This window comes from Carcharodon carcharias, chromosome 23, assembly GCF_017639515.1.
Source record: "Carcharodon carcharias isolate sCarCar2 chromosome 23, sCarCar2.pri, whole genome shotgun sequence".
NCBI classification, from domain to species: Eukaryota; Metazoa; Chordata; class Chondrichthyes; order Lamniformes; family Lamnidae; genus Carcharodon; species Carcharodon carcharias.
In genome coordinates this window covers 5,240,718-5,469,519 of record NC_054489.1, presented here as the reverse complement: position 1 = coordinate 5,469,519, position 228,802 = coordinate 5,240,718, and the positions used below count along the sequence as shown (strand labels likewise).

General features: G+C 43.2%; 3 protein-coding genes and 1 long non-coding RNA gene across 13 annotated transcripts; 2 read left to right on the top strand and 2 right to left on the bottom strand.

Moving 5' to 3' along the window:
• Nucleotides 1-25,913: 25,913 nt before the first annotated feature.
• LOC121268935 (sorting nexin-11-like) lies at nt 25,914-140,235 on the bottom strand. 5 transcript variants are annotated; one of them, XM_041173220.1, is made up of 9 exons: nt 140,159-140,235; nt 136,637-136,760; nt 133,131-133,278; nt 130,509-130,577; nt 125,710-125,796; nt 123,337-123,437; nt 122,219-122,317; nt 29,940-30,140; nt 25,914-28,495 (listed from the first exon to the last, which is right to left on the bottom strand). In XM_041173220.1, the coding sequence occupies exons 4-9, from the start codon at nt 130,572-130,574 to the stop codon at nt 28,405-28,407; spliced, it is 645 nt and encodes a 214-aa protein (XP_041029154.1). In that variant the 5' UTR covers nt 130,575-130,577; nt 133,131-133,278; nt 136,637-136,760; nt 140,159-140,235; the 3' UTR covers nt 25,914-28,404. The 5 variants fall into 5 exon arrangements, with proteins under 5 accessions (XP_041029154.1, XP_041029157.1, XP_041029156.1 ...); XM_041173223.1 differs by having other exon boundaries at nt 130,509-130,563; XM_041173222.1 differs by having other exon boundaries at nt 140,074-140,200.
• Nucleotides 140,225-157,955, top strand: cbx1b (chromobox homolog 1b (HP1 beta homolog Drosophila)). 3 transcript variants are annotated; one of them, XM_041173227.1, is made up of 5 exons: nt 140,225-140,303; nt 149,699-149,873; nt 153,842-154,016; nt 154,764-154,855; nt 155,414-157,955. In XM_041173227.1, the coding sequence occupies exons 1-5, from the start codon at nt 140,300-140,302 to the stop codon at nt 155,553-155,555; spliced, it is 588 nt and encodes a 195-aa protein (XP_041029161.1). In that variant the 5' UTR covers nt 140,225-140,299; the 3' UTR covers nt 155,556-157,955. The 3 variants fall into 3 exon arrangements, with proteins under 3 accessions (XP_041029161.1, XP_041029160.1, XP_041029162.1); XM_041173226.1 differs by having other exon boundaries at nt 154,761-154,855; XM_041173228.1 differs by lacking the exon at nt 140,225-140,303 and adding an exon at nt 141,219-141,349 and having other exon boundaries at nt 154,761-154,855.
• A 1,469-nt stretch (nt 157,956-159,424) lies between these two features.
• nfe2l1b (nuclear factor, erythroid 2-like 1b) lies at nt 159,425-196,029 on the bottom strand. Of its 4 annotated transcripts, XM_041173216.1 has the most exons (5): nt 194,963-196,029; nt 175,175-175,384; nt 170,686-170,775; nt 168,390-168,566; nt 159,425-165,763 (listed from the first exon to the last, which is right to left on the bottom strand). In XM_041173216.1, exons 1-5 carry the CDS (start codon nt 195,476-195,478, stop codon nt 164,444-164,446), a joined length of 2,313 nt encoding a protein of 770 aa, XP_041029150.1. In that variant the 5' UTR covers nt 195,479-196,029; the 3' UTR covers nt 159,425-164,443. The 4 variants fall into 4 exon arrangements, with proteins under 4 accessions (XP_041029150.1, XP_041029151.1, XP_041029152.1 ...); XM_041173217.1 differs by lacking the exon at nt 168,390-168,566; XM_041173218.1 differs by lacking the exon at nt 175,175-175,384.
• Nucleotides 194,544-206,395, top strand: LOC121268937. The gene is made up of 2 exons (XR_005941283.1): nt 194,544-194,698; nt 205,378-206,395. It is a non-coding gene; the product is annotated as an uncharacterized LOC121268937 (long non-coding RNA).
• The last annotated feature ends 22,407 nt before the right edge of the window (nt 206,396-228,802 follow it).

The following is a 228,802-nucleotide window of genomic DNA, read 5'->3' as shown; positions in this document are numbered from 1 at the left end:
ATGAGAATGAGTGTGTGTGGATGTATGTGAGAGAGTGAGCGTGTGTCTGTGAGGCCGAGGACCCTAAGACTGGGAGCGAGCCAGATGCTCCTCCTCCTCCTCCGTCCCCAAAAACCTATCCACACACCAGGCTGGGAGAGAAGGAAAACCAGGCTAAAACCAGGCAACCCCGAGCCCCGCTCTTGTATGAATTCTGCTGAGGCAAGCTCAGAGTGTGTGTCACTAGAGGCAAACACCAGGTTGGTGTTAGTTAAACCCAACGGCTTTGCTCTGCCGCAGTCCCCTCCCCCTTCACTGATAACCAGGACTTGGGGCCTAGTCTGTCTCTCTAGCTCTGCCTCTAAAGTGAAAAGGCAAAAAAGGTTTTTTATTAGTTAGCGTTTCTCCTTGACGCTTTTTAATGTTAATTTTTAATTAATTGCAGTTTTTAATTGTCAATTTATTGCTTTGACAATGCTCTTTCTTTGGAAATTCAGTTTAATGTTGTGCTAAACCTTGTCTTTTCCGAATTTTGTTCATTCGTGCCCTGAGTGAGGAAACAATTGAAATGTGGTCCCTCACACAAAAACGTTGGACAAACTTGTTCCACATGAACATCATCCCAGTTTCCTTCATCTCCCCCATCACCATATCGCTCTATTCCTTTCTCCATCATGTGTTTATCCAGCTTCCTCTTAAATGCATCTATACTATTCACCTCGACCTCTCTCTGTGGGAGTGAGTCCCACATTCTCCCCACTCTCTGGGTAAAGAAATTTCTCCTGAATTCTGCATTGGATTTATTAGCGATTGTCTTATATTGATGACCCTGGTTATGGTCTCACCTGCAAATGGAAACGCCTCTGATCTACTCTATTGAACTCTTCCAAAATTTTAAAGCCCTCCATCAGGTCACCCCTCAGGTTTCTCTTTTCTAGAGCAAAGGGCTCCAGCCTGCTAACTCTTTCCAATAGTTTAACTCTGTTCTCAAATTATTCTTGTAAATCTTCTTTGCATCTTCTCCAATCCCTGGACAAAAAGGAAATTCCTATAGCATCTTTAACAACCTCAGAACATCTCAAAGCAGTTACAGCCATTCACGCGCTTTTTAAAGTGTAGTCACTTATTTAATGGAATAAAATGCAGCAGCTAATTGTAAACAGAAAACTCCCACAAGTAGCAATGTGATAAATGACAAGATTATCTCTTTTTAGTGATGTTGGTTGAAGGATAAAGATTTGCAAAAACAGTGCAGCGGTCCCTCAGTATAGCCTCTGCGATAGTGTAGCACTCCCTCATCACTGACCCTCCAACAGTGCAGCACATCTTCAGTACTGACCCTCTGACAGTGCAGCACTCCCTCATCACTGACCCTCCAACAGTGCAGCACATCTTCAGTACTGAACCTCTGACAGTGCAGCACTCTCTCAGTACTGACCCTCCAACAGGGCAGCACTCTCTCAGTACTGAACCTCTGACAGTGCAGCACTCCCTCAGCATGACCCTCTAACAGTGCAGTGCTCACTCAGTGCTGACCCTCCGCAGTGCAGCATTCCCTGAGTACTGACTCTCTGACAGTGCAGCACTCCCTCAGTGCTGACCCTCTGACAGCGCAACACTCCCTCAGTACTGACCCTCAGACAGTGCAATGTTCCCTCAGTACTGACCCTCAGAGTGTGCAGTGCTCCGTGACTACTGACTCTCAGGCAGTGCAGTGCTCTCTCAGTACTGACCCTCTGACAGTGCAGCACTCCCTCAGTATTGACCCTCTGACAGTGCAGCACTCCCTCAGTACTGACCTTCTGACAGTGCAGCACTCCCTCAGTACTGACCTTCTGACAGTGCAGCACTCCCTCAGTACTGACCCTTTGACAGTGGAGTGTTTACCCCAGCACTGACCCTCAGCCTGGATTATGCACTCAAGCTTTTAGAGTATGAATTGAATCCATAACCTTCTGACTCAGAGATGACAGTGCTATCCACTGAGCCACAGGTAGCACTTGCTGCAGATATTGCTCGGAGACTGAATTTGTGCATGAATCGATGTCGTATTGTCCAGCTCACTTATCACAGAGAGAGGGGAAAGGAAGAGTTTGCCTTGTTTGGAAGAATAAAGTCAAGGAAGCTAAAACTGTCTCACACTCATAGATTATGATGAAGATTAGATATCTTTAAAATGTTGCTGTCGGCTGATTCTTTAATTACTCTTATGTTCGCTCTCTGTGCTTCTGAAGGTTTGTCAGAATCTAATTAGAAATTCTGATCATTTGTAGCACAGGGAGAGTAATCCCACTGCAGCTCTGTCACACTGAGAGGTCATGGGGAAGGTCTGACTTTGCTACATGCTGTTTTCGGAGAGGCTGAGGAACCCCTGACCTGTTTTAATTAAAGCTGCTGTTTTATTACTGAGCAGTGGCACAGGACACGATCACATTTACACCCACTGTTAATGCTTAACACCAGTTACCTTGCCCAATATCTTTCCGGCGTACGGTTCTGCTCTTATCTCCCAAAGTACTTTACTTACACTTCAAACGTCAGTGAGCCTAGGCTGATTATTCAACATCTTGATTTTAAAATCCTCACACTTGTCTTCAAATTCCTCCATGACCCCGCTTCCTCCTTATCTCTGTAATCTCCTCCAGACCCACAACCCTCTGAGATCTCTGTACTCTTCTAATTCTGGCCTCTTGAGCCTCCCTGATGTTAATTGTTCCACCATCGGTGACCGTGCCTTCAGCTGCCTGGGCCCCAAGCTCTGGAATTCCCTTCCTAAACCTCTCCTCCTCTCTACCTCCCTTTCCTCCGCGAAGACATTCCTTAAAACCTACTTCTTTGACCAAACTTTAGCTCATCTGACCTAATATCTTGTTTTATAAAACTTTTGTGAAGCACCTTGCAACATTTTATTACTTTAAAGAAGCTATACAAATATAAGTTGTTGTTGGTGTTATTATTCCTCCTTTTTCTCAATGCCTATCCCACCGGTACATATGGGAGGGAGGGAGAAGAGGAACAGGAGCTCTGTGTGATGTGCAGCCTGGGATCTGCATTCCTCACCCTGGACAATGGGGGTCGTGGGAAGCTGATTGTGTTTTTATGGAAAGATGGGAATTGTAAATGCAGTTTCAGTGTGGAGGAATGAAGTATCTTTTGAAAACTCTGATGACACTAGAACCAGTTAAACTGACTTGAACATAAATCAACTCCTCAAAAAGGTGAGGTCAGCCGTAGAATGATAGCACAGAGAGAAGCCATTCAGCCCATCATGCCTGTGCTGGCTCTTTGAAAGAGCTATGCAGTGAGATATAGTTCCCCTGCTCTTTCCCAAAAGGGCTACCATTTTTATTTTTCAACTATTTCCTCAATTCTCATTTTGAAAGTTACTATTGAAACTGTTTCCACCACCATCCCAACAGCACGTTCCAGATCACAACTTGCTGTGTAAAATAATTCTCCTCATCCCTCCCACTGCTTCGTTTGGCTGTACTGGGGTAGGGAAAAATTGCCATTTTATTATTTAATAAAGTAAATTCCCATAGCAGCCATGGTTTGTGTATCTGTGTGTGTTCTGTACATCTGATGTGCATTTCTGTGTCTAGCTTTGTGTACATATCCGTGTATTTGTGTGTGTGCATGCATGTGTGTGTGTGTGTGTGTGTGTGTGTGTGTGTGTGTGTGTGATTGATTTAAACCCCTCTCTGTATGAGACAGAGACAGTGTGGTGTAATTGCCTGTTTGAAAAATTAATGACACTTGCAAGAAGGCAGCCTCTACAGTCCCATCAAGCCTTCAGCTGGAGGGAGTTGATGGGATGAGAGAGCTGTTTGCAAATAGAGTTCCAACTCGGCATCCAGCTCTGCAGCTATCGCAATATGTGTCGTTGTCTGTGTGATTATCCAGCTATGAGAACGAGAGGCATTGTTCCAGATAATGATCTCTTTTTATCAAGTTAAAATCTTTTCTCTCCTTTCTTTTATTGTTAAGTTTCTCACTTCCATTCCTGAAGGCGTTGACTCCTTGCTGGAATAAGTTTAAAGGATTATCCTCCACTAACTCACTCACGTGACCATCCATCATCTCTGAATGTGGATACTGATTGTGCAAATGCAGGGATATCTAGTCAAGTCTGATCTTGTTCTCCCTGATAATAATGCACTGTGTTCCCAGCTTGGGCTGTTGCAGCCACACGTAGTGTCAGCCATGGCTCAGTTTGGAGCATTCTCACCTCTGCATTAGTAGTCTTGTGGGTTCAAGCCCATAATCCAGGCTGAAATGCCCAGTGTAATGTTGAGGCAGTGCTACGCTGCATCAGTGGTGCAGTCCTTCAGATGAGATATTAAACTGAGGTCTCAAGGAAGTTATGCAGAATGACTTGGACAACTTTTATTCCTCAACCAACATCACTAAAATAGATTTTCTGGTGATTATCACATTGCTGTTTGTGGGATCTTGCTGTGCACAAATTGGCTGCCATATTGCCTACATCACAACAGTGACTGCACTTCAAAAAATACTTTATAAGCTGTAAAGCACTTTGGGAAATCTGTAGTTGTGAAAGGTACTATATAAATGTAAATCTTTTAATTGGAGACAATATCAGTGAAGTTTTGTGGTGGTAAAATCCACTTTCCCATTTGATGATTATTGCTGACCTGATATTCCTGATACAGTTTTGGAATACTGCATGAATTATTCCTGTTAATGACAACCTTCCCCAGCAGGGCATTAGTTTCTGATCCATCTTCCCCTCGCAGCAAATAAACTCGCACTCCCTGCCTCTCTCCACCAGTCTGTTCCACATGGGGAGCCGGGACTGATAATGAAAAGGAATTGGACTGAGCTGCAATAACAGAGGCAGCTGTTTGGGCTGCGTTTGGATGAGGAACCAGGTTGTGGTGAGGTAATTAGGAGAGGTCACCGTCCACTGGAGCAGACTGTGGTGTGTAATGGGGTGATTAGGCAGCCTGAAGAGAAATGGCTGCTGATGAGTTGTGTTTTATCATCCGCAAGCACTGTTTATCTCTGAACTGTTTCTCTCAGCCTTGCAACAGTCTTCAACCTGCCTGACACATGGCCTTGCATTAAAAGGCTGGATTGCAAACTGTTTTTTCCTTTATATTTTGTTGTGTTTCCTCCCCTCCTTTCTTTAGGATGCACTTTGCAGCTAATGAAGTACTCTTAACGTCCAGGCACTGTGGTATTGAAGGAATGCAGCAGCCAATCTGTGCACAGTGAGCACCCACAAACAGCAATGTGATAATGACCAGATAATCTGTTTTAGTGATGTCCAGGACACTGGGGAGAACTCCCCTGCTTGACTTCATAATACTGCAACAGGATCTTTCATATCCGTATGAGCGGACAAATAGGGTCTCATTTTAACATCTCATCTGAAAGACACCACCTCTAATGTGTGGCACTCCCTCAGTACTGCACCGGAGTGGAAAGCTTGATTTTTCTGCTCATGTTCTGGAGTGGGATTTGAAGTCCTAACACCTGAGCCACATCATTTCTAGATTCAAGTTCCACTCAAGAGGCTTGAGCTCAAAATTCAGGCTGACTCTCCTGGTGCAGTACTGAGGGAGAACTGCACTGCCACTGGGTGCTGTCTTTCAGATGAGATGTTAAACCAAGGCCCCATCTGCCCTCTCAGGTGGATGTAAAAGTTCCCATTGCAGTATTTTGAAGAAGAGCAGGTGAATTATCCCCAGTGTCCTGGGGCCAATATTTATCCCTCAACCATCATCACTAAGACAGATTAACTGGTCATTATCACATTGCTGTTTGTGGGATCTTGCGCTGTATAGATTTGCTATTATGCTTCCTACATTACAACACTTGAAAAATACTTCATTGGCTGTAAACTGCTTTGGGACATCTTGAGATTATGAAAGGTGCTATATAACTGTTGTTTCTTCTTTCTGTATCCTCCAACTTACAATCAGGAGACCCACTAGTGGGGGAGATGGTGGCATAGTGGTAATGTCACTGAGCCAATAATCCAGAGGCCCAAGTTAATTCCCTGGGGACACGAGTTCAAATCCCATCCATGGCAGCTGGTGGAATTTAAATTCAATTAATAATAGTGACCAGGAAACCATTGTTAAAACCATAAAGAGGGAAGAAAATCTGCCATCCTTACCTGGTCTGGCCTACATGTGACTCCAGACCCACAGCAATGTGGTTGACTCTTAACTGCCGTCTGAAATAGAACTATAGAAAAGTTACAGCACAGAAGGAGGCCATTTGGCCCATCTTTTCCATGCCAGCCTGAGGATACCCAGGTGCCCTTTCTAATCCCACCTTCCTGCACCCGGCCCATTGTCATGCCGTTTACAGCACTTTAGGTGCAGATCCAGGTACTTTTTAAAAGAGTTTAAAGTCTCTGCCTTTACCACCAACTTGGGCAGTGAATTCCAGACACCCACTACCCTCTGTGTAAAAAAGTTCTTCCTCATGTCCCCCCTACACCTTCTGCCACTTATCTTGAATCTATGTCCCCTGGTTCTAGAATTCCCCATCAAAGGAAACAATTTTATCCTGTCCACTCTATCTATTCCCCTCATAATTTTGTACACCTCAATCAAGTCACCTCTCAGTCTTCTTTGTTCTAAGGAAAGTAACCCCAACCTATCCAATCTCTCCTCGTAGCTACACTTTTCTAACCCTGGCAACATTCTTGTAAACCTCCTCTGCTCTCTCTCCAGAGCTATTACATCCTTCCTGTGTGCCTCAATGGCCTAGCAAGTAGCTCAGTTCTCAAGGGCAATTAGGGATGGACAACAAATGCTGGCCTGGAATAAATTTCTAAAAATTTTAAAAGAAGAGAGGGTGTGAGTTTGCAAGGCTTTATCAGTGTTTGCCCGCATTTAAACTGCTATTTATAGGTAATTTGCCTCAGTAGTTGCTCTCGAGTCAGTGTGCTGGGTGCACTAATTGGAGACAAAGATTTGTCTGATCTAAAAAGTGAAAATCTATTTCCAAAAACTTGTCAGAAAGTGAGAGCATGAGAGAGGCTGAAGTTACCAGGCAGAATCCTTCACCCTGCCCCCACTGTTTGCGATCATCTGGGTAAGATTGATTCAGATGGGAGAATTTCTGTTCAAAATACTGGACCATTATTTACTTTGTAAATACATTTTAAATCTCACCAAACCACCCCCACACCAACCCCCACAACACCCTTCTTACCTCCATACCAGGACATCTGACACCAGGACACATTTCCAATTGTCCATGTCAGCTGAGACTCAGGGTGCAGCACTCTCCGCTCTGAGACAGAATATCATGATCTCAAGCCCCATTCCAGAGGCTTGAAACCATAATCCAGGCTGGTAGTCCTGATGCAGAACTGAGGGAGTGCTGCACCATCTGAGGTGCAGTATTTTTTTAATTCATTCATGGGATGTGGGCTTCGCTGGCTGGGCCAGCATTTATTGCCCATCCCTAGTTGCCCTTGAGAAGGTGGTGGTGAGCTGCCTTCTTGAATCACTGCAGTCCATGTGGTGTAGGTACACCCACAGTGCTGTTAGGGAGGGAGTTCCAGGATTTTGAACCAGCCACAGTGAAGGAACAGCGATATATTTCCAAGTCAGGATGGTGAGTGACTTGGAGGGGAACTTCCAGGTGGTGGTGTTCCCATCTATCTGCTGCCCTTATCCTTCTAGATGGTAGTGGTTGTGGGTTTGGAAGGTGCTGTCGAAAGAGCCTTGGTGAATTCCTGCAGTGCATCTTGCAGGCGGTACACATGCTGCTATTGTGCTTCGTTGTTGAAGGGAGTGAATGTTTGTGGACATGGTGCCAGTCAAGTGGACTGCTTTGTCTTGGATGGTGTCAAGCTTCTTGAGCTGCACTCATCCAGGCAAGTGGGGAGTATTCCATCACACTCCTGGCCTGTGCCTTGTATATGGTGGACAGGCTTTAGGGAGTCAGGAGGTGAGTTACTCACTGCAGGATTCCTGGCCTCTGACCTGCTTTTGTAGCCACAGTATTTATATGGCTGGTCCAGTTCAGTTTCTGGTCAATGATAAACCTCAGAGTGTTGATAGCGGGGGATTCAGTGATGATAATGCCATTAGAACATCAAGGGGCAATGGTTGGATTTGCTCGTGTTGGAGATTGTCATTGCCTAACACTTGTGTGGTGTGAATGTTACTTGCCACTTGCCAGCCCAAACCTGAATATTGTCCAGGTCTTGCTGTATTTGGACATGGTTCAGTATCTGAGGAGCCGTGAATGGTGCTGAACATTGTGCAATCATCAGTGAACATCCCCACTTCTGACCTTATGATGGAAGGAAGGTCATTGATGAAGTTGGTTGGGCTGAGGACACTACCCTGAGGAACTCCTGCAGTGATGTCCTGGAGCTGAAATGACTGACCTCCAAAAACCACAACCATCTTCATTTATGCTGGTTGTGACCCCAAGCAGTGGAGAGTAATCCCCCCGATTCCCATTGGCTCCAGTTTTGCTAGAGCTCCTTGATGCCACACTCGGTCAAATGCTTCCTTGATGTCAAGGGCAGTCACTCTCACCTCACCTCGGGAGTTCAGTTCTTTTGTCCATGTTTGAACCAAGGCTGTAATGACGTCAGGAGCTGAGTGGACCTGGTAGAACCCAAACTGGGTGTCAGTGAGCAGGTTTTGCTAAGCAAGTGCCGCTTGCTAGCACTGTTGATGAGCCTTTCCATTACTTTACTGATGTTGGAGAATAGACTGATGGGGTGGTAATTGGCCAGGATGGATTTGTCCTGCTTTTTGTGTACAGGACATACCTGGGCAATTTTCCACATAGCCGGGTAGATGCCAGTGTTGTAGCTGTACTGGAACAGCTTGGCTAGGGGCGCGGCAAGTTCTGGAGCACAAATCTTCATGCTATTGCCAGAATGTTGTCAGGGTCCAGAGTCTTTCAGATGAAAGGTTTCCCCTCTCATGAAGGTGAATGTAAACAAATCCATCGCACTATTTTAAAGAACCACAGAATTAATCCTGGCCAGAATTTATCCCTCAACCAAGATCACTAAAAACGCAGATGATTTGGTCATTATCATAGTGCTGATGATTGGAGCTTGTGTGCAAACTGAGTGCTGGGTTTCCTCAACGACAACAGTGATTAGGCTTCAAAAGCTACTTCATTGGGTGTGAAGCACTTTGGGGCATCCTGAAGTTCAGAACTCTGTAAAAACCCTTTATTTTTTTTTTTCTTTCAACGTCTCCTACACAGTTTAATAACCTGCTAAATGAAGTCAATGCTTCAAGAAGGGAAGGAGATTTGCCTTCCCTGAAAAAAATAATCTCCACCCAGGAAAACATCCATTGTTACTAGTGGGAATGGTACGTTTTTATTTAAATATTAAGGATGCTTCTACAGTTTTTGGTGAGAGGTTGTGTCACCTGAGATCTCATCGTTTGCTTCGGAATACTGTTGGGATTCCTAATTTTCTATAAATATTCCCTGTCTTGTAGGAGCAGTGAGGCCAAAAGTGTTGAGGTAGCCATCAGTCTGTGGCTTCCTCTCCCCGCTCAGTAATGTAGCTGCCAGAGGCCACTGTGTAATTTCAAACTGTTACAAGCCATAAGCAGAACAATTCATTGTTGCCAGGGCTAATACCAGAACTGTCAGCACTCAAATGAATGAGTTCAAAAAACGAATGTGCACTCCTGCGTGACGATCAGTGTCTCCGACTGGCCAATTAATTACACACACACAAAAAATCAATTCATAAGGTATTTCAGACTTGGTGATGCTTTTCATTACAATCTGACAAGAGGTCTCCTCTACATGCCCTCACACTTCATATTGCATAGCCATTCATACTTAGTCTTCCAATCTAGTGGGTCTTTGTAGCTGCGTCTGTGCAGTTTATTTCGCAGCTGCCCACTGTGTTATTGCTCTCTCTATTTTATTTTTCCTCTCTCTGCATGAACCAGAGGCGCGCCACTGAAGGCTGCTCATTCTGCACTCGAACTCAACTGCCGACATTATGTCGAGTATCATGCTTCATTCAGCCCTCCTCCTGGGTAAACAAATAAGAAAACAACAGGTTCACAGACCACTGTACGGGAACCTTATGCTCTGGGTTAGAAATGTTTTTTTTTAAATCTCCATTTTCTCCCACACTCCCTCGCCTCCTGACTGGACGCTGACTTCCAATGTCTGGTCCACCTGGGAGGCGACAGTCAACATCCAGATCCTCAGCCTCTTCAGCAGGATAGTGGCTGCTCTGATCAAGCAGCAGGAACCCCCATCCCATCCTGTCCTGTCCAAGAGGTAAATCGGAGTGTAAGCGAGAGCAGCAGAAGACTTATTTAAAGGTTGTGAATGGAGAGATTTGTGGATGTCTGGGCACACTCGGGACTGAGCTGGATAGACTTCCGGATAGTATGGAAATTAAGGGATAATGTAGGAACGTGGAGTTGAGATAGAAGATCTGACATGATCCGATTGAATGGTGGGCCGAATGGTCTAAACATCTAGTCTTTACGTTCTTTTTCAAAGATACTTTTTTCTATTTTTTAAGCCTCCCACTAACGCTGCTCTTTAACCAGCCACTAGAGGGCACGGAACAGCCACACAATATCTGGGCGACTCTCCTTGTGCGGGAGCCACTGGTCCCAACACAGAATCCTCCTCAAACAATTCCCCTCCCCACCCCCATCAGCGTGGACTGTTTGCATAATTCTCGACACACCAGCAGCTTCTCTGCTACCTCCACACATCCTGGCGCACTGACCTCTACCTCGCGGAGGCTGAGCGTCAACTCGCAGACACTTCCTCCTACCTCTCCCTGGACCATGACCCCACCACTGAACATCAAGCCATCGTTTCCAGGACTGTCACTGACCTCATCTCCTCTGGGGATCTTCCTCCCACAGCTTCCAACCTGATAGTCGCCCAACCTCGGACGGCCCGCTTCTACCTCCTACCCAAAATCCACAAACAGAACTGCCCCGGTAGACCGATCGTCTCAGCTTGCTCCTGCCCCACAGAACTCATTTCTCGTTATCTTCACTCCCTTCTCTCTCCCCTTGTCCAGTCCCTTCCCACCTACATCCGTGATTCCTCTGACACCTTACAGCACATCAACAATTTCCAGTTCCCTGGCCCCAACCGCTTCCTCTTCACCATGGACGTCCAATCCCTCTACACCTCCATCCCCCACCAGGATGGTCTGAGGGCCCTTAGCCTTCTTCCTCGAACAGAGGCCCGAACAATCCCCATCCACCACTACTCTCCTCCGTCTGGCTGAACTTGTTCTCACACTGAACAATTTCTCCTTCAACTCCTCTCACTTCCTCCAAATAAAAGGTGTGGCTATGGGTACCCGCATGGGCCCCAGCTATGCCTGTCTCTTTATGGGGTATGTGGAACGTTCCAGTCCTACTCCGGCCCCCTTCCACAACTCTTTCTCCGGTACATCGATAATTATTTCGGTGCCGCTTCATGCTCTCGTCGGGACTTGGAAAAATTTATTAATTTTGCTTCCAATCTCCTCCCCTCCATCATTTTCACATTGTCCATCTCTGACACTTCCCTTCCCTTCCTTGACCTCTCTGTCTCAATCTCTGGTGATAGACTGTCCACCAATATCCATTACAAGCCTACCGACTCCCACAGCTACCTCGACTACAGCTCCTCACACCCCGCTTCCTGTAATGACTCCATCCCTTACTCTCAGTTCCTTCACCTCCGTTGCATCTGTTCTGATGATGCTACCTTCAAAAACAGTTCCCCTCTGACATGTCCTCCTTCTTCCTTAACCGAGGTTTTCCACCCACGGTCGTTGACAGGGCCCTCAACCGTGTCCGGCCCATCTCCCGCGCATCTGCCCTCGCACCTTCTCCTCCCTCCCAGAAACATGATAGGGTCCCCCTTGTCCTCACTTATCACCCCACCAGCTTCCACATTCAAAGGATCATCCTCCGCCATTTCTGCCAACTCCAGCATGATGCCACCACCAAACACATCTTCCCTTCACCCCCCCTGGCGGCATTCTGTAGGGATCATTCCCTCTGGGACACCCTGGTCCACTCCTCCATCACCCCCTACTCCTCAACCCCCACCTATGGCACCTCCCCATGCCCACACAAAAGATGCAACACCTGCCCCTTCACTTCCTCTCTCCTCACCGTCCAAGGGCCCAAACACTCCTTTCAAGTGAAGCAGCATTTCACTTGCATTTCCCCCAACTTAGTCTACTGCATTCGTTGCTCCCAATGCAGTCTCCTCTACATTGGAGAGACCAAATATAAACTGGGCGACCGCTTTGCAGAACACCTGTGGTCTGTCCGCAAGAATGACCCAAACCTCCCTGTCGCTTGCCATTTCAACACTCCACCCTGCTGTCTTGCCCACATGTCTGTCCTTGGCTTGCTGCATTGTTCCAGTGAAGCCCAACGCAAACTGGAGGAACAGCACCTCATCTTCCGACTAGGCACTTTACAGCCTTCCGGACTGAATATTGAATTCAACAACTTTAGATCTTGAACTCCCTCCTCCATCCCCACCTCCTTTCTGTTTCTTCCCCCTTCCTTTTGCTTTTTTCCAATAATTTATATAGATTTTTCTTTTCCCACCTATTTCCATTATTTTTAAATCTTGTATGCCCTGCTAGCCTTTTCACCCCACCCCCACTAGAGCTGTACCTTGAGTGCCCTGCCATCCATTCTTAATTAGCACATTCGTTTAGATAATATCACCAACTTCAACGCCCCTGTGTTCTTTTGTTCTTTTGTCTGTGACAGCTTTTGATTATCTGCTCCTATCACTGCTTGCTTGTCCCGACAACCACATCCCACCCCCACTTCTCTCCCCAACCTTCCCCACCTCACCCCCCCGCACCCCCCCCGCCCCCCACCACCACCACCACCACCACCACCACCACCTTAAACCAGCTTATATTTCACCCCTCTCCTTAGATTCACTCAGTTCTGTTGAAGGGTCATGAGGACTCGCAACGTCAACTCTTTTCTTCTCCACTGATGCTGCCAGACCTGCTGAGTTTTTCCAGGTAATTCTGTTTTTGTTTTGGATTTCCAGCATCCGCAGTTTTTTGTTTTTAGCCGTCCTACCATGTTGTTCATTGTGTTTTTGTGTTGATGCAGTTCTAGCCCAATATTCAGCAGTGCACTCTGCACAAGTCGAGGTCTTTGACTGATTCCTCGCTTCACTAGTGTGTTGTAATGAAGTGAGGGCCAATTAAAATACACCTCCTATTGTTCTCATCCATACTTTGTTACCTCTAGACTTGCTCCACCATTCTCCTGGCCTTCCAACCTCCCACCACCCCTCACCACCTGCCCCCCCCCTTAAACTTGAGCTCATCCAAAACTCTGTGGCTGTATCCTAACTCACACCAGATCCTATTCAAACATTACCCACTGTGCTCACTGACATTGGCTCCCACTCTGGCAATACCTTGATTTGAACATTTTTCTTCTTGTTTTCAAATCCCTTCACACCCTTACCCCTCTCTGTGTAAGCACCCTCAACCCCACAGCCCTCCAAGATCTCTGCACTCTTCCAATTCTAGCTTCTTGTGTATCCCCAATTTTAATCACTCCACCATTGGTGGCTGTGCCTTCAGCTGCCTGGGCCCTAAGTCTAGAATTCCCTCCTTAAACTTCTCTGCTTCTTTATTTTTCTTTAAGATGCTGCTCAAAACCTCGTGCCATGACCACGGATCATAGCCCTGAATTACTTATGGATATATTGAACTTTTAAGTAAGACATGTGTTTTTTTAAAAAGGACCTATAAGCAAAAGCTGGTTGAGACTGTAAAATAACCACTTGCTGGAAAATTCCTATGTGGATTACATGTGACCAACTAGTTCAGAGAGAACAGAATGTCACACCTAAAAAGGTGTCAATGTCTCCTACAGGCAGAGACACTTCAAAGGAAGGGATGGAATGCAAAAAATCTGATTACCATCTCAGAAGAAACCATCTCCTGTTGAGCTATACTCCAAACTGTGCACATGATCTGAGTTAAAAGAAAGCAGTTATTGGGCAAAAGACATGTTTGTTTTTCCCTTCCAGGAATACACAAGAAAAAGGGTTAAAAACCAACTGCAACCCTGGTCTCTATGTGCTGGTCTGGTGTTCTAGTTCTACTGTGCTATGAAGGTCACAGCTGAAGAACATCAACTAGGCACCCCTGCACTGCAGGTAAAAAAATCTCTCTCTCTAATTGCTAGAAGCAAATCATAAGTCAGCAAAGTTACCATCAAAAAGGAAACAGGACAACTCCTTTCATCTAAGCTGCGGAACCAAAATTTGCATACCCACTGCTCAACTGCTAAAGTCAGCTGTACCAGAAGCACCCAACTTAATGGCCGCAATGTTTCACCATCTACTCCTTATGGACAAGCCAAAGACTGACTTTTTAAATTTTTATTTCTGGACTCACTTCTCATTTCTAATCTCTGTGAATGTATGTTGCATTTTTATTAATTTTTCTCATGTTTTAGTAACTAATAAACTCACTCTTTCTTTGGCTCAAGAAAACCTGGTTAATTAGGCTCCCTTTAGAACATAAATACATTTGAACTCAGAAAATGTACACATGAGGGAAGGGATCCTTTTTAAATTAACCTTGCTGCGAGGGAGTTGAATAAAGAAGGGGAGCCAGTTCACCCCTCCTCACCCAGGAGCATAAGAATTTGGGGGTGCCTTGTCTGGGATCATAACAAATTGGGAGAACCGCACCTGGGGACCGGTTGTAACACTAGCTCACTTGTGCATAGTTGCCTTGGTGTCAAATTCCTTTTGAAGTGCTTGGAGCATTTTACTATATTAAAGGCACTATATAAATGAAGGTTAATGTCATCGACTGGAATCAGCTAATTGAGGACTGATCATCGACTGGTGCTAGGTTAGCTGGGTCCTCCCTGAATGATGCATATAACTGAGTTATACAGGCAAATACTTGACAGCATGTCTGGACCAGGAAATGATAGCACAGTCCACATTAAGGTACAAGTCAAGTGTTAACTTGATCCCAGGGAGTAAACAGCAACCTTTAATTACCCCTCCTTTATCTGTCATTTTTACAAACATAGAACAAAGGGGATTTGAAATGTGAAATATGCAAAACAGTTAAGGTTGGAATCTTTTTTTAATGTGGTGTGGGTGACCTTGGCTAGGCCAGTATTTATTGCCCATCCCTAATTGCCCTTGAGAAGGTGGTGGTGAGCTGCCATCTTGAACCGCTGCAGTCCATGTGGTGTAGGTACACCCACAGTGATGTTAGGGAAGGAGTTCCGTGATTTTGACCCAGTGACAGTGGAGGAACGGCGATATATTTCCAAGTCAGGATGGTGAGTGGCTTGGAGGGGGACTTCCAGGCGGTGGTTTTCCCGTACCTCAGCTGCCCTTGTCCTTCTAGATGATAAAGGTCGCTTTTGGAAGGAGCCTTGGTGAATTCCTGCAGTGCATCTTGTAGATGGTACACACTGCTGCTACTGTGTGTCGGTGGTAGAGGGAGTGAATGTTTGTGGATGTGGTGACAATCAAGTGGGCTGCTTTGTCCTGGATGGTGTCAAGCTTCTTGAGTATTGTTGGAACTGCACTCATCCTGGCAAACAAAGAGCATTCCATCACAGTCCTGACGGTGGACAGGCTTTGGGGAATCAGGAGGTGAGCTACTTGCCACAGAATTCCTAGCCTCTGACCTACTCCTGTAACTGCAGTATTTACATGGCTGGCCCAGATCAGGTTCTGGTCAATGGTAACCCCCAGGATAGTGGGGATTCAGCCCCCTGAAAGTTGTGGACAGAAATACTGCCCAATGTATTATTATTTCTTGCAGCCCTGAGATGCCAGGTTTAAATATGCAGCTTTAAATATCATACAAGATAAAAATAATTAACTACATATCAAATAACCACTGCACTATTTTTGTAGAACGCTATCTTTTTTCCCCCTGCTTCTATTTCCACCTACTGATAGTATAAGAGCGACTGAACACTTTGATTTCCCAGCCTTATTTTGGCTGTATATAGTGACACCACATGTCCCAGCCACAGATGATTGGGTAATTTCCCCTGTCAATCATGCCCAGAGACCACAGTGCTGTAAGTGACTGGGATGAAGTTTTGGGGCATAAATTGTATGTAAGTATCCTTGTCTCACTGCTAATTGCTGGAGAAATCATCCTGCATTTATCAGGAGGTGATGAGTTCAATTTGCTGTAACTTGTATCGACTCCTGTTCAGCTAGACACTGGTGTAAAATAGATGCTTTTTTCTGTAAAATGGGCACTGTTTGCTGTAAATACCACCTCACCTCCAACTCACTGGCTAACACATAGTGATGTCAAGTGAGAGGGCAAGACAATATCAGAATCCTGCTTGTGACCCAGAGATTCTTGCTGGAGAGTGATGGCACAGTGGTATTGTCACTGGACTAGGAATCCAGAGACCCAGTGTGATCCCTGGGGATGGTGGAATTTGAATTCAATTTTTTTAAAAATCTGGAATTAAAAGTCTAATAATGACCATGAAACCATTGTTGATTGTTGTAAAAACACATTTGGTTCACTAATGACCTTTAGGGAAGGAAATCTGCTGTCCTTACCTGGTCTGGCCTACATGTGACTCCAGACCCCCATCAATGTGGTTGACTCTTAGATACCCTCTGAACAAGGGCAATTATGGATGGACAATAAACACTGGCCTAGCCAGTGATGCCTACATCCCATCATGAATTTTTTTTAAAGTGTATGTGTTGGCTGTTGAAGAAGGGCTATGCTTCTCACCTGTGCCAAATAGTTTGGTAACGTTCACTTTCTTGTACCTCTGGGAACAATGGGTGAGGTGCTGGCAGAAATAGAATCTACCTCACTGCAGACAGCAGAATAGATTATTCTTTCATCTCCTATGAACGCCCTGTCACACCATTTATAGAACCCGCCTGATTTTCAACCCGTTGAAATCAATGGAATGAAGTTCAGGAATAGAGGAGAAGTTTTGCTCACCTTAGTAACATCCACGCTTACTGTGCACAGTTCAGGTCTCCATTTACAAAAAGGATTTCCAGGCACTGCAATAGCTGCAAAAATGATTTTTAAGGATAATATCATACTTGGGCCCCAGCTGTTCACAATTTGTATCAATGATCCCAATGTGGGGACCAAATGTTTGAGGATAAGCTAGGTGGGGATATGTTGTGAGGATGATGCAGAGGCTTCAAGCAGATTTGGATGGGCTTAGAGAGTGAGCACGAACATGGCAGATGGAATATAATGTGGATAAATATGAGGTTATCCACTTTGTTCATAAGTCACCTGAAGCTAACATGAAGGTGCAGCAAGCAATTAGGAAGGCAAATGATATATTGACCTTTATTGCAAGAATATTTGAGTATAGGAGTAAAGGTGTCTTGCTGCAATTGTACAGAACCTTGGTGAGATTACATCTGGAGTATTGTGTACAGTTTTGGTCTCCTTGCCTAAGGAAGGACATACTTGCCATAGATGGAGTGCAGTGGAGGTTCACCAGACTGATCCCTGGCTGGGATGGTGGAACTGTCCTATGAGGAGAGATTGAGGAGACTGGGCCTGTATTCATCAGAGTTCAGAAGAATGACAGGTGATCTCATTGAAACTTACAAAATTCTTACAGAGCTCAACAGGGAGATGCAGAAAGGATGTTTCCCCTGGTTGGGGAGTCTAGAACCAGGGGGCACAGTCTCAGAATAAGGGGCAGACTATTTAGGACTGAGATAGGAGGAATTTATTCATTCAGAGTGTTGTGAATCTTTGGAATTCTCTACCTCAGAGGGCTGTGGAAGCTCAGTCATTGAGTATGTTCAAGACAGAGACCAATAGATTCCCAGATACTAATGACATTAAGTGGTATGACTGGAGTCATACCTAACACAAAGGAAGAGGGTTATGGCTATTGGAGGTCAATCAGCTCAGTACCAGGACATCACTGCAGGAGTTCCTCAGGGTAGTCCTCGGCCCAACCATCTTCAGCTGCTTCATCAATGATCTTCCTTCCATCGTAAGGTCAGAAGTGGGGATGTTCACTGATGATTGCACAATGTTCAGCACCATTTTTGACTCCTCAGATACTGAAGCAGTCCATGTCCAAATGCAGCAAGACCTGGACAATATCCAGGCTAGGGCTGACAAGTGGCAAATAACATGCGCACCACACAAGTGTCAGGCAAAGACCACCTTCAACAAGAGAGAATCTGACATGGTTCCATTCCTGTGGATTCAGCAGGGGTAGAGGCAGGCTGCTCAGATCACCATTTTGATTTCTGAGGTGCTCAAACACAGCGACCTGTGAGTTTGAATCTTGTGAGGGATCTGCCAAAGACTGTTTCACCTGTACCTGTGCAAGTGCAAGCTCAGCCATTGGGAGAGGAGGCAGGATGTCAGGTACTGGCTGGACGCAGGTTGGGAAATGTTTAAGATATGTAAATGCTTTGAGTAGAGTTCCCACTTATATGCCCCCTTTCGTCATTGTCCCTGGGGCAGCAGCATATAACTACTATCTCTCTGCTGAGGGGCAACTTGGAGTAGATGGGTGATGCCCTTATTAGGCCATGGCCAAAGTATCTGTTATCCTGCTCAAGGTAGCAGAAATGTTGACATCCGTAGTTTGCACAACATGGTCTGTGAGGACTAATTAGTTTGGCAGGATTCAAGTTCCACACAGGAGATAGCTCTATCCCTGGAAGTTCTTGATGTGCAGGGGACAATTTCAAAGTTTGCTGATGATACAAAACTTGGGAGTGTTGTAAACTCCGAAGAGGACAGTGTGGAACTTCAAAAGGACATAGACAAGTGGTGGAGTGGACAGATAGGTGGCAGATGAAGTTCAATGTGGAGAAGCGTGAGGTGATGCATTTTGGTCGGAAGAACAGGGCAGACAACATAGAATAAAAGGTGAAATTTTGAAAGGGGTGTAGGAGCAGAAAGACCTGGGTGTATATGTGCATAGATCATTGAAGGTGTCAGGACAGGTGGAGAGAGCAGTTAATAAAACATATAGAATCCTGGGTTTTATTATTAGAGGCATAGAGTACAAGAGCAAGGAGGTTATGCTGAATTTATATAAGATATTCATTAGACCTCAGCTGGAGTATTGAGTACAGTTCTGGGTGCCAAATTATAGGAAGGATGTGAACACATCAGAGACAGTGCAGAAGAGGTTTACAAGGATGGTTCCAAGGATGAAGGACTTCAGTTATGAAGTTGGATTGGAGAGGTTGGGACTGTTCTCCTTGGACAGAAGGCAGCTAGGAGGACATTTGAGCGAGATGTTCAGATCATGAGGAGGCTGGACAGAGTAGATAGGGAGAAGCTGTTCCTGCTCTTAAATGATCAAGACCAAGAAGGCACAGATTTATAGTCTGGAATGCATAGCCTGGAAATGTGGTGGAGGCAGATTCAATTGAGGCATTCAAGAGGGCATTAAATGATTATTTAAATAGAAACAATGTGCAGGGATACAGGGGAAAAGGCAGGGCAATGGCACTAGGTCATATTGCTCATTTGGAGACCCACTGCAGACACAATGGGCCGAACGGCCTCCTTCTGTGCCATTAAAATTCTGTGATTTTGAGATTTCCCCTTGATGTTCAATGGCATTACCATCACTGAATCCTCCACTATCAGCATCATGGGGATTACCATTGACCAGAAATTGAACTGAACTAGCCATATAAATACAGTGGCTACAAGAGCAGATCAGAGGCTAGGAATCCTGCGGCAAGCAACTCACTTCCTGACTCCCCAAAGCCTGTCCACCATCTACAAGGCACATGTTGGGAGTGTGGTGGAATACTCGCCAGTTGCCTAGATGACTATATCTCCTACAACACTCAAGAAGCTCAACATCATCCAGGGCAAAGCAGCCTGCTTGTTTAACATCCCATCCATCACCTTAAATATTCAGTCTCACCACCACTGATGCACAGATCTACAAGATGCACTACAGTAACTCCCCCAAGGCTCATTCAACTGCACCTATCAAACCCGCAATATGTACCACCTAGAAGGACAAGGGCAGCAGATGCATGGGAACACAATAGCCTGAAAGTTCCCCTCCAAGCTACACACTATACTGACTTGGAAATATATCACTGTTGCTTCACTGTCATGGGGTCAAAATCCTGGAGCTCCCTCCCTAACAGCACTGTGGGTTTTTCTACACCACAGGGACTGCAGCAGTTCAAGAGGGCAGCTCACCACCACTTTCGCAAAGGCACTGAGGGATGGGTAATAAATGCTGGCCAGCCAGCGATGCCCACATTCCATGAATGAATAAATGTTTTAAAAATGTGGAAAAATGTGAAGTTATCTACTTTGGTAGGAAAAAAAAATGCAGAGTATTTCTTAAATGGTGAGAGATTGCAAAGGGACCTGGGTGTCCTTGTTCATGAGTCACTGAAAGCTAAAATGCTGGCACAGCAAGCAATTAGGAAGTCAAATAGTGTATTAGCCTTTATTTCAAGAGGATTTGATTATAGGAGTAAGGAAGTCTAGCTGCAATTGTCTAGAATCTTGGTGAGACCGCATCTGGAGCGTTGTGTACAGTTTGGTCCACTTACCTAAGGAAGGAGATACTTGTTATAAAGGGAGTACAACAAAGGTTCACCAGACTAATCCCTGGGTAGGTGGGATTGTCCTACAAGGAGAGATTGAGGAGACTGGGCCTAAATTCTCTAGAATTTAGAAGAATGAAGTGATCTCATTGAAGCATACAAAATTCTTTTAGGGTAGAAGCAGGAAGGATGTTTCCCCTGGCAGGTGAGTCTAGAACCAGTCTTAAAATAAGGGGAACTCCATTTAGGACTGAGGTGAGAGGAATTTCTTCACTGAGCAGGTGGTGAATCTTCGGAATTCTGTATTCCAGAAGTCCATGGAGGCTCAGTCATTGAGTATGTTCAAGATAGAGATTGACAGGTTTCTAGATATTAAAGATATCCAGGGATATAGCGATCATGTGGGAAAATGGTGATGAGGTAGAAAATCAGCCATGATCTAATTGAATAGTAGAGCAGGCTCGAGGGGCTGAATGACCTACTCCTGCTCCTTCTTCCTATGTTCCTATGTTATTAAATTCCACAGAATGGCTGTGAGGAAAAGCCATTCTATCACAAGGAGATGCAAATGGCCAAGATTCAAACTCCATTGTGTCATGGCTTCCATCATCAGGGACTATTTGTGTGGACAATGGGAACACTGATACTATGGTCACCTGACAGAAATCAGCATGTGATAAGAAACATTTATTAATACATTTTTGGAGAGCAACTGTTGTCAGTCCTTCTGGGAGTCAAGGAGACAACAGTGGGATGAGATCCTGGCCAGCAGAAGAACCCTACCTAGAATCCACCAACAAAGTGGGACTAGCCATTTACCTACCAATTTGAAGAACCAAGCCAGATCTTCAATCCATGGGCTTGACTGCACCTCAACTGCAGCAAAGCCAGAAACCTGCTGCTAAAGTAGTAAGCCACTGCGAATTCATCACCATAGACCTCCAACCTCTGTTCCTTCAGTGAACCAAAAGAGATTGACAGGCCTGCAGCATTTCTAGCCCCCATGTTGAAAGACTGAAGACATAGTGACTATTTGAATTTTTAAAAAAACCTAAGCGTATGCTACCTCTTTTGCAGTTGTGATTAACCATAGAACCACAAAAAAGTTATGGCACAGAGAGGCCATTCAGCCCATCATGTCTATGCTGGCTGAAAAAACTAGCCACCCATTCTAGTCCCGCCTCCCAGCACCCGGTCCATAGATTCGTAAAATATGTCTTTCCCCAATTTAGAACTTTTACTCCTGTTCTATTTTTATCCTTTTCCACATTTTACACAATTATGCTAAATCTAACTGGATTATGGTCACAATCTCCAAATTGGTCCCCCATTGCTACTTCACCCACTTGCCCAGCTTCATTTCCTAAGGCTAAATCTAGAATTGCACTCCCTCTCGTCGGGCTCGTTATGTGCTGGCTAAAAACAGTTCTCTTGAATGCACTTTAAGAATTTGTGACCTCTGTGCCCTTCACACAGTCATATCACAGTTGATATTATGGTAGTTTAAGTCCCCACCTTTTACTGCCCTATTGTTTCTGCACTCAGAAATTTGTCAACATATTTGCTCTTCTATCTCCCTTTCACTATTTGGGGGTCTCTAATGCACTCCTAGTAGTGTGGCTGCCCCTTTTTTATTTCTGAGCTCAGCCCATATAGCCTCACTTGATGATTAATTTAGTATGTCATCCCTCCTCACAGCTGTAATTGATTCTTTAACCAATAATGCTACACCCTCACCTTTTTTGCTCCCTCGCTATCCTATCTGAACACCCTACTTCCATGGGTGTTGAGCTGCCAATTTTGTCCCTCTTTAAGACAAATTTTTGTTAAAGCGATGATATCATGCTGCCATGTGTCTATGTGTGCTCTCAGCTCATCGGCTTTACTATACTCCTTAAATTTAAATATATACCTTTGAACATTGCCAAATTCCTGTGCTGTAAACCTTTTAAGCTTTGCTTCTTTTGTCTTGCAGAGTCACCGGCTAATTTTCTGTCTCCCACTCTCCGTTCTGAATTTTACCTTTGAGGGCCTGCTCATTAATCTCTTTCTTAACTCCCTAAACTCAGCCTGCAGGACCTCATCCCTTTTCCTATCTATGTCATTGGTACCAATGCAGGCCATGACCTCTGGCTGTGCAGCCTCACCCTCCAGAATGCTCTGTAGCTGCCCGGTGATACCCATGACCCCTGCACCAGGGAGGCAAAATACCATCCTGAAATCACGTCTGCGACCACAGAAGCACCTGTCTGTTCTCCTAACTAATGAATCCCTCTTCCCCTCTTCTACCTCCCCTCCTGTACAGCTGAGCCATCTGTGATGCCACAAACTTGGCTCTGACTGCACTCCTCTGAGGAACTAATGCCCTCACCAGCATCCAAAACGGAAAACCGATTAGCCAGCGGGATCTCAGGGGTCTCCTGCACTACCTGTCTGGTTCTCTTGGGCTGCCTGATAGTCATCCATTCCCTTTCTGCCTCCATGTTCCTAAGCTGCGGTGTGACCACTGCTCTGAATGTGCTTTCAGACTTGTGGATGCACTGCAGTGACTCCAACCGCCACTGGAGCTCTGAAACCCGGAGCTCAAGTTTCCACAGCTGGTGACATTTCCTGCACATGTGGTCATCTAGGTCACTGGTAGCATCCACAACTTCCCATATACTACAGGAAGCTGCCACTGAACTGCCCTGCCATGTCTTAACATTATTTCACTGACATAATTGCCCTGAAGTCTCACTGTTTAAAATGCCTGAAGTCTTGCTGTTTAAACTACCCTGAAGTCTCACTGTTTAAACTATCCTGAAGTCTCACTGTTTAAACTACCTGAAGTCTCACTGTTTAAACTACCCTGAAGTCTCACTGTTTAAACTACCCTGAAGTCTCACTGCTTAAACTACCCTGAAGTCTTGCTGTTTAAACTGGCTTAAAGTCTCGCTGTTTAAACTGCCCCAAAGTCTCACTGTTTAAACTACCCTGAAGTCTCACTGTTTAAACTATCCTGAAGTCTCACTGTTTAAACTACCTGAAGTCTCACTGTTTAAATTGCGCCAAAGTCTCACTGCTTAAACTACCTGAAGCCTCTGTTTAAACTGCACCGCAGTCTCACTGTTTAAACTACCTGAAGCCTCTGTTTAAACTGCCCCGAAGTCTTACTGTTTAAACTACCTGAAGCCTCCCTGTTTAAACTGCGCTGAAGACTCGCTGTTTAAATTGCCTGACTACATTCAGGTGCTGCGAAATAAACACATTTCTTTTTTAAACTTATGAGAAAACCTGTCTGTTCTTGAGAGACACAGCACTCAAGGGGGGATGCTGTCCTTATCTGTTCTGGCCTGCATGTGACTCCGGACCCACAGCAATGTGGTTGACTGTTAAATGTCCTCTGTCGTGGTCAGTCGAGAGGTGGAAAAAGGGGAAACCATCCTATCATCTCTGCCCTGTCTGTAACACTTTCAAAAGGGAATTGGATGAATTTTTGAAAAAAATTGCAGGATATGGGGGAGAGGATGGGAAAAGTGGACGAAATGGATTGTTCTTTCAAAGAAGTATATTGAGCTGAATGGCCTCGTTCTGTGCTGTATGATTTTATGATATAAGTAATTATTGTGATAGCATCAGTACTGAGCAACACTGTGACAAATTTCACAAGGGAGCATAGTAGCAGGATTAATGGATACCAGGGAGTGATTGCAACACAGTAACCTAATCTTCTGGATCTTAAAATTAGATTACTGGGTGGAAATCTCTCCTTGCTATCATTTATAACATATACTGGAGAACCATTTGTTTTGTTTCTTGAGTGTGTATCTTATGTTGGCTGTGTGTCAGTCGATAGCAAGTGTCAGTGTGTTTCCATCTTGCTGATGTGCAATAATGTTCACAGTTGATGGATAAATGACTGTGACATCGTCACTTCAGGTCTAATTGGGAAATAATTTGCCGTTACTAGGAAAATTATCCAGCCAGTTGATGATGTACAGGCTTTATTTTACAGCTGCACATCCCACAGATCATATATCACAAACAAATTCACTGGGATTTTCAAAAGCACCGAGTTCCAGGTTTTAATCTTTTCCCACTTTCAAATGTCAAAATATGTAAAAGGCACATATTATTATCGTATTATCAGAGGAAGTGTACTTCAATACAGTAAACTTGAAAACACAGAGGTTTGTTAAGATCTGGAACACAGTACCTGAAAGGGTAGTGGCACCAGACTCCAACAAACTTGAAGAGAACTCATTTTCAGAGGTTTAGGGAAAAAGCTGTGGGACTAAATTGGACAACTCTTTCAAAGAGCTGACACAATGGGCTGAATGGCCTCTTTCTGTGCTAGAAGATTCTATGATTCCCCATCTCTTTGCTCATGTTGACATTGCAGATCCCATGACAATATTTGAAGAGAGGCAGGGAGCTCTCCTGGTGAACATTCTTCTCTGAACCAGAGGCAGATTAAGTGGTCAAACTCAATCCTTTTACCTGCAGCCCTGTGAGCTGTTGCTGAGAGATGTAATGAAGTTCTGTATAAATATACGTTCTATCTTTTAGAAAAGTTATTCCACTTGAATAATAATATGGCATGGCAGGAGGCAAGACTGAAGGCATCCAGGTCTTAGAGCCCTGAACAGCACTTGGCTTTATTCATTTCTGTTGAGTTTGAGGGATATTCGTAACCCGTTGGAAAAAAAATGGTCAGTTGAAAAAGGAGTGTGAAGCTGGTGTGTCCCTGTGACATAGTTTTAGGATATAAGTGCACACTGTGGGAAGGTGAGAGCTGGAGTAAAATAATCTACATGCTGGGGGGTATATTTGTCCTTGTGTGAGTAAAAAAAAAATCAGATCAACTACCCATTCTGCATCTTTACCAATTCTCTGTTTTCTTTAATTACAGTATGTGTTCTCTGGGTGCGAGTGTCACTGGCATGGCCAGCACTTATTGCCCATCTGAGGTGGTGGTGAGTCATCTTGCTGCAGTTTGTGTAGTGTAGGTACACCCACAGGATTTTAACCCAGTCGCAATGAAGCAAGGGCCAATACATTTCCAAATCAGCATGGTGTGTGACTTGGAGGGAAACTTGCAGGTGGTGGTGTTCCTATACATCTGCTGCACTGGTCCTTTGTGGTGGTAGAGGTTGTCCTGGTGGCCGGCTTGGAAGATCCTATCAAAGGAACCTTGACGATTGCTGCACTGTATCTTGTGGATGGTACACTCTGCTGCTACTGTGCGCTCGCGATGGAGGGAGTTTTTTTTAATTCATTCACAGGATGTGGGCTTCGCTGGCTGGGCCAGCATTTATTGCCCATCCCTAGTTGCCTTTGAGGTGGTGGTTTAAGCTGGTGAATGAGATATCAATCAAGAGGACTGCTTTGTCCTGTGTTAAATAATTGTGTGCATTCACTTTATTTAATTAGCAGACATGTTTTCAATCTCTGAAACAAAATACACAAACAGCATTTTTACCTAATTTGTTATTTCTAGAGACCTGGTTGCAACTGAACTATACTGGTTATACCCTGTCAGTGAAAGCTGTGGCCTTTTTATGGGGCTTCTGTATATTTTTAGTTTGCTACAGACTGCACTGCAATCTGCTGGTCCCCTTTTTTTAAACTAAAAATCAGCATCAAAACTGGGTCTCCATTTGTGACCTCTGTTTACATCTCCAGTCATTTTCATTAGTCTATACAATTGAAGTGGGGAGGGAAGGGGAGTGAAACGAGACCTCTCAGAAACCCCACCATGCCCACTTTACAAAGCTTCACAACTTACCAGCTGCGGCTCAGTGAATCACCCTCTCACTTCTGAGTCAGAAGGTTATTGTGGGTTCAAGCTCTACTCCATGGATTTAAGCACAAAATGCAAGCTGAGATTCCCAGTGTCAGTACTGAGGGAGTTCCGTACTGTCAGAGTCGTCATCTTTCAGAGGAGAACATATAATCCAGGGTCCCATCGAGAAAGAAAGGCAGACTGTCCTGGGCCAATACTTATCCCTCAACTAACATCATTAAAACATAATTATCAGAATGCTGCATGTGGGACCTTGTTGTGTGCGAGTTGGCTCCAGTTTACTACGTTACAATAGTGGGTACTCTTCTTTGGCTTTTTGACAATAAGTCTTCCATTTTCCTTCTACTGGCCTGATTTCTGGCTGTTGTGTGTGCACCCTCTTTGTAAAGCAGGTAATTCTTTGATGCCATTTTATTCTTCAGGAACAAGTTACCCCACAAGGTCAGACCTCTTCCAGTTAGGAGCATCACAACTTTTGCACACAGCCACAATGTGATTTACAAGCAGAAAAATCACCTTCCCTGGTGTCATTGATGTCGCCATCACCCTTCAGTCATGGAGATTTAATGACGCTTGTGGGAATGAGGGTAGGACATTTGTCTCTAAATTCCCCTCTGCCATTTTCCTCAATCCACGGTCCTATCAATCCTAATGGGCAAGAATTGAGCTGACCATTACAAAAATTGATTTGTGAAACAAATATTGCTCTGCTCCACACACACCCACACAGGTGACTCAACCATTTAACAGGACTTAAGCATTCTCTGTGCATATGCACAATGTAGCTTCTCTGTACAGCAAACACTTGCATTTATACAGCACCTTTAACATTGTAAAACATCGCAAGGTGCTTCAAGGGAACGTCATCAGACAAAATTTGACAACAGAGCCGCTTAAAGAGATATTAGGTCAGATGACCAAAAACTTGGTCAAAGAGGTAGTTTTATGGAGTGTCTTAGAGAAGGAGGGAGAGATAGAGAGGCGGAGAGTTTAGGGAGGGAATTCCAGAGCTCCGGGCCAAGGCAGCTGAAGAATGGCTGCCAATAGTGAAGCAATGAAAACTAGTGGTTGGGTAAGAGGCCAGGATGCAGAGATCTCGGAGGGTTGGAAGGCTGGAGGTGATTACAGAGAGAGGAAGGAGTGAGAATAGTGAAAGGCCTGGATAGAGTGGACGTGGGGAAGATGTTTCCATTAGTAGCAGAGACTAGGACCTGAGGACACAGCCTCAGAGTAAAGGGAAGACCTTTTAGAACAGAGATGAGGTGAAACTTCTTTAGCCAGAGTGGTGAATCTATGGAATTCATTGCCACAGAAGGCTGTGGAGGCCAGGTCATTGAGTGTGTTTAAGACTGAGATAGATAGGTTCTTGATTGGTAAGAGGATCAAAGGTTACGGGGAGAAGGCGGGAGAATGGGGTTGAGAAACTTATCAGCCATGACTGAATGGCAGAGCAGACTCGATGAGCCGAATGGCCTAATTTCTGCTCCTATATCTTATGGTCTTATGGGATTTGAAAACAAGGTAGAGAATTTTAAAATCAAAACATCACTGGACTGGGGTGTCAATGTAGGTCAGCAAGCACAGGAGGTGATGGGTGAACGGGACTTTGTATAAATTAGGGTACAGGCAGCAGACATTTGGATGAGGTGTAAGGAAAGTTGGAGGCTGACCAGGAACCACTGGAATAGTTGGGTCTGGAGGTAACAAAGGCATAATATCTCCCTCATGGGACGATGAGGCATCCAGCTCACAGTCTCTACTTCCAAGCAACACCCATCACAGACAGTCCACAAATATCCCCCATTAAAAAGCATTTTTGAATTTGCTGGGAATTCCTTCTCTAATCTATTTTGCTACCCTGTTACCGAAATAAGCAGTAAATGTCAATCAATTCAAAATTGCTTTCGCAAGGCGACAGTCCAATATTTCGGTATCACATAGCCGAGGATCACAGCTACATATTAGACTGTGTTCAATCCCTTCAGTATTTTAACTCATTTAAGTGATAGGACATCATTGCATGCAAAGGACCTGGGTAATTTCAAAATAATACACAATATATCATTCCGACTTGGTCCTCATATTCTGTCTGAGGCCGCTGGCTCTTCCGGTGTTGCAGGGATTTCGGTGCTGGTTTTGATGTCACTCGCCAAAATGTGAGAGGGTGAGCTGGCCACAAGCAGAAAGCATACGAGTCAGTTCCTGAGACATCATATAGATTTTAAGCACAGTCTAGCAGCATCTAACACAATCCTGTCAGAACTCACCAATGGACCGCTAGTCTGCATTGTGAAGAACTGTGAATCAGCGTTATAATCCCCTACCTGAATAGTTCCTGATCCCACGATCCCAAATGAGAGGTGCTTCTCTTATGTAGAGAGGGAAATACAGTCAGGCAGCTGATCACCTGTGTCAACATGTGACTGATGTAGAGAGGATGAGGAGCAGATGCCACCTACTGCTCACCTGGGCACAATCCTTGGCTGTGCAGTGACTGGGGCATGGTAACGTAATGGTTATATTACTAGGTTAGTAATCCAGAGACCCTGGGCTAATAATCATGAGAATGTGAACTCAAATCCTAATTTGGGAATTTGAATTTCATTTTTAAAAATCTGCAAAACTAAATCCTGGCTCCAATGTCATCTGAAGCCAAACGGTTCACTTTAGTAAACGAAACCCAGCATCCTTACCCGATCTGGCCTTTACGGGAGTCCAGCACCAACAGTTTTAAGTTTTAAAATTACAGAGGAATTTAAAATGACAGAAGAAACTACACTTGCTGATGAGTTTCCTCCATCTTTTAGATAAGCAGGTCCTTGTTTTGTGATTTCCTTTTTCTCCTGGTCTGGCACTACCAGGCCATCTGATCAAGGGTTGGACTGATAATTCTGAGTCAGTGTAGGGCAACATCGCACCAAAAATACATTCTCATCTGATTTGTTGTTAAATAATTAAATTTCTACAGGTCACTTATCTTTCTTTTCAGTTTTCCCTCTCCTTCATCCTGGCTCATCAACTCATGCCAACTTGGCTCAGTGGGCCACATTCATGTTCTGAGTCAGAAGTTTGTGGGTTCAAGTCCCACTCCAAAGATATATTTCAGGCTGACACTTTACTGCAGCTCTGAGGGTGTGCTGCACTGTCAGAGATGCCGTCTTTCAGATGAGGTGTTAAACTGAGACTCTATTCTCTCTGGTGCATGTAAAAAAAATCCTTTATCCATGCTAGTATGTTACCCCCTACACCATGTAATCTTATCTTGTGTAGCAACCTTTGATGTGACACCTTATCAAGTGTCTTCTGAAAATCCAAGTCCACCACATCCAGAGGTTCCCCTTTATCCGCCTTGCTTGTTACTTCCTCAAAATATTCTAATAAATTAGCTAAACATGATTTCCCTTTCACAAACCCATGTTGACTGCCTGATCAGATTATGATTTTCTCAGTATCTTGCTATACCATTCTTAATGATGGATTCTAGCAATTTCCCTATGATTATTTCCACTCTGGCTGTTTTACCAGTCAATGTTGAATTTGTTTCATGTCTTCCGAGCTGGTGTAAAGTTAAAGTGCATTACAGTAATCACCTTTTCCATCTCCTAATGCTCACCTTTCACACTCGTAGCCAATAGCCTCTGCACCCTCTCTGAGCAGAACACTCTTTCTGCACATGGCATTATCCAGGATGGCCTCGTTGACAGAGAATGGAGTTTGCCCCTGGACACAACACTCAATCTGTGCTGTGGGCAGCTGAGTCTGCAGGAAGAGGTGGAGTTGACTGTCGGACAGAAAGACCATCGTGTGGAGAACCCTAAAAGAAAAAAAGAACCTCATTCATATGGTGCCTTTCACAACCTTGGGACATCTCAAAGTGCATAACAGTCAATTAAGTACTTTTGAAGTGTAGTCACTGTTGCAACATAGGGAAACATAGCAGCCAAAAAAGTTCCCACAAATAGCAATGTAATAATGCCCATATAAACTTTTTTAGTGAAGTTTATTGAAGGTTAAATGTTGGCCTTAACACCAGGGAGAACTCACCTGTTCTTCTTCCAAATAGTGCAATGGGAATCTGAGACAGCAGGCTGAACCTTGGGTTTAATGTCTCATCCAAAAGACATCACCTCTAACAATTCAGCATTCCCCCACTGAGGCACCTGGAGTGCCAATCTAGATTTCTGATCTCAAGTCTTTGGAGTGGGACTTGATCCCACAACATGTGACTCAAAGGTGAGAGTGAGCCATGGCTGAAAAACTAAGGAGTGGGAAGGGAACAACTGGTCACCAAGAAATCCAATAGGGAATTCAGAAGAAACTTCTTTACCCAGAGAGTGTTAAAAATGCAAAACCTGCTAATACAGGGTGTGTTTGAAGCAAATAGTATTGATTCACTTAAAGGGAAGCTAGACAAGCATATGAAGGAGAAGGGAATAAAGGATTGCGATGGTAGAGAAGGAAAGATAGGTAGAGGCTTGAGTGGAGCATAAGCACCAGCATGAACTGGTTGGGCCGAATGGCCTGTTTCTGTGTCGTTTATCTTATGTATGTAATCTGGTGTATGAAACATGTAGTAATACACAGCTTGAGTAATATATACGGGGTTGGGCTCCCCTCTCTCCAGTTTTGCCTTTAATGTCCAGAAGGTAGCGACTCTTCCTGGGCCATTCTACATGTACCGGCTGCCATGATACCAAGTAACCGTCCTCCATATTAATGCAGTGAGTTGTTACAATCTGGAATGCACTGAATGAAAGGGCAGTTGGAGCAGATTCAATAGTAACTTTCAAAATGGGAATTGGATAAACATTAGTAAAGCAACTAGATACAGGGCTTTAGGAAAAGAGAAGGGAAGTGGAAATAATTATTCATTCATGGGATGTGGGCATCGCTGGCTAGGCCAGCATTTATTGTCCATCCCTAGTTGCCCTTGTTCAGAGGGCATTCTTAGGAGTCAGCTACATTGTTCTGGGTCTGGAGTCACATGCAGGCCAGACCAGTTAAGGGCAGCAGGTTTCCTTCCCTAAAGGACATTAGTGAACCAGATGGGTTTTTACAGCAATGGTTTCTTGGTCACCATTAGACTTTTAACTCCAGATTTTCTTTTTAAATTGGATTCAAATTCCACCATCTACCATGGCAGGATTTGAACCCAGGTCCCCAGAGCATTACCCTGGATGTCTGGATTACAAGCCCAGCCACAATACCACTATGCCATCGCCTCCTTGAATAGCTCTTTCCAAGAGACGGCACAGGCATGATGGGCCTAATGGCCTCCTTTTGTGTGGTACGATTCTATGTAGTTTGAGGCATAGATAGTGATGGGAAGGCGTTAAAGCTAAGCTCAATTCTGTCCTTACTCCCCACCCACCCACACACACACACACACACACATACACACAGCAGGGGTCATGGAGCAGTGATCAGGAACAGAGGATTTGGTTAATTTACTTGATCACTGCTGACACACCACACTTGTCCTCAGTATTGCTGGAGTAGGTGAGGTGCATGAACTGGGATTCTTGCTCCTGATTGTCCAGTGACTCCTGATGAAAGGTATCTGTGTGTAGATATCAAGTGAGAGTGAGATACTGCTCAGTAGGCCCTCGTGGGTTAAAAATCCTGCTGGACTCATCGTCAAAAACCCAGAAATAAGGATGATCAGACAGGTAAAATCACCCCAAATAATTTTGCTCCACAATGATGGCAATTTCAGCAGAGAAGCAGGAAACACTGAAACTGCATCCAAATATACAAACATTTTGATTTTACTCTTGTTATTACATATGGAAGTGATGCACAGGAAAGAAGCACCATCAAAGCCTTTGAGTCCGATTATTTATTTTTGTAGAAGTGATTGCAAACAGACAACACAAACTGTCTTGCCCTTCTAAACAGTGATCTGCAGAGAACTGGTTTAAATCAGATTTGCAGTACACCAGAGTCAGTTGATTTCCCTGAGTGAGGGTTGCTGTGACACTTAAAATGTCTGTGAGTGCTTTTCTGATTTAGAATAGCAGGCAGACCCTGATAAGATCATTTTCCAATGAACCATAACACGCTTAGCAATACTGGAGCACATCATTAGCCAGGGGTGGGGGAAGCTGATCACAGATTTGTCTGATTGATATCCTGATTCACACAGTCATCTCCACAAATTAAAATTAAAGCAACCTGCTTGCTCTGTCAGGAAAATAAGGCAAGAAAGTTTTGCAAAGATTATAATTCCCATTTGCTAAACCATTTCAGTGCAAGTGGATTTCCACTCAGCCCACAAAACCCACAAAGTGCAAGAAATCGGTTGTGCAGTTCAGCTTAATTTTCTAGTCTTCTCTATTCTTCTCCTGAAGCTGCTGATTCTTACAGGGTAACCATTCAACAAAGCACTCCACATGTCTAAGTCTAGACAGCAAGATATTCAAATAGGAGAACATTGTATCTTGGATATTCAACTCTGGTTGGGACATTTCTGGAGGTTTCAGCCAATAACCCAACTGCCCCACCCAGTCGAACAGCCTTCTTTCGCCATCTCCAATACATTTTAGAATAGTAGACAGAAGTACTCAAAAAAAAAATCCACAATTTGTTTACAGCAAATGATTCTTTTCCTCATTGTTTGTCTCCAGGAGGTTAGTTGTTAATTCCTGGGAACTCCAGGGCAATCCTGGAGTGTTGGCAATGCCAATTGTACCTGAAATCTATTATTACCTAAAACAACCAACATGCGCACTTCTCAGCAACGATCACTATAGAATACCTAGGCTAGGAACCAGGGCTGATTACTTCCTCCTTGCCCAGCGTGTCAAGATCATTAAGGTGTCAGCCATAGTTCAGTTAGTTAGCACACTCAGCTCTTTGTCAGAAGTTTACGGATTCAAGTCCCACTCCAGAGGCGCCATCTTTTGTATGAGGCCAAACCAAGGTTCCATCTATCCTCTCAGGTAGACATAAAAGATGCCACGGCACAATTTTGAAGAAAGTAGGGTGTGGTTCTCCAGTGTCCTGACCAACATTTATACTTCAACCAACATCCAGGTTGACACTCTAGTGCAGTACTGTGGTTGTGCAGCACTGTTGGAGCTGTCTTCTTTTAGATGAGACTTTAAATTGAGGCCCTGTTTATCCTCTCATGCAAATGTAAAAGATTCCATGCGACTATTTTAAAGAAGAACAGAGCATTCTCCCAGTGTCCAGGCCAATATTCATCCCTCAACTAATATCACTAAAAACTTGGTGTGCAAATTGGCTGCCACTTTCCCTACATTACAACAGTGACTATACTTCAAAAAGTACTTCATTAACTGTAAAGAATAAAATCCATCCTGTCTAGAATTTTTCACTTAGATCATCACATCAGCAGCAAACACAATTTATAAATGCAGCTGATAATTTCTTCAAACTAGTCTGTTAGTAGGTGGAGCACATCCACCTGAAACTTGCTTTTACTGTGTAGCATAGTTCAAATGATAAAAATGAATTAGTGTCAGGAAATAGGCATAGGAAGAGTGTCTTGGATTTTAAACAGAAGTTATTTTGGAGCCTTGGGGTAATTGTATTAACTATATAGTTTCATAGTCCATGCACATAATGCAAGTTTAAGCAGAAGGTTTAATATCTCCTTCAGTCTCACTTTTCTGAATATAAATCGGCTGATGGATAACTAATTACTCAGAAAGCCAACTCTCACTTGACCCCCGATACTCAGCATTCTCAAGACATGAGAGCATTAAGCACTGGAAGTTCCAGTACCCTTCCCCTAGCCGAGCAAACATTTTTCCCTTATTTCTCCCTTCCTTCTCTGAAGACACTGACTCTTGCTGGGTACATCTCCACTGAGATGGTAATCCTCCAAAAGGGAATCCTCTTGGCCCTATGGCTTTTCTTCACATGTGGATCAGATAGCAATGTCACTGTGCTATTTGACCATGTGAGCAACATGTAAACACACCCACCAGAGGCTGAAGTATCTCAAATGAAAATGCAAACTCTGGATTTTTCCCTTTCTGACCCAAATGTAGTGATCCTATCATTAACCCAGCTGAGAGTGAGGTTACTAACGTGGGGAATTGCCAGTGACAGTCATCGTCTGGAGGTTAGAGATAGGGAGGAGCGAGGACATGGAGGGATTTGAAAATAAAAACATTCCATGGCAGTAGTTCGAAGAAGAGCAGGGACTTCTTCCTGGCCTCCAAGCCAATAATTCAGCCAACATCGATGGAACAAAGTATCTGATCATTATCTGCATTTATAGGGGATCACTGCACACAAATTAGCCACTATGTTTTCTACATTAAAATATAATGATGCTTGGAAAGTATTTAATTGGCCATAAAACATTTTCAAATGCCCAGAGGTTGTGAAAGGTGTGATATCTTTTATCTTATTTACTGTGAAGGTTTGTTACAATAAGCAACGACTGGCCCGTGTTGTGCAAGTATGGATAGTGCTGAGTACAGGATTGGGCTCGGGCCAAATGTTTGAATGGGTACAGCGATGAAGTACCTATGGTACCAGCCTATCAGCCCAGAGGGCTTGTCTTGTGATTTCACCAGGGCAAGTTATGAACTCAGATAGGTCAAAACTGAATGGCACTTGCAATATTGTAAAAACCAAACTGCTTCGGAGAAGGGTACATGCCATGACTTCTTGCTCAGCTCACACTATGGAGTCGATTCATTAACACCTTGCAAAGTGGCCTATCATGTTAATCGATTGTCTGGGTAGTTTGGAATGGTTATTTCTTATAGTATTGCACACATTCTGAGACTAGGAGAAACGCAGGTTGCCCAGAGTTCTTGAGGAAGTGTATTTGACATTAGTCAAAGGGAGCAAGAAGTAGAAATGGGAGCTATAATTAGGTGAGAAAGAAAAATCACCTAAAGGGTTAAATTATAAAGGGAAGCAAGAACAAAAAAATAAGAACAAGCCTGGACATGTGAAATGACCTGAGATCAAAAGTTAGGTAAAGAGTAGATAAAAAGGATACATAACACAATAAACACAAACAGATAAAAGCAAAAAACTGCAGATGCTGGAAATCCAAAACAAAAATAAAAATACCTGGAAAAACTCAGCAGGTCTGACAGCATCTGCGGAGAGGAACACAGTTAATGTTTCGAATCCATATAACACAAACAGATGTTGTCTCAATGAATGAATAGTACATTGTTAGAAGAGATAAGGGATGATCAAGAAACTGTAAGGGTAAGCAAAATCAATTAGCTAACATAGATATAATTATAAGAGAATAAAGAAGGGCAAGTTAATAAGATCACTGTGTAAATATGCTGCAGTCACGTAATTGTACTGTATAAATACTGCTTGTTGAACACTGTAACTTCAAGCAGATCCGTTGTGATCTCCTCCCAATGGCCATTGTATAGTTCATAGCGTTTAATAAATTGTACTGTTTCCTGAAGTAACCTGCATTTGCTGTATTTATTCTTTAACATAGGGGATGATTATTTTTGCTGACAGCATCTACTCAATGGATTATCATACCACAGAAAGTGCCAGTGAGTGCAGGAAATATTGATGTTTCACAGTATCTTTCCACACAAGAAGTATGTCCCACGTACATGAAAACAGGGACACTGACTGCACAGATGCAAAATGGAATTAAACCTTGCTCAATCACAAGAAAACTCCAGGTAAATTCTTCTTCAGATTATTTTCCCTTCTGTGTTTTTTGTCTGTCCTAACTTTCACAGGGACAGAACGAGGCCATTTTACCCCTCAAGCTTGTTCAGCCATTCAGTGAAATCATGGCTGGTCTGTGACCTAACTCCATACATCTGCTTTTATCTCATATCCCTTAATACCTATGGTTGACAAAAATCTTATTTAAAATTAACAATTCATCTAGCATCAATAGCTGTTTGTGGAAAAGCTCTAAATTTCTACCATCTTTTGCATGTGGAGATATTTCCTAAAATTTCTGAAAGAGCTGACTCTAAGTTTTAGAATATATCCAGTACTACTAGACTCCCTGACTAGCAGACATAGATCAGAAATAGATTGTCTCCACCTACCCTAGCAATTTGCCTTAATATCTTGACAATTTTGATTAAAGACATCTCTTGATCTTCTAAATTCTGGGGAGTGCAACCCTAGTTTGTGCAATCTATCCTTGTGATTTATCCCTTGATGTCCAGGTACCTTTTTGATAAATTTATGCTGCTCTTCCTCCAAGGCCAATATATACTTCCTAAGGTGTGGAGTTTGTATAGCGCAACTTAACTTCTATGCCTTTGTATGCTAGTCCGCAAGGTATAAAGAAAAGCATACCATTAGCTTTTCTGATTATTTTCTATACCTGTTCATTGCATTTTAATGATTTATGCACATGGGCCCCCAAGTCTTTTTGGATCTCCTAAAGATGCTGGTTGATTCTCACAGGAGTAAGGTCCCAAAGGCACTAACTGCCCTCCTGCATTGCAGTTAAGCAGCCATTCTTCATGTCTTACTTGAGCCAATGAGGTTTGGAGATTTGGACCTGTTAGCATTATTTTAACACCAATTGGAAAATCAAGGATTGCAAGCCAGCAGCTTATCTGAATATGTGGCTGGGGGGGGCGGGGGTCGTGGGCATCAGATCCCAGTTGGATTTGTCCTGCCACATGCACTTTCCAATAAATATCACTGGATAGTGGTCAGGGGCAGGTACACCTGCCTACTTTATCCTTCTTCCTGCTCCAACAACAGCTTACAACAACAACTTGCATTAATATAGTGTCACTAGTATAGTAAAATGTACTAAGGCACTACAGAAGATCATTATTAATTCAAAATTCACCACAAAGCCACAGAAAGAGATATTAGGGCAGGTGACCAAAAGCTTGGTCAAAGATGTAGGTCTTAAAGAGCGACTTAATTGAAAAAAGAGGTAGGGGATGGAGAGATTTGGGGAGGGAATTCTTAGGGTCTGGCAGCTGCCAGTAGTGGAAAAATTAAAATTAAAATTGGGGATGTGCAAGTGGTCAGAATTGGAGGATGCAGAAATTTTGGAGAGTTGTGGGGCTGGCGGTTATAGAGATAGGGAAAGCTTGAGGCCAGGGAAGGACACTGAGAAGAATTGCAGTTCCCCTAAGATTGCCTTACTCAGCACAATGAGCCTGCAAGCTTACTGCTACACCAGATGTGTCTCACTGGCCTCTTCTCTGTGTTGTGGTTTTAATTTTCTTATTTTGTTTTCGCTCATTTAACAGACACCATTGCTGACACTTTTACTAGAAACTTATCGTGTAAGAAAAGTCCCAAAAGGTTTCTGGACAATGCTTTACTTGTTAGCGCTCTTGTTTCTAACAGGTTATCTATTCATTAATGCAAGCACCCAGTGGCTCCTCCATCTTACAGTCTCTGCCTGATTTAGAAAGCATGTAGGAGCAAACAGATTATAGCCGTTATTGGGTTTTAACCCAATCCTATTAAAAAAGGGGATATTACAACAGTGTAAAATAATTAACAGAATTCATTCAAGGCAGGTTAGCTCTTCAGGGTACAGGATCGCCTTTTAAGGGCACTTGAAAGGCTGACACTCCCCTAACAGCTTAAGCCCAGCTTTAATACCTTACTATGGCGTGAGTCACTCCACTTTACTCATAGTACTGTACATGTACAGGAGTTAACATTGAGACACACACGAACCTACAGTACCAGCCAGAAGTGACTTGTTCCCAGTGTAAATTACTTCTTCTGGTGGGGGGAACCCAAACAAGAAGAAATAATCTTAAAATTAGAGCTAGGCCCATCAGGGATAATGTCAGGATGCACTTCTTCACATTAAGGGTCATGGAAATCTAGAAATTGCTCCTCAAAAAGACTAGATCAATTGTAGATTTCAAAAGTATCTCTGGCAAATTTTTTGTTGGATGAGGGTCAACATTCTCTTAACTTGTGCGGAAAGAGCTGTGCACAAGCAACATTCCCTTTAAGATGCACGTATGCGCGGCCATGGATTAATCTTAAAGAGACAACCAGTGCAACAAGCTGGCCGCACATGGCATACAGAAGTTAGAGGGAACATTGGTAAGGGTATTAAATAAGGGAACCAAGGTGAGTAGGTAGTGAAGATACAGATCAGCCATGACCTAACTGAATGGCAGAACAAGTTTAAAGGGATGAATGGCCTCCTCCTTTTCTGATGTTCCTACCCACTGTGTACTGGACACATATAGTTATCCTGTCTCAGGTGGGTTGCTACAGTTAGCCTCAAGCATTCCTGGGCTAGATTCTGGAAAATCAGTGGTCACTATCCAATGACCCCTTAAAGGGCATTGGTTTCAGGGGAACATCTGGTCTGTGTTCACCCCAATTACTTGAATAATCTGATGAGACTCATTAGGCCATCAGCTTGTCTCACTAAATCTCTTTCCTCACCACAAAGAGCTGCCTTTTTGGTTGTGTTTGGGTAATTCCCCCCACTAATTGTCCTATTGCTCACCATCCCATTCTCCTACGTGAAGTATTTTAGCCCGTTAAAGACGCTGTTCATATGTAGATGACAGCTGCTGGGTTTAGCTTGCAAAAGGTGACCATGCGGGTGCCTAATGGCTCTTGTGAATTTGTATTTCAGCAGAAGTCGGCACTTTTTGTTTCTGTGCTGTAATGCAGGGGAGAGAAGAAAAATAAACATTTCACCTTTCAGGGAAAAAAAAAATCAAGCTTTTAGAGTTGGACTGGCTTCTTTTTTTAAAACGATCTTGAAAAACAGCTCCTGGCTTTGTTTAGCTTCACAGTGAATTAGGCTGTGTGTTGCTGTGTTTCAGTTTTATCCTCCCCCAGGCAGGAAGTTTAAGATTAATTCTGTCTGCTTTAATTCCAGACAGGATGTGATCTAAACAGATAAAACAGACTCCACATTATTAGCTGTGTGCGAGTCTCTTGCAGCCAGTGTGTGGGAGCATCAGAGGCATTACTAAGGTGAGTCAAACAGGCTTTCCAATGTTCATGATGAGCAGCATAGGCTGGTAGGGAATTGGGGTGTTCCACAACAACGTGCCAGTGAAAGCAGTCAAGCAAAGTTCTCACTCTGGGGGAGGTGAAGTGGAGGCGTGGTGGGGGCGTTGCAACAAAAGGATAAAACGGATTCAAATGGGGAACCGGACACCTTTCTGTAGTTTCTTGAAGTCTAGGCAACGAATGGGCTTTAGGGAGAGTGGAAATCAAGGCAGTTATTTTCAGCTGACAAGATGATTCAGCCATGGCTCAGAGGGTAGCACTCTCACCTTGAAGTCAAGAGGTCATGGGTTCAAGTCCCACTCTAGGGAGCTGAGCACATAATCTAGATTGATACTCCAGGAAGTGCTACAATGTTGGAGATGCTGGTTTTTGAGTAAACCAAGGCATCATTTGCCCTCTCAGGTGGATGTAAAAGATCCCATGGCACTATTCAAAGGAGAGCAGCAAAGTTCTCCCCAGTGTCCTGGCCAATAATTGTCCCTCAACCAACACCTAAAGCAGATCTGCTCAATGTCTGTTTATGGGAGCTTGTTCTGTCAAACTGGCTGCCACGTTTTCTCGACCGTGGCTACAATTCAAAAGTACTTAATTGACTCTAAAGCAATTTGTAAAGCTGTGAAGTGTCATGAAGTGATTAAAGTTGACATGTAAATGAAAAACAGAGAATCAGAGAATGATACAGCATGGAAGAAGGCCATTCATCTCATTGTGCCTATGCCAATCCTTGAAAGAGCTATCTAGTTAGACCTGTTCCACTGCCCTTTCCCCATAACCATACAAAACGTGTCCCCTTTCAGTATTTCTCCAAATGCCTTTTTGAAAGTTATTGCTGAATCTGCTTCCATCATCCTTTCTGGTAGTGTATTCCAGATCATAAGTTTTCTTGGCATTAAACTGGATTTATGAATGGGAAATCATGTTTGATGAACCTGTTGAAGTTTTTGAGGATGTTATTAACAGAATTGATAAAGAGGATGTGGTATACTTGGATTTTCAGAAGGCTTTGATGAAGTCCCCCACAGGAGGTTGGTTAGCAAAATTAAAGGACATGGGATAGGAGGTAATATACTGCATGGGTTAAGGATTGGTTAACAGGCTGAAAACAAAGAATAGGAATGAACAGATCATTCTCACATTGACAGGCTGTGTCTAGTGGGGTACCTCAAGGATCAGTACTTGGGCCCCAACTGTTCACAATATATATATCAATGATTTGGATGTGGGAACCAAATGTAATATTTCCAAGTTTGAGGATGAAGCAAAGCTAGGTGGGATTGTGTGTTGTGAGGAAGATGCAAAGCAGCTTCAAGAGGATTTAGACAGACCTAGTGATGGCCAAGAACACAGCAGATGGAATATAATGTGGAAAAATGTGAGTTTATTCGCTTTGGTAGAAGGAACAGATGTGCAGATTATTTCCGAAATGGTAAGAGATTAGAAAGTGTAGATATACAAAGGGACCTGGGTATCCTCATCAATAAGGCACTGAAAGCTAACATGCAGGTGCAGAAAATAATTAGGAAGGTTAATAACATGATAGCCTTTATCGCAAGAGGATTTGAGTACAGAAGTAGCAAAGTCTCGTTTCAATTGTATAGAACATTGGTTAGACCGCACCTGGAGTACTGTGTGCAGTTTTGGTCCCCTTACCTTATGAAGGATATTATTGTCATAGGGGAATGCAAAGAAGTTCACCAGGCTTGTTCCCAGGATGGCGAGACTGTCCTATGAAGAGTGATTGGGGAAACTGGGCCTGTATTCTTTAGAGTTTCGAAGGATGAGAGGTGATCTCATTGAAACCGACAAAATGATTAAAGGGATAGACAGGGTAGATGCAAGTAAAATGTTTCCTCTGGTTGGGGAGCCTAGAACCAGGGGATACAATTTCAAAATAAGGGGGAAGCCATTTAGGAACGAGATGAGGAGAATTTTCTTTTACTCAGAGGGTTGTGAATCTTTGGAATTCTCTACACCAGAGGGCTGTGGAAGCTCAGTCACTGATTATGTTTAAAGCAGGGATTGACAGATTTCTAAATACCAATGATGTAAAGGTATATGGGGACAGTGTGGGAAAAAGGCATTGAAGTGGATGATCAGCCATGGTTGTACTGAAAGGCAGAGCAGGCTTGATTGGCTGAATGGCCCACTCTTGCTCCTATGTTCCTAAAGCGCTGCATATGAATTGTAGTGGTTGATGCTCTAATGGTGCTGCCCCATTTCCTGCTGTGGGTTTTGATAGTTTGGATGAATGATCAAAAACCACATTTACAATCAGTTCTATTTCTAATTAAAAATGCAGAAGATCCCACTTTAATCAACAATAGTAATTCACAAAACATCCTGTCATCAGTAAGGAAGTCTTGGAGGAACCACTAGAACAAGCAGGCCGGCTAACTCCCAGTTATCAGTAGGAATGTCTGAAACATGGTTGTCTACATAACTCCATGGCTATGACAAACCGGGACAGGGTGCATGCTGTCTCTTCATCTCTACTAAATGAAGCTACTTCTTTTCAAGAGTCAGAAGACTGTGGGTTGAAGTTCCACTCCAAAGACTTGAGCACAAAATTGAGGATGGGACAGTGCAGTACTGAAAAAATGCTGCACTGTTGGAGGTCCTGTCTTTCAGAGGAGGCAATAAAACCTGTCTGCCTTCCCAAATGGACATAAAATATTTCATGGCACTATTTCGAAAAGCAGGGAAGTTCTTCCTGATATCCTGGCCAATGTTTATCTCTCAACCAATATCACTAAAAAAGTGATGACATGATCATTAACACATTACTGTTTGCTGGAGCTTGCTGTGCGCAAATAGGCTACTGTGTTTCCACTGTTACCACAGTGACTACATTTCAAATTTACTTCAGGAATGTCCTGAGGTTGTAAAAGGTACGGTATAAATGCAAATATTTCTTTCTTTCACGTTCTTTCTTTTCTCCCTCCTCTCCTCTCCTGAAGACGCTCATGCTGGAATATTCCTGGAGCCTAGCTGCTTTCTGGTACCTCACCCTTCATGATCTGCTTGAGAGGCTGATGGCCACAAATTCAACGGTAACTTTTGAAAGAGAATTTCATATGAAAAGGAAAGATTAGCATGACAATGGGGAAAGAGCTGGGTAACTCTTTTGTTACAAACCAGATAAACTAAATGAACAAAATCAGGGACAAAGTAAAAAGGCAGCTGCTTAAAGAGATACTGCAAAAACAAAAGACAAAATTTAAAGGAAACTTACAACACCAAATAAATGTGATTAAACGGGTCCATAAAGCATCCCGGTGCCCGTGATGCCCACCAAGCATGGAAGGCCTTGACAGTGCCGGCGAACACCATGTGCTCCCTTTCCACAGACACTCTGCGAACATTGTTGCGGAGGAAGGGCATACAGTTGGGCTGGACAACGCCTTCGATCACCCAGTCTGCCTGGACCTGTTAAATGGCCAACTTGGCCAGGCCCAGGTTCACGAGGAGGTCCTCCTCCCTCCCTGTCCCCCTCAGCACTGGGACCCGTAGATCAGGAGTGTGGGAGAGAAGTGCAAACAAACCAACGGTAAAAGACTCTTCAAATAACTAAAAAAGAGGGTGCAGCCTACAACGACTTACATAGGCTGGTCCATGGACTCTACAAGGCTGGAAAAAACACAGGCATCTTCAGAGTCCATGAACTGACACATCCTACGGTTGTACTGGGACTGCCACATGCAACACCCTCCACCCCAGGTCCCTGATGGTAAGGGGCAGGGCAGCCCCATAGAGGGCCCTCCACTGGGGGCTTCCACTGCCGGATGGCAACAAGGCACGTCCAGGCAGCGGGCGAGGACAAGGAGGTGAAGGGTATGCAGCAGCAGCCCAGAGAGGAAACCCCTGCATGCCATGCTAAAGGGCACAGAGGGCATTTCCACGAGGCAACTCAGGTTGCAGGACTCCAGCTCCCGAGGGAGGGTTCGGGGCTTGGGACCAACGTGGAATTCTGTCCGAACAGGGGTACGCTTGGACGGAAGACCACTGTGCACCCGAATGTCCTTGAGACCACGTATGACATCGGGGCCGAGCACGACCGTCCTGAGGTCATGGATGGCACTGGCCACGAGTCGGACTTCACCAATATGCGATGCGCCAACTCCTGTGGAAGCATCCAGCCACTCCTCCACCGCTCAGCACGTCCCTGATCCTGGTCACCCCGGCAGCCACAGCCATCCTCTCTGGCGGAGTGCGGATTCCTGAATAGTGGCTCTCTGACGATAGCCACTACTCCTGACAGCAGAGAATTGCGATGCAAGGTGACCATGTTTCCAGACTTTGATCAGGTCCTGGTAAAAGGCAGGCAACGCCTGCAAGGTGCCACGATGTCCCTCAGCTCTACAAACAGGAGCTGCTCAATATAATTCAGACCTTGCACCTGATGGGAAAAATGCATCGTCAGGGCACACCATCTCGGAGGAGGTTCTATGTAAAGGTATCACTGCAGGTCCAGATGACGGAAAGTCACCACCTGGGTGCGTAGGCACATCAGTGCCTGACCTCCCTCCCTAAGTGGGAGACTCAGAGCCTTAGCAGTAACCCTTTGCAGCCTTTTGTCCCAGAAGATTGTCTGGACTTCTGTGGCAAAATCCAGGGCGGGGGTCAAAATGACCAGCCGGTACCACAACGTGGCAGCAATCAGGGTAGTTGGACTAATTGTGATGCTGTAATTGGATTGCTCTTCCAAAGAGCTGACACAGACAGGATGGGCTGAATGGTCTCCTTTTGTGCTGTAAGATTCTATGATCTGTGAGCCTGCACATACAGGCTGGGGTTTTCCACTTATAATGGGCAGAAAATTGCAAACTGACAAGCAAAGAAATAGAAAACAAAAACTAAACTAGCTGGAAAAACTCAGCAGGTCTGACAGCATCTGCGAAGAGGAACACAGTTAACATTTCTAGTCTGTATGACTCTTCATCAGATTTCCAGCATCCGCAGTATTTTGCTTTTATCTTAAAGAAATAGAAAACCTTTCCCTGCATGTTAGTGGGAGATGAGGCCATGGAGGTAGAGCTGAGGCTGCGCTTATACTCACCCAACACACATAAAAGCAATCACTGGATCATGACTAGAAGAATGAACCCTGGCTAATCTTTTAATCTTCATTTTGAAATTAATTCTAATGCTCTAACTGTCATTTGACTGGCATCTGCACAGTTCACATGAGAAACCTAAAGCAAGCTTGATCTGAATGGTTCTGCACCTGAAACATGCTGCCTGAAAGGGCTGTGGAAGCAGATTCAGTACTGTAATAACTTTCAAAAAGGGACTGGATAAATACTTGAAAAAGAAATATTTAACACATTATGCAGAAAGAGGCGACTGGGTTTGATTGGATTGCGAGAGGTGGCACAAGGAAGATGGACTGAATGGCCCCCTTCTGTGCTTTCAACTGCCTAGGCCCTAAGCCCTGGAATTGCCTCCCTAAACCTCTCCACCTCTCTCACTTCCTTTAAGTCATTCTTTAACCTACCTCTCTTTCTAACCAAGGTTTCGGTCACCAGTCCCCATATCTCTTTATGTGGATCGATATAAATTTTTGTCTAATTATACTTTTGAAAAGCTCCTTGAGACATTTCTCTACTTTAAAATCACTATATAAATGCAAGCTGTTGTTGAACCCTTGTGAATGAATCCTTATGTAGCCCAAACAACTCTCAACCTTGTGAACCCTGACACAAATTCCCCTTTTTATGCCCTGAACAAGTTTTTTTGCAATGTTCCCAACTGTCAGGGTGCTCCTATTTTAGCAACAGCTGAAGTTTAAACATGGAACTAATATAAATACCTAAGTGCACAGCTTTAAGAAAATTTAATTACACCCAAAAAGAACTCTCCTTTCATCAGACCTGTGTAACCTGAGCCACGAGCAATTGGGCTGTTTAAGCAGGCTTTGTCTCTAAGTAAATACTTTCTACCCTGTCCACCAACCCCCATCTCAGCTAGCTAATTTAGGTTTAAGAACATATTGCCGCTTACAACAGCAATTAGGACACAAAATCACAGAGGTGGCAGAGTTCAAACTAACCGTAAATGCACTGACTATGGTTTACAAACTCAAAAAACTTAGAATCACTGGGTGGGCCCCAGAAATTAGCTGAGCGTGACACAAAGCAGGATTAACGGAGCAGAGCAAGAGAGAGAGAGAGAGAGGATTCAGGTCAGGTGCGTTTAAAATTCTGTTTGTCACATGCTTCTCAGTTCACCTCAGGAAAGGGGTTGTTAACAAAATATAAGCCGGGATTTTCCGGCCCTGTTGGCGTCGGGCATCATGGGAGGGGGGACGGGACAATATGGCAAGACAGTTTCAAATCGGTTTCACGCCATTGTGAAACCAGTTTGCGATTGTCCACTCCACCCGTCAACACTGGACTGCGTTGCCTGCCGCTATACGTCAGGAACCTCATTTCAATAATGTAGCATCTCATTATAAGTCCTGGTTGCTGGAATCATCCCCCCATGCTGGATCATCCGGGTGCATGCTGACGTGTTTCACAGCTGTACATAAGCGCCGTGCACCTGGCGGACTGCACTCGGGACTTTGAGGTTTGTTTGCCTGCCTTGCTCTGGGCAGCACTCACGGTCATCAGCGCCAGGCTTCGCAAGCAGCACCACATCACTTTTAGGGGGGCTCACGGGCAGGTCTCTACCTACCAGGCCAGCCATAAGGCAAGGATGGATTTTCAATGGCTGCAGGGCCCCGGCTTGCTTGGGGAAAGGAAAGAAGTGGCTTCAGGTAAGGGAAGAGGCTGCAGGGCTAGGGCTGTACTGGGGAAGAAGGGTATCCTAGAGTGTGTGTGGGGAGCACATGTTGATCTGTGCAAGTAGCCCCAAGATGGTGAGGGCTGAGGAGGCAGTGTCCAGAGATGCAGCCAGATGGAGATGTGAGGGTGTACGTGAGAGAGAGTGGTGATGTCCCTTGAGCTGGCAATGAGTGTGATGCCAGTGAATGTGTGATGGCCTTGGGAGTGTGTGAGTTTAGAGTGATAGGATGGCTGCCTTACCCTGGCAGCATGGATGAGATCATTTATCCGTTTTCTGCACTGGATGGCCGAACTCTTGTGTGCAGCATCAGCACTGACCACCTCTGCCACTGCCTCCCAAGCTGGAGTGGAGAAACTGATGGGCCTCCTGCGGCCAGAGCGGAGGTAGAGGATATCATGGTGAGCCTCCACGCTGTCCAGAAGGCATCCCAGGGATGCATCACTGAATTGGGGGCAGGCGTTAAGGGGGTGCTGCACTCTTCTTGGCTTTTGGGGCCATGTCTTCACAGGGGCAGTCCTGGGCTGCAAGCATTGAGAAGTGTGCATGCAGCTGCAGTTTAAATGTGGCGCCTAGTGTGAAGAAGCGATGCGGTAACGGCGTAGCAGACAAATCAAAGGCTGCCCGCCAGCGAGATGGCGTGTTTCCTGCGGCTGCATAATCAATGAGGCAGGAATGGGATGACATGGCGTGAAAACCCGCCACAGCAGCCAGTGGGTAAAACAACTTTTTCCCGCCTGCTACCACACTTTGTGCGAACCTGGGACAATTCCTACCCATACGGTACATAAAGGAAGAGGAGCTATATTGTCTGGTGGGTGCTTACAGATCAAGAGGGTACGATCTTAAAATTAGAAACAGGCCGTTTGGAATCTCAGAAAACATTTCTTCACATAAAGGATGGTGGAGAGCTTGGATGCTACCCCCCACACCACCCCCCACCCGCAAAGCTGGGTTTTTACTGTGGCTTCTCGCTTCTCCCAGAAGATCACATGGTTTCAGGTGGGATGGAAAGTTTATTTACAATGTCACAATCACTAGACACAATGGATTAACCTGGAGGTCTATCAATGTTCTCAAATTTGTAAAAAGGCTGCTCAGGCCGAGGGTCAATTAAAATTTCAAAACTGAGATTTTTGTTCGGTAAGGGACCAAGGTGGCAGATTAAGACTCGGATTATCCATGATTTAATTGAGTGGCAAGCATTCTCAAGGGGCTGAATGGCCACCTTTTTTTGCCGTGCAAAAGCTTTTTGCAGCAGAGAATGACATTTTAATTTAGAAAGATTTTTAAAAAAATAGAGAAAATAGCAGCTCATTTTTGTTGGGGTGTGCGATTAGAGTACAAGAATAAGGAAGACTTACTATAGTTGTACAGGGCTTTGGTGAGAACACAGCTGGAATGGTGTGTGCAGTTTTGGTCTCCCTATCTAAGGAAGGTTATACTTGCAAAGGAGGCAGTACAGCAAGTGTTCCCTAGATTGGTTCTTGGATAAGAAGGTTGTCCCATAATGAGTGGCTGAGCAAATTAGGCCTATAATCTCAGTTATTTGGAAGAATGAGAGGTGTTCAAATTGAAACATACAAGAGCCTGAAGGGGGTAGACAGTGAAAGGTTGGGAAGAATTTTCCCGTTGGCGAGTGGGGGTGGGGCCCGCTCACTAATGCGTAAAATGACGCGTGGTGACATTGGGTGGGCATCCCGATGTCAGCATGTGTCATTTAGATTGTCAGTTCGGTGGGTGCACAGCCAAGCTAGCAAAGGCCTATTAAGGCCATCAACAATGTAATTAAAGTTGTTAAGAATGCTGCCCGTCCAGTCTTAAGGCTGGCGGGGGGGGGGGGCAGGTGAAGAACCCAGGCGGCCTTCGCATTTTTCATGCAACCTCATCCATGGGCGGGATGAGGTTTCATGAAGGGTTTATTATTTAAATAAAAATTTTTGAAAAAATTAATGGACATGTCCCAGATCACGTGACAGTTTCACATGAAGGGACATGTCCTTAAAATTTTTTTCACTTTTATTAAATATTCCAGAACTTAAACTGATCTTCCTGAGGCACCTCCATGCCTCAAGGAGATTTCTGCGCTCTTTTGCGCGCATGCACAAAACAGTGCAGGCCCCGACTCAGGGAATCCTCACCCCCCCACCCCACCCCTCACAGGGAGCGATCGGTGCTTCTGGGTGTGCATCATGCTGGGTGGGCCTTAATTGGCCTGTTCACATAAAATGGCAGCATGCACCCAATCGGGTTTGCACTCGCTTCCACCTGCTCCTGCACAACCCCCCCAACGGGGGAAAAATTAAGCCCGTTGTTTCCCCTGGCTGGGCAATTTAGAACAAGAGGGCATAGCCACAAGATACGGGGTCGATATTTAGGACTGAGAAATTTCTTCACTCAAAGGGTTTTGAACTTTTGGAATTCTCTACCCCAGAGGGTTGTGGAAGCTCCATTGCTGAATATGTCTAAGAATGGGTTAGAGAGATTTCTCTCAGGGAATCAAGGGATATGGGAAGTGAGTGGGAAAGTGGAGTTGAAACAGAAGATTAACCGTGATCATGCTGAATAGCAGGGCAGGCTTAAGAGGCCTACCCCAGCTCTTATTTCTCATGTTATGTTGAATGGTTGTCAGTTACTTGCCCAAGTGAACATTCTTCAAATGTGGGTATTGGCAGGTTACTTAGCCATGGAACGCAACACAGTCAAGAAAGGAAGGAAAAACTTGCATTTCTATAGCACCTTTCCTGACCTCAGAACATACCAAAGCACCCTTTAAATATTGTAAATTAATAAATGCAGCAGCCAATGTGCCCACAGCAGACTCCCACAAGCAGCAATGTGATAATGGCCAGGTTACCTTTTTTCCTGATGCTATTTGAGGGATAAATATTATCCAGGGAATCAGGCAAAGCTCCCCTGCACTTCTTTGAAATAGTGCCCTGTGGTCTTTTACATCCTCCTAGGACGGCAGACAGAGCCTCAGTTTAACGTCTCATGTGAAAAATGGATTTCAAGTCCAATTCTCTCCTCACCTCATCATAAAGATGCACTTTACAGTCAGGGTCAGTCATTGGATGGCTATCAGAAGTAGAAACCCTACCTTGTTCTGTCACTCTTCTCCAACCCAGAGATAGCTTACCATGCTTTTCAGGTTTATTTCCTTTCATTGCCATTTGCTTAACAGACACTAAGCTGACACTTTTATTGGAAGCGTGCTTGAGAATAGATGCACTGCTCAGGGAAAACTGCTGCAAAGCATAAATATATCATGGTCTATTGACAGACTTGTAAACTTATAAACCTAGGAATAACCCTCAAGCTAACATCTCCATTAAACACATTAAGCTTTCGGAAGGCCGATATAAGCACAATAATTTCTGGCCTGTGGCTTTAAGGAAACTATGGAAGATCTATTAATAACAACATCCTTGTCTGCATCAATTTTTTGAAAATTATTCTTTCCAATACAATGGGTGATTTGTTCATCTAAGTAATGAGCCTAATACAAAAGCAAAATAGTGCAGGTGCTTGAAATCGGAAATAAAACAGCAAATGCTGGAAATACTGGAGTTGAGTTCTGATGTAAGGTCATTAACCTGAGAAGTTAACTCTTGCTCTCTTCACAGATGCAGCCAGACCTGTTGAGTACTTCCAGCACCTGACACCTTGGTTTAAAATTTCCGAAAACTTCCAAAGGGCACTCCCTCAGTATTGCATCGGTATTGTTATCCTGGAATATATGTTCAAGTCCCTTCTGATTCAAAGGCGCTATGCACTAAGCCCCGGTTGACACCACTAACACTTTAAACCAAGGTGCCAGTGGTCTTAGACCATAAGACATAGGAGCAGAAATTAGGCCATTCGGCCCATCGAGTCTGCTCCGCCATTCAGTCATGGCTGATAAATTTCTCAACCCCATTCTCCCGCCTTCTCCCCGTAACCTTTGATTCCCTTACCAATCAAGAACTTATCTATCTCAGTCTTAAATACACTCAATGACCTGGCCTCCACAGCCTTCTGTGGCAATGAATTCCATAGATTCACCACGCTCTGGCTAAAGAAGTTTCTCCTCATCTCTGTTCTAAAAGCTCTTCCCTTTACTCTGAGGCTGTGCCCTCGGGTCCTAGTCTCTCCTACTAATGGAAACATCTTCCCCACGTCCACTCTATCCAGGCCTTTCAGTATTCTGTAAATTTCAATCAGATTCCCCCTCATCCTTCTAAACTCCATCAAGTATAGACCCAGAGTCCTCAAACGTTCCTCGTATGTTAAGCCTTTCATTCCTGGGATGGAATGAAAAGCTTTCTGATCATCTTTCTGATCTGGTTCCACAGATAAGGTTCCACATTACTATTTGAAGGGTAGGGTGTTCTGGGCAACATGCTTCTCTCAATCCACAGCAATGGGAAAAAGAAACAGGCTGTCCGTTCATTCATTTCAGCTCTGTTTATGGCATCTTGCTGTATGCTCAATGGTCACTGTTTTTGCCTAGATAAGTAGCACTGCACTTCAAAGTAATTGTTGTACATTAAGTACTTTGAGATATTTCTGATAAGAAGTGCTATAAATACAAGTTTATTCTTTAATGTTAAGTACCTGTAAAATGACAGGGTGTGTGTTATAGGGCTGAACGCTTTTCACAGTATTCAATTGATGTTTACGAACCACTCCCAGATACAGTCTGAACCATGCAATTATGTGGCAACTCCAATAATTCACTTGCAGGTTTCCAGAATTCCAGTAACTTATTCCTTATAACATCATCCCCTGCTCCAGGGAACTGGAACAGATGAGGAACAGGATCTAACTGCTGAAATCACGTTAACCAGAATGAAGCACTTGACTATCTTGAGTTACAGGTTCTCTACTGGCATAGTCACAGAAAACTGACAGCATTCACCTGAGTACAAACCAGCCAAAGTCTACAGACTTTACTTGACAAAGTCTATAGACTCTACCTTCATTCTCAGGAAACCTCCAACCAAAGGTGAAAGAAGGTTGATCACTTTGCCACTTCAGAACTGCCCATCCAGAGCAGGACTGCAATAAGCCTATATATTATTTTGTTGATGTCCAATGCCCAATTGGTCATTCCATCATGCCACAGATGCATTGAGCTCTCTATGCATGGAGACCAACTCTTCTTGTACACATAAGCAGGGGAGCATATTGCAATCTGATCACTCTGCTACGTCTTTATCTGTAATATGAAAAATATGTTTGAGGCAGTGCTGAACTGTCAGGGGTAACGTCTTTCAGAACCGAGGTCCCATCTGCCTTCTCAGGAAGTTGTTAAAATATCCCAGCCTATTTCAAATAGAGCAGGGGACTTCTCCCCAGTGTCCTGCTCAATATTTGTTCCTCTTCCAACATCACTAAACCATATTATCTGGTTATTAACTCATAGGTGTTTGTGGGAACTTGCTGTGTGGAAATTGACTGCTATGTTTCCTACATTAAAACAGTAATTACCCTTCACAAAGTGCTTCATTGGCTAAAGTGCTTTGAGATGTCCTGTGTTTGTGAAAGGTGCTACAGAAATACAAGTCTTTTTTTTCCGCCATTGAGTAAATGTAAGACCCAAACACAGTAGAGTAATGGTTACATGTGGGTGAATACAGAGTTGGATTTAAAAGTCAAACTACACTGTCTAGGAGCCACAAAGCCTGGTTAAGTGTTGCTTTTTTCCTCCTTAATGTTTTCTACGCCTTGCTTAGTCATTGCTTTTGATTCCAGTTGGCTGTCAAGAAACAGGAGATCAATTTTATGTGGTATCACTGATAAGTTATCCCAGTAAGAACTGTACTTTCATCTTAAAGAAGCCTTAACCTAATCTTGCAACAATGATATTCAGACCTAAAGGACCTTACAGCTTTTGAAAAGCTGGAATTTGTTTACAGATTGAGTTGAGGACCTTATCGAATGGTGAAATGGGACTGACTTGTAAATGGGTAACATATTTTAATCTTTCTTTAAAAATTCAAAAATATTATTTATTGTACTTTGGTAACCATTCTAAAATAATAGATATACAAAGGAGGCAAATGGCTAGAATGTCAGATGTGATTAAGTATTTGTTTTATCGGTGAATATTTTTGTATGATAGTTTTTCAGTTCTTGGATACTTACTGGATTCTCACAAGTCCTATGTTTACGCTACCCATGCCAAAGTAACTAAAACTGGCACTTCAACCATAACCCCTCCTCAGCATAAACCGATATGTTGATTTAAACAAAATGCCTCTAGCAGATGTTATTTACTCCTGGAATAGAATCATAGAATTGTTCGAGTACAGGAGGTGGCTATTCAGTCCATGATGCCAATGCTGGCTCACTGGAGCAGCAACTCAGTTACTCCCACATCCTCTTACACACCCCATAGCCCTGTAAATTTTTCCCTTTTCCCCCTGGATATTTCTCTGCTGGGGCAGGGATTAGAGTAGTATAATGAGCCTCAGTATTTCTGGACTAGGGAGGGAAAGAGGGAGTGAGGGAGGAGCAAGAAAAATCAGCTGGGCTTCTCACTCCTTATCTATGTTAATATAAAAACTGGAGCAAAGTTAAAGATGAGAAACCGTTTTTGGTCTGTTGAAGCCCATCTCTCAACTCTACTTGCACATAGAGGAGTGGAGTGCAATCATGTTAAAAAAATCCTATCCCATTTCAAAGTACAGCAGGGGAGCAGCCAAAGCAGTGCTCAACTTCAACCAACGTCCAACGTCCCTCCCTCATTTATCCTTCAACCAAAATCACTAAAACAGAATATCTGAACGTTATCACATTGCTGTTTATGGGACCTTGCTATGTGGAAATAGGCGTGTGTCGCCGTACAACAGTGACTTAATTGGCTATAATGTGCATTCTGACATGCTGAGGTTGTGAAAGGTGTCATATAAGTGCAAGCTATTTTCTTTTAGTACCTTGCCTGTCCTGCATCCCTTCCAGCTGTATTTAGAATGTCCCAAATGCATCTGTCTCCAATCCAGCAAGGATGATTATTTCTAACATTTCTCATATGCTTGGAGTAAAAAAGTTCTCCCTAAGATTCGTTTCAAATTTACTTTTGACTAACTGAATTGACGCCATCTTTGTCCTGTTTCCCTTGCTTACTTTGAAGCAACGTTCTAGCTTACTTTATTTAAAACTATTTTATTCAGTATGGTCCTGATAGAAAATGTGCGTGTGTCAGGCGGACAGGATTGTGCTTGACTTTGATGTCTCTGGCTCATAGCCTGGACTTGCACATGAAGAGCTGCTACTTGGATGAAGTACTGAAGAGTTTCTGTCATCTGTGGAATGGATAGGTAGGACACAGTTCCTTCAAGAGGACACAGAAGATGTTTCCACTTGTGGAGGAGTCAAAAATTAGAGGCCATCAATGGTGATAAATCCAATGAGGAATTCAGGAATAAGGTGTAATGTCTTTATGCAGAACATGGTTATAACGCTGAACTTGCAACCAGAGGGAGTGGTTGAGGTGAACAGCATGGATACATTTAAGGGGAAGGTGGATAAACGCACAAGTAAGAAAGGCATAGAAAGATATGCTGATAGGGTGAGGTGAAAAAATGCTAATATAATGCCCTTATTCAAAAAGGGGGGAGGAATGCAGAAAGTAGGAAACTATAGACCAGTTAGTTTAATGTCTGTCGTCGGGAAATTGTTGGAGTCCGTTATTAAGGAAGTAGTAATGGGGCATTTGGAAAGTCAAAATGCAATCCATTAGAGTCAGCATGGTTTCATGAAGAGTAAATCGTGTTTCACTACTTTGCTAGAGTTCTTTGAAGATGTGACAAGCAAAGTGGATAATAGGGATCCTGTAGATGTAGTATATCTGGACTTCCAGGAGGCCTTTGATAAGGTGGTGCACAAAAGATTAATACACAAGATAAGATCACACGGAGTTAGGGGTAATATATTAGCTTGGATAGAGGATTGGCTAACAAACAGAAAGCAGAGAGTCAGGATAAATGGGTCTTTTTCTGGATGGCAAGCTGTAATTAGTGGGGTGCCACAGGGTTCGGTCCTTGGGCCCCAACTATTTGCAATCTATATTAACGAATTGGATTCAGGGATAGAAGGCACTATAGCTAAATTTGCAGATGACACCAAAATAGGTGGGAAAGTAAGTTGCAATGAAGAAATAAGAAATTTACAGATGGATATGGACAGGTTAGGTGAATGGGCCAAAATTTGGCAGATGGAGTTTAACGTGGATAAGTGTGAGGTTATCCATTTTGGTCGGAAGAATAAAAAGACGACTTATTATTTAAATGGAGAGAAACTTCAGAATGCTTCAGTGCAGAGGGATCTGGGTGTCCTCGTGCATGAATCAATGAAAGCTGGTATGCAGGTACAGCAGATAATAAGGAAGGCAAATGGAAATTTGGCATTGCTAAAGGAATTGGGTATAAAAATAGGGAAGTGTTGTTGCAACTGTACAAGGCATTGGTGAGACCGCACCTGGAGCACTGTGCACAGTTTTGGTCCCCTTACTTGAGGAAGGATGTAGTTGCACTGGAGGCGGTTCAGAGGAGGATCACTTGGTTGCTTCCAGAGATGCGGGGCATGTCTTATGAGGAGAGATTGAGCAGTTTAGGCCTATACTCGCTAGAAGGATGAGAGGAGATCTAACTGAGGTATATAAGATGCTAAAGGGGTTGGACAAAGTAGACGTGGAGCGGATGTTTCCCTTTCTGGGGCATTCTACAATGAGAGGCCATAGTTTTAGGTTAAGGGGTGGTAGATTTAAATCAGAGATGAGGAGGAATTACTTTTCTCAAAGGGTCATGAATTTATGGAATTCACTACCTCAGAATGCAATGGACGCTGGGATGCTGAATAAATTTAAGGAGGAGATAGACAGATTTTTAATTAGTAATGGGTTGAAAGGTTATGGGGAGAGGGCGGGAAATTGGAGTTGAGGCCGAAATGAGATCAGCTATGATCGTATTGAATGGCGGGGCAGGCTCGAGGAGCTGAATTGCCTACTCCTGCTCCTAGTTCTTATGTAAGTAGCGTAGGAGGTAGAGCATAAACAGTGGTATGGACCTGTTGGGGTAAAATTATGTTTCTGTGCTGCACATTTGATGTAATTCTATGAAACAGAGAGAAAATTGGGCAAAGTGAACATCTGTTTTGTGAAAAAGCTGTTCATCTTTTGACACTCCTGGAAAATGCTTAAATCTGAGTGTGTACTCAAGAGGAGAATTTCAGCTTTTTAAAAATATATAAACACACAGGAGATTCTGATCACATGTTTGTAATAAGACCTCGTAAGAAGACAAACTGACCAGTAAAGGAGTGTGCGCTGAGCCCACGTCTTGCTGAAGTTTCACACCAATTGTATTAGCATCAAGAGTTATGGGGAACAGGCAGGAAAATAACAGTGAGGCCAAAATCACATCGGCTTTGATTTTGCTGAGTGATGGAGCAGGCTCAAGGGGCCTTATGGCCTACTCCTGCTCCAATTTCTTATCTACCCTTAGCAAGGCTGCTGACTGCAGTGTTGAGGATTTCAGCAAACCTGACATCGAGCAGTTGGGCCGAATGGCTTGTTGCTGTGTATATACATTCAACGAACCCCTTATACATGATTCTTTAGTTATTACTCTGTTGAATAAATATGACTAGTTAAAACCTTCCCCCAACCTCAGCCTCTTTTGTTACACTTTAAATTGATAATTTAAGGTGTGCTGTAAAACCTGTTTTCCCATTTGCAGCTGCAGAGGAAACCTAGTGTTTGAAAGGCTAAAACCACATCCTGTACAGGATTAACTGTTTTGAGGTAGTCCAGTTTATTTATATTAACCTCCAGTGATTAAAACTTTTTGGGGGCTTTTTTTCTCACTTCACGCAGGAGCTCAACGACATACAAATCTCCATCTCAGTGCATGTCTCTTGATCTTCCTTGGTGTCTGTTGCTGTTTCTCTGTTTCTCCAAGTGGTTTTGTCACCCTCTCGTATGTATAGGTTTGTGTTTTATAGGTGTTTCTCTGCACATCCCTGGTTTCTCTATACCTGTTTCTGAGTCTACGTAATTCTCTTTCTGTACTTCTGCATGTCTCCATTTTCTGTGTCCCTCTATATTTATGTTTCTGCTTTCTATGTCTCTTTCCTGTGCGCATATTTCTCTGTTTACTATACTGTATGTGTATTTGTGTGTGTGTGTTTCTCTGTTTTCTGTGTGTGCCGCCCCCTCTCTCTCCCTCTTTGTTGTTACTTGATGTCTGTTTCACATTTTGCAAAGCTATTCCTCATTATAATTCATTTATTTTTTCAATATTCAGTTTGGTCATTAACAAATTTGCCTTCTTTATTCTTTGTTTTTGATTAATATTTAATGCTGGATATCATTCAGTACTGAGATGGTTAAGGCCTATTTAAAATATTCCTCCTGTTCTCTGGCTGCTAATACACAGAGAGCCTGTTGGAGATAAGCTGCTGCATAGGATCAACTTAAGTGTGTGTTTTTCCCCTCTCTCTTTTAAATTTTTTTGAGAATAAACCACAAACTGTTTCCTTCTGTACTGCTGGTGTCTGATAAGATCAATGTCTGCCTAGGATCATAAGTACGCGTCAGCAAATTGCAGATGATCTTATCAGGGCTGGGTTGTGGTGTCGAATTTCAGATGAGATCACTTATTTTACATCACAAAGCACATCCCTAAAGCCTGCTCAGCATCAACTTCACGTTTCACAGACCTCTTTGTTCCTGGTCTGTGCAGCAGAGGCTGAGAAGCTCATTCCTTCTCTACATTCTGCGAGCAGCCACATTGGAGCCTGTTAGCTTCCATAATGCCTGTGCTGTAAATGCTGCCTAACTCCTTCATCACACAACAAAAAAAAATCCAGTATACAACTGCACTGCCTGTCTGGCATTTAAAAAAAACGTGGATTATGGTTAGGAGTTTGGAGACTCTCTTTGTATAAACACACTATTGTACTCTGCTGTTTCTGTGCTGTTGCAGTGCTGGTATGGAGAACCCGATCAAAATCAAAAGGACTGCCATCACGCTGGCTCAGAAAGTCCAGATCATCTTGAAGCTGAACGACCCCTCCTTCAAACAGAAGGAGATCGCCCGAGAATACGGGCTGACCGCCTCTGCCATCTCCAAAATCGTCAAGAAGAAAGAGGAGATTCTGGAGGAATGGTTGCGTGGTGGGAACCTGGAGCGCAAGCGAAAGCGTGAGGGGAAGAACCAGACCATCGACGACGCCCTGCTCAGCTGGTTCTGGACAGCCAGCAAGGAGAAAGGCCCAATTTCGGGGCCGGTGCTGATGGCCAAAGCCAAGGCCCTTGCCGAGGAAATGGGGATCGAGTTCAAACCCACCAACGGGTGGCTGTGCCGGTGGAAAAACCGCAACAACCTGGCCTACAAGCGCGCACCGAAGGATAAGAGCGAATTCAGAGGGGCAAGCGACCAGTGGACTGGTACGATATTTAATTTTGCTGATCACCCCCCAACCTCATCCCCAATGTCTCTCAAAGCTGTCACTATTCCATTCACACACCTTCATATTGCCCTTTCCTTGCACATGGATCAATAAGAAATGACCAAGGTGGCAAAATCTGGTTCACAGCACAGCTTTCAGGTCATGTTTAATCTGAGTTACCACTCGACAGGATCTCACGCTTTCAGGTTCACCTCTAAATATCAAATTAGAAATTTGTTGAGCAAGAAGTTGGGAACAGGGCAGGCGGGGTTGGTTTCGGTAAATTCACTTAATTGCAATGGAACGGCAAATTCCAACCTCCCATTCCTTTCTGCAGCCATATAATTCAGCAGTGTGTTTGGTACATAGTAATTACTGCGCAGAAATAGTCCATTCAGCCTGAACGAGCCTCCTCTCAATGCTGTTCCTTTCACACTGTATATTCCTCTTTTCCTCGTGTGTTTAGCTAGCTTTCCTTTAAATACGTCAATGCAATTTTCCTCAAGTACTACAACTCCATGTCGTACCAAGTTCCACAAACTCATTACTCTCTGAGAAAAGAAGTTTCTCTTGAATTCCCTGTTGTATTTATTAGTGACTATTTGAGATATATGGCCCCCTAGTTCTGATCTCCCCAACACCCTGGACTGGATATTATGCAGCCCATTGCAGCTGGAACCATGGTGGCTGGGCCCACTTAATTGTGGGAGAGGCCTCGTGTCAGTCTCCCAGCAGCTGGGAAAACCTTCCATGATTAAGTTGGAGGATGGGACTGACACAGAATTCTCGGCCGCTGCTGGCGGGATGTTAATTAGGCTCATTCAGGGATTAAATGGAGGCGTCTCGGGTCTCCTGCACCCTTGGAAGGCTACTCGGAAAAACCTGTCGGGATTACCAGTGGCCTCCCCAAGGGTGGGGGGTGGGATGGGATAGTGTGGTCCCTCATTATCAGGCACTCTGTGCCCGATTGAGGAACCCAGCATCAGGCAGAGATGTAGCTGCTGAAAGCCACGCACCCCTCTCAGCCATACCTCTTGATCTCCCCTGCCCAGAAGTCCCACCCCACAACCCCCATACTGCCTTAATTCACCTGTGGCCCCTCTGCCATGTTGGGCCTCAAGTGGGTGTAATTTCACCAGCTACCACTGTTCCCACTGGCACTGGCAGCATGATCCGATTGTCAGCAGTTCTCAGTGGAGAGGGGGAACTTCTGCCACCGGGAACCTCAATCGTGGGGAAGGTCCGACTCTGGCCAGTTAAGTGCCTGAAGGGCAAGTGATTCTGTTAGGCCTCCCCCACAGAACTGATGGGTTCCCCACCGATTCTCTGACCAGTTGGTGAGACCCCCATCGGCCCAATAAAATCCTAGCCCTTGTTCTTGTCCACAGATCCGTCCACAGACTCACCGCACTCTACAATTGTTATACTGCAAGGTTGCATTTAGTCCACAACATCTTGCACAAGGCTTATTTCCAGTTTCACATACTCATGAGTTAGGGGCCAGAGATATGCCTCAGCATCAATTTCTTTCTCTTTGATTTTTTAACTTGCCTTTGTGAACACGTTAACTTTGCTGGGACAGGTTTTCATGGGTGCTGACATCGCCCACAAGTGGCCATTCTTCATGATTGGTGAGTGTGGGTGGTGAACATCAGCAATCTATTCTATCACATGGTGCTGCACAACTAAATCTGATCCTGCCACCCACATACCTGTCACCAGGGGGTTGCCAGCTAGTGATCTGTAGCAGAAATCCCCAGCTAATTTTCCCCCTCCTTCCAGAAGTCAATAGTATTGTCACTGTTAACCTGGTTAACTCACCCAAACGAGGGATGAAACTTTGAATTTTGCTGGCTCTGTATGGCTCATTAACACGATCATTTTAGTTTCCAACTGAGCCATTTTGAAGCATAATATTTTTATAGGGTATGAATGGGTGGATGGCCCACTGTGCAAGGTACTTCCCACACAGTAAGCCCTACCAATCAGATTGAGCAGATCAGTATAACTACCATTTGCAGCAGTAACACTAGCCAAATGGCAATCATCACTTATATCTTTGTTGGATTCATGAGATTGGCATTGAAATAGCAAAGATATGATCCGATAAGAATTTTGGCAAGACCGGGACAGGAAAGCAAAAGTGAAGATCTCTTCCGCAATGGGTCAGTTGGTGAATGAACATTCTACTGTTTGCTTGTCAAGCATGGCTCAGTAGGTAGCACTATTGCCTCTTAAGTCAAATGGCCATAGGTTCAAGTCCCACTCCAGAGACCTGAGCCCAAAATCCAGGTTGATAATCCCATTGCTGATACTGAGAAAGCGCTGGATAATCAGAGGTGCAGTCTTTAGGATGAGACAGGATCTGTCTGTCCTTCCAGTTCAGTGACTGCAAAGTAAACAGAACTTGGTTTTAATTTGGATATGGGCAGCAGAGTTGTAGATGAGCTCATGCTTATAGAGGGTGCAAGGTGGGAGTCCAGCCAAAAGAGCACTGGAATGGTCATGTCTGGCGGTGACAGTCATGAATGAGGGTTTCAGCAGTAGATGAGCTGAGGCAGAGGCCGAGATGTATGTGGTCACGAATTTTATTTATATTCCAAGCAGCTCCATCATTTTTCAAGAACAAACTTTGTTATTTGCTGAGCACGGCCACTTCTTTCCCGGTCACAATAACATGGATGCTAATCCTGGAAGAAACTGAGTCCTGCACATTTGTGATTACAAAGGAAACCAATACAACCAAGGAATTTGGAGAATGGGCTGCAGACAGGTTTAACAAGTTAAAAACGGAGTCAGGGTGGCACAAAGCCATGTGGAGAAGTCCTTCTCTCCAGAGAATGTCAATGAGCAAGTTTGAGGGATCATCACATAATTATTTAACTCCAGGAGTTCACGTATCCACCTCACTCGCTTTGGACCCCACATATAAACCATTTGCCTCTAACCACTCTCTCCTAGCTTAGTGGTCACACTCCCAGTCAGGAGGTTGTGGGTTCAAGTCCCACTACAGAGATTTGAGCATGCAATCCAGGCTGGTGTTCCCAGGACAGTTCTGAAGGAGTGCTACACTATCAGAGGTGCACTCTTTTGAATGAGATGTTAAACTCTTAAATGGATGTAAAATATTCCGTGTCATCATTTTGAAGAAGAGTGTCCTGGGCTAATATTTATTCCTCAGCCCATTTTGCTAAAGCAGATTATCTGACCACTAATTTTAGATGTTTGTGGGAGCTTGCTGTGTGCAAATTGGTACAATTCAAAAGTACTCCATTGGCTGTAAAGTGCTTTGAGCGATCCTGAGTTTATGAAAGGTGTTATAAAAATGCGATAAGAAAAACAATTGTCCCCCCCTTCTCCTGAAGGTACTAACTCCTGCCAGATACAGTTCAATAGCTGCCTACTGCCCTTCAAGTTGTCAATTATCATGTGCGGACTTAGGCAGTGAGTGACAACAGCCGTTTAATTATAGGGTGCATCACAGCCAGACCAGATTCTTCAACCACCTGATATGCACACACATTTTTAGCTGTGTATCATCTGAGATCTCAGTGTTCCTCTAATTCTGGCCTCTTGAGCATCCCTGATTTTAATTGTTCCACCACTGGAGGCTGTATCTTAAGTTGCCACGGCCCGAAGCTCTGGAACTCCATCCCTACACCTCTTCATCTCACTTTTCTCCTTTAAGTCATTCTTTAAAATTTATCTCTTTGACCAAGATTTTGGTCATCTAACTTAATATCTCCTTATGTGGCTCAGTGTCACATTCTGTTTTATTATGCTCTTGTGAAGTGCCTTGGGATGTTTTATTACCTTGAAGGTGCTATATAAGACATTGTTGCAGTGTGGAGGTGGATGTCACAGGATACCAATCACGGTTGTTTTTCTCCTCTAGCCTGGAGGAGGTTAGAGAGAGGAACATTATCACACTAGGAACCACAAAGATTCCAGAAGAGAGGTGAGAATGATGGGATGAGAAGGTTGTCCCAGGATGAGAGATTGAGTGTGTTCTCTGGAATTTAGGAAAAATTACAGGTTATCTAACTGAAATGTATAAATGCTGAGAGGCTGTTTCCCTTGTCTGATGAGTCAAGAACTAGGGCTCAGGAAAAGGGGTTGGTCACTTAGGACTGAGTTGAAGAGAAATTTCTTCATTCAGAGCATTGTAAATCTTTGGAATTCTCTACCCCAGGGAGCTGTGGAGCTCAGTCAAGACTGAGATCAATAGATCTTTGGAGACGAAGGAAATTCAGGAATGTAGTAATAGGGTGGGAAAGTAGAGTTGAGGTAGAAGATAGCCATGGATTTACTGAATGGCAGAGCAGGCTCCAGAGGCTGGCCATGTGATTTACTTGTGCTCTATTTCTTAAGTTCTTAAAGGAAGATAAACATTTATTTAGGGATTTTTTGAGAAATATTCACTGGGTCCATTTCTTCTTTGAGTACACACCAAGGACCAACTGAACGAGTTCAAATGTGCCACACAAGTCACCCCAATTCCGATTTACATTTGTCTGTATAAGTGCCATGCCAATCAAACCTTTTGTTTCTTTTTAATGAAGGCAAACCTTTTACTTAGAGCAAAAAAAATCCTTAAATTTTTGCAGCATATTCAGGCTTTCTCAAAAACAAAAATTAAAAGAAATAGAACAAGTCTTCGAGTTAAGATTGAAAATGGGCTTGGATTCCAATGTCAGATTTTCCACTGCCACTGAATTAGATACTGAAAATCAAAAGATTGGGAGTGCATACCTAATGATAGAGAGCAACCTTCAAGGAGGTCTCTGTTCTGAAATAATTCTTTGAAAATGGACAAGGCAGTCATATCTGCCAGCTAATAAGATAGAGAAAAAAATCTTCTCCAACTGAGACAAAGAGCATAAGACACCAAGCATGCAAATTTGCTGCTGTGTTTTCTACATTGCAACAGTGCTGCATCTCAAAAGTACTTCATTGGCTCTAAAGCACATTGAGATGTCATGAGGTTGTGAAAAGGTATACAAACACAAGTTCTTTCTTTTTTTTTTAAATCGGGTTTTGAGATGCGTTACAACCTGAAATTGACACCACAGAGGGTAGTTGTTCCTCCAAAGTCAGTGCCTATGGGTGAATGGCCAATCTCATTCTTGTATTTAAATCCCTTCATGGCCTCGCCTCTTCTAACTCTGTAACCTCTCCTGCTCTTCAAACCTCAAAGATGTCTGCATTCCTCCAACACTGGCCTCTTGCTCATCCTTGATTCCATAGCCCAACCACAGATGGCCGTGCCTTTAGCCGTCTAGGCTCTAATCTCTGGAATTCCTTCCCTAAACCTCAGGGCCTGTCTGCTGCTCTCTCTCTCTCTCACCTTCTTAAAACCTACCTCTTTGATCAAGCTCTTGGTTACCTGACCCAATATCTTCTTAATGTGGTCCAGTATCAGATTTGTCTGATAACATTCCGAAATGTTTTACTAAGTTAAAGGCGCTATATAAATACAAGTTGTGGTTGACCAGTGTGGTACTGGATGGCAGCTGCCACCTGTGGACAGTAACACAGCACAGGCCAAGCTTTTAAACAGCTGTGGAGGCAGGACCAGAGGTGGATGGGGCCCCAAACTTCTCGCCATCTGCCAAATTGCAAGCATGGTCCCAGCTCAGGGCCAGTTTTGAACAGCCAGGTTGGAGAGGGGTGAGGGCAGCTTCATAAGTACAAGAAATAGGAGCAGCAAAAGACCATTCAGTCCCTCAAGCCTGCTCCGCCATTCAATAAGATTATTGCTGATCTTGTACTTTAATTCAATTTTTCCGGCCTTTCTCCATATCCACGATTTCCTCAGTTTTCAAAAATCTATCAATCTCAGTCTTGAATGTACTCAATAACAGCCCTGTGGATTAGAGAATTCCAAAGATTCACAATTCCCTGCATGAAGAAACTTCTCCTCATCTCAGTCCTCATCTCATGAACCCTAATCCTAAGATTGTGCCCCCTAGTTCTAAACTCTTCAGTCATGAGAAAAAGCCTCTTTGCATCAAGACTGGGTAGAAAAAATGCAATAAGCAGAAGGGATGCCTATAGAACTATATCTGCAGAGAGTATGAGCCATTTCAAAAGCTGGCCATGAATATTAAAAGTTAATATTCGCTGCCAGAGAGTCTGCAGTGCTGCTAATGAATGTCCTATTTGCATGGAAACAGTAATTGGAGTGAATTACAAAAACTACGAAGGGATGAGGATCTGGCTACAATATAAATAAATGCACCACAATTAACATTTCTTACATGGGGCAGAGTTTTCTGCCGGTCGGGCGGGCGGGCCCAACCCAATCTCTGGCGGGCGGGGAGCTGATCCCCGCTGGAGAAGCGGGCCCTGCCGCCATTTTTCGTGGGTGGGCCAATTAAGGCTCGCCCAGCGTCACGTCCAGCGGGAAGCGCTGTGCGCTCCCTGTGTGGGTGGGGGGGGGGATTCCCCAAAAGCGAGAGTGCGCTCTTTTGCACATGCGCACGGAAGTGCACACATCTCCCTGAGGCTAAGTGCTGCCTCTGGGAGATCGCTGACATGTTTAAAAATATTAAAAATAGAAAAAAAAATTCCCTAACGTGTCACATAATAACTTTATTAAAACGTTTGAAACCCTGCATGAAACCTCATCCCACTGGTGTTTCATCTATTTGCCACTGGGGCTCCTGACCTGCCCACCAACCTTAAGGTTGACTGGGCAGGTCCTTTAATTGTTTAATTAATCCTGTCAATGGCCTCAATTGGCCACTGACAGACCGGTGGGCCCGCAGCTGATTTTGTTGTTCCCCTGCCTTCCTGAAAATTTAAATGGGGCGGGATGATGTCAGAGATTCCACCTGACATCATCTCGCGTTATTTTACGCATTGGCGAGCAGGCCCCGCCCCCTGCTCACCGACAGCAAAATTCTGCCCATGGTTTTTGAAAAACGACATTAAAGAACAAAGAAAATATAACATTTCGGTTATAAACTCTCTAGAAATGCCTGACTACAGGAAAAAGGTTATGGAGATGGAGGAGGAAAAACCTTGGGGAAAAAAGGGTGCAGTCCAGCAACAACAAAGATGAAGCATTTTAACCTTTGTTAGATTTTCAACTGTATTTTCTATTGCTGGTGACATTACACACAACAGAGGTAAAGTCAGTGATTGCATGCTAATAAAATTTATGGTACAGACTGGCTGATTTTCATACCTCAGGACAAAGACCCAGGTATCTCTCTGGAAGACTGTGATCTGTAACGCTTTGATTATGTTAACATATTTCAATGGTTTAGCATTCAGTTTGCATCTAGTGACTCACAGGACTGCCAGACTTGCTTCAAAATCATTTAAGTACTACATATCAGGATCAGTGCAGTGTAAGGATAAATGATGCAGTTAACTTAACATTTCAGTACATTTGCAAAATACTTTGAAAACCTATGGGTAGCCTCTGAGTCAAAGACTTGAGCACAAAATTTAGACTGCTTTTCCAGCACAATACCGAAGGACTGCTGCATTGTTGGAAGTGTCATCTTTCAAATGACATGTTAAACAAAACTTTCAAAAATGATATTAACAGATTTTTGTTGGGTAGGGATTTTAAGAGTTAAGGAACCAAGGTGTTTAGAAAGTGTCAAGATACAGATCAACCATGATCTAGTTGAATGACAGATCAGGCTTAAAGGGCTGAATAGCCTCCTCCTCCTGTTCAGTGTTATCAGCGTTTGTCACCCTGGCTAACAGCAATTCTCCGTCCCCCAACCCCACCCCGAATTCAGAGCAATTAATGATCACAGCATAATCACTGCAAGTTTATCAAGTGATAAGCCACAGTTAATTACTAGGAAATAACAGAATTTAATCAAATCTTAAATTAAGAAACCTAGCGGAATGTAAAATGGCTATAGGGCTTGAAGCCATCACAGTTAAAAAGAAAACAAGAGGAAATAAGCAAATCAAGAGGATCAAAATTCCTAAAGTCCCATTCTGTTGGTGAAAGTACATGAAAACACAAAGAAGTTACAACATGGACGCAGGCCATTCAGCTCAACCAGTCTGTGTTGGTGTTTACCTGCTACGCTTACAAACAGTGCCAATAACACCTATCCATCCTGTCCCCAAATCCTTTCATCCTCTTCTCCTTCATCCAATCTAATCTTGCATTTTGACATAATTTGCCTCAACCACTCAGTGTGGATGTGAATTCCACAGACTCTCAATTCTCTGTGTAAGGAGGTTTCTCTTGCCCTCTGTTCTAAATCTCTTACATATCAGTGACCCCTCATTTTAGACCCCTTGTCCACTGGACACAGTTTGAACCATCTACCCTGTCCTAATCTGACTTGTTCTAATGAAGAAAGCCCAATTTCTCAAGTCTTTCTTTGCACTTATACATCCTCACCCTGTGAATCTTTGCTGTACCCTATAAAGACTCAATCTCCTTCCAATAGTGTTGTGCCAAAAACTGCAAACAGTGCTTTTAAAATATTGAAATAAATATTTTACAACATAGTAATAACACTACAGAATTCCAGTTCATGATTTCAACGAATAAACTGAACATTGAAAACTGAACTAAGGGTGATTGATTGCGAAATTTGACAGTTTTTGATTTAAAAACCAGCACAGGTTTCATAACATAAGTTCAGTCTCTTTAAATGTTTTATGAGATTACAAAATTAGCATCTTCACATCAAGGCATACAAATGTCTCCAATTATTTTACATATTTCAATCCTCCAAAGACTGTGGTTATGTTATTAAAGCATTTTTGTTTTTAAAAAAAATGTTTTTACATGATTTTAATTCACGAGATGCCACACATTAAGGAATTAAGAACTTGTATTTTTATCGCGCTTTTAATGAACAGTCCTCCAATTCTGACCTTCTGTACATCTCTAGTTTTGATCTTTCTGTCATTGGCAGCGGTGCCTTGCCTTCAGCTGCCTGGGTTCTAAGCTCTGTAATTCCCTCCAGAAACCTCTCCACTTCTCTCTTCTTCTTTAAGACCTCCTTAAACCCTACCTCTTTGACCAAACTTTTGGTCAGCTGCCCTAATATCTCCTTATGTAGCATGTGTCAAATTTTGTTTAATAATCAATTATGCAAAGCAACTTCAAATATTAAAGGAGCAAGTTGTTTGGGAAAGTGGGGGTAAGGGGGATGAAAGCTGCGCTCTGCGGTAGATCTAGTATAGTGCACTTGGCTGTTGTAGCTTGTTCCAACTTCAAACACACAAAGCATGCCCAAAGCAATGCGGTACTCGTAAGGTTAATGATACAGCCAGTGTAGGCCAACTACAGAGAATTTTTGTACAAGTTATCTATATTAAAAATCACATCCTGTTGTTTTTTTTCTCTGGCAGTCCCAAGGCCGATGAAGAAAAAAACCCACATTCTTTACAGATACAATCAAGTCCTGTTTAAGGTCACACTGAACGTCAGTGAAATGGAAGTTGATCTTATCAGAGGATGAGGCAGTGGTTGGTACATCGCAGTGCAACTGCAATGAGAATTCAATGTTAAATTTCTGCTTGTTGCATTACACCGATGATCTTATCACAGTTCAGCAGTACCAGGAATTGTACCACTTTCCATCCACTTTTTTTGAAAAAGACAGAATCTTTAATCACATTTCTCTTGTGCTGAGCAGGGCTGTGCTGTTCTTGGTGCTGGGTAGCTGAGAATGCCTGAGCGATTAGAAATCGGTAATGTGATCAAGCCAGCACAAGGGCTTTATTCAATCCTCTCCACTCAGACCACCCACTATCTCCTCTCCCTCAATATTATTTTTTAATCCCTGTAGGTTCTCATGTTTCAGGAATAATAAAATTGAATTCCACATTCTTCTTCCCAATAAGAGGGTGGCATTGTGACTGTGATTTGCTAAATTACATGCATATCAGTGAAATAGTTAGAAATTAAAATTATATATACAGGCTGGAGCAGGAGAACAATAATATGCTTAACCCTTGCAGCACGTGCTCTGAACAGATTGAATCACAGAATGAAACAGCATAGAAGTCGGCCATTCGGCCCATCATAGCTGTGCTGGCTCTTTGAAAGAGCTGTCCAATTAGCCCCTCTCTACTGCTCTTTCCCCATTACCCTATAATTTTTTTTCCTTTCAAGTATTTACTCAATTCCTATTGAAAGTTATTACTGAATCTGCTTCCGCCATCCTTTCATCACAACTCGCTTTATAGAAAATGTTTCTTGCTGAAAAAAGAGACATGTCTAAGCATTTCATTTTGCACTCTTCAGAACACTTTGCAAAAATACCAATGTAAGGGGAAGACAACAATTTACACCATATGTGAAGAGAGTGCTGATTGGTTGGCAAGTGGCGTTGCCATGGAGAATGCATCACTGATGGTGACTGACAGTTAACTGTCAAGCATTATTTGTAATTTAAATCAGGCAGCTTGACCCTGATTGGTCAAGGCATTGCCCTGAGAATGAGTCAGCGAATGGCTGTTACCTATTTTGTTTAGCTGAAACAGGCGCAATGTACGTACATGTTCTTTCTGTCTGCAAAGAACAGACCCCTGTGTATTAATATATGTAGCTTCCAGTAGACACAAATGCACCACATTACGAGTCTGACTGACAATCTTAAAGTGGCTGTCGGCGTAATTCTTAGCACGTTAAGGATTATTCAGCAAATGTTGTCCAATCACGGAATCACATCTAATATTGGACACTGTGTTTTGAGTTTTGCAAGCACGGGCTGGTTGGGTATGGTCTGCACCCTGCCCATTGTGAACAGTAGCTGAGACATGCTCTTTGATATAACCCACCAGTATTTGGGATCTACGGCCTACATAGCTAGCATCACACTGGCACTGAAATTCACATGCCACATTACTCATTTGTGGGATAGGTGTCCCATGTGCTAAGAATTACCCTGACAACCAATCTAAGGTTGACAGTCAGGCTCACAGTGTGGCCCGTGTGTGTGCTGGAAGCTACATATATTAATACACAGGGCTCAGTTCTTTGCAGACAGAAAGAACATTTACATACATTGGGCCTGTTTCAGCTAAATAAAATAGGTGATAGCTATTCGCTGACTCATTTCTCAGGGAAATGCCTTGACCAATCAGGATCAAGCTGTCTTTAAATTTCAAACAATGTTTGGCAGTTAACTATCAGTCATTATCAGTGGTGCATTCTCCATGGCAGTGCCACTTGCCAACCAATCAGCAATCTCTTCACATACAGTATAAACTGTTGTCTTCCCTCTATATTGGTATTTTTGCGAAGTCCTGATGAGTGCAAGACAAAAAGCTTAGACATGTCTCTTTTTTCAGAAAGAAACATTTTCTGTACTACCAAACGACTATTTGAAAAAATGTTTCCCCATGTTGCCTCTGGTTCTTTTGCCAATCACTTAAATCTGTGTTCTCTGGCTTCTGATCCTTCTGCCTTTGGAAACAGTTTCTCCTTATTTACTCGATCAATCCGTACATGATTTTGAACACCTCTGTCAAATCACTTCTTAACCTTCTCTGCTCTAAAAGGAGAACAACCCCAGTTTCTACAATCTCTCTACGTGACTGAAATCCCTCAGACCTGATGCTACTAAATCTCTTCTGCACCCTCCCCAAAGCCTTGAAATCCTTCCTAAACTGTGGTGGCCAAAATTGAATACAATACTCCAGATCTCTGGGCATTAACATTCAGTCGGCTATGCTCGTATGTTTTTTTCCAATCCTTTCTCAGGAAGACAATGAGTCATGCTGGGCTACAATTCCGCAGGTTAACAACTGCCCTGTGACAGCTTGCCCAAGCAGCCATTCTTCCTGACAGAGTCTGGGTCATATGTGGGTGTTCTGGGAAACGATTTAATTAAGTGCTACACATAGCCAATCTTGTCCTTGTCCAAATTCTAGAGACATGTACTTTTCATCAGGAGACACTGGACAGTGATTAGGAGCAGAAATCCCAACTGATTTAAAAAAAAAATTCCTTCCACTCAGTCAGGACACTGATTTCAACTATAGTAACGTCAACTGTTGTTTCAACTGAAATCAGCTCATTCGGCAGCTACAGAAGAATTCTGCTTTGGACACCATGATGTACACTTCATAATTTAGAGTATGCAACAGCAAGTCTTATTAACAACTCATAACTATGTATATATTTACACTAGGGGATACAGGTAAGAAGCTGACTCCCGTCTAGGTCTTAACCCTACTCTGTCCACAATCTCTAGTCTGACTCTGGCTCTGGGTCAAGTGTCTTTTTACATCAGTGTATGAGCGGTACTCAGTCCCACATTAACCCTTTATGTACCAGGCCCTTCTACTACACCTCCCCCTAAGCCTTTATCCCATGGATATAGAGTTACTTTAGTTTACTTCCAAGTCTTACATTGTTATAAGTCTTGTGCATTAACCTTATTGTTACAACCTTAATGCTATTCTAACATTTTTGTTATTACAGTATTAACATTAATAACATTAACACTACAGAAACCATGGTTACAAAGCTGGGGCTTTCCCTTTCTGTATAGCTGCAGCTCAGTGGGTCACACTCTTGCTTCAGAAGATTGTGGATTCAAGTTCTGCTCAAGGCTCGAGCACATAATCCAGGCTGACACTCCCAATACAGTCCAGATGGAGTGCTACAACATTAGTGTTGTTGCCTTTCGAATAAGTATTAATCCGAGGCCTGGGTGCCTGTTCATGTGAGCGTTAAAAATCCTTTGGCACCATTTTGAAGAAGAGTAGTGGAGTTTTCCCTGGTATCCTGGATTATATTTATCCCTCAATCAACATTACAACAAACAGATTATCTGCTCATTATCACTTCACTGTTTGTGGGATCTTGGTGTGTGCAAACTGGCTGCCATGTTTCCTATATTTCAACAGCGACTACAATTCAAAAGTACTTAATTGGTTGTAAAACACTGATGTCTTGAGGTCCCAAAAGTCACTATATAAATGCAAATATTTCTTTCTTTCTCCTTTCTTTTGGAACTCCCAATGAACAAAATTGAATCAGGGTCAGTTGACACATTTAAAAGAAATGGACTGACAGCTTGTGGGGTCAGGGGCACTGTGCCTATGACTCACCGCCCAGGAATTTCTGATCCTATGCCTTTAACCCCGGAGTGCTCCAACCCAACTGTGTCCCCTCAAACAGCACATGTGCTAATTGTCTCTGTCACACAAAATCAATAACACCATCCTCTAGTTCCATCATTGTTGATATCAGGACTCCAAACATATTTTACTTGCCATTTTTTCCTCATAAACCTTTTCTTCTCTCTTGGCTCCATACTGGGTACAGTTTTAATCATCCCTTTCTCACCCAAATGAGCAGTGAACAGCAAAATCCCACAAACAGTGAAGTGATAATGAGCAGATAATCTGTTTGTTGTAATGTTGGTTGAGGGATAAATTTAATCCAGGATACCAGGGAAAACTCTACTACTCTTCTTCAAAATGGTGCCAAAGGATTTTCATTCAACAATGAATGTGAGCAGAAAATTTGACCACAGGAGCTCACAGCCAAGACAGTTGAGGTGGTGGTGGTGAAGCCCTTGTTAAAATATCATCCGATACTCTGAACAGAGCAAGCTAGGTAGGCCAAATAGCCTTTCTTTGCTTCTGTACCTAACCTTGTTCATTGTTACAGTTTGATTTATTCTACACTTTATAAAAGAACATCCTTAAAATATAGAGCAACACGAATGACTGCAGATGTAAAGGAAAGAGTTATGAGGAAAGATTAAGAAAAGAAGCTCAGTCGCCATTGTCAAAAGAGAGGCTGGTTAAGAGGGATCTGGTTGAAGTATATAAAGTATTAAATGGCTTAGATAAGGGAAATCCTAAATATCACTTTACAATATGGCAGGATGATAGAAGCAAAGGTCAAATTTAAAACTTGGGAAAAATAAATTTAGGTTGGATTGCAGGAGGAACGTCATCACATTGGGACTGATAAATGGCTAGAATAATCAGCCAGGCTGTGCAGTAAAGGCAGGCGCACAAATCACAGTTGAATGCTAAGGGGACGGAGTAGAGGGATGAATAATATCTTAGTCTTTAACAATGGCAAGACTCCATTTTTAAAAGCAGTCTGATAACAATTCCCCTTTAGTGTTTTGGACTAGTCTGATTTGACTGCTAGCATTACTAGCCCTCATTAATGTCTTTGTTACTTTCAGACTCCATATTCAAATAATTTCTTGGACAGCATTTTACCTTGTACCCTCTGTAAACTTAAGTTCATTCGAAACTCTGCTGCCTGTATCCTAACTTGCGACAAGTCACAGTCACCCATTACCCCTGTAATTGCCAACCTACATTGGCTCCCAGTTTGACAAATTTTTGATTTAAAAATTCTTATCCTTATTTCCAAATCCTCCCAGGTCCTCACCCCTTGCCATCTCTGTAACCTCCAACCCACAACCCTCTCAGGTCTCTGTACTCCTTCAATTTTGGTTTTTTGCAGATCCTGATTTTCTTTGTTCCACCTGTGCCTTCAGCTGCCTGGGTCCTAAATTCTAGAATTCCCTCTCTAAACCTCTCCACCTGTCTCCCTTTTAAAGACACCTCTTAAAACCAAGCTCTTGGTCGTCCCTAATACCTCCATATGTGGCTCAGTATCAAATTATGTTTAAAGCTCCTATTAAATGACTTGCATTGTTTTACTACATTAGAGATGCTATATAAATGCAGGTTCTTGCTGTTTTGGTAAGCAAGATGATTTACATCTGATTTGGTGATTGTCATTATCCATGTGAGCAATCCTTCGCAAAATGAACAGGAACATACATGTAAACTGGATTCAGGAACCGGTCGTGGAGTCACTGGGGGTTGCTGTTGAAACAGAGGTTATTACAGTTGAGCCCAAATCTATCCCCCGTCACAGCAACACGTGAGCACTTTCCTGCATGCACTAATCAGGAGCTGGGACTTGGTTGTGTACTCCTTTCCAACAACTGTCCTACCTAAAATTAGCTCACTCCAAACAGACTGGAGTTTGAACCAGGGCCCCTTTTGGTTCGTACAGCTCAGTTGTACTACTCAGTACTTTGTGAAGTAATTAGGCTAGACTATGCGGAGAAGCTAACACTAGTATTTTTCCATTACTGAAAATTGCACAAGGTTATTCTTGACCACTCATCTCTCATTAGGCTCTGCTTGTGTTCTTTAAATGCAAGTTTGTAAGCTTTGCCACATTTTAACTGAAACATACAGATCAAAAGATTCAGGTTCCAACCCCAGCTTGTCTTGAATTAGCTGCTCTCAGCATAGGAAGCATTTGAGCCACTACTGTTTATCCCCTGAAGGGGAGAGGAGAAATATCAACCTGGGTTCTTGATCATTAGCCACTGACCACTGCTGGACAGTCTGTGTTTGGGCATCAGGCACATGGAGGACCAGGCTCAGTTCTGATGCCGTCCAGAGTTGAATATCCTGCAAGGACTCACTTGTTCGAGTCAGAAGCAAGAAATTACAATGATAGGAGTTTACATCACAATGCAGGCCCTTCATGTCTGTGCTGCCTCTCTGCTAGAGCAATCCAAAAGTAATCCCATTGCCCCACTCTCTCTCCATAACCCTGTATCTTGCTCTTCAGCAAATATTCATCCAATTTTCCCTTAAAGTTTACAATAGTCTCTGGATCAACCACTCCCCGTAGTGAAGTATTCTATGTTCCAACAAGTCTCTGCAGATAAATATACAAAGATATGAATTAGGAGCAGGGGTAGGCCACCTGGCCCTTCAAGCTTGCTCCACCATTCAATAAGATCATGGCTGATCTAATTTCAATCTCAACTCCACTTTCTTGCTTACCCCCTGATTTTCACCCCCTTGCTTTCCAAGAATCTATCTATCTCTGCCTTAAAATTATTCAAGGGCTCTGCTTCCACTGCCTTTTGAGGGAGAGAGTTCCAAAGACTCACAACACTCCAAAAGAAAAAAGTTCTCTGCATCGCTGTCTTAAATAGGTGATCCCTTATTTATAAACAGTGGCCCCTAGTACTTGATTCTCCAACAAGAGGAAACACCATCTTCGTATTGACCTTGTCAAGAACCCTCAGGTTTCAATCAAATCGCCTCTTACTCTTCCAAACACAAGCAGATACAAGACTAGCCGGTCCAACCTTTCTTCATAAGACAACCCATTCCAGGTATTAGTTTAGTAAACCTTTTCTGAGCTGCTTCCAATGAATTTACATCCTTCCTTAAATAAGGAGACCAATACTGTACACAGTACTCCAGATGTGGTCTTACCAATGTCCTGTATACTGAAGCATAACCTCCCTCCTTTTGTAATCAATTCCCCTCACAATAAATGATAACATTCTATTAGCTTTCCTAAATACTTGCTTTACCTGCATACTAGCCTTCTGTGATTCATGCACTAGGACACCTTGATCCCTCTACATCTCAGAGCACTGCAATCTCTCACCATTTAGATAACATGCTTTTTCATTTTTCCTGCCAAAATAGACAATTTCACACTTTCCCACATCAAATTTCATTTGCCAGGTCTTTGCCCAACCACTTGACCTATCTACATCTCTTTGTAGCCTCCTGTGTCCTCTTCACATCTTACTATCCTACCTATCTTTGTGTCATCAGCAAATTTAGCAACCATACCTTCAGCCCCTTCATCCAAGTCATAAATTATAAAAAGTTGGGGCCCCAGCACTGATCCCTCTGGCACACCACTCATTACCTCTTGTCAACCAGAAAAAGACCCATTTATGTCTACCCTCTGTGTCCTGTTAGCTAGCCAATCTTCTATCCATGCCAATATGTTACTCTCTACACCATGAGCTTTTATTTTTTGCAATAACCTTTGATGTGGCACCTTTTCAAATGCCTTCTGGAAATCTAAACACAGTACATCCACTGAATCCCCTTTATCCCCAGCATATGTTCCTTCTTCATAGTCCAATAAATTGGTTGAACATGATTTCCCTTTCATAACATCATGTTGACCCTGCCTGATTAACTGAATTTTTCCAAGTGCCCTGCTATAACATCTTTAATAATAGCTTCTACCATTTTCCCTATGACAGATGTTAAGCTAACTCCCCATTGTTTCCTGTTTTCTGTCTCCCCGCCCAACCCCTTTTTGAATAAAGGAGTTAAGGTCGCTATTTTTTAATCTCACCCAATCTTTACAGTGCAGAAGGCCATTTGGACAATTGAGTCTGCACTGGCTCTCTGAAAGAGAAGTCCCAGTTCCCTGCCTTATCCCCATAACCTTGCACATTCTTTCTTTTCAGATGCAATACAATTCCCCTTTGAATATCTCGATCCATCCTGCCTCCACCTCCCTCTTGTCTTTTTGTCCTATTCCTATCCCTGTCTGTTTTTGTATAAGTGAAGCCCCCATTATAATTACTCCATAATTCTTGCATCTCTCTTTGCAAATTTGTTTCTTTACGTCCCTTAGTGGTCCAAATACTACGCTGATCAATGTTATTGCACCTTTTTCATTCCTTACCTTTAGCCAGAGAGATTCCATCCTTGACACCTCTGGAACATTCTCCTCTCCAATACTATAATGTCATCTTTAATCAATGCTGCCATTCCCCACCACCCCTCAATCCAACTTTTCTTCCTTCCCTGTCTCTCCTAAACACTTTGTACCCAGGAATATTTAATGTCCAGTCCTGCCCTTCTCTGGCTCTGTTATAGCAATAATATCATAATTCCATTCGTCAACCTGTGCCTTGTAATTCACAAATTTTAGCAACCACACCCTGCGAATTCACATACATGCACATTAACCCTGATTTAGACTTCTATACTTTCTCCCGTACTCTGACCCCATCTAATGACTTACTATTGCCTACTCTAATTCTATCAAACTCTCTTAAATATTCTATTTACCTTGATACTACTCTCTGATATATCCTCCTTATCAGTTAATACTTCACTACTTCTCATTGCCAGTTTTCTCCTCTCCACTCTGAATTTCCTCTCAGGTTCCCATCCCCCTGCCAATCTAGTTTAAACCCTCCTCAACAGCACTAGCAAACCTCCACACAAGGACATTAGTCCCAGTCCTGTTGAGGTGTAACCTATCCTTCTTGTACAGGTCCCACCTGCCCCAGAACCTGTCCCAGTGCCTCAGAAATCTAAAACCCTCTCCTCCTACTCCATTTCTCCAGCCACATGTTGAACTGCTTAATCTTCCTATTCATGTGTTCATTTGCACATAGCACTGGGGGTAATCCTGAGATTACTGCTCTTGAGGTCCTGCTTTTTAATTTCCTTCCTAACTCCCTAAAATCTGCTTTCAGGGCCTCATCGCTTTTTCTACCTATGTCATTGATCCCAGTGTGGACCATGACCTCTGGCTGTTCACCCTCCACCAAAAGTGTGTCCTGCAGCCACTCTGTGACATCCTTGACCCTGGCACCAGGAGGCAACATACCATCCTTGAGTCACATCTACAGCCTCAGAAAGGCCTGTTTGCTCCTCTAACTATGGAATCCCCCACCATTATAGCACTTCCACTCTTCCTCCTCCCCTCCTGTGCAGCTGAGCCACCCGTGGTGCCATGAACTTGGCTCTTGCTACAGTTCTCTGAGGAACCATCTTACTCACCAGTATCCAAAATGGAAAAGCAGTTAGAGAGCCAAACAGTCTCAAGGGATTCCTGCACTACCTGCCTGTTTCTCTTAGGTACTCTCACAATCACCCATTCCCTCTCTGCCTGTGTACTTCTTAGTTGCAGTGTGACCACCTCTCTAAACGTGCTACCCATGTAATCCTCAACCTTGCTGATGTACCACAGTTACTCCAGCCGACGCTCAAGCTCTGCAACATAGAGCTCAAGTTTCTGCAGCTGGTGACACTTCCTGCAGAAGTAGTCATCGAGAGCACTTGGTGCCTGTACGACTTCCCATATCCTGCAGGATGCACATTCCACACAGCCGAGCTACACTGATATACCTTAAACTTTATATAATCTGTTTATTACAGTGTGGTATAATATAATAACTCACCTGTCACTCACTGATAACGATTGAAATTCTTTCTATCCGTTTTTATATTTCTAGCTACCTTTCTCTCGTACACTAATTCTTTCTTCCTTATCAATCTTTTGGTCATTCTTTGCTGTTTTTTTATTTTCTGTCCAATCTTCTGACCTGGCAGAATTGGACTTTGTCCAATTACATGCTTTAAGTTTGATGCTATCTTTAACTTTTTGTTAACCTTGGATGGTGGGTCCTCCCCTTGGAATTTTTCTCTCTCATTTTGATGTATCTATTCTGTGTATTCTGAAATATCCCCTTAAATATCTGCCCTTCATCTCCATTGACCTATCCCTTAACCTAATTTGCCAATGCACTTTAGTTAGAGATGCTTTCATGCCCTTATTTAAGTTTAAAATACTAATCTTAGATCCACTCTTCTCTCCCTCAAACTGAATGTAAAATTCAGTTTATGATTGCTGCTACCTAGGGGCACCTTCTATATGAGGTCATTAATTCATCATATCTCGTGCAAAATACCAGGTCTAGTATAGCCTGCTCTCTGGTTGGCACCAGAACGTGCTATTCTAAGAAACTATCCCGAAAATAGTCTATGAATTCCGCATCTGGGCTCCCTTTGCCCATCTGATTTTTCCAGTCTATATGTAGATTAAAGTTTCCCCACGATTATCGCCGTACTTCTCCGACAAGCTCCCATTATTTCTCCATTATACCCCGTCTTACCGTATGGTTACTGTTAGGGGAACTAGACATGACTCCCACAAGTGGCTTCTTGCTTTCATCATTTTTTCTCTTGACCCAAACCACTTCTACATCCTGATTTCCTGAACTTGGGTCATTCATCTCTATTGTGCTAATACCATCACTAATTAACAGAACCAACCCTCCACCTTTTCTTAGCTTCCTGTCCTTCCTAAATGTCATGTAGCCTTTAATATTTAGGTCCCAATCTATGTCATCCTGCAGTCATGTCTCTGTAATGGCTGTTAGATCATACTTACTTATTTCTATTTGAGCTCTCAGTTCACCTGTAATATTTTTGTAACCACTAGCCTCACCTCCTGATTTACTCTTAGATTTATACTTCCTGTACCCTCTGTCCCTTCCTGTCACAGTCTGTATATCATTTCCCAAATTAATATATTTCTCTTGCCTTGTCCCTACTCTTTGATTTACCGCGTTTTCCCAAATATGATCCCTTGCCCCCATTATTTAGTTTAAACCCTCTCTACTTACCTAGTTATGTGACTTGCTAGAATACTGGCTCCAGCGCGGTTCAGGTATAGATCATCCCAACAGTACAGCCCCCACTTTCCTCAGTACTGTTCCCAATGCCCCATAAACCGGAATCCACTTCTCCCACACCAGTCTTTGAGCCACACATTCATCTCTCTAACCTATGTACCCTATGCAATGTGCACATTTCTCAGGTAATAATCCAGAGATCATTACCCTTGAGCTTCTGCTTTTTAATTTAGTGCCTATCTCCTCATACTCTCTATGCAGAACCTCGATCCTAGCTCTATTTATGTTGTTAGTACCGACATGGACCATGACAACTGGATCCTCTCCCTCCCACTGCAAGTTCCTCTTCAGCCCTGAGCAGATGTCCCAGACCTTGGCAATGGGCAGGCAACATAGCCTTCTGGACTCTCGCTCTTCACTGCAGAGGTCAGTGTCAATCCCCCTCACTTTACTGTTCCCTACTACCACTACATTCCCTTTTGCTCTCCCCAATTGAATGGCTTCCTGTACCACGGTGCCATGGTCAGTTTGTTTATCCACCCTGCAGCCCCCGCTTTCATCCAAATAAGCTGAGGGAACATTAAACATATTGAACAATTGCAAGGGCTGAGTCTCCAGCACTCCTACCCACTGAGGCCCCTCACCTGCCTCAATCACAGTCACACCTCCTGTCCCTGACCAAATCAGAAGACCCTAATCTAAGGGGTGTGACTGCCTCCTGGTACAAAGTATCCAGGTAGCTTTCCCCTCCCTGATATGTTGCTGTATCTGCAGCTCAGCTTCCAGCTCAATGACTCTGAGCTGAAGCTCCTCAAGCCACAAACACGTACTGCAGATGTGTTTGCCCTGGATCACACTGGCATCCAGGAGCTCCCACATCCTGCAGCCATGACACATCACCTGACCTGCCATCCTTAATGTGTGTTTTAATTAATTACTTAATTATATTATTCAATCATTTATTTTCCTTTTTTATATATTTTAATAACTTTACCACCAGTTTGTATATTATTTTAAACATTAGGACTGGAATAGAGCTTAATCGCTTGCCAGATACTAGCCAAACAGCTAGCTTCTTATCCTGTAGTAAAGCAAGAACCAATTCCTGCAGGGTGGAAAAGTTAGAAAAAGAAAAAGGAAAAGGAAAGGAACACCTCCTCACTGAACTCCCCACTCAATTCCAAAGCTGCACTCGTTTGCAAGGCTGCTCTAAAATGCCCTGAATGTACAGTAACTCTTTCCAGTACAAACCCGTTTCCATCTGTTTCACATGAAGTTACATTGTTTCATAGTTTTGCCATTGTGAGATTTGAACTCTTGATACTCTTTTGAGTAAACCTGTTTCCATCTGTTTCAGATGAAGTTACATTGTTTCATAGTTTGCCATCGTGAGATTTGAACTCTTGATCTTGGGGTTACAAGCCCAGTACCATAACCACTTGGCTATTTAGGCCAAGCTCTGAATATATAGTAAACTGAACAGGAGTTAGAGCAGATTCAACCAGTTAGCTAATTAACTACTCAGCTCTCTCAGCAGTGTGTGTTTACCCTGCCTCAGGAGCTTGGCCTAAATAGCCAAGTGGTTATGGTACTGGTGTAACCCCAAGATCAAGAGTTCAAATGTCACAATGGCAAACTATGAAACAAGGTAATTTCATCTGAATAGGAACAGATGGAAACGTGTTTGTACTCGAAAAAGTTACCCTGCCTCAGGCTGAAAGAAGGGAAGAAAATGACTCTAACTACACAGCACTTTCTAGGTACTGCTAATTGCAGTCAAGATTAGATTTTTCAAGAACAAGATTAACACTTTAAACTCCCCCACTCAACAAATTCCCACATTGGCACTCAGTTCCAAAGCTTCACTCGTTTGAAGATTTACAAAAGATTTATAAAACCATAGATGATGCCAATTGAGTTATCAGAGTGAATACAAAGAGCTGTTGCTGAGCAAGAGTCATCACCAATATACTGCAGAACAGATTTGAAAGAGAAGTGAAAACACAAATATTAAGGTATACATGTACTGACCGTTTCAGGTTTCCCTGCTTTTGTGCCTCCATCACTCTACCTCCAAGATGGGCAGCTTGTCCCAGATTATTATGGAGAGGGAACAGCAACACAGCCACTGGATGAAGCAGAGGAAGATTCCCATGACCAGTCTGCAGAGGCAGCTGAGCAAGAGGATCATGACCCACAGTTTTATACAGGCAAGTATTCTATCCAAACAAAGCTGGGTGGATGACTTCTACCTATGACACACCCAGCAACAAAATGATTAACTTTTAAAATTTCAAATGGAAATTGTTAACTTAATAGCTGCCAGAAATGTGGTATTCGGATAAGTGTGCATTTCATTGCAGTAACAGAAAGAAAATGTTTGTGAGAAAGGGGAATTTTGCAGGATACAGAAAAAACTAGGGAGAGGGAATACTCACTAATGAATACGTGGGTGAATGTTCAACATGGCACTGAGCTACAACAGCACATGATGGCCCTAGGTTCAATCTCGTTCTATCTGGCACGGAGCTAAACAGTCCAAGGAAGTCCCAAATTCAATCTGCAGTCGGTGGTGAGCTACCTGACTTCAGTACTTCCACAGCTCTCAGTGACTCCTTTTGAGTGCTGAACAGATTTGAATGTGATGTCTCCACTCACAATGATTGTATTGGCTCACAATGAGGAACGGCCCATCGGATGGTGGCCAGGGGAAAGAGTTTTCCTATTCCTATATGGGAAAATCCTAGAGCAATGGGATTTTGCAGCTCTGTCCCCACCAGGTATAATTTTTAATAACAGGAGGAGACTCTTCAGCCCCCTCAAGCCTCCTAAATTGGCCCTGGAACCCTTTGTGTGAAGCTGTGTTTTCTGACATCACCCCTGAAAGGCCTGGCTCTAATTATTTTGGTGATCCCTGATTGCATGGGGCCAAGAGGAATTTCTCTTTAATTACCCTCCGCTTTATTTGGCTGTGGTTTGAACAATGATCGACCAGTGGGCAGAGTGAATCCCTTTACACCATACAGTATGGCCGCTGACAGACCCTTTCTTGTTCCAGGAGCTGCCATGTTTCCACCAGTGCCTAGTGGTCAGCGTGGGCAGTGGCGGGCAATGGGGCCTGGGTCTACTGACAGCTCCTCTGATGAGATGCCTGCAGCACACCCCCTGGTCCAGCAAGATGTAGTCACTCAACATAAACCCAAGCGAATCAAGCAAGAGGAAGTCTCCATGCAGTCAGGCCACAACTGCCAGTTTTATACAGGTGGGTGCTACTGAAGGAAAGGTTGCTGAAATCAGCCAGAGCAGAGGACTGAGCTCCCACTGTCTCGTTTGCTGATGATAAAGAAACTGCATGGAATTTATGGGACAGAAACAGGCCATTTAGCCCATAGGTTTGTGAGAGTGTTTATGCTACACAAGCCTCCTCCCACCCTTCATCATTCCTCCATATCAGCGTCTCCTTCTATTCCTCTCTCTCATGTTCTAGCTTCCCCTTAAATGCCATTCACCTCAACCACTCACTCTGGTAGCAAGTTCCACATTCTCACCACTCCCTGGGTAAAGAATTTCCTTCTGAATTCCCTCTTTATTAGTGACTATCTTGTCTTTATCACCCCTAGTCCTAGTGTGCCTTTCAAGTGGAAACATATTCTCCACATCTTCCCTGTCAAAATCTTAAAGATCTCTATCAGACCACCCTTCAACCTTCACTTTTCTAGAGCAAAGAGCCCCAGCTTGTTCAATTTTTCCAGATAGTTACTGCCTCTCAGTACTGGTGTCATCCTTGTAAGTCATTTCTGCACCTTCTCCTGTGCCTCTATATCCTTTTCAGACCATGGGGACAAGACAGTGCACAGCATTTCAAGTGTGGTCTAACCAAGATGAAAAAATTGAAAGGCTCCTGAACAGAGCTTCCCAGGGAGGCTCAATTAGTTCATGCGATAAATGAACTACACTGCCCAGGACAGTCCCAGATTCCATCTCTGGGTTGAGCTGGGTGAGCTGATCTCAGCCTGGGCAGTGATGGAAGTGATAAGCATCAGCTGGAAATGAGATCAGTGTTCCTGATGCACAAACCTCCTCCCAGCCTGAGGACTCAGTTCCATGTGGGAACCATTCCCCCGGCTCCCTGGCAGCAGTTCCCTTCCACCCAAAATCCTGCTTCTGCCCACCGATCTTCACACTATCTCCACACTGTACTTTGCAGAAAACTGTCCGGAATACATTCTAGAAATTTATTGCCTTTACTACCTTGTGCTATTCTGCTTCTCCCTGTTTATGTGAAAACTAAAATCTCCTTTACACCACACTGCTTTTACTACATGCTTCCCAGAGCACCATATTTATATATTTCCCTACTATATCATTACTGTAAGGAGATCTGTAGACACTACCACCATTTTATACCTTTTACTATTCCTTAACCCTACCCATGCCATATCCATTGTCTGGTTACCCATCCTGAAACCATTTCTTTCCACTGCCATTTGTCGTTATTGCCACTCTTCCTTTCTCAATTTCCCTGTGCACTCTGAATATCCTACATTCTGGAATATTTAGCTCCCAATCATGTCCGGTTTCCAGCCAAGTCTCTGAATCAGATCTGATGGTATTTAAAACCGGCCCAATTCCATATCAGAAGTCACTGCTTAAGCACTTTTAAAAAAAAGTCTCTTTTCAATCACAACTTCAAGGATAAAATAATCTCCTTAGATTGTTTGTAGGACTTTACGAGCTATTTCTTTTTATTGTTAACCTTCACTTCTGTCGACAGGGGGCGATGCTGGGTTTCAGAACACCTCACCCAGTAGGTAATCATCGAGACTCATGCAAGAATGGTCACTGTATGAGCTGTTTCCAGAAACAGATATCATTTTCAGAAGAGACCGAAAACAGGGGTAGAAAGGGTTTGCGTGTGAAAGCGAGAGAATGAGAATGTAAAGAGTAAGTGAGATTGAGAATGTGTAAGTGAATGAGAGCATGTGTGAGAGGGTGAATGATAGTCTATGAGAGCGCATGTGAGAACGAGAATGAATGAGTATGTGGTGGAATGAGCAAGAGTTTGTGAGAGTGAGAATGAGAGTATGAATCTACGTGCGGGCGTGAGAGAGAGAGCGCATGCAGCAGCAGGCTCACACCATGGTAATCAACCTCTACCTATGGCTCCACGAGAATGTTAGTGACTCCTAACATAAACCGACACCAAACAAAATGCTAAAACCCCATACCCCCTCCAATATCTGCATCAAGCTTCAGTAACTTGCATTTTGTTCCGTGGACCTCACTATTTTGCAATTACTCTTGATTTTTGCAACAAGAGCCAAGGTCGAGGAACAGCAGCAGACAGTAAAGGAGTTTAAAAGCAAAAAACTGCAGATGCTGGAAATCCAAAGTTTAATTCACTTCTAATTCCAATAATAAACTGCGTCTTTTGGCAGCACTCTTTCCATCCACTGTAAATACAGTAGACCCATTTTATGGAACTGACACCGTGTCTCTTACTCAGCCACTCCATCATCATACATTGTGCAAGACACAAAGAGATAAATTTCCCAGCTGGCCTCTGTGATCAGTACACAGTCCTTTTAAATGGAGAAAAATAGGTAATCGGGAATGCTTACAAGGCATTAATCTAATAGGGGCTGGGGTGGGTGTCAAATGACATCTCGAAACAGCAGAGCAAAGCAAGGCCAGTTTATAACAGTCATCTGAGCTCTCGGATTAGATTAGATGGCTTGTAATCACTCTCTGGAATCAGTTACTGTTTTCGAATATATTTCAATTTTATTCGGGGTGAGGAAGATGGTCAATTCTAAGTCAGTTTCTGTGCCAGTGAATACTGCCAATGTCCTTTGTGTTAATGCAGAATAACATTCGCAATAAATGATTAACGATTGCAGTGTTATCGCTGCAAATTTAATCAAGAAATAATGCAACAATTTTTCACCCACATCTCCCTTCCCTCCCATTTACGTGGTCAGTTAAAGCAGTCAGTGTATGAGTCACACAGAGTAGAAAGTTTCTAGATTCAATCCCTGGCCTGTGTTAAATTAGTTAATCACTGGCAGCAGTGTTACAATTGTCTTCAGTGGTCCTGGGTTAGGGAGGAGAAAAGCAACCAAGGTTCATACTCCTGATCACTATCTCACAATCACAGCTGTGGGTAAACAGGTGTGAACATCAGGGAGCGACATGATTCAGTTTACTTGTTATGCTCTTGCAGTTGAATAGCCTACACTCACTTTCTAAATTGGGATCTGAAGAATAGCCAGTATGAATCAATACCTTCAGCAAGGTTAGGGAAAGAGACAATTGGAGGGGGTGGATAAAAGTATTGGGTACTATTAGCTATACAGAACAGGACAATACTGGATTTAATCTATCCTCTGGGCCTTCAATAAAGTGTTAGTCATTTAACAAAACTTGACGAAGATACTTTCAAGTTTAAGATTGAAGGATCAAGATAGAATGGGAAGGAAATGAAAGGGGAGGAAGGAAAGGGAAGGGCTTAGAAGGGAGGGAGAAGAAAGGGAAGGGGGAAAGGAGAAAGGAAATGAAAAAGGGAAAGGATGGAAGAAAAGGAACAGACAAAAGAGGAAGTGAAGGACAAAAGGAATGGAGGAATGTAAAGAAAAGGAAGGTGGGATGGGAAGAGGGTCTGGAAGGAAGGAAAGTGAGGAAAGAAAGAAAGGGTAGAATGAAACAATGGAAGGAAGGGGAAAAGGAAAAGAAGGTAAGGCAGGAAGGAGAGAGTAGAAAAAAGGAAGAGCTAATAAAGAGGGATCTCAGATTTTCATTGCTCTGTTATTGGTGATCCTATCTTCAGCTGCCTAGCCCTTAGATCTGGAATTCCCTTCCTAAATCTTTTCACCTCTCTAACTCTCTCCTCCTTTGACATTCCTTAAAATGTGCCTCTTTGGTCAGGTATTTGGTGACCTGTCCTAATCTCTCCTAATGTAGCTCAGTGTCGAAATACATTTGTTAATCTTTCTGTTCAGTGCTTTGGAACATTTTACTATGTTAAATGTGCTATACAAATGCAAGTTATTGTTGGATGCAATATCACTATATGCAAATGCTCATATTTATTCCTTTTAATTGCAATTTCCCAGCACCGTTAGATCTGAGAAGTCAACGAGAGATGCCTGGAACCTCAAATGAAACTCCAGCTTCAGGCAGCCAGAGTAAAGGAGAGCGAGTTCAGACAGAGGGAGATTCTCACAGCCACACCTATCAGTTTTACAAAGGTAAGAGTTTCCCGTTTAATAAGCAAATAATTTGCAGGAAAGTATTGGAAAACCCTGTTGGGATGGCTTCCCAATGCTGTTCCACCTCAAAGTGAGTTTCCTAGGGCGGGCTTCCTTTTTTACTTTTTTTTAATTAATTTGTACCTGAGATCGAGAGTAAAAGTTAACCAAAAATGACTCCCCTCATGGCTCACAAGTCAAAATATGGTGACGTGTGATACTGAGTGATAAGAACATAAGAAATAGGAGCAGGAGTAGGTCATTTGCCCCTTCGAGCCTGTTTCACCATTCAATAAGATCACGGATCAACTTCTACTCAACTCAATCTTCCTGAGTTACCCCCATATCCCTGAATTCTCTTAGTAACCAAAAATCTTATCAATCTCAGTCTTGAATGTATTCAATGACTAAGCATTCACAGCTCTCTCAGGTAGAGAATTCCAAAGACCCTTATTCTAGATTTCCCCATGAGGGGTAATAACCACTCAGCAGTTACCCTGTTCATGGCCCTTAAGAATTTGATATGTATCGTTAGATCACCTCTCATTCTTTTAAATCCTAAGGAATTTAGGTCTAGTCATACAGAATGAGCTAGCATTTTAATGCCTGCTTTATACTGAGCTGAACTCAGCTGGTGCAGCTGTGAGACACAGAAATTGGCCTCAACGTCCTTGGATGACAGTGGGAAGTAGGATAGGGAAGAACAAAATCAACTGGGGTTTCTAAATTGTGACTGCCATTGAGCAACCCCCCTGCTATAAGTCTGTGTGCATGCATGGGTGTCTCATATGGGGACAGGATCACACCAGGCTATGGTACACCCTTGAGTCGAATAGTCTGTTGACATTTGCTGTTTAGGTTCACATGTGAAGGCTAACACCTGGCTGTGGTATTAGGGGATGACTGTGGAATCCATACCTCTGCATCTTTCTGAGAAAGGGGAGAAATCTGACTAAAAACATTTAAAGGTCTCCATAGATGGCTCAATGATTAAATCAACTGTTTGTTATGCTACTGAGCTATGCAAGCCAAGTTAGCTAGACAGCTGGAATCAAATGAGTTTCATCATCCTTATGTCAGGAGAAATGGAGGTGGGGGTTAGCAGGCAGTGTTTCTGCACCCAATCCCCATCACCTGTGCTGTTAAATGTCTATCTATGACCAGTGAACAAGGATAGTTTTGCCTGGGTTACGATGCCCACCCAGCTCAATAGCTCATTAACACTCAGAGCTGCACAAGCCATGGAACTATAATTCCAGGAGGAGTCAAGAAAAGGGAGGAGGAAATTGTTTTTTCTTTATGTCTCCTTTAGAGGCCCAAGGCAAATGATGGAGGGACTCAACTATCTGACAGTATCAGACAATAAAACTGGAGCAATTCATAAACACAGCAGTCTTATCTTCATTACATTTTACATGTGAGGTGCCAATGAGCGAAAGTTACTTTTAATCTGTAAACTTAACACCAAAACTGGAGTTCACATGTCTCATTTTCTAAAAAGAAAGACTTGCACATTTATGTAGCACATTTCCCAACCTCAGGACATTATAATATGTTTTACAGCCAATGAAGTATTTTTAAAGTGTCACTGTTGTAATGTAGGAAATGTGACAGTCAATTTGCACACAGTAAGCTCCGACAAACAGCAATGTGATAAACCAAATAGTTAATATATTTTTAGTGATATTGCTTGAAGGATAAATATCAACCAGAAAAGTGGGGAGAACTCTACTATTTTTCTTCGAAATAGTTGCATGATATCAATTACGTTTACCTGAGGGGGTAGACAGGCCCTGGTTTTTCTATTGTCCAATAGATGGCACCTCCAATAGTGCAGCACTCCCTTGGTGCTGCACTGGGATGGTCAGCTTGGATTTTGTGCTCATGGCTCTAGAGTGGGACAAGCCCACTCAGCAGTTAGAGGGCTATGAATTTATTTTTAGGCATTTGGTAGTACAGAACTTGAGTATTGCTGAAAAAAGAGAAATGCTATCAAAACTTGTTGTTTTGCACTCATCAGGATAGCTAAGCAAAATAAATGAACAGTCAAGGGAACAACAATTTATACTGCATGAGAGGAGTGCGCTGATTGGTTGGCAAGTGGACTCTGGAAGCATTATCATGGAGAATGCAGCAGAGAACAGTTAACTGCCAAGCTTTTGTGTCAAATTCAAAACAGGCAGGTCTAATCTGATTGGTCAAGGCATTTCCATGGGGAATGAACCAGGGAATGGCAGTCCCCCAAGACTTTATTTAGTTGGAAAAGATACAATGTGTGGACATGCTCCTTCTGTCTACAAAGGACAGGGCCCTGTGTGTGAATATATGTGGCTTCTAGCACATGTAAGTGAGCCACACTGTGAGCCCGACTGATAATCTTAAAATTCGTTTTCAGGGTAATTCTTAGCATAGTCAGGTTTATTTAGCAAGTGTTGTCCAATCGCAGAATCACATTTAATGTTGGACACGTAAGGAGACAGGCGACAATGCCAGAGTGAGACGGAGACTGAGTGAGTAGCAAATTATATTCATGTGGGAATTTGGTGCATGGGGGAAAAGAGGTATGGTATATATAGCAACTATTCTATGTTAATTAAGTGAATAATTAAATTAACTAAATAACATAAGTAACAATGGCAGGACAGGTGTTATCTTGCAGCTGTGGAATGTGGGGCTTTTGGATGTCAAGGCAATCCAGGACAAACATATCTGCAGAAACTGTAAGCAGCTGGAGGAATTCAAGAATAGGAAGCTAGGTAAAGGTGGAGGGGTAGCACTGTTGCTTAAGGATGGCATTTGTGCAATAGTTAGAGATGACCTTGGTTCAGGAGATCAGGATGTAGAATCGGTTTGGTGGAGATGAGGACTAGTAGGGGAAAGAAGTCACTAGTGGGAGTGGTCTACAGGGCCCCTAACCACAATGTAGGACACAATATACAAGGAGAAATATTGGGTGCTTATGATAAAGAGATGGCAATAATCATGGGTGATTTTAATCTACATATAAACTGGAAAAATCAGATTGACAGTAGGAGCCTGGATGAGGAGTTCAGAGACTGCTTTCGAGATAGTTTCTTAGAGCAGCACGTTCTGGAACCAACCAGAGAGCAGGTTATGTTAGACTTGGCATTGTGTAACGTAACAGCATTAATTAATGACCTCAGAGTGAAGACACCCCTAGGTAGCAGCGACCACAATATGATTGAATTTTACATCCAGTTTGAAAGGGAGGGAGTGGGTCTAAGATGAGTATTTTAAACGTAAAGAAAGACAACTATGTAGGCATGAAAGCTGAGCTAGCAGAAGTTAACTGGGATACTAGGCTAGGGGATAGATCATATATTCCTACCATAAAGAAAAATTTTAAAGGGAGGACCCACCATCTGAGGTTAACTAAAGTTAAGGAAAGCATCAAACTTAAGGAAAAGCATATAACTGCACAAAGATGAGTGGCAGGTCAGATGATTGGTCAGAATATAAAGAACAGCAGAGAATGACTAGAAAGTTAATCAGGAATAAGAAATTAAAGTATGAGAGGAGGCTAGCTAGAAATGTAAAAACAGATGTAATAGTTTCTACAGGTACTTAAAAAGGAAAAGAGTAAGTAAAGTGAGTGTTGGTCCTCTAGAGAGTGACAACAGGGAGTTAATAACAGATAAGGAACTGGCAGATGAAATGTACAAATGTTTTGCTTCTTTCTTCAATATAGAGGTTACAAAATACATTCCAGTAATAGCTGTAAATCAGGAGGTGGAAGAGAGAGGGGAACTTGATGAAATTACAATCACTAGGGAAGCGGTACTGAGCAAACTGATGGAGCTGTGGGCTGACAAGTGGACTTCATCCTAGGGTCTTAAAAGAGGTGGCTAATGAGGTAGTAATGCATTGGTGTTAATTTTCCAAAGTTCCCTAGATTCTGGAAAGGTTTCATTAGACTGGAAAGTAGCAAATATTCCCTCTATTCAGGAAGGAAGGGAGGCAGAATACAGGAAACTATAGGCCAGTTAGCTTGGTGTCTGTCATGGGGAACTGTTAGAATCGACCATTAAGGAGGTTATAGCTGGGCTCTTAGAAAAGCTCAAGATAATCAGGAAGAGTCAGCATGGTTTTGTGAAAGGGAAATCATGTTCAACTAATTTACTGGAGTTCTTTGAAGGAGTAACATGCGCTGTGGATAAAGAGGAGCTCAGGTTGCAGAGTTCATAAGTTCAATGAATACAGATTCAGACACTGGCAGTGCATCTAAATCACCATGATATAGTGACACAGAGTGCAAATGTCTATGACTTCCTTGAGTGGTATATTGGTGAATAGACTAGCAACGTTGAATGAGTACATAAACACAGCATTGCTATCAATATGCAAGTCCTGTATGATCTTTGCAAAAGTGAATGAATCCTTCACCATGTATGTGGAAAACTTACACAGATCTGGTTGTAGCAACTTACCCAAGCATTTGGCCAATTCATGTTGTGCAGAACCAGTCATAAATAAAATAGGGTGTAAAGGGTGTGTCTTGGGCAGCCAAACTCTATCATATATACTAGCTGGCTGCTCATTACTGTTACATATGTCCAACAAGCATTTTTGTAACTTTCTTTAGAGCAAGGCTGTCTGGTCATGCTTAGCGGCAGATCCAATGGATATGAATTTGGACTCATCATTAAGAATACATGCATTTTATTGATATAGTAACACTTGTTGAGGATTCCAGTCCTTTTGTCGGGTGTACAGATGTGTATGTCTGGGTTGGCCTTGAGGCCTCGCAACGCTACCAGACATTCGTGTTGCTAATGAAAATCAGCCAGTCATATGGAAGTGCGCAATTGTACGCACCAGATCAGCTAGGCTGCTAACTGGACAAGAGCCGACATCGACGGGGAAAGAATGGAGCTGGGCCAGATAGACTGGAACGAAAGATTGGCGAGAAAAACTGTAGCTGAACAAAAAAGAATTCGTTTGGACACAGTCAAGGTATATTCCATCAAAAGGGAAAGGTAGGGCAAACAAATCCAGAGCTCCCTGGATGAAAAAGGAGATAGAAATTAAGTTAAAAAAGAAAAAGTGTGCTTATGTCAGGTGTCAGGTAGAAAATACAATTGAGAATCAAGAGGAGTACGGAAGTTTCAGAGGGGAGGTGCAAAAAGCATATTAGAGAAGCGAAGAGGGATTATGAGAAAAGACTGGCAACCAACATAAAGGGGAATCCCAAAGTCTTCTATAGGCATATAAATAGTAAAAAGGTGGTAAAAGGAGCAGTAGGGCCGATTAGGGACCTAAAAGGGAATTTACACTTGGATGAAGGGGCCATGGCTGAGGTAGTAAATGAATACTTTGCATCCATCTTTACCAAGGAGGTGGATGTTACCCTGGCCATGGTGACAGACGAGGAAACTCTGTCACTAGAAGGGTTCAAAACTGATAAGGAGGAAGTGTTGAATAGGCTGTCGGTCTTAAAGTTGACAAGGCACCAGGACTGGACGAGATGCATCCAAGGATACTGAAGGAGGTGAGAATAGAAATTGCAGGGGCACTGGTCATAATCTTTCAGTTTTTCCTCGACTCAGGGTGGTGCCAGAGGACTGGTGAATTGCAAACATTACACCCTTGTTCAAAAAAGGTTGTAAGGATGAGTGCAGCAATTATAAGCCAATTATTTGGGATAGAATTAGTAGTCACATGGAAAAATATGGGTTGATAAGGAAGAGCCAGCATGGATTTCTAAAGGGGAAATTGTGTTTAACTCACTTGGAGTCTTTTGAAGAGGTAACAGAAAAGGTTGATGAGGGTAATACTGTTGATATGGTGTACATGCACTTTCAAAAGGCTTTTGATACAGTGCCACACAACAGACTTGAGAAAGGTTATTGCACATGGAACAAAAGGGACAGTAGCAATGTGGATACAAAATTGACTGAAAAATAGGAAGCTGAGAGAAATGTTCAATGGATATTTTTCGGGCTGGAGGAAGGTTTGTAGTGGAATTCCCTGGGGGTTGGTATTGGGATCCTTGCTTTTCCTGATACATATTAATGATCTAGATCTTGGAATGCAGGGGACAATTTCAAAATTTGCAGATGATACAAAGCTTGGGAATGTTGTAAACTGCGAGGAGGACAGTGTGGAGCTTCAAAAGGACATAGACAAGTTGGTGGAGTGGACAGATAGGTGGCAGATGAAGTTCTATGTGGAGAAGTGTGAGGTGATGCATTTTGGTAGGCAGAACATGGACAGACAATATAACATAAGGGGTGAAATTTTGAAGTAGGTGTAGGAGCAGAAAGACCTGGGTATGTATGTGCATAGATCACTGAAGGTGGCAGGACAGGTGGAGAAAGCAGTTAATAAAGCATATCGTATCATGGGCTTTATTAGTAGGCGCATAGAGTACAAGAACAAGGAGGTTACTCTGAATTTATATAAGACACTCGTTTGGGATCAGCTGCAGTATTGTGTACAGTTCTGGGTGCCACATTATAGGAAGGATGTGAACACATTGGAGAGAGTGCAGAAGAGGTTTACAAGAATGGTTCCAGGGATGAGAAACTTCAGTTACAAAGATAGATTGGAGAAGTTGGGACTGTTCTCCTTGGAGTGAAGAAGGTTAAAAGGAGGTTTGATAAGAGATAAAAGCAAAATACTGCGGATGCTGGAAATCTGAAACAAAAACAGAAAATGCTAGAAAAACTCAGCAAGTCTGACAGCATCTGTGGAGGGAGAAAGACAAAGTTAACGTTTCGTGTCCGTATGACCCTTCTTCAGATTAGGTAAATATGTTCATAATCGTGAGGGGGCTGGACAGAGTAGATAGGGAGAAGCTGTTCCCACATGTAAAAGTTTCAAGAACGAGAGGGCACAGATTTAAAATGCTTTGCAAAAGAAGCAAATGTGACGTGAGAAAAACTTTTTCACACAACGATTGGTTCAGGCCTGGAATGCGTTGCCTGGAAGTGTGGTGGAGGCAGGTTCAATTAAGGCATTCAAAAGGGCATTAGATGGTTATTTGAATAGAAAATGTGCAGGGGTATGGGGAAAAGGCAAGGCAATGTCACTAGGTCATAATGTTCATTTAGAGAGCTGGTGCAGACACGATGGGCAGAATGGCTTCCTTCTGTGCCGTTAAAATTCTGTGATTCTGTGATTCAAGGATTCAGCATCTTCAGTGGATACTGGTTTGTTGCTGGATAACTGGGAGTAGAGGATTTCAAACTGAGAAAATACCTCTTCCTGTTTGATGTGGGATGAAGGCACACCAAAATTGAAGCCATGCACAAGAATAAATTCCTCACTTTCCGAGAGTTCATGGTCAGAGAAATTTACTAAATGCAAAACAAAAACAGAATTACCTGGAAAAACTCAGCAGGTCTGGCAGCATCGGCGGAAGGGTTCTGTTGAAGGGTCATGAGGACTCGAAACATCAACTGTTTTCTTCTCTGCCGATGCTGCCAGACCTGCTGAGCTTTTCCAGGTAATTCTGTTTTTGTTTTGGATTTCCAGCATCCGCAGTTTTTTGTTTCTATAAATTTACTAAATGGTTTGGTGGTGTCATTAATTGTGCTGCCAAAATTCTTCCATTTAAGCAAGTTTATAGTGCAGGCTTGTTTCAAGTGGGTATCATTTATGGCGCAGTCATCTATTGAGGCAATATAGTGGCACAAGCAAGTCAAATTAAAAAATGAAAGGAATTTGCGCACCTCAGACCAAGCACAGTGTAGGACATGATGTAAATTAATAACCCTACTACCAATATGTTCCATCTCATCTTGCATAGACGCTCGTTCGATCGTGAGACTGTGTCTCACTTTAGCATTGTTAATATGCTTGGAAATGAACACTGGCACAACCTTAGGTCTAATATACTCTCAAAGAAACTCGATAGACAGCATAGCTGTTCTTAACTTCGCTGTGAGTTGAATTTATTTTTGAAGGATTTGTTATTGGCTCACTGAACTTTCTAAAGTTTGTAGCAGTCACCAAATATTTTGTTTCTACCAGAAGTTCCCTCAGATCAACAGTTTACCTCAGACTCATCAGACACCTCATCTGACGAAGGCACTTTGACACACCCTACGATTCATCGGGTAGCAAGTACCCATCACGCTACAAAACGAGTCAAGGAAGAAGAGAGCCCTCAACAGTCCAGCCACAGTTTCTCATTCTACAGAGGTGAGACCTTCTTGTCTTTGATCTTCTCTCCCTGTAATCAGACCAGTCCAACCCTAACAATTGAACAGAAACAGCACTGTTTTTGTTTCATTTGTTCATGAGATGCAGGCATCACTGGCTAGGCCAGCATTTATTGCCGATCCCTAATTGTCCTTGAGAAGGTGGTGGTGGGCCGCCTTCACTGTTGTCCATGCTCAGTTTTGCTCATTGAGTATCTCTCATTAATAAGCTCAGTGCCCTATGAATATGAATGGTTTGGATCTTTTGAATTAATGTGGGAACAGTGACTTCCAGTAGCCCCTTAGGAGCCAAGGTCATGGTTTACATGGAAAATCCAAACAAAATCACCACAGTCACAAACACAAAAAATGACCTTCATGAATTTGGTCAGGGCCATTTCAGTACTTGAGGAGTGATAACCTAGCTGGAGGGATTCACACAGGGAACTGGGGAGAGAGGAGAGGAAGTGAGAGAGGAGGACCCTGGGACAGGCAGTGAGCGGCACCCAGGGGAAAACAGAAGAGCTATAAAAACAGCGCGAGAAGCGGCAAGAGTTCGAGAGCAGAGGTGACTGAGGGAGTTCGGTGAGGAGATACATCTTTCCTTTTCTACCTTTCCTCAGAAAGGTGAGCGGCGGGCGGCCTTGGTAGTAGGAACTGGTAAGCAAATTAGAAAAGTGTAATGTTTTTAAACAAGTTGCTGTACTTAGATTTAACTGTGAAGCGCCAGGAATAAGGGAAACTTAGGGCCAATATAATAAAGTAATATAGATAATCCAAAGTAGAATAAAATTAACATAAAGGAAGTAGAATTAAGACATGGCAGGATAGCTCAGTCGAGTGGAACGCGTGTTCTGTAATATGTGAGAAGTCATGGGATGCTACAGGTGTCCTTGACAACCACATGTGCAGGAAGTGCTGCCAGCTGCAGAAACTTGAGCTCCAGGTTGCAGAACTCAAGCAGCGGCTGGAGTCACTGTAGGGCATCGCAAGGCTGAGAGCTACGTGGATAGTATGTTCAGAGAGGGTGACCACCAAGCAGTCCAAGAGAATTAAGCAGGTAGTGCAGGAGTCCCCTGGGGTCCTGCTCACAAATCAATTTTCTGTTTTGGAAGCTGGTGAGGGCACAGGTTCTTCAGAGGAATGCAGTCAGAGCCAAGTTTGTGTCACCACGAGGAGTTCGACTATACAGACGGGGAGGAAGAAGAAAGAAACAGCAATAATGATAGGGGATTCATTGGTTAGGGGAGCATACAGGCATTTCTGCGGCCTTAGACGTGACTCCAGGATGTATGTTACCTCCCTGGTGCCAGGGTCAAGGATGCAGAACATTTTTCTGGGGGAAGGTGAACAGCCAGAGTTCGTGGTTCACATTTGTACCAGTGACTTAGGTAGGAAGGGGGATGTGGTCCTGCAATCTGAATTTAGGGAGCTTGGTAAAAAATTAGCAAGTAGGACCTCAAATGTAGTAATCTCTGGATTACTGCCAGTACCACGTGCCAGTGAGTACAGAAATAGGAGGATAAGGAGTATGAATGCATGGCTGGAAAGATGGTGCAGGAGGGAGAGCTTTAGATTCCTGGGACAGGCTCTGGGGGAAAGATGGCACCTCTACAAGCCGGATGGGTTGCATCTGAACACAGCTGGGACTGAATTCCGTGCGGGAGGTTTTGCTAGTGCTGTTGCGGGGGGCTTTAAACTAACTCAGCAGGGGTGTGGAAACCAAGAGAAAATATTAGCGAGGAATACCAGGGTGCACAAAATGCTGGGAGGGACAGATAGCAGTAGTATAGAGAATAGTAAGTTAATAGGTGAAGTCAGGGTGAGGGAGAAAGAAACAAAATCTAAATGAGGATTACTATGCATGTATGTGAATGCACAGAATATAGTAACTAAGATTGGGGAGTTATAGGCGCAGATTGCCAAGTGGAAATATGATGTTGTGGCGATAACAGAGGCCTGGCTCAAGGAACTAGGTGTCAAATATTCCCAGGTACGAGATGTTCAGAAAAGATAGGAAAGGAAGGATGGCCTCCTTTTGGTTAAGGAGAGCATTGCAGTGCTGGGGAAAGAACACATCCCAGAGGGTTCAAGGACGGAGTCAATTTGGCTAGAGCTAAGGGACAAAAAGGGTGCAATTGTATTGCTCGGTGTAGTCTATAGGCCGTCAAATAGTGAGAAGGACGTAGAAGAACAAACCTGCAGGGAAATTACAGAGAGATGCAAACATTGTAGAGTAGTTATAATGGGTAACTTTAATTACCCGAATGTAGATTGGGACAGTGGTAGTGTAAAGGGTGGGGAGGGGCAAAATTTCCTAGACTGTGTTCAGGAAAATTTTCTAGAGCAGTAAGTGTCCAATCCAACAAGAAAAGATGCAATGTTGGACCTGGTTCTTGGAAATGAGGTGCGCCAAGTAGATCAAGTGTCAGTGGGGGAACATTTAGGAGAAAGTGATCAATGTATTGTACGTTCTAGGATGATGATAGAAAAGGACGATAGGCAATCCAGAGTAAGAATAATTAACTGGATGAGAGCCAGCTGCGATGGGACAAGAACGGAGCTGGGTCAGATAGACTGGAATGAAAGATTGGCGCGAAATACTGTATCTGAAAAATGGGCTACCTTCAAAAAAGAATTGGTTCAGGCACAGTTTGGGCATTTTCCATCGAAAGGGAAAGGTAGGGCAAACAAATCCAGAGCTCCCTGGATGAAAAAGGAGGTAGAAATTAAGATAAAAATGAAAAAGTGTGCTTTTGACAGGTGTCAGGTAGAAAATACAATTGAGAACCAGGGGGAATACAGAAGCTTCAGAGGGGAGGTGAAAAAGCACATTAGAGAAATGAAGAGAGATTATGAGAAAAGACTGGCAGCCAACATAAATGGGAATCCCAAAGTCTTCTATAGGCATATAAATAGTAAAAGGGTGGTAAAAGGAGCAGTAGGGCCGATTAGGGACCTAAAAGGGAATTTACACATGGACGAAGGGGCCATGACTGAGGTATTAAATGAATACTTTGCATCTGTCTTTACCAAGGAGGTAGATACTTCCCAGGTCATGGTGACAGTCAGAAAACTCTATCACTAGAAGGGTTCAAAATTGATAAGGAGGAAGTGTTGAATAGACTGTCGGTACTTAACAGGATTCTAGAACCAATTGGTGGAGTGGGCAGATAGATGGCAGATGAAGTTCAACGTGGAGAGTTGTGAGGTGATGCATTTTGGTAGTAAGAACACGGACAGACGATATAACATAAGGGGAAATTTTGAAGGGGGTGCAGGAGCAGAAAGACCTGGGTGTGTATGTGCATAGATCACTGAAGGTGGCAGGACAGGTGGAGAGAGCAGTTAATAAAGCATAAAGTATCAAGGGCTTTATTAATAGGGGCATGGAGTATAAGAGCAAGGAGGTTATGCTGAATTTATATAAGAAACTCATGAGACCTCAGTTGGGGTATTGTGTACAGTTCTGGGTGCCACATTATAGGAAGGATGTGAACACATTGGAGAGAGTGCAGAAGAGGTTTACCAGAATGGTCCCAGGGATGAGAAACTTCAGTTACAAAGATAGATTGGAGAAGTTGGGACTGTTCTCCTTGGTATGAAGGCAGCTAAGAGGAGATTTGATAGAGATGTTCATAATCATGAGGGGGCTGGATAAAGTAGATAGGGAGAAACTGTTCCCGCTCGTAAAAGGATCAAGAATGAGAAGGCACAGACTTAAAGTGATTTGCAAAAGAAGCAAACGTGACATGAGAAAAAACTTTTCTTCGGGTCTGGAATGCATTGCCTGGAAGTGTGGTGGAGGCAGGTTCAATCAAAGCATTCAAGAGGGCATTAGATGATAATTTGAATAGAAACAATGTGCAGGGGTATGGGCAAAAGGCAAGGCAATGTCACTAGGTCATAATGCTCATTTGGAGAGCTGTGCAGACACAATGGGCTGAATGGCCTCCTTCTGTGCTGTTAAAATTCTGTGATTCTGAAATGGCCTGCGATCTGGAAGGTGACAATGTATTCTAGGATCCTGGCATCTGAAGGTGGGTTCTCGAGGAAAGAAATGATGACTGTGAGTTTGTAAGGGAGGGGGAACCATTTACAATGTCAGCTAGCTTGCAGATCCAGGAGTTTAATGGGAATGGGGTGAAGAGACCAGGTGCCAGGCTTGCAATGAGATGAGGTTTGAGAGGGCAAGGGGGAAAACATTTGAGTCAAATGGGGTTCATGGCTGGGAAGAGGTTTGATTTGTGATCAAGAGGATGGAAAACAGCAGAGACAACTGCATGATTTGTCTCTATTATGATGACAAAGAAATCCATAAGTTTTCAGAACTTGTTAGATGTGAGGGTGGAATACACGATTTAAGGAGATAGCTGGTAACAGAGTAAAGGAACCATGAGTTATCTTTGCTACGTCATCTTGTACATTTACCTGAGATGATGCCTTGGTTTAATGCCTCATCCAAAAGAGGGCACTTCCAACAGTATAGCAATCCCTCAGTACTGCATTGAATACATTATGTGTTCAAGTCTCTGGACTAGGGTTCCACATGCTTTTGACTCAGAAGTAAGAGTGTTACCACTAAACCAAAGCTTACATAGCTAAATGGAGGGGTAGATAGATATATTGTAGGGACCCCTATACACTAGGTTTCACAGTGTTAATTTTATGGAAAGGGATCGAAACAGGCTAAAAGGTGGAGATAAAACAATGGATGGAAATACATTTAAAAATAATAGAAATAGATGGGAAAAGAAAAATATATATAAAAAAATTTTTAAAATTATAAATTATTGGAAAAAGGGGGAATCGGAAAAGGGTTGGGGATGGAGGAGAAAGTTCATGATCTGAAGTTGCTAACTCAATGTTAAGTCCGAAAGACTGCAAAGTGCCTAATTGGAAGATGAGGTGCTGTTCTTCCAAATATTTATTTCCATCCATTGTTTTATCTCCACCTTTTAGCCTATTTTGATCCCTTCCCCCCACCCCACCCCCACTAGGGCTATCTTTCACTTGCTTGTCCTGATTTCTACCCTTAATTTCACCATTAGTACATTCCTTAGCTAATATCACCACCGTCAACACCCCTTTGTTCTTTTGTCTATGACATCTTTGGCAATCTCTTCTTTGCATCCACCTATCACTGGCCCTCTATCCAGCTCTACCTGTCCCACCCCCCTCAACCAGCTTATATTTCACCTCATTTTTATTTTTCCTTTGTTCTGATGAAGAGTCATACGGACTTGAAACGTTAACTGTATTCCTCTCCACAGGTGCTGTCAGGCCTGCTGAGTTTTTCCAGCTATTTTTGTTTTTGTCTTGAGACAAGGATTGGATTTGGCTCTGATTTCCAACACTCACTGACTCGCTCAAAAGTGAAGAGTTGATGATTTAGGCTAAGTAGCAAAGGGCTGCTGATGCCAGTGAAATTGTACTTCAGAAAGAGTTTGAAAAGGAGAGGGAAAGAGACGAAACCCGGAAAGGTGAAATTCCCAGGCACCATTAATATTTACTGCTGGTCACCACTGCTGAGGGAAAAATGCAAGTAGGATGGGCAACAATTCACCTGCCTGTAGACAAGTACGATTCAAAAGCAATTGTGTTCCATCTGACAGGGCCAGGAGAGTTGCCAGATCACAGACACAAACCATGTCCCTCAGACAACCCCTCGGATGAGATCATGAGGACCAAGACTCCAATTTATCGCACAATTGCTGAGCGCAACAGGCATGAATGCATATTGCAAGAGGAAGAGCCCCTGCCCAAAGAGCATCAGAGCAAAAGCATTCCTTCTTACAAAGGTACAGTCACTGTACAGATCCACTTACTGTAAACTGGAAACCTTTCTACTGTGCTTCAACTGTGGCTCAGCAGTAGCACTCTCGCTTCTGAATCAACATTAAGGGTTCAAGTCCTGGTCACTTGGGCTGACAGTCCACAGGGTAGGTTGTGAAAGAAGCAAGACAAATCTAAGTCTTTCTTTTCTTTCTAAAGCCATACCCAAGTGACCAGGACCCTGGAGCCCAATATTTTCCTTTCTGTAGTTTAAGAAATACAACAAACTAAATTAGCTTGACTCAGTTGGTGGCATTGTCTGTGTGTCAGAAGCCTTCTTCCAAGAAAATAGTCAAAAATTGAGCAAATAATCTGGATTGATGTTCCAATGTAGTATTGGGGCAATACCACTGTTAGAAGTGAGGGGGCAGGGGAGAGGGATTTAAGAAAGTAGCTATTGTTGATCCACAAAGGAAAAAAAAAGAAAACTTGCGTGTTTCACAGGTGCGGATATACCTAAAGACTTTACAGCAAATGAAGTGCTTTGAAAATGTTATCGCTGTTGTAACATAGGAAATATGGCAGTTAATTTGTGCACAGTAAACTAAACAGGAAGTTGATAATGATTGGATAATTTATTTTTAGTAATATTGATTGGATAAATATCGACCAGAGCAATGAGGGGAGCTCCCTTACACTTATTCAAAACAGTAGAATCTTTTACATCCATCTTGGAGAGCAGATGAGCCTTGGGTTAACATCTCCAGATTTTTAGCTCAAGTCTCTGGAGTGGGACTTGAACCTACAACCTTCTGATGCAGAGACAAAGATACTACTCATTCAGCTATAGCTAACACAAGTGCACCAGCAAAGACTGGCCCCATTGATCAGACTGTAACTGCAGCCTACACCCAAGGAACTGTGCCTCAGCATTAATCAGTACCACTGAGTTAGAAAGGTGAGCAGAGAAGAGAAAAATAAAAACTGTTTCTTGCACTATTCTTTCTCTCAGGAAAGCAGACTCTGGCACAAGTGCTTCAGCAGTTGGGGGCTCAGCTCCCCTCACGAGGTTCATGCAGTGAGCTCCCAGCGTCACACTCTTTCGATCCGGGGACAGAACTTTCTCGCAACCAATATGGAGGGCAAGTAAGGGATGACTCCATGTCCAAGAAGAGAAGTCAGTTTTACAAAGGTACATTCATGTGACAGAATTTCAATGAACCACAAAGTACTCTTCCCAATGAGTACAGAGACAGAATTTCCAGCCAGCATCAGTCAGAAACACAATCATAACAAATCCCTCCCATTCACCAATTGCCCACTGTATTCACTGATCTATGCTGACTCCTGATCTGGCAAAGCCTCAACTTTAAAATTCTCATCCTTATATTCAAATTCCTCCATGGTCTTGCCCCTCCTATCTCTGTAACTTTCTTCACCCCTTCAACCCTCAAGTCTCTGTGCCCTTCCAATTTTGGACCCTTATGCAACCCAATTTTCAATGCTCTATGAATGGTGGCCATACCTTAAGCTGCCTGGGCCCAAAGTTCCAGAATTCCCCTCACTAACCCTCTTCATTTCTTTATCCCTCTCTATTTGTTAAGTTGCTGCTCAAAATCTCACGCTTTGTCCAAGCTTTTGGTCACCTCTCCAAATATTTATTCATGTGGCTCAGTGTCAGATTTTGTTTGATAACAGCCCTGTAAAGCACCTTATGATATTTTACTTTGTTAAAAGTGCTATATAAATGCAAGTTGTTGTTGTGATGTTTTAATTCCGGCATCAGTTTTTTTTTCTGAGGCCATTAAGCATTCATACATGCACAGTGCTGACTGGAAAGTCTACCTTTCTTAGCAAATCCACTGCCCTGTGTGGTACACAGCCAGACGGCCCCAGTCTGGTCATTAGTGGGCTAGAGCCAGAAAAACTGCTAGATCATCATAAAAACCCAACTGGTTTATTCAAGCCCTTCAGGAAAGTAACCGGCCACCCCTACTCAGTCTAGCCTGCACACGACTCCAGTCCATACTGCATGGTTAATTTTTACTGCTTGGGATGGCTAGTAAATGTGGCCTTATCAGAATCACCCACATTCTGAGAACAAGTAATGAAAAATAAATTCAATTTCTGGTCAGTGCTGAGTTAGTTCATGAAATAGAATGTGAGCCTTTATGTCAAGGGGGCTGGAAGAAAAATTGAAGGAGCTTTGCTGTAGTCGTACTGAACCTTGGTCAGACCCTATCTGGAGTACTGTGTTCAGTTCGGGGCAGTGCCTCCCAGGACGGACATGTTGGCTCCAGAGGGGGTGGTATAAGGCAGATTCATCAGAATGATATTGGGGCTTAGAGTTATGAGGATGGTTACATAAACTTGGATTGTATTCGCTTGACTCTGAAATGCTGAGCCATGATCTAATTAAATTTTTTAATTGGGAAAAGGATTTAACAGGGTGGGTACAGACAAACTATTTCCTCAGGAGGGGGGAATCCAGAACACGGGGGGCATAACCTTAAGTTAGAGCCAGGCCATTCAAAGGTGATGTAAGGAAGCACTTCTTCACACAAAGGGGAAGGGAATTCTGGAACTCTCCTCCCCCAAAAGGCTGTGGATGTTGGAGGTCAGTTGAAAATTTCAAGACTGAGAGCAACAGATTTTTTTTGGGTAAGGATATTAAGGGATATGGATGAAAGGCAAATGAATGGTCTTGAGGTACAGATTAGCCATGATTTAATTAAATGGTGGAATTGCTCAAAGGACTGAATGCTCTCCTTCTGTTCCTGTGTTCCTCAACTAGACTTTAGCTCAAATAAACATGCTGGGGCTAGGAACTAGAATTAATGGTGGTCTCTGTACTCATTAAAGTCTAAACATGAACCCCCTTGATGATATGAGCCCTGGCACTGCTTGAAGTAAAATGCCACACCGTTCAGAAGGTCCCAGGTGCCTTTTACAATTTGTGCTGAGTTAATTGATCTCAGTCACATGCAGCAGTGGAGGTACTACAACTGAGCTCAGCTCCTCCTCAATAGCCAATGACTCCCTCCACAAGTTGCATGTGTATAGATGTGTGATGCCAACACTGCAGCCACAATTTTCCAATCATTACTATTTAAATGCATTAGTGAGCATTAAGGGAGACTGCTACCCAGCCTCAAAGACACAACCTTGTATAGTTGAAATTGGTGGCTTGACACCCTTGCACGTAAGGAACAGGCTATGGTGAATGCTAATTCACTGAATTCCTTAAAGCTAGAGCTTAACTGGTTTCTGGCTTGGGCAGAGATCACCTGGCACAACAGGTAGGTACTTGGTAACATCAGCCCATTCCAGGGTTGTCTCCTGGATTAATTTCGATAACATAGAGGTAGGTGGGGGAGGTTGGAGAGGAATTTTCCAGATTCTTTCCCCAAATGGGTTTGCGTTTTTCGACCTTCGGAAAATTACATGGTGGGATGGAAAGCGTCTGCACATCTGTTTGGAACAGGCCCGATGGATTGATAGGTCTTTTCATATGCATGTTCGTATCTTAACCTGATTACAATGAATGTGTTACCATCAGCGTTAATACAACTACAATTACAAAAAGCTAGGCTGTATGTCAGCAACAAATCTGCTTCTCTCATGTTCCTTTTGGGCTGTAACTTAAAACCTGATGATCTCAATCCTGAACTTTATTTTTTTAATTTTTAAAGAAAATCATGCCTTGCTTTCTGATAATTCTAAATTGTGCATGATCAAGAATGAACATCAAGCTGCCTGTTAGTAAAAAAGGACAGCTGATCATTTATGACATACTACTTAACATAATATAAAGAATGGTTAAGCAAGGTGCACAGAGCACTCAAGGCACATGAAACCCACAGCCCAACATGTGGCAGAATCTCAATGAAAGTTTAACTGTATATATTTTCTATTCTGTTTCAGGTGAGAACAGTTACACAGGAGGCCTGCACTCTGCCAAAAAAAGTACAGCTGAAGTCAAGGTCCAAGAGGAATGCTATAAAAAGGCTGAGCTAGCTGCAATGTGCGCTCTTCGCAATGTGTATTTTGCGGCCAAAGAGATGATCCCCAATTCCTCAACAGAAGCTCTGAATGAGTTGTGCGTGATTCAAGGTCTCACTGACCTGTCTGGACTTCACTCGGACAAGTTCGTCTCCTACGATGAGTCAATCGAGGAATTCCAGCAGGCCATCGCTGAAGTTACGGACGAAGGAATCCTGAAAAGGGCACGGTCTAGTAACTGTTTCAGTATCCTGATCGATGAATCTGAAGACTGTTTCACTGAGCCGTGCTTGTTCCTGTACCTCCGAATCATTGAGCACGTTACAGGAGGATACGAGCCCAAAACATACTTCTTGGCGGTCAAAAAACTGCAGGAAGAGGTCACAGCAAAGAAGATCACGGCAGAGTTAGTTGACTTGCTCAAAGAGAAAGATCTAGACATGAAACAGATGTGTGGATTTGCAATTGATGGCACTGCTGTCACAGCTGAATGCAAGAACAGTGTGGTCACTCAGTTAAAGGCACAGGCACCTGGGCTCTTATCCATTCACTGTATTGCTCATCGATTAGCTCTCAGCAGCGTGTCTGCTGCAGACACTGTCCCTTACCTGGTGAAATACCAACAAACTCTCGACTCTGTTTATAAACACTTTATCAATTTGCCAAAGAACAGGGATGGTCTTGAGGCCATTCAAAAAATACTGAGAGACACGCACAAACAGAGCAGCCCTTTCAAGGATATCTTTCCATCCAGGTGGCTTACAGTCAGAGCATCAGTTGAAGCTGTAATCCGCAACTTTGGCAACCTTGTCTCAGCACTCCAGAACAGTCGGTCAGCCAGAGGTGCTGGACTAGCAAAGACCATGTGCACCTACAAATTTTTGCATTGTAGTCACTTTTTGGCTGACATTCTCCATCAGCTGTTCATTCTGTGTAAAAGTTACCAGACCTCCAATGTTGACTTCTCAATTGTGCACCCCCTGTTGAAATCAACGGTCACCACAATTAATAAGTTGAGTGCTGAAAGAACTGGCGAGATGCTCAAGAGCCTCTTGGCTGCACTGCCACCCAACATGTGGGATGACAGCCTCACTGACTGCTCCTTTATATTTCAGAATCACTGGATAAAAGGAGGCCGCCGCCAGAGGACAGAGGCAGAAAGCACCTGTAGGACTTTCCTCGAAACTCTCACACGTGACCTTAAGGCCAGGTTCTCGGAAACCAAGGATTCAGCCACCATGACAGCGATGACTGCCATTTTCGACCCTGCACATGCCTCCGACTCCAAGAACAGGCATATCCAAACTGTGACTGATTACCTGTCCTCACTTTCCGATGAGAGTGACAAAGACGATTTTGAGATGAGCTGCAAACAGGAGCTGGTCAGCTTCATGAACTTTGTAGAATCTCAGCCTGGTGTTCATGCACTCACCAGCGCCAAGGATGTGTGCGAGCTTGCGCTCAAGCAGAAACTGATGTTTCCCATGGTCAGTTCACTGGCGGAACGGTACCTAGCTTTGCCGATTCCCACTGCAGATCTGGTGGGAGTGTTCAGCAGACAACACATGTTGAGGACCAAACTTGGGAACTCACTGACCAGCAAGTCACTGGAGAACCTGATCAAGATCTCAATCCATGGTCCTCCAATCAAGGAATTCAACTTTGTAGCTGCCTATTCCAAATGGGCATCGAGTAAAGCGAACAGGCCAAAGCAGCAAAAAAGTTAGAGGTTTGCAGAGACTGTTAAGTAGTACAGGTTCTTGTGTTTTTTTTTTAAAAATTGTTTGTTATAAGCAAAGAAGAAAAGAAGGGAAGCTTATTTGTAGGCAAACCCTTTAAACCCCAAAATAAACACAGCTTTTCATTGAAATAAAAGCTTTCTAGTAGCAAAAATGTACAGAAACCTTGGGCAAAGAAAATCTGTAATCTGACAAAAACCTTTCCTTTTTTTTGCTTCTAAAGTTTGATACTATTGATAATGACAATACTGTTGCCACTCAGCCTTCATGTCCATTCCTGGGGCAGTAATAGGGCAACCACTACAACAGCTTTCTTTAAAGAAAGAAAAGGTTTGCAGTTATAATCATGTCTATTCACCTCTCAGTAACACCTCACAGTGTCTCATAAACAACAAATTGCTTTGTAGTGCAATGCCTACTCTTAGGGTGTACACAACTATTTTGCAGACAGGAAGTTCCTGCAAACAGGAATGAATCTAATAATTGCTTTTGATGTTGGTCAAGTTAGAAAAGCTAGAAAAATAGATTTGAGTAATTCAATGCCTATAATTGTTGTTTTTTTAAAGTTCCCAATATCTAATTTATTTAGCCCCTTCCTTTGTTAGGCCTCCTTACATTGCACACACGCCTCCTCCCTCTTTCACATGCGATGAGGGAGAAGGCAGAGAGATGATTAACATACTGGAGACCTGCATGTGACATCACTAGGGTTGCCAACTCTGGCTGGATGTATTCCTGGAGGTGGCAATGCACGGCCTTCTCATTCCACTGGCCCTCCCCCACGTTCTCCAATTGGTCATCCAACATGCCCATCGTCATGGAGCTCCACCTTTCACACCAAATTGGAAAGCAAACTTTTCATTACCCAATTGGATGTTTGTTGCCTGCCAATCAAACAGCTTCTTCTTTCCCATCACCAATATTTTTATAACTAATAAACAAAACGTTTAAAGGAAATCATTTTTTTCAACTCCCCTATGCTTTTTCTCCTGGGATTGTTCCCAACAATGTACTGGAGATTAATCTTCAATTCCTGGAGACTCAGCTACCCTAGTCAATACTCACATACTGCAATTGGCAGCATTTCCTATATTCCATGGTTACCTGTCACATCTTCCAGTTGTGATGTGGCAGTGCAAAGCTGCACTAAGAGAGACACCAGCTGCCCTGGCAGCGCTGCACCAATGCAAAGTTGTCCGTCATTGTGCATGAGCTTGAAGAACCAATGGTAGGGCCTGTTCAGTCAGGGTGAGGGAGACATTTCCTCATATGCACTTCCAGCAGGGGTCACTGCATAGTGATTCTGAGAAGGAACCCTTGGCTAATGTTTCCCCTTCCTTAGCCCAGGGAGGCAGAGACCAAGTGTAGCTTCCCAGTTGCTGCCATGACCAAGAAATGTTAAACTAGGACCATGCCCTTGCTCCCCTTTAAATATTGCTGTTGGAGCTTTAAAGAAAGATTTTCATTTCTACAGTGCCTTTCATGGCCTCAGGTTGTTCCAAAGTGCTTTACAGCCAATGAAGTACTTTTTGAAGTAGACTGCTGTAATGTAGGAAATGCAGCAATTTGTACACAGCAAGTTCCCAAAAACAGCAATATTAACCTGACTCTTCAATTAAATGAAGATAATCTGTTTTAGTGAAGTTAGTTGAGGATAAATAAAAGCCAGGACACTAGAAGAACTCCCCTGCTCTTCTTCAAAATAGTGCCATTGGTTCTTTTACGTTCACCTAAGAAGGCAGAGGAGGCCTCAGTTTATCTCATCCAAAAGATGGTACCTCCAACAATGCAGCATTCACCCAGCACTACACTTGAGTATCAGTCTAAATTATAGACTCAAGTCTCTGGAATCTTTAGCACTCTTTTCTGTATGATTGACTTAACTAAACAAATGTTCTGCTGAGTCTGAAGCATTTATTCATGAAAGTCTCAGCTCTGTTAAAATTGTGAATTCTAATCAAACACATCTCTTGATTGTTTTGTGCTCTTTTTGAAGAAAAAATAGGAAGAGTGCCATTAATCTGTTACCTAATTTATATATTAATATATCACAAGTTACAAGAATACTAAAGGATTTTTAGGGAAATGCTCCAGTAAGTTGCAACACTACCTTTATATAATCTGACTGTATTCAAACAAAGCCTTATCTGAATGGATTAAAAATCTCCTCTGTTGGCCACAAGTATCATGGAAGCATACAGCGAAAGAGGTCATTCGGCCCATTTGCCTGTGTCTACTGAAAGAGCTATTCAATGAGTTCCACTCCCCTGCTTTTTCCCCACAGATCTGCAAATCATTCCTTTTTAATTATATCCACTTCCCTTCTGAAAGCTGTCTCTGAATCTGCTTCCATCGCCCTTTCAGGAGTGCTTTCCAGATTTTAACACTTGCATGGAGCAGTCCCAGGCTACTTTCCATTGAATGGTGTCCCACCGAAAAGAAACTGCTCCTAATTTAGCAAACTCACCTAGAGTCTCCTGGTGTCAGGAATGGAAGACTGTGCTTCAGATTAAGGTATACTGTTATGGACAGTGTGAAGGGAACCTCACTGTATTGTATCCGTAATTGAAGCTGCCCCATTCTGCAGCAAAGATATCTTTCACCTGATAAGCTAAAAATTCATGCGAAAATGTAAACATTTTCTTGGCTTGCAAAGTTATCCTCTGCTTCCGTTTTCGATTTTCACAGCAACATCCCACTCCACGGGGTTAATAGCAAGGGGATGATCCAACCCCAGGTCTCTCCCACTGCCTGTGAAATGGGCTGCAGTGGATCTGTCTGACTCTCTATAGAGGGTGCCGCTCCAGTTTTGCTCAGCAGCTTCTCAGACAGTAAAATCGAGAACTCAGCGCTCCGTATTACTGTTACTGGGAGAGTTCCAGAAATCTATCAGTCTTAGGAGCAGGTGCATGAGGCATAGATATGCCCTGCAGCAACCTAGGTTTGTTGTGAAAGTATTATTTTTCTTTGATTTTACCTCACTGTATTCTGCAGTCAGCTCCCCCTGATGGCTTAATAGGTAAATGCCTCAAAATTACATGGGACTGAGTCAGCTAGAACCAAATGCCCAAGATTATATCCCTGCTGAAGAAAGGACTTGCCCATAAAATTGAGAACTCCACCAGGGACACATCGAGAGGAAAACATTAGAAAAAGAGTGACAGAGTTAAGAATTCAGCCACCACATCAAAGACATCATCACTTCCAGCACTCCAGAGACTCTCCGCTTGTCTGGATGAATGCAGCTCCAACAACACTCAAGAAATTTGACACCAACCAGGACAAAGCAGCCCACTTGATTGGCACCCCTTCCACAAACAATCACTTCATTCAATACCGATACACAGTAGCAGCAGTGTGTACCATGTAATGATGCACTGCAGAAACTCACCAAGGCTCCTTCGGCAGTACCTCCCAAACCCAGAACTACTACCATCTAGAAGGACAAGGGCAGCAGACAAATGGGAACACCACCACCTACAAGTTCACCTCCAAGCCACTCACCAGCCTGGCTTGGAAATATATTGCCGTTCCTTCACTGTCTCTGTGTCAAAATCCTGGAACTCCCTTCCTAACAGCACTGTGGGTGTACCTACACCACATGGACTGCAGCGGTTCAAGAAGGCAGCTTACCACCACCTTCTCAAGGGCAATTAGGGATGGACAATAAATGCTGGCCTAGCCAGTGATGTCCACATCCCATAAATGAATAAAATAAAGGCAAGAGATAAGGTGAGAGCGTCACCCCTGCACACACAGAGTGGAAGACTGCAAAGTAATGCTGGCAAAGACCTATCCAGGATTGATGTGTGATGGCAATTTTTCTTTTAAATGTACCACACAAATCCATCATTGTTTCTGAACCTCCAAAGAAGGTTACAGAGGAAGGGGTTCTGTTTTCCTGATTTGGAAAGCCCTCTTTCTCCCATGGAGACACCCCCGGCCAACACCCTGCTGAACTCCAGAGAGCATGTTGCCATTTGGTCCAGTTTAGGGGCAGGCTGGGTCCTGCTGGAGATCGACCAGCTAAATAAGTCTGGCCTAACAACATAAAACATTAAATCATAATATGATGCAGCAGAGAAGACCCATTCTGCCCATCACGCTTGTGACAGCCCTTTGAAAGCATTATCCAATTAATCCCACTCCTCCGCTCTTTCCCCATGGCCCTGTGATTTGGTTTTTGCATTCAAGTATTGCTCCAATTCTCTTTTGAAAGTTACTATTGAATCTGCTTCCACCAGCGCATTCCAGATCACAACAACTCACTGCATAAAGTAATTCTTCCTCATCTTCTGTGATTTTTCTGCCAATCACCATAAATCGGTGTCCTCTGGTTACCGAACTTTCTGCTAGAGGAAACAGTTTCTCCTTTTTTACTTTCTCAAAATCTTTCATAATTTTGGACATCTCTACTTAAAAAACCCTTAACCTTCTCTGCTCTATGCAGAAAACCCCAGTTTATTAGCTTCTGTACTTATTTGTACTTCAGTCCTACACCTCAAAGCATTGATAAATATCCTACTGCTTGTCCACCTAGGGACCATCTGACCTGTTAGGACATTGTTTTGCACACATATATGGAGTCGAGTAGGAACAATTCCATCCACCAGTGTAGTCCAGGTCCCGTTAATGATCCAGACAAGCAATCATCAATAGTACCCTGGAGTACCCTGTAAACTTCTGTCAAGATTCCTGATTGGCTCAAAGTGCCAAGATTATTGAGTCTACTACCTGCTGGGTCACATTGGAGCCAACTCAATCCCAAAGCAGCATTTGTATCTTCCCAACCCACCCTTTCCAGGGGTACAGTCATTGGTGGTGTTGAGAGTGGCTTAACAAGGAGTGGAACAAAAAAGCTAAGGAGTAACCATTTCAGCAGCATACTTTTCCATTTCAGACCTGTTTCCTATATCAAGGATCAACTGACACAATAGCATCCATACACATGGTACCATTAGGTGCCAAATCAGTGAAAGGATCTTAAGAACTCTTACACCCCCTTACACCCAGCTACAATAATTTCACCTTCCTGATAGGCAGGAAGTTAAAGAATGAGCTTGAATTTAATTTGCAACTTTCACGATCTCAGGATGTCCCAAAACACTTCAAAGCCAATGAAGTACGTTTGAGGTGTTGTAATGTAGGAAATGTGGCAGCCAATTTGTGCACAGCAAGATCCCACAAACAGCAATGTGATTATGACCAGATAATTTTTTTTTTAAAATGACTTTGGTTGAAGGATAAATAATGGTCTGGACATGGGAGAGAATTCCCCTGCTCTAATCTGAAATGGTGCTGAGGGATATTTAACATCCACCGGAGATGGCAGATGGGGGTCTCAGTTTAATGCTTCATCCAAAGAAGGGTGCCTCTGATTCCCTCAGTACTGCAGTGAAGTAACAGTCTCTTGGGTAAAGTAGCAACCATACCTCTGGAATTGTACCTCAGAGTCAGGAAGAAAGCGTAATAAAATAAAAAATAGAAAGACAGGTGCTTCAAAGCCATAGCCGTGTTGGTTGTGGATCATTGGCACCGATCCAAACACATTCGCTACCTCGATTAACATTATTCTAAGCATGGGTCATCCTGTCAGAGACTGGCATTTTCTCACGGTAGCTGGAAGTGTTTCACAGGATCGTTAAAAGACAATGGAAGATGCTTAAAACCTTGTTATTGAGTTGTTGTCTGGAATAGAAAAGATGTTTTAAAAGAAGGCTAATGTTTGCTATTAGGCAAGGACGCTGCAACTGAGTTTCATTTCAGACAGTCTGGCTTTCAAGTGGGTTGTCTGGAAAGTCCAATTGTAAACTGCTTGCTGAAGGTTCCGTTCTTAAATAAGAGTTTTTTTTCCTTTCCCTGCTAACTTCCATACTCTATTATGTGTTGAGAAGCTGAGAAACTTCAGTTATATTCTCCTTAAAGCAACAGAGTTTAAAGTAAGATTTAAAAGAGGTGTTCAAAATTATGAGTGACATTGATAAGAGTAAGTAATGTGAAACTGTTTCTACTGACAGGAGGGTCTGTAACCAGAGGATACACATTTCATAAAAATTAGCAGAAGAACCAGAGGGGAATTGAGGAAGACCATTTTTTTAAAATGCAGTAAATTATAATTATCTGGAATTCACTGCCTGGAAACAGACTGAATAGCAACTTTCAAAGAGGGAACTAGATACATACTTAACAAGGAAAAATTTGCAGAGCTATAGGAAAGGAGCAGGGTGTGGGACGATTTGGATAGTTCTTTAAAATACAGGCACGACGGGCTGAATGGTCCCGTGTTGTGCAATTCTGTGATTCAATTAGGATTAATGAAAACCTGCAACAACTTGACTTATAGAGCATCTTTAACATAGTCAAATGTCCCAAGACGCTTCACATAAATGTTATCAAACAAAATTTGGCACAATGCTACAGCAAGAGGTATCAAGACAGGTGACCAAACACTGGTCAAAGCGATAGGTTGTAATGAGCACCTGAAAGGAGAAAGGACAGAAGAGGTTGCTATATGCAATTTAGCTGCCATGTTTCCAACATTACAACAGTGACTACATTTCAAAAGTACTTAATTGGATGTAAATCACTTTGGGACGTCCTGTGATGGTCCACTACATAAATGCAAATCTTTATTTTTCACACCCCTCCTGGTTGCTAGTTATAGATTAGTAATTGGCAGGCATTCACCCAGGGAAACTGAACATTAGGAGAAGAGTGGGGGAAACAGTTTATTGCTTTGGATCTGACGACTGAATACATGGGGCTAATGTTCATGGGGCCAGGGACAGTGTGGAGTGGGTGAATTGTCCATGCGAGCCTTACTGAATTTGGAAAATTTCTCATTAATGCTTCAGCCAGTTGTGCTAACACCAAAGTACCTTTATATAAAAAGAAACATTTTAGATTCCTTGGTCTTTTGCATACAATTGAAAGGCTTTTAATCGGAGTCACTGATTTACAGGAACAGAATAAAGTCAAACTTGGTCTTTAATTACACAGGATTCCAGGATTTTTAAATTGGTGTTTTGGGGTTAGCATTTCATTGTTCCATGAAAATTTAAAATCAATGGTCTTACTTCTAAAATAGATTCTGGCGAAAGACCTTCACCCAAATCATTAACCTTGTTTTTATCTTTTCAGATCTGATGTGCATTTCCTGCATTGTTTTGTTATTTCTGATTTCCAGCATTTCCAGTTCCTTTACACTTGATTTCCTTGTTGCTAATTATCAAACCTCAATCTTTTGTTGCAGTCATTTTTCTCCTTTTACAGGTTCCACTCAAATGGTAAATGCTTGGGGTTTCTTCGCCCTCCATGATTTATAAATGATTTCAGATCGTGGCTGAATGTTGCAGATTAAGGCCAAGTATCCCGTGGCTGCATCGTTACAGATTCCCGCCTTCCCATTCCATTCTAAAAATCGATTGCTTTGTCTTACCATTAGTGTCTTTTGAATAACCGCACATGAACACCACCCCCCACATGACCACCGCTTGCCCATCCCCCCCACCCCCACCCAAAATCTTTGGACAAAATGCCAGAAATCCCAATCTCCATGGCAACTATGTTAAGTGCAGAGTACACAGCGAAAGGAATTCGCCTCCTGCTAAATATCACTGCCAGTTTGACAATTGAAGCAGCTTCCTGTCGGCTGTGCACTGCAGGAAGCAAGTATCGATGGCATTCCGCACACATGTTCTGTAAACAGGGATTAAAGTCAGAGGTAAGCCCCCATTCTGTCCTCTTAATTGCTAGTATGAGGAAACTGGGCTCCATGGATAATAAGACGCATGTGTACCATTTTTGTGGAATCATCGGGTCGTTGCTTTTGGCACTCCCTCTCTTGTCGATAACGTTCTTGTCCAAGTCAGAACATTGTGGGTTCAAGCCCCAATCCAAGACTTGAGCACAAAACCTCAGACTGTTACTCCAAACTGTACAGAGGGAGTGCTGCATTGTTGGAGGACCTGGTCTTCAGGTTAGCTGTTAAACCTGAAGCCTGTTCACATGGATGTTAAAGATCCTTTGCACAATTCAAAAAAAAGTACAGACATCTCCATCAACCATTCTCACCAAAACACAAAATACATGGCCTTTCACATAACTGATGTGAGATCTTGCTTTACACAAAATAGCTGCCTATTGCCTACAGAACAGGTGACAGCACTTCAAATAATTAATTATACTTGAAGGGCTTGAAGCCATTCCAATGGGAGATGGTCACAGATCTCAGGAGTAGCATAGCTAGGAGTTGCCAATCCTCCAGGCTTGAATTCATTAGTAACAAAAATATTGGAAATGGGACCAAGAAAAAGGTAGTTTGGCTGGCAGGCAAGGATAGATTTGTATTCTTTCACGGAACATGGGCATCGCTAGCTAGACCAGAATTTTATTGCCTATCTGCAATTACCCTTGAGAAGGTGGTGCTGAGTTACCTTCTTGAACCGCTGCAGTCCATATGCTGTAGGTACACCCACAGTGCTGTTTGGAACGCAGTTTCCAGATTTTGACCTAGCAACAGTGAAGGAACGACGATATATTTCCAAGTCAGATTAGTGTGTGGCTTCAAGGGGAACTTGAAGGTGGTGGTGTTCCCATGCATCTGCTGCCCTTGTCCTTCTAGGTGGTAGAGGTCATGGGTTTGGAAGATGCTGTCAAAGGTGCCTTGGTGAGTTGCTGCAGTGCATCTTGTACATGGTACACACTGCTGCCAATGTGTGTCGGTGGTGGAGGAAGTGTATGTTGGAGCTGGTGGATGGGGTGCCAATCAAGTGGGCCACTTTGTCCTGAATGGTGTCAAGCTTCTTGAATTTTGATGGAGCTGCACTCATCCAGGCAAGTGGAGAGTATTCCATCACAGTCCTGATTTGTGCCTTGTAGATGGTGGACAGGTTTTGGGGAATCAGGAGGTGAGTTATTCACCACAGAATTCCCAGCATTTGACCTGCTCTTGTAGCCACAGTATTTATATGGCTAGTCCAGTTCAGGTTCTGGTCAATGGTTAAACCCCAGGATGTTGATAGCGGGGAATTCAGTGATGGTAGTGCCATTGAACGTCAAGGAAGATGGTTGGATTCTCTCTTGTTGGAGATGGTCATTGCACTTGGGTGGCGTGAATGTTGTCCAGGTCTTGCTTCATATGGGCACGGACTGCTTCAGTATCTGGGGAGTTGCAAATGGTGCTGAACGTTGTGCAATTATCAGTGAACATCCCCACTTCTGACGTATGATGGAGGGAAGGTCATTGATGAAGCAGCTGAAGGTGGTTGGGCCTAGGACACTACACTGAGGGACTCCTGCATTGTTTTTTTAAATTCATCCATGGGATGTGGGCTTCGCTGGCTGGGCCAGCATTTATTGCCCATCCCTAGTTGCCGTTGAGAAGGTGGTGGTGGTGAGCTGCCTTCTTGAACCACTGCAGTCCATGTGTAGGTATATCCACAGTACTGTTAGGAAGGAAGTTCCAGGATTTTGACCCAGAGACAGTGAAGGAATGGTGATATATTTGGTGAGTGACTTGGAGGGGAACTTTTAGGTGGTGGCGTTCCCATCTATCTGCTGCCCTTGTCCTTCTAAATGGTATTAGTCGTGGGTTTGTCAAAGGAACCTTGGTGAATTCCTGAAATGCATCTTGTAGATGGTACACACTGCTGCTGCGTGTCAGTGGTGGAGGGAGTGAATGTTTGTGGATGTGGTGCCAATCAAGTGGCCTGCTTTGTCCTGGACGGTGTCAAGCTTTGAGTGTTGTGGAAGCTGCACTCATCCAGGCAAGTGGGGAGTATTCCATCATACTCCTGACTTGTGCCTTGTAGATGGTGAATCAGGAGGTGAGTTACTTGTCGCATGATTCCTAGCCTCTGACCTGCTCTTGTAGCCACAGTATTTATATAGCTAGTCCAGTTCAGTTTCTGGTCAGTGGTAGCACCCAGGATGTTGATAGTGAGGGGCTCAGTGATGGTAATGCCATTGAACTTCAAGGGACGATGGTTGGATTCTCTCTTGTTGGAGATGGTCATTGCCCGCCACTTGTGTGGTGTGAATGTTACTTGCCACTTGTCAGCGTGGAAGTTGTCCAGGTCTTGCTGCATTTGGACATGGACTGCTTCAGTATTTGAGGAATTGCTGAACAGCATGCAATCATCAGTGAACATCTCCACTTATGACCTCATGGTGGAAGGAAGGTCATTGATGAAGCAGCTGAAGATGGTTGGGCCGAGGACACTACCCTGAGGAACTCCTGCAGTGATAACCTGGAGCTGAGATGACTGACCTCCAAAAACCACAACCATCTTCCTTTGAGTGAGGTATGACTCTAGCCAGCAGAGAATTTTCCCCGATTCCCACTGACTCCAGTTTTGCTAGGGCTCCTTGATGCCACACTCAGTCAAATGCTGCCTTGATATCAAGGGCAGTCACTCTCACCTCACTTTGAGAGTTCAGCTCTTTTGTCCATGTTTGAACCAAGGCTGTAATGAGGTCAGGAGCTGAGTGGCCCTAGCAGAACCCAAACTGGGCATCAGTGAACAGATTATTGCTAACCACTTGATAGCACTGTTGATGACCCTTTCATGTACTTTACTGATGATCGAGAGTAGACTAATGGGGCGGTAATTGACCAGGATGGATTTGGCCTGCTTTTGTATACAGGACATACCTGGGCAATTTTCCACATAGCCGGGTAGATGTCGTGTTGTAGCTGTACTGGAACAGCTTGGTTAGGGGTGTGGCAAGTCCCGGAGCACAAGTCTTCACTACTATTGCTAGAATGTTGTCAGGGTCCATAGCCTTTGCAGTATCCAGTGCCTTCAGCCATTTCTTGATATCACGTAGAGTGAATCGAATTAGCTGAAGACTGGCATCTATGATGCTGGGGACCTCTACAGGAGGCCAAGATGGATCATCCACTTGGCACTTCTGGCTGAAGATTGTAGCAAATGCTTCAGTCTTATCTTTTGCACTGATGTGCTGGGCTCCTCCATCATTGAGGATGGGGATATTGTGGAGCCACCTCCTTCAGTGAGTTGTTTTATTGTCCACCGCCATTCATGACTGGATGTGGCAGGACGGCAGAGCTTACATCTACATTACACGTTGGTTGTGGGATCGCTTAGCCCTGTCTATCACTTGCTGCTTATGCTGTTTGGCACGCAAGTAGTCCTGTGTTATAGCTTCACCAGGTTGACACATTTTTAGGTATGCTTGGTGTTGCTCTTGGCATGCCCTCCTGCACTCTTCATTTTAACCAGGGTTGATCCTCCAGCTTGATGGTAATGGTAGAGTGGGGGATATGCCAGGCCATAACGTTACAAATTGTGTTGTATAGAATTCTGCTGTTGCTAATAGCCCATAGGGACTCATGGATCCCCAGTTTTGAGTTGCTAGATCTGTTCAAAATCTATCCCATTTAGCCATGGTCGTGCCACACATCATGAGGGAGGGTATCCTCAATGTGAAGGTGGGACTTTGCCTCCACAAGGTCACTCCTATCAATACATCATGGACAGATACATCTGCGACAGGTAGATTGCTGGGGATGAGGTCAAGTATGTTTTTCCCTCTCGTTGATCCCCTCACCACCTGCCACAGACCCAGCCTAGCAGTTATGTCCTTTAGGACTTGGCCTGCTCAGCCAGTTGTGGTGCTATGGAGCCACTTTTGGTGATGGACATTGAAGTCCCTCACCCAAAGTACATTCTGTGCCCTAGCCACTCTGTGCTTCCTCCGAGTGGTGTTCAACATGGAGGAGTACTGCTTCATCAGCTGAGGGGGCACCATAGGTGGTAATCAGGTTTCCTTGCCTACGTTTGATGCTATGAGACTTCATGGGGCCTAGAGTCGATGTTGACAACTCCCAGGCAACTCCCTCCCGACTGTATACCACTGTGCCGCCACCCCTGCTGGGTCTGTTCTGCCGGTTGGACAGGACATACCCAGGGATGATGATGTCTGGAACATAGAAACATAGAAACTAGTAGCAGGAGTAGGCCATTCGGCCCCTCAAGCCTGCTCCGCCATTCATCATGATCATGGCTGATCATCCAACTCAATAGCCTGCTCCTGCTTTCTCCCCATATCCTTTGATCCCTTTCGCCCAAAGAACTATATCTAACTCCTTCTTGAAGACACACAATGTTTTGACCTCAACTACTTTCTGTGGTAACGAATTCCACAGGCTCACCGCTCTCTGGGTGAAGATATTTCTCCTCATCTCAGTCCTAAATGGTCTACTCCATATCCTCAGACCGTAACCCCTGGTTCTGGACTCCCCCACCATCGGGAACATCCTCCCTGCATCTACCCTGTCTAGTCGTATTAGAATTTTATAGGTTTCTATGAGATCCCCCCTCATTCTTCTGAACTGCAGAGAATATAATCCCAACCGACTCAATCTCTCCTCATATGTCAGTCCCGCCATACCAGGAATCAGTTGGGTAAACCTTCGCTGCACTCCCTCTATAGCAAGTACATCCTTCCTCAGATAAGGAGACCAAAACTGCATACAATATTCCAGGTGTGGTCTCACCAAGGCCCTGTACAATTGCAGCAAGACATCCCTGATCCTGTACTCGAATCCTCTGGCTATGAAGGCCAACATACCATTTGCCTTCTTTACCACCTGCTGCACCTGCATGCTTACATTCAGCGACTGGTGTACAAGGACACACAGGTCTCGTTGCACATTCCCCTCTCTCAATTTATAGCCATTCAGATAATAATCTGCCTTCCTGTTTTTGCTACCAAAGTGGATAACCTCACATTTATCCACATTATACTGCATCTGCCATGCATTTGGCCACTCTCAGCTTGTGCAAATCACATTGAAGCATCTCTGCATCCTCCTCACAGCTCACCCTCCCACCCAGCTTTGTGTCATCTGCAAATCTGTAGAAATTACATTTAGTTCCCTCAACTAAATCATTAATATATATTGTGAATAACTGGGATCCCAGCACTGATCCATGCGGTACCCTGCTAGTCACTGCCTGCCATTCGGAAAAAGACCCGTTTATTCCTACTCTTGGTTTCCTGTCTGCCAACCAGTTTTCTGTCCATCTCAATACATGACTCCCAATCCCATTCGCTTTAATTTTACACGCCAATCTCTTATGTGGGACTTTGTCGAAAGCCTTCTGAAAGTCCAAATAAACCACATCCACTGGCTCCCCCTCATCAGCTCTACTAGTTACATCCTCGAAAAATTCCAGTAGAATAGAAATTGTCTATAAGGTATGATTCCATGAGTGAGTGTCAGGTTGTTACTTGACTAGCCTGTAGGACACCTCTCTCAATTTTGGCACGAGCCCTCAGATGTTAGTAAGGTGGGCCCTGCAGGATCGTCAGGGCTGGTTTGCGGTTGTTTTTGGTGCTGGGTGATCCGTCCAGTTTCATTCTTTTTCTACTTTGTAGCAGTTTAATACAACTGAGTGACTTGCTAAGCCATTTTATAGGGCAGTTAAGAGTCACCCACGTTGCTGTGGGTCTCGAGTCACATGTAGGCCAGACCAGGTAAGGATGGCAGATTTCCTTCCCTTAAGAGCATTAGTGAACCAATTGACAATAGTTTCATGGTCACTATTACCAAGACTAGCTTTTTAATTCCAGATTTATTAACTGAATTTAAATTTCACAAGCTGTCGCGGTGGATTTGAACCCATGTCCCCAGAGCATTAGCCTGGGCCTCTGGACTATTAGTCTGGTGACATTATCGCTACAACACTGCCTCTCCACTTGGAAGTTAGGAGGTAATCTAATGAACCAGGAGTGGGCAACCCAAATATGGCTGAGTGCCTTCCTATCCTTCATTTTGTATACAATGGCAAACACTAGACTGAGCCAGTCAAGGAAACTCCAACTTCAATTCCTGGTCTGTTATGAGTTAGTTAAGCTTAGCTAGGGTGCTCATATGGGCTGCACAACTATATTAATACTTCTGAGATAGGGAGGTGAGGGAGGGAAGAATCAAATGGGATGCCTGCTCCTGATTCAGCAACAGCTATTGGAAAGTGGACATCAGGTAAAGAAGCAATGGACAATAAAACAACTCAATCAAATATTTGATTCAACAAACTCTATATCCTTAATCCAGTGCATATGCTTCCACTGTTGAACTTTCTGCATTCAATAGCACAGACCACAAATGAGACAGATTTCTCAAGCTACAGCTACAAATCCCAGCTCCATTTACACTTCATAAAAAACTTGGAAAGAAAGGAAGAATTGCATTTCTATAGTGCCTTTCACGACATCAGGATGTCCCAAAGTGCTTTACAGCCAATCAAGTGCATTTGAAGCGCAGTCACTGTTGTAATGTAGGAAACACAGCAGCCAATCTGTGCACAGCAATCTCCCACAAACGGCAATGTGATAATGAAAAAATAATCTGTATTAGTGATGTTGGTTGAGAGATAAATATTGACAAATCAATTGGGGAGAACTCTCCTGTTCCTCCTTGAAAAGTTGCTGTGGGATCTTTTCCATCCATTCAAGAGGGTAGGCAGGACCTTGGTTTAATGACTCAAATGAAAGTCAACGCCACCAAGAGTGCATACACCCTCAATCCTGCACTAGAATGCTAGCCAAGATTTTGTGCTCAAATCTCAGAGCCCTGGTAAAACTAAAGTGAATGGAAATCAGGAGGAAAGCTCTCTACTGGCTGGAGTCACACTTAGCACAAAGTTATAAAATTGTGGTTGTTGGAGGCCTATCATCTTAGCTGCAGGACATCACTGCAGGAGTTCTTCAGGACAGCATCCTGGGTCCAACCATCTTCAGCTGCTTCATTGGTGATCTTCCCTCCATCATAAGGTCAGAAGTGGGGACGTTTGCTGATGATTGCACAACGTTCAGCACCATTCACAATTCCTCAGATAATAAAGTCTGCATGCAACAAGACTTGAGTAACATTCAGGCTTGGGCTGATAATTGGTAGGTGACATTAACACCACTCAAGTGTCAAAACAATGACCAACTTCAGCAAGAGAAAGCCTAGCCACTTCCCCATAACTTTCATTGGAATTCTGTCCTCAAACCACACAGTCAACATCCTGGGGGTCACCATTGATCAGAAACTTAAATGGGCCAGCCACGCTGTAGCTATAAGACCAGTTCAAAGACTGAGAATTCTGTGCTGACTGACTAACCTCCTGACTCCCCAAAGCCAGCACCAGCTACAAATCAGGAGCGTGATGGAATACTCTCCACTTGCCTGGATGAATGCAGCTCCAACAATACTTAAGAAGCTCAACACTATCCAAACCAAAACAAAGACAGAATTACCTGGAAAAACTCAGCAGGTCTGGCAGCATCGGCGGAGAAGAAAAGAGTTGACGTTTCGAGTCCTCATGACCCTTCGACAGAACTTGCGTTCGAGTCCAATAAAGAGTTGAAAACTATCCAAGCCAAAGCAGCCTGCTTGATCGGCACCCATCCACTAACGGTACACCGTGGCAGCCATGTGTATCACACATAAAATGCATTGCGGTACCTCACCAAGACTTCTTTGACAGCCCCTCCCTAACCCACAACCTCTACCACTTAGAAGAACAAGGGCAGCAGGCGCTTGGGAAGACCACCACCTGTAAGTTCACCTCCAAGTCACACATCATCCTGACTTGGAAATATATTGCCATTCCCTTATCGTAGCTGGGTCAAAATCCTGGAATTCCCTCCCACTACATGGACTGCAGCAGTTCAAGAAGCCAGATCACTAGCATCTTCTCAAGGGTAATTAGGGATGGGCATTAAATGCTGAGCCTTGCCAGCAACTGCCACGTTCAGTGAATGAATAAAGAAATAAAACCAGCCCCGACAATGGATACCTGCCAGAACACCTGAACATCAACTCTGAAACCAGATTAACAACTTGAATAAAGACAAACAGAAATTTTAAACTCTTGTTCAAAGTTTCAAGCAGAATTTTTTGTCTTTTTAATACACAACAATTTTCACTGTTTCCAATCAGCAATGGTTTAAAACAGCACAGAATCAAAATTTAAACCTGGAGCTTGTGTCCAACCTGTGGCTGAGCATCAGACAACGCTGTCAGAGTCTGCCACTAGATGGTGCCCCAAACAGCAAATAAAACAACTGGAAACTTCATTAATATCAGTTTAACTTTAGAGTCTTGAAATTATTTTTTATAAACGCTAGCGAAATCAAAATAGGTGGCAACGTAGCAATACACCCTCCTGGTACTGAATCACTAACAGTGCAATCAGAGAGGATGGTTATATTCTGAAATGTAAAAGTGGTGCTGTAACAGAAGCAGACGAGCTGATCCCTGAAGAGGGGGAAGTGGGAGGGTGGAAAGTGCTGGGGTAGGGGTGAGGAGGGAGGAGGGGCTGTTAGTCCCCCCGGAAGAAAGCAGTAATCTGGGTCCAATACCCAGTTATAACAAAGCAACATGTTCACTAAAGGCTGTGACTGTCTCGGGGCCTCCCAATATTTCTGGTCCCTAGTGGAGCAGACAAGCCAGTTCTAAGTAGTGGGGAGTTGGCACCATTCATGCTAATACCCCCTGCCCTGGGGATCTGGGACAGAGTCAATGTCAAGCAAATGCCCTGTCGCACTTCAGGGTTTAAGGAATTCAGTCTCCAAATAAAATATTAAGCATGTGTTCACTTCAAATTAACCTAATGTGACCAGGGTGTGCCTATTTAAACTGTCAGTTTAGCTCAGTTGGTAGCACTTTAGTTCTGAGTCAAAGGTTGTCGATTTAAACCACTATCATCAGTCAGCATACCAACCCTTCTCCCAAGAGGTTTTCATTTTAAAACCTCCGTGAGTGCTTCAGGATGTTTCACCATGTTCAGCTGTAACTTTAAATCATGAGAGCAGGACAAGGCAGCACAGGTTCAAACAATTAAAAGACAATTTTAGGATTGCTATCAGGAGGTTTCTGTTCACACTAGGAGTCATTAACACATGGGGTGAACTTCTAGACAGTGTAATGGAGGAAAAAATCCTGGATTTATTTAAGGAACGATTGATTGTTACAAACAGGGGAAATATAGGATGTCTGATGAATTAATTAAGATGGGCCAGATTGCCTTCCTCACAGTAATTGTCCCGTGATCTTTTAATGAAAGTGCAAATTTTTATTGGTGAAATGTTCTTGGGCCCAGCACTATGCCTTAAAGTTCTGGTGCTCTGATCTCTCCAATGATTCAAATTATGTGGTACACAGCTGTATAAAATCCCAGGCTCAATCCCTGATCTGTGCTGAGTGGCAGATTTAATCCAGAATGGCAGCAGTATCTGTCTGCAGGATCACAGTCATTATTGGTATCCACAAATCCCTGATGTGCAAGTTTGGGTCAAGGGGACAGGTGAAAAAAAGTTTGGACTCAGCAATGATCCCCAATCACCCTGTGATTCATTCGCCTACCAACACTTACTGTCTCATCTCACATAGGGAGAATAATCAAGTAATTAAAATACTTGAAATCTGTGTCTCTGTAGAGAATCAAACCCTGTCCAAGGGCAAGAACTGGGAATAAAAGCAAGGTACGAAGCCTTAACAAGGGTTCCTTAGCAATGCAGATTAAGTCAAATAGCATTACACTCCTCATACTGCACTTACTTTTCCAGAAACTGCTGCAAACCTTGTCGTCTTCTCTCTATACCTTCACTGTCGTTAACTTGGAAAAATGGTTTCTTGCCTGGAAGCTCTGGTAGAGGTCTGTGAAAATAAAAACAACAGGGAGTTTTGTACACAATCTGTTCTGAAGAAGAGTCATTCGAACTCGAAACATTAACTCTGTCTTTCTCTCCACAGATGCTGTCAGACCTGCTGAGTTTTTCCAGCACTTTTTGTTTTTGTTTCAGATTTCCAGCATCCGCAGTATTTTGCCTTTATGTTAGGGAATTTTGTACATTTTGGTAAAGGAGAATGAGACAATCGCTTTGATTCGTATATTATCAGAATGTCATGACTGGAGCGGGGCGAGAGATGGAGTCACTAAACATGCAATTAGAAAGGATGTTTGAATTCTAAAACAGGAAAGATTTAACAGAAGCTGGACTCCAAAATTACCCAGGTTTCAGAGTGGGGAGAAGGATTGGAAGGAGGAAAGGAGGGGTGGTAGTCCATAAGAAGAGAGTTGCAATCTGGGTCAGTGCCAAGTTCTGGCAAAGCAGCATGTTCAATACTGGCAGGGTCCTCAAAGACTGTGAATGTCTTTGAGCTCAATGCAAGTGCCACTGATAAATTCAAATCATGAATGGAATCAGTTATTTTCCCACTATAGCTTGGTTCAGTGCAGAGCACTTTTGCCTGAGTCAGGAGGTTGTAAATTCAAGTTCCACTACAGAGACTTGAACACATGTTACAAACTGATGCAATCAGTACCAGTACTGACAGAGTGCTGCACTGTCAGAAATGCTGTCTTTTGGATGAGATTTTAAACTGAGACACCATCAACCTTATCAGGTGGATGTACAAGATCTCACGGCTCTGCCAACCGAGCCACATCTGACACCATGAGGTATCAAGTGAGTTGTCCTCCCACTGGTAGCTCAAACTCCAGTGGGGTCAGTAGTGGTCGGCTGGTGTGATCCCAAAATTATTCTCGGGATAGCATGCCATGCCTTTTTAGAGGGACTTGGTTTCAAAATCATCCACCATTCTACGTGTAGCTCAGTGCTGTTAATTCCAGTGCTCTGTGCCACACGAGTAGTAGTATTCGGAGCGGCACTTACACCAATCCAGCATTCTTCTGGAGCCTGCGCCTCAGCCACACAAATTCACGATACCGTCTTCGCACACAGGAGGTCTTTACAGTAAAAGCTTTACTGTTTGTCTGAAAGAGAGCAGCAAATGGCCTTTCAGTTAACTTTGTTACTGTTTGTTAGTCAAAAATAACAATCTGTACTCCCCCCTGCCACAGAATTCTAAAATGACACAGTAGGGGAAGGCAGTTATTCGTCCCATTGTGCCTGTGCCAGCCCTTTTAAAGAGCTAACCAATTAAGCTAACTCCATGTGCTTGCCACATAACCCTGCAAATCCTTCCCCTTCAAGCATTTATCCAATTATTTAGCCCATTTAAGATGGAGATGAAGAGGAATTTATTCTCTTAGAGGGTTGTGTATCTATGGAATTCTCTACTCCAGAGAGCTGTGGGGGCTGGGTCATTGAATATTTTCAAGGCTGAGATAGACAGACCCTTGAACTATAGGGGAGTCAAGGGTAATGGAAAACAGGGAGAAAAGTATAGTTGAAGCCAAGATCAGATCAGCCATAATCTTATTGAATGGCAGAGCAGGCTCGAGGGGCCATATGGCCTGCTCCATTTTATGTCCTTATGTTTAATTTCCTACTGAAAGTTATTATTGAATCTGCTTCCATAGTGTGTCCAGATCACTGTAACTTGGTTTTACACAGCATAAAAATTTCTCAAGTCACCGCTGGTCCTCTTGGCAATTACAGTGTGGTGTTAAACACCTTTACAGAGCCAAATGGTTCTAGGTTCAATCCTGGGTCTTTACTGAGTCATTAGAGCCAAGCTTGGGCAAGACTGGGGCATAGTAATTAACCCCAACACCACTAGCTTTAGGGGCAAGGAAAACAGGCCATGGTGCCCACTCCTGATCACAGTCCAATGATGCCTGCTCAGATGTGCACAAGCATGGCAATGACCGGATCAGACTCCAGGTGCTGCTCCTACCCTCCATACAAACATGCGATGACAAACTGCTGCTTAGCTAAAGTGCTGGTGGTACTTGCCATTTATGGAAATATGCCACAACAGCAAGAGCCAACACATTCATTTGGGGGAAAGTGATGGGAAGAGGTGGCAACACATGTTGAGAGCTGAGTCATGGAGTCGAGACAAACAATTTCAGTCCCTGTTTTACTGAGTTTTTGTATGCAGAGACCAGAGCAGAGTCACCAGGAATGCTACCAAGTGGACACAGAAGCGCTCATGAAGAAGAGAAGTAGGATGTTGCTGAGAAGAGGTCCCATCAGAGGCGTAGAGGTGCCCCACAGGAGAAAAACTACCAAGGTGTCTCCTCTCTGGACTGAATTTGTTTGCCTCCCAATAACCAGCTTGCAGCATGGCAGAGACCTGGGACCAGCCTGCTAACACACTTGACTGTGATTGATGAAAGGTTAGGGTCAGCGTGAGAGGATCGCAGGGAACACAGAAACAGAAGGAGGCCATTCAGTCCCTTCAGCCTGTTCTGCCCTTCAATAGGATCATAGTTAAGCTGTACTTCAACTCCACTTTCCCAACTTTGTTCCATATTCTTTGATATCCTCACCAACTTGAAATATATCAATCGCAACCTTAAAATTTCAATCGACAACCAACATTCACAGACTTTTTTGGAGGATGGGAGGGAAGAATTATAGATTTCCACTACTCTTTAAGTGGAATAACTCCTTCCTGATTTAACTCCTAAATAACCCAGATCTAACTTTAAGATTGTGCCGCCTTGTTCTTGATTCCCTGATCAGAGAAAATAAGTTTAAGTTTGGATTGTGGCTTAGTTGGGAGCACATTGACCCGAGTCAGAAGGTTTCTGGTTCAGGTTCCACTCCAGAACTTGAACATAACAAGATAAGGCTGACACTTCAATGCAGTATTGAGGGGGTGCTGCATTATTGGAGGTGTCATCTTTATGGGGAGACGGTGGCATAGTTGGAATATCTCTGGACTAATAATCCAAAGGCCCAGGCTAATTAATGCTCTGGGAACGTGGGTTCCTGCTGCTGGTGGAATTTAAATTCAATTAATAAAAATATGAAATTGAAAGCTAGTCTCAGTAATGCTGAGCATCAGAACTATCATTGACTGTCAGGAAATGTCTTTTAGGAAAGGAAATCTGCGATCCTTACCCAGTCTGGCCTATATGTGACTTAAAATTACAGTTAACCACTTATGTGGTTAACTCTCTTAACTGTCCTCTTGAATGGTCAAGCAAGCCACTCAGTTTAACGTCAATTAGTGATGGGCCACAAATGCTGGCATTGAAAGAATAAATAAGTAAAAAAATTCACCCTATAAAATCCTTTGAGCATTTTAAACACTTGAACCATATCCAAGCAAACAAGAAGCATCATACTTACATAAAGGAATATTTTATAATCCACGTAAGGACTCCAGGAACTCTGGTCTTGGATTCTTGGATCCTGCACTCGCACAGTGATGAATTCCTACCAAACACAATGTTTCAGTCTTAAACATATCACAAACTGAAAGGCTTTGTAAAGCTACTTCCCCCTCTGTAACATCACCCATTTCTGCTCCTGCCTCAGCTCAACTGCTACTGAAACCCTCATCCACGCCTTTGTTGGTTCTAAATTCAACAATTTCAATGCTCCTCTGGCTGGCTTGACACCTTTAAACTTGAACTCATCCAGAACTCTGTTGCCTATATCCTAACTCGCACCATCTCATTCACCCATCATCCCTGAGCACACTGACCAACACTGGGTCTGAGTCTGGCAATACCTCAATGTTAAAATGCTCATCCTTGTTTTCCAATGGCTCTTTGGCCTTTACTGCACCCTGTTTCTTTAACCTCCTCCAGCTCCCAATCTAACAACTCTCTGATATCGCTGTGCTCTACCAATTCTGACTACTTCCGTATTCTTGATTTTCTTCACTTCACCACAGCCGGCCGTTCCTTCAGCTGTCTGGGCCATAAACTCTGTAATTCAATCTCTAAACCCCTCTGCCTCTCTCTCCTCCTCTAAGACACTTCTTAAAATCTATCTCATTGACCACAGCCCTGATAGCTCCTTGTGTGGCTCAGTGTCCAAATTGTTTGATAACACCCCTGTGAAGTACTTGAAATGTCTTACTGAATTAAAGACACCATATAAATGCAACCCTTAGTAGAAGATCTAAATAATGCAATAAATGCGGCCTTTTTAATACCCTTCAAAAATATTCCTCAGTTACTCCTCAGATTTTGTGCCATTCTCCAGTTGAGTGAAACTGCACTGTCAATGCTGCTCTCTAACCTGCAGCTAGGATCTGTACTAAAGCCAGGGAAGGCTGAAAATACTCAACAGAATAGGCAGCATCTGTGGCGAGAGAAAAAGGAGTTAATGCATACTTGGCCATAAAGAGACAACTCTGAAACTGCCACTAACTCTTGGACTGGGCAGTATATCATACGGAATGGATTCTGGAAACTGAAATGAGCTAAGTTCCACTTTCAACATTTCCCATGTGGCTAAAACAACAATTAGGGTATTTGTTGAAATACGTTATTTGAAAAAAACTCCTGAAAAAATTCCAATTAAAATACAGAAATTACAAATAAAACGGAACTTTTTTATTAGTTCATGGAATGTGGGCATCGCATTTACTGCCCATCCCTAATTACCCTTGAGAACTGAGTGGCTTGGTAGGCCATTTCAGAGGGTATTTAAGGGTCAACCACATTGCTGTGGGTCTGGAATCAATTGGCCGGACCAAGTAAGGGTGGCAGATTTCCTTCCCTAAAGGACATTAGGGAACCAGGTGGGTTTTTACAACAATCCTATGGTTTCATGTTATCATTAGACTTTTATTACCATATTTTTTATTGAATTCAAATTTCACCATCTGCCATGGTGAGATTCGAACCTGGATCATCAGAGCTTACCCTGGGTCACTGGATTACTAGTCCAGTGACTAAACCATTACAGCACTGCCTCCCCGCTCCAAACTAAAATTTAGATACAAAGAGAGTCAACTTTCTGACAACTGCTTCCAGAACTAAAGCAGCGTTGCCACCAGTCTCTGTGCATGAAAAATTTTTACTCAAGGAGATTTAAAACACGAACTAGGAGGCATTCTGATCACAGAAATAGTTCACTTAACATGTGGGTTGTGCTAAATCTTAATGCTGGACTTCTGGAGCTAGGGTTTTTGTGGTGGGTTAAGATCAGAAAAAAAAAAATTGGTTGGATATTGAGTGTGACCTTGCAGAATCACATGGCTTTCCTGTAAATTGTACTCATTACCAATAAGTAGGTTTTATTGTGTGTTCTTTTATTGACTCGGGTTATGACTTGGATACTATCAGAGTCTGATTCTCCTTAATGTGACTGCTTTCAATTTTTATTCTGGCAAGGTTAGCATTTATTACCCATTAATAGTTACTCTGAGAAGATGGTGGAGCTTGATTGGTCACTTCAGAGTAACAGTTCAGAGCCAAATGCAGTTTCCTTCCCTAAAGAACAATAGTGCACCAGTTGGGTTTCTTACAATAATACAACAGTTTTGTGATCAATTTTTATTTCCAATTTTTCTTCCGCCAACCCTCATGGTGAGAATTGAACTCTCACTCCCTGGCCTTGGGTTACTAGTCAAGTTTCAGACCTGTTATGCTACCTAACCCAGCACTTGAACTATGTGAGCCTGCATGTTGTGCACTAGATGCAAAACCAACATTCACAACTTTCAATAACTACACACATGTGTACCACAACTGGATTGTGAAACCGAGTCACCTGATAGATAAGAATCAAGCATCAGTTAACCAGCAACATGAGTGAAAAATGAGCAATTTTAAACTGTTTGGTCAGAGACTTAATGTTAATCCTACAGTCTGTGGAATGAGGAATGCCAAACATGAATTTGATAAACACATTTACCTTGCACCAAGAACAACAGCTATTTTTAAAGAGGTAAAAAAGTACAAGGACCTTCACAGGAGGGTTATCAAACAATAATTGACACCGAGCCACATAAGGTAATATTAGGGCAGGTGATCAAAAGCTTGGTCAAAGAGGTAGGTTTAAGGAGAGTATTTAAGGAGGGGAGGGAGGTAGAATAGTGGAGAGGTTTAGGGAAGAAATTCCAGAGCTTAGGGCCCAGGGAATTTAAGGTACTGCTGACAACAGCAGACTGATTAAAATTGGGGATGTTGAAGAAGTCGGACTTAGAGGAGTGCAGTGATCTTGTAAGGTTGTAGGGCTGGAGAAAGTTACCCAGATAGGGAGAGGTGAGACCTTGAAGGGGTTTGAAAACAAAGATGAGAATTTTAAATTTGAGACTATGGTGGGCCAGGAGCCAGTGCAGGTCCGTGAGCATAGGGGTGATGGGTGAACAGGTCCAAGTTAGGATACAGACAGTAAAGTTTTAGATATAGCTTTGTTTTCACTCTTACTTAGTCTTCTATGAGTTTGTATGGAATGAGAGATACATAATAAATGTAATTAGCAAGCAGTAAAATAGGTGGGGCATTACAATTAAGCTGTGTTACTGGGCTAGGTATAGGGGATTGTTGGGAAACCATATCTTCAAGAACTATATTTCCTTTTAAAATTTGGAAGAACATTACATTAGTTGGACACTTGGGAATTGACCTGGATTTTATTTTTAAAAAGGTCATAAGTTCACCTTGGGCTGTGAGCAAGCATGCCTTTTCCAAGAAATCACATGACTTCAGCTAAATGACCAGCATGGCACTTGAGGAGGAGAGCTATTTGCGTATTTGAACTGTAATTACATTAATTGCTGGAAAAAAAACTGTTTAAAAGGCAAAGGCCCTGGTGATTTTCTGGAAATCACCTGATGGAGATGAGTTTTATGTTCTGAATTTGTTTTTTTTGAACTCAGTTGGGAATAAACCGAGAAGGGGAAAGCTGCCCAACTTGCGCACTCCTTGCCTTGCCTGAAATACAGTGTGGTTATCAGTATCCAGTGAGGAATCCTCATCTCAGTGGAACTTGTCTGTATTTGGAAATCTGAGATGCTGAGACAAGAGGAAGATCCCAAGGATTGATCTGGCTCTATTCACCTTCACGCCGTTGGTGAGAACCTCCAGCCATCTACTGGGACTAGCAATCCATCTTCACATGAAGGAGCACCAGATCGACAATGTTGAAACCCTGCAAACTTTATCCTTTTCATGAAGTTTTTCTTTGACCGCCAGTCTCTGCAGAGACCCTATTTGTTTGTTTGTGTGCGTTTGTCTGTTTTGGTGTATTTTAAAAGGGATAGATAGTTACACTTCCAGATTACAAATTGTGTGGTAACCAGTTCTTGCAACTTGTTTTTAAAAGAAGTTTCATTTTATAATAAATCAATTATTCTGAGTTTATTGAAAGAAGCCTGGTTAAAGTTCCTTTTAATCTGGGTCCACCAGTAGCGAAGGTAAATAATTGGCCATTTTGGTGAGTGAGTTAAACATTTACACTAGTGGTGTGGTCTGTGGAGTAGCAGGGCTAGATAAACTACGCACTCCTCCCATCCTGCTCATAACAGGATACAAAACAGTGGGCCATCCCGACTGATTTAACCACCATAGCAAAGTGTCCGACATTGAATGGAAACAAGATCAGGTTCAGCTGTTATTATATCAAATTACATAAAATTTACAGTACAGAAACAGGCCTTTTGGCCCCAACTAGTCTGTGCTGGTGTTTATGCTGCACACACCTCCTCCCATCCTACTTCATCTAATTCTTTCTGCATATCCTTTTATTTCATTCTCCCTCCTGTGTTGTCTAGCTTCCCCTTAAATGCGTCTCTGCTATTCACCTCAGCTACTCCAAGTAGTAGCAAGATCCACATTCTAATCACACTCTGGGTTTCTCCTGAATTCCTTATTGGATTTATTAGTTACCATCTCATATTCATGACCCCTAATTTTAGACTCCCCAAGAGGTGGAAACATCTTTTTTATTACTATCCTATTAAATCCTTTCACAATCTTAAAGCTTCCAGTAGGTCAACCCTCAATATTCCCTTTTCTAAAGAAAAGAGCCCCATCCTGTTAATGATTTTCACTGTTAAATAGCTTCCTTACATTCATGATCTGGGCTTACTAATGAAGTAGCCGCCACTCGGGTGTTGCACTAGAGGACAGACATTAGCATTAGTGGAAACCTTTTAATTGGAGAAAATTTCAGGAACCAATTCTTACCTCTTCCTCCTGGTCTTTCATCATTTTGTTTTCAGTTGGAGAATCGGAGCACCATCTGTCAGGCATTGACTCACAAATTAAACAGAGATGATTTTTATGTTGACACTATAAGCTCTCAATGTTCTTAACGATTTTAGAAAAATGCACCATGCTCACCGAAATAATTAAAATAAGTCAACTGAAATAAGCTCAATTGAAATAAACCTTTTACTGAAACCATCAGTGTAAATCTCCAAACCCCCTCTCCAACAAGAGCTTCATTACAAAGAGCTCTCCAATGTATCTCTGAGATGGGATATTTTGCTTGACTAGTGTGTGCGTTTGGTTAGTTACTCAGCTCAGGCAGCAGTTGAGTGGCTACAATTAGCTTCAGCTTCCTCAGACTTAAGGGAAGGAGATGTTGTGGATTCAGATGGGATTTTTGATCCCTAAGTTTTGAGTTGTGCAGAAAAGGGTACCTGCATATGTGAGTGTTGAGGAGAAGATTGAGCAGAGTTGTGACATGCACCCCCCACACATGTGGTGAATGCCCTGCTGACATTTGTTTAGAATGAAGAATGCCTGAGTCAGACGAGCTGCCACATCGATGGAACCTGTGCTGTAACAAAATCCAGACCTCAAGACGCAGAAAAGGAGAAAAATAGAACAATTTTGAAAGCCTTCTTCAGTTTGTAGAACAAAGGATGTCATTCAACTCCTTAAGCCTGCTCCACCATTCAACTAGATCATGGCTGATCTGCATCTCAACTCCATTTACTTACCATTGCTCCCTGTCCTTTCCCTTCCAAAAATCTATCAAACACAGTTTTGGAAGTTCCAATTAATGTCCCCACCCACCATTGCACAGTCTTTTAGAGAGAGAGTTCTAGATTTCCAATAATGTGTGTGTGGAATAAGTACTCCTGGTTTTGATACTAAAAGAGATCTGGACTTTGTTACAGCGCAGGTTCCATGGACGTGGCAGCTCATCTGACTCAGGCATTCTTAGGTCACCTTAATTCTAATTTTAAGGTTATGCCCCCTCGGTAGGAAACAGTTTGTCTGCATCAACCTTATCAAATCTTTTTAACAATGTAAGCACCTCCATCAGGTTATCCCTTAATCTTCTAAACGCAAGAGAATGCAAGATAGCTTTGTGCATCCGGTCCTCAAACTTTAACCCTCTTAACCAGGGGTTCCCAAAATGTGGGTCGGGAAGTGGGGTCACAGGATGAGCAATTAGGGTCACTTGCTCCTGTGCAGCAATGGCAGCTATGGAGCAGAAAGTCAGATTTGATAGTCCTGGGATCTACTGTGACATCCCTTAAAATGTGTGTGGTCTATTTTTGTCTGTGGGCCTGACCTAATCGATGTGCTCTGAGGCCTAATATCTGATACTAATAGAGCCTGCAAGATGGTGGATGTCTTAGTTCTTCATAAGAACATAGCATAAGAAATAGGAGCAGGCTATTCAACCCCTCAAGCCTGCCCCGCCGTTCAATAAGATCACGGCTGATCTGCCCCAGGCCTCAACTCCTCTTTCATGCCAGCTCCTCACAGCCCTCAACTCCCCGATATTTCAAAAATCTATCTACCTCCTCTTTAAATATCTTCAGTGATCCAGCCTCCACAACTCTCTGAGGTAGAGAAATCCAGACATTCACTACACTCTGAGAAAAGAAATTCTTTCACATCTCAATTTTAAATGAGTGTCCCCTTATTCTGGAACTATGTCCCCTAGTTTGAGATTCCCCCACTAGTGGAAAATCTTCTCAACATCTACCCTGTCAAGCCCCCTCAGAATCTTATATGTTCAATAAGATCACCCCTCATTATTCTAATGAATAAAGACCTAACCTGTTTAGCCATTCTTGATAAGTCAACCCCTTAATCCCAGGAATCAGCCTATTGAATCTCTTTTGAACTGCCTCCAATGCCAGTATATCCTTTCTTAAATACGGGGACCAAAACTCTAACAGTACTGCAGGTGCGGCCTCACCGACACCCTGTACAGTTGTAACAAGACTTCCCTATTTTTAAACTCCAAACCCCTAGCAAAACAGGCCAAAGTTCCACTTGCTTTCTTAATTACTTGCTGCACCTGCATGCTAACCTTTTGTGTTTTATGCACAAGAGCACCCAGATTCCTCTGTGCTGCACTTTTTTGGAGTCTCTCTCCATTTGAATAATAGTCTGCCTTTTGATTTTTCCTACCAAAGTGTATGACCTCACATTTTCCTACATTAAACTTCATCTGCCAAGTTTTTGCCCACTCACTCAACCTGTCTATATCTGTGCTTGTATCCCTGCTGTTTGAATCAATAGACCACCCTGCCCCCACCACCTCCTAAGTTTCCCTCTGGGGTTGTACCAAATATGAAGCATTAAAATGGGGTCACAGCAGAAACAAGTTTGAGAAGCACTGCTCTAAGCCCCAGTATCATTCTGGTGAAAACCCGTGCTCACTGCACAAAACCTGCAGAAGTAATGTCCAGTCGCGGATACAAGTATAAATGTAGTAAAGAAACCAGGAGGATATTTTTCATTCTCTACATTCCTTCAACTTAAACCAATGATAATCTTACTTTACATAACACCAACGAGTAACCGTGAGTTAGATGGATAAGCAAGCATATATCTCACCTGCAGGTCTCCAATTTAATGTTTAGACTACTATCAGTTTTGCAGTTGGTATTCCAGTCACTAAATTGCTACTCAGAGTCGTAGCAGCTCAGCTCTCACCTCACTTCCTCATCTCAGTGACACTGATAGACAGCAGCAAGTACAAGCCCTGCATAAAAACAGCACAAAGTTCAGATATGCTCAATGCTAACTTGTTATCTCACAACCTGCAGTGTGGGCGTAGAAGTGGAGGCCATGCACCAAAGACTTATAAAGCGTAAGCCTGTTTCCCGCACACATCACAGTTGGTAAAAACTCACCATTCACAGAAATGATAGCTGGCCATTAGATTATTGATTCGGGCAACTGTAAATAATTGATCTCAGCACTACTAATTTGAGGCAAAATGGTGGGATGTGGGTGGGCAGAGGAGACATCAGGGATCATTGCTTCCTCATCACTATTCAATGAAAGCTGTGAAGGGGGAATGAAGGGACATAGTGTGAAAACATAAAACAAAATTTTAATCTACTTGGCTCCCTGTCTAGCAATGCCTCGATTTGAAAATTCACATCTTTGTTTTTTTAAATTTATTTGTTCATGGGATGTGGGGGACATTGGCTAGGCCAGCATTTATTGCCTCTAGTTCAGAGGGCATTTAAGAGTCAACCACATTGCACTGGGTCTGGAGTCACATGTAGGTCAGACCAGACCAGCAGATACCCTTCCCTAAAAGGCATCAGTGAACCAGATGGGTTTTTACAACAATCAGCAACGGTTTCATGGTCATCATCAGACCATTTAATTCTAAATTTTTTTACTGAATTTAAATTTCGAGCCCAAGTCCCCAGAGCTTTACCCTGGGTCTCTGGAATACTAGTCCAGTGATAATACCACTATGTTATCGCCTCTAAGTCCCATTGTGGCCTCACCTCTCTCTGTAACCTCCTCCAGCCCCCTAACCTTCCGGGATCTCTGTGTTCCTCCATCTGTAGCCTCTTGTGCATCCTTCATTTCCTTCAACTCTCCATTGACAGCCATGCCTTCAGTTACCTGGGCTCTAAGTTCTGGAACTTCCACCCTAAACATCTCCACCTCTCCTCTTTTGCAACAGTCATTAAAACCTACCTCTTTGACCAAGCTTTTCATCACTTGTCCTAATATCTCTTTTTACGGCTCAGTGTCAAATTTTGTTTGATAATGCTCCTCTGAAGGCCCTTGGGGTGTTTTACTAGATTAAAAGCACTATATAAATGCAAGTTGTTCATCATTTTGTTTATATCCCCTTTTATATCTCTCTTGATTTTAATTTGGAAATAAAAATCCAAGAGGATGCAAAACACCCATTCAGCATCACCCATTTCACTTTATCGTACAAAATCAAGATATACGCTAGGTGAGGGCAGGATCTGACTCGGTTGGGGAGTCTTCCACAACCTGTCAACATCATTGTCCAGGTTTATATAGAATGATCACTTGGTCAAGGTACCAGAGGATGGGTGATACCCAGAAAATTATATGCCAGCAAGAGCCAGCAACATCAGGAGAGACTGGGAAAACATTACAAATCAGCGAAAAAGGCAAGTACAAGCCCATACCTGTAAATCTTCCTGTGCAGATGCTGGGAGTGACCAATGCAGGTGAAGCACTGGGCGGTGGGGAAGTTTGGTATAATTGGGTGGAAAGCCCAAACAGAGCTGTCACTATTCACTGCACAATGACAAAAAAAAATCCAAATATAGTGCAGACACAAAGCTGCAACTACAGAGACCAAGACCTGGTGAGCATTGCATGGTGACGCAAAGACACAAATATAAAGAAAAGTTGCATTTAAATAATGCTTTTCAGGACATGCCAAATCTCTTTACAGCCAATTCAGTATTTTTGAGGTGTAGTTACTGCTGTAATGCAGGAAACACAGTGGCCAATTTGCACACAGCAAGGTTTCACAAGCAACAATGTGATAGTGACCAGATAGCCTGTTTTTCAGTGAAGTTAGCTGACTGATAAATATTGGTCAGGACACCAGGGAGAACTCTCCTGCACTTATTTAAAATAATGCCTTGGGATCGTTTATGTCCGTCTGAGAGGGCAGACAGAGCCTCAATTTGTTTTCTCATCCACAAGGTGGCAACTCTAACAGTGCAGCGCTTCCTCAGTACTGCAGAGTGTTGCAGATTAGATTTAGTGCTGATTCCATGGCCATCTGACTCAGAGGTGACAGCACTACCAACTGAGCCACAACTAAAAGCAACAATAGGAATGTCAGATATATAGTGGCTTCTCCACAGTGCTAGGGAGAGAAACAGCTATCAAGTTCTTCACTAAGAGTGTGGCGAACAGTTCAAAAACATCCAGACTGGAGGGAGAAGATCTTTCACTGGCTTACATCAGATTGTAATTGCAGAATGTAATAGTTATTTTTGACATTGGAAAACCCTGTAGAAGTGCCATGATCTACAGTGCAGGACATCAGCAAGGCTGAAACAAACAGCACAGGAGGTAATGTAAATAAGGGCATAAGAAATTGAATTGAATTACAGAATGGTTACAGCACAGAGGGCCATTCGGTGCTTCATGTTTGTGCTGGCTCTCTACAAGAGCAATTCACCTAGTCCCACTCTGCTGGCTTTTCCCTTTAGACCTGCAAAGCTTTTCTCTTCAGATGATATCCAATTCTCTTTTGAAGGCCTTGATTAAATCTGTCTCCACCACATTCTCAGGCAGTACATTCCAGATTCTAATCACTTTCTGTTTAAAAGTTATTCAAGTCACTACTGCTTCTTTTGCCCATCACTTTAAATAAGTGTCTTCTGGTTCTGCATCCTTCTGTGAACTGTAACAGTTTCTCTTTATCTACTCTGTTCACGCCCCTCAAAAGTTTAAACACCTCTATCAAATCTCCTGAAATAGGAGCAAGAGTATACAGCCCCTCAAACATGTTCCACCATTCAATACGATTATGCTGAGCTGACCTTGGCCTCAACTGCAAATTACTGCCCATTTCCCATAAATCATGAAATGGTAATTAGTAACTCCAAGCTTGAGAGTTTTCAAAGCCTGCAGCTTGTTGGAGGAAGTGTAGTCTAAGGGAGGTTCTTAAGATAAGAGTTGACAGAGTTCCATGTTTGCAATTATATAGACAATCACAGCAGATCAGCCCTTTAAACAGCGAATTTGTAACATCATTGCGAGAAATCTGAATGAAAGTGGCCTAACACTGATAGCATCAGGGGACTGGTCAAGATAGCTGGCATGGCAAGATTACCAAAGCAGCCTGGTTAATATTGCACGGTCAATTCCACAATTACCTGTTCCCAGCAAGCAAGCCCTTCTCAATGGGCTGCAGATCAAAAACAGAGCATGACTCTGTAACACCAATTCACCAAGCAGCTAAGCCATGTCTGAGATGGGGTAACAATGTCATTACATCAATTCTCGGACCAACGCTCCCAGCAGGAACACTACACTTGCAAGGACGGTAGGTCAGAGATATGACTTTATCACAGTAATATTGACTTTCCAACCTGTACTTCCTATGAGCATGGCTTTCCACTGTGAACCTGGAGGACGGACTCATTTGTAATTTTACACCTTCGGTTGTTGGGTTCAGCAACTTCTCTCAATCAGGTCCCTTGGCATTGACATTCACTATATAAACAGGTAAAAAAAAATTAGCTTACCATTTTCAACGTTTTTTTTGTTTAAAATGCAAAAACAAGTGGCCATTCACATCACATCCACATGGTTGAACCAGTTTTTTAAACCATCATCATCACTTGATAGATTCAGGTGCAGAAATACTGACATGACTGAAAGATTAACTCTTTCCTCATGAGGATCAGGTCACAGGAAGACCACTTCAACAAACCTCTGAACTGTGTAAATTACAGAGTCACACATTAAAGGGATAGTCACCAACTAAAAATCAGTTGTTGCCACCCAGTGGCACAGCAAGTGTATCCAGTAAATACACAGCAGAAAAGTCCCAGGTTTGAAGCTGGGTCTGCCCTGAGCTCACTGGTCTCAGGCAGAGCATCTGTGGCAGTTGGGCTCAGCTGTGATGCGCCATCCCCCAAACCCAGCAGGCCAAACAGCTACTGTCATAATCTCATATGAGTATTAGCTGCTTAGAAGAGGGAGCTGAGAGTGACTGGAGTCCAGGGAACTGTGCCACAGCAAAAAGTGAAATCTTCCACAAAAGGGTATTTTTTTTTTAAATCAGCTATGTTGAGGTTAGAATACTACCTTTCAACTCTGGGACTTGAGTTCAAATCAAATTTTCTCTGTTAACTGGCTTAAGAATCGATGGTCAATCTCAACCCAGTGACCAATTAGCATTGATGCACTCTGCAAAACTGCAGCTAAGCAGTTAATATTCATGTGAGATTATGACAGTAGCTGTTCGGCCATGCTGGGGTTGGGGAGTGGTGCATCACAGCTAAGCCCAAATGCCAGATGCTCCACCTGAGATCAGCGAGTTCAGGACAGACTCAGCTTCAAACCTGGGACTTTCTTGCTCTGTATTCACTGGATACACTTGCTGAGCCACTGGGTGGGCAAAACTGGCTTTTAATTTGGCACTAATAAGAAAATAAGAAATAGGAGCAGGAGTCAGCCATTTAGTGGCAGTGATAGCCTTTGTGATCCTCCTTCTCAAAGTGACATCTGTTTTTGGTTGGCAAATGAGGATGACATCAGCTTACACCAGATCTCACCAAGCAATCATCATTTCATGGTGGGTTCCCATTAATAAAGAGCATAGATGACCCAGCTAAAAAGTGGAATCATTTTCAGGTGACACACCTGCTACTTGCCAGGTCAAATCCATGATGCCACGAATCTGTACCTGTGCATGAAAACGGCTCAGCCTGAGCAAGACCATGAGGAGGAGTCCACTGTGCTATTGCTGAACAATATGCTTTATCAAAAATTGATTCCCAAATTCATACTCCAAGTCCCTGCTTTAATTGGATTGTCTCCATCTGGAGAAGAAGCAGAGAATATACTGGCACACTTGTGGCTTTTCATGACCATCGGATACCGCAGGGCATATGGGAGGACAACATTAATAAGTTGTCATTTAGTTTTTATGATTCTGATTTCTATTAGTTGTACCCCTTTAAAAAGGGGGTACTTTGATGACTCTGGAGCAACCCAATGGCTCCTCCTGAGTTTTATTGGAAAAGCCAGCAGATGGACTGCAGCAGTTCAAGAAGGGGGCTCATCACTCCCTACTCAAGGACAGTTAGGGATGGGCAACAAATACTGGCCTTGCCAGTGACAGCAACATCCTATGAAAGAATAAAAATTCTCTGGAGATGACTAGACCACACAATCTGCTGTGTTTCATGTTCACACAGAGTGGGAGAGGGGGCTGCATGATCCCTCTTCCATTATTTGAAGGGGCTGCTCCTCAAGCTCCTGATCTTTGGTAACCAGCGTGGGTGGAAGAGTGTGCAGGTAGGTCACAAGACTTCCTTCTGTGATCTGCTCCCAGGCTGTGATCTTGGTACCAGGCTGGGCATAGCGGGTGGAAGTTGTTCTCTCTGCCTGCATTGGCTCTCTTCCACAACCATGTCGCATGCTTTGGTATCCCTGAAAAGGGGGGCGGGGGGGGGGAGCATGGTGTCTGCTGGTCCACTTGAAGCTTTCTGAGCCCAATGGGTACTGCAGTAACTGAATAGCATCATTGAGATCGGAAGCAAAATTATAAGTTGATAAGTTATTTATGTTAGTTATTTTTTATTCTTTCACAGGATTTGGGCATCACTAGCTAGGCCAGCACTTACTGTCAATTCCTAATTTGGAACTTACTGTTTGTGCCCCCAAAAATGAGGGACCTTACAAAAGTTGCATTTATAGCACCTTGAACATAGTTAAAACATACCAAGATGCTTCACAGGAGCTTAAATCAGACAAAATTTGACACAAGCCACATAAGGAGATATTAGAACAGATGACCAAAAGCTCAGTCAAAGAGGTAGGTTTTGAGGAGGGTCTTAAAGGAGGAGAGAGGTGGAGGGATTTGGAGGAATTCTAAGAACTTGGGGCTCAGTCAGTTGAAGGCACAATTGCCAATGATGGAATGATTTTTCAAATTCATTCACAGGATGTGGGCTTGGTTGGCTGGCCAACATTTATTGCCCATCCAAATGCCTTTGAGAAGGTGGTGGGGAGTTGCTTTCTTGAACCGCTGCAGTCTATGTGGTGTAGTAGGTACACCCACAGTGCTGTTAGGGAGGGAGTTCCAGGATTTCAATCCAGCGACAATGAAGGAACAGTGATATATTTCCAAGTCAGGATGGTGAGTGGCTTGCAGGGGGATTTCCAGGCGGTGGTTTTCCTGTACCTCAGCTGCCCTTGTCCTTCTAGATGATAGAGGTTGCTTTTGGAAGGAGCCTCGGTGAATTCCACACACCATCCTGACTTGGAAATATATCACCGTTCCTTCACTGTTGCTGGATCGAAATCCTGGAACTCCCTCCCTAACAGCACTGTGGGTGTACCTACACCACATAGACTGCAGCGGTTCAAGAAAGCAACTCCCCACCACCTTCTCAAAAGAAATCAGTGATGCTCAAGGGGCAGAATCAGAGGTGCATAGAAATCACCTGAAGGATTGTAGGGCTGGAGGAGATTACAGAGATAAAGAGGGGCAAGGCCATGGAGAGATTTAAAAACAAGGATGAGAATTTTAAGGTCAAGGCGTTGTTAGAGTAGGAGCCAGTGTAGGTCAGCGAGCAGGGGGGTTAACAGACAAGAGCTTTAGATGTACTCAAGTTTAAATAAAAACCCGGCCTGGAGAGCACTGAAGGAGTTGACGGTTTCGTTGATTCCTTTTGATGATTTAATGATCCTAATTGACAGATCCTAGCAATCTGCAATCACTCAAAGCAACAAAAAATCCCTCTAAATAATGAGCTTTTAAAATCAAAAAATGAACATACAACAGTAAACTAACCACTTAAAGCTGGAGCCAAGGTACAGCAGTTAATAATTAGCCCGGCTTTTATTCAGTAGGCCCCAATTAAAAGCCGAGAATTTACCTCAGGACAGTTGTTCCGGAATGCAGCAACAGCAGCTTCCCCGCCCCCAACCCCGGGTCCGCCTCCCCCAGGGCTCCGGCTACTCGCCCATTCCCGCAGATTAGTTCCGACTCCCCGGCAGCCACCATCTTCAGCGGCAACATGGGTAAAGCATTTCCACTCTTTTAATTTTAAAACAAAAAATACATTTTCACTTTTCTTCCCTCTCGGGACTGCTTCATTTTGTCTATTCTCTCTTTTTTTAAATTTGCAGCCGGCTGTAGAGAGGTTATTTGGAAGGAGGAGGGAGGTTGTGTGTGAGGGGAGGGCGGCCTCGGGCTTTATTGTGTGTCGGGGTTTTGGTGCCGATCCCTCGGCCTAGGCCGCGGCCTTACTTATTTATCATTCATCCAGTGTCTTTCCTTCTCTCAGTCGCGGTTATCATCGCCGCCCGCGGTGAAAGTCATGATTTTTAAAATCCCACACGGTAGTTTTTATTTTAATAAATGTTCATTTTTTTAATACATAAACTTGCTTTGATTCATGCGCATGCGCATTTACAATGCAGGAGCAGAAAGAGAAATGTTTTATACTCAGATTTTATTTAATTTATGCAGCTGGTTTTAAATGCATTTAAACACCCGATGGTTTTTGATGTTTTTGCATGCTTTTTTTTTCAACACGGGTTTTTTTTTTTGAATGGCATTTTTTTCAAATCCGTTTCTGCCGCGCGCGGTTTGTAGTCCGTCAGCGGCGGCGTCTCACTGCGCATGAGCGGGCGCTCAAGCGGCAAACAGCGATTAAATTCTCATTTTCCGAAATGGTGTTGCCGATCCTCGGGCACATGGGAGGATTGGGGACGGGAATCTGAACGAAGCCTGGGTTGATTCGGGCTTTGAGGGCCGGTTCGGCCGACGCGGTTAGGCGGCGTCGCGGGGGCCGCTGGGGGCCGGCGCCGAGCAGCAGGAACTACAACTCCCGGCATTCACCGCGGCGACCGCCATGTTGGAATTTCCCGCGCTTGCGCAGTGGCCGCGCTCGGTCACCGTGGCGGGTTGCGAAGAAGCCTTTTGTTTGTGTGTGTGTTTCTTTTAAATTTTACCAAACAGATTTTATATTTTTGCGAGATTTGTTTTCTTAGACATAATAATCGTGGGATTTGAAGACGGTTTAAATACAATTATTACCGTCGGCCGCTCCTTTTTATAAAAGGTACGGGTTTGCATTTTAAACGTTACCTTTTTAAAGTTGCAAACACCACCTGCAGCTTAACGGGACTCGTTACATTAACTAGAAAAATATATATCCACTTCACTGAATCCACCTTCATTCCCCGCCCAATTTAAGGCGTCAGTTGTGGCTCAGTGGGTGGCATTCTGGCCTTTCGGGTCAGAAGGTTGTGGGTTCAAGCCCCACTCCAGAGACTTGAGTATAGTATCGTGGCTGACACTGTTGCAGTACTGATGGAGTGCTGCATTGTCTGAGGTGCTATATTTTTGGTGAGACATTAAACAGAGACTCTGTCTGTTCTCTCAGTTGGATGTAAAAGATCTTGTGGCCACTAATTTGAAGAATAGGGCATAGAGCTCCCTCGTGTCTTGGACAATATTGGACCCCTCCACCAACATCACAAAAGCAAAATAATAGAAACCTAAGTGGACAGTTGTTAATCTGAGAGAAAAATACTGCAGATGTTGGAAATTTGAAATGTCAGAAAAGGCTGGAAATACTCAAGCTGGTGGTATCTGTGGAGAGAGAAACAGAGTTAATGTTTCAGGACAAGGGTGTTTTTTAGATCAGAAACAGTATTTTATCTGGTCTGTATCACATTGTTTGTTGTGGTGACTTCCCCCCAGGAATTAGTCAGCATCATTCATTCAATAATTTACTGTGCTGTGAATTGTGTGTTTTTAAAGTGTATGACCTGACCCACACAGCAGGGAAGGAAGAGAGCTCCTTTTCAGATGCACCCTCGTTGCCCAGATCATCGGTAGAGACCTGGCAGCAAGGTGCTCTTCAACTGGTGCCATAATATACTGCGCCTTTCACAAACTCAGATCATCGCAAAGCACTTTCTAACCAATTAAGTAGTTTTAAAGTATAGTCACTGTTCTACTGTAGAAAATGTAGCAACCAATTTTCCCACAGTAAGCTCCTACAAACAGCAATATGAGAATAAAAATGCCTGGAAAAACTCAGCAGGTCTGGCAGCATCTGCGGAGAGGAACACAGTTAACGTTTCGAGTCCGTATGACTCTTCAACAGAAGAGTCATATGGACTCGAAACATTAACTGTGTTCCTCTCCGCAGATAATGCCAGACCTGTTGAGTTTTTCCAGGTATTTTTATTTTTATTTTTGTTTTGGATTTCCAGCATCTGCAGTTTTTTTGCTTTTATCTTAGCAATATGAGAATGGTCAGATAGCCTTTAGTGATGTTTGTTAAAGGATAAATATTGATTAAGGACACCAGGGAGCACTCGCCTGCTTTTCAGAATTGTTATGGGATGTTTTATGTCCCTCTGAGAGGGCTGATTGCACCTCAGTTTAACATCTCATCCAAAAGGCGTTGCATCCAGCAGTACAGCACTCCTTCAGCATTTTCTTCAAGTGTCAGCCTGGATGAGTGGGATTTGAATCCATGATCTTCTGAATCCAAAATGAGAATGCTACCAGTGAGACACGGTTGACCCTTTAATCAAAGCCTCTGTAACAGAGTAACCTGCTGTTGCTCTGCTCAGTGAGGTGATGCACCCAAGTTGCTGTGCTTTCATGTTATTTAAGTGGAATACTCTGAAGGTGTTGCCAGGATACAGTGGAATGTGGCATGCAATGTCAGTGGTGTGATGCAGCACGGGATCACATTGAAACCACTATTTTAGTCAGGATTAGCTTTAGGCCTATCACATTAACTGGAGCTCAGCCACGAATAATAAGTTTTAAACTAAAATGACCCCTCAAAAGCTAAATTTGCAAAACAAAATTATCCCTCCAAGGGGGAGAAGCTAAGGAGAGTGTGAGATGTTTTTTAATGAGAAATCTCACTGCAGAGCAGTGGGACTCTGAAGTAAAGCAGCTTTTTTGCTGGTGCTGTTTTAATTCCAATTCCAGGAGATCTGTTTGTGAGCTGGTTTCCAAGGGTTGGGGTAACACCTGGTTCCGTCATCCTGTTAATGCATTCATTGTCTCGTGAGTCTCCAATCAGTCAGAGTGCCCTGGTTTAGTGCAATGTTTAGTAGGGTAAATATAGACTCATGACACAAGCCTCCCAGTTAAATTATAATGGTGTCTGGAACAAAGATTTTGTAAAACCATTGGTTTGGTTTGTACTGAAAGGAGTCTGTGTGCATGTGCCATGGTTAGGTTACAACTAGGCCTGGGGGTTGGTGGATTGGGGGGGTGGTGTGGGTGGATGGTTGCGGTATATTGTGACTCTAGTAATTTCATCCTTAAAATCCCACTGTTGTTTTTAAGAAGTTGCTTTCCTTGTGACATGGGAATGAATTTCACAAGGTTCACCTTAAGGTTGGAGGTTTGACTCAAGATCTGCCTCCCTGCACTTGTACCCCAGCAGCTGCAAGTTATGAACAGTTGAAACTGGGCTACAAACTGTAAATTTCTGCCAGCCAGCCTGGGGCTAATCTATATTGCTGGTTTGATTATGACAGCACATTGTGAGTGTGTGTCAGGGCTGCAGTCTTTCCTGGGACAGAGAGACAGCTTTCCTCTTGTATTGCCATGGCTGCTGCAGTTTCTCCCTGCCTCAGTCAGCATCTCCATGTCTGCACCAATTCCTATTTTTTTTTAAGAATCAGCCATCTCAAGCCAAACAGACAGTCTTACAACAGTTTTGAAAAATGTTCTAAGCAGGCCATTAGATAATCAGACTGTTGACCACCCATGCTAGGCACACATCTGTGAATATTCATGTTTCACAGCAAGAAACTTGTCTTTCTCTGGGTTTTGCAATATAAAGAACTGAATGTAAAGTTTGTTGCTGATGGGAATTGAGAAGATGTCAGTGAGAGATGATACTGAAACCTCTGAATTGGTAATGGCTGTGAGTAATCTTGGCTGAAATATTCAACATATTCTTCTAACTCTTCTGACGTTTGCTTTCACTGTTTAATGTTGGTTTGTTATTGCAGTTCCTCCCAGGTGTCGTGCTTATTTAATGCAGTGGACTTGATGCGATATCTGGCCACATTCAGCAAAAAATATTAAAATCTCAATGCAAGAATATATTTTATTTCCTACACTGCAACAGCGATTGCCTGCAATGTTGTTTTTGGATGCCCTGAGGTTGTGAAAGGTGCTGTCTATAAAATGATGGTTGCTGCTACAATACCTGTCATCTCTTGGCCAGTTTAGGAGCAGGGGTAGGCCATTCGACCCTTTGAACTCCTGACACTTCTGAAATCTGTGGCTTACACACTCAAATGAATTTCCTCTGTGACAATGAATATTGATGTTGGGACATGTTAACTGTTCATGAAACCCAGTCTTCCTCTTAGGCCCATTAGAAGCAAATTTACTGGTCAACTTTGAACTTGGTTGATTATCTTGAGCACATAGGGAGAAGAAGAATGAGAGATAAATATTCATTTTCCTCTGATATTTGAGAATGGAGTATTCAGTTGTTCTTTCCTTAATTTGTTCTTGGGATGTGGCAGAGCTGCATTTATTTCCACATCCCTATTCACCAATAAGCAGTTTGATACAATTGAAAGAGAGTTTTGCATTTGTATATCACCTTTTCTGACCTCGGGATGTCCCAAAATGCATCATAGCCAATGAAGTACCCTGTTTTGTAGTCTCTTAACAATGTAGGAAACATTGCAGCCAATTTGCTCACAGTAACGTCCTGTAAACAGCAATAGGCTATTGACCAGTGAATCTATTTTGGTGATATTGATTTGAGATAAATATTGGCCAGGAAATCGAGAAGAACTTGCTCTACTCTTCTTTGAAATGGTGCCATAGGATCCTTTGTGCCCACCTGAGTGGGCCAACAAGGACTTTGGCTTAACATCTGAAAGGCAGCACCTCACCTATTGCAGCGCACTCAGTAATGCATTGGAGCAGCAGTATGGATTATTGGCTGAAGTTTCTGAAGTGGGTCTCGAACTCTCAGCCTTCTGATTATTGGGTATTTGGACCAATGATGACTCCGTCTGCCTTCTACCCCCACCCAAGTCCCATCAGTAATGTGGGATTGGCAGGGAAAGTCAGAACAGTTTCTCCGTGGAATGCTTGCTGTGTTGCAAAGATTTAAACAAACAATTGAACTTTCATTCAGTACAACGCTGGTCAGAAAACCATATCAGTCTCAAATGAAAATGAGAAAACACCCAGTAAATGCATCAGACTAAATCAAGATGACAACTGAATTAAAATGGGCAGACAGAAGACCAGGTGCAATCTCCCCACGGCCACACTGCTGGGCAAGAACAAAGCGCAACATGGAAGCTGGCCAGAGTGCCCGAGGCTCATGGTGCTGATGCGGCAGTTGATTTGTAAAGTTTTTTAAATAGTTCAGGAAAAAATTCCTATAACACTTTAAATGTAAGCTTGTTGCATAATATTAAAGCAATTTTGAAACAGCAAAATGTGCCAGATAACTTAACAGTTGATAACCAGAACAGCAGTTTGAAATGCCAACCATTTACAACAGATTAAACCACCTCCAGGGACAGCTGAGCAAGGGAATGAGCAGAAGATCAGGGTCTAAATGGTGAGAAACCAGGAACAGTAGAGAGGCAGCGATTTGGGAGTCATTAGGAAGAAAAAGCAGTCATATGGCTAATGAAATGTTAGCCTTTATTTCAACCTGGTGGAAGTGATGCTTCAGCTGAACAAATCCTTGGTTAGACCCTGTCTGGAGTACTGCATTCCGTTCTGCTCACCCCACCTAAGGAAAAAGATATTGGCCTTGGGGGTACAACATTGATTCACCAGAATGATGCAGAGAATTAGAGGGTTAAATTTATAAGGACACTTGCATAAATTTGGCTTGTTTTTCCATAAGTTTAGAACATTGGGAGATGATCTGATTGAGAGGTTTGAAAAGTTAAAGGGATTTGATAGGGTAGATACAGAAACTTCTCTGGGGGGAATCGAGAACAAGAAGGCATAATCGAAGGCTAATAAAAATTTGGAACTCTCCCTCAAAAGGCTGGGGGACAATTGGAGTGTTCAAGATTGTGTTTTTTTTTAATTGGGTAACGATGTAGGGAGATATGGAATTAAGCTGAGGTGGACTAATTGAAAGTTGAAGGGCACTCTTATTGAAGTTATAGGCAGGACTCATAGCTGTGCATTCAAGGGCACATATTCCCTAAATGGAGTAGGGATTTGGATGGCTCCAGATGCTGCTTCAAGCGGATGTGGGGTGTAGCTGTGATCTGATTCCTGTGATAGAGCCGCTTCTTGCTGCTTTATTGGATGGTGACCCTCAGCAGCTGGATCCTACCAGACCTCTGTGCATCTAGCATTTAGCCTGGGGTGGAAAGAGGTGATACTGGCGGCTGCTGCCTTCTTACTTGTCGACTGCTCTGGGAGGGGTACAAAGACATAGGTGCTGACTCAGACAGTTGTGGGGTTTTTTGGCAGTTGGTTGAGCTTCCTGTGCAACTGCCTGACACTATCCAGCCCAAACAAACGAGCATTATCTGTGACAGATGCCCCCTATGCTCTTGCACCATCCTCCCTTGTAGGCGCAGACTCTTGTAGGAACATAGGAGCAGGAGTAGACCATTCGGCCCCTCAAGACTGCTGTGTCATTCACAAAGAGATCATGGCTGATGTTCTGCCTCAAGGCCATTTTCCCGTACTATCCCCATATCGCTTGATGCCTATAACATCTAAAATCTGTCGACCCCTGCCTTGAACATAATGACTGAGCCTCCACAGCTCTCTGGGGTAGAGAATTCCAAAGATTTGCCACCCTCTGAGTAAAGAAATTCCTCCTCATCTCAGTCCTAAAGGGCCTACCTCTTATTCTGAGACCTGTGTCCCCCTAGTTCTAGACTCCCCAGCCAGGGGAAACATCCTTCCTGCATCTACGCTGTCGAGCTCTGGTAAGAATTTTGTATGTTTGAATGAGATCACCACCTCTCATTCTTCTACACACAAGAATACAGGCCCATCCCCCTCAATCTCACCTCATAGGACAATCCTGTCATCTCAGTAATCAATCTGGTGAACCTAGCCTCCAAGGCAAGTCTATCCTTTATCTTGGGTAAAGGCTCTATACAATTGCAGCAAGACTTCTTTACTCATGTACGCAAGTCCTCTTGCAGTAAAGGCCTGCTCTTAGTCATCCTTAAACTGGGCCTAACATCAATGCAACCTCATGGGGGCTAGGGTGACCCCACTGCACCCCTCGACGCTTGTGGGGGTGATAGCTGCAGCTCCATACTCGTGGCTGGTTTGTGGTAACTAGTACAGTGTGGGAGAGGTTGGGAACTGGGGAAGCAGTATGATGGGAGCTTTGAGTGAGGAACAGCTGTTGATCTGATAGGGTACTATCAGTCATTGGAAGGTTTTCGTCAGCTTCAAATTTATCAACAAGCTATCCTGAGAAGGCTTGCTATCCTTTTGGATCTGACTTGAGCAAACGAGCCTATTGCACCTTGAAAGTACCTAATGCCCCTTGATTAGGACAACTGCTTGCCAGTACAAACTGTGGAGATTCAATTCTCTTGAGTTCTGACTTGAAGACCTGAGAATACTCACCTTGCCTCCCATGGTTAGGTTGTTGCATTTCTTTCTGCATCAGTTACTGTCTGTGGAATATGAAGCTCAGCGCTTTGACTACCTGGGTAGCCTGTGCCCTCTCATTCCCCCATCCGTTGATTTCGCTGACCTATCCAGTAGGATATCCAATCTTGCGATCTTTTTCTGGGGGTGATGTACAGGTAATAAAGATTATCTTTTCCAGCTTTTTTTTAATATATAAACTTGTTATAAACTTAGAAGTTGCAGCTTTCGGTGCTCTGTCACAATCTGAGTATTGGTGCCTATAATGTCATGCACTTGCTCTGCAGGATCAGCATTGGCTGTGCTGTATACAAGCTCACTCATCTGTTACTAACCTCACTATGTCTAACTACTCTACTCCAGCAAAATGCCGTGTAAATAAAATGCAGTAACTGGGAGTGCAAATAACTCAGCGTTATAGCAGATTCCAGCCCAATATAGAGTTGCATATTGACACCACCCTGTCAGCCAAGACTGTAGGACTTATAGCAACAAGAGTCTCTATTTAAAAGCAGCAAAACACAATGACAGCAGAATAGTTATGTAAGACACATGGTGTAAAATCAATCACAGTCACTCTAAGCGCATCTGCAGGTGAGACAGGGGAATTCCCCGATCATCTCTATTCTGCCCAGAGCTTGCGGTTTCACTATAAGCAGCCAAAAAAATCCACAATTTGTCTTTATTCTGTAAATTGACTTTTTTGACTGCCCAACACTCTTTCCTCTGAAATTTAAGCCGATTTTATTTAACTGTTTTTATAAAGGGAACACAATTGCCCTTGAATGCAGCCAAGAAGCTGATGGATGGGGAGGAGAAATAGGACTCGCTGAACTTGGAGAATCGATTTGAGGGCGAGGGGTGGGATGTTGGCTGGTCCCTGTGATGAGTTGAAAGTGCAAGTGACATGTAAATCTAGAACTCCCATTTTGTTTTCAGCCTCTCCAACTGTGTATCGACAGTTTTTACATCTCAACTGTATGTAAACTGGGCTGTTACACAAGCTCGGTTCCCCTCCTTTACTGCAACTCTGACCGATGTTGGGATTATGTTCCACAGGAGGGCTGGAGCTTGTCAAAGTCTTTTATTGGGAATTGGGGCTTTAAAGAGGAGGCAGTGAATTTCTGTTTTAAATTGCACTGTTGTGAAGTGAGGCACAGGTCAAATGTGGAGCAAAGCTCCTTCTGCGCTGCCCTGCCAATGCTCTTTTCAACTCTCTATACCTCCACACCACTGCCACACACTATTATATATGTACAACAACTTGCATTTATATAACATCTTTAATGCATTAAGACACCCCAAGATGCTTCACGGGAACAATGTTTCAAACAATATTTGAAACCAAGTCATGTAAGGAGATACGAGGACAGATGACCAAAAGCTTGGCTGAAGAATTAGGTTTTAAGTAGCACCTTTAAAGGAGGAGAGAAGGGCAGAGAGTCAGAGGTTTAGGAAGAAATTCCTTGGAATAGCTGCCAATGGTGGAGCAATGAAAATCAGGATATGCAAGAGGCCAGAAGCAGAGGAGTACAGAGAAGTCAGAGTGTTAAGAGATGGGTAAGGTCATGAAAAGGTTTGAAAACATGAATGAGAATTTCAAAATTGTCAATTCCTCACATCCTGTTGCAGTTGTAGTTGCTGCTCAGTTACAGAGTATTTGTACAGTTTCATACTAGCAGTTTGGAGGATTCTCTTCTTTAAATAGAGAGTATGGGGTGGTAGTGCGTTCTGATTGACAGCAGTCCTCTTTGAATTGCTTGTCCAAATTCTAGCTCTAATTAACTTTTTTTTTAAACAGCCTCAGCCTCACTTCTCAATTTAAGACTGGACACAATGGGGAAAAAGCAAAACAAGAAAAAGGTGGAAGAGGTTCTAGAGGAGGAGGAGGAAGAGTACGTCGTGGAAAAAGTACTGGACAGGCGTATTGTAAAAGGAAAAGTGGAATATCTGCTGAAGTGGAAAGGATTCTCGGAGTGAGTGATTGACAAATTTTGCTGGTTTCAGTTATGATCCCTGGCCTAGCTAAATGCCTGTTCTTCATATAGGTCTTGGAAGGAGGACAGCACAGATTCACCAGAATATTCCCAGGGTGCCAAAAATTAAATAACATAAACTACACCCCAGTCATTGAAGGGTTAGGAATAGGAACATTGGACTTGGGAGTAAGCCATTTGGCCCTTCGACCCTGCTCCACCATTCAGTAATATCATGGCAAATCTGGTTGTGGTCTCGATCTCCTGACTGGCCCCCCGTAACCCTTGACTCCTTTGTCTAACAAAAATTTATAACTCAGCCTTGAATAGATTTAAAAACCCAACCACCACTCCTTTCTGGGGAAGAGAATTTCCCCACTCCAATGATCCTCTGAGAGAAAGAAATTCTCCTCATCTCATCTCTGTCTTACAAGGGAGTCCTCTTAATCTTAAACCATGTCCCCAAGTTCTGCTTTCCCCTACAAGTGGAAACATCCTCCTGGTTTTCACTCTATCCAGTCCCCTCAGGATCTTTTTATGTTTCAATTAGTTCACCTCTTATTCTAAACTCCAATGGGTATAGGCTTAACCTGTTCAATCATTCTTCGTAAGATAAGCCCTTCTTCCCAGGAATGAGTCAAGTGAACCTTCTCTGAAACAAAAACAGAAATACCTGTAAAAACTCAGCAGGTCTGGCAGCATCGGCGGAGAAGAGCAAAGTTGACATTTCGAGTCCTCATGACCCTTCAACAGAACTAAGTAGAAATAGGAAAGGGGTGAAATGTAAGCTGGTTTAAGGGGGGGGAAGAAGTGGGGGTGGGGTGGTTGTTGGGACAAGCAAGCAGTGATAGGAGGAGATAACCAAAAGACGTCACAGACAAAAGAACAAAGAGGTGTTGAAGGTGGTGATATTATCTAAAAGAATGTGCTAATTAAGAGTGGAGAGCAGGCCAAGCAAGGTTGCTCTAGTGGGGGTGGGTTGAAATAAGCGATGGTGAAATACATTTAAAAATAATGGAAATAGGTGGGAAAAGAAAAATCTATATAAATTATTGGAAAAAACAAAAGGGAGGGGGAAGAAACGGAAAGGGGTTGGGGATGGGGTTCAAGATCTGTCGAAGGGTCATGAGGACTCGAAACGTCAACTCTTTTCTTCTCCGCCGATGCTGCCAGACCTGCTGAGTTTTTCCAGGTAATTCTGTTTTTGTTCAAGATCTAAAGTTGTTGAAGTCAATATTCAGTCCGGAAGGCTGTAAAGTGCCTAGTCGGAAGATAAGGTGCTGTTCCTCCAGTTTGCGTTGAGCTTCACTGGAACAATGCAGCAAGCCAAGGACAGACATGTGGGCATGAGAGCAGGGTGGAGTGTTGAAATGGCAAGCGACAGGAAGGTCTGGGTAATGCTTGCAGACAGACCGAAGGTGTTCTGCAAAGCGGTCACCCAGTCCGCGTTTGGTCTCTCCAATGTAGAGGAAACCGCATTGGGAGCAACAAATGCAATAGACTAAGTTGAGGGAAGTGCAAGTGAAATGCTGCTTCACTTGAAAGGAGTGTTTGGGCCCTTGGACAGTGAGGAGAGGGGAAGTAAAGGGGCAGGTGTTGCATCTTCTGCGGTTGCATGGGAAGGTGCCGTGGGAGGGGGTTGAGGAGTAGGGGGCGAACTGGAGGAACAGCATCTCATCTTCCGACTAGGCACTTTACAGCCTTCCGGACTGAATATTGAGTTCAACAACTTTAGATCTTGAACTCCATCCCCACCCCCTTTCCGTTTCTTCCTCCTCCCTTTTGTTTTTTCCAATAATTTATATAGATTTTTCTTTTCCCACCTATTTCCATTATTTTTAAATGTATTCCACCCATCGCTTATTTCACCCCACCCCCACTAGAGCTACCTTGCTTGGCCTGCTCTCCACTCTTAATTAGCACATTCTTGTAGATAATATCACCACCTTCAACACCTCTTTGTTCTTTTGTCTGTGACATCTTTTGGTTATCTCCTCCTATCACTGCTTGCTTGTCCCAACAACTCCTCCCCCCCCCCCCCTTAACCAGCTTATATTTCACCCCTTTCCTATTTCTACTTAGTTGTGTTGAAGGGTCACGAGGACTCGAAACGTCAGCTTTGCTCTTCTCCGCCGATGCTGCCAGACCTGCTGAGTTTTTCCAGGTATTTGTTTTTGTTTTGGATTTCCAGCATCCGCAGTTTTTGTTTTTATTTATTTGAACCTTCTCTGAACTGTTTCTAATGCAATTAAATCTTTTTTTCAAATAAGGACACCAAAACTGTACACTGTTCGCCAGCTGTGGTCACACCAAGGTTCTGTACAGCTGCAGTAAAACTTCCCTACTTTTTTTATTCCATTCCTCTGGCAATAAATGCCAACATTCCATTTGCCTTCCTAATGAGGGGCCAAATCTCCAAAATTAAATGGGAGATTTTGAACTGGTGTCAGGAGACTGGAGGCTATGGAATTCACATCCAGTGTTAGTGGTTGATGCTGGAATATGTCCGCATTCAGGATTAGATTGACTAGGAAGATGAATGAAAAGGTACAAAAAGAGGATGAATAAATGTGATTAGAGCTATTTGTTTGCAAAGAAAGTAAATAAGACACACAACCTGTCGGATTGAATGGCCTGTTTTGAGTTGTAACTTTCATTTATCGACTCCCTGGAATGTAGACAGTTAAAGGGCGATTTGATTAGGATTTTGAAAGGATGGGGCTAGATTGAAACATTTTCCATTGGGGTCTAGGACAAGGGAGCATAGTCAGACAGAATCAAAGCCAGTCTGTTCAGGAGAGAAATTAGCAAACACTTCTTCTAACAACAGGTAGTGGAGTTTGGAACTGATGCCCAAAAAAAGCAGTAGGTGCTATCTGAATTCATAATTGTTTTTTTTTTACCAGACAAGAATATGAATGGAGCTAAGGTGGTTACATGGAGTTAAGGTACAGATCCGCCATGTTTTTATTAAATGGTGGAACAGGCTTGAGGAGCTGAACAGCCTCCTCCTGTTCCCATGAGAGGTGTTCATCAGAAGGCTGTGTGCGTCATGAATATCATAGCTGAGCCGGGTCCTGTCCTCACCCCTAGAGCCATCTGCGTATTTATTATTCCAGGTCATTGGGTAAGGAGGGGGACATTCCTCTGTCACTATTGTGTTTAACTCTAGGAACACTGAATGGAATCCATTCCAATGTCGCCTTCACTGAGCAATCAGATTAAATCATCTTCCTTCTTAACCCCTCTGTTTTACCCACCCCCAAAAATATATTGGAACGCTAAAGTCCTCTGAACTGTCTTGGTGGTGGTGGAGGGGGGTGGCCAAGGTGAAGTCAGCCACCTCAGCACAGTCCAGAGGTTAAGTGAGGCCTCTCTCTCTCTCTCTTTTTTGGGTCTTCAGTTCTATACAACTGTACAGCACATTGATTCACTGGGTTGCTTGGTTATTCTATGAATGTTTTTTAGGAGATGAAAGATCAAATGATATGAGATTTTGAGAAAACCTGTAACCAGACATCACATTGGACAAGTGTTGAGTTACTGATTTGCCCTTGTGATTTCTCTGTGCCTGGTTGTGGGTGTACTGTCAGGAGAGTGGAGGCAAAATCCTTGTGGGTAATGGTGAGTCACACTGAAGTAGAGGTAGAGAGTTCTGCTCTGTTCAACATCTGCTGTGTTTCAGCTGCATCACTTTACCATGCAGGATGCTGCACAGTATCCACAGCCTGGCTTATTTTGTTGGTACCTCACTACTGTGTGTAAAAGTATGTATTTGATTTGCAAGTCTGATGCATTCTATGCTGTGCTAAAGGAAGCTAGATGCAGAACGTAATATAGTATCAATATGAATTCACAGCACTATGAAATTTATCCCCTACCATCTAACAAGTGTTTGTAAATTGGGTTAATTGCAATGATTCAAGTTGCTGGTGTCCTGTGGTCTGTAAACTTGAATTATTTTCCAGTGACGACAACACATGGGAGCCTGAGGAGAACCTTGACTGTCCTGATCTCATCGCAGAGTTCTTACAGTCTCAGAAAATAGCACATGATGGCATAGATAAAACAGAGGGGCCCAAACGGAAAGCAGAGTCTGATACTGAAACTGAGGAAAATAAAAACAAGAAGAGGAGAGAAGAGGTCAGTGAATGTATTACCTGCTCTTCCATCTCCAGTGTAGAACTGAGAATGCACAGTGTTTATTGAAGAGTAAAAGCCTAGGAAAATTTTCCACTTATTTCATGTTGCGAGAGGATAAATGGTCTTCTCCTTTGCTGTGATCTGAGGTTTTCTAGAATTATCCTGGTGAGGAAAGTTAATTTGTATCTGTCCATTCCCTCCATGTTTCTCTGTATCGTATGGTGGGGGTGAGGGATAGAATTGTGAATTCATTCTCTCCTTCATTCTTGTCACTTCTCTTGGGTTCCCATCAAACCAATGTGCAGGGCTTGGAATCAGACAGAGGAAAGTATCTGAATTGTCTACCTAGAGAATAAAGCAAATTTTGCAAAAACAGCTACTTATACTATCCCTTGGTGAGATGCTAGCTCATAACTTCAGGGGAGAGGAGGAGTAAGCAGGCTCATCTGTGGTCAAGATGCTCTTGGCAATGAAAGATTGAATCTTCTGGCAACCAGACGCTGGCTGTTTTGTAGTATCCAGGCCACTATTTATTGGTTCAGTCAGGCTAGGATGTTTGATGGGACCTGGAGGGTTAGCTAAGCTCTCGGATTCTCCAGATAACCCTGTAAGCTAGGGTGACCCTCACCCCCTTTTATTAGGCAAACCTGGCTCTGTGGATTTCTTGGTTTACCACAGCAATGACACCATTTTCCGCACCCCTCACTCTACCCTTGGCCGAGGTCTAATATGTTTCTCTTGCAGCAGGAGAAGCCACGGGGTTTTGCGAGAGGACTGGAGCCAGAGCGTATTATTGGGGCGACAGACTCAAGTGGAGAGCTCATGTTCCTCATGAAGTGGTGAGTTCCAGCTTTTAAGATTTATTTCTGACTGGTTTTAACCTCTCACTGAACAAAGTTGCTGTGCTAAGAGGCTAAAAGAGCTTAATCTATGGATGGGCTGGGTCCACAAAACTTCCCTGAAATAAACTAAATTAACAACATGAGCCAAAGGGTGGCTGAAGAGGAGTTTGAGAGAGAGAAATCGGAATGGAATCATACAGCATAGAAGGCCATTTGGCCTGTTGTACCTGCACTGACTCTGAAAAAGCGACCCAATTAGTTTCACTTCCCTGCTCTTTCTCCATAGCCCTGCAAATTTTTCCCCTGAAAAAATAGAAGTGTTTGGTGCTCTGGAAGATGATTGAAGGGAGATCCACCCTTCGTCACCTGGGCCATTACTGACTCCTGAACCTGAGCACAAAGCCTTTATCAAAAGTACGTATAAATGTGAGAAGTTAATGTCAGTTTAACTGATCTTGTTGGGTATGTTGTGTAAATGCAGAAACCAGACCAAGTCAGTTTAAAGTGGTTTCTAACAACAAACTTTTTGTTTTACTTTCTCCATTCTCCATCCAGGAAAAATTCTGACGAGGCTGATTTGGTTCCAGCAAAAGAGGCTAACGTCAAATGTCCCCAGGTGGTTATCTCGTTTTATGAGGAACGTCTGACGTGGCATTCGTACCCGTCTGAAGAGGAAGAAAAGAAGGAGGAAAAGTAACCAAGGGAGAGGAGCTCATGCACTTCCCGTTTACAACTTTACAAGACGAGAAAATAATCCCGACTTTTCAGAAAGTGGTTTTCAGTTGTACAGGTGTATAGTTCTCCGGGTGTACCTTTTCTCAATCCTTTCAGACCCATATCATTGTCAGCGTTTGTGAGGGGATGGGACAGGTTGTGTTTTTAAATACAGCATGATTTTTTTTTCCTCCAGGTTTTGAATAACAACTGACTGTAGAAGCCAGTGAATTGTAGATTAGTTACCTTGGCTTGTAGCGTAGGGTTTGAGTCCTTGAAGGGGAAAGGAATCCGTAGCAGTTGATGTGCCATTAAATAGTAGCCTCTTTTAATATGACATGCGGCGGTTTTGTTTGAAATTCTTTTTCCCCTCACCCCACCCTTTTCCTTCGCATGTTCCAGATCTGAAGGGCAGCTTGGGTGGAATTTATCTGACTGGTTGAGGTGTGGCAGCTACTTTAGAAAGCCCTAAATTGTTGTCTGCGAGTTGCATTTGCACCTTGCTTGGGGGGAATTTAGTGGCTCCAGCTCATGAGTATCCTGCCAATGGGAGCCTCATTTGATGCCAGCTCCCCCCACTCTTCACACATGAGCACCAAAACCTCTGCAGAGAAGCTGAGGAACACTGGATAGCAAAGGGGCTATGTGATACTAAACTAACTTGTGGGAGGAGCAGTAATTTTCACAGCCTCCCTCCCCTGGATTTGTGTCTTTGTTTTTAGATAGTGTTACAGTAAGAGTCTCCTCTTGTTGGTTGGTGCAGGCTACTTTACAATGAAATGATAAACCTCAATTAGTGGAGGGGACAGGCATTCTTAAACAGTCAGAAACTGTTGGGCAAGCATTCTTTAAGGGTCAAATTCTTGAGGTTGCTGATTGGCTTATTGCTTAAGATGGAGTCATTTGCACCAAAGCAGCTCATTGTTCTTGTGTCATAGGCAGCAGTTACATTTTTTTAATTTTATTTTTGTATTAATACCTGCTCATTCTTATAACTTCCACTGCCTAATGCTGGAATCCCTTGGGCCTGCCTGAGACGGAGGATGCAGACATGTAACACGGACAGGACTGTAGAAAGACATAGCAGACTGTGGTATTGGGACAGAGAAGAGGCAAATCTGTTTTTCAGGTGTGGGCCATTTTTTTTTGTGGTCAGATAGAGGTTTACACCTGAAGCATTACCTCATGTTTCACTGTGCCTTTCTAGCTTTCCTGCTCATATCACACACGTGGGTTTATGATGGTACAAGTTATGAGATTCCAACTAAGGCCCCACAGTGCATTCCCCACTATCTGTCTCACCATCCCTGGACCATTGACTTTTGAGGATGTGCATTCCAGTGCTCTGATAATTCCATCTTTATTTCCAGACAGTTGTGCAGTATGTGGCCAGAGGTTATCCAATTCATTGGTTGGTAAGGAGCACTAGAGTAGATACTAGGAGGAGTAAAGCTCACTCTGGGAATGTTGGCTAACATCCCAAGGAACTCTTCAGCTCATTTGGTCCCAGGATACCTGTTCATTATCAACTCAGTTGCTTGATTGGTCAAACTTCTTGCTTAACCAGTACTTTATATCTGTTCAACCTGTCTGAGTAGAGGAGGAGGGGGAAGTTGAGGTAGATATGTAAGTGCAGCACTGGGTGACTGGTTTACATCTCCCTTTCCTGAGATATAGATCTTAGGGAGTGTCACAGTCATTGGATGGCAAGTGGGGGATTGGTGAGGGGAGGATAGAATTTGGATTTACCTGCCCAAGTCAGTAACAAAATCACAAATCAAACCAAAAAACACAAGGCTGCCTTTTTTTTTAATTTCCCTGTAGGATTGTGATTCTTATTTGAATACTGGCTGTGGTTTGTTTGGTTGGAGGGGGGGGTAAGAGGAAGAAAGAACAATGTCATCCAATATAACCCATGTACTGTAGGTCTGAACAGGGATGTGGCTGCTTGTCCCCTGATGGTCCCTCCCAACTGGCTTGAACATCAGAAATCCAACACTGTCCTAATGCAGGAAAAGTATTGCTTCGACAAAGTGTTTTTGTGTTACTGGAGTAAGACTGATTATGTTTTCATTAGTAATCTTTTTAAATGTGATTGGGGGGGGGTGTTTGTCTGAGGTATTTGTGGAAGGAAATATATAAGCATGGAAACTAAAGTATTAGTGCCACTTTCCTAATTTTCATACATTGCAGCTCTTCTGTCCAATTCACATTTAATCATCAAATGTCTTTTAGACGGGGAGAACTGATTTTAGCTGGTTTTAAAGGATCTGTTTTGTAGAATTCCTATTAAGTATTGTGATAAATGCTCCTGCAACACCACACCCTGTGTGTTGTTTAACAGGCACGCAAATATTGTGTAATAAAACAGGAAAAACACTAACATTGCCTGAAATTTTTTTTGTGACTGGACAAGTGTCAAACTGAGAGCACAAAGTACCAAGGTTGCTGGAAACACTTGGGTCAGACAGCATCTGTGGAGTGTTTTAACATATCAGGTCAGTGATCCTTTGTGTATCTCTCTCTAGTTGCTCCCCCTGTTGAGTGTTTTCAGCCATTTTGCTTTGTTAGATTGCACCTTTTTCCTCCCCTCCCCATTAAAGCAATATGTGACCTCTATCTCTGGGCTGTGGATAGTTAAAACAGGCATGATTGCCCCCTACTGGTCAATACTGATTATTTTTTAAAGTGGATGTTGCGAGGACTGGGCCAGGTTCATGTGTGGAAATACTACTCTAAACATGGAAGAAAATTTCTGGAGTATTAAACCAAAGTTTCTCATGTAGTGCAGACATCTTGGATGTTTATGAAAATCTGTGCAATGTGAAAGGAAATCACTCTAGTTAATGTTGCATTGCAAAGAGAAATACTGAAATGATCTGTAAACTTCATCCTGATTCAGATCTAGACCAGGGGTGTTATTCCCAGTACCCTGGCCATCATTTATGTTTATTCCTTCAAGCTGTTTTATGGATGCATAAAATGTGTTTTTTACAACAGTATACCAGTATTTTACTGGCTGCGAAAGATTGAGATGTTCTGAATCTTGGGCACAAGTCTCCATTGTGTTAGATCAGCTGCATTCAGTACTTGTCATCGTGATAATTACAAATGATACACCTCTTACTATCTTTACAGCATTGGGCATTCAACCCATCGTACCCTGGTCATCTCCCTGGAAAGCAATGCGTCAGATCTATTCCCACGGGGGGGGTGGAGTTAAATGAGAATGCAAGATTTGGGGGCAGGGGAAGAGGAGAGAAGTTTGTAATCAATATAGCCAAGGGGTCTTTCCCTAAAGGTGTTTAGAGCTACCAGGTTCAAGAACCAGTCTTGATCACTTATTTTGCATACTGCATTTTGGTAGGTCCAAGTAGTGTTCAACAGGAGGTTTCCATGCTCAAGTTTGCCATAACATTGACTTCAGCCCCCATGAAATCTCATGGTGGCTGGAGTCAATGTTAAGGACTCCCTCCCCACTGTGCTGCCACCTCTGGGCAGTCTATCCTGCTGGTGGGACAGGATGCATCCAGGGTGACAGATATCTGGGTCATTGTCAGATATGATTTGGTGAGAATAGTGATGTCATACTGTTACTGGACTAGTATGTGGGACTGCTCTCAATTTTGTAGAAGGAATGATCCCTTCATTCCCAATGTGGACATGGTCAAGATCAGACATGGACAGGTGTAAAAATTCCCACCACCATCCATCCAGAAATGCTTTGTCAAAAGAGGTTTACATTTTTCTACCTTGAGGCAGAAGTGAACATCTAATTTTCTCATCCCCTCTACCTACCCCCAAACAAACAGCAACATCCGGTAGAATGAAATAATTAGCCTTGAAAACATCTGAAAATAGAACTAATTTATTGAATTTCCCTCCCCAAACAATCCTGGTTTGCTGCAAGTTTCCATGTAAAGAAAAATATACAGATTTGAGAGAGATATTCCCTGCCAAGCCAAGAAAAAAAATCAAGACATTTGTTTATAGGCAACATTATATCTGCACAAATCTGACAGGAAACTAAAACAATAAAATAGGAGAAACACTCCATCATCCATAACTTAACATAAATAAGCACAAAAACCAAAAAAAAAACAGGAGAGATTACTGGTTAGTCTGCAACAGCTGGTATAGGTGTATACACAGGTGAAGGAAACAATCTCTTGCACAGCTGGGAGAATGAAGCTGTTCAGTAACCTCTTTGGAGCAAATGTTATGAAGTGCCATTAGAACTAACCAGAAATGCAGAGTCAGCTTTAACCATGATTTGTTTCTAGAAACTGCCCATCCCTTGGCAATCAGCACCTGGGAACGATGGTGGACCAGTGTTGTTCCTGAGCATGGAACCTTGAAATTGTACAATCAGAGAGAATGTCCTAATTCAACAGGCAGGCTTGCACACACCTGCCAGATCAGGAGCTCATGCATACAATTTGGTGCATTCAGAACCTTGATTGTTTCATTTTTGAGTGAGTGGGAACATGTCTAAGAGTTAGAAATCTGCTGAGAGTGCAGGGAAAATAAATGTTAGCAGTGTTTAGGAACGCAGGCCAGTATGCAGGCAGACCGAACACAGCAACATGGTTGTTGGCTTGTCTCCATCTCCCCAGGTACTGGACCTGCTCATTCTTTAGAAATTTGAGCTTTGTGCAGCCCGTTTGTAGGAACCCCCTGAGGATTTGCCTGCCCACCAACTACTTTTCCACTAGAAAGAGCTAGAAACAGTCAATGTAATGCAAACTTTGCTGTCCCAAAATGAACTCACCCACCTTCATGGAAAGCCCGACACTGAACAGTCACAAACTATAGGAAGTCTTATACAAAACTTAGCAACTCCCACATTAGCTTTATTTAAGTTTATTAAAGTTCATGAGTTTTGCGACTTGTCTTACTAACAGATGCTTTTAAGGGGCAGCTAGATAAACACACAAGGAAGAAAGGAATTGAAGGATATGATAGGATGAGATGAAAGGGGAATGGAAGGACATTGGTGCATAAACACTGGCATGGACCAGTTTCAATGCTGTTACATTCCATGTAATTCTACGTAATCCCATAAATTGCAGCAGGGATTTTAACTTGTGCTCCACTCAGTCTTATACCAGCCTGCTAGCAGTGAAGGCTGTGCAATGCATCAGGCAGGAAGAGGATGTGGGAAAGCAGAACTCCAACTTGGGATTGCATTGCCAATTCCTGCTTGACATGGTCCAGCTCAGTTTCCTCTCCCAGACAGTCAGAACCAGTTTCCCCTGTCGGAGCTGATCTAAATAAATAAGTCACTTCAAGTTAATTGAGGGTTCCTGTGAATCATAAAATTGCCTTCGGGCAAGGAAAAAAAATGCAGTTTGTGTAAAATTTAAAATAGCAGCAGCAGAGGGAGCCCAAGTCCGATTAAAAAGGTCCCTGCAATGAACTGTTCAGGTGAAGCTGCTTTCTTTAAACTGCAGCACTACAGACAGCTCAGGATTATCAGAAACCATCCCATCCCATCCCTGACAATCACATTCTGACCACCAGGATCAGAATCAGGGGCTGAAGGACTGAGCACTTGGTGCAATGCGTCTTAGTCAATAACTAAGAGAACACTTGAAATTAGCTTCACAATTAAAATTGCAAATTTACACTCAAGAAAGATGTTTCCCTGTAGATAAATTGATAATGGTTATGACTTCAAATCTATTCACTTAAGTTATCTTTATACACAGACACTAATGAAGGGAAGGTTATGCATCTTGGAAATGCTACACACTTAACATGGAGTAAGCTAACACAAGACAATGGAAAACTGCAGCGACTCCTGACCCAAGACTAGTCGTCATTTCTTGACATCACTGGAAACTAATAAGTGGTGAAATCAGCTGGAGGATGATTATATTTGTTAACTTCTGCCTGTCACAAGTCTCCTTTCTTGCTAGTTACCTGTTAGTCTTGGCAAAGTGGGAGGAGGAGCTGAATCTTGACATCCAGAACCTCAGATACCTGAAAATGGCAGAGTGTCTCGGATGATTATTGCATCACAACCCAACATGCCATGCAGAAGTGGCAGGGCCAGTGAGACTATAATAATGGCTCTTAGTCAATACTGGAGCGTAGGTGCATCAACAGCCAATGTACATGGAGTTGTAGCCTCTATCTGGAGTACGAATAACATGAGCTGCAGCCAAAAGCCAGTTCCTAAAAATCTCCACACTATCCACTGTCAATCAGAATGGTCACAGAATGCAGGGTTCATTCAACATCAGCACTAGAACCAAGTCATCTTCAGAGGTGTGGGATGGGAGAAATCAAGTCAGCCATGCAACCAAAACCAGAGAACATCCCACCAAATCCGTGCACATATCCTGCTGGACTCAGCATCCTTTCGTTATAAATGAACCTCTCCTCCATCTTACCTCATCTCCATTCCCAATCAAGAAACTGGAGATTACCAACAGGAAACACTTCATTTTGGAAACCAAGCTTTTTTTTCTGCATCCTCTGGATCACTATCATGTTACAGCCCTGAGCTAGTTAGTTTGATATCACACAGTTTATGATCAAAAGTATAAAAGGTTTTCACTCTGCAAAGCAACAATTCCTCCCTGCATTATTTGAATAATAACCGCAGATTGAACTGCATTCAGATTGCCTGGTTTCTGTGATGAACCTGGAAGCTGTCTGAACACCTACTTTCGTTCGTAGAGTGCCTCTTCCATTAGAGATGTTAATCCATTTATTTTGCCCTCTATTAAAACAGCAGCGCTTTTCGACTTGAATGAGGTTAGTATTCAGACAGATCAGACTCCAATTGCCAGGATATAAAATCAGGAAGGAAAAATGCAACTGCCAAGCATTCTTGCTATTGAGTTTCCTTTGTAAGTTTCTAAAATCTGCACTAACCAAGTGAAGAAACTAACTGATTGCTGCATTAGAGCTAATCTAGTCTAGAAATCCATCCACGGCACCTCCCCCCACAACTCTAAACCCAATATAGCACATTTCAAAGACACATTGTGACACAAATCCTTATCTTAAATATTGAATGGGGCAGGGAATCTGAGGGCTGCTTCACACTTGTAGATCCCCATGTGGTGACAACCTGGTCATAGCAGGGGCAAGGGTCCCTGCATACACAAAAATAAAGGAAAGCTGACAAAGTCAGGATTTACAGGCACACACCACACAGTGGCCTAGCAGCGGATTACCTGATGCACCTAGAATCCATAAAAAGGAGAGCTGCACTCACGGTCAACACATTTGGTACACAAATGGGGAACTTGAGACAGCCACTACCTCCCCAATAAATCACAGCACACTGAGTAAAGGAGAGAGGGGAAACAGTACAGTCTCCCGCAACACAAAGATCTCCAAATTTCAGCCGTAACTAACTGGGGAAAGCGAAGGACAGCCTATAATGCTCCTTGACATCACCAATTTATAGTGTCATTGAGAAAAGCCTAGGAATAGGCTCTCTTCCCCCACTCACCCCCAGCTAATGCCTCTTCCTTCCCCTTTCCACACAACCCCCTCACCACCAGAAAATACCTGGTGTTGGGAAGAATGCTAAAGGAGGAAGGCGACAACAAATAAATTCATCATTCTTAGTACATCACACATTGTAATTCCAGCGACCACATGGTCTTCTGTTCACAGTATTCCTGTCTTGTTCTTTGATAAGTTAAATAACCTGTACCTTAGCAGCACCATGCATTCGCAAGCATCCAGCAGCTTTAGGTCTCAAGTCCCAATGGTCAGTTATCCTGTCTCAGACAGGCTGAACTGAGGGGTCATGGAAGGGGGGCCTAGCTGACAGGCAAATATGGCAACAATCACCTGGGCCCCCACCTCAATTCGAGTTCTGAAACAGCCTCCTCCTAACTAAGCGAAAGGAGTTAAACAGGTATTTCTGCTCAGCTGCCCCTCGGTGTGTGTGGAGTGCAAGGCAATGAACAAAAATTAAAAACACTCCTTAGTCCCCAAATGATCAGACTGTATAACAGAAATAAAACTAAACTTGCAAGGCTTGACTTCTGCACTTAATAAATAGAGCCATCGGGGCAAGGACTCCAAGTAGATTGCCTCTTCAAACCCTGCTAGAGATTTAGCACTTGGCAAAAATGAATCCCTGCGGAGCAAGGTCATACTCAGGATGGCAGGCCCAAGACTCTCATAGCAGCACAGTGCCTCTGAAAGGAAATACTCTTCCCACAACTGTACTTTATCCAAGCCACCTCTATCAGTTACTTTTACCATCTAGATTTCAAAATGTCTGCAGCCGATTTATTTAGAAGTTAAAACTTTTAAATAAAAAATTGCCTGTGAACAAACGCCCTTAGTTCACACATCAAGTCCTTAGATTTTAAAAAAAAAGGGAAATATTCAAGTAACAACTGAACACATAGCTTCTGGTTTATGTATGTAAACTGTGGAGGAGTGGGAATTATTTTTAATCCTCATTTGTTTTGCTGAGTAGTTTGTTACCCACAACCAGGGTGTCTCGATTAGAGAGAGAGAGAAAATTTCCTTTCAGTTGCTACATCCAGAACTCTTTCACCCCTCCCTCTAAGCAGGCACATAAGCGTACACACCTATTCTTCCCAAGGGACACAACAGGAGCGCAAAGACACTTATTGATTCTCAAGCTGTGGTCAAAAGCAAACTACCAACTCAATACATAAAGCTCTGTCACCGACCCTCCTGGGATACTGTTCCATCCTAACTGACCTGCAGCTGTCAGATTTGCGAGATATTTTCAAATACAAGAAGGTGCGAATTGTCAGTTGTCTATTTGTAAAAGTCAGCGGCAGCTTTCTGGAGGCGCTGCCTCTCGCTGAGTTCCTTTCTTTAGTTCAGTTCAAAGCCAGACACCAGGGCTGGCCATGGATTTCACTTCTTCTTATTGTTCTTCTTCTTGTCTGATTTTCCTTGCTGAGAGATTAGGGCCCGAGGCATAACCAGCACACTGCCATCGTTTGTGTACTGGAGGGAGTACTGGCTTGGACAGTAAGGCCTTCCCTCCTCGTCCCTCAGGCGGTCAAAGACCTGCTGGTAAAGCTCCTGCAGTTTCTGCTTCATCTGGCGCAAGGACTTGACAAATTCCACTTTCTCCTTTAGCAGCCTGGCCTTCTGCTTCTTCAGGTGATCCACATCATGATCCAGGTTCAGAATGGTGTCTAGCTTCCTCTTACGGCAGTTCTGGGCTGCTAGTTTGTTTTTCCCACGGCGCCTAATGTCACGGATGAGGGTCAGCTGGGCTTCAGTGAGCTGATACTTGGACAGGAGCTCGTTAAACTCGTCGACTGGTGAGTTGATGATCTTGTCATTGGAGAATGGGATCTTTAGTGCCCTGGCCCTGCGCTCATCCCGGCCCAGATGTATATCCATGCGACTGGAATGGGTTTCCTTTATTACTGCTTTCTTTCCAGGGCTGGGGTGATATTGTTGACTGGAGACAGAAGCCCCAGGGGGCAGGTTGTAAGTATGGTTGTGGTTGACTTGATCCAAGTAAGGCAGCGAGTGGAAATAGCTGGGATTCTGGTAACTCATTCGGCAGAACTTGCTGTACTCTGGCTGATAGCCTCCCACTGCACCCTCCCTCTCGGGCTCTTCGGAGTCCGCAGCTTCCGAATCAGTGCTATATCCAACTGCCCCTTCCTGGTAGAAAGAGGAGGAGGAAGAGGATGAGGATTCAGAGCTGCTCGGAGAAGCAGGGCTGTGGCTTGAATCAAGAGAGAGGCCAGAATCAGAGTCCAGCTCCTCCTCAATCTGCGAGGCTACCATCGGACCAAAACCTTCTTCCATGGCCAGGTCCATCAAGCTGATCTCATCAAACATTGCCTCATCCAGTAGGCTAGATAGAGGGTCAGGCAAGCTGGAGCCAGAAGTCTCATTGCTGGTTCCATTAATCTGAGGAGGGAAAAACATCCCTGTGAAGTTGGTGGAACCAAAGGTGGCATCAAAGTTGGTGGAATTGGTGGATGCCAGTCGCTGGAGTCTGGGACTGCTTTCCACAGAAGGGTTCTCCAAATTTGGATTAAAGAATGATGGGAAGTCCTGGCTACATGGAGGCAGAGTGGCATCGTGGAGACTTACATCTTGATTGATTGCTGTGGCTGGAGTTTGGTTGTAGTTTGTGGGCACATCAGCACTGCCATTTCCAGAGTCATTATTGTATGATGATGTTACACTGTTGGTCACTTCCATATCCTGCAAATGAGGATCAAAATATGATTAAAAATGTTGGCCACACATACTTCTAGGGCATACACTGCTAAGGAGCACAACCTCAGAAACTTGTTATCATGCCTCTATCATCCATGCTCAATAGCTGGTGTGCAACTGCAAAATAGTTGATATAAGCCAGAGAACAAATGAAGAATGAACTCGGACACTTGTTCTTTCAGTTAAAACCAAAATACTGTGGATGCTAGAAATTGGAAATAAAAACAGAAAATGCTGGAAAATCTCAGCAAGTCTGGGGAGCGAGAAACAGAGTTAATGTTTCAAATCCATGTGACTCTTGTTCAGAGCTAAAGATAAGTAGAAATGTGTTGGATTTTATACTGTTTAAGAGGAGGTGGAGCAAAATAGAAGGTCAGGGATAGGTGGGAACTAAGGGGAAATTTGATAAAGATGTTATGGACACAGGACAAAGGGAGTGTTAAAGACTAAAGAAGGTGCTGATAGTAGCATAAAGGTAAGACAGCATAACGTATCAATAGCAGAACAAGGGTCAGCGCTTTGTGAAAGCACAACATAAAAACAAGTGACAGGTGGCCCTGTTTGGAGGATGGAGGTGGGTTAGGGGAAAAAGGATAAGTTAAAAAATGAATAAAAATAAAATAATTGGATTAAAAGGGGGGGTAAAAATGGAGGAGATAGTTCATGGTCTGAAGTTGTTGAACTCAATGTCAAGTCCTGAAGGCTGTAAAGTACTTAATCGGAAGATGAGGTGCTGTTCCTCCAGCTTGTATTGGGCTTCACTGGAACATTGCAGCAGGCCAAGGACGAACACGCGGGCATCAGAGCAGGATGGTGAGATGAAATGGCAAGCGACAGAAAGATCTGGGTCATGCTTGCAGACAGACAGATGGTGTTCCACAAAGTGGTCACCCAGTCTGCATTTAGTCTCCCCAAAGTAGAGACCGCATTGGGAGCAGCGAATAAAGTGGACCAAATTGAAGGAGGTGCAAGTAAAGTGCTGCTTCACCTGAAAGGATTGTTTGGGATCTTGGATGGTGAAGAGGGAGAAGATAAAGAGGCAAGTGTTGCACCTTCTGTAATTGCATGGCAACATGCCATGGGAAGGGGATGAGGAATTGGGGGTGATGGAGTAGTAGACTGGGGAGGGGAATGGTTCTTACGGAATGCTGACTGGGGCGGGGGGGGGGGGGGGTTTGTGAGGAGAAGATGTATTTGACGGTGACATCATGCTGGAGTTGGGGGAAATAGCAGAGGATGATCCTTTGAATGTGGAGGCTGATGGGGTGAAGAATGAGGACCAGGGGGACCCTATTATGGTTTTGGGAGGGAGGGGAAGAGATGCAGGAGATGAGGTGCTGTTCCTCCAGTTTGCATTGGGCTTCACTGGAACTTTTTGCTTCACTGAGGGTTCCCCTCCACTGTGGTTGACAGGGCCCTCAACTGTGTCCGGCCCATTTCATGTTCCAATTAGGCACTTTACAGCCTTCCGGACTTAACACCGAGTCCAACAACTTGAGGCCATGAACTCATTCCTCCATCTTTACTCCCTTTTTTAATCTACTTTTTAATGTTTTTAAAATCCTTTTTTCCCCAACCCACCCCCACCCACAGGGCCACCTGTCACTGGTTTCTATGTTGTGTTTTCACAGATCGCTGACCCTTGTTCTGCTATTAACACATTCTGCTATCTTCTATCAGCATCTCCTTTAGGCTTTAACACTACCATTAACACTCCCTTTGTCCAGGACTTTTGTCAAATTTCTACTTAGCTCCCACCTATCCCTGACCTCCTATTTTGCTCCATCCACTCCAGCCTCTCAAACAGTATAAAATCCATCATATTTCTACTTCTCTTTAGCTCTGAAGAATCATACTGAATTGAAACGTTAACTCTGTTTCTCTCTCCACAGATGCTGCCAGACGTGCTGAGTTTTCTGTTTTTCAGTTTCCAATCACAGAATCTTAATGGCACAGAATAAGGCCATTCAGCCCATCGTGTCTGCATTGTGTCTCAATCCTTGTGGAAGAAGCATTCAACTTTAGCCCAGCACCTCCTCCTAATGAACAGGTCCTATCAAACTATACTGCATTGCATCCAACAGGAAGACCCGATGCAAGTTTAACTAGCCGCTCCACTCCTGAAGGCACTGACTCATGTTTTAGCATGGCTCCACAAGTATTTGGGTGCCTTCCATTACCTTGCCAAATGACCATCCCTTCTGTACAAACCTAGACAGTGTGTGTTGACAGGCTATTTGATTATAACCTTTAAATCCAACCTGTCCTCACATGACACAGACTATATCTAGATATTTCTCAGAAGCAGAAACTCCCTAGTCCAAGGAGCACAGAGTGCAGTATAGCACTCATATTGCATCAGCCAACTTAGTACAAACATTCCTGGCTGTGCCTCACTCGGTAGCCCATTTTATCCAAAAGGCTATAGCAGTTCATTGCTTGTTTACCTAAGGCAGTGTATGCAATCTGGTGAGGGTTGAATTGTACCTCGGGTTTTTTGCATCAGACAGGAATGTTAATTAGGAAAACCCACCCTGAACACCAACCAAAATACCTGCACACATCGACACAGAGCAAAACAAACCATGCACACAGTTCAGAACATGCTCACCTGTAGCTCCATGAGGGACAAGAGGTCCTGCCACTGTTGTTCTAAGTCTAAAGGAGTCTCTGGCCTCAAGAGAGGTGGAAGAAGGGTCATCTGTGAGCCTGCAGTCAGGCTGTCGCTGGTGCTGGGCAGAGCATTGTCTAAAGCCTCATTCAGCACTGAGGATACCGCTGCTGGAAACTGATAACAGAAGACATGAAATTCAGTCTTGTGCCGTGCCCCATCAACGTATCTCAGGTTGTTCCTATACAAGCAAGTGTACACAGAGTGTGACGCTTGCCTTGATGGGGTTGGGGTGGGGGGAGATGCTGGATAGGAAGACATTAATTACATTACTCAACGATTTGCTACGTTCACCACAGCAGCGAGTGTCTGCACCTCAGGAACTGAGGTTCACAGTCACGGTCAACTTAGCATCATATTGAATTGCAGAGACAACCACCTTTAGCCTTGTGACTAGTGTATAGTGTGAGGATTAAAGCTATGTTTTGCTAGGGATCATTTCCGTAGCGATCGTTCCCTCTGTGACACCCTGGTCCACTCCTCCATCACCCCCTACTCCTCAACCCCCTCCCACTGCACCTTCCCATGCAACCGCAGAAGATGCAACACCTACCCCTTTACTTCCCCTCTTCTCACCGTCCAAGGGCCCAAACACTCCTTTCAAGTGAAGCAGCATTTCACTTGCACTTCCCTCAACTTAGTCTACTGCATTTGTTGCTCCCAATGCGGTTTCCTCTACATTGGAGAGACCAAACGCAGACTGGGTGACCGCTTTGCAGAACACCTTCGGTCTGTCTGCAAGCATTACCCAGAACTCCCTGTCGCTTGCCATTTCAACACTCCACCCTGCTCTCATGCCCACATGTTTGTCCTTGGCTTGCTGCATTGTTCCAGTGAAGCTCAACGCAAACTGGAGGAACAGCACCTCATCTTCCGACTAGGCACTTTACAGTCTTCCGGACTGAATATTGAGTTCAACAATTTTAGATCATGAACTTTCTCCTCCATCCCCACCCCCTTTCCGTTTCTTCCCCCTCTTTGTTTTTTCCAATAATTTATATAGATTTTCCTTTTCCCACCTATTTCCATTATTTTTAAATGTATTTCCATCCATTGTTTTAACTCTACCTTTTAGCCTTTTTAGTATTCCTTTACCCCACCTCACCCCCGCTAGAGCTATCTGTACCTTGTTTGTCCTTTCTATCCTTAATTAGCACATTCCTTTAGATAATATCATCACCTTCAACACTTCTTTGTCCTTTTGTCTGTGACATCTTTTGGTTATCTCCACCTATCACTGGCTTCTTGTACCAACAACCCCCCCCACCCCGCCCCGAAACCAGCTTATATTTCACCCCTTTCCTATTTTTACTTAGTTCTATTGAAGAGTCATGAGGACTCGAAATGTCAACTGTGCTATTCTACACCGATGCTGCCAGACCTGCTGAGTTTTTCCAGGTATTTATGTTTCTGTTTTTGCTATGTTTTGCTTGATACAATTTACAATGATTACTCCCTCAGTGAAAGGGAGATATAGCGTCACAGTGCCAAATTAGATGAAGCACATTAGACCCACTAAAATTCGTGAACACACACACAAACAAACAATGAAGTGTGTTATATACATCCTGACAGGAATACAAGACTAACCTGCAGAATCCAAATAGTTGGAAGCCACTTGCTAGCAATGAACAAGGATGACCCCAGCTACTCCATATCATTTTATCCATCTAGGGGTTTTTGCCTCAATTATCCTAACTGAAAATTGGTTTTGTGTGTTCATCACACTGGCAAACTTCTTGGTGCCAGACCTTATACCCTCCCCCGTCCCTTCCATACCGACCAGTGACTCTGATCCCACCGTTCACACCCATCTCTCCCAACCCTGGAATTCACCCTCAATGACTACCATGGTTTAGCTTAAAGCAGCATTCTAAATTTGCCTTTCTCATACTGTTAGTAGGTACCAGATAACCCATCCACCTCCTAACGCCAATGAACAGCTCAAGTTTCTTTCAAATTTTCCTTATTAATCAACCTTCTGATACCTAGCTCCAGTTTCTGGCTCTTACCTCCAAGCTCTAATCTCTGGTCTCAATCACAGACCACTCCTTCCAAAAACCATATACATCCTACACGAGGAGATCTAGACCCAGAGATGGCAGCTTTATAGTTACTGCCAGGAATCCACAATAAAAATTCAAATTGAACCTGGGTGGAGTATTTACGGCATAATGGTTTTTGGTTCTACGTTAAATCCAGACATGGCGTTGTCACGATTCACTGACTCGCTTACCTCAGAATCCTCCCCAAAAGAAAATGTTTCATCCAGAAGCCTCAAGCACTCCTCGAAGGAAGGTGCCGTCTGCTCCGCCAACTCCGGCACCTGACAAAACAACACCAGATCTGATTAGCTTCAGCCAACAGAAAGGTCAGAACTGCCTTTCAATAAGAAACATATGCGCACACAAACCGCAAGTAAAGTGTGTCTGGGAGACAATCATAAAACCACACAGCAGCCAAACTATCAACTTCAAGGCTAAGCTTAAAGATCTAATTTTAAGGCAAAAAGCTATATAAACAAGGAAATGTCGACGTCAATATGGACCGCTAGAAAACTTTCCTTAAAGATCTCTTAAAAAAACAAGAGGTGTATACCTGTGTTTCTGTATTAGTGACACTGTATTAGTGTAAACAGTGTAGGTAGGAACAGGAAGTTGCAATGCACATTGATAAATGAACTGAGTAGGCAAAACTATGGCAGATGAAAAGTTTGATGCCGACAAGTGCGACTATGTTGAAAGGGTTAGAAATGGGTGAAAGAAGATTTGCGTGGACCATAAATGTTAGCATGTACTGGGGGGGGGGGGGTGGTAAATGGCCATTTCCGTGCTGTAAATGTTACACAAGCGTGAGATCATCCACAAAGGACTGATGATAGATAAATTGGAGAATTTTATAAATGTTGAGCAGCTAGGAACTGTAGAGGAAGCTGCTTTAAAAAAAAAAAAATGCATTCATCCCTTTGTAATGTGTTTTTTTTCTAAATGTTTATGCTGGATCTAACATTTGGGAATAGTGCAAACTCGAAGTCTCAAAAAGTTTTAATCAATCTCATTTTATTTGAGGGGTTGAATGGCCTCCTCTTCCTATGTTCCTTGCTGTGTGCAAAATGGCTGCCACATTTGCATTTCAATGTGATTAACCACAAGTTTGCCAGAGGTGGAAGAAAGTTATATAAATGCTACATTTTTTTGTACATTAGGAAAATAGTCAACAGGAGCATAAAGCAACCAATGTTAAATGCCAGAATATACCCACAGGCACAACAACGAGTTTTGTGCATTTATGCAACTTTTAAAAAGCACAGTTGCTAATCATTTTAGCATATTGTATTTATTAACACAGAAAAACATGTTACCATGAAAAGGTGCTTATATACTACGTAAGTGGGGGATATGGTGGCATAGTGGTAATGTCACTGGACTAGTAATCTAGAGGCCCAGGCTAATTCTCTAGAGACATGGTTTCAAACCCCACCATGGCAGCTGATGGAATTTAAATTCAATTTTTAAAAATCTGGAATTAAAAGCCAGTCTTAGTAACTGTGACCACGAGAACTATGTTGGTTTTTAGGGGGAAAGAAATCTGCTGTCTTTACCTGGTCTGGCCTACGTGTGACTCCAGATCTACAACAATGTGATTGAATTTCAACTGCCCTCTGAAATGACCTAGTAAGCCACACAGTTCAAGGGTAATTAGGGATAGGCAACAAATACAGTCCATGCCAGCGATACCCACATGCAAAGGATTTTTTAAAAAAGCTACACTCCTATTATATCAGAGGAGAGTCCAGCTCATTAAAAGTGTAACACAAATACTAAGGAAGATATTGCATACCTTTGGTTGACAAAAACTGTTAATCTCAGATTAAAATTAACCCATCAACTGTCATTTGCAGAAGAGAACTCCAAACTTTTATCATTCTTTGATCGCAAGTGTTTCCGAATTTCACTTCTGAAAGGTCTGGGTCTAACATTTAGGCTATGTTCCCTAGTCCTAAACTTGCCAACCCTTTCCATCTGCCCCATCTGTTCCCGCTAATATTTTTTAAACTTATCAAATCACCCTTAATTTCCTAAACTCTAAGGAATACAATCCCAATTTGTGTAATCTCTCCTACAATAAAATCTTTTAGCTGTTAAAAAAGTACCTTGGAAACTGTCCGTTTTTCACCAGCTTGTTTGCCAACAATTTTTTTGTCTGAAGTTGTAGAAAAAAGTCAAGTTTCTTTCTAAATTAAGGTGAACAAGTAGTCTACTGGTTAACAAAGTAATATTCGCATTGATAAAAACAGGTCTTGAGGAATATTTCTTTTTTAAAATTTCTTCACAGTTTTCACCAATTTAATCTTTGGAACCCTGGTATCATTCTGGTAAAACTGCATTGTACTCCCTCAAAGGCCAATGTGTTCCTAAGGTGTTCCTTAAATAAAAACACTTCCTTTTCCCTCCCCAGACTGGCTCATCATACAGCACGAATCAAAACAGCAATGAATTTCTGGTCTATGTTGTTCAGTGCTACACTGATGGTACCTTATACTATTAGGGCAGGCAAGTAGCAATGCAGTTGTACAAAGTTATAAAATTAATGATTAAAGACATCTGTATTGTAGATACTGAGGCAGTATATTCAATTTCCATAGCAGTCAGTCCTGAGGCTATCCCTATACCCTTCTCCAGAGAGATTACAAGTTCCAATCATTAAATATTACTAAACCACCAGACTACTGTTTAGAATTTTCTTTACACTCAACATTTGGAATGATTTATAAAACAACTTAACAGGCACATCTTTCCACACTGACTGCTGCTTCTACTTGATCCCTCCCACACAAAGTCCTCACCCAAACTTAGAATGCAGGAGGGAACCTTGAGAAGACATGTTCAACACTGTAGCAAGTACAATATTTGCATTTAAAGTCATGAAATTAGAAATGGCTGGAAGAATGATATCCTGGTTCTTAAACTCCTACCACAACAGCTACAGTTTGTCATCTTCAAACAACTTAAAATGCCCTGAGACTCATTCAGATCAGGTATGAGAAGCTTTCCGGAGTAACATTTGGTACGAACAACCTGACCGTTCAGTCCTCCTCCCCCATTATAGCCTAGTAGGATAGTATTGCATTTGCTTTAAATCATTCAACAATGGGATCAATTACAAAGTTGCCTTGTACATTGAAGTTAGCCAGTGTGGTAGAAGGGGTTAAATCTATGATTTAAAAGATGGTTTTGCGACTGTCATGATCTTAGGACATCCCAAAGTGCTTTACATTTTTAAATAATGTAGGAAACACAGCAACCAATTTGCACATAGTAGAGTCCTAAAAACAGCAAGGTGATGACCAGATTTTAGGTGTTGCTTAAGGAGACTGGTGAGAATTTGCCTATTATTCTTCGAAAAAGTGCAATGGGATCTTTTACTTGAGAAACAGACAGAGCCCTGGTTTAATGTCTCATTTGAAAGATGGCACCTTCAACATTTCAGCACTCCCTAGATTTTGTACTCAAGTCTCCGGAGTGGGACTTGTTGAGCTCACACCTTCTTAGTTAGAGGTGAGAATGCTACCTGCTGAGCCACTGCTAACAGCTATCGTTTTCTACTGATCTCAGCATTCACCACAGCAAAAGGCATCCTCACAGAGGAACTGGTTTAGGGAAAAATCATCAATTTTCCTAAATCAGAACTATAACTCCCATCTACAATCAGATTTATAGGCTGAAACAGTAAAACAAGTACACAATTGGATTGTTTGGCTTAGTGACTGTGCAATCAGGTAATCCAACATTCCATTTTCTGAACCAAGGCCCTTCCTTTTTTTTAAGTCTATGAAGGACAAACATGGATGGAATTTCAGTTTGCACCTTGCCACAGAGCCTCTTTGAAGCTCCCTTTTTATTTAGCTTGATGGAGAGAGGCCAAATGCAGTGAAATTTTAATGCAAACAGTTCGAGACATGTTCTGATCATTCCATTTTAATGCCTCTCAGTGATCCAACCTTTGGGAGTGATAGAATGCAGATTAAAATGAAGCTTTCAATATATATGCTTTACTTAGTTAAGCAAAAATATTGGGACAAGATGAATGTAAAAACATGTTACCAGATCCCTACACCTGGCCAGTCACGCTGCCTAGTAATGTTGTCTAGACTGTGACTGTGTCTGGTAGAGCTTAAATCTTGTAACTGAGTATTGCAACTTGAAGCTGTTCAGGAAATACCCAAATCACGGAAAAGGCAAATTTTGGTAGTAGATGCTGAACTTGAGTTACATCGAGACACTGTAGGAGCTGGGATCATTCTTAAGGGGATATATAATAGGTGTTAAAAATAATGATGGAGTTTGATAAAGTAAAGAGAGTTTCCGCTGGCAGGAGGGTCAGGAAGCAAGGTGTAGATTTAGATCAATTGGTACATAAACCGCAAGGGAAATGAGCACCAAATTATGATGATTTTGAATGTATTGCCTAAAAGGTCAAAGACGACAGATTCAATAGTAAGTTTCAAAAATAAACTGGATAAATGCTTGATCAGGGAAAAAATTGCAGGGCTAAGGGGTAAAAGCAGGGGATTGAAACTAATTGAATAACTCTTTCAAAGAGCTGGCACAGGCACAAAGGGCTGAATGTCCACCTTCTGTGATGTATGATTCCAAGAACAACCAGAATTAGATAGCAGGCTATTGGTGAGGTTAAGCTAACTGCCCTTAGCCATGAACCAGTACCTGATTGGGAACGCTTTCTCCCGTCTCCCCATCCACTTGAACAGGCCCCTGCAGCAATCCACTCCTCCCATTTCCATCTTTCTCTTCATTCTTCTCGCTCTGTTCCTCCTCTTGCTCGTTCTCCTTCTGTCTGTAATTGTAGTCGAAAACCTCTCTCCCAGCGCCCAGATCTATGTCTTGCCTCCACAGGATATCAATTAGATCAATGTCCTAGAACCAAAGAATTCCAATAACTCCAGCTGTATCCAAAATTTATTTCAGCAACAAAGCAAGACACTTTCATTGTCAATTGCAAAGCAAGCAGCTCAAAGCGAAACAGGATCATTTGTAATTACCCCCAGTCTGACAGGTGCAAGGAGGGAATGTTTCAATTCCCACTAGTGGACACTAAACTAGGTAATGAACAGAGGTACAAGAGGAGGCCATTCAGCCCCTCAAACCAGTTTCACCATTCAGTTCAATCATGGCTGCTCTGTTTCTTAACGATCCCTATCCCCCTTGGCTCTGTAATCCTTAATATCTTGGTTTAACAAATCTATCAATCTCACCCCCAGGCCTCAACAACGTTTCGGTAGAGAGTATCTTCCAGGTTTCCACTACCTTTTATGTGAAGTGCTTCCTGACATCATCCCCGAATGGCCTAGCTCTAATTTTAAAGGTTATACCCCTCATTCTGGATTTGCTTCACCAGAGGATAGTAGTTTTTATCTACCTCATCAGCTCTTTGAATGCTCAGTAAGATCATTCCACATCTCCTATATTCAAGGGAATATATTCAAGCCTAGACTATGCAATCTCTCCTAACATAACCCTCTGGACTTTCCCACCAGAGAAAATAATTGCTCTATCTACCCTACTCCAGGAATGTGTATGCCATACCTCACTATGTCTAGCTGCAGGGTTTCAGCCACCTCACACCTGATCCTCAAACTCTCTGCTTTTTGGTATTAAGTGTCAATTTGCCCATTATCAATGCACCACACTGGTTTGAACACACTGGTTTGAACAGAATGTTGATCAGCCTAATATTCAGAATGCTATAATCCCATCATACAGACATGGGATGATTACCAATTTCCCCCACAAACCAAAAAATTCTCTCAAGGCACAGCCACTGAAGAATAGCATGAGTGGAAGGCAAAAGGGTGAGAGTGAGCAAAAGAGAGACAGCGAGACTGTCACCCAGGGGACACTTTTCTACACTCAGCTAGTTTCAGAAAAGCACTGCTGGTCATTCCTTCCGCCAGAGAATGTATGGTAGCCTAGAGATTTTGGTACTGGTCCAGCAACCTGACATATTGCAAAATGGAGTTCAATAAATTTGGGAACCTGACCAGGAAAGCTGCCATTATTTAAATTAAAGAAACAACTAGTTAACAAATGTTTTTCAAGGAAAACAGTACCTATGCAGTCTAATTCTAGTTGTACACCATATGCTTGCTTCTTAAACCCTTCAGTCACCGGGGATAGACAATAAATACTGTGCAGCCAAAACTAAACCAAAATACTGAGGATGCTGGAAATCTGAAATAACAAATTACTGGAAAAACTCAGGTGATCTGGCAGCGTCTGTGGACAGAAACAGAGTTAACGTATCAGGTCAATGACATACTAACAGAACTTGAGACCTGAAACCTTAACTCTTGTTTCTTGCTCCACAGATGCAGCCTGACCTGAATTTCCAGCATTTTCTGATTTACTGCCTTGTCAATGCTGCTTACATCTCAGGAACAAAGCAAAAATAAAAGAAAAAAATGCAGTGTCCAGCTGTTGGTAGAAAGGATCTGAAGTTTACAAAACTACTTTGAAAAAGTATCACAGGGAAAGGGAGAGAGGCAGAGACACAGAGAAACGAGCAGACCTGCTTTTTATTCAGAATTCTTCCACTGCCTTAAAGGGAAAATAACAAATATATATTTCACCAACTGCTTATTTTCCAGATACTGAATCTCTCTGGATCAGCTCCCAAATGATGAATCACAAACCCACTGATCCCATTAACAAGGTAAGGGAAAAGTTAAAAAGGCAAGTCTAAAATGATAGATCTCCAAAGAACTCCAATTTTCCCCCGTTCGCACGTTGGGGTGGGCCTGAAACAATCCCATCAATTTCCCTCCCCTTTTAACGCCGCCAGATTTAAAACCAATTATTCTGCTTTTGTATTTCAAATTCCAGACAGTAGCTTAGAATGCTTTGAGAAGGGCACAAATTTGAGACTAGATATAATGGATAGAAGCTCCAGTAATGCACTGCCTGCCAGTAATGTTCGATTTACTGCCACTTTCCTCTCTCTCCAGCCCACGTCACAGTGGTACGACCACTGATTTACATACGGGGGCAGTGAGCTGTAGGAAAGCAGTCTGGACTGTTCCTTCAGTACCTTCAATGCACCAGTCTCAAACAGGAAGATAAGCTTGATAGGATGTAGCAAATTCAAATATACACATACAGTTCTCTAAAGGAGGGGGAGTGTGCTTGTTTCTATTAAAGCTGTGCCTGGCAGCAGTATGGGACACTGGAAAATGTTTGCGTGGATTTGGGAGGGGTGTGGACAAGAGAAGAAAAAGGAGAAACTGAGAGAAGAAATGCACCTATCCACAGATTGAATATTACATGCACTCTGTTTCACATGTAGCCTATTAACACTCCTGTCTTGGGTCATTTAATGTTTGAAAGAACTTTATAAATGCAAGTTGTTATTGTTGTATTCCAAGGGTGTGCAGCAGTTTTGATGAGTGGCTAAGATGATGCTTTGTTTAACCCACCTGCCCCTTAAAAGGCATGTCCTGCGGTCCCTCTGGTGATGAGATCTTAACAGATAAAGCCAGGTCATTGCAACTGGTTTACACTCAAGGTAGAGTTATGATGTTTCTTAGTCCAGAGCAGAAGAAACCAGAATTCAATAACTGTTTTCCTTTTAAAAAAAAAGTTAATTTGCCCAATACAAAACAAGTTTCCTGGGACATCTAGCACCAAATTCACTGGAAAATGCCAATGTTTTCTGTACAGTGCATGAAATTCACACTGGAACAGATTATCAAACGCTGTCACAACCCAGTAGACACAGACAAATTCAGTGATGGCGACTCAGTTTATGATTAAACATTAGGCCTTGAAACCAACTTGAACGTGGAACAAGAAAGGGTGACTGCTTTTAGCAGACATCCATGGCAGCCTATTGGTCTCAGTCACAGCTCAGCTGATCAGTGGTCTCTGCCCAGTCTGGAGGTGGACAGCTGACACATTTAATTAAACTTAGAAGCACAGTCAATTCAGAGAAAAATGGCTGCTTAAAACAGCAGGCTGTTTAGATCAAGGTGACCTCTGAAGAAAATCAGTGGAAACTTTACAGAGTCAATGGTCAAACTTAAAAAGCTGCAATGGTGAAACGCACTCAACGCTTTAAATATGAAGTAGTTTGAAAAATTATGCAGTAAGATTCAAATAATCCAGGTCAAACAAACAACTCCAGATGATTCCTTCTGCCTTGTATGACGGGAGAGCGAGAATAATATTTGAATTTTTCAGTACTCATTTCATCTGCAGCACTTCCTCCTGTCCTCATGGATAATGGGTCATAGCTATTTTTGACTTTACATAAGCTCTGTTATTCTGCAGTCAGCGTGTTGTACAGCGCTGCAATGGGTTAGGTGGCTGGTAATTCCTTTGCACTCCAAGAGGAGCAGGGTGAGCAGTCTGTCTAGACTGGCCCAATTCTGTAACTGTAGCAGGGAGTCATATGGTAATTGGACTTAATCCACATTTATCTAACTTTATTTATCTTTATTCTGTCATCCAACTTAAATCACTGTTCACATTACTCCTTGCGAAGGCCCACACCCACTGCTCAAAGGATGATAACTTGAGCTTGACCTCTAGAGAGGGAATTTCATTGAGTTAAAGGAGCAACATGACCTGCTTTGATTCTACCACCCCCCTGCCAACTCCCCAACCATTTCCCCTTTAAGTTAAAACTTGTAACTTGCCCTAAACATATCAACTTTCCAAAAACTCCTTCTGTGGTGAGAGTTATCACCCTGTACCAAGATTTTCTCTCCCATCCAACCACAATAACATTTCCATTTTAAGAGATGGATCAACTGAGCTACTCTACCCATCGGTGTCCCTCAAGCTGTTCCGACAAGTATGAGTGTGTAACAAGATAGAGGAGAACCTTCAACCCCTCACTCGATAATCTACCACTCACCAGCAAGGGCAGAGGCCAGGGACCAAATCTTTTATGTGAAGAGAAACACGGAATTAACATTTCATCATCAGCCTGAAACGTTAACTGTTTCTCTCCACAGATGCTATCTGAACTGATGAGCATTTACAGCGTTTTTTTGTTTTCATTTCAGATTTCTAGCATCCACCAGTATTTTGCTTTTAACTAAGTTCCTTCTATTCCCACAAGAGAAGTTGTGCAACTCCATCCCGATGGCTGGGAAACCTTAGCCAGAAAGCAGCATTGAAGGATTCAGGCTCAATCAGTGTTGATTTAGTAAATCACAACCAGGATACAGGTTAAGAATCAATGGATATCATAAAGGAGCAGAACTGGGACTCACCAAAGTCAAGTCTGCTGACACAATTTTAACACTTGGGGCGAATAAACTTTTACATGTGGAAGTAGCAAAAAGCAACTATTGTTTCACTGAATCATACCATAGGCCAGAGGCAACGCCTTTTGGGTCTAGGAGAAAATAGTTGGAGGAAAAAAATAATAATTTGAAGGGAAAGAGGAGGCTGGCATCTTTCCTTTGCAGAAAAAAAAATGCAAGTCATAATTACTACCGCAATTGTTCCACACAAGAGAATTATGCAAATCAGAGTGTGGTTATGAGGAACTTTGGGACATAGTCTGACCAGAGACAGAAGTAAATTAAATACCACTATACAAAGCTACTTTTTCCAATTACCACCCATATCTGTTGAACAAAAAAATATCTACAAACATTATGTAATATATGGTAGAATCACCAGGACCCAACAACTATCACAATCCCATCATGAAATAAAGTGGAAAAACCCAAGCAGCAATACCTCTGGCTGTCCCATTGTTTGATCCTCAACATTTTCATCCTGTGATCCATCCTCTGATCTGTGCAGAGCCTTGGTGAGAGTGCTACAATTCCTGAGTGTTCATAGGATGAAGAGACACCAATGGTTTCTGTGCTTGGCCACATCTAGCAGACCCAGCTGGACAACATGCAAGCAGGGACATGACCTCTCCCAACATGCTTGAGTAGCACTGTCCGAGAGTCTGAGCTCAGGCATGAACAATGGTCAGTTCCAGTGAAGTATCAGGAGCTCAATATTATATCTCAATGTAAAGGAAAGGGAGAAATAAACTGCAAGTTTCCACACATTACTCTGCCTACAGCATGACACAAAGCAATAACAAAACATTAGGTTCAGTTGCTGATGAAATGGAATGCCGACAAAGTTCATTTGGTCACAAGTCAGACCAAATTCACAAAGTTAAACCACTGATCCATTAACATGTTCCAGCAGACTATTGTTGGACTATCCTGCTGCCCTCCAACTGACCAAATTCACCAATTTCCAAACTGAGATCTCAGGTAAAAGAAAATGCCCACACATTCCTGTTGAGAATAGAGCACTGACCCAATGATGACAGGTCCTAATTAAACTGACGTTTGTAAAAGGCATTGATGGAGTTAAACGTACAAGTGGATTCCACACCATAACATCACTGGTAATATTACAGATCACTGCAGTATACGGATTTGTTGATCATTTATTAAAACCCAACAAGCTATATTCCAACACACAGTAAACCCATTGTTGTTAATATCTTCTTTACTAGTGACCAAATTAGAATGGTGCAACCCATCCAAAACAGACACCTGGGAGAAGTCACCCAGTCCAATATTTTGAACCTGACCCAGTACAATAGAAAGTGCTGGTTCAAAGATTCACAACTTTTTTCTGGTCATGGCATGCACAAATAGATGGTTCAGGCTTTCACATTTGATCAGGAGCGATTGCCATCATCCACCTGTGGAGAGTTTTATTCCATGAGCTAGATAATCTCAGCCACACTGATGAGCAGGGACCCAGTTACCCAAGGAGATGGTGAGTGTGTGGGGTAAAGAGATAGAGGAAAAAAAGAAAGAGGGAGCACAAGAAAGAAAGGAGGCAAGGGAAAAGAGCAAGATATCTTCACAAGATTAGCCTTAAATGCTCCACACTGCCACTCACCTAAGCTATAGAAATCCATAAAAAATAACCAATGCTGGTAATGGAGAGAAGAGTGAAAAATTGAAAAGAACTCAAAGAGGAGAAAACAGAGTGGAAAAAAAGGATAAGTAAATATTCCCTCAAAATATGGATAATAAAATAATCTGCAAGGCCAGAGGTATCGATATTGAAAACAATGTTATTTTTCTCCTTTTATGCACTGACTTGACTTGGATTTGGTTAGATGCCCAGACCAAACAAGCTCACTGATTTGAAGACAATAAAAATCTTGGTCCAAGGACCCAGTGCTCATGAGTAAACAATCTCCAGTTTAATGGAGTTAACTCTCAGCATCACAGTATCTTTACAGTGCCATTTGGTGGCCATTTGGCCCATCAAGTCTGCACTGGTTCTCAGAGCATTCCACCTAGTCCTATTCTCCCGCCTTATTCCTAACCTTGCACATTCTCTCTTTTCAGGTAGCAATCCAATTCCCTTGTGAACACCTCAATTGAACCTGCCTCCACCACTCTTTCAGAAAATTTGTTCCAGACTCCAACCACCCTCTGGGTGAAAAAAATTTTCCTCACATTACATTTACTCCTTTTGCCAATTATTTTGAATCTGTGCCCCCTAGTTCTTGATGTTCTCTTAGTGGGAACAGTTTCTACTATTTACCCTGTCCATAACCCTCTTGAATACTTCTATCAAGTCTCCTCTCAGCCTTTTTTTTCTCCAAGGAAAACTCTCCAATCTATCCTCATAGCTACAGTTCTTTATCCTGGAACTGGTCTTTGAAGGAAGATTACCCGTTATGGAAAAGGGAGGACAGGGAGCCATGAAAAGAATGTCATTGCCTAGAAATGTTATACAAACTAAAAGAAACTGAGCTCTGTTGTAATCATATTGTGTACATGCAGCTGGAGTCTGCTGGTCTGGGTAAAGTACATGTACAGATCTGTTAAGACAATGAAAACCCAAAAGCACCAGTGCAATGTGTCCTGGCCTATATTGATCACTCAAATAAATTGTTGGGTGTCACTAAGCAAATGGGGCTATACAACCTGCCTGACAACTTGTGAATGTGGAACTAAGCCACAGACTATGCAACATCTCCTGCAACGTCTATCGCTAGAGGAACCCTGCACTGTTGCAGATCTTGCCGAATTCAACAACAAGGCGCAAAAATGTGTCCAGTTCTGGCTGGGCCATGTATAGACTGTCCGTGGACACGATAAGAAGAATCACTCAGACAACACCTAAAACATTGTCATTTGTTGGATTGCTGTTTTTGGGAGCTTACTGTGCACAAGTTGACTGCCACACTTCCTACATTACACACTCTTTTCACTTCAAAAGTACTCACTGCCTGTGAAGCATTCAAGTGACAGCCAGAGTTCAGGAAAAAGTGTTAAACAAATCCAAGCCATTCTTTTAATTTAAAAGCAAATTGTGGGCCGCAAAGACCGGCACTACAGAAATCAACACCACTAAGCTGGTTCAGGATCTTATTGTCAAGATGATATAGGTCACGTTGCAGTGCCCATTCGATATAAATAGCTTTGAGCACTACCTGCACTGTCCCTCGCTAGGGACGCCCAGGACTGGGCAAGGCTGTGGAAGAGGCCACCAGAGTGATACACCCTCCCCACCCTACCACAACAACTAGTTATAATTATTATTATAATTATAATAACTAGTTATCCCAAGTGTGAACCTTTCAGCAATCAATTCCCTGCTTGAGGATAGTTACACCGCATTCTCCAAAAACATCCCCAAAATATTCAGCCCACCCCTCCACTAAAACCAATTACTGCAATGCCAAAACACAAAGCATTAGCTAGAGCAGTTTAGGTAGTCACAGGAAACAAATTTCACTCTGACCACATGCAGGCTCATGAGACAATGCAATTCAGAAACGCTTTCAAACGTGGAACTCCGGCTAATTTTCATATCAAAGTGATTAGATCCTATTACTCTATTTTTGGGGTGACCTGCAAGGTTATTTCAGTCAACAGGGCATTTAACCAGCCCCTCCCTTCCTACATCCCAATCAGTTCATGTAGGGGCTAATATGACTGCTGTAGACTCCCCTGGCAGGTGTCATAACAGGGGAGTGGAGAGAAACATAAGACAACAGCATAATACCAATAATGATCTTCCTTGTGTTGCGTATCTGCTTGAACCCCTCAACACTCATCTGAATGTTCATTATTAAAGATTAAGTAAGCACAACAGTTTTAAGTGTGTGAAAATTCTGATATTTGACAGATGCAGGGATTGCTCAGCAATCAATCACATGCTCAGCTGGCAGCTCACATGTTTTATATAATGTATAAGACATGATTTTTAGTAATAGTCTATTTATAGGGCAAACAAATCCACATACATAGGCTCCTGACTTTTACTGTACTGAGACAATCAGAACACAAAACTGAACAAGCAGTGCTTTCACCTCCAGTTTGTAATCATTCACATAAATACAGGTGCATCAAACTGAGTGCCAACATGTGGTGCCATGAATGGACTTTCCCTCTTCAGACAGAGATAGAATAAGGTTAGATGAGGCGGGGACAGAGAGCAGGAAAAGAGAGGCTGAAAACACACTCCAGAAGGAACGTATGCTTGATAAATGTACCTTACAGAATGCCATGGATTGTTTTATGTTAGAGACACTACACGGTGACTACAAGAGCAGGTCAGAGGTTGGGGATTCTGCAGAGAGTAACTCACCTCCTGAATCCTCAAAACCTGTCCACCATCTACAAGTCACAAGCCAGGATGGAATACTCTCCACTTGCCTGGATGAATGCAGCTCCATCAACATTCAAGAAGCTCCACACCATCCAGGACAAAGCAGCCTGTCTGATTGGCACCCACCACCTTAAGTATTCACTGTCTTCACCACCAACGCACATGGCAGCAGGGTGTACCATCTACAAGATGAACTACAGCACCTCACTAAGGCCTCTTCGACAGCACCTTCCAAACCCGTGACATCTACCACCTAGAAGGACAAGGGCAGCAGATACATAAGAACACTACCACCTGCAAGTTCCCCTCCATGCCACAAACCTTCCTGGTGTGTAGCTTGGAACTATATCACTATTCCTTCACTGTCGCTGGGTTAAAATCCTGGTACTCATCTTAACAGCACTGTGGGTGTACCTACACCATATGGACTGCAGCAGTTCAAGCCGACAGATCACCACATTCCCAAGAGCAATTAGAGATGGGCAACAAATGTTGGCCGAGCCAGCAATGACCTCATTCTCAAGAACGAATAAATAAAATTTCAGAGCTTCAGACCTAGGCAGCTGAAGGTGTGGCCACCAATGAGTGATTAAAATCAGGAATCCACAAGAAATCAGGCCACAAAGATCCCAGGGTTTGTAGGGCCAAAGGAGATTTGAGATAGGAAGGGGGAGGTCATGAAGAGTTTTGAAAACAAAGATTACAATTTAAAGTTGAGGCATGGCTTGATCAAGAGCTAACGCAGATCAAAGAGCACAGAGGAAGATTGGTGAGCAGGACTTGGTGCAGGTTAGGACACCAGCAGCAGAATTTTGAATGACCAAGTTTTCAGAGATGTAAGATAGAAAAGGGGCATAAGTTCACTGTAAATATTGACACCCTTGAAAGTACTATGAGACAATGGAGACAAAGACTGAGTACACATTTGATACTAGTGGTTTGGAGAAAACAAGTCAATACATAACAGCTGGATTCACTGCTGATAAGACTGCAGTGGAGCAATTTCCAGCAAAGCACCCCATCATCTTGTGTTCCCTACACAAGTCGATAAAAGATGCAGCTCCACCACTAGTGTTGCTGTTCAAGAGTGGTGTGTGTGAACTGAAGGCATGGGAGACTCCTGGATTATCCCCTCCAAAAAAAAACGCCAACAGAATCTGTGCATGCTAAAGTGGAAACTGACCATTCAATTGTTAACTCATTCATTGTCTCCATTCTGAGCTTAAAGGTTAAAGCACCCTAAGAGTCCTACCGTGGAAACACAAAACCGTCAGCAAAGGCAATAAATTATCCCAGAAATATATCAGAGCAGCAATGAAAAGGACACTGGTGTTAACCTTGTATCATTCTACTGGCTCATGGTCTGCTAAAAATTGTAAACTGGCTGGAAAACGCTTTGGAAAAGGGCTACAAAAATGTTAGTCTTCCTTTACTGAACAAATTTAAGACTCTCAGCTTCTCCTGGTTTTGAACTGGGTGCCTGAACCATATGTACTGTTCTATCTATTGGCTGCTCACTTCACAAGTCCAGCTCGGGGTCAGATTAGAAGTCATGCTTAATCCGCCAATGTGGAAAGGATGCTGGTAAAAGGGAAGTTCCAAGTCCTTTAAGTAATTGGTCAAAATGCAAATTTTTAAAATATGCCTCAAGAATAATCACTAATTTCTTCTCCATCTTAACATCGCAGGATATCAAAGAGCTACAGGGTCTGATGAGGCTTCAATACGACCAGTGGTGCCAGTATTCAGACTTAAGTCATGGCGTTTCTAAAGTTGAGGTCAGCCACACTACAGCTCACCCAAGTGCTTAAATTGAAGGACCTTGTAGAAAATCCCAAAGCAAACCAACCAGATTGATTACAAAGGGTAACAAATTAAAACAGCATCTGACTCAAGGAATATATTCACTATTGAACTCCACAAGGGTGGTTCTATGATTTTCTGTTCTGTAAACAGCTGACTTATATTCACATACAATATCCAAAGAGCCAGGTGTTTATTGAGTATACACACCTGCCCAAGAGAGAAGTCACAACAAGACTCGACACTGGACTCTGACTCATGCACAGCAATCAACTTAAGTTTTGCTAACATTCCAGTATGCCTTCCATGTCCAGCTATGTGTAGCAGATAAGAACAGTCGCTGGGTGTGGAAATCCCCTAGAAATCGTGGTGACAGAAATAGGCCTGCTCCAGATGGAGTTACTGACATGCATGGGCGAACTTCCATCACAAGATATTGGAATGAAGTTATTTTTAATCAGTCCAGGAACAAAATGTTGTTGATATGAGTCTTTCTTTCTGAAAAGCACATGACTGGCAGCTGCTTAACCTCCACTATTTGAAAACAGATAAACAGGCGGGAAACCATGATCAGCCTTGTTAAAGTCACCATAGAAACAGAAAGCAACAAAAAGCCAGTTTGCAGGATTTTCATTTGAACCATTTCTCGAGTCCATAAGAGGAAACTGAAACACAAATATTATTCCCCTCCAACTCTTTCCAATTTCCTTCCTTATCTAAGATGTTGGCTTCTTGCAGGGGTAAAGTCCCAGAGACACCAGCTGCCCTGAGATATATACAAAAGCAGCCATTACTCTGACATATTAATATGGCATCATTTTGAAGATCAGGGGAATGAGTTCTCCCTGCTGTCCTGATCAATATTTACCCCTCAGCCATCCCCTTAAAAACCCCACATTATCTGCTGTTGTGAGACCTTACTGTGAACAAATTGGAGGCCACAATTATTACATTATAGCACTTCAAAAAAACTACTCCTTGACTGTAAAACACTTTGGGATATCCTAACAGTCAAAAGCACTACAGAAATGTATTTTGTTTTTAATTCATGCACAAATCCATAGCCCCACCCAAATTGGTGCTCTATCAGAATTGTGCTCAATACCCAGAGTCTCCAGCAGAAATCACCACTGTAATCAGGAGCAGGAATTCCAGCTGGTTTTGCCCTTCCTAATCCAAGCTCAACATGACCATGGTTTACATCACTCCGCAGGGATCAGGAATCTGGGCCAATATCCACTGTTTTGGTTAAAAAAAACAATTCTCAAGTACAATGGAAGCACTATGCAGCAAACTGCCACCTGGCCCACCACACCATGAGGCCCGACCCTGGCCATCACACCTCACTAATCTAGGCTCACTGACAGTGTGGCGCTGCATTAGCCACATACCAACATCAACTTCAGAGAAACAGGGAGGTAACTGCACATACTAATAGTGGTAACATTTTTATTACTTTAAAGGCACTATATAAATACAAGTAGTAGCTGTCCGGATATTGTGTACTGCCCAACTGGGCACGGCAGGACCTCCAACTTCCTGATCTGTTGTCTTCCGAAGGGCAGATGTCAAATGTCACAACATGGGTCTTTTGGGAGAGAATTAATGTTAAGACTACGAGTGGCCCAAATGTACTCCCTTAAAATCATGCTAGCTTTATACTTAGGAAAAACAGGGAGCCGACCAAACTTTACATGGCACTGTGGAAAAGACAGATTAAAAAACAAAGAGAAAATTCGCTGAATCAAAACCTTGGAACTCCCTTCCCAAAAGCACTGTGGGTGTTCCTACAGCACAGGGACTGGAGCAGTTCAAGACAGCAGCTCACCACCATGCTCTCAAGGCCCAGCCAGTGACACCCACATCCCATGAAAGAATGAAAAAGAATGAGGTGGAGGAGAAGAAAATCCCCAGGACCAGGTGATTTCCATCCAGGGTTTTAAAAGCAAGTAGGTGAGGACATTGGAAGATTATAATGAGAGAATATTCAAAGTTCTCTAGATTCTGGGAACCGTTCCTTAAGATTGGAAAATTGTGCATGTTAGTCTGCTTTTTAGGAAAGGTAAAGGAAAGAAAACATGAAATTAAAGACCAGTTAGCCTAACATCTGTTGTCAGGAAATCACTAGAGTCTATAATTAAGCACAGGGAACTGAACACCTTGTAAATTTTTAGCTGATCAGAGCAAGCCAGAATCGTTTTGCAAAGAGGAGATCATGCCAAACAAATTTGATGCCTTTATATCTAAAGGACTGGAATACAAGGGGATAGAAACCATGCTTTAGCTATACAAAGCCAACACCTAGAATGATGTAACCAGTCTGGTCACCTCACCTTAGGAAAAAATTATATTGGCCTCGGAGGGAGTACAGCATAGGTTTACTAGAATGACAGCTGGTCTTTGTGGAATAATTTATGAGGAGAGATTACACAAATTTGATTGTATTCCCTGGCACATAGACAGTTAAGGGGCAATTTGATCAAAGTTTTCAAGACAAAAGGAGAACAGATAGGACAGACAAACTACTTCTGCTGCTTGGAGAGTCTAGGACAAGGAAGCCATTTAAAAATTGAGCCGGACCTTTCAGAAGTATAATTAGGAAATACTTCTTCACAAAGGGTGGTAGAAATTTGCAACACTCTTCCACAAGCAGCAATTGATCATTTGCAAATTTTAAATCTCAGTTTGATAATATAATTTAAGAGAAATTGAGTTAGGCCACAGATCAGCCATGATCTCATTGAAAGGTGGAACAAGCTTAAGGGGCTAAATAGCCTCCTCCTGTTTCTATCTTACCAGTCAACAAATCGTTGAAGTCTAAAGTGACACTTTAAATATCCACACATCCTTGTGTATCTGATTTCATTCTAAACCCACAGCCAAGACTGCAGCTGGAACAACTGGTATTTTCCACAGAACCATGTGGCTGCCTGGCTATTACAGCAACAAGTACAAGTCGTACTGACAGGTTATAACTAGATTAAACATGGAAACAGCTTGCCTCCAGAAACATTTAAGAAACAATTCCATACTGCAATCAGCGCACTTTCTCACTCCAAGCTGGGGAGGATCTTCTCAGTCAGTGTTACATGAATTACAGCACCACTGCATCAGTAACCCAGTACGTGCCTTTTGTAGCAGCTTTAGTAAAACACCGCCAAAAAAACTCGACAAGAGCATTTTCAGACAAAATTTAACACAAAGCCACAAAAAAGAAATACAAGAACAGGCGACCCGAAAATCTTGGTCAAAGGGATAGATTTCAGGGTCATCTGAAAGGAGGAAAGAGGGATAAGAGGGACAGAGGGGTTTAAAGAAGGAATTCCAGAGTTTAGAGTCTCTGCAGCTGAAGGCATGACCACTAATGACAGGGCATCCCGAAAGTCAGGATGCGCAAGAGGTCAGAATTGAGAGAGCACAACGATCACAGTGAGTTACAGGTCTGGAGGTTACAGAGAAAGAAAGGGGTCCAGGCTATAGGAAGGATCTAAAAACAATCAATACATAGTCTCATGTATAAACCAACTTGGGAGACACTCCATAGGTCAAACAGCACTACTGAACTGCACCTCAGCAAGAATAGTGCTTTGAGGACAGGAGGGGAAAACAATATGAAAGAGGAGATGCTGCTGATGTAGTCACATAGTAGTTAGAAATTTGCGGTCATCCACGTCATTTTAATATAGATGTTACCTTCCATTAATTATCCCAATAAAAGAAAGGTGTTGCAATAGGTGCAGACTTCCTGGAGCCATTAAAATCCAGGACCAATTAGGTTAGATATGTGCTCCATCTAGCCCATACGCTACAAGAATTAAGATCCTATATTAGATAAACAAAAATGGAGAAAATGGCTGAATTAAGCTTGCATTCCTGGCCTCAAAGTGCTAACTGGCACAGATTACGTGCAAATGGCCTCCTTCTGTGCTGCATTATTTTCATGCGTACAATCTGAAGGACACCAGAATCCAAGCTCTCTGAATAACCCAGTGCCCTATCCCTGCAGCAGATGCTGGAAAATGTAACCACCGATAAAATACTGTTCCCACCCTCAGTGGCTAGGGGCCAAATACAACATGGCTGAGAGTGGTGAAACAGGCTGACGTACAGCCAGTTCTTGATCAAGTGTGGAGGTTGGGGGGAAAATCAGCTGTTGTGCAACTTGATTACAAAACAGCACTTGGCAGAGTCTCTCAGCACTGCTAATATATTTTGATGCACGCGACAGGCAACGAGAGAAGAAACTCTTTTGGTTGCCTAACCAACTTGTTATTCCACTTTGAGCTTTCAAATCACTTCCAGATTAACAGTTGCAAGGTGCAACGAAATGTTCATGGCTAATGAAGTACAAGAGAGAGAGACATAAGTTATGTTACAGTTATATAAAACTCCAGTTAGACCACACTTGGAGTACTGCACTCAGTTCAGTGCCCACACCTTAGGAAAACATATTTGCCTTGGAGAGCATGTAGCACAGGTTCAGCAGATGTTACCCAGCCTAAAAAGTTAAATTATAAGAACAGATTGCAAACTCCAGGCTTGTATTTTCTCAAGATGAAGGCTAACATTCCATTATCCTTTAATATATAATTATCTTACGCGTTTCAATTAACAGATCCAATAGGGTGGATACAGAGAAATGATTCCCTGATGCAAGATTCCAAGACAAGGAGCAAATTCTTAAATTAGAGCTAGCCTGTTCAGGGCCAAGAATCTCTTCACATAAAAGGATAGTGGAAATCTGGAAACTCTGCTCCAAAAGGCTGCTCAGGGTGGGGGCAAATTAATTTAAAAATAAATTGGGATTGATAGATTTTTGTTGGGCAAAGGTATTAAGGTGGAAAATTGAGTTACGATACAGTCCAGATCAGCCATAATCTAACTGAATGCAGAACAGGCTCAAGGGATTGATTAGACCACTCATATTCCGGGGTGGAGTCTGAGGAGGACCTGCTACACTGGCCTGGTAACTTTTCCAGTGTCCTACACCAAATTGAATGAAAAGTAGTGCTGTATGTTAAACGAGCAAGAGACTGTGATACAGGTTCACAAATACAACAGTAAGGCTTAGTTTTGACATCCAATGCCAGGCTATTAGAACAAAACTGGCCTGTTGATACTGCACAAAGCTGAACTGAGCCGGGGGTAGCCTAAAATCCCCACCATTACCCAACAGCCAGTGGAGCACAGCACTCTCACCTCAGTCAGGGGGTCCTGGGATCAAGTCCCACTCAAGAGATCTAAGCCTTTAAATCCAGGCTGGCACCCCCAGTGTATTGAGCGAGAACTGTCAGAATTGGGAACAAGATGATTCCATGGCACTATTTTGAAGAATTTTCCCCGGCTAATATTTACCCCTCAATCAACATCATCACTGGTAAAACTAATCTGGAATTTATCGATTTCCTCTAATCCAGCAACAGCTTGTATTTATACTGCACCTTTAATGTAGTAAAATGCCCCAAGGCAGAAGCATTGTCAATTAAACATCGACACAAACTTAAAAAGAGATATTGGGATAGGTGTCTAAAATTTTGGTCAAAGAGGCGGGAATTAAGGAATGTCGTAAAGGAAGAGAGAAGGGTACAGGAGCAGAGAGGTTTAAGAAGGGGATTCCGGAGCTCAGGAGCTGCAGAATCACAAAGATCTAAGGGTTGTAAGACTGGAGGTGGTTACAGAGATAGGGAGAACAAGACCATGGAAGGATTTGAACACTGGGACGAGCATTTTAAAATTGACACAGGACTCAATAGAGTTCAGAAGTCCTGTCTGCCCACTGACCCTTCACCCTTGATCTTCAGTAAAGCTGCTGGCTTCTACTCATGGCCTGCACAGCAGCTGTGGAAAGTAGGATGGAATTCAGTGTTTGTCATGTTCCTTTGTGGTGTCCAGTTTGGAAACAACTTGTGTTTATATATATATATAGCACCTCTAACCTCAACATCCCATAGCACTTGAGGCAGAATAAACAAACAGATAGGCAGCTAGGGAAGGTGACCAAAGTCATTGATTTCTAGCACACTTTACGGTGGGGACAAGGTGGAGGAGTTTAGGGAGAAAGTGACATGCTAAGAGATGAAGAATCTGCACCTACTTATGGTAAAATGCAATCGGGGAGGGAAGAGAGCGGGCGGTAAAGACAGAGGGAAAACTGGCCAGAGTCAAAAAAAAAATGCTGTTGCAACATTGGCAGGACAGTGCTGCAAAGGTTGGGAATACAGAATTCAAGGTGTTGGGTAGCGGAGGCTGGCAAGAATAAGGGGGATGGAGAAGCAGCCCTGGAGGTTTGGCTTTTACATAGATAGACGAGCAAGGAGAGTGCAGCAAGAATAGTGTTGGCGGATTTAAGCCTAGAGGTAAAGGGCATAAAGCAGGGCTCCAGTGGCAATGGGGAGGAGTCAAATTGCAATAGTAAAAAAAGTGCCAGTGGGTAGCATTCTTACCCAAGTCAGAAGGTTGTGGATTTGAGTCCCAGTCCAGGATTTGAGTCCAAAATTCAAGGCTGCCTGTGCAGTAGAGGGAGTGCTAAAAAGTCAGAGAGGCCATCTTTTGGCTAAGTAATTAAACTGAGGCCCCATTGCCCTCTCAGGTGGATGAAAAAGATCACATGAGACTCTTTCAAAAAAGAACAAGGGCATTTTGTCCACTGTCCTCGTCAATATTTATCCTCTCAACCAATAAGTGCAGACGATCTGGTCATTATCAACCTGCTGCCTGTGGGGGGCTTGCTGTGCAAATTGGCTGTCCTGTTTCTTAAATTACAACAGTGACTACACTTCAAAAAGGTACTTCATTGGATGTAAAGCACCTTGGAACACCCAGTGGTTATGAAAGGTGCTATATAAATGAAAGTGCTTTTTTAAAAAAAAAAATAGGTGACACTGATGATGGAGAAAGTGAGGGAACATTGATCAGAGAATGAACCCATGCCAGTATTCACTAAGCAAGTGGAAGGGCTTATTAAAGAGAAAGAACTGAGATTTAATGGTACACAGCAGTCCTGCAGTTTCAGTTTCTTTCTCCTCCCATTTCCTTTCCCTTTCTTGTAAGGAAGTAAGTGACCTCCACTTGGTAAAGGTTCACAGCAGAACAGAAACCAGTAGCTCACCCATGTGATGAATTACAGATGCAGACATGTTCCATCACTGCACTCTGCAGTAAATATATCTGAACATATTTAAATGTCCCTTAAGTAACGTTACTTAGGATTGCAGGCCTGGGCATGAAGCAGTTAGTCCCCAAGACCGATTTACAATAGGATACATTTTAAAACTGTGATTCAATTTTTGAGTTACATGCTACCTTGATTGCCAGAATATCTACCATACAAAAAGCAATATGATTAGGGAACCTGGTTAAAGTTACCAAAATAACAGGGATTTTTAATCAATATCACTACCAATACATACAGTAACACAGGGTTCTCGCACTAACAACTGTGGTCCTCTTTTACAGTGGCATGCAGAAAAACCATTTCAAACCAGGCCTCCTCTTTCCCAGCTTCAACCCCTCCCCACGTTCAGCACTCAAATTTAAGACAAAAATCATACAATCAACAACTTGCATACTCCCAGTGACTTCCAAATATCACCCTCCCCATCCTTGAAGCTTTGGTCCCTTGCAATGGTCCATCCCACTGTGACAACTAATGAACATTTCATATATCAGTCAAATGGCCATAATCCAAAAACCACGCAACCAGGGAGCACTGGCAAGGTGTGCAATCTAAAAGCAGCATCACAGCTTGTTCAATCCTAGGCCAGGCCCACCAGATATTAATCAACAGCAAGATCCACTGGCTGATTTTCACGATAGTCTCATTTACCCATCATCCCATGTTGGCTGACCTGCACTGGTTTATGGTCCCATAATGCTTCAATTTTAAAAATTGTCAGTTTTCAAATCAATCCATGGTCTCATCCCTCTGTCTCTGCAACCTTCTCAACCTACAGCCTTTGAGACCTCTGGACTCCTGCAACTCCAGCTTCTTGTACAACTCTCATTCCCTTTGCTCCACTATTGACAGCGTGCCTTTAGCTGTCTGAGCCCTAATCTCTGGAAAACCCTTCCTAAAACCCCACTCGCCACCTGTTATAGGTTCCTTAAAAGCCTAAGCTCCTTGATCAATTTTGTCTTAATATTTCCTTGTGGTTTGGTATCAGATTTTGTTTCTCAACAGTCCTGTGAAACATCTTGAGATGTTTTCTATATTAAATGTGCTATATAAATGCAAGTTGTTGCTAGCCTAGAGGCACCAAGGATATTGCAAAAGATGAACTAACAAGGAAGTCCTAATTCGTTCAAACGCAACACATTTTGGTGGCACAGGGATATGGTGGGAATGTGGGGGCGGAGAGATGGTGAGGAGAGAAAATAGTAACCAGTTTCTGCAACACGCAAATCATATCAGAAGTTGAAGTTTGCTCCAAAACCTTAATGCCTGTTGTCCCCATTTTTATATCTGAATAAGTGAGAACAGATGAACTATTGTCCTAAGTTTCCAGCTTAAAAATTTATGGACAGCCCGCTAAAAGAGGGGGCGGGGTGAAAGCCAAGGTTAAATTGCAGAATGATGATAAACAACCACAAGAGCTGCATTTTCTATTTTTTTTGAGGTTGGGTTACCTTCCATCCTGCGGATACGGCAAGTTCCTGAGCAGCCATTTTAATCAAGCCCTACCCAGAAACCAAGCATCAGCTCGCCACCGAGTGAGATTTACTTCCTTTAACTAGCAATGTTGTGAAACCAACACAAACTTCAAGGTACAAGGTGGCGTATATTGTTTTGCTAGATTGGAGATTAAATATTGCACTTCAAGTTGCAATCTGATAGTGGGAAGGGGGAATTCTGGCTTTCATTGAAAGAGCACGTGTAGATTACCTTTCTACATAAAAGGGTTGGAGTTTCTATTTTGGGTTGTTTTGTTTTCGCAGGAGTATCCCAGTTTACAACTTTGCTTTGTTTCAAAGATATGGGTCAGACTCAGCACCCAAGTTAAATGGAGATGTGCATTAGGTTTAAAATACCTCCTTGGTTAACTCGCTACTCATTGGCAATCCTACAGCCCCCAAGTTCTCCTCGCCCTGTTCGGAGGAGACATTGTCTCTGCTGCTGCCCTCCGGATCCGTCACCTCGTTCACCCCGCTTGGGTTGTCCAAGGGCAGGTTGGGCTGCGAGGCGATCACCGAGCTGTCCGCTTCCCTGCTGCCGCCGCCGCTGCTGCTATGCACCAGCCAAGCGCTGAGCTCGGTGCTGGGTACCAGCAGCCTGTCCAGGCCCCTCACATCGTTCAACAGCCTCCTGGCCGTGAAGTAATAGTCCAGGTCCACGCTCTTGGGGTGAAGGTCGTAGCCGTCCAGCGTGTTCCTCCAGTTGTGGAACTGAGTCTGGGTGTAAGCCGAGCTCTGGCCCAGGATAATCTCACGGAATGGAGGGAGCTGAGCATTCAAATATGAGTCAATGTCCACCCGGACCCCCATCAGACTCAGGAGGATGGTGAACTGGATGAGCCCCTCTGTGAAATACTTCTTCAGGGGGAGCATCTTCCCTTCCAATATTACAGTCAAATGGTTTTAAAATAAGAGGGCGGAGGGGAACCTTTAATTCCCCAGTTAACGGCCTATTCTCTCCCTCCTACTTTTAAAAAGACAAAAGGCACGATGAAACAGAAAAACTTCTGGCAAGTTCCAGCCTTTTGCCCCTCGGAGTTTCTGAGCAAAGGGAGTCACTTCCTCTTTCTTAGCTCTAAAACACCCTTTGTTTTTCACTGCCGTGCCCTTGTGCTCAGCCTCTTCCCAGACGCGAAAGTCCAAAGGTGCGGACAAAAAGTTCCTCCGCAAGCGGCCGAGCGACTTCACTCTGGCTCCAGGCTCTGTTGCTGCCTGTGTAACTAGGCCCCGTGGCTCCTAAGGGCCTTTTATCAATTCTGGATAATCAAGCGGTGGCTTTATTGGCGGATGGTTGAGTGGCCGCACTCCTCCCATGCGCTGGTTTGTTTGTTGTGACTCCCGCTGCCGGCTCCACACACGCTAAACTTCAACTTGTGACGAAAAAAAGCAGCAGCAGGAAACCCGCCGCCACTTCCTCATCCTGACCACCCACCCGCCCGCCACCAGACTGACACGTTGCCCAACCAATCACACAGCGCCTCGTCAAATCACTCGGCACGGCCCCATCCCCTCTGACCAATCGGCGGCCGGCAGTAGGGCCGGTCCGGTTGCTATGCGGCAATGTGGCTTAGGCCCAGGCGCCGGCTGGGAGTAAGCGGGCGGCTTTTCTTTTGTTTGCTTTCTCTCCGTTTGTTTTGGAGGAGTCGGGAAAGGCTCAGCTACACTCAAAGCGTTTGTTTAATTGATGAATAGTTGGTCGACCGCGGGAGACGCCATCATCACTGGCCGGGCTCGGTTTACCGACCGGTCCTTCCCCTCCCCCCCTCAGGCTGCAAGTGCCACCATGACTTGCAGATTCTGCCGGGGCTGCGGCGCATGCGCGCTCGCTTTGGACTCCGCGGAGCTGAGTACCGAGCCACTACCATGTGACCTGGTGGTTGCCAGGAAGGCGGCCATTTTGGAGCGGGGAATTCCGCCTTCAACCCATAGAGCTGCCAACCCACCAGGTACTTGTCCTGGACTCTAAAGAATTGAAAGCTTAATCTCCAGGACACTGCTTCTTAAAGCAAGGGTGGAAGTGTTGTTTTAGAGTAAATAAGAATGTGAGAAATAGGAGTAATGGCAGAGTCTGCTCTGCCATTCAATAAGATCATGGCTATCTCAACTGTACTTTCCTGCGCTTTCCCCATATCCTCAATTCCCTTGGTCTGGAATGTGTTCAATGACTGGGCATCCAAAGCTCTCTGAGAAAAAAATAGGAATTAAGTATATGCACTAACAGTTGGGTGGATAACCAGAGAATATAAATTAGAGTTTGTAGGTTGGCATAGTGGTCATGTTACTGGATTAATCCAAAGACCTGAACTAATGATCCAGAGACATGAGTTCAAATCCAACCTTGGCTGTTAGAAAACTTAAATTCCGTTAATTAAATTAAGCTGGGATTAAGAAAGGATAGTATCAGTAATAGAAGCCATGAAATACTGGATTGTTGTAAAATCCCATCTGGTTCATTAATGTCCTTTAGGAAATATAATCTACCTCTTTAACTGGTCTGGCTTGATTATTGCTTCAGGTCCAGAGCTGTGTAGTTGACTCTTAACTGCCCCTGAAAAAGCCTAGCTTTTAATACACTTGGTTGTATTCAAGAAGATGGCAGTTAGGCATTCCCAGTGATGCCCAAATCCTGCAAATGAATAAAAACAATTAAAAGTGATTAGCAAAACCAGACACCACATCAGGAAACTTTTGCAGCAGGTTATTTTGATGTAGAGATCTATGTATGTAGATTGATTAAAATGTCATGAACAGCCACAAAAACTAATTGAAAAGGCTGATGAAATGCTGGCCTTGTCTGGAGGACTAGAATAAAAAATGGTATAAGTCATCCTTAAATTATACAAAGCTTTGGTTGAACCACACCTGGAGTATTGTGAGCAGTTCTGAGCACCACACCTTAGGAAGGATATATTGACCTTGGAAGGAGTGCAGGGTAGATGTAGCAGATTGCTTCCTGGACTCCAAGGGTTAAATTAAGAGGAGGGTCTATACAACCTCGGGTTGTGTTCACCAGAATGTAGAAGGTTCCGGAGGAATTCAACATATTAAGGCGAGCTGATAGGGTAAATAGAGAGAAACTATTTTAACTGGTGAGATTAAGGGATATGGCTTCAAGGTTAAAGCCAAATCTCTTGGGAATGAAATTAGGAAACACTTCTGCATGCAATGGGCAATAGAAGTTTGGAACTCTCTTTTGCAAATGGCGGTTGATGATAAGCCAATTGTTAATTTTAAACCTGAGATTGATAGATGTTTGTTAACCGAACAAATTAAGGGATACAGGCCAAAGGTGGATACAGGGAGTTAACTCACAGATCAGCCCATGATCTGATTGGATAGCAGAACACGCTTGAGCAGCTAAATAGCCTACCTATCTGGAATGCACAGTCTGACAGGACAGTGGAAGCAGATCTTATAGTAACATTCAAAAGATAATTGGATATCCCCCACGGCATATTCCCCACTCTACCATTACCACCAAGCCAGGGGATCAACCCTAGTTCAATGAAGAGTACAAGAGGGCAGGCCAGGAGCAGCGCCAGGCATACCTAAAAATGAGATGTCAACCTGGTGAAGCTTTAAAACAGGACTACTTGCGTGCCAAACAGCATAAGAAGCAAGTGATAGACAGAGCTAAGCAATCCCACAACTAACGGATCAGATCTCAGACCTAAGCTCTGCAATCCTGCCACATCCAGTCATGAATGGTGGTGGACAATTAAACAATTCACTGGAGGAGAAGGCTCCACAAATATCCCCATCCTCAATGATGGAAGAGCCCAGCACAGCAGTGCAAAAGATAAGGCTGAGGCATTCGCAACAATCTTCAGCCAGAAATGCCGAGTAGATGATCCATCTCAGCCTCCTCCAGAGGTCCCCAGCATCATAGATGCCAGTCTTCAGCCAATTCAACTCGGTCCATGGGATATCAAGAAACGGCTGAAGACACTAGATACTGCAAAGGCTATGGCCCTGACAATATTCCAGCAATAGTACTGAAGACTTGTGCTTCAGAATTTGCCGCGCCCTTAGCCAAGCTGTTCCAGTACAGCCACAACACTGGCATCTACCCGTCTATGTGGATAATTGCCCAGGTATGTCCTGTACACAAAAAGCAGGACAAATCCAACATGGCCAATTAACACCCCATCAGTCTACTCTCGATCATTAGTAAAGTAATGGAAGGGGACATCAACAGTGCTATGAAGCGGCACTTGCTTAGCAATAACCTGCTCACTGATGCCCAGTTTGGGTTCTGCCAGGGCCACTCAGCTCCTGACCTCATTACAGACAAACATGGACAAAAGAGCTGAACTCCCGAGGTGAGGTGAGAGTGACTGCCCTTGACATCAAGGCAGCATTTAACTGGGTGTGGCATCAAGGAGCCCTAGCAAAACTGGAGTCAATGGGAATCAGGGGGAAAACTCTCTGCTGGTTGGAGTCATATCTAGCACAAAGGAAGATGGTTGTGGTTGTTGGAGGTCAGTCATCACAGTTCCAGGACATCACTGCAGGACTTCCTCAGGGTAGTGTCCTCAGCCCAACCATCTTCAGCTGCTTCATCAATGACTTTCCTTCCATCATAAGGTCAGAAGTGGGGATGTTTGCTGCTGATTGCACAATGTTCAGCACCATTCGCGACTCCTCATACTGAAGCAGAATATGTCCAAATGCAGCAAGACCCGGACTATATCCAGGCTTGGGTTGACAAGTGGCAAGTAACATTTGCGCCACACAAGTGTCAGGCAATGACCATCTCCAACAAGGGAGAATCCAACCATCACCCCTTGATGTTCAATGGCATTACCATCACTGAATCCCCCACTATCAACATCCTGGGGGCTACCAATGACCAGAAACTGAACTGGACTAGCGATGTAAATACTGTAGCTACAAGAGCAGATCAGAGGCTAGGAATCCTGGGACGAGTAACTTGCCTAACTCCCCAAAGCCTGTCCACCATCTACGAGGCACAGGTCAGGAATGAGGAATACTCCTCACTTGCCTGGATGAGTGCAGCTCCTACAACCCAGAAGAAGCTGGACACTGCCCAGGACAAACCAGTAGGCTTGATTGGCACCACAGCCACAAACATTCACTCCCTCCACAACCAACGCTACAGTAGCAGCAGTGTGTACCATCTACAAGATGCACTGCAGGAATTCACCAAGGTTCCTTAGACAGCACCTTCCAAACCCACCACCACTACCACCTAGAAGGACAAGGGCAGCAGTTAGATGGGAACACCACTACCTGGAAGTTCCCCTCCAAGTCATTTACCATCCTGACTTGGAAATATATCACCATTCCTTCACTGTGGCTGGGTCAAGATCCTGGAACTCCCTTCTAACAGCACCGTGGGTGTACCTATACACATGGACTACAGCGGTTCAAGAAGGCAGCTCACCACCACCTTCTCAGGGGCAATTAGGGATGGCAATAAATGCTGGCCCAGCCAGCAAAGCCCATATCCCATGAATGAATAAAAAAATAAATAAATACTAGAAAGGAAAAAATATACAGGGCTATGGGGAAAGAGCAAGGGAATGGGACAAATTGGATAGCTCTTTCAAAGGACACCACAGCCATGATGGGCCAAATACCCTGCTTCTGCATTGTATCATCCTATGACTCTATAAAAAAAATGGATTGTAAAAAAATATTTTTCATTTTTCTTCTTTTTATAAAGAAAGGTGACTTGATTGAAACACGTAACATCCTGAGGAGTCTCAACAGGATGGATAGAGAGAGGATGTTCCCTCTGGGAGAATCTACAACTAGGAGTCACTGTTTAAAAATAAGGGGTCGCTCATTTAAGACAGAGATGAGGAAAAACTTTTTCTCTCAGAAGGTTGTGAGTCTTTGGAACTCACTTCCTCAAAAGGCGGTGGAAGCTAGAGTCTGAATATTTTTAAGGCAGAGCTAGATAGATTCTTGATAAGCAAGGGAGTGAAAAGTTATTGGGGGTAGGCAGGAATGTGGAGCAGAGGTTAAAATCAGATCAACCATGGTCTTATTGAATGGCGGAACAGGCCCAAGGAGCTCTGCTCCTGCTCCTAATTCATATGTTCGTATTTATGAGTTATAAAAATATAGGAGATGGGAAAAATCTTGATTAACAATTGGGGTAATGATGCATCATTTGCTTTCTAATTGGCCGTGAGTAGCAAGGATGGATGGATGTGAGGCACCAGAGGGGCGACACCCAATGTGGAGTCAGCACCAGATGAAATTAGAAGGAACAAAAGTCTTGATAAAAAATGAATCCTTGTAAGTGAGTTATAAGCCTGGGAGCCGTTGAGTTCCAAGAATGTACTTGATTAAAATTATACACCCCACCCTTTAAAAAGTTGGAATGCTACTCATTAAAATCACTATTCATTTGTGCCGTTGAAATTGACTTTTGCTGAACTGTAAAAGAAAGAATTGCATTTATACAGCAACCTCCATGGCCTCAGGACGTCCCAAAGTGTGTTACAGGCAGTGAAATACTTTATGGAGTGTAATCACTGTTGTAAGAAAATGGCAGACAATTCACACTCAGCAAGCTTTCATAAACAGCAATATGATAGATGACCAGACAAGCTGTTTTAGTGATGTTGACTGAGGGATAAATATTGACCAGGACTCCGGGAGCATGCTCCTACACTTTGAATAGTGCCGTGGGATCTTTGTGGGACAGACAGGGCCTCATTTTAATGTCTTATACAGTAGACAGCAATTCTTTCTTCAAAGGAGCCATATACTGAGGACTGAAAATTTGTCTTCATATATTTCCTAAATGTTACAAACAATCAAAGCCTACAACTTCCAATTGGCTGATGCGGAACTGTGAAATTATTCAGTGCATCCTCTACCATAATTCATGTTAAATTATTATAACACTGAATCAAACTGAAACACAAACCTTTCTTATCCAGTTCTATATCCCATTACTGATTTACACGTGGCTTGAAGCAGTGAAAAGGCAGAAGAACTTTCTTTTACAGTACATAAAATAAGATTCCTTACGTGATATCCTTTTGTAAATCATTACCTTCCTTCCAGGCAACTGCACCCATGTGAAGTACAAAGAAAGATCATGGGATTCCAACAGTGTGCCAGAAAACTGCACCTCCAACTATTAAGGCCATTTCAGAAAGCACGGGCTACCCAAGGAAAATTTTATTCTTGGCTCAGAATATTTTGCTTAAGTATTACTGCAGAAAAAATTGTGTACAATAGAATGAAGTTTAGTCAGTTGCGATTCTGTACAGGGGGAGTGAAGAAAAGGGGTTTGATCCATTGAGATTCTTTATAATGGGAGTGAATAGGAATGGGTTCAGTACCTTGGGATTCAGTGCAGAATTGGACTCTGTAACTCCCTCACACTATCAGTAAATCTCTTTCACATTCAGTTTCAGTAACTGTCACACTATCTATTTCAGCAGTTCCCCTAGATATGTTTAGAGCATTCAGTGCTCTGGATGAATTCAAGACTTATTGGATCTTAACTCCTTAATTTTAGCGCTTGAAAAGGAATCTGGGCTGATTGGAGATTGTGTGTGCGCATGGCAAAAAACAAATGTTGATATTTGCTGCTAAATGCACATCAGCTATTAAAACCTATGGTCCCACCCTGCTTCAGTTACTGCTAAGGCCAGATTGAAGTTGTGCCCCTGAAGGAGAATGCTAAACCCTTTTCACTATGGCAAAACCCAGCAAGTTCCCCCCAACCCAATTGCAGCAAGTCTTGCCGTGCTCTCCCCCCACCCCTGGTCCCCAGTTGCAGCAAGTTCCCTGAAGAACTCATGGAGGTATTGGTTGACTCTGAAGGTTTGCATACGTGCTCCCAACACTGACTTTAATTACAGAGAGTGCATGTAGTTAATCGCTGGCTTCATCACTTACAGTCGATGGAAAGTGTGTCCATAGTTGTCTAATTTGTGATGCCAGTGGGCAGAAGGCTCCAATTGAGGAGGGGTACACATTCACAAAATCTGACTGAATGAGTCAACCTTAAGGTCTCATTAAGGTGTCAGCTGTGCTTTAGTGGTAGCGTGCTTGTCTTTGAGTCAGAAAGTTATGGGTTCAAGTCATACTTCAGAGACTTGAGTATGTGATCTAGACTAGCACTTTAATTCAGTATTGAGGAAGACCTGTACTGTCAGTAAGTGTCATCTTTCAGGTGTGAATTAATATAGTGGCCATTATGAATATGAGTTCAAGTCCCATCATGGTAGTTTTGAGAAATTGAATGTAGTTTAGAAAACAAACATTGTTAAAGCCATGTTGTATAAACCCAACTGGGTTGTTAATACTTTTTTAAGATTATAAGAATCTTGCTGAATGCCATCCCAGAACTTGAAGCTCCAGTCTCCACCCATCAGAACTATCTGGAGTGGGCTTTGAACCCTGCGTCTTCTGACTCAGAGATGAATGCCTCACTGAGCCAAAGGCTCAATCCAGGGCAATTAGTGATGGGCAATAAGTGCCAACTTTGTGAGCCATACCCAAATCCTAAAAATTAATCATTGTCAGATGTCTGCAAAAGATTTCATGGCATTATTTTAAAGAAAAAGAAAAGAAAGGCTTGCATTAATTAGTGTTCAAACCATCTCAAAGCAATTTACAGCCAAAGTACTGTTGAAGCATATTTGCTCTTATAATATAAGGAACACAGCAGCCAATTTATGCACAGCAAGGTCCCGCAATCAGATGATCTGCTTTTGTCATGTTGACTGAAGGATAAATATTGACCAGGACACCAGGGAGAACTTCCTCCTCTTTGAAATAATGTCGCTGGATATATTATCTAAGAGAGAAGACAGAGCCTCAGTATAGCATAGAGATAAAAACAAAAAGATAAAAAGATAAAACACAGTATAACATCTTGTCCAAGAGCTGGCAGCCCCAACGGTGTAGCACTTCCTCAGTTCTGCACTAGAGTGTCAGCCTGTGTAATGGATTCAAGTCTATGGAGTGGAGCTTGAAATCACTGTTCTGAGATGGTCCTTCTTATCTGTGAACTCTAGGCATGGTACTTGGTTGTAGGACAGACTGTAGTCATATTCTGATACTTGCTGAATCCTTGTTTATTAGAACTACATCTAAACAGGTTACCGAGTAGGCATGTTACTCCTGGCCATGGTGTTCTGACCTCTCTCGAGAGTGAATGATGTCAGTGATACATCATCAGTGTCATACATTGGCACATGGGTGCAGTTGCCTGGCAGGAAGGTAATGAGTTACAAAAGGATACCAGGGAAGAAATCTTTATTTATGTACTGTTAACCCTTTATACTTCATCCCCCCACCCCCGAGTATACCGAGACTTGGAAATATATCGCCGTTACTTCACTGTCGCTGGGTCAAAATCATGGAACTCCCTCCCTAACAGCACTGTGGGTGTACCTACACCACATGGACTGCAGCGGTTCAAGAAGGCAGCTCACCACCACCTTCTCAAGGGCATTTAGGGATGGACAATAAATGCTGGCCCAGCCAGCGAGGCTCACATCCCGTGAATGAATTTTTTAAAAAATCCAACTTTCAACAACAATATGGGCAGGATTTTCCGCTCAGCGTGCGGGTGCGCACCCAACACGCTCAAGCGTAAAATAGCGTGCAGTGACTTTGGGCGAGCGTCCCGACATCATGGCACACTCACGCGATATTTCAGTCAGCGGGCACGGGTGAGAGTCGGCAACACGCCCGCCATCAATTAAGAGGCCTATTATGGCCATTAATGTATTAATTAACTTGGATTTTTTACTGCCAGTCCAACGTTATGGTTGGCAGGCAGGCGAATCAGCCAGACAGCCTTTGGATTTTTGATGGAACCTCATCCAAGGGCGGGTGAGGTTCTGATATTAATTTTTTTTTAATTAAAATGTTTGGGCAAAATTTTTATAATCTATATCTTTAGGTGAGTGAATCTGATGTGTGGACATTTTTTTTTGCAATTTAAAATCTTTATTTAATGATTGCAAATTCTTCAGCTCCCTGAGGCAGCTCTCTGCCTTCAGGGAGCTTTCATTTCGCCCTCCTCCTGCCCCCCACACCCTGGCAGCACTGAGCCTTTCAGCACATGTTTCATGTTGGCTGATTGCTAATTGGCTAGCCAGCGTGAAATCGCAGTCGGGGGCCAGTCGCAGGCAGCGGGCTGTTTCTAGACTAATCGTGGGCAATGGGTCATTCCCCGGCTGCTCCCGGGCCCATCCACTGCATCCACCCAACAGCCTCAAAATTCAACCCAATTTGAAACTACGGCCAGAATTTTTCCATTGGCGAATTGGGGGCGGGGCCTGCTCACCGACGTGAAAATGACGCGGGATAATGTCGGGGGTTGGCCCCGGAAGTCATCCCACCCCATTTAAATATTCAGGAAGGCGGGCGAACAGCGAAATCAGCTGTCCACCCGCCGACCTAATAATTTTTCTACTTTTCTATTTTTTATCAAACTGTCAGCGCTTCCCCTGAGACAGCACATAGTCTCAGGGAGCAGTGCGCTCTTGGGCGTGCATGCGCAAAAGAGTGCACTTTGACTGTTGGGGAATTCCTCCCCCACCCCGCACAGGGAGCGCATAGTGCTTCCTGTCAGGCAGCCCGCTGGGCGCACCTTAATTGGCCCGCCCACTCGAAATGGCAGTGGTGCCCGTTTCTCCAGCGGCAATCGGCTGCCCACCCGCCACCGAGCCGGTGGGGTCCACCCGCCCATCGAGGGCTAAATTGTGCATGATATCACTAACTATTTACATTGCATTTCCGTAACTCTCTTTTTACAAATACAGATTCTACCCAACTCCAACGCCTACTCTTCCTCTCCCCAAATCACAGTCCTAAGGGATTCAGTCTCCCACAGTATTCTCGGCCCTTAGGGAAGACATCTTGGAGACATGGAGGATTTCTTCTTTGTCATGGAGAACAACACCATCATCACAATGGGACAGCAATTTAGCAGCATTGCTGGAAAGCAGACTGTAGGTTCAGAACTACTGAATGCAAAGATGAGGACTTTTCAAGGAAAGACTGATCTAAGAGAGAAGACTGAACAGAATCATCCTCTGGACTTCTGGGACTAGAATAGAAGAAATCAGGACTCTCTGAGGACCTTCATTGCTCTTTCAAAGCACACAGGGAAAGACCTTCGGAAGACGTATGATCTTCAACTCCAAGAAAGACTGTCACAGTGATATAATTCACTGCTGCATCAAAGAGACGAAAGATATTGTAGATCTGAGATTTCAATGAATGTAGACGACCAAAAGCAAAAATACAACAAAATTCCTGTAAATCTTTCAGGAGGAGAAGAAGTGTTGATTTCCCGATGATATTTCAGAAGGACTGTTAACTTTCTGTCGGCAGTGGTGAGAGCCATACTTCACTCTGTGTGAGGCTGCTCCACTCTGGGCAATGGGAAGAATTGCTGATATAGAGACAAGACACCACCACCTTCTGTAATGGGACAAATTTCAACGATAAAATGAAGACGAATTTCCTGTAGACAAATAAATCAGAGGCAAGATTGCTGTACAGGATTCTGCAGCTTCAGAAGTGCTGAAGATTCTACCATAGCTTCTGTGCTGACATACAGCTCGAGAGGGAAGAAGACTTTCAGCTGGGACTGATGTTATCGAAGCCTTTAACTTGAACTGCAACTGATCAATAGTCTGGATTAAGATTATTAACTTCCCCTAGGAACTCTGTAATTTTGTCTTTATCTTGATTTTCAATTTCTTGGATGGAGTGCGTTTCATAAATATTTTCTTGTCTTCTACCTTGATTAAAGTTGCTGGATTTGCAGAAACACTTGAATGGTCCAGTGTTGCTGTACTGGAAGCATTCCATGCCCTCTGCTAGGCAGTCCTGGTGTCTAAAATAAAAACAAAAATAAAAATACCTGGAAAAACTCAGCAGGTCTGACAGCATCTGTGGAGAGGAACACAGTTAATGTTTCGAGTCCGTATGACTCTTCAACAGAACGATGTCTATGTTGGTTCTTCATGCCGCAGCGCAAGCATCTCAAAATGGCTTCTGCTGTTGAGTTTTCCACCCTTTCGCCCAGTTTGGCAGCCGTTCTTATGGATGGCTCTGCTGCCTGTGGGCCTACCCAGTCATATGAAGCCTCAGAGTCATGCTGAATTATAGCCCGGTTAAATTCTCTAAGCTTGGCCTGATTCGCATACTGGACCACTTGGTCTAATGTAAGGTATAAATAAAGTAGCAAATATAACCCCTCCATTCAAGAAGGGAGGGAAGCAGAAAACAAGAAACTATAGGTCAGTTAGCTTGACATCTGTCGTGGGCAAGTTATTAGAATCGATCATTAAGGAAGTAATAGCTGGGCACTTAGAAGAGCTCAAGGCAATTGGGAAGATTCAGCATGGTTTTGCAAAAGGAAAATTATGTTTAACCAATTTATTGGAATTTTTTGAAAGAGTAACATACACAGTTGATAAAAGGGAGCCTGTAGACATACTGTACTTGGATTCCAGAAGGCATTTGATAAGATGCCACATCAAAGATTATTACGGAAAATAAAAGCGCATGGTGTAGAGGGTAACATTTTAGCGTGGATAGAAGATTGGCTGGCTGGTAGAAAGCAGAGAGTATGCATAAATGGAGGTCTTTTTCTGATTGCCAGGATGTGATGAGTGGAGTCCCAAAGGTGTGTGTACTGGGGCCTCAACTTTTTACGATTTACATCAATGACTTACATGAGGGGAGTGAAGACATGGTAGCCAAATTTGCAGATGACACAAAGATAGGTAGGAAAATATAAAAGCAAAAAACTGCGGATGCTGGAAATCCAAAACAAAAATAAAAATACCTGGAAAAACTCAGCAGGTCTGGCAGCATCTGCGGAGAGGAGCACAGTTAACATTTCGAGTTCATATGACTCTTCAACAGAACTAAGTAAAAATAGAAAAGAGGTGAAATATAAGCTGGTTTAAGTTGCGGGGTGGGTTGGTGGCGATGGAGGGTAGAGCTGGATAGAGGGCCGGAAAGTATGTTGTGAAGAGGACATGAGGAAGTTGCAGATGGATATAGATAGGTTGAGTGAGTGGACAAAGATCTGGCAAATGGAGTTTAATGTGGGAAAATGTGAACTTGTTCACTTAGGTAGTAAGAACAAAAGAACAGAGTATTACTTAAACGGAGAATGGCTGCATAATTCTGAAGCGCAGAGGGATCTAGGTGTTCTAGTACATGAGTCACAAAAAGTTAGTATGTAGGTACAGCAAGTAATTAAGAAGGCTAATGGAATGCTATCCTTTATTACAAAAGGGATTGAACATAAAAGTAAGGATGTTATGCTTCAGTTTTACAGGGCATTGGTGAGATTGTATCTTGAATACTGTGTGCAGTTTTCGTCTCCTTATTTAAGGAAGGATGTAAATGCATTGGAGGCGGTTCAAAGGATTGATACCTGGAATGTGCAGGCTGTCTTATGACGAAAGCTTGGACAGACTGGGCTTGTTTCCACTGGAGTTTAGTGAGGGGTGATTTGAATGAAGTATACAAGATTCTGGATGATCTTGACAAGATGGACGTTGAAAGGATGTTTCCTCTTGTGGGTGAGTCCAAAACTAGGGGACACTGTTTTAAAATTAGGACAGAGATGAGGAGAAATTTTTTTCTCTCAGACCGTTGAGACTTTGGAATTCTCTATCTCAGAAGGCTGTGGAGGTGGGGTCATTGAATATTTTTATGCGGTAGAGGTAGATAGATTCTTGTTAGGCCAGGGAATCGAAGGTTATCGGGGTTAGATGGGAACATGGAAATCGAAACACAAGAAGATCAGCAGGCTCGAGGGGCCAAATGGTCCACGCCAGTTCCTATTTCTTATGTTCTTATGTCATCTTTGGTCTGCAAAAAGTTAGAGAGATTTTCATCTCGGATGCCTACAACAATGTGATCACGGATTAGCTCGTCTTTCAGCACCTCGTATCCACAAGAGCTAGTTAGGCGATATATGTCAATTAGAGATAATTCAATCGATTCCCCAGGTCATTACAACCTTTGGTTAAAATGGGTATAATGCACACCCTGTAACTAAGTTTCACTTTTGGCTAAAACAGATGTCAAAGGCTATGAGAACATTCTCAAAGTTCACTACACCTTCACACCCTGCCTTAGGAGAATGTTGTCTGCTATTGGACTTACAGTATAAAGAGAGGAACTGTTGTGATGCTTCTGCTCTTTAGCATGAGGGCCCGATGCTACTTAATTTCAAAGGAAATGGTGTTTCCATAACTCCCACTGGTGGCCTTTCTGCGGGCTCTTGAGACAGTCAAATGGGCAGGGTAGGGGCAGGGACTGCTCACCGGGTACAGTCATTACCTCTCTCCAGTTTGACTCCTCCTTCCGTCAAGTCGTAAGTACTGCTATCAAGTTTTACTTCACTCTGCGATTTCTTCGATAATGCTGATATATTTTAAATCAATGTCTCCACTGCTGTTGCCATGTTCTGAGATGGTCCTTCTGATCTGTCGACTCTAGGTGTGGTACCTGTTTGCAGAACAGACTATAGTCATGCTCTGGTACTTGCTTAGCACTTGTTTATTAGCACTACATCTAAACAGGTTACAGTGTAGACATGTTGCTCCTGGACATGGTGTTCTGCCTCTCTCTCTCGAGTCTAACACATGACTGACCGGTGTCAGTGATATATCATTTAGTCTTACATCAATGACAAGGTTCAATACTGCCTTCAGTGTGCCAACACAGCCTTTGGCTGCCTGAGGAAGCAAGTGTTTGAAGACCAAGATCTCAAACCCGGCACCAAGCTCATGGTCTATGGAGCAGTGGTGATACTCACCCTCCTATATGGCTCAGAGACGTGGACTATGTACAGCAGGCACCTCAAAACTCTGGAGAAGCACCACCAACATTTGAAAGATTCTGCAAATCCATTGGCAGGATAGATGCAGTGCTCTCGCTCAGGCCAACATCCCCAGCATCGAACCATTGACCACACTCGATTAGCTCCGCTGGGCGGGCCGCATCGTCCACATGCCTGACACAAGACTCCTGAAACAAGCACTCTGCTTGGAGCTTCGACACGGAAAGCGAGCCCCAGGAGGATAGAGGAAGTGCTTTAAGGACATCCTCAAAGCCTCCTTGAAAAAGTGCAACATCCCTGCTGACATCTGGGAATCCCTTGCCCAAGACCACCCGAAGTGGAGGGAAAGCATCCAGGAAGGAGCTGAACACCTCGAGTCTCTTCGCCAAGGGCCAGCTGAAGCCAAACGTCAACAGCGAAAGGAACGCGTGGCAACCTGGGCACCCCACCCACCCATTCCCCCTACCACCATCTGACCCACCTGTGACTGAGACTGTAGGTCGTGCATTGGACTCTTCAGTCACCTGAGAACTCATTTTTAGTGTGGAAGCAAGTCATCCTTGGCCCCAAGAGATGGCCTAAGCAGAAGAATGTGTTACATTAGCATATCCCATCCATTAACCCTTTATACTACAATCACAACTTTCTAACTCAGAAGTGATAGTGTTACTCACTGAAGCCCAGTTCTGCAAGAGAGATCCTCTATAATATGTAAACCTCAGTCAATACTCGTAATCTATCACATTGTTGTGAGCTTGCAATGTACAGATTGGCTATGGTGTTTGCCTTATATCAAAAATAATTACATTTCAAAAGTAATTAACTGGCTATAACAAGCTTTGGGGCATCTTGAGGGTGTGAATATATATAAATGCTAGTTCTTCTCATTATTTGTTTTTCTTGTATCCATGGCTGCTAATATTTAGCAGGAGTTGGTAACTTCAGTAAACCTGACAGTGACTGGCTCCCTCAGTGACTAGAAGGCTCCCAATTGTTGGCTGTGATTCACAGTCAGGGTCTGAATGCATCATAATAGAAAGGCATTGTCCCTGTTTGAGTTGTAATTATTTCCAATGATGTGCCTAAATTTTGCTTGTTTCTTCATCAAGAAATAGAACAGCATTATCACTCTCCACGGCTTAATTTCAATGTGAGCAACAAGTGGATTGTTGCTTGACAACCCAGTAACTATATCGGAGATTTTTCTTGGAATCCCAGTGTTTACAGTAAGGTTTTACCTCAAGATGAGATTCTGCACTGTTTACCCGCTGTGAACTCTGCACATTTCACAACATAAAATGGGAGGAAAAATAAAGAAGGACTTGAATTTCTATAGTACCTTCCTCTTGCCATGAAAAGCCGATTACAGCCATGAATTACATGTGGGCATATTGAACTTTTCAAGGAAGACATATGTGTTTTTAAAGAAATACAAGCAAGGACACTGAGAAAAAGATGGCTAATAATGTAAAGTGATCATTTTCTGGAAAATTCCTATGTGGATTACCCTGACAGACCTGTCCTGAGAGAACATGGAATGTCGTACCTGAAAAGGTGTCATGACCTTCTTCAAGCAGAGACACTTGAAAGGGAAATAGGCAAGACACAAAAGATTGAACTTTAATCTCCTGCAGTTGTGGAGACAAAGACTGAGTACCACTGATTAGCAGTCATTTAAAATCCATCTCTTGTTGTTATATCTCAGAATGTGTAAAATGGTCGGAGATGAAAGAAAACAGGCTCTGGGTGCAAGACTTGTTTTTTTTTCTTTTGCAGGAATGCACAGGGAAAATGGGTTTAAAAGCTAGCTGTAGAGCAGTACAGGTGCACTTGAGTTCTGTGTGTATGACAGCAAGAAGACAAACTAGTCAGCCCTGCAGTTGCAGATAAAGCTTCTCTCTCTCCCTCTCTCTGTTGCTGGAGGCAAGGCTCAGCAGAAGCCACAATCCAAAAGGGAATAAGACAGCTTCTTCAGCTATCCTGCAGAACCCAGTGTCTCCAAACCAACTACGAAACTGCCAAAGTCAGCTCTACCTGAATCACCCAACTTAATGGCCGCAATATTTCGCCATCTACGCCTAATGGACAAACCAAAGACTGATTCACATATCTTTATTAACTTTACTTGGACTCTTAGCTTCTCATTTCTGACCTGTGTATATGTGTGTTGCATTTTTATTATTTGCCTCAGGTTTTTAAGTAACTAATATACCTACTCTTTCTTTGACTCAATAAAGCCTGGTTAAATTGGTTCCTTCTAAAAAATAAATACATTTGGACTGAGAAAATGTATCTATGGGGGAAGGGATCCCTTTTAAATTAATCTTGTTGCGACCCAACCAACGGGGTTAATAAGAAGGGGAGCCAGCTCATCCCTCCTCACCCGGGAGCATAACAAATTTAGGGTTCCATTCGGGAAGTTAATAAATTGAGGGACCTCACCCGGGGACCGATCATAACACTCTAGAGTCCCCAAGGATCCACCCTTGACCACCATTCTGTTTCTCATCTATATGCTGCCTTTCATCCAAAAACATCTTAGCGGTTTTATATGCTGACAATATCCAGGTTTACCTCACTGCCACCACCCTAAACTCTACACTGACTCTAAATTTGCACATCGCTTGCCCATCATCGAGACTGGATGAGCAGCAATTTCCTCCAAATGAGTATTGGGAAGGCTTATGCCCATTTTCTTTGGTCCTCGCAACAAGCTCCATTTCCAAATTGCTGATTCTGTTCCTCTTCCCGGCAACTATCTGAGCGTGATCCAAACTGTTTGCAACCTGGTGTGTTATATTTGACTCCGAGATGAGATTCCGACCACATATCTATGCTATCACTAAGACTGCCTATTTTCACCTCCATATCATCATCAAACTCCACCCTTATCTCAGCTTATCTGCTGCTGAAACCCTCATCCATGCCTTTTTTTCTTCTAGATTTGACTATTCAAATGCATTCCTGACTGGCCTCCATGTTCTACCCACCATAAGCTTGACATCACCAAAAATCAGCACCTCATTCCTGACCCCTCCCTGTCTCTGAAATTGCCTTCAGCTTTACAACCCCCGAGATCTCTGCACTCTCTGAATTCTGGCCCCTTGATCATCCTTGATTTTAATCACTCCACCATTGGTGGCTGTGCCTTCAGCTGCCAAGGCCTGAAGGTCTGGAATTCCCTTCCTAAACCTCTCAAGCTCTTGACCCTTCTTTAAGATGCTCCTTAAACCTATCCCTCTGACCAAGCCTATCCACCCTAATTTCTCCTAATGTGACTCCGTGGCATGGTTTGTTTGATAAGCCCCCATGTAGAGCCTTGGGATGCTTTACTATATTAGAGGTGCTGTATAAATACAAGTTGTTGATTGACTGATAAATCGTGAACAGGTCACAATAGGGAGAACACCCGTGTTCCTCTTCAAAATTGTAGCATGGGGTATTTTACATCAACAAGGCTCTGTTTAACATTGCATCAGAAAGATGACACCTCCAACAGTGTAGCACTTCCTTAGTTTTGCATAGGGCATGTCAGGCTAGTCCTTAGGCTCAAATCTTTGAATCCACAACCTCCTGCCTCGTAGAGTGAGCCTTGAATGACATTGTGCAACTCACTTCCATTGTTTCAGATTCCTGTTCCAAGTATAATATATATTCTGATTATCCATTTTGAATGTTCAGTACCCTGAATATATAGGATCCACTGGAAAAATCCATTCAATGTGTTCGAAAATATGATCCTTTATGTGTAAAATCAGGTGCCTGTTTCACGTTTTGTTCTGACTGAATCATTATATAAATAAGTGAAGTAAGTAAGATGGCTACAGTACAGAGGTTTACTAACAATCTGTTTCTATCTGAACTTTATGGAACCCTGAGCCAAGCCAATACTTGTTAAAGTATTGTTAATACTTGTGCTCATCAGGTACATCAGTGCTGATGAATGGAGAGCCCTTTTCAACCTTGCTACCTAGCATTAACATTAAGCATTGCCCTGACAAGAGCAGCACATCTTCTCTGAATGTCTCTCCCTGTTCACACACAATCCCTGTCTAAGACACACAATACAGTGTTTACTGTAAGGTTTCCACAGTTCACGTACAGCGTCTGCGCTGTTCAAGGAAGAATGAAAGAGCTTGCATTTCTATATATTTCGTGACCTCAGGATGTTCCAAAACACCAATGGAGTATTTTTTGAAGTGTAATGTAGAAACACAGCAGTCAATTTTCACACTTCAAGATCCCATGAATAGTGATTTGATAAATTACCAGATAATCTAATTCTAGTGGTGTTGTGTCACAACTCACTGGGGATAATGCGCTGCAATATCAAGCCCCACTGCTCCCCGAGCTGTGACAAATGTGAAAGGTTTGATCAACCCACCCAATTGTTTAATTTAGGTTAACAGAATACGAGCACCAAGTTTGTAAACTTAATAAGTAAATAACTGTTTATTGAACTATTGTCTTTAACCAGTGGCAAAAGAAAGAAATATGAAGTGCCAACTTCTAACTCTATAACCTAAACTCTACCCCTTCTTAAATCCCGATACACACACATACAAGACACATAAGACACACAAAAACCTGGATTTTAAGGGTGAGATAAAACAGTTCAATAGCACCAATTCCAGAGTACAGGATTTGATGGGTTGATTTTGATCAATGTCTTCCAACTTCCTTTCAGTTCTTTGTTGGTGACATGAGGTGGTCTTCCAGCACTTTCTGCCTTTAGTTCACTGGTTGAGCACTTGCCTTTCAAAGTCTGTAACAATGATTTTTCCCTTTTCCTCTTGACAGGGCTTTTCAGAGAGAAAGCAGGTTATAGAGATATGAGGAGCAAAAGCCAGCTAGCTATTATTGTAGAATTACTGGAATCTTACACACAGGAGAAAGAGGTTTTAGGTCTTTTTCCTTTCAGGCTGGACACTATTCTGCTGCACTGTTCTCACACAAACCCTGGTCACCTGGTCAGGAGCCAATTAAAACGTTGTTGCCAGCCAGCTCCCCATTAGACCAGACTCCTCCTTGGCACCATCCTGTCTTCCAATGGCACACTCTGTTCCAAGACTGCAACGTTGTACATATCCCTCACATTGTTCCAGCAAACATGTCTTTCAAACAGTAGCCTTTGTAATTTTAATCCACAGTCCAATAGAAATAAAAAGATATGTTCTTTACACCAGTCCAACAGAAATAAAAAGATATGTTCTTTACAGTTGTTTAAGGAATAAATATTGGCCAAGACACCAAGGAGAACATCCCTGCTTTTCTTCAAAGTGGTGCCATGGGATGTTTTACCTTCACCTGAGAGGGCAGACAGGGCCTCGGTTTATCTGAAAGATAGCACCTCTGACAGTGCAGCATCAGCGAGATCTGTGGAGTGGGATTTGAATTCACGATCTTCTGACTTGGAGGTGAGAGTGCTACTCATTGAGCAACAGATAACACATGTCTTGCTGTTGAGAAGAGATTTGTCAATGGTTAATTCACTCCCGCTGGATATTCCTCCTTTCCTAGAGAGAGAAGCATCAGTGTTTTGTACCAGTTAAACCAATGTACCACAGCAGTACTTCACAGGTGTAGTCTGCTAAGTTTGAAGCTGAGACAAGTTATTGGGAGAAACGGAGGGATGTTTACTCTGCCTCTAACTGTACTGTATGACCTGGAAGTTTTTAATTCTAGCACTATGTGGGAAAAATAAAATGTGTTCAATTGCACAGCACCAGCACCCTTTATTATGATGAATAAAACATACATGGGGAGAAAAAAGGAATAATTTTATCATTACCTATCAAACAGAGTTACTATTTGACTCATTTAGAATGCACTCCTTTAAATGATCACATTGATGTTCTGAAACTTTAACTGATATTGATTGACAAGAGTACTATCCATGTTTCTTGAAAAGAGTAGTCTTACTTTTTAAGTTTTCTAAATTGCAGATTCTGAAATAAAAACAGAAAATACTGGCAACACACAGCAGGTCTGGTAGCATCTTTTTTAAATTTATTCTTTCATGGGATGTGGGCATCACTGACAAGGTCAACATTTGTTATCCATCCTTAATTGATAGGCCATTTCAGTGGGCAGGTAAGAATCAACCACATTACTGTGGATCTGGAGTTACATGTAGGCTAGCAGATTTGCTTCCCTAAAAGGCATTAGTAAACAAGATGGATTTTTACAACTATCAGCAATGACTTCATGGTCACCATGACTGAGACTAGCTTTTCAATTCCAGATAATTGATTGAATTTGAATTCTACCAGCTGCAGTAGTGAGATTTGAACCTATGTCCCCAGAACATTAGCTTGGGCCTTTAGATTATTAGCACAATGACATTACCACTACACCACCATGTTGTTCACTGTGGAGTAAAAAATGGTGTTAATGTTTCAAGTCTGTAACCTTTCATCAGAACCTTTGTGATGAATAGCCCAGTGTCATTTTCATGAATCTGATGGGAAATGTGCTTCTTGAATACAGATCATATTGATGGCGAGGACCAGGGTGCTGACAAGCTGACTCAGACTTTCCCTGAGCTGGAAGTTACATTAAACAATGATATTGCAAAGTCGCTGACTAATATAAGACAACTGAACACCAGTAAAATAGTCTCCAGCACATTCCGCCTAAACAATGCCAGTGAAAAGAGGGAACTGACCATTAACCTGGAAGGCCAGAGACTGAAACACAATCCCCACCCTGTTGATCTAGGTGTTGCCTCTGACAGAATCATCACATCACCCTTGACAGCATCCCTTCAAGACTGCAGAAAAAAATTAAAAGCCACAACAACCTTCTCGGTAAACTGCCTGTACCTCATGGGGATCACAGGCCAAGACCCTAAGGATCTGTGCTCTTGCCATCACGTACTCAACTTCAAAATACTGTGCCCCAGTATGGCACCAATCTGCCCATACCAAACTTATTGACATACAACTCAAATCAACCGTAGTACCCTCTGACCAACTCACCTCCCCTGGCACTCCAGCCTGAGCAACATTGCCCCCAACACCGCACCCCCACCCCTCTCCCCATCTCTCTCTCTCTCTCTCTCTCTCCACACCCCCCCCCCCACCTCCCCCAATGAATCAGGAGGATAATTGCAACAGGCAAACTGTTGTGATCCTTGGCCAGACCCCGGGATGTGGAGGGAGATCCAGTTAGGGACCAATAAGGTTTTGTTTAAAGTAGATAAGGTTTAAAATTCAAGATGTTTACTAAGTGAATAAGATTCCACGAGTTTGGAACAAACAAAAGTAAACTTTACTATACAAATTCAGAAAGATAAAACAACTTACAATACCTATCTTATACTCCTATCTTAACTGTGGTCAGACACACTACACTACACAATAGAAGACAGATGCAATCAAGACAGATTCTATGGATTTCTCAACAACCCACCCAAACATTTGTAATATTGTGAGTCAACCAATCTCACTGAAACTTTGTATTTCTCATGAGGGTTTACAATCTCCACATTTGAAGATCATGCCTTGGAATTGTCTCCAAAAGTCACCCCCACTTGGACATCTTCAACAATGACCTACCTCATAGGGTTTCAATCTCGCCTTCTGAGATTCTTTTCCCCTGGATCTCTGAGTACAGTCAAGCTTCACCTTCCATGCACAATGTCAGATCTTTGGCCGTGCCAAGCAGAACACCACTGCTTGAAAGGGGTACATTTGCTCCAACGGCCTGCAGTACAGAGTCACCAACCTTTGGCTGCCTTCTTGGATCTTCAGGGCTTCTCTCATACCCACTTCACTTAAAGTCTGCTCCCTGCAGATCCTTCTTGAATTTGGAGTCTATTTCTCTGCTCCTTTCTTTTAATTTAACTTTATGAGACCTATTTCTGTCCCCTACCTTTTATCCCTTCTCTTTGGGACTTCTCCCTGCACCCCCCCCCCCTCCTGTATTCTGCTCCCTGGGACACTGACTAGATAATAGAGCTCCATATCAGGTCATCTAACCTGCATTTTCCACACTATTCTTCTTATTTTTTCTGCGCAGGTGAGCAGGGCCAGTCATCAGCCTGAAGAACGTAAAAAGATAGTACTACACACGTGCTCCTAGCCGGCATATGCACAAAAGGTCCGAAGATCATTGGGAATCGGAGTTCCCGACCACCAAACTAAAGAAGGTGAGTTTAGGTTCATTACAAAACTATGACTACTCCAACCCAAGCCTGCCCTTGTTCAGTGAGCTCCTCAAGCGACCAGCAGTTCTCTCACGCCACCCGAAGGACTAACAGCTGAGGACCTATGAGAGGAGCATCGGCAGGCGAAACATCCACCATTCTCTCGTTATAGACCCTACTGCTCGTCCACCCGGCTTTGATCTCCCACAGCGACAGTGGGCCCTCTTAAACCGCTTCCGGGCTGGCCAAGGCCTCTGTGCAGCCACCCAACATCTCTGGGGTCACCAAGACCATTCTGGCTGCAACTGTGGTGCAGTCCAATAACTCACATTGTCAAGGAGTGTCTGTTCACTAAACTTGAAAGCAGGCTGAAAGAACCCCATCTAGCCACTGACAAGGCTATTGATTGGCTCTGTGACTATGCAAATGCTAAATGGATAAATACAATTCTCATGAATCTACACTGTATGCCTTCAAAGCCAATTATCTTTCCTGAGGTGCAGTGCCCAGAATTTAACACTATGTTCCGGGTGTGGTCTGACTGAGGCCTTGAATTAAATATGTACTCAGTAAGGAAGAGTTTTCATTTATTCATTTTTTTATTTATTCATTCTTGGGATGCGGGTGTCACTGGCTAGACCAGCATTTATTGCCCATCGCTAATTGCCCTTGAGAAGGCAGTGGTGAGCCTCCATCATGAATTGCAGCAGTCCGTGTGGTGTAGGTACAGTGCTGTTAAGAAGGGAGTTCCTGGATTTTGACCCAGTGACAGTGAAGGAACAGAGATATGGTTTCAAGTCAGGATGGTGAGTGGCTTGGAGGGGAACTTTAAAGTGGTGGTGACACCTTTCATGACCTCACGATTTCCCAAAGCATTTTGTGGTACTTGCAGTGAAGTGTAGTCATTGTCATAATGTCAGAATCAGCTACTGTACAAATGCAAATTAGGAATATTAAGCTTGAAAATTACACTGTGTGACATTATGCTCCAAATAGTTAATGTTTCTATCAACACTTTGTCTTCTGTTTGAACAAGAGGTGTTAATCCATTTCTATTAAGTGTTGGTAGGATAATTCCCAGACTTTGCTGTGAGCATGGAAATTGACATGATTTTTTCTATTGGTCACTTGCACCCAAGATCCCTACCTCCCAATTGTTGGAGTCAGTCCACCAAGTCTGCCCCACCTTGTGAAAGTGCAGATCTCATCACAAGCACTGGCAGCAGAAGTAACCCCTGAAGACACATCAGCTGAGTTAGAGTCAAACGCCTGCCCTGGGAAATTACAGGTCAGGGTGACCCCACCATGATTCTGAGCTTATGAGCCAGAAAGCATAAGCAGGGTAGTCAGCACAGGAAGCATTGAAAGAGCCAGTGAATATTGTTCTAAATTAGGGGTGGCAGTAAAGAAGGGTGGGGAACATCCTTGTGGCTAGGAGCTTTTAATCAGAAATATTTCCACAGCATTTGCTCAGCAGAGGCAGGGAAATGTTGAGGGGTTCCTCAAACAGCTGTGGTTTGTTACACAGACTTAAAGCTGACCAGAGAGATGTGGAACTTGTCTAGATCCTTGCTGATACTTCAGAACAGGCTGCAGGAACAAACTGGTCGCTTGTCAGCACAGTGTCTACTTGTGATGTAGGCCAGTGAAGCTTACCTCATCAAACACAGGTTGTGTCTGTCAATTACAAGTATCAGGTATTACATATCAAGTAAAGACAGACAGCACAAGTGCCCCCTAACACCAGCCCCCAAAACGGCCCCCCCACCCCACCCCACTGCACCCCCCCCACCCCCCTCCCCGGGTGAAGAAGGTTGCAGAAGTTCAACAAATTTTTGAGCCTCTGAGAAATCAAACCAATGCTCAACTGGCCAAGGCACCCAGTGATGGCAACCTGTAGCTAGTGGGGTGCCTCAGAGACCAGTGCCGGTGTCACAATTATTTACAACATATATGAATGACTTGGATGAGGGAAGTGAATGTACTATCACCAAGTTTGCAGATGACACAGAAATAGGTGGGAAGGCAAGTGATGAGGATGACACAAAGAGTCTACAGAGGGATGGATATAAACAGGTTACATAAGTGGGCAAAAACTTGGCAGATTGAACCTAATGTGGGAAAATGTGAGTTTATGCACTTTGGCAGGAAGAATAGAGGAGCTGAATATTATTTAAATGGAGAAAGAATGTAGAAAGCTGCAGCACAGAGGGATTTGGGGGTCCTCGTGCATGAATCCCAAAAAGCTAGCATACAAGTTCAGCAGGTAATAGGGAAGGCAAATGGAATATTGGCCTTTATTTCAAAGGAAATGGAGTATAAAAATAGGGAAGTCTTGCTAAAACTACACTACACTAGTTAAACCACACCTAGAATAGTGTGAACAGTTCTGGTACCCATTACTAAGGAGGAAACTCAGTCACTAGAAGGGTTTAAAATTGATAAGGAGGAGGTATTGGATAACCTGTCGGTACTTAAAGTTGATAAGGCACCGGAACCGAGGAGATGCATCCAAGAATATTGAAGGAAGTGAGACTGAAAATTGAAGAGCACTGTCAATAATCTTTCAATGATACCTGGATTCAGGGGAGGTGCTGGAGGACTGGAGAATTGCAAACATTATGTCCTTATTCAAAAAAGGTTCTGAAGATCTGCCCTGTAATTACAGACCAGTCAGTTTAACTTCAGTGGAGGGGAAACTTCTAGAAACAATTATTTGGGATAGAATTAATAGTCACATGGAAAACTGTGGATTGATTTGGAAATGTCAGCACGGATTTGTTAAAGGAAAATCAAGTCTAACTAACTTGCTGGAGCTTTTTGAAGAGGCAACTGAGATGGTTGATGAGGGAAAGGCAGTTGATGTGGTTTACATGGACTTCCAAAAGTTCGATACAGTGCCACACAACAGACTCGTGAGGAAAGTTATAGTTCATGGAATAAAAGGGACAGTAGTAACGTGGATAAAAAATTGGCTGAGGGATAAGAAACAGAGGGTAATGGTTAATGGATATTTTTAGGGCAGGAAGAAGGTTTGTGGTGGAGTTCCCCAGGGGTTGGTATTTAGACCCTTGCTTTTCCTGATATATAAATGATCTAGAACTTGGTGTGCAGGGGACAATTTTGAAGTTTGCAGATGACATAAAACTTGGGAGAATTGTAAACTGTGCAGAGGACAGTGTAGAACTTCAAAAGGACATTGACACATTGGTGGAGTGGGCATATAGGTGACATATGAAGTTCAATGCGGAAAAGAACATGGAAAGACAGTATAAAATAAATGATACCATTCTAAAGGATGTGCAGGAGCAGAGGGACCTGAGTGTATATGTGCATAAGTCATTAAAGGACAGATAGAGAGAGCTGTTTCTAAAGCATACAGTATTCTAGGCTTCATCAATAGGGCCATAGAGTATAAGAGCAGGGAGGTTTTGAGGAACATATATAAGACACTGGTTAGACCTCAGGTGGAGTACTGTATACAATTCTAGGCTCCACGCCATAGGAAGGATGTGAACGCATTGGAGAGAGTGCAGAAGAGGTTTACGGGAATGGTTCCAGGGATGAGACACTTCACTGATGAGGAAAGATTCAGAAAGTTGGGACTGTTTTCCCTGGAAAGGAGAAGGCTAAGAGGAGACTTGATAGAAATTTTCAAAATTATGATGGGTCTGGACAGAGTAGATAGGAAGAAAATGTTCCCGCTCATAAACAGATTGAAAACCAGAGGCCACAGTTTTAAACTGTTTTGCAAAAGAGGCAAATACAAGGTGAGAAAAAACTTTTTCACACAGCGAGTGGTTAGGGTTTGGAATCACTACCTGGTAGTGTTGTGGAGACAGGTTCAATTGAGGCATTCAAGAGGGAATTGGATGATTATTTAAATAGAAACAACATGCAGGGTTATGGGGAAAAAGCAGGAGATTAGCACTAAATTAAAATGCTCAGAGAGCCGGTGGGCCGAATGGCCTCCTTCTTCACCGTAACAATTTTGTAATTCTGTGAAAGATATACTGGCATTGGAAGCAGTCCAGAGAATGTTCACTAGGGGCTGAATGGCCTACTCCTGCTCCTATTTCTAATTTCTTATGTTCTTCTTATGATCCTGGGTATGGAGGGATTTTCTTATGAGGAAAGGTTGAGTAGGTTGGGCGTGTACTCATTGCAGTTTAGAAGAATGGGAGGTGACCTTATTGAAACATATAAGATTCTTAAGGGGCTTGACAGGGTAGATGCTGAGAGGTTGTTTCCCCTTGTGGGAGAGTCTAGGACCAGAGGGCATAATCTCAGAGTAAGGGGTTGCCCATTTAAGGCAGAGATGAGGAGGAATTTCTTCTCTTGGAGGGTAGTGAATCTGTGGAATTCTTTACCACAGATGGCTGTAGAGGGCCATTAAGTATATTCAAGGCTGACATAGACAGATTTTTAATCAGTAAGGAAATTAAGGGTTTTGGCGAAATGGCAGGAAAGTGGAATTGAGGATTATCAGATCAGCCATGATCTCATTGAATGGTAGAGCAGACTCAATGGGCCAAATGGCCTACTCCTGATCCTACGTCTTATGGTCTAATTCTATTTCTTCTACCCTATCCTAAAATAAACTCCGCCAACTTAAACCAACTTAAACCCCTGAGGTGAAGTTCCAAATAAATATTCCCCAATCCCTAAAAATAATTTATAGCTGATCTCTCTCTGCTGTCCAGCCTCCAACTCCTATCTCCCAGCACAAAACCTGCCATCTCCATCACAAACCCTCTTGCATCTCTCTATTTCTTCCCTTTCGTAATGGTCAACGCTTCTCCAAACACTCACCTCTTTCTCCATCGAAGCTCCAAATACTCTGGCCCACAAGTTCTTCCTTCTCAACACCAACAACTTGCATTTTTATAGCATCCTTAACATTGTAAAACATCCCAAGGAGCTTCACAGGAATGTTACAAGGCACAATTTGACAATGAGGACAGTTGACCAAAAGCTTGGTCAAAGAGGTAGGTCTTAAGAAGCATCTTGAAGAAGCAGAGGGAGGTGGAGAGCTTTAGAGAGGCAATTCCAGAGCTCCCAGACAGCTGAAGGCATTGCCACCAATGGTGTGGCGATGAAAATAGGGGGTGAGCAACTGGCCAGAATTGGAGAAACACAAAAGATTTTGAAGGATTGTAGGATTGCATGAGATTACAAAGATGAGGAGGGGTGAGGATTTGAAGACAAGAGTGAGAAATTGAAAATAGAGGCATTGCTTGACAGGGACCAGGTTGATGGATGGATAGGACTTGGTGTGAGTTAAGTTTTCAACAAGCTCAGATTTAAGGAGGTGCAAGGTGAGAGGCTGGGTTTTAATGTCTAAGTTTGCTAACATTCAGCCATTAATTGTTGACTATTGTCAATCTGGCTGGTGTCCTTTTCCTGGACATCTCAATAAAACTATATATAGATCGAGTATAAAATGCTTCATGTATAATTCAGGAGTGCAAAGACCAGATGTAATGGGCTATGGACAGCCTTTATTTCCAGAACATGCTTAATTATTCTGGAATGAGCATTTGGACACTGGCGAATGTTAATTTAAGGTCAAAGGGCAAAAGTTGTTATTCATTTCCATTATATACCCAAAAGCCAGTGTCAGGATTGCTAGGGCAAGTCTCTTTTATTCTTTCAACTTTATTGTTCCTTATCCAATGTGTCATGAAGGTATAATAATTTTCATAATATTTTTCTGGTTTATTGTAAAGTAGACTTATGGGGGTTGTGGTTTTCTGTCTGTGTGTGTGTGATTTAATTACATGTTGTAGCCAAGCAAACTGCAAGTTGAAGTTATCGAAAGAAGTTAAGGTGTAGAAGTGTCTTTAATATGCTAATTAGTAAACATGGTTGGGGTTTTAGCATGTAAGGTGCAAAGGGAATTTGCATTTTTAGATAGATGAAGGAGGATTTGAATTTCAAAGAGGTTAATGAGAATAATATCAACATGAAAAGATTTATATTATGAGAAAGGTAAAAGTTCCAAAGACATATGGAAACATTGGAATTTACATATTAAAAAGGGAGATACATGTATAAAGGAGAATAAGGCTATGTGTCAGGGGAAGGCATTGTAAGATCTAACAATTGTGGGAAGCCTCCAGCATTGTGCATAAACCTGCTGTCTACAGAAACCGAAGCTAGAGAGAGCTATTTTGAATTCCACTGTCCAGGGTATTGTGTTAATTTGCTGTTTAAAATCTAAAATATCTACATTTGGACCATTGCCTTAAAGGGGGTGTAACTGGGAGTCAGGTTAGTTAGGAATTTTAGGAGTTATTATAGTAGTAATTTGTAGTTCTATGTATGTGCTTCAAATCTTCGCTTTTGTTAATAAATATTTTAAGTTTAGTTTTTTAAAAAATCTCTAAATTCTTGGTGGATTTATTACTTCTGAATTCAGGGCATGCATCTCAAAATGAATACAAATTGAAAAACAAATTGTGTTGTGATAGTGCGATCAAATTTCCCTCGTGGATTTGATCTGTCTGGCACACATATCTTCTGCGTCATAACAAATAGCATCCACTCTCCCTTGGTAGCTCCAGAAGCACTAGCAACCTTTCATTATCTCACCAAAGGGCCATTCATCGTTGGTCAATGAGTGGTGGGGAGTCACTGTTAGCTTTGGCCCTCCCCGAACTTAACATCCACAAACAAACTTTCCAGTAGAGGCAACTGATGCTGGAGCCCTTTCTGATCTGCATCTCTTTCATTTGGATACATGGAAGACAGCTTTACTGCTTTTACTACTGCCCATTTTAGACTGGATTGTTTCTCCTAGTTGATGGGGCTCAGTAGGAGGTGCATTTACTGACAGTGGCATTGGGCCATCCTGATTCCTAATGCATTATTTTCTTCTCCCATTTTTCCACCTCTGCTCCAGCCCAGGTGAGGTAAGTCAACAAGTGGTGATTAAGTGACTGCAAACCTAGATAGTAAACATTGGCCTCCCACCTTGCATCCTCCATAACCCCAGGGAGTGGAAGTGAAAATTAACCCCATTGGTTCCATTCAGCTCAGCCTGAATTGGAGGTTCTGAAGCTGGAGGAGTCCTTACAGTTAAGAATTGATTGTTAAGAGTTGATGGGTGGGGAGAGGTAAGGATTAGCTGTCGTGCACTTTAGGGAGGCCTGAGGTTGTGAAAAGCTGTTACTGTATGTAAGCTCTTGCTATCTTCTTGAGGAAGGTTTGTACCTATCTGCTTTTGGACTCAGGAGTCTTCTTTGAGTGAAGTGTCCAAAAACATTACAAACTATGAACTGAATTCCCAGTTTACTCAAAATATTTAAAAATATAAATCAATTTTTTTCCTACTTACAGTTGTGCAATCTGCTTATTCTGTTTGATCCCCAGTTTGGAGTCAGTCTGTCCAGGTGATGATGAGGGGGTTCCTGTCTTCTTTAGATTTTGCCTCCCATTGATTTGAAATTTGCAAACTTTGTTGAGATTTGCATCTCTCTCTGCAGCTTTTGTGATCAAGCCACAATCCCACTGCCGCTTCAACCCTTTGCATTTGTCCCCTAACCATACCTTGATAAGTTTTTTTTACCTTCTAAGTGTCAGTAATCCTCGAGTGGGTGGCTGATTTTGCTTTGGCTCAGGTTACCAACGCTCCAGAGATATCCTGGAATCCCAAGGAATTGAAGATTAATCTCCAGGACATTGCTGTAAGCAAACCAGGAGAAAAAGTACTCAAGAGACATTATAAATAAATTCTGTTTTTGCATTTGCATTGAACATTTCTATTTATTAGTTGTAAAAAATATTGGAGGTGGAGAAACAAATTTTTTTCACTGATAGGGCTGAACCTTCTGTTCTGGTGTCTAAGTCCAGTGGTAGGCAGGGAATTCGGAATGATTCCCACTGGGCAGCGGGATGGCTGGACACACGCAATCTTCCACTGTTCAGCTCATTAATTAAGCATCTGTGAGGAGCATGCTGAATCTCATGGTGGGGAAGGCAGGAAGTTGCCTCGCTGTTACATCATGGGGACAAAGGTCCTGCTGCCATATTTAAATGGCACCCAGACAGCCATTAACTTACTGCAGGCCAGGAGCTCCACATTTCTCCTCCAGATTCCTTGCGGCCGTAGTTCGTACTAGAGAAGCAGATGTGGGCAACCACATCCTGGGAAATATGAAGGAAGTCTAGCATTGCCTTTCACTCATTTCTAGATAAGACCACCCATCTGCGATACACTCATGGCCGGGCCAATGCTCGCCGTTGCTGTGGTCCATGTTTGCCAGCATCTTGACCTTCTTTCAGCCCCCCTGCCACTTGCCAGCCTGCGATGGATCCTCCTTCTCCTCTTCTGGGTGAGAGCCAGTACCAAGGCAGGGTTGCCTGCAACCTGCATCATTGATGCCTCAGTGGATCTGTGAACAAACTGAAGTGATAAATTTAGTGAGGATATCCTTTATAGGTTTCCATTCACCTCGAAGCCACCAAGACGGTGTTGAGCCCTTTGCCTGGCCTCCCTCTAGCCATGGCATCCCCACCCCACCCCTCCCAGATGAAGGACACCCTGGAGGACCAGAGATGGGTGTTCCTCCTGTTCATACATGACTGCACATGGACACAATGCTTTTTGATCAGGGTGATGAGAGCCATGTGCAAGAACCATCCCTCTGACGCTATTCCTTTTGTCTCCACTACCCTCAAGACGCTATAGAGAGACCAGTGCCTTGGCAGCATAGAAAGAAGCAGCACACGAACCCTTGTCAGCCATGACCATTCACCCAGGAGGTTGGAGGTTTGGAGTCGGGAGTTGGTTGCCGTCCACTAGCCGTGGCCCTTGGAGACATCCACCTCCCTCCATCCGTCTCTTCATCACTGCCTCTGACTGCAGCCAATGGCAAATGGCACAGAATGAATGGCAGCTCCACACCTTGCTGGGATCTTGATGTTATGAGACCCGTGAGTCAGGAACAAACCTGCTGCCGCATGGGCTTCACCGTAGAGAGGAGAGCACAACTGATCATCTTTGACATTCAGTTGCCTCATAATTATCAGGGTGTCCCTTTAGTTTGCCATGTCCATCCACCCAAAAAGATCTTCCTCCCACTTTGAGGGATCTCACTTGCTAATTAAGTGCATGGTCAGGATCAGATTTGAAAAATGGTGTGCATCACCTTCCAAAATTGGCCCACCACCTTCTACTCTCCCCCTGTCACCCACTAACTTCCCTTCATCACCCTTGACCCACCCAATATCATCATTCATCTCCCCTCTTGAACCTCCCCCCATTACCCTGGATCCTAGTATAATCCACTTAGAGCTGATACCCATTACTATCCCCATGCCCACCCTGACCCTGCCACCTCTTGTTATCCCAGCCACCTGTCTAATCCGCTTCTAGGACACCCCCCCATGAAACCTTCACCTACCAAACTATCACTGTGGATCTGCCACCCCACTGCATCTCACTCCCCTCAATGACTTTGAGTGTTCCTTCCTATTACCAGTATCCCGAGTTCACCTCCCGGGACTCCACCATCAACACTACCAACCCCACCCTCTAAGATACTCTCTTCCCCCATTTCCCCAGAAAATCTCCCCCCACTTCCTAGCTTAGCCTGCCTCCCCTGCCCTGCCTTTGTTCCACCCTACCCAACCTTCCAGCCTTCAGCTGCTTCCCACGTCCAACCCTAGCACAGCGTTTGCTGCTGGCACTTAATATGAGTGAAGTTATGCAAGGTCTCCAAGAAGGCAAAAGCAATGTCAACCGACCCCAAAGTCATGGAAGAAGTGAAGCTCACCAAGTGCATGCCACTTATACACAGCCGTAAAACTGAATGCCATAAGTTCTTGCTGGGGGGATCTTAATTTGGAGGGTGAACTTAATTCATGGTGAGGTGTCTTTTAAAGAGTTTATCCTGCCGCCAGCAAACAGGTATTTTACCTCCAGTCAAATGGAGTGTCCCCACCCATGATGATTCCCAATGCTGGCGGGACTGGAAGATTCCACCCATTATCTTGGTGAATTCAACTGGGGAACAAGGAATCTGTAGATAAAAGCAAAGTACTGCAGATGCTGGAAATCTGAAATAAAAACAGAAAACGCTGGAAAAACTCAGCAAGTCTGGCAGCATGTGTGGAGAGACAAACAGAGTTAATGTTTCCAGTGTGTATGACACTTCTTCAGATACTGAGATATTGTTTCCTGTGTCTGGGGAATCTGAAACAAGTTTCAGGATAAGGGGCCGATCATTTAGGATTGAGAGGAGGAGAAATTTTTCATTCAAAAGGTTGCGAATCTTTGAAATTCTTTACTCTGGAGGGTTGTGGATGCTCCATCATTGAATATATTTAAGGCTGAGGTAGACAGATTTTTAGTCTCTCAGGGAATTGAGGGATATGGGGAGTGGGCGGGAAAGTGGAGTTGATGCCCAAGATCAGCCATGGTCATGTTGAATGATGGAGCAGGTTTGATGGGCCGTTTGGTCTTCTCCTCTCTTATTTCTTATGTTCTTATGTTCTTACCTGGTCTGGCCTAAATGCAAGTCCAGACCCACAGCAATATGGTTAACTCTTAACTGCCCGCTGAAACAGTCTAGCAAGCCCTCAGTTTGATACAACCGGTACAGACAAAAAAAAAGCACTGTGGGTGTACCTATACTATGTGGATTGCAGGGGTTCAAGATGGTGGCTCACCAATACCTTCTCAAGGGAAATTAGGGATGGGCAATAAGCGCTGATCTTGCCAGTGATACTCATATCCCAAGGACAAATAAAAAAACTTTGAGAAATTCCTGGCACCCTGGTCCCTTTTCCTGTTGAATTCCCAATAGACCAGATAGGTCACACCTAAGGTATGAAGTAAGCAGCGGGGCAATGCTTCATGTTGCCACAGCAGGGTAACTATAAGAGCCTCAGTGGCACAATCATTGCCCACCAAACACTGGCACAGTGCAAGAACCAGCCTACTATGCTAGCACAACTGCCACACTGGAAACAATTCCATGGAGTGCTTTGGTTTCAGAATCAATCAAGCTTGCTCATTTCTTTAGTCAGTGCAGACTCTGTGTAACTCTAGCCACCATGGAGTGGGTCATCATCAGTAGTCAAAGTCTGTAGGCCCTTAGATAGTTTTGTTAGTCAGCAAGATCCAACAACACAGGAACGGTTTATATTTGTTTGCAAGAATTGTTATCGTTGGTCCAAATGCCCAATATCTCTCACTATCAATGTGACATGAGTA

Bases quoted from the DNA above. Each gene is read 5' to 3' on its own strand.
- nfe2l1b (XM_041173216.1), bottom strand. From the start codon at position 195,478: ATGCTCCCCCTGAAGAAGTATTTCACAGAGGGGCTCATCCAGTTCACC. The intron at 175,385-194,962 runs GTATTTTAAACC...CTTTGGTTCTAG, and splicing joins GTAGCGAGTTAACCAAGGAG to GACATTGATCTAATTGATAT. The intron at 165,764-168,389 runs GTGAGCATGTTC...CCTCATTTGCAG, and splicing joins TGTCCCTCATGGAGCTACAG to GATATGGAAGTGACCAACAG.
- LOC121268935 (XM_041173220.1), bottom strand. From the start codon at position 130,574: ATGCCTGACAGATGGTGCTCCGATTCTCCAACTGAAAACAAAATGATG. The intron at 122,318-123,336 runs GTAAGTGCCGCT...TTATTTTCACAG, and splicing joins CAGAAGAATGCTGGATTGGT to ACCTCTACCAGAGCTTCCAG. The intron at 30,141-122,218 runs GTAAGTGCAGTA...TTTTTCTTTTAG, and splicing joins TTGCAGCAGTTTCTGGAAAA to GGTTCTCCACACGATGGTCT.
- cbx1b (XM_041173226.1), top strand. The intron at 154,017-154,760 runs GTCAGTGAATGT...TTTCTCTTGCAG, and splicing joins ACAAGAAGAGGAGAGAAGAG to CAGGAGAAGCCACGGGGTTT. The intron at 154,856-155,413 runs GTGAGTTCCAGC...TTCTCCATCCAG, and splicing joins CTCATGTTCCTCATGAAGTG to GAAAAATTCTGACGAGGCTG.